Below are 241,862 nucleotides of genomic sequence, written 5' to 3'. Positions count from 1 at the left end.
GGAGCTCGGGTCAGAGGCAGGAGGCCGTGCGAGATGTCTCGCTTCGGGGGGGGGGGGGGGATCTTAAGAAGATCGTCTTGCCCACCTGCAAGACCTGACGTGATGCTCACCTTCCGAGTCTCACTTGGGTGATGGGAATAGCGGTGATATTTGCCTCCTGGCATCCACGTGACCGCTGGATGCTTGTTTAATTGCCTCCAGGGATGGGACGTTTACTCCCTCCTAGAGCATTCCCCGAGTGCTCCCACCCTAGTGAATTCCTAGAGACTATTTTCTGGCATAATCTTCAGTTACCTCCTGCCTCCACCGGGCTTTTAGCGTCCACAGTGCCCGTGCCCACAGCTGACACTGGATCCATGAAGCAGGAAAGACAGTATTACACAGGGGAGGAATACGGGCTGGGGATTCTTCCCTTCACATCCAGCTTCGGCCCCGCCTCCCTGTGCAACCTTGTGCCTGTCACTTCACGTCTCTGAGCTTCCGTTTGCTTATCTCCAGAAGAAGGAAGGTGATCATGCTGGCCTCAGGGGTTGTTGCATAAATTGTACGACATCACGGATGGGAATGTGATTTGTAAAGAGCAATTTAGGTGCTGCAGGAAGTACAAATAGGACAGTATCGTGGGAGAGCCCTGAGCTGGGAGACAGAGGACCTGGCTCTGGTTCTGTCATGGTTGGCTGTGTGACCCTGAAGGAGTCACTTACCCTCTCTGGGTCTTAGTTTCCTGAGTTGCAAAGAGGGTGGTTTAACTAGATGTGCTTCGTTATTGTGCCTAAGAGCGTGGGCTCTAGAATCAAATATATCATGTCTCTACAACTGCCTTGCTGGGTGACATTGGACAAGACACTTAACCTCTCTGAGCATCTATTTTTTGTCTGTAATAATATAAATAGATGATAATAATAGTAGCCAACATGTATTACGTATTTACTACATTCCAGGCACTGTTCTAAGGGCTTTGTAGTGTTTTTCATTTAGCCCTCACAATAATCTTGCGATGGTGGTATTATAATCTTTATTTTACAGATGAGGAAGTTCAGGCACAGAAAGGCTAAGTAACGTGTCTAAGGTCACATAGCAAGTGGCAGGATTCAAAGCTACTATCCGTACTTACAACCACACTATTCGACTCTATGGGGCCTGGTTGTTCTGAAGATTAAGTGGGATGATTAAAGTTCTTAGCACAGTTCTGGGTACACAGTGATGGACCAACAGTGGCTTGGGGACTGGCAAAAGTCTTTCCTTCCTGTGGGGGACTCAGACTGGAACTTGGTCAATGGGGGACTCTGCTAGAAAGAGGGGAAGGCATGCGGGAGGAGGGGGAAGCACCGGGAAGGGAAAGGACGTGACCAAGTTCAGGCATGTTTAGGGAGAGAACATGGTGGAAATGGTACTTGGACAGAGGGCATGTGCAGGAGGGGAGGCTGGGACCTTGAATGCAAACAAGACAAGTTGGGATTTCTGTAAGAAACAAGGCCATTGGAAGAATTTTGGACAGAACCTTTCACAGCATAAGCCTTTTCAAACTCATACAATCCCCGGAGGTCTGCTCTTGAAGGAGATTTAGAGGTCACTGTGTTTAACCCTGTTCCAGACTAGGAGGAGAAATGTTTCCTGAAGGTCAGGCAGTGGGTTAGTGGCAGAACAGCAGAGTGCCGCTGTCCCACCCTGACCTCCTTCCTTTGCAGCCCCCAAGTGGAATCTCTTGTTTTCTCTCTTCTAATCTGCTCACTCCCTGACCCTTTGCCTGTGCCCCGCTGCCTGCAATCTGTGGGTTAAGAGGAGAAAGCCCTGGGTGTGAGCCCCGGTTCTACCACCACATTGTCTTGGAGAGGCCTCAGGCTGGAACTGAAAGAGTCTGGGTTTCAGTCTTGGCGCTGCTGTGTGATCTCAAAGATTCTGTTTCTTCATCTTTATAAGAGGGGCAATGGAGTCCATTTCTTTGGAAGTGAGGCTCGAGTTAATGAATGAGAAGACGCTTTTGTAGAGTCCAAGATGCCTGGCCATCCCAGATAGCCTAAGTACCATCTCTGTGTGGGAAGGAAGTGAAAAGAAGTGAGTTAATCAGACAAAACCAACCCCTTCCACTAGTGAATGTGGGCGGAAAGGAATCGGGACGAGGGCGGGGATCTGTCCGCGGTGCTGAAGGCAGCGTCCTGCGGGGGCTGTCAAGCTGGGCTGAAACACAGCATTTGTAATTGGGGGCTTCGGGGGACTGTCCATAATTTTGAATGAACTGGATTCTTGCTAGCGACCACAGGCCCCATCCAGCGTGCTGCCCGCCATAATACTGGAAAGAGGGATGCGAGGGCAGAGTAAAGATGGGGGGGGGGAGCTGTCACTCGGGCTCTAATCTCATTCTCAAAGTTGGGGCTCTGTCCACAATTCTGGACTCATCTGTAGTCTGTGGGAAGGGGAGTGGGCTTTCTGCAGTGCTCACTCCCATTCGGCGGGCGGCGGAGCGGGAGAGGAAACCGGAAGGTCCGTCCCCGGTGTTGAATCCTCGAATCTAAGAGCCCGCCCAGCTAGGTCCTTGGGGCCAAAAAAGATGGGGGTCGGGGTTGACGCTGTCCTACTCCGTGGTGCTGAAACTGCGGCGGACAGGACCATGTCGGGAACGAGGCTTGGGGAAGGACAAGGGGTGAGAGCAGGAAGGAACCCTGCCCTGGGATCAGAGACCCTTGCCTCAGACTCTCCGTGGGACCTCGGAGAAGCTATGTCTCTGATTTAATGTGCTTCCTCTTCCTTTAAATGAGGCCACCTGTCTGCCCTCGTGTCTGTACTGAAGGTCTATCCCAACAGCCCCAGTATACCCGTCAGGGACGGAACCGGAGGATCTCCTTGGATTCCTGGTCTTGGGAATGGGAGTGGCTTTGTTACCTGCCCGCCCCTCCAACATTCCATCTAGGCCCATCGGTCCGAGGAAGGGAGACTTACAGTCCAGAAGGGGGCGATCCAATCCACCGCGTAGGGCCCAGCATCTTGGAGCTAGGAGCTCCAGCAACTGGCTCGCATCACTCCCATTAGGCAGGCAGGAAAACTGAGACACAGAGAGTAACAATAGTAATAACTATTCAGATCCTACCGTGAGGACGGCATTATGCTAAGAGCTTTTACGTTCACGATTTTTCATGAATCCTCACCACGACCCCTGGAGGTAGCTACTATTCCCATTTCTCGGATGAAACCTTTGAGGCTCAGACAGGGATAGACATCCGGACATGATCACGCAGGGAGCTAAAAAGCTGCGGCAGGGCTATCACGAGGTCCCCTGTGCCTCAGCCCAGATTCCTGCCCTACCTCACCCTCACCTCCACCCCCACCGCCACCGCCCCCCTGACCCTGGCACCGCCCTGCTAGCAAAGTTGGGAGTCCCTCGGAGCGCGCTGAGTCTGGCGGCAGGTGGATGGGTTTTTCTCCTCATCCCGCTGGATAGTATTTCAGGTTTTGAAGCCAGTTGTGTTATGCTTTGCGGGAACTGGGTCCCTGGGGTGGCTGCCTCCACCCCATCCCGCCGCCCGTTTGCACTCTCGGGTGGGGGGACGTTGCGGGTACCGCTTTAAAAATCCCAGCCTGGGCAAAACTTTGATGATAAATCAAGCGGTAGATCCCTCCGCCGCCGCCTCCTCTGGGCGGGCGGGAGGGAGTGGGAGGGAGGGGGTGCGGCGGCGCCGGCGCCGAGCGGAGTGGCCTTCCGCGGAAGGGAAGAGTCCCGCAGTCGGAGGCGGCCGGCTGGGCGTGCGCTCGCTACCCGCACCCGGGGCTGGACCGGAGCCGGGCGAGGGCTGGGGCCGGGGCCCGGCCAGCTTCGGCGAGCGAGAGGCAGCGGCCGGAGCTGGGCAGCCAGGCCGCATCCGGCAGGGAACGGCGGGCGCGGGGTCTGCGGTCTCCTGAGCCCCGATGTGAGGCGGCGGCGCCCCGGCCCGAGCGCGCACCATGGGGGCCCCGCTCGCCGCGGCGCTGGGCGCCCTCCACTACCTGGCACTTTTCCTGCAACTCGGAGGCGCCACGCGGCCCGCCGGCCACGCGCCCTGGGATAACCACGTCTCCGGCCACGGTGAGTTCGGTCGCCGCCCCCGCGGACTTCCCCACCAAACCCCACCCCGGGCTGCGCCGCTCCAACTTGGCCGTCCCCGGGCTGGAACCCGCGTCGGCCCCGGCGGGAGTCCCGCGGCGCCCCCTGCCGGGTCCACGGACCCGCCCTGGCACCCCGGCCGCCCCTGCAGAGGAAGGGGCACCCCGCGTGCAACCCGGATCGATCCCGCTGTAGCCGAGAGCCCCCTCCTCCCCAGCACGCTCGCGCCGATACACACACCTCCAGGACCACACGTATGCACAGCCAGGGGCACACTCACTGTTCCCACACTCACAACTCCTGCCCTCACGCATCTCCAGCCGCCTGCTCCGATCCCCCTCCTCACTCATAACCACTCACACTTATGCCCGCTGCACACACACACCGGCACCACGGTTGGGGGACTCACACCCTGCCAGCTGGCACCCAGGCGCACGCACTCTGCACAACTCTTGCCTGCCCTTCTGCCTACAGACACACACACACACACACACACACACACACACACACACACTTGTGAACACACTTTGCTCGCCCACTCCTCTCTGCCCATCTGCCTTTCCCTTTTGTAGGTTTAACCCTGTAGCTGCCCTCATCCCCTCTTACTCCTCATCTGCCCCTTGGATCACTGGGAAAGGTCCTGGGGACAGAAGACCCCGCGTCTTGAGAACTGGTAGACCCGAGCTGCAGCTGCCCCTGCAGGGTCGGGGTCGGAGGCTTGCTGGGAGCCCCACAAACACACTGGAATAGTTGGGATTGCTGCTTCCAGCCACAGGCGTGGACGGGGAAGAGGGGTGCTAGGTGCTTCTGTCTTGTCTCTGGGGGTGGGTGGAAAGCCCCCCGCCATCCTTCTGTAGGGCACCCCCCCCCCATCCTCAGCCTCGGCCCTGAGGATTGAAAGGTGGGAAATCAACTCAGCCACCGCGGGAGCTGGGGAGCAAGCAAGCAACCCCACACTGGTTGCCTGAGTCTGGGAAGCTCCTTTTAGCCCCAAAGGAGCCCAAGTTGGCAGTGGAGTTGTAACATCTGAGGCTGGTAGCTGGTGGGGGGGGGGGGGTTCCCCTGCCCCTGTGAGCCAGGCTCCGGAATGGGGACCGAAGCATAAATGAAAATGGAGATGCTTCTTCCATCCATCCCTTCCCAGTCCAGTGGGGGCGGCTGCAGCACCAGTGCTGGGCACTGTATGCCCAGGGCCGGTGGGGAGGTCTGCACAAAGAGCAGAGAACTGTGTGATTTATTCCGAAGGAAGGAGTGAGGCGGGGGGAGTAGGTAATCAGAGGAGGCTTTGCTGGGGCCTGATGCATGAGTGGGATTGTTCCCAGGGGCACGGGCGCTTCCAAAGCCCTTCTCAGGGTCTCTGCTTTTGGGGAACCATGATTCCCTGCACCTTCTGCCTTACCACGTTTGATAGAACTGCTCTGTGTATCATCTGCGCACCCTTCACGTCCTCCATCGAATTTCTACTGACCTGGCCGGAGCGCTGGGAAATAGGGGAAGGCTTATGCTGATCCTCAGTTTACAGATGGGGAAACCAAGGCTCAGAGAGGTGAAGGGACTTGCCCAAGGTCACACAGTGAGTGAGCGGTTGAGCTGGGACTGGCCACAGGGTCTGTCGGGCAAAGACAGAGCTTTTTCCAGGACATTCATCTCCCGGTCGGATCCCCTCCCATTTAAAGGAAACTGGGAATCCCTCCTTCCGCTCCCCTCCTCGCGATGCTCAGTTCCTTGGCACAGTTAGAACTTATACTAGGAGGTTTTCCAAGGAAGGGTTTTCCTGCATTTGCAGTCCCGAGAGATACGAGGACTGGGGCTCTGAGGTTTATGGTCATCCTGTCCCTGGAGCATCAGACCTCAAGGATTTGGGTGCTCCTCTGTCATTCCTGAGGTCCTGAGGGTCTGCCCTTTGTGTGGTAGTCTCTTCCTGCCCCCTGGTGCCGGGCGTGCTCAGGGGCACAACTCTGCCATGCCAGCTAGAATGTCACCTCTGAACCCTGGACAGGTCCCGCTAAGGCCCAGAGGAGGGGCTAGACAGAAAGGACACAGCACTGACTGCTGGGGGCCCTGGCTTCTCTCACTGACCCCCCTGTGCAGTTCTGGGCAAGTGGGTCAGCCCCCTGTGGGGCTCCTTCTGTCCCTCAAGAAACAAGGAAGCCAGGCTGCTCTGCAGGGGCCAGACTGCCTTCTCCCAACATTGCCAGGTTCAAAGTCACCAAGTAGTGGATGCCGAGGAGCCCCCACGGCGGCCCCTCTGCCGGGCCAAGTGCCCGCCACCACAGGAAGGGTTTGGAGCCACTCACTTAATCACAAAAAGAAACTGTTATTAATGATAGTGAGACGCGGCGAATAAGTGGGTCATGTCTAATAAGCCATTTGTGTTCAGGAGGAGAATACCAATTTGATAAAAGCTGTGTGTGCTGAAAAAGCCCAGAAATTGCTGTTTAGCAGATTGGAGCCTGATCGTTCCATTATTCCTGGGCTCCGCATGTCCTCGGCTGATTCAGGAAATGTGGCCGGGTTAGGGAGGGGTCTCGGTGCCTGCAGGTGGGGATGGGAGGCTGGAAGTGGGGGGCTCCTCCGGAGGAGCCCACGGACCCCAACCACTTGGCGGTTGCTCCCCTCTCCAGCTCAGTCCGAGCCCAGCCCAGCCGCCAGGCTGACGCCTTCCCCCCCCCCCCCCCCACCACCCGGGACTTGTCACAGGGAGAGCCCGTGGTCAGGTGGGTCCGCAAGGACATCTGTCTCGCTTCCCATCTCCCTGCTTCCTGCACTCAGCCCACTTCGCAGAGGGCCTTTTAAAGCCATGAGGATCGAATGGGGGAGTGAACGGAGCATGCCTCTTAGGGAGGCACAAGGGACTGAGAGGCTGGGAGGGTGGTGGCCAGTATTCGCCCCTAGTAGGTATTCCGTTAATGGCAACTATTTTGAATTTTCCTTCTCAGAAAGGGTTAGCTCATTGCCATAAGCACAGCAGAGGTGGCGGCGGGGGGGGGGGGGGGGGCGTGGGGAGCGAGGAGCTAGCATTTATGAGCTGCCTACTATGTGCTGTAGGCGCTACCAAACCCCTTGCCAGTGTTCACTCACCAAGGTTGACACTCTTCATGCAAGGCTGGGGTTGGAGAGAGGAGAATACTGAGGTTCAGAGAGGGCCAATGACTCGCCCAAGGTCACTGAGCCTGTATGGGGAGCGGAAGAGCTGTGCCTGCCTCCTCCGGGATGGCCTTGAGGCAGGCTCGGCCAGTCACGTGACAGGACTTCTTCCTTCTGCACGGCCTTAGCTGAGCCTTCCAGCTCCCCAGAGAACTGGCAAAGCAGTGGGTTCCAGCAAGAGGAACCAGCCGCTTAGACAGGTGACGGGTAGGGTCTTGCTGAGGCCACATGCAAGTTTAGAAAAAGACAGCTGGGCTGGACTCTTTCTCCAGTCCTTGTCCCAGGTCTGGGCCAGGGCAGGGGTCCTGAAGACGGGACCTCTGTGCGCATCCTGCAGAGACCTCCTGCCTTGGAATCACCGGGGAGTTTGTTAAAATGCAGATCCCAGGGTCCCCCAGACCCATTGGCCAAAATGATTGTTGATGAGACCCTGGAATCTGCATTTTAATAAGCTCCCCCGATGATTCCTGTGCAGCTGGAGTTTGGGAGCCACTGCCTAAAGTATTCACCCACGTGTAGGGACAGGATATTGTCTTGTCCAGGGGCTGCTGGGTTGATTTGGTTTTGCAAGAGAGGGAGAGGGCCACGCCGGAGCAGGCATGTGGACCCTGAGAGGAGACCCAGGAAGCCTGATACTGAAGCAAACATCCATTCTGCCACCCCACCCTGCCACACACGCACACACACACACACGCACACGCACGCACGCACACACACACCTAGGCCAGCACCTTCAATTATTAATACACCCCAATGCAGACACAGATCCTGGCTTGGCCCGGCGCTTTGTCCATTGAGTGATTCACCGTCCTGAGGTTCTCTCTGTTGCCAGGAGGGAGCAGCGGGGTGCTGAGGGAGGGGCGGGGGCCACCGGGCCGTTTGGCAAACAGCCTGTGCACTGGAAAACGACTCTGGCATTATCTCATTCCTTACTGAACTGTTGGTATCTCCCCATCAATAAGCTGGCTAGTTTGGTGGCTGGGAGACGGAGAAAATTGAGTGCTGTCTTCCGAAGGTTATGATGTTAAAAATGTGTTCGCATTGTCTCGGGTGTTGGTGATTATTCTATCAATTACGCCCGTAAACACTCGGCCTTGGGCTGAGGGTTCCCGGCCTCCTGTGGGGAATCGGCCCTCACAAGCGGTTTTCCCCGAGTCCTTCACACCAATTGGTTTTGACACCTTGCCTATCAGCCGCTCCGGCGGCCTTTTCCCGAAGCAACGGGAGCCGCGGGCGGCCAGCAGGACAGGGATTCGGCTCATCTCCACGGTGACACGGTGACAGCAGAAGTGTTGGGGGAGGTCTCCTTGTGATAAACAAGTGGGCAGGGACAGGGGTGAGGGAGAGTGGTCAGCCGCCAGGACCGGAGACGGAGGGGAGGAACAAAGCCGTGGGCAGGGGTGCATTTGCCCAAACTGCCTGGGAGGTTAGGGTTTGGCTTGGGGGTCACCTTACCCAACGCTGTGCAAATGAAGTGAGAAATATACAGAAGGAAATGTTTACTGAGTGTCATGCCAGGGCCTTGCATGGCGTTGTTCCATCTGATCCCCACAAGCACCCTAAGAAGAAGGGACCTTTTCTCTGGCCCAGTGTATTTTTGAGGAAACTGAGGCCCAGTGAGGTTAACAGCCTCGCCTGAGGTCAGACACCCAGCAAGTGCTGGAGCCTGGATTTGAACCCCGGAGTGTGACTCCAGACCCCGCGCTCACAGTGCTGTTGAGTCCCAGAGGCGAGGAGTTTTTGGAGACGTCCAAGGTCTGAAATCTTAAAACTTTGGTGTATTCCAAGCTGATGTAGTTTTAAACATTCGGTTGATTTTAATTTCGTAAGGAATCCATGTCTTTAGAAGAAAAGTCACAAAGCCGGAGCCCCTCCTCATCCTTACAGACCATGGCAAGGGCATCCCGGGCTGGGCAAGGCTGATGCCGCCTTGCCGTGGACGGACCCAGGCCCCGCCCCTTGGGTACATAGGAGAGGCTGCAACCCTGAGGGTCACGGGGCGCCAGGGTGTGTCCTCCTCTCCCCCGCCCCGGCGAGGTGAGACTCTTCTATCAGAAAAAGGGCCGGTGATCTCACTGGGGGAAGAAATCCACCCCTCCACCAGCTGGTGACCCTGAGGTCCCTCTGGCACCTGCCGCCGGGGGAAGGGAGGCGGAGACGGGGAGCCAGAGGAGCTATCGCTCCTTCAGGTCCCCGTCCCCGCCACGGGGCCCCCTCCCCGTCCTGGAAGCCAGCAGAGGAGTCTCTGGGACTCAGCTCCCTCACCCCCAGCTGAAACCTCTCTTCACGGGCCCTCCGCAGCCTTTGGGTCCTACCCGAGAGATGGTTTTAGGCAGCACCCGGACACAACCTCTTACATTTTAATCGTTCGCATTGATTTTAATGTGGATTGGAAAAATAAAACCGGCACATCAAGACTGTGATTTCACGGATATGATCGCTTAGGACGAGGCTAACGGGCAGATGAGAAAACAGTGGGTTAGTTTATAGGAAACCAGTCAGACAGGCCAGTGAGGGTGGTACACAGGCAGATCTGTGTGTAGGAATGACTGCACTTGGGGGTTGTTGGCCCGCGGGCTGCCTCCTCCCACCTCCTACTCGGGGCTCTCATTGGGAACCTCTGGCCTGACAGAGGCCGCTGCCGGGTATCGGAGGCTTGACCATTCACGTAGTCCCTCATTCATTCAGCAAAGATCAGCCGAGCACCTGCCATGCACCAGGCTCCTTTAGCCACTGGGGACGTAGCAGTGAAGGAGACAGATAAGGTTCTAGCTCAGACAACTAAACCTATAAAACATACATAGAAGTATAAATTGTGATAGGAGTTGAGAAGCAGCGATGATGTTCAGCCCAGAAAAGGCACTCCCTCCCGGGGCAGTGAGGGGACCCCATTGTGAGCTCCCTGTCGCAGAAGATATGCAAGCTGGACCCAACCATTTATTAGCTGGGGGCGTTTTGGAGGGAATCCCTGCTTTATTTCCCAAAGGAGCACAGACTGGTGAAGTCGGAAGAGAAGTCAGAACACAGTGGGTGGTTAATGACGGTCTGTCACCCAGCGAGTTAGAGATGGGCCCAGGTGGGCGGGGCTGAGGATGCCCGGGCCCCACACAGGGGACGCGGCAGGGGTGAGGGCCTTTGCTGGCTCCTGTGTTGAGAGGTGCGGGCAGTGGCTCCTTTGTGACTCCATTAAAGTTAAAGTGCCAGAGTTCGGGGGTGGGAGAAGTAGACCCTGAGCTTTTAGCCAACCCTCCCGCTAACTCGGCCTTGCTGGGTAGCTTGGCAGGTCCCTGCCCTTCTCTGGGCCTCGGCACCCCCAACGATGGCAAGTTTACCTAAGCTCTAAGCCTCTGGAGTCCTTCCAGGCCCTCTCCTTTGTCCTCCAGGCAGCAGGTGAGGCTGGAGTCCACGGCGGTGCGAACTCCGTCTAGCACGTGATGCTTCGTCTCAGTGGCCTTCGGGGGTCTGGGAACCAAGACGCCAGGCAGCGTTCATCCAGTTTTTTCCTCTGTGCCGATCATCTCCCTTACCTCCTCCTTTAAGCCTCACACGCCCCATGGGGAGGGTGCTCCCATGTTACGGACCAGGACACGGAGGCGTAGGGGGTGATGTGACCTGCCTGAGGCCACACAGCTGTTGAATGGCAAAGCCAGGCTTGAGCCCAGCTTATGGGGCTGCAGAGCTGGGGATCTGTCCGGCTCCTGGCTGCCAAGCCCGGTGGGCGTGTGGACACTTGCTTTGTTCCGGAGCGGCACCCTGGCTTCGTCGGATTCTCTCCGGGATGCCAAGATGCCGGAAGGGCCAGGGTCTGGCTGAACAAGCTCGATCTGAGAGCCTAGGCTCGTGGATCCGAGTCCAGCACTGTCCGTGGGGGTGGTGGGACCCTGGGTGCACCTGCCTGGCTGTTCCGCAGGGAGGGGGCTGGTGGCTTTGTCTGAGCGTGTGTCTGGAATGCGTGCATTTGGGTGTTTGATCATGTGCGGTTGAGATGTGGCTGGGCGGGAAGGAGCCGGGTGGTCCCTCTAGCGTCCCAGCCTAGGGGGGCCAGGCTGGGCCCTCTGTGCCATAGCCTTGGCTTCTGAATCAGCCTCCCCGGCCCCTCCAAGCTGATGCCCTTGGGACGTGAGGCATAGAAGCTCTGGGAGCATCTGGAAGGTTAGAGCCGGAGCTGGGGCCGGGGGGGGGGGGCCTTGCTCAGAGCTATCAATTAGGGGGCTGGCAGTGGCCATCTGTGGCAAGTGCTCTGCCTGCCCCTCTCTCTGGATCTCTCTCTCCGGGTTGGACTCTCTCCCTCTGTCCTTCAGTCTCTCTCCATCTTTCTTTGTCCCTTTCCCTGTGTCTGCTGCATCCATCACCCTCCCTCTTCCCATCTCCCCACCTCACCCTGTCTGTCTTCACATGCACACACGTGCACGCACGCACACGCGCCCACACGCACACACTCCTCTCCAGGTCACATCTAGGATCACACACGCGTGTATTCTGGGTAGCATGATGATACCCACACAGAGCGGGCACCTGAGAAATGTCAGTTGAATGACTGAAGTGAATGAAGGAATGGTGATGTTACAAGGGGATGAAATGAAATGGTGATGTTACAAGGGACACTGGAGCTTGTCTAGACTAGTGGTTCCTAATTTTCTTGGAGGTCACAAGCCTCTTGAGCATCTGATGAAAAATGGATCACTTCCTTAGAAAAATGCCACACCATTTTTGGTTAGTGCCGGTGGGTTCGTTGAGGCCCCCAAAGCTCACCTGTGGTCCCAGGGGAAGCAGCCTTCATTTCACTGGGGAGGAAACTGAGGCCCAGAAAGGAGCCAGGGCCAGCCCCAGGATGCAGGGCAAGCCCTCAGCAGAGCCGAGAGTGGGTCCTCCTCCTCCACCGCAGCTCTCCCATGTGACCTGGGGGTGGGGTTGGGGGGGGGTCTCTGAAGGTTTCCCACCAGAGTGGTCCCCATGTCCTGGGGCAGTCAGGAAGACTTCCTGGGGGAGGCAGGCTCCTTGAATCCAGGGCTGAGGGCTGGGTTGAGGGGATTCCAGAGGCCAGGGGAACCTCCCCTGACGTCCTGGGTCTGGCAGGGGCTTCAGTGGGAGAGTTGTGCATGTGTACTGGGCAAAGCAGGCTGCGGAGCTTGGTGTTGACCCCCACCAGCTGGAGGTTTTCGAGTGGGGAGGGTGGGGGCCTGGCGTCGGGGTAGGACCGGCCATGTGCCTGAAGTGGGGGCTCAAACAGGACTTGGAGGCTGGAGGGGGAGAGGCTGTTTCCTGGACTAGGCCCGAACTCGCAGGCTCGTAGGATGCCGGGGCCGCAGCGTCCAGGGGGCGACAGAAACGTGGGCTCCGTGGGAGATGGGAACTGGGTGTGCACGCGTGCGCGTGTGTGTGCGTGTGTGTGTGTGTGCGCGCGCGCGCACACTGGCTTCCTTTCTAATACTTGAGCACCCCAGGCTCCTCAGCACCTTCCCCCCAGTGATTTCATCTGCTTGGCAGGCTCCCCCCCTGCCCCACCCCCCCACCCTCCGGCTCCCTCCACCGTGCTTCGTGTACCTCCTCACAGGGGCGCGTGACCTGTCAGAGCCTCACCGTGGTCATCCCAGCGGGCACCCCAGGCACCCGTCCACACGCCATCTTGCAGAAGAGGAAACGGGCTTAAGAGGTGGGTGGGCTGGGGACCCACACCTCGTTCAAGGCAAGGGAGCAGAGCCCCACCTTTCCCCCCCCACCAGCCTGGCGTGATAAGGTTGTAGGGGATGGTACGTGCCCGGGCTTTGGGGTCAGATGCTCTTGGGCTCAAGTCCCGGCCCCCTACTCAAGCTCTCTGAGCCTCACTGGCCGACTTGGGGCTGGGGGTCTTGACTGAAGCCCCTCTTCTCCCAACCCTCAGGTTTGGTTCCTGGCTGAGGGCAGGGAAGGTGAGAACAGACGGCAGCGTGTCTGTTTTGCTTTGTGAGGTTTTAAAAAAATTATTTCCGGCCTCAGAGGCGGCAGCAATTATGGCCGGCTCACTGGGGAGCCGTTTGCCGCCTGTCATTGGCCCCAGGAAAGGGTCCCTAATGGAGGCCCGGCGGCCGGAGTGCATGGTAGTGAAAATAACGCTCCAAACAACCCTGCACTAATGGTCTCCTGGCAGGCAGACGAGAGGGAGGGGGCGGGCAGGCTGGCTGACAGCTGACGGAAGGCCTCTGGGGCAGGGGGCCCTGAGCCTCACCGGCTGGTCTCCTCATGTCCCCCAAACCCCAGCAGCGGTCCCTGAACTCCAGTTAGGCGCTGGGAGTCCTGAGCCCCATCCTGGCTCTGCTGTTTTCTGTTGAATCTCCTCCCGGGCAGAGGAAAAGCACTCAGTGCAAAAGCCCTGGGGTGGGGCAGAACCCCGTCAGCTAGGGATTCTCTGGTTCTAGAACAGTCCTTGCGATTCAGAAGGCCAGGCCAGTCTAGTCTTCTAGGGGAGGAAAAGGGAAGTGGGGGTCTTGGGGCAAGAGGAGCCGGAGCAAGGCCACCCTGTGAGAGGCGGCGTGAATAGCGGCCCGATCATCACCAACCTGATAAAGCTCCATGGAGCCCACTAGGTGCCGGATATTCACGGGGATGTGTGATTCTGTTGAGTGCCCATGATACCCATTTTACAGATGAGGAGACTGAAGCTCAGGGCTTTGCCCACCACAAGGAAGCCGAGTTGGGGTTCACATGTGAGTCAGCCTGACCCCAGAGCTCGCACGGTTTCTGCTGCTCTGCTAGATTTCCCAAACACAGTTGGGCAGGGGCGGGAGGGGCAGGGGCAAGCACTAGGTCCCAAGGGGGGCTGCGTTGGACCACACCTCCTGGGGAGGCGGCGTGGCCGCCAGAGTCTGCCTCAGTTTCTCCCCTGCTGTCGGTCCCCGCACCTGGCGTTCAAGTGCCCTCTCCCCTTCTCTGTTCTTCACGCTCCCTGCCCCCACCCATCTCTCACTTGTCTTTCTCCCTCTCACTGGACTTGAGGGGCGCTCCTTTCTGGGCTCGGGGGCAGCCGCTCATCCCTGTGGCTGGTGCGGCCTCCCTCTGCTTCCTCCATTCACCCCCTCTCTGCCCCTGGCAGGCAGCAAGGAGGGCACACACCCGGGCTTTGGGGTCAGACTCTTAGGCAGACTCTTAGGTCAAGTCCTGACCCCCCCCCCTCAAGCTCTGCAAGCCTGAGGAGCCATCTGTGCAATGGGCTCACCCCACTGGCCTTGCAGGATGTCCAGGCGAGGGGGGTGGGAGGAAATGGCATCTGCACAAACGTCAGGATGTCTGTTTGCCATCTCGTGTCCCTGCCCCCACATTCTGGTTCCTGTCCTGTCGCTGGCTCCCCGCACATCCCCCCCCCCCCGCTTGCCTCCCTCCCTCCCAAACCCTTTCACTCCCCGGGGCCCAGATGTGTGGGAAGAGGAGGCGGGAATTCCTCTGGGGAAACCTGCTCCCCAATCCTGCAAGTGCCAGAATATTTTCACTCTCCTTAAATCTCCCTAGATTTGTAATTCTACTGCTGTCTCTCTCAATCCGCGCCGCTGGCCTTGGGAGGCACCCTGCCCCCCGCCGCGGGCACCGGCACTGCCCGCCCAGCCGGGTCACGGCTGCCTGGCGGGGGAGGGGGGTGCAAGTCCTCCCTCTGTCCGTGCCTCAGTTTCTTCACCCATAAGAAGAGGAGAGTGACGGTGGCCACTTCCCAGGTTGTCTTGGGGATTCGGTGAGACATTTTACGTTATTAAAGAAGCATCTCTATAAAAAGGAATGAAATCGGATATATGCTACAATGTAGAGGAACCTCGAAAACATTATGCTGAGTGAAAAAAAGCCGGTCCCCAAAGACCGTATGTGGTGTTATCGCATTGGTATGAAACATCCAGAATAGGGGAGTCCAGAGACAGAACATAGAGCGGTGACCGCCAGGGGTCACGGGGACGGCTCGTGACTGCCTCCTGGGTGCGGGGTTTCCCTTCAGGGGGATGAAAACGTCTGCGGACTAGATGCAGGGGGTGGTTGTCCAACGCCGTGAATGCGCTCAGTACCACCGACTTGTTCATTTTAAAGTGGTTAATTCTGTGACCTGAATTTTGCTCCGATGACAAACTAAGCACAAAGGAAACGCCCCTGGAGCCCCTACTCTGCCAGATCGTCCACTGACAACAGCCTTACGACATAGGTGTTAATCACCCCCATTTTACAGATGAGCAAACCGAGGCCCAGCATCACCAGGCGCTTAGCGCATAGTAAGGGCTCAAAATGGTAGCTGGTTGCACTTTTATTTAGGGCAGCCCTCCTTCCCCATCAGCGGGGCTGGGCAGGGAGCCCACCTGAGCGAATGGACTTGTGTGTGTATAAAACTCAGCAGTTGAGTGGCTGCCACCGGGGAACAGCGGGCATTGAGGCCCTACTGTGTCCCCCGCACGGACATGTCATCTGCATCAGTCCTCGAAATAAGCCTTGAAGAAGTGACACAAGTGAGGGGCGCCTGGGTGGCTCAGTCGGTTAAGCGTCCGACTTCAGCTCAGGTCACGATCTCGCGGTCCGTGAGTTCGAGCCCCGCGTCCGGCTCTGGGCTGATGGCTCAGAGCCTGGAGCCTGTTTCCGATTCTGTGTCTCCCTCTCTCTCTGCCCCTCCCCCGTTCATGCTCTGTCTCTGTCTCAAAAATAAATAAAACGTTAAAAAAAATTTTTAAAATAAATAAATAAACTTAAAAAAAAAATGACACATGTGGGAACAAGCACTCAGGCCAGTGGGGTAACTTAGAGCCACACGGCACTCAGGCCAGTGGGGTAACTTAGAGCCACACGGCGAGTCAGGCCAGGGGTGCAGCTGTTATCCTCACGAGTAAATCCTGGGCGTCCCTGCCCCCCCCCACCCAGTCCCTCTGCTTCCTCCTGGTCCGCTCCCCATTTTTGCCAACAGGTCAACAATCCCCTGTGTGGGGCAAGGCCTAAGGGTGCAGAGACATTGGAGGCCTCTGACTGGATCGGACAGAGGCCCCTTGACTAGGGGATCAGCCCCACGCGGCGGAGTAAACAGCTCCCCACCAGGGCACCATTTCTTTGATGGTCTATTTCATTCAAAATTCATGGGTTCTGTATTCTGATCCATAATATATTCATGTTTGCTTTCATACAAAAATAATGTTCTTTCCCCATTTGGGGGGAGGGCAATCAATGCCTCGGGAGGTGGCTTCCCCGGTTGCAGCAGCAGGGACCGTGAGGGCATCCACCGTTCATTTCTTTGTTCGCTCACTCTGCAAGCGGGCCCTCGGGCCTCCTCGGGCCCGAAGCGGGTGTTAGTCCTCACCGCGTGCAAGACGCAGGGCACCTGGCGCTGAATCACCCAGGAAGCTGCCCTGTCAGCCGGACTGGTGGGCTCGGTAGGGTTGTGACAGGCGAGTGGCAGAGAGGCTCCAGGTCCGGGGGCCTCTGCAAGCCGGGGCCTGGAGGTGGGGCCGAGGGATGAAAGGCGGGAGGTCAGTGGCCGAGGACACCAGGGCCCATGACAGTGGTGGGGGTGGCTGCCCGCTGTGTCCGGCCCTCAGCAGGCCCTGCGTCCCAAGCCCTTCTGATCGAGAAGAATCTCTGCTTGGTGCTGCTCTGAATTTAATGCGTGACCCTCGCCGGTCTCCCCTGTTAATGCAAGAAAATGGAGACTGAGGCCCGGAGCCTTCAGCAAGCCGCTGCCTTCCCTTCCTGGCTGGAATTTACAGATGCTGTTTGGTTCTCATAGTGTTTATTTTTACAGTTACCCTCTATTTATGGCAAGTGATGCTGATTTTCCGTTTATGGCGGTAATAAAAGTCTCCTTTTAAGCTGAATTTATTTAAGTAAAAAGGGAAAGATGCTTTGAAAATAAATATTAAGTAAATAATGGTGCAGGTGCGTCAGGGATCCTGCAGAAATGGTGAAGGTAGTCCCCAAGAGGTCAGACTCGTGAGACTCTCCCTCGGGTGCGCCCTTTCCTGTTCGGAGCTCCTCCTAACTGTGCCAACTCCAACCAGCCTTCAAGTCCAAGTGTGCCCCATCACCTAGAAGCCACCCCTGAATCCAGGCAGACGTGGGCCTGCCTTTATCTTCCCTCACACCATTACCTGCATCCCAAGTTTCTGCATACAGTTGTGCTCTGCGTATCTCTGGGCTGGGGCGGGGAGGGGCCACGATCCATGGCTATGTGAGTGGTGCACACCCTGAACAACGGTACATGGCGATGCAGGCTCAGCCCCAGCTGTTGTTCACACAGTAGTCACCTGTCTGTGTGTCTGCCCTTCCTGTGGACTGTGGGCCGCGTCTTGGGAAGCCCGGCACACGTAGGGGTCTATGAAGGTTGATCTCTTTCATCCCGTTTGCGGGGAGGACTTGAGCTCACCGCATGCCCGGGTCGCCATCTTCCCGCCAAGGCACGCTGCGGTTCACTAAGCTTTTGTACAAAATGCCTTCTTCCGCTTCTTGAGAAGGGGAGAGCTTGCCCACTCCAAGATGAAACGACCCGGATCCCTCAGCCTGCCAGAGAACCCTCGCGTTCCTCCCTTGAGCCCATCCCCGAGCAGATGCTCTGCACCCACCCCCAGGGAGGAGAAGACTGGGTGTCGCCTGCTGGGCCTCCTTCTACGAAGCCAGCCCTCTCAGACCCTGGGGGCTTTTCCATCCAGTTTATCTGGGTTTTCCTCTTATGGACGTGTCACATCTCCTGGTTTCGGGAGCAAGGTGAGATTCACAGATGAGCTGGGGCTCCGTTAAACACTCCCTCCGCAGCCTTTCCCCTGTTCGGCCTCCCAGCTGGGAGTTAAGGTGGCCACGGGCCTTCCTGACCCTGTGCCACACACCCCTTGCAGTCCTGGCCACCAGCTGAGCTGGGCACAGAGCAGGCTGTCCGGAAACGACCCCCAAAGAGTCACACTTTTTAGGACAGAAGGGGAAAGATGCTGAGTGACGGACGACCCATGTTCTGGTTGGCAAATTCTGCAGGCAGCCTTGGGACTGAAGTCTGGCTTTGTTCCCTCATGCGGTGTGACCTCAGGCACTGACACTCCCTCTCTGAATCTTCATACCTCCCTCTGTGAAATGGGGCTGACAATAAATAGTAGCAGCTCATCAAGTCCTTGGGAGGATGAAGTAGGCTTCTGTGTACAGGCGGCACCTAGAGGGGTGCCTGATGGCCCCCAGGTTCTCTGAGCTTTGTTTCTTAAGTTGCAGGAAAAGGCTCAGGTATGGAGGGAGGTAAGTGGTGGGGGGAGTTCCAGGGGCCCTCACGTGGACACCCCGACTTCCTATCTTCATCATTGTCGTACCAGCACCAGCAGAGGACAGGGGGAGAGTTTGGACTTGGCTCCTAAAGCCTGAGTCTGAATCCCAGCTCCTCAAAGTCCCTGAGCTGCTGGAAACCTCTGTGAGCCTCAGTTTTCCCACCTGCAGGAAAGAGCCGATGATCCCTGACCGGCAGGGCCGCTCCGAGGGATTATGTGGGGTCAGACACATCAGCTTTCTGGTGGGTTGTGGGCCTCCAGTCGGAAAGATGATCCCGTGTTGGATCCCAGGCTTGTGGTGCTGGTCCCCGGGCCGCAAGGGTGCAGAGGGCCCCCCGCGAAGCAGCCACAGCCCTTTCTGGCCTTGCCGGCCTTGATTTATTGTCCCGTCTCATTCTCGGTCGCACTTCCTATCCCAACTTGATGGGCCCTCTCACGGAGCCTCCAGCCTGCCTGTCAGTTTGGCAGGACCCGCGTGGGCCAAGCCGGGCTTGGGCGGCCGGTGGTCGTGAGGGCCAGAAGGAGGGAGGGTGGGGAGGGGCCCGGCCTACTGGGGCCCAGCTAGGACCTCCCAGGTTGCTGTGTCCACATTATCCATTTGTCTGTCCCTATCCCTGCTCTTGTGGGCACGGTCCCCCCCCCCAGAAACTCCATTCTGGCACATAGTAAGTGCCCAATAAACAAAAGATGTCTGTCTCCTTTGTTTTGTTTTGGTTTTTTCCTTACAGTTTCAAACTTAAGTCCTCTGGGTTTCTGTCTGACCTTTCTACCTTCATTCATTCATTCATTCATTCACTCGCCCTTTCAGCACATGCTTAACAGCACCTCCTCCCTGCTGGGCAGTGCAGGGGCCCTGTGCTGGGGGAGCTCCCAGGCTGGGGGAGACACAGACGCCTTAGTATCTGTCACATGACATGCTGCGGTGGGGGCAATGACAGGACTCAGAGACCATCAGGGGCCCCGAAGAGGACTTCCGCTCCAGCCTGGGCAGGGAGGGCATCTCCAGGCACAGGGCCACCTGTGAGCTGGGATTCCAGCCCAGGGGGGACACATGGAAGTGACAGGGAGAGGCAGGAGGGGCCACGGCCGGGGTTCAGCAGAGCCACTGCTGCGGACTTCGGATGCCCAGCCCGAGAAGCTGCCTCCGACCCTGAGTGTCCCATTGGGCACCCCGAGTGTGAGGGTTTCCTGGAGCTCCCGGGTGGCCCTGAGCCAGGAGGATGGGATCCTTTCTGTGCCTTCTGGCAGAGCCACCGTATATGTCTTGCGCGACAGCAGCCAGCGTTCACTGAACACCTACCGTGTGTCTGGTATCATTGCGGCTGCCAGGATCCCACAGTAAACAAAACAGGCTCCAGGCTCCAGCCTTTGAAGGGCTTACACTCAGGTTGGGAGAGGGGCAGCGAACGAGACGCGGAAGAGACGGCATGTTAGTGTAATGGTTAGGAGAAAGCGCGAAGTCGCGGAAAGGGGACAGACAGGGTGGGGAAGACGCAGGAGGTGACACGGGAGCAAAGGTTTGAACGAGGTGGGGGGGGTCCCGTGCGTGGGGGTGGGGAGCATTCTGGGCACAAGTCCAGGGAAATCCTCGTTGTGTGAAAACCGCTGCGGCGGGCCAGAAGCCACAGGAGGACTTTAAAAAAAACTGTGATAAAATTTATACAACATCGGATTTACCATTTTAGCCATTTTTTACGTGTACGGTTCAGGGGCGACAAATACGTCCCGATTTGGGGGCAGCAGTCCCCGCCATCCATCTCCAGAACGTTCTCGTCTTCTCCAGCTGAAACTCTGCTCCCGTAAAACGCTAAGCACCGCCTCCCCCCGCCCCATTCTCCTCTCCCCCAGCCCCAGGCAGCCTCCCCTCTGCTTTCTGTCTCTAGTTTGACCGCTCTAGGTGCCTCATATAAGTGGAATCATGCATTGTTCGTTCTTTGGCTCCTGGCTTATTTCGCTCAGCGAAATCATGTCCTCAAGGGTCATCCATGTTGGAGCCCGTGTCAGAATTTCCTTCTCTTCAAGGCCGAATAATATTCCGTTGTATGGAGAGACATTTTGTGTACCCATTCATCACTGGAGGATTTTGAGCAGGCCCTGACACAGCAGGACGTAGCAAGAGATGGGCTGAGCGGGGACCCTCGGGGCCACAGTGGTTCTCTCCGTTCTGCCCTCCTTGCCTCCCTCTAGCTCCATTTCTGCCTTGGTTCCCCTGACACGGAGCTGATCCTTTTACTGGTCCTCAAGGGACTCTCATTCTGGCAGAGACTGATGGGTGGCCTGGGGTCCAGTCCCTGTAGGCTTCCTGGAGGAGGCAGCCTCAAACCAGGGATCTGCAGATTAAAAGGGCAAGGAGGCCTGTGCAGAAGGAGAGAGGAGATTTGGGGCCAGAGGGTCCGGAATGGGGGATCTGGCCTCAGAGATGGAGGGAGGTGGGGAGTGGGCTGAGGCTGCCTTTGGTGAACACGTCCCCTGAGGCCTGCCTGTGTGTCGCTGGTAGGGGGCCGTGAGGAGCAAATTGAGGAAGGACCAGGTACAGGACTGATGGATAGGAGGTTGCACGGGGGCCCAGATGTGAGTGAAATACAGATGCTGCACTCACTGCATAATCTAATGAGGATACAAGGAGCGTCTGTTAAATCTTCCCAGAGGTGACAGAATTTTGAGCTAGAATGTGAGAGAAGGGAGTGATGTTTGTGGAGCACCTACTATGTGGCAAACACGAGGCACATGTTGCCTTGTGTTGTCCTCCCCTCTGCGCTCTCATTCTCTGTTCGTTTTATATAACGAAATGAGGTTCAGGGGCGCCTGGGCGGCTCAGCCGGTCGAGCGTCGACTTCGGCTCAGGTCATGGTCTCACGGTTTGGTTCGTGAGTTCGAGCCCCGCGTCGGACGCTGTGCTGACAGCTCAGAGCCTGGAGCCTGTTTCAGATTCTGCGTCTCCCTCTCTCTCGGCCCCTCCCCTGCTCATGCTCTGTCTCTCTCTGTTTCTCAATAATAAATAAATGTTAAACAAATTTTTTTTTAATTAAAAAAGAGAACCGGGGTTCAGAGAGGTAAAGGGGCTTACCCCGGTCACACAGCTGGGTAGTAGAAGGAACAGGATTCAAACCCAGGCCTGCAGGCCAAGCCCTAGATGTGTTGAACCAGGGCCTGGAAGGTTAGGAAGGAGGTCAGCCCCTGGTCTTGAAGGGCAGACAAGATCTTCCAGGTGATCCTCTGCCTTTACCGGAAACCAAACGCACTGATCCAGGCCAGGGCCACAGAGCTGTTTCCTGCAGACGATGCCCTGATAAGCGGGCTGAGGGTTAATGACTGTATTGCTCCCCCAATTAAAAGCAGAAAGGAAGAAGAGGTTGCATTCAATCAAGCCCCTTTCTCCTTCTCCTGCAGAATCCTAATTTGTGGACACCCGTTGTAATTGTCTGCCCAGCAAGCCCAGCCCTGCTCAGGCCCTGGGGCAGGAGAGCACCATTGCAGCCTCTCAAAAATCTATAATTATTCCAGCCTCCCCGGGGACTGGCCATGAGGAGTTACCTGAGCAGGGAGGGAGGGCTCAGGACAGGAGGAAGTCAGAGAGGAGAAATGGATTTTCTGTCCCAAACTCAGCAGGCGTGCTAGCTGGCGAGAGGGGGTCTGGGTGCCTGGAGGTGGGGGAGAGGACTAGGAAGAGGGGCTGCAGGAGAAAGGTCGAGAAGTTACGGGCTCCGCTCTCGAGTGCTCTAGAACTGGGTTCAAATGTTCACACTTTGTGGCTTTGGGCAAGTCCTTGACCTCTCCGGGCCGCAGGTTCCCCACCTGCACTATGGGGATGACAAGCATCACACTCCCCCACGGCAGCATGGCAGGAGCACGAGCAAATGTCCGAGATGAGTATGGCACCGTGCCTGGCCCAACGCAAGTGCCCTGTGTCTTAGACGTTGTTACCGCATTGTCGTCACGCGGTATCCTCTCTCACGGAGTCAGGTTAGGAAGCAAGAACCTTATGCCAATTAGAGCTGCCCACCTGCAGTGGGGGTATGAGGAGCTGGGCTCCCCGTCTCTGGAAGTGTCCAAGTGGGATACAGAAGTAGGGAACCTGGTGGCTGAACTTTTCCTGATTCGTTCAAACCAAACCCTGATGGGGGCGGGTGGGCCCCTGGGTCTTAGTCACAACTGCTGGTCAGACCCAGGTTCAACACCCAGCTGTGTGTGAACCGTGGGCAAGTCCTGGCCCCTTTTTGAGCCTCACTTTCCTCATCTGTCAAATGGGGGTGAGCAGAGGAGAGAGTATTAGAGATAGTGCCTGCCTAGTGCTAGGCATGAGTAGATGCTTAAAAATCATATGGATTCTTTTTAAAAAACAACAAAGCTCCCTGGATTTCTTTCTTCTCTTCCTTGCCTTGGCCCACACCATTCCTTTCCCCGCCCCGCCCCCCCCCCCCCCCCCCCCCGCCTCTGCTTGTCAGGATCCACCCATCTTCCGGCCTGGCTGCCACATGCCTCCTCCCCCAAGTGGAAGTGACCCCTCCCCTTCCCAATGCCCAGGGCACCTTCTCCCTCAGATTGTCTGAGCTGGTGGGGTTCTCAGACCCCAGGACTGACCCCCGTGGCACAAAGGAGCAAACCGAGGCTCGGAGAAGGGGAGAGATGTTCCCCAGGTCCCACAGCCAGTCTGTTGGCAGAAACAGGCTCAGTTCTCCATCCCTGGTTCCGGTTCTGCATTCCGGGCACCCACCTGCACGTTGCTTCTCCTTCAGGGGCTCCTTGGGGCAGGTCTGGGGACAGACCTTCGTGTTGCTGCCCGTGACCAGGGAGACTCAGATTATGCCCTCAAATGCTCAGAACCTTGGTTTCCCCACTTGTCTGGCAGACACATTGCCCCCTTCACCACTGAGGTTGGAGCCAAACCTGAAGACAGGTCCTGGAAGGGACTGAGGGGTCGGAGAGACCCTGGGACCAGAGTCACTATGGGGGAGGAGGTGGTGGCTGCACCCACAGATGACTCACCTGGTTCTATGAGTTCTGGGAGCCAGATTTCTATCCGTCCTTCCACCCAAAGCCCATCCCCACTCCTGGCTCAGGACCACCTGCCCCACCTGTGGATGCGGAGGGTGGGGGGTGGATAGGGAGCATAACACCTCCTCTGGGAAGATTGCCCTGATTGCCTCAGGCTGGCTGAAATGCCTCCCCAGCCTGTCCCGCAGAACCCATTTTAGACTACTTTTTTTTTTTTAAGTTTAATTAATTATTATTATTTTTTTTTTTTGAGAGAGAGAGAGAACAAGCAGGGGAGGGGCAGAGAGAGAGGGAGAGAGAGAATCCCAAGCAGGCTCCGCACTGTCAGTTTAAAGCCCAACGTGGGGCTCTGCCTCATGAGTCGTGAGATCATGACCTGAGCCGAAATCAAGAGTCAGATGCTTAACGGACTGAGCCACCCAGGTGCCCCTAGACTGTTACTTTTTAAGAAAGACCTCTGCAACCAAAGAGAATTTCCATACTCTGGGAAGAACATGGCCTTGGAAATCAGGCCTGGGTTCCAATCCAGGCTCCACTGGGTGACCACCTGCCAGGACATCCCACACACGTGACAGCTGAGCACCGGGAATGTGGCTCGTCTAAATTGAGATGTAATCATGTAAAGTACATGCTGGATTGCCAAGACTTAGCACAAGAAGGAATGTAAAAGATTAATAATTTCTATGACATGTTGAAATAAGTTTTTTGCTATCTTGGGTTAAATAAAATACATGATTAAAATTAATTTCATCTGTTAACAAAAAAAATTTTTTTTTTAACTTTTCAAATGTGGCTCCTAGAAAATTAAAAATTCTGTACCTGTCTCAGCAGCAGGGCATGCGCTGTTTCTGCTGGACAGCGCCCTCTAGAGGACCATTACTGGGATGGCGGAGGGGACCGGTGGCTGCGCGGCGGGGTCTTCCCCCAAGACTATTTGGGGGCGAGGGGGCCTGGTCAAGGACTCAGGGCCTGACCTTCCTGTCCCCTGGCTGCTGTGTAACCCCAGGCCAGACACCACTCTCTCTGAGCCTTGCTTCCTGGATCAGTACAAAGAGCTACTGGGCTGGGATTGGGCTTTCAGTCAGTCTGGGGGGGTGGGCGGGGCCTGTGGGCAGGGGAGGCTGAGCCAGCGTGGATGGAAGTCTGCCCCCCCAATGGAGTCCCCGCCCAAGGAGAGCCCATCTCCGCCCTTCCTGCCAATGAGACCCCCACGAACCATCTCTCCTCGGTCGACCAGACGTGCTTCCTGCGCTCACGCACGTCTAGGCGGAGGAGAAGCGTGGTGGCGGAGTCCCACAGGCCGGGGTTCGAGGCTGGCTCTGCCCTTCCTAGTCTGTGATCCTAGCAGCTGTGTTTCCCCATGTGCAGGAGGGAAGGGGGCCAGTACGTCTGCTTCCTGTGGCTCAGCAGTGGCACCTGCAGGAGGTCACAGCTGTGTCCTCTCACTGTCTCTTAGGCAGCCGGGTCCCACTGCTGGCTGCTTTGGATCCACCCCTCCTTCTTCCCAGCTTGCAAAGAATACTGGGTGTGGGTCAAGGCAAACTCCAGCTGTCCCAGGACAAGGGGCCAGGGGCTCCCCGAGGTTACCTCTCAGCCCCTCCTCACGGCTCAGGGCCACGATGGCCCCCTTCAGTCCTGCTTGAACTGGCAGGTTGTCATCAGGGGAGGTGAGGAGGGCTGGGCCTGGCCCAGGATTCTCAGGATGGGGACCGCTTGGCTCTGGACCCTGCTCCGCCATTACCCAGTCTTGCATTCACTCAAGAAGTATGTACTGAGGGGCACCTGAGTGGCTCAGTCAGTTAGGCATCTGACTTCAGCTCAGGTCATGATCTCGTGGTTCATGGGTTCGAGCCCTACATCAGGCTCTGTGCGGACAGCTCAGAGCCTGGAGCCTGCCTTGGATTCTGTGTGTGTGTCTCTCTCTGCCCCTCCCCCCATCCAAAAAATAAATAAGCATTTTTAATATTTTTTTAACGTTTATTTTTGAGACAGAGAGAGACAACGCATGAACGGGGGAGGGTCAGAGAGAGGGAGACACAGAATCTGAAGCAGGCTCCAGGCTCTGAGCTGTCAGCACAGAGCCCGACGCGGGGCTCGAACTCACGGACCGCGAAATCATGACCTGAGCCGAAGTCGGCCGCTTAACCGACTGAGCCACCCAGGCGCCCCTAAATAAGCATTTTTTTAAAAGTATTTATTGAGCACCTACTATGTGCCAGGCACTGTTCTAGGAACTGGGACTCCATATATCTGTGGACGAGACAGGCACAGTGCTCACCACCAGGGAAAGCAGACAATAAACATAAAATAAGTTTATTAGCTGGGCTGTCCAATACAGTAGCCATTACCCACAAGTGGCTATTTACGTTTAAATTTAAATGAGTTAAAATGAAATAAAATGTAAAATTCAGTTCCTCGTTCGCACTAGCCACATTTCAAGTGCTGGTGGTTTCTGGGTTAGCTCGGCTATAGCACATTTTCTTCACTGCGGAAAGTCTGTCAGAAGGCACCGATCATGTGTTGGAAGGAGGAGTGATTTGAAGCACGGGGTTGGGGCGGGAGACGCAATTTAAATGAGGTGGTCAGGGTTGAGGAGAGCAGAGTCCTGGAGCAGAGGAGCTTGGGAGCTCTGTGGGAGTCTACAGGCAGAGGGAATACCAAATGCAAAGGTCCTGAGGTAGGATCTCAACTGGAATGTTCAGAGAGCAGCAAGGAGGCCATGGTCCCAGGAACAGAATGAGCAGGGGCCAAGCAGAAGCTGGCACCCGAGGGGACGGGCCCAAACACGGAAGGCCTGGTCTTTCACGGTGAAGGCTGCGGCTCTTGCCCTCAGTGAGGAGACACCGTGGAAAAGTTTTGAGGAAAGAACGAACCGGGATCGGTTTGTGTTTTGCCAAAATAACCGTGGCTGACAAGTTGAAAATAATTGTCGGCGAGGATGGGGTGGCCGCAGGGGCCGAGCCTGGTTTTGTCTCCTGCCCCGTGGGAATAAGGACAGTCCCAATGCACGTGAAGACACCTCACACCTCACTGGGCACGTGCACAGTAATTGAAATACTCATTCTTTTTTTTTTAATATATATATTTTTTAAGTTTATTTTAAAAAAATTTTTTAATGTTTTATTTTTGAGAGAGCACAAGCAGGGGAGGGGCAGGGAAAGAGAGGGAGACACAGAATCTGAAGTGGGGCTCCAGGCTCTGAGCTGACAGCGCAGAGCCTCCCGCGGGGCTCGAACCCACGAACCGTGAGCTCAAGACCTGAGACAAAATCAAGAGTCAGACGCTTAGCCGAGTGAGCCACCCAGGCGCCTCCCCGAACACTCATTCTTATTAAACAGGCTTTGTTTATGGAACAGCGTCCAGTCCCTCCCAAACTTTACAGAATGTGGAAACCTCCAGGAAGCATCTCACAAACCTTTGACCTTGGGGATCAGGGACCTTGAAGACTTTGTCTGAGCCCAGGTCCTGGAGTCGAGCTCCACATGGACACCCTGCGTGGAGGGCAGACAAGGCAGGGGCTTCCTGGCGGAGGTGTTTGTCAGTCCTGATGCTCCCAAAGCCCTTGGCATCTTGGGGAGGGGCAGGAGGCACGTGGCCCCAGAGCAGGACCCCCACCTCCCAGCCCAGGGCGCCCTCTTCCTCCTGCCCCAAGCCGCACAGGGAAGGGGACATACAGGAGGGACCACTGGGTGGTGGCACATCGCCTCCGGGGAGGGGCGTACCCGGCAGGCTGCAGCAGCCAGGTGGGCACCAGGTGGGAGGACTGACGGACACACATTCCCCGGGTGACCTGCTTGTTGCCAGGCGTCTTTCCAGGGCGAGATGATCTCTCCTGAGAAGAGGAAAGAATCCTAATTACATCTCAGGACAGTATTCGTTTGGAGAGAGGAGAGACAGAACATATGGTGGGGAGGGGCACGGGCCACATTAAATGGGCATTTGTTTTCTCGTTTACCTCGCGGCGTGGTGGGGGTGGCGGGGGGGCAGGGCTCCTGCTGGGTCAGGAGAGCTGCCTGCCCTGGGATTTTCACGGGGAGCTGGGCCTTGGGAGGGACAGGAGGCAGGTGCGGCTCCCACCGCACCCTGGGGGCCGTCAGAGGATGGAAAACGTCCAACCCATTCAGGACGCGCAGAGCGCCCGCTAGGTGCTGGGAGCGGCGTAACCGGTGGGGGCTCCACATCCCTGTTGTCCAGGAGCTCGGCACGCAGTGCCTGCCGTGGACACATATGTGACTGTGACCGCGTGGGCAGGAGGTTGGGGTGAGGTGGGATCCTACCCCGGGTGGTCAAGGAAGGCCGCTCTGAAGGGACCAAGTTTGAGCTTTGAGCGACTTGAAGGAGCCAGTTGGGCAGAGAGACCAAGGATAGAGCATTCCAGGCATTGGGTACAGTCAGGGCAGAAGTGAGGGGAGAGTGAGGCACGCTCAGAGGACAGAGAGGAGACCGAGGGGGCGGGGGAGCGAGCCCTAAACCCCACCCTGGTGGGTTCTATCTTAGTGCGGTGGGGAGCCAGGTGGGTTCTAAGCAGGGGTTTGGCTAGGTCTGACTTGGTTTTACAAGCCCGTGGTGCTGGGGTTGCGAATAACCCGGGAGGGAGACTGGCGGGGGTGACTAGAAAACTCTGGAAGAATTAACAAAAACGGCAGCTTCCTCCCAGGCCTCCTTGCTCATGTCTTCTAACCCGGCCCTTCTCTGATCCCTCACCTGGGTGGGCGTCCCGTGACCTCCACGGACTCCGGGATAGAGACCCAGCGGGTGTGGGGCATTTGGGGCCCTGGACCGGCCCCTTCATCCCTGCGTCCTGCCAGCTGCTATTGCACACCCCTTGCCCAGCCTCAGCGAGCTCCTCCAGGGGCCCCACGTGAAGCCAGGCCGTTCGCGCTCGCCGCCCGTCTGCTCCCAGTCTTGCCACCTCTCCCCGACCCACCAGCCCTGTGCTCGCTGGCCCTGCTCTTTCCAGAGCCCCAGCCACCCCTCCCCACTTTCTCCACACAGCCCTGTTCACAGAGACGCCGCACGACATGACTGCACGGACGGGCGAGGACGTGGAGATGGCCTGCTCCTTCCGCGGCAGTGGCTCCCCCTCCTACTCGCTGGAGATCCAGTGGTGGTACGTGCGGAGCCACAGGGACTGGACCGACAAGCAGGCGTGGGCCTCGAACCAGGTACCGCCCCTGGGGTGACACCTGAGCTAGGCTGGGCGAACCCTGGCCCCGGGGGGTAGAGCAGGAGGCACACCGAGGCTGAGCACGGGGGAGGCCGCCGCAAGAAGGCCCCTCCAAAGAGCAGGGCCCCTCCCTTCAGTGTACAGGCGGGGAAACTGAGGCCAGAGGTTACAGGGCAAGGCGGGCAACCCGGTCCCCGCGCACGCACTCACCGGAGCAGACGCTGTGGGTGCCCTTGCACGCACCTGCCACCAGCCCGCCAACTCTGCCTGAGAGCTTTCTCTGGGCGACAGAGGCTGCCGGCCAGCGAGGCAGTCCAGCGATGACTGACGGAGCCGGAGGACGCATCCCCCAGCAACCTGGCCCGCAGCTGGGGTAACCGCAGAGCCCCGCGTTCTGTCCCTGAGGTGCCCAGCGAGAGTGGGTTCCGGCTGCCCACAGGGGTGCCGGGGGCGCGCTACTGACTTCCTCCCTTTTGTGGTCTCACCCACCCACTCCCCTACCGATCCAGGTTCTCTGGGATCCCCTCCCAGGTGGGCTTACTGCCCTTGAATCTTTGTCTCAAGGTCTGCTTCTGGGGGAACGCAACCTAAGACGCTTCCATTCTTACGGCTGGGTCAAGGCAAATAACATACAACACGTGCCTATCTGCCCACCCATTCGACATACGAACACGTAAATGTTTACGGACCTGCATGCGCACACACGAGCGTGCGCGCACATTCTCGCGTGTTCGTGAAATAGCCTCTAACATGTTCACAAATACGTATTGAACTCTGTGTCAACTCTTCAACACTTCCAGCCTGCCTCACAGGGCTCAGAGGTCTCGGTGCAGGGGTGGGGTGGGGGTGGGGGTGGGGGGTCAGAGGAAGCTCCTGGCCACAGATTTGCAGGTATTTGCGATTGGACGCATCTGGGGTCAGCCTGCAGGGAATAGTATGTGGGCAGGACTCTGACAGGATCTGCCACAAACACACGACCCGGGGTGTGATACACCTGAAAATGCAAACACATCCACAGACAGAGACACAAGTGGAGAGACAGATATTCCAACAGACCATACCAGGCAGGCTGACCCACCCCTCAGATCCCCAAATCCCCACATATCTAAATGCACAGCACGGTTTAACAGACCCCCTCTTTATCTTCCTTGGCTCTGACTCACCCCCACCCCGAGGCAGCAAAGAGCTGAGGGATGCCCGGCTCCAGAGCCTAGAGTGTCACTTGCCCTGTAGGTACAATCTTAGCTATTGTCCCCTGCTCCTGCCCCATGATGCTAATGCCTTGTCTCTGCTCTCTCCACCCCTCCCGCTCCCTCCCCACAGCTAAAAGCATCTCAGCAGGAAGACACAGGGAAGGACGCCACCAAAATAAGTGTGAGTTTTGGTAATGACTTCTTGCAAGGGCTCTAATAGAGGACACAGCTGTAATTTAAAAAAGAAAGAAAGAAAGAAAGAAAGAAAGAAAGAAAGAAAGAAAGAAAGAAAGAAAGGGTCCAGTTCAGCTGGGAGCTTGGGCTTGAAGATGGAGAAGAAGAAAAAAAAGAAAGGGGGAAAAAATGGCCTCGTTCTGTTTTTTAAAAGACGCAGATCTTTCAAGTTCATTGAATGACAGGCACAAAAAATGACGGGGAGAGAAGATGCATTCTCTCCTGTCGGGGCCAAGGCTGTGTGCATCCTGGATACTTTGTGTCTGTCTCAGCAGCATTTTTTTATTTGGGGAACCAACAGGGTCTAATGAGACTAAGCTGGCTTTTTTCAGCCCATCATGACTGTCTGTGATGGCATGTCATGGTCACTTGGGTCAGCCTGGTTCCCAGGGGTGAGGTGGGGCAGGGGGAACTACAGCCGAAAGATTTCAAGACTGGCCGTGCCTTCTTATGCATGGACTCATTCTATCAGTGCTACAACTCCGTAGGGAATGGCCGAGCATTTGCCCATTTTCCAGGTAGGATAACTGAGGCTTAGAGGGGTCAAAGATTTGCTGGTGGTCATGACGTGGTTGAGCTGCCCGTCTTCGGGGCTTGAACTCCTTGTCTCCAGACTCTGCTGGGGCCTCATCTGGGGACCCAGGGGCCTCAGGGAGTGACAGCTTTTGTGGAGAAGGGACGTCCCCAGCCAGGCCTGGAAGAGGCACGCAGGACTGAGAAAGGAAGGGAAAGAGAAAAGCATGCTGAGGATGGGGACAGGCCTAGGGACATGTGTGACCATGGGGGCCCGGCTGGATTGGTACATGGGGCACCAGGTCAGCCTGGCAGGAGACTAGTAAATCCACTAGAAACATTAGAAATGTAGGTGCCCACAAGGGTATAGTGTGTATGTGGGCGGGGGGGCGGGGGGAGTGACCTCCAAATTCACTCTTTTCTATTGATTCTAACACCACTTTTCAAGAGTTTGTGGGGGAGCTCTGTATCCCAAGGTCAATGAGACACAGATGTGCTGAGGAGCCTCGTCCCACAGCAGAAGTCACAGCGTAAAGAGTGGGCACCAGCAGGCATGGGGGTGCCATGCTGGACATTGAAGATGGCAGAACAGAGGCAGGGAGGCCAGGGAGGAGGGTCCCGCAGCCACTCTGACAAGAGGTGGGCATGTGAGAGAACAAGGGCCCTTAAAGCAACATTTGCGCGGTCTGCCCAGGGCCCTTCACAGCGGGGGTCTGGAAATTCAAGCCGCTTCCAGGTTAGGACAGCTCTAGCTCCCCCCTCCACCCGTGCCCCCCACCCTCTCCACAGGCAATGCCCCATTTCTTGCCCAGACACCCACCAGTGAAGCCTGGGCAGGTGGAGACCTGTGTAGATGTTAATATACCTGCAACTCTTTCTGTTGTGATTTTGGGGTTTAAGGAGTGTCTCAGGCAAAGGGAAGAATAATCTAATTGACTCAGAGGATTAGAATTCGTAGCGGCTCGGCCCCACGTGAGGGGAATGCGAAGCTGCTAATTAGTTAAATAAAATAAATGCGCTCAGCGTGATTGTGCAATCACTCCCCACCCCCAGCCCCTGTGATTCCTGTTCCAGCTGGGGCTCCGGGGGTCTGGTTAGGAACCTCACAGAGAGGCATAGACTACCTCCTCGTACAGACAGCGTCTCACACACGACAGTTCCTAAGTCCACAGGCACGGAGTTAGCCTCCACCTGTGAACAGATGCACATCCTGGTTTCCCGCAGTCCAGAAGGCTCAGACTTGTCTCCATGGCCTTCAAGGCTCCGCTCGACTCACTCTTCTCACCCTCTGTGCTGTCTCATCTTGCTTGACCTGGCTCCCCTTCCCCTCCCAACTCTGGTTGCTTCTCTGCCTTCCCGTTTCTTCCCACCTCCTGGCTTTTGCATGGGCCGGTTCCTCTGCCCAGAAAACTCCTCTCTCTTCCTTCAGAGCTCAGCTCAGGATGCCTCCCTTGACCCTGTGGCTCAGCTGGCACCCCTTTTCCCTGCTGGCCACATTTCCATCTGCAATCACCCATGTGTGTATTTGTTTCATAGCTGTCCCCCCCAACACCCGGGGCTGGGACTGTGCCTGCCTGATGAACTTGTTACATTCCCAGAGCCGAGTACAGTGCCTGGTCCATAGTAGGTGCCCAATAAATAACTGAATGGTATATACAAACACACACCCAGGCCAACGGTGGTATAAACCCAGACACAGATTTTGGTGCACGGACAGGCCAGTATGATGTGCATCCCTGCCTGTACCTGTACAGGTGACATGAAGGCACAGAGTGGCTCCTGTGGGGCCACGGGACCTAGAACCCAGGCCCTGTATCTGGACCAGCCAAATGAGCCAGGCAGGAACTCGGCCCGGTAGCCCCGTGCCTTCTAAAAGTCCTGATTGTGATGGGCAGTTCCTGATTTTTTAAAAAGTTAATTGGTTTTTATTTTTTATTTTTTTTTAAGTTTATTTATTTTTGAGAGAAAGAGAGAGAGAACACAAGCTGGGGAGGGGCAGAGAGAGAGAGGGAGACACAGAATCCGAAGCAGGCTCCAGGCTCCGAGCTGTCAGCACGGAGCCCGACGCGGGGCTCGAACTCACAAACTGGGAGGTCATGACCTGAGCCGAAGTCAGGCGCTCAACCAACTGGGGCAGCTCCTGATTTTTAACTTTGGGGACCTAATTTGAAAAACACTGTGGGAGCTAAATAGCATCACGCGCTGGCTGGGCAGCGTGGGCACCGTGGGGTCTCAGGCTCTGGGGCAGGAAGTGGCATCAGCTTCCAGGGGCCTGGTGCCGGAGGGCTCGGTGACCTGTTGGGGCTGCCGTGGTAACCCCGGGAAGGTTCAGGATCGACTGTGCTAAGGACGCAGTGGGGCCCGCACCTGGCATCCCTGAGCCCAAACACTTTGTGTAGTATGAAGTCCTCGAGAGTGGCTGTGTGAATGAGTGTGGTTTGCTAGATTAAAAACTGCCCATGAATTTGTGGTCATAAGACCCCTATTCCCAGCATGCAGGGGGGTGGCTGGAGCATGAAAGGGGGCCCAGCTCCTGTGCAGGAGACAGGTGAGGTGACGAAAGAGCTGAGAATCTTGGAGGGAGGCCAGTTATGTAGGAAGACAGGCCTCTGTGAGACAACAGTAATAATAATAAAGCAGCTAACATTTAGAGAGTGCCTGCCATATGCCAGGAACCATGATGAGCGCTTTGCTTCCCATCAATGATCTCATTTCACTTGGGACCTGGGGAAGGACCCCTGGCCTAAACACATCTCCCTTGGTAGCTTGCATATGCTGGGGGTTTTACCTTCAGGGCCTCATTTCTGTGGCTCAGGCAAATTCTTTTTCTTATTGGTGGTTTTCAAGTTCTGCAAGTTTTTCTTTTGACCTAACTCAAAGGGGACAGCCCTGAAGAGGCCTCAGGAAGCCACTGCAGCCTGTCTCTGGGGTCTCCATGAAATCTCCATGAAGCGTTGAAAGACAGTGGCCTTTGTCAGACCAAGCGGCCAGGTGGGCCAAGCCCCTGCGAAAGCCACCCAGCTGCTCCACAGGTGTGGTGCACATGTGGACACTGGGTGTTTCCGGTGGAGGGCTGGAACAGCTGGAGCAGTGCACGACGTCTGCCTCCTTCCCAAAGAATTAACAGGCCAAGTGGTGGCTCGTGGTTGACTGCGATTTTTATTTTCTGCTGTAGACGTTTCTATCTTAAATCCCTGCAGTGATTCACAATATACATAAAGGCATTAAGTCCTGAGGGCCTCCAGGGAGGCCAGATTCACGTGGAGCCAGAATCACTCCATTCATCTCAGGAATGCCCGAAACATCCGTAGAGCGGTGGGGGCCTCGAAGATGCACGGTCACACACACCCAATCCCTGTCCTCGGGTGCTCCCAGGCCAGTGTGGGAGATGGATGTTAATCCAATCATCACACGTGAGAAAAATAAAATTACAACTGTGACCATCAAAATGAGGACAGCTGCCTGGGAGGGGTCTGAGCCAGGAACCGAGGACTTGGCCTAGTCTGGAGGTTCTGGAGGGCTTCCTGGAGGGGGTGCTATTTGAAGTAAGCACTGAAGTATAGAGGTGTTGATGACTAGGAGCGGGGATCTTGGCTGGGTGTATTTTGGAGGACTGCAGGAGGCTGGTGTGGCCAAGGGGCAGGTGGGGATGAGACCCCAAGGGGCCTGGGCAAGTACTGCCAGGAGCCATGGATGGAAGGGCCCTGAGTTGGGGACATTGTGTAAAGATCTGTCTGGCTGTCATGGAGAACAGATTAGGAGGGGCCACAGTGGCTTTGGGGAGACCTGGGAGGAGGCTGGGATGATGACCAGATGAGAGAAGCTGGGACCCTGGCCAGTGCAAGGGGGCTGGACTCTGGAGAGAAGGGGAGGGGCCCAGTGATGTTCAGAGCGAAGATCGGTGGGATTCTGGGATTGACTGTGCCAGAGTGCAGAAGGAGCAAAGGCAGTGATGACGTACGTGGGAGGGTCTGGCTGGAGCGGGTGAGGCCTTCTGGGGTCGAGATTCGGAGAGACCGGGTTGGATTCTGAACAAGCCAAGGGGCTGATGAAAGCGGCAGGGGAGTGGCAGAGCTCAGAGCAGGCCCTGGCGTGGGGTAGGGACCATCTGACGCCCCATCCCCACCACAGCACCTTCCCGGGGCCACCCTGTCACTCTCAGGCTCAGCCATGAGGCTGCAGGTAGGAGAGGTCTGGCACCATGGACACACATCAGCACCTTTCCTTCTTCCCGGTGTGGCTCTGGAGAAAGATCCCAGCTCTGAGGGCCCAGGGGTGCCCCTGCCAGGCCCAGAAAGGCCTGGGCCATGGGTGAGCAGGGAGGAGGCTGAGCCTGGTCATGGCATGGACTCGCCTTGTCTCTTTCAGCATAATTAGGTGCTTAATTGCACTGCTAAGGCCTGTCGATGCTTGTGCTGAGGTGATTATGATTTACAGCCAGGCTGCCGTGCGGGGGTCTCCTCTCCTCCTGGCCTCTCCAGTGTCGCTGGAGGGCCGAGCCATAGGGTTTTCTGCCCAGTTTGTGAACGAGGAAATCCAACAGGCTGCTTCCTCCGCCCCCAAGAAGCTGGAGCAGGATGGTGGACCCCCTCCCATAAGATATACCTCTGAGGATGGGCCGGGCTCCCTCAAGACAAGGAAGGCTGGGGACCTAGGGAAGGAGGTAGGAAAGGGTGAAAAGGTAGACCTGTGGTGTACTGGTCACGGGAGGCTCACCAGAGATGTGGTTAAGGCCTGGTCTCTGTCACCAGCTGGATGGCCTTGGGCAAATCACCTTACCTCTCTGAGCCTCAGTTTCCTGACCCATGCAATGGGTATCCTGGCAGGGCCTGCATCACGGGGTTATCGCGAGGCTCAAAAATGATGCATGAAGCTTTTAGCACATCGCCTCATAGTGATCAAGTGCTCTGTAAACACTGGCTGCGAGCCCTACTCTTACTGCTGTTATGGTTTTTATTATTTGCCTTCTCCAGATGGTGCTTAAAAGGGTAGACACCAGGGCCGGAGAGAGCCGTGTCTCATGTGGCACTCTTCCTGAGGTGCGGGGTTCGGTGTGGGGTCTGGGCTCTCGGTGAGCCCGTGCAGCATTGCTGGGGTCTGGCTGCTTCCCAGCGGTGACCCCAGCACCCAGCTCAGAGTGCGTTCTTGCCCAATGTCCACCAAAGGCACGATGAATCCAGCCCAAGAGCCTGGGTGCTGGTGGCTTGCTGGGGTCAGACCCGGCCTCCCAGCACCCTGGCAGTGCTCCCGGACTCCCTCCTCCTCTCTGAGAGGCCTCTGTTCTGCTGGCAGAAGGGGCGACAGGGTTGGGGGGGCGGCGCAGAGCAGACTGCCTGGGGAGGGCTGGTCCAGGCCTCGCCTCGCGTCTGGGGGCGGGAGGGGTGGGCTGCGGCTGGTGCTCCCTCCCTAGGAGCGGCTGCTCCCAGTGCTTCGCATTATTACTCCATTAGCGCCTTGTAGGGTTGACAAATGAAGGATAATTAATATCCGTGAGGGAAACAGATGTTGAGGTAATTCGCTCCCCGCTGCGCATTTGCAACAGCATCTCCTAACTCGCCTGAGAGCATGGCAGGGCCACAGGGCCTCCCTGTGCCCTTGGTCAGAGGTGATGGAATCAGCAGGGCCGGTGGCCTCCAGCTGGGCCCAGCCTGGAGCTGGGCAGGGGAGGCTGGTCCTCAGCCCCACACCAAGAGCCTCACCGTCTCGCTACTGGGAGTCCTGCCTGTGTCCCATCTCGTGCCTCCCACTCTACCACAAGCCCATTTTTCCTGCTTTGTGGGGGTGACGGCCAGCCAGCCGGAAGGCTCAGAACCAGAGAAGACGGGCCAGGCTCCTTGGCTGTCCACCCAACCACCCCTCTTCTTCCCTCCTGGAGCCTGGGAAGCGCCCCTGTGGCCCTGCCGGTGCTGGGTGACCCCTGATGGGCCTGTCACACCATTTGGAGGGGTAGCATGCATGCATGGAGTCAGGCCTGGGTTTAGTTCCCAGCTCTGCCCTTCGCTGACTCAGTGCCCACAGGAAGCCCCTTTTCTTTTCTGAGCCTTCATTTCACCATCTGTAAAGTGGGTATAGTCATGTGTAACGTGACCTCAAATTAGAAAGCATGATATCTGGGTACCACTTCCCTTGAAGAAAGAAGGACCTAGCCTGAGTCCACTCATTCAACAAATGTTGGTTGTTGCTTACAGAGGACAAGGCCCTGGATGGTCACTAAGATGAACAAAATAAGTATCATCCCTGTCTTCATGGTGTTTTTAGTTTGGCCAGGGAAAGAAACCAAAATCAAGTCAACAAATAAATGGTTCTCAAACTGTAATAACTGCTGTGAAGGAAATAAACGGGGGGTTGTGATCGAGGGCGTCTTGGAGGAGGTGCTGTTGAAAATGAACGGGGGTCAAGCAGGTGAAGAGAGGTGGGGGAACAGCATCCAGGCAGAGAGACCAGCATGTGCAAAGGCCGTGATGTCAGAGAGACAGCTTGGCATTTGGAGGAGACGAAGGGGGCCCAGGGGCCCGAGCAGGTCAGTGGGATGAGTGTAAGCCACACGTGCGTGTGCCCAGCACAGGCCCAGGCACGTCTGCAGTGAACGCGCCCCTGCGGAGAGGGGGCCTCTTTTGCGTCCCGGCCTCCTCACTGCAAGGGCGGCCGGCGGGGGCCTCCCCGCTCCACGAGCTGGGGCTTGGCAAGAACATGACAGCTGGTTTTCCGTGCCCCCCCCCCGGCCCCCACCCCAGGAGAGAGGGACCAGTAGGGCTCAGGGCTGGGGCTGCAGGTCTGAAGCCCGCTCAGCTCCCGCCTGGCCTGGCGAGCCTGTAGTGATGCCAGCAGGTGGTGAGGTCAGCGAGAAGGGGCCGGGGACCGCTCTCCCCCGTTCTGTCTAGACAGGGTGGGGGCTGCACGGGGCAGGGCAGGCAAGTAAGAAGGGGCCCGGGAAGGATGGGAGCCCCTCCCCCCTGTCCTCTCCAGGCCCAGCTCCCCCTACCCTTTTTTTTTTTTTTATATATATATTTTTTTTTCAACGTTTATTTATTTTTGGGACAGAGAGAGACAGAGCATGAACGGGGGAGGGGCAGAGAGAGAGGGAGACACAGAATCGGAAACAGGCTCCAGGCTCCGAGCCATCAGCCCAGAGCCTGACGCGGGGCTCGAACTCCCGGACCGCGAGATCGTGACCTGGCTGAAGTCGGACGCTTAACCGACTGCGCCACCCAGGCGCCCCTCCCCCTACCCTTTTTAACTTCTTATGGTGAAAGAGGCAGTAATAGATCAGAGAGGCCGCTTGCCTTTCACCCAGCTTCCCCAGTGACAACCTTTTCTCTTCTCGTTGGCAAAAATTCTTAGTAGCTCTATATTCGCTGTGGGTTTATTCATAAGAGCCCTAATCTGGAAACTCCCCACCTGTCCATCAACTGGTGGCTGGATAAACCAATTGTGGTGTGGTCCTGTGATGGAATACTACTCAGCGATGCAAAAGGACAAACTGAGTCTTGCAACAACATGAAGCAGGCTCACTGACACTCTCTTGTGTGGAAGAAGCCACACACGAAAAGAGATCAAGGACAGACAAAACTAATCAATAGTGGCAAAAGTCAGAGTAGGTGGGGGTGAGTATTGATGAGGAAGGACCGCAAGGGTGTGCCCTAGAGGGTTATAAGTGTCCCATGCCTCGCTCTGGGCGGTGGCCACACAGGCATACATGAGTTCAATTTCATCAAACTGTATGCACTTTACCGCATACAAGTTATATTTCAATTTTGTTTTATTTTATTATTATTTTTTAACATTTACTCATTTCTTTTTTTTTTAATTTTTTTTTAATGCTTATTTAATTTTGAGAGAGAGAGAGAGACAGAGCATGAGTGGGAGAGGGGCAGAGAGAGAGAGGGAGACAGAGAATCCGAAGCAGGCTCTAGGCTCTGAGCTGAAAGCTCAGATGTGGGGCTTGAACTCCTGAACTGGGAGAGCATGACCTGAGCCAAAGTCGGATGTTCAACCAACTGAGCCACCCAGGTGCCCCACATTTATTCATTTCTGAGAGACAAAGAGACAGAGCATGAGATGGGGAGAGGCAGACAGAGAAGGAGGCACAGAATCCAAAGCAGGCTCCAAGGCTCTGGGCTGTCAGCACAGAGCCCGACACGGGGCTCGAACCCATGGACCATGAGATCATGACCTGAGCTGACGTCGGACGCTTAACCGACTGAGCCACCCAGGCTCCCTGGGTTTAAAATGTTTTATTTTAAAATTGAAATATGGGGCACCTGGGTGGCTCAGTCGGTTAAGCGTCCGACGTCAGCTCAGGTCATGATCTCATGGTCCATGGGTTCGAACCCCACGTCGGGCTCTGTGCTGACAGCCCAGAGCCTGGAGCCTGCTTTGGATTCTGTGTCTCTCTCTCTTTGCCCCTGCCCCACTCGCACTCTGTCTCTCTCAAAAATAAATAAACATTAAAAAAAAATTTAGGGGCACCTGGGTGGCTCAGTTGGTTAAGCATCCGACTTCAGCTCAGGTCATGATCTCACGGTCCGTGAGTTCGAGCCCCGTGTCGGGCTCTGTGCTGACAGCTCAGAGCCTGGAGCCTGTTTTAGATTCTGTGTCTCCCTCTCTCTCTGACCCTTCCCCGTTCATGGTCTGTCTCTGTCTCAAAAACAAATAAACATTAAAAAAAAAAATTTTTTTTAATTTAAACCCAATCAAATAAGCACGGAGCCAAAGTACAAAGACAAATATTACAGACACTCTTGCTCCCCACAACTGAAGTGAAGTTAGTATCCTGATATATTTGTGATCAGCAACCTTTTTTTTTTTTTCTTAATGTTTTATTTATTTTTTAGAGAGAGAGAGAGTACTAGTGGGGAAAGGGCAGAGAAAGAGGGAGACAGAATCTGAAGAAGGCTCCAGGCTCCGGGCTGTCCGCACAGAGCCTGATGCGGGGCTCAAACTCGTGAACCGCGCGATCATGACCTGAGCCCAACTTGGACGCTTAACTGACTGAGCCGCCCAGGCGACCCTCCCCCCGCCCCGCCCCGCCTTTTTTTTTTTTTTTTTTAAAGAAGTAGAACATTTCACACTAAGCGAAGACTTCACTTTGCAGTCTATCCCAGGTTCACGGACCTCCCCTGGGCTCCAGCCCAGAGACGACCACTGCATCCCCTCCCGTCTGCTTTCACACTTGCACACACGTTGTCTCCAAAGCCAGGATGGAGTGTTTTTATGCGTTTATTTACAGAAATGACGTGGCCCTGAGGGGCTCGCCAATGAGCTCTCCCTCCCTGAAGGTGCCTGAGCCCAACTCTAGCTCAGGCTTTTTAACTGCTGTGCGGTATTCCATCAGAGCAACTGACTACCGCCTGCTTACTCGTTCTGTTGATGGACACTGAAGTCGTTTCTACTTTTTTGCTATTGAACTCTCCCACTGCCCTTGTGGGAGTGTCTCTGGGGCCCCGTGCTGCAAGCGTGCTCCTGGTTCCAGCGCTCCCCGTCTTCCCAGCTCCCACCTGATGGCCAGGTCATGGTCTCTCTGTCCCCTTCCCCAGGTGGTCAAGGTGGTAGGCAGCAACATCTCCCACAAACTGCGTCTGTCAAGGGTGAAGCCCACGGACGAAGGCACCTATGAGTGCCGTGTCATCGACTTCAGCGACGGCAAGGCCCGGCACCACAAGGTCAAGGCCTACCTTCGGGTGCAGCCGGGGGAGAACTCGGTCCTGCACCTGCCCGGAGCCCCGCCCGCTGCGCCCGCCCCACCCCCCCCAAAGCCGGGCAAGGAGCTGAGGAAGCGCTCGTTGGATGAGGAGGCCTGCAGCCTCTAGACTGGTGCCCACCTGGCCGCCCACCCACCCCGCGCCCCTACAGCTGTACAGAGTGCATGAGGAGCCGCTGGACCCCTGGGGACGGGACCGCCTGGGTCCAGCCGCCTCCCCATCCCCAAGACTGCCTGTGGCCACCACGTCGGCCCTCTGCCCACCACTCCCTTGCTCAGCATGTAAGCCCTGCCCGACCCTCCCTTTTCAGACCCCTGCGGTGACCTGGCTCAGAGAAGGTGGCCCCAGGCACTAAGGGGACGACCGCCCCGAACGCTGGGGTGGGCACCGTGCCAGGGCCGGGCTGCCTCTCTGTCACCAGCTTCAGTGGAGTCCAGTGTTTTGCTTTGCTTGCTTGTTCCCCATCCTGTCCCAAGCCAGGGCCTCCCAGCCTTATTCTCCCTCCTTCCCCATCATCCCCCGCTTGAACCTGGGGGTGTGGACAGTGACCCCTCCCTGAACTTGGACTTGAATCTTCTGAGCAGAACTAGGGCCTCTCCCCTGGCGACACAGCCCCCAGGAGAGCCTTGCTCTGAGCCCGTGGCCTGTAAACAGGGTCACTCGGGCCCTGGGAGGAGAGGGAGACACCTCACTGCCTCCTGGTGGGTCCTTCCTGTCCAGCTTCCTTATACCTAAGAAACAGCTCCCTGTCCCACCTTCTGCAGAGGTGGGGGGACCAGGAATCTGCCCGTTTACGTGGCGAGTCCGAAGGAGGGCCTTTTCCCCTCTGACCCAGTGGCCCAATGCAGAGTTTTGCACCAGCAGGACCCCTTCGAGGGTCTTCGAGGCTCTCCCAGGAGCCCCCCTCTGCCAGCTCCCAACGTCCCAGCCCCCTTCTGGGGCCCATGCCACGCCCTCTCAAGGGCCTGGGGCTGTTGGGAGCCCAAAGCCCCCCAGTACCAACCTCCTCACAATTCCTAATCAGGGGGGACACCCGCCCCCTGGTGATTTGTAAATATTTCTATTGGGCCCAACACCCCCTGGGAACTGGCTCAAACCTCTGGCCACCCCTTAGTGACGGGAGTTGGGATATGGGAGAGGCCGAGGGCTCTGCCCGGGGGGTGTGTGTGGGTAACCCTGTACACATGATCCAATCCGTGACTAACCAGCCAACCTGAATAAAGCGGTTTAAAAAAAACAAAACAAACCCTCGGGCAGTGTCTTTCTGGGGCATTTGTGTCTGGAGCAGTGCGGCAGGAGAGGCACAGGTGGGGACGGCTTGGCCAGCAACTTCTCGCTTCCGCTCTCTGTCCCCCAAGCGCAGAACGTGAGCTGGCTGGGGCACGAGGGGAGGGCCAAGGGAAGCCAGCCTTCGTCCAGCTCCAGTCCCGTCACCAGGCACTTGAATTATTCTTAGATTTTGAGGCAATCACACATACAGAAGAGTGCATAAAACACGCTTACGCTGTTTTGTCAATAAAGACATTATAAAGCAAATACGGGCGAGCCACCACCTACCAAACCACAGCAGTCCAGAACAGAAGCCCCCAGCCCAGCCGGTCCTGATCATACCCACTTGCCTCCCTCTTAGAGAGTAACCACCGCCCTGACTTTTAAGTTGGGCACGTTTTTCATGTTCTTTTCATAGCTTTACTGCCCATATGTATGTCATCGTAAGCAATACAGTGGGGTCTGGTCTCTCACTTAGAACTATATGCACGGAATCATATCATTTCTGTCCTTGCATGTACTGCCCTGTGAGCGTCATTTGTGTGTTGCATGTGTCTGTAATTTGTCCATTTTTCTTACTGCATGAATATCCCACAACTGACTTATCCATTCTACTGTTGACAAAAATTTGTGTTCCCACCTGGGTGCTCTTATCAATAACATTGCCATGGGCATTCTCGCCCAGGTCTCCTGGCGTACGTGAGCATGAGATTCTCAGGTGGGTTTGCTGGGTCAGGGGTTTAGGGATCTCATTTGCTCCCATGGGTGTGGCCATCACCGTATTACAGTTGAGGAAACAGCATCAAAAGGTTACGTAGCTTGCCCAAGGTCACCCCATCGTTGAACTCTGCTCTTCCAGACCTGGACCCCTGCTGAACATCACCACCTCTCCTGTCATGCCCCGGGCTTGGATTCCCCTTGGCTCATGCCAGAGGAGTCCCACCTGCTGAGAATCTCTCTGCCTGAGGGTGTGTCCTTCTGGGGCTTTCGGGTGAAACCCTCACAGCCAGCTAGTCCCTCCTCTGCACCTACAGGAACCACTGGCATCACCCACACTGAGCCTGGGGCATTAGCCTGTCCCCGAGCTCCCCTGCAGCCAGACTGAGTGAGCCCTCTCTCAAGGGCAGGGACTGGGACCTAAGAGTGCTTGGTTGAGCACTGAATGTGCCCCCGGCCCTGTGCTGATCACCACAGCAGCCCCAAAGGGAAGTGTGTATCCCCAGGATTGAGATGGAGAGAATCAAGTGTGGGAAAGGGTGGGTTGGAGGCTGGCCGGCTGGCTCACTGGATAAGGACATGAATAAGCCAGGCTATGAAGCAGGGCTGGGGGCCTGCTGCAGAATCCAGGTATCCCTGCGCTGGATGGTCTATATGGCCTGTGGTCCTGTCAGATCAGCGGCCAGCCTTTCTCAACAAATATGGTCCCTTCCAGAAATGCCAAAGTGCGAGGCAGGCCCTGACAAGCCCACGTTCCTCTGGAAAGGTATGCGGGGTACAGACTTGTGCTAGAATGATAATACTCTGAGTCCCTATGCTGCACCAAACGCTGGTGAAAGGGCTTTCTGTGGGAAATCCCGAGATTCTACAGGATCTCATTTTACACACCCCCTGTTGCGTGTGCCCCATCTCCAGTCTCTCCCACCTTCAGAGGGGCCCTCACCTCCTTGGAGGGACTTTTCTTGCTCCATTGGGAATGCAACCCAGGGGAGAGGAGTGCCTGGGTTAGAATCCCGCCTCTATCCATCCTTGCTGGACATCCTCAGGACCTCGGGCACGGCTCGTCACCTCCCCGAGCCTCAGTTTCCTCTTCTGTGAAATGGGGAAGCTCCCAGGAAGGTACAAATAGAAATCATGAGATTCCACTTTGCACACACTTTGATGACGAGAATCCAAAAGATAATGACAAGCGTTGGCGAACGCTCATACTCCACGGGCGGGATTATAAAGTCATGCGGCAGCTTGGGAAAATAGGCAGTTTCTCAGAATGTGAAGCACAGAGCTACTCTGTGACCCAGCAGTGCCACTCCCGTGTATATACCCAAGAGAACTGAAAACATGTATCGTGCACAGAAACGTATGCAGGAATACTCACAGCAGCATTACGCATGATAGCCAAAAAGTGGAAACCACCCACATACCCATCAAGTGACGAATGGATACACAGGATGTGGCCTATCCAGACAATGGAATATTATTTGGCAATAAAAAGGAATCCTACACGCTCCATAATAGATGAACCTTGGAAATATTATTCTAAGTGAAGGCAGCCAGACACAAAAGGTCACACACTGGACGATTCCATTTATATGAGATGTCCAGAACAGGAATATCCACAGGGACAGAAAGCAGCCGGTAGTTGCCAGGCCTGGGGGCAGAGGAGAGCGGGAAGTGAATGCTAATGGGTAGGAGGTGCTTTTGGGGATGACTGAAATATTCTAAAAGGGATTGTGGTGATGGATGCACAGCTCTGTGAAGACACTGAAAACCACTGAATTGTAGACTTTACGTGGCTGAACAGTATGGTGTGTGAATTATATCTCAGTAAATCTGTTGAAAGAAAGGAGTTGCTCCTAAATACAGCACGGTGCCCGTGGGAGGCACCCAGGAAATTCTGACTCCCTATTAATATTGCTGTGATTCTTTTTAAAAAATTTTTTTAATGTTTATTATTTATTTTTGAGAGAGCATGAGTGGAGGAGGGGCAGAGACAGAGGGAGACACAGAATCCAAAGCAACCTCCAGGCTCTGAGCTGTCAGCACAGAACCCGACAAACTGTGGTGCTCGAACCCACAAACTGTGAGATCATGACCTGAGCTGAAGTCAGATGCTTAACTGACTGAGCCACCCAGGCGCCCCAATATTGCTGTGATTCTTATGTGGAAGCCAGAGCCCCGTTGTGCTGACCTCAGAGCATCTGGTGGACAGAAGTTTCTAAAAGGTACCTAGTTCTGTCCTCAAGTCTCAGATAAACCTCTGGACACCCGCAGCTTAGCTGCAGGCCACGTTCCCCTTTGTGTACCACCGTAAGAATAATGGGGCTGGTGTGCTTCTTATAAATTCAGATGTCCAGGCCCCCTCTTGCCTCAGATCCCTGCCTACATCAGTAGCTAATGCCCGTAGGTGGGTCTCATGATGGGGAGAGAGAGCAAACTCCTGGCCAGGGACTTCTTCCCATACTCTTGCTCAGCTCTCTTACTCTCGCATCTCTAGCCCCCAGCTCCCTTGGTCTCCAAGGCTCTGAATTCTGGCCCAAACCCCACCTACCCTGGCTGCCTGGTGTATGCCCCTCTCAGGGCTCCCCTGTTAATCCTGTCCAGGGCTTCCCTTTCCCTGCACCCACCTTGCGCAGGGTGGGGATGGGATAACTGAAAGCAAGAACAAGGCGTCTGCTCCCCATTCTTGGTCCTTCACCCCAGGATTCAGGGTGTGAGGCAGGGATGCCCCATTTTAGGAGGTGAGAGCATGTCGAAGTTTCAACCCAGGGGCTGGCCCTCCGGGTTCAGGGCAGAACTGTGTTCTTAGTCCTGGCAAGTCCCGGCTATGTGATGAGCAACCTACAGGTCCAGGCACAGTTCCAAAATCATCCCAGCACCTGAATGAGGAATCAGGTTGGGGGCAGAGGATGACGGAGGCCTGGTCCAGGGAAAGGGGAGAGGGACTCAGGAGCCCCACCAGGGACCCTGGAAATGAGTGGGGTCTGCTGCCTACCGAGGCCCACACTTTGGCCAAACCCGGGCATCTGAGTCAGGGGAGCTTGTGAGCAACCCAGGTTTGGGGGCTCTATCCCTGGAGATTCTGACCCAGTAGTTCTAGAGTGGAGCCCAGGGAATCTATGTCCAACAGGATTCTGATGGAGGTGGCCAATGGATAGTTTGAGAAACACTGCACCATATGATCCTTTAAAGAAACAGACACACATAGAGAAAATAATAATAATACATTTCATAAAAGTGGGTGTTTATTTCACTTAACCACATGTCACAGTCCTTGCTTCTTACCAGCTCTCGTTTTTGCTGCTAACCGAAGGAGCATTCCGGCACGTGGAGGCACCACAATTACCCTAAGGGCTAAGTTATTTCTAATGATTTGCTGTTGCAGGTAATGATTCTCCAAATATGGTTCTATGAACTGCTTGGCACACTCAAGGTGTTTCAGGGTGTGTGGGAAATCCTTAAAACATGGAAATACAGACAGATGAATACACACTTTGACTCTGAGAGAGTCTATCCAACTGCTCTCCCTCAACAAACCTGACAATCTCAAAAAATTGGGGGGGGGGTAGAATTTAAGGGGACACGGTGAACTTTGCATTTGGCACACAGAAGCTGCTCTCACTCACCAACGTGGAGGGGGGCAGGGCCTGGGAACGTGCACTGCTCACACATGCTAGCTTGTGATGCCTTGTGTGCACAGCGACTTGTCTGAAAAGACACCCCCCAAGCTGAGAGCTGTGGTCCCTTCTAAGGAGTAGAACAGAAGGGACATACCCCAGTGGGCTGAACATTTGTAACGGGCAAGTGTTGCGTCTGTAACTTGATATGCATATAAATAGTTTTCAAAAATTAACCAGGAACCAAAAGCAAATAAAATGGAGGGAATCCTGCTATACGCACCACACGGTGACAGAGCCCTCCCTCCCTCCCCACTCCCACTTCTTGTGTTGCTCGATTTTGTCTTGATGTAGCTTAGGTATCCACACTTGTTTTAGGCCATTTGTCTCAGCAAAGACTTGCCCGCTCCTAGCCCCAGCGTGTGAATCTTGATTAATCTAAGCTAGGGGCTCTTTGTGTGGAGTCCACAGATCACCCCAATCAGGGGTCCGTGGATCATAGGCATGGGATTCACCAACTTTCATGGGGAAAACAACCGCTACATCTCTGTTTTTACTAAGCTCCAACTGAAGTTTAGCATTTCCTTCTCTTATGAATGTAAGCAACAAACCACAGTAGTGTGGGCAGCAACTTTGTGACTTTATCACCAAGAGAAATCACAAATATTTTCATATCACAAAAGTTATTACAGTGTCTCAGAACACTGTTCACACTCATCACTACTACAAAATTATGGTTGTTATTAGATCTGCTGCTAGAATTTGTTATTTAATGCACTAATAAAGAAGCAAGTTTATTCCTATATCACACATTTCCAAAAATATATTTTGGAAACTGTATTTCAATGTAATTGGTTTCCTTTGTAATGCTATCATTTTATTTTATGCAGTTAAAAACAGTCTTCTGAGAAGGGGTCCATAGGTTTTGCCAGACTGCCAAAGAGGTCCATGGCACAGAAGAGGTGGATAAACCCTGGTCTAAGCCAGGGCTGGCAATTCCATTATCCTGGCTGGGGACTAGCTGAAGAAGGGTCATGTGACCTGCTGTGTTACATTCACCGTGAAATTTGAGGGGACATCTGCTGCAGGCAGAGTGGAGCCCCTCTTGGGAAAGGTTTCTTAAAAGGAGACACAAGGAAGTCACACTTTCTTCCTCTGCTCCCTAGTGTCTGGACGTGTGAGCTGGGAATTTCTCCTACCATTGGGCAACCATGCAGAGAGCAGCTGATCCACTTGAGATGTAGAAGCAACTGGTGTGAAAAGCCTAGGTCTTTTAGGATGCAGTGGATTGAGTGAATTAGACAAGAACCTCCCTACCTCTGGATTCCTATTATCAACCAATAAATCCCTTATGGTTTAGGCCAGTTGGGTCAGTTGTCAATTACTTGAAGACAAGAGCAGTTTCTTCAACCCACCATGTTATTTTTGTTCCCCCATGTCTTCCATGCTTGATCCTAACCATCACTGGAGTCACATGGAGAAACAAGCCAGTTCCTTCTTCCATCTGACCCTTATTTAGATTGATCACATCTTTTCTCCTTGAGGCTGAACATCTTCAGGTCCTTCAATGGACTCAAGAGACATGTTTTTAATATGTCTGTCTGCCTAGGTCAGTAGTTCCCAAACTTTAGCATGCATCAGAATCATGTTAATGTTTGTTAACGTTAGCTTGTTAAAACGTACATTTCTAGGTCCCACTCTGAGAGTTTTCAATTCAGCAAACACTGGAGTGAGTCTCAATAATTTGCATTTCTAACAAATTCCCTCACTGTGATGATGCTGCTGGTCTTGGGGACCACAGGTTGAGAACCACTGGTCTAGGTCCCTATAAAAATATGGCTTCCCCAGATGAAATCACTACTCAAGATGGGGGTCTGACCAGTGTTAGTTAAGCAGAGCAGAACTATCACCTCCCTCAGTATCAGGAGCATGCTCCTATTATTGCAGCCCAGATTACAAACTGCTGTTCTATACTATTGAACTCTATGTCACCAAAACCCTGAAACTTGTATCATACATGTGGCTCCTATCCTACAGAATAGGAAGTATCGCTTGTTGAGTACTTGTCATGTGCCAAGTGTTTTAATGAGTTATCTCATTTAATTCTCACATTGATCCTTGAGATGGACAGCAATCTCTGGGGAGACTGATACCCAGAGAAATGAAAAAAATTCCCAAGGTCACCTAGCTGGTAAATGAATGAGAGACCCAGGATTTGAGCCTGGCTTACAGAACTCTACAATTAAGAACTTTCCTCCTGCTTAACAGCATCTATTAATCAGCTGCCCTTTGGGGCCCAAGACAAATTTACCTAATTGTGCCTCATCCAACTCATTCATCTTTCTTGTCTACAAAGTCATCAAATGCGATTTCTGTCAAATGCCCTAGGTTTCTTGACCCTCCAAGATCTCCTTCAACGACAACTCAGCCCTTTTACTGTCTCTACTCCTGCCCCAAAGAGAAGGAGGTTAGGCTTGCTGAGTTGCATTTGGAGCCACGTGAGTTTGGTTTCTGAAAGTGTTAACTGTGGGCACATTTTAATAAAGACCATTTTCTAGGCTACAGTTACATAAATGTTCTAATGTAATATGCAAATGTACCACAAGTGATTTAGGGTGTGCTAGGCCTTTATTGTTCTAGTTGCAGTTATGTTGATTTAGCCCATAGCTTTATGGTTAATAATTTATTAAGCGACCTTATTTTTTAATCTCCCTTTGTCCTCATTTCTCATCTTTTTCCACATTAAGGGACTTAAGCCTGCACAAAGATTCAGTTTAATGAACCATCAATCCTTGAATAAGTGTAGTTGCAATAGGATTCCATTCAAATTCTAGGGAAGGAGTTATGTTCACGAGTTTTCACCCTCTTGATGGGATTCTTGGTTTCATCATAAATATAATGACCCACTTTATCCTTAGTAGTGCTTTTTTGCATTACATTCTAATTTGCCTGATATTAACATTGTCAGACCAATTTTCTTTGGTTATTATTTGCCTGGGCTATCTTTTTCTGTCTGTTTTGAACATTTCTGTGTCATTGTCTTAGGTATAGTATCTCTTATACATAGCTACTAGCCGGATTTTGATTTTTAAAAGAAAAAAATTCATTTCACAGTCTCTGTCTTTAATAGGTAAGTTTAGTCCACTTACATTTATTGTGATTACTGATTTATTTGGATTTATTTTCTACATCTTATTTTGTGTGTGTGTTGTGTGTGTTTTCTATTACCATGGGATTTTGGTGGATGAGGTGGGGTGAAGAGTATGTGTGATTAGTTTAATTTTTTTACTTGACTTTTTGACGAATAGTACCCCATCCCTTTTCCTCCCCACTTATTTGAAGGCTACAAATCACATTTCTTTTAGTGGTTTTATTTTACTTTTTAACATACTTATTTAACTACGTAGTTTCCTAACAGTTTAAAGTTATTCAGTAACTCTATTTTCCTTTTGACAAGACAACCCCTTTAATACAATGTAACTACTAATTGATCTGCCCCCCACCCCATCTTCCTGGTAATAGTCTAGAATTTTAATTACACTATTCTTCATAAAAATTAATATTTATATGATCAGAAATTAACTAGATTTACCAATATATTTGACCAATTTCTGACCTAGTGTTTTTCTTCTTTCACTTTCTGTTTTGCTGAAATACATACTTTATTAATCTTTTCAATGAGGATTTGGGTGGTAAACTGTCTTAACCTATGAAAGGCTGAAAATGTCTGTCATTTGCTCTCCTTTCTCAGTGTTCATCTAGCTGTGCATTGAGGTAGGTTGATTATGCCTTTCCTTCTGCATGTTTAGGATATTACTCTCTGTCTCTGTCATCTGTTGCTATCGATGAGAAATCTTCTGTCAGCTCAGTTGGCATTCTTTCACAGGCAATTTCTTTTGTAACTCAAGATTTTTCTCTTTACCTTTGACATTCTGCTCTATCATTACAATTTTTCTGGTTGAGATATATTTTTTACCAACTTGTTTTAACTGTTGGTATGTGTTTTTTGCCTGAGGACTTTCTTTCTGATTCTGAAATATTCTCAGCCACCATATTTTAAATACTGTAACTCCATCACAACCTTTATTCTATCCTTCTCGAATTTCTATTACACATATGTTGGAAACTTTCTATCTGTTTACCATGTCTTTCTTTTTTTTTTATTTTTTAATGTTTACTTATTTTTGAGAGAGAGAGAGAGAGAGAGAGAGAGAGAGAGAGAGAGAGAGAACACGCGGGGTGGGGGCAGAGAGGGAGACACAGAATCTGAAGCAGACTCCAGGTTCTGAGCTGTCAGCACAGAGCCCAATGCAGGGCTCAAACTCACAAACCGTGAGATCATGACCTGAGCCAAAGTCGGACACTCAACCGACTGAGCCACCCAGGCGCCCCTGGTTTACCATGTCTTAACTGGCTCTTTCATATTTTCCATTTCTTTATCTCCATCTACGTGAATTACTCAGGACTATCTATCAATTCACTAACTATCTCTTCAAATGTGTTTGATTTAGAGTTTATTCCATTTGAATTCACTTCAATAATACTTTTCATTTTTAGTATTTCTCATTCTTTTTCACATCAACAATTGTTTTACTTCATAACTTTCTCCTTTTTACAGGAAAGGAAGTCAATCCTTCCTTTACCTTTTTTAAAGTCCTAAACTTAAACTCACTTCCAAGATTGCTCTATTATTTGCACTTATCACAAGCGAATCCATCCGTTACGAGTTGAGCTTACTGGCTGCCTCAGTGTCAGTTTCTTCACAGGCTTATTTTTAAGAGGAATTTTTCTCTCCATTTTCTTTTTCTGTTCTTGTCTAAACCCAGACTCTTGGGACCCTAGTCCCAAACCAGGCTTCCTAAAGGGTGGCTCAGGATTCTCAGTCTGGGGGGCTATCAGAGATGTCACAGACGAAGTTAATGAGTTGGGGTGGCTTAGCTCAGGTCCCACTTGCCAGACCTACATCTGTCCCCCCTGTTACCTAACATACAGTTTTAAGCAATGAGTCTGATGCTAAACCTCCAGTTCTCCAAGAATCCTTTTGGTCCCCATTTACTCTGCAGGACTGGAATTCCTTGTCACTTCTGGACCCTGGGCCTGGCAGGTCTGAGGCTTTGGCCTCCATTTACTTTGTAGTTCTCATCCCTTTCCATTCCAAAGAGTTTACCATATTTGTGAGTATGGCTATGTGATTTCATTTATTTAAAAATATATGTAATTTATATATTATTGCACTGTATAAAGAGAAGTTTTTTTCCCCCACAATTCATGGACAGTGTGGTTAATTTTTTCCTATATCATTATTGAGGTATGACTTATATCCAAAAAAACATCAATGCAAAGTGTAAAAATTCAATGAGTTTGATAAATATAGTCATGTAATCACTGTTACAATCAAGAAAAGAATACTTTCATCACCAGCCCCTGCAAACTTCCCTTGTACACCTTTGCTATCAATCCTCTTGCCCAAACCCCAGCCCAGGTTATCACTGATCTGCTTTCTATCTGTAGAATAGTTTTGCCTTTCCTACAACTTCACATAAATTGAATCAGAGTAGATACTCTTGTGTTTGGCTTCTCTCACTAAACATAGTGATTCTGAGATGTATCCATATCCTGTATTCCAATACTTCATTCCTTTGTACTTTTGAGTAGTATTTTGTTGTGTGGATTTATCACAATTTGTTTATCCATCCTTTTACTGATGGACATTTGGGTTGTTTCTAGTTTGAGGCTATTACATACAAATCTTCCATGTATATCCATACACAAGTCTTTGTGTGGACATGTTCTCATTTCTCTTGGGTAATTATCTAAGACTGAGATTATTGGGCACCAAGCTAAGTGTATGTTTAACTTTACAAGGAACCTCCAAACTGTTTTTCAAAGTGGCTGCACCATTTTGCATTTCCATCTACAATGTGTGAGGGTTCTGGCTGAGGAGCAGGTTATTTTTAAAGCGCGGACTCAATGCCATCTTGACTGGAGGTGACTATAAAAACACTTGCGAATGTAGACTGAGCTAGAAAATGCCAGGAATGGTAATGAAGCTCTGTGAGGGCACAGACTCTTAAGTGTCCTGTTTACTGCTGCATCCCCAATGCCTAGCACGGGTCTTGGTTTATGGCACACACTCTGTAAATGAATAGGGATTTGCCTCTGACAAACATTAACAGCTTGTAAGGGCTGGGTCAAAGTTTAGACCCACTGCATCTTATTTAACCAAAGGAAGTTTTTTGGAGCCCTGTTTTCTCCTTCCCTAAATTTCACAAAAACCCTTGTTTTGAACTAGTTGGCATTTCTACCCTGAGCTCTAGCATCCTTTCAGCCAGGCTTCTTATCACAGTTCAAGAGGGCCACCCTCCTTCCCTGCACTGGGTATGCATTTCAGCCAGCAGGAACGAGAAAAAGGGTGAGAAGGGTACACGCTCTCTCTTTAAAAGACACTTGTTTGACAATGAAGATCATTTCTGTTTACCTGTCGTGGGACAGAACTTAGTCGCGTGGCCGCATCTAGCTGCAAGGGACACCAGAAAACATGGCCTTTATTCTGACAGCTGTGTGCCTAGATGAATAGCAGCGTTCTTGTACTCAGAGGAACGGGAAGATAGATATTGGATCACTTCCAGCAGGCCCCACTGCGAGCCTGACTTTGTCCTGAATTCTAGGTACTTCAGGCTCAGTACACTGTATTATTTGAAAAACATGTTTATTCCTCAACTCTACGGAGGAATTTTCAATTCACTATACAAAAGAAAGCCAGGCTGGTGGGGATAGCAGAGGCGTACATTCAGCACCACCAGGCCCAACTCCCTGCCCCCAGGCCAGCCACCCAGTTCTCCTCCCTCAGGGCTGTCTGCTCCAGGTACAGGGGGTAGGGAGCAGTTGAAGGATGGGGCCTTTGCAGAAGGGAGGAGTTAATGATGGGATCCGTTGGGGGCCCATACCGCTAACCTTCCTGGGGCCCTGGGTGACCTACCTGAGGAAGCTCTGGCAGATCCTATCACTGCACTGAGTGCAGACAGCTGGGTCCACCTGGCTGCCCTTCTCACAGTCTATCAGGTTTGGGCTCCAGGAAGCTTAGCAGCCTACAGGGGGTAAGGCAAGTCTCAGAGCTGAGTGTCCGAGACAGTAACCACCCGCCACATATATCTATTTGAAGTTAATAAAATAGAATACATTAAATAAAACATTCAACTCCTCAGTTGTATCAGTCACATTTCAAATGTTCAATAGAGGGGCGCCTGGGTGGCTCAGGTTAAGCGTCCGACTTCAGCTCAGGTCATGATCTCGTCTTCTGTGAGTTTGAGCCCCGCATCGGGCTCTGGGCTGACGGCTCAGAGCCTGGAGCCTGCTTCTGATTCTGTGTCTCCCTCTCTCTCTGCCCCTCCCCCGTTCATGCTCTGTCTCTCTCTGTCTCAAAAATAAATAAACGTTAAAAAAATTTTTTTTTAAATGTTCAGTAGATACAGATAACTAATGGCTACTATAACGGATAGCACTGATAGAGAATATTTCCATCACTGAAGAAGGTTCTATCAAATAGCATCGTTCCAGAGGAAAGACATCTCAGGTCACGTTAACAGAGGCAGAGTACCAAGAAAGAGACAGGTGATAGGGCTGGTCTATATCATGCCAGGCAGACCTCAGCTGGGCCACTATGGTCCATGGGCCCCAGATTCTGCGAGGGAAGCAACTGAGAGAGAGGAAGGCATCCAGGCATCCAGAGTACAGAGAAGTGTAGGAAATATATCTGTGTCTTGTTTAAAGGAGTTTTAGCACGGGTTCCTCCAGAAGCAAATGCTAGGCCAAAACAGTGGGGGCAAGGAGTTTGCCTGGGGGTGATCCCAGGAAGCACCAGCAGGGGAATGGGGAAGTGAGACAAGGAAAGTGTGCACTGTCAGACAAGTGACCGTTGTGAGCAAGTGGGGCTCCATCCTACTGGGAAGCTCTGGGAGCCAAGACAGAGCACACATCTCAAAATCATCCTGCCCAAAGGCTGGAGAGTTGTGGTTTTTATGCCTCAGCTTCCTCAGTCATTGGCTGAGGCCTGCTTCCAGAGTGTTAATTCACCAGGACTTCTGGCCTGCAAAGTATTAAGACAGAAGGGCTTCCTTAGCTGTAAAGTCCTCAGGCAAAGAGATGCAAACACGGGGCAGCTGGAAGTTGGCTGGAGCACACTGAAGGGGTAAGACTCGCAGAATATGGGCTGGGCTCTCAGCACCATCTGCTATAAAGGAGGAAGATCAACATCCTTAACCCTAGCCTAGCCTCACCTCTCTCTCTCTCTCTCTCTCTCTCTCTCTCTCTCTCTCTCCCTCTCTCTCTCTCTCTCTCTCTCTCTCTCTCTCTCTCTCTCACACACACACACACACACACACAAAACCATATGTTTCCCGTACATTTCTCATACAACCTTCTTCCTTTTACTCAGACTTATCCTGCTTCCTCCCACCACAGGACCTTTGTATATAGTGTTCTGGATGTCGGAGACACTCATCTACTCTTTCTTTTCTCCTTCCATTTAGTTAAGTCCTACTTACTCTTTTTTTTTTTAATTTTTAAAGTTCATTTATTTATTTTGAGAGAGAGAGAGAGCACGAGCAAGGTAGGGGCAGAGAGGGGGCGAGAGAGAGAATCCCAAGCAGGCTCTGGGCTGTGAGTGCAGAACCTGATAGGGGGCTTGGACTCACTAACAGTAAGATTATACCTGAGTTGAAATCAAGTTAGACGTTTAACTGACTGAGCCACCCAGGTACCCCTCTACTTCCTCTTCAGGTCTTTGCTCAAAAGACCTGTCCTGTAAGTAGCCTTCCCTGAGGGACACCCCACCCCCTGCCCCAAGGCAAGAACAAGTCCTCCTGCTGCACTTTGCCCCAGCTCCCTGACCTATAATTGCATCATTATATGTTTGTACAGTTAGCTAATACTGCCTTCCCCATTGGACTGTACGGTTAGCTAATACTGCCTTCCCCATTGGACTGTACAGTTAGCTAATACTGCCTTCCCCATTGGACTGTAAGGAAGGAATCTTGCTTGTCTAGTTCACAGCAACACACAGCAGATCCTCAAGAAATGTATGATGAATGAAAAAAAAAATTAATGAATGAATAAAACAATGAAGCAACAAATGAGTGAATTCCAGTCGGACTGACTAAGACTCCCGGTAGCCAGAGAGGGAATTTACCAGCTAAAGACCCCAGGAAGAGGAGGAGGCTAATTAGCAATTCATTAGGATCCATTTTCACTTCTGTAGTCAATGCTAATCACTTGTTTGTTTAAAACAGGAAGTTCTGCACTCATTAAATCCATTAGTAAATGAAAATGTTTCTCAGGGAAGTCTGGCCTCCCACACTGGAGTCTACATTCAAGGGGCTGCACCCCTCTTTTGTACAGACCTCCCAGATGTCAGCAAAGCAGGTGCTCACAAGTTGTTGATACCCTAGGCTAGGACCCTAGTCCTTTCTCACAGGAGGAGCCTGTTTCTTCAGCTGAGCTCGGGTTCTGCCCCTGTACAATGGGCACAATGTTTAATCTCATGGCTAGTAGTGAAGATTAGAGGGAGCTGTGTAGTCAGGAATGTCAGCTCATACCTTGGTATTATCCTCCCTGGAAGGCTATGGGAGGAGGGAGTCTATTTTAAGGAAGTAGCTACCCAGCAGCCCCACTGGTTTGAACTCTTAGGGTCTTATTAACAAACAGGCTCTTCTTTCCTCATAAGCAAGCAGCCCATGCTTAGAGGGTGCTCACAGGCCCACCCTTGCTTTGCATCGGCCCATTTAATCCTCACAGCCAAACCAACAAGGTAGCCCTTATTACCTGCATTTGCAGGTATGGAAACTGAGAGTCGGAGGGGAGCAGCTCTTGCCCGGGGCCTTTTCTCTTGCCCATGCTGAGCCATATCCTCAGGAAGACATCTTTGACCCTCGAAAAAGAAATGGGTGCTCTGCCCATCTTAGGCTTCATCAGGTGGGTCTGCCATTCCTGGGTCTTACTCATCCTAATGTTCCCAGGAGGCCGGTAGCTCTGCAGAAAAGAAACAGTTATGTTTGTCTGAGTGCCAACTAGCTTCAGTACTCGGTGCTCGTCATGCATTAAATCACTGAATCCTCAAAAAAATTCTACTGGGGGAGATATCATTATTATCTCCATCTTACAGATGAAGAAACTGACTTGTCAAAGATCACACGGCTGGTGTTGGGGGGGAAGAATTTCCTCTGACCTTCAAGGTTCTTCTAGCTGGACAAAGAATCAGATTGACATGGGACAAATTAACAGGCAAAAATAAACTTTAATAGTGTATGTATGAGGAGTCCACACACACACATGGAAATTCTGAAGACAGTGAAGCAATATGATGCTCATATGAGCTAAGGAGAGCAGTAGGGGATCTGAGGATACAAAGGAGAGAAAGACCATTAGCAGGAAGATGAGAAGAGATGTTTGGAAAACAAAGGTTGTCCTGTTATAGAAATAAGTTTCTTAGGTAAGAAGGAATCTCTGTGAATAACCCTCTTCCCAGTATAAGCAGGCAGTTGAGGAGAAGGTAAAAAGCTTTTCCTGAATCTGCTGGGGTTTTATTGCTTTTAACTCAAAATAATGTTCATGACAAAGTGGCCCATTTTGGGGTGGCCTGCCTTGAACCCCTAACTGTGTAAATGGCAAAGGCAGTCTGCCTTCAGAGCCTGTGCACTTCGCTTCTGGCAGGACTGTTTTGCCCCCACCACAGGCTTCAGGAATGGGGGACAAGGGGCTTGGGGGTGGCATGGCAAGGGTGAGCTCTGCCCTTCACCCAACCAGAGGCCTGCAGAAAAGCCCCAGAGAACAACTTCCTGGGGGAATGCTACCAATCCCTCCCTCAGGCATCTTTTTGATGTCCCCTGACAGTAGAGCCCAGGCCCACCTTTGGGGTGTTAACCTGAAAACTAAAACTACCAGTTTTTTTTTTTTTACCAGCAAAAGATGGGTCTATTCGGGAATAAAAGAGAATTTCAATCTGGGACAAACAAGTTGTGGCAAAACCATAGGCAAGTTGGGAACAAAGGAGAGGCACACTTTTTTTTTTTTTTTTTAACGTTTATTTATTTTTTTGGGACAGAGAGAGACAGAGCATGAACGGGGGAGGGGCAGAGAGAGAGGGAGACACAGAATTGGAAACAGGCTCCAGACTCCGAGCCATCAGCCCGAGCCCGATGCGGGGCTCGAACTCCCGGACCGCGAGATCGTGACCTGGCTGAAGTTGGACGCCCAACCGACTGTGCCACCCAGGCGCCCCAAGGCACACTTTTTTAAGGAGAAAAGGGGCAAGCCAGAAAGGCTGTTATGAACTAAAAATCCATTGGAATAAAATGAAAGTTTGAAGTGTGCTGGCTTCTCACTGGTGGAGCTGTTGCTGGGGGGATAAGGAAAGAATCTCTTCCTCCACTGGAGTAGTGGAGTAGAATCCACCTGCAAGGTCAAGTCTGCATGAGGTCAAATGTGTTTCTTCCTTTTGGGTCTGCAATTGACTGAGTGGTAGGGCATGAGAGCTCCCCCTGCTGAAACCTTCATTTTAGTGGTTTCCCATTACTAATTTTTACAGGGGTATTGAACAGACCAGGCTCTCTTCCCAAAGCTTCATCCTTGTCTCCAGCCTCACTCTTTATGGTTCCTACCTCCCACTGACATGAGCAACACCCTGAATGTGCTGCGTAAGCCTCTGTATATGCTGTTTCCTCTACCCAGAGGGGTCTTTCCCTTTGTGTCTGACAGGCAAATACTGCAAAGCTAGCTTGGATGGCCTCTCCTCCAGGAAGCCTCCCAGTTTCCTTTCAGTTCACCCTCTGTGCTGCCATTTCTACCTCTAACGTATCATCATCTTCATAATGATGACCAGCTCCTACAGAGCGCTGCCCAGGGGCCAGGCCTTGAGTCCAGCACTTTATCAGTCAGTTTCTTATCATGCTCCCAGGGAGGTATATTTTTTATGCCCATTTAATCAATGCTTAGAGTTATGAAGAGACTTGCCCAAAGCAGCAGGGTGAGAATTCAAAGCCAGGCTGTCCATCTCCAGAGACCATGCTCTTAACTGTTGCTTCTGACCTCCTCCTAATATAGACTTTACACTTGCCTCCTCATGACATGTCTTGTTTAGCGCTCCTTTGAGCCTAGCCCCTAGGAGGCAGCATTTATGTCTTTTTATCTCTGGGCCTGGTACATAGAAAGCCTTGAAAAATGCTTGTTGAATTGGTTTCCATTCTGCAGATTTTGGATCCTGTTGCACAAACTTGATATAATTGATCACGTGATGTCAGCAGTCTCAGGTTTGAATCCTACCTTTGTCTTTAACTTGGTGTTTTGGGGCTTGGCATTGGAAAGTTTGGGCATCCTAATGTTGAGAGGAAGGCGCAAACCACAGCCCTGTCCAAGGTGCTGAGGATGCAGTCAGGAAGGCAACCCCTTAACCGGGGGGGGGGGGGGGGGATAAAGGCTGCAAGCCCCCAAGCCCTGGACAGAACTGTGGCAGGGCACAGAGCATCCAGCAATGCCTTGAGAGCACTGAGCACGAGCCCTAAATTCTGTCTGGGAAGTCACGAAAAGCTCTGATGCTCGACCTGCTTCTCTTGGGGTTCTAAGGGACTCGGATGAGCTAGGGCATAGATGGGAAATGGTTTTCCTGTATGCACACGGGAGCCACGGTGGGGCAGGGGTGCTGCCTGCACAGTGCACAGCCATCTCCTGAAGAGATCCTCTCCAAGATCCCTTTGCATTTTTGGATTAAGCAATGCCCCCTCCCAACTCCAGCCCTGGTTCCACTTGGGAAATGCAAAGCACGGAAGAGGAGACCCCGACGACATTAGGCTCCTATCACCACAATGTGAGTTTACCATAGAACTGTAGACTCACGAATGTCTTACATTTTAATAATAAAAATTTTTGTGAGTGAATAAGTTACACAGGTATATGGTTTAAAAATGTGAAGAGTCTAAAGGGCATAATGTGAAAAGATGTCTTCAGCACTGGTCCTGTTATCCTTCCTGGAGGCTGCCACTTGGGTGTTCTTTAAGAGAAATTCCACACATAAAGTGCCCCCATCCCCCACAAATAGTTTCATTGTTCTGCGTGCCATTTTCTTTAATAACGTACCTTGGAGATATACACAGAGAACTAGCTCTTTCTTCTTAAAGACCACACGGCAAGTGTGGGTAAGGAACTTATTTAGCTGGGCTTCTCTGGATGGAACTTTAGGTTGTTTCCAACCTTTTATTTATGCAAACAATGCTTCAACGAACACTTTGTTCATCCTTTTTGCACATGGACAAGGAAATTCCTAAGAGCAGGACTGCTGAGTCAAAGGGTGTGTGCATTTTAAATTCTGATAGCTGTTGCTGCTTTACTCATTTTGTTACAGGGATGTACCCTAGTTTATTTAACCAGTCCCTCCCTCCCCAAGCTCTTCTCCTACCTTCTTTTCAATTTCTAATATTTGCTTTTACAAAATAGTTAACAGTAACATTTCACTTTGGAGGCACCATTCTTCAGTATAATGGTTCACTAGAATTTCTGTGTTGTGAGGGGGGAGGTACACGGGATGTTTTGGCCTCTTTTGGATGGATGTTTATGTTCTATGATTAGGTTATTTCCTATCTTTTGCACCCAGTCTCTTGAGATATTAATGTAAAGCATTAGGCATAATGCCTGGCACATACTGGACATTCAGTACTTGCAAGTTCCTGTAAATCACAATGTTGCAGTGAATTGCCTATGCATGTACATCTTTGTGCACACGTGTGGGCATTAAATTCTTAGAAGCAGAATTGCCGGTCGAAAGGTGCACACATTCAGATTTGCTAACGCTGCCAATTTTGACCTCCGAAAAGCTTGTGGCGACTTACATATCCGTTTCCCCACACACTTGCCAACACTTTATTATCAAGTCACAGATGTTTTAGGGGGTGGAACAATGCTTGGAGGCTGATTGGTTCAAACCCTTTAGGGGGCAGACAGGGACACTGAGGCCCAGGGAGGGGGAGGGGGTGCCCAAGGTCACCTGTGAGCTGTAGCGCAGTTCAATTAGAATCTCTGGCCTCTCCTAGGGAACTGGGCAGTGTCCTGGGTGGAATGTGTGAGAGTCCTGGATGGGCTCCATGAGGTGAGAAAGGACACAAAGATGGGGCAAAGGGGGAGGGGGTGCACCAAGGTCTGTCTACTCCCCACCCTGCCTCAGGGAAGGCAATATTTTTATTTCATGAAGAAACTTCTGACTCTTCTCTACTACTTCTCTCCACCTCTCCCCCCACCAACGTCTTCTCCCTTGGAAACGGCCTCAGAGATTCTGAAAGGTGCTTTCCTTACTTCTGAGCCCGCTTGTGTGGGAGGAAGCTGAGGACGTGAGGGTACTGATTGAGAGAGCAGGTTGAGACCCAGGAGCTGTTGTGCAAAAAGAATGGCAAATTATATAAGGAGGGAAAGCGGAAGGGTGGGGGCTGGAGGCAGCCATTCATCAGTGCTTTTTAACCCTTTCCTGTTGCAAAAGCAGGCAGCCCCGGACGCTGGGAGGGATGGCTGCAGTGAGAGACATTTTCAAAAATGGTTTGTGCTGAAGGCTTTGAAGGGAGGACAGCACCACTCCCTCCTCGCCCTTTGCAGACAGGCTTTGTACTCTGGGTAAAACTGTCGGAAAAGGTAGAACAGCTCCTAATCTAGGAGATGATTCCTGGGGGAAATCAGGCTGCTTTTCAAGCGTAATTTGAAAAGCCGCTGCCTCCAAACTTCAGTGGTGGCAGGGGGTGGGGGGGGGCGCAGAGAGGAGAATGCCATTTATAAAGCAATCAACGCTTCGACAGAGTCAGCCATCACTCAGAATTATTTTCCGAAATTTGGCCTCTATTCCGTACTCTGGAGGAAAGGCAGTATGGGCACTTTGCTTCCAATCAAGCCCGACACAGAAGCTGGGGTAAGTCACACAAAGGGAGAGGGGCCCCCGCACTGTTCATCACGGCTGGAGCTGCGGAAAATCATTTCTAGGGCTTCTCAACTCTCCGGCACGAGCTGGAGGAAGCCTCATCAGAGGCTCCATTCATCTCACTTCTTACTTTTAAACTTTAAAGCACATATTTATGTGCCTCAAGTTGCCCATGAACCACGGCACGTCAAACAGTTTGGGGTTGATGGAAGAGGTGCATTTTCTCGTCCTGGGACTTTCGGGAACACAATTTCATCGCCAGTCTCTCTCCCTTCCAATTGCTCCTGGATGCTGCCACGAGATGAATATTCCTAAAACGCTGCTTTCCATACATTACTCACCTGTTCAAAAACCTTCTAAGGCCACTTCTTGATCTCTTACGGCTGGAATCCCTAGGTTGGCCTTCAAGGCCCTTCATAAATGTGGCCTCAGCAGCCACACCTGCTAACACATACCCTCCCAGACCGCCGGGCCATAATGGTCACCTGCCACAGACACGGGGTGGTAGCTGTCACTGGTGCCCACTGCCCACTCCGCATCTCTTCCTGGTAACCAACTGCGGTCCTTCCCTTTAGGGGAAACCACTCCACCCCAGCTCGGCCTCCATTTGGTTTGGGGGAGCTGACCTGAGCATCTGTCTCCAGGCCTGCTATGAGAATGCCGTATACGAGGCAGCGAACTATGGTCCACAGGCAGAATAATGGCTCACGGCTTATTTTGTAAGGATTTTACACATTTAAAAGGTTGTAAAAAAAAAAAAATCAAAGAAAATGCCACACAGATCCTATGGCCTGCAAAGCCTAAAATATTCACCATCTGGCTCTGCACAGAGAAAGTTTGCCAAAACCTGCTTGGATGCACAATGCTTGGTTTGGGGTGGGGCAAAGGACGGGCTGAGCCGAGAGGAGCTAAGCCTAGGACTTGAGTTTGGAACTGCCAGGAGGAGGTGCACACACTCCTAGGCTTATTAAAACTCAGAGAAAGAAGCCTGGAACTATTGGCCATCCTGGACACTTGATAGAGGCTGCTAGAGAAGGATGCGGAAAACAGAATCAAAATACGGAGCCTGGCTTTGGGATCTGGAGCCAGGAGAGCCCGCTGGTTACGTGAGCCAAGATGTTTCTTTCTGCTCAAGCCAGTCTGAGTTGGGTCTTCCTGTCAGTGGCAATGGAAGGAGTTATGATGAGATAAGCAGATATTGGCAAGTATCCCCGTCTGCCTTCCGGCACGTCACTTTCTGCGTCTGGAATGCCCTTTATCCTCTCTTCCTGCCAAAAGTCTCCTTGTCCCACCAGGGTCTTACCCTCCTCTGCTGGGGTTCTCCTTAGTTCCTGGGTGGTTTGTTCTGAGATTTAACCATCTACTTCGTCAGCTGTAATTGTCCAGGGGAGTACGTATCGCATCCTAACAAAGCTGTGAGCGAAAGGGCCGGGTGGACGGAAGCGAAAGGATGCAGTGTCCACGCCCCGGGCACTATGCTAAACATTTGGAAACATGACAGCACTGGATCCATGTCTGTGCTTTCCTGCATCCCCCAGGACGCGCCCACTGCCCACAGATCAGAGCTCAAAGTCTCCACCTGACACTCGAGGCCTTTCAGGACCTACCCTTAACTCCAGCCAAACCAACACTCAGAAACGCTGAATGAAAGAAAAACCGTCACTGCACCAGCCGGGTTTCACAGGGGGCAACGATCGCTTTGAGAAGCCCACGTAAACAAGGACTGGAATGAGTCAGCTGGACGGGTTCAAATTAAAGTTGCTTGGGTAGAATACTAACCGGAGAGGCACTCTAATGAGGTTTTGTTTTGTCTTTTTTTAATCAAGTGCAACAATCTGCCTGCAGGAATATGAAAGCAACTCAGGATGTCTTTACTCTTTGAGGGGGAGATGGGTTTTGGAACACCGTGGCAAGTCCTCCCACGCGGATTATCTCCGGGACAGCCTCCCGAGAGCCCACAGGACGTGTGTGCGTGTTCCCCCCGCCCCTCTTGGCACACCATTATGGCCTGCCCTGCCCAGGCGCCCGGGGAAGGCAGGCTACTTTAATCGCACTGGAAGCCTGGAAATACACGACAAGTCACACCACCTCTCTGACCTGTTTTCTCATTTGTCAGGACCTAGAGATTGAATTAGCCTCTCACTTTGCGTCCCCGGTGGAATTAGGAACAATGCTGTGAATCTTTTTACAGTACTCTCAATTAGAGGGCATTTCCCCCCCCTTCCCAAAGGAAATCATCCCAGAATTTTAAAGTGGAATAGAGTTAAGCGATTCTCTCTCTCTCTCTCAGGGGTTCTTCACTTGGGATCCCCACGGGGTCATAGGTGAAGTCTCTAGAATTTTACCTAGAATTTGTGAGGTCAGCTAGGCGGACCCTGTAAGCAATGAGACGGTGCCTGACTGGTCTTGGAGGACGCAGTGCCTGGGAGTGATGGGGGAAGAGTGGGTCCTGTCATCAGATTCCCCCTGGAGGGACCCAGAATCCCCCAAATTAAGCTCTCTTTCTCTGGTCCATTCTCTCCACTCTGCAGGCGGGATTGCTGAGGCCCAAAGAGAGGGAGGGCCCCTGATGACCCAGACCAGAAGTCAGGCTGCCGCCACCTAGACCCAAGCTGGACATCCTTTGCCCTTGCAGAGAAAGACCCTAAAAAGAAATGAGGGGCCTCTCCAGACTGGTTGGGAGCCATGCCAACTGCCTTCTGGGTTTTATAGATCTTGGGGATTATCTGCATCACTGGAGAAGTTATCTAGATGGTGCCTCACCATGCATCTGGTAAGGATGCATTCATCATTTGTAGGATCCTTCAGCACATTTGTGTGTGTGTGTGTGTGTGTGTGTGTGTGTGTGTGTGTGTATGTGTGTGTGTCTGTGGCTGTGTACCTAAATTTACATAATCTGTGTTTTAAATCCCTCAGCTAAAAAAAAAAATTGAGTATTTATCCTGCCTTTCTACATAAACTCCCTCAAGGTTACTGCATGGTTGATGAAGGGAAGGTTCCCTTTACACAAGTACTCTAGCTAAAAGCAAGCTGGTGTGGTGGGACTGAAAACACTACTGTGCATTCCCTAACGAGTGAGTGGATCCAGGCGAGGATCACCAGTGACTGCCAATCTCATAAGGGATCAGATATTATACACCTCCTGATGGAAGTAAATAATCCCACTTATGGAGGAGTGTTGCCAAAAACAAAAATGAAAACAATCAAACCGGATCACGCCTCCTGTTCTGCCTTCCCATTTACAGGAAATACAGGTGACAGGAGAAGCCTGTGAAATGACCCCCACGGGGATGTAATCAGTAAATCCAGACTGTGGGAAATGCTGTAGGATAAATGACCTTATTTCCTCAACAGAAACTTAGCGGGAAAAGAGAGGTGGAGAGGGGATCTATAAATTAAAAGGGATTTATGAAGGGACATACAGATAACAGGAATGTATATACCTTATTTGGATCCTGATTCAACGCACTGGGGAAATGTAAACATCTAATTGCATACAACATGAAAGGGTCACTGCTGATTCGTTTAGGTGTGATGATGCTATTGGGGTTTATGTTTAAAAAAAAAGTTTGGGGGTGCCTAACTGGCTCAGACAGTTAAGCATCCGACTCTTGATTTCAGCTCAGGTCATGATCTCAGGGTTGGTGAGTTTGTGTCCGGCGTCGGGCTCTGTCCACTGACAGCGTAGACCCTGCTTGGTTGGGTTCCTTTCTCTCTCCCCATCTCACTGCCCCTCCCCTGCTTACACTCTGTCTCTGTCTCAAAAATAACTTAAAAAAAAAAAAAAAAAAGGTTTGGATAGGACATCTGGGATGTGCTTCAAAATACTCCAGGGACTGGATGGGCTGGGGAGGTAAATGGGTGAGGGTAGCAATGAAAGAAGGCTGGCCATGTGCTGGTGACTGGTCCAACAGGGTTATGGGTACACAGGGCTTGCTGTATACTATTATCTATAATAAACACTAAAAAATAATCAATCTCTTCTTGAACAGGTATCCAAAACATTGTCAAGAGTGTTTGTCTTCGGAGAGGGAAACCAGATGTCTGGCGAATAAGGAGGGGAGACTGACTTTTCACTGTTTCTGTTTTGTGCTGCTTGGATTTTATACCAGGGCTCTGCATTATCCATCTAAGAACTTAAACGCATTTCTTAAAAATCACCCAGTTTAAATAACAAACTTTAAAGTGAGCTCTTGATCATACAGTTCGTCCAAGAGGTGCCTTTATTTCATTTTCTTCCAAATAACAGGTTAGGTACAAAGAGCTGGCTCCAGCTCATTGTTCGAGGAGAGGACGTGCACGTGTCTGTGATGCAGGGCTGTGCTCTGAAGAGTCTTGGATGCGTGGTACCTCCACATGGTCGTCAGATGCCCGGGGGACACACTCAGTGCGCAGCAGAGGCCCTCCCCGCCACCTGTCCTGAGGCTCTCCGATGTGGGAGGATGTGGTGGGGACGGCCCAGGAGGCAGCTGGGGCCTCGGAGATGGTAAGCGAAGGAGTTAAGCCCTTAGAGCTGCCAGACAATGTCATTTGAAAACACCAGGTATGAAATATAAATAACAGTCAGCTACTTTCCTTCAATCCAATTTCTAAGCAGTTGTGTGATCGATCAATTTATAAATCGATCGGCTGTCTAATCCACCTTCGGAGTCTTCTCTGCTGCCGTGCCACCGCCTCGGGCCAGGGTGGGGTCGGCCCCGCATGTGGGGACAGGGGATGCTGCTGTATCCAGGTGTATGTGTGTGGGGTCACTGAAGCTCCTGGAGCAGGCGGAGCACATTGGCCGCATAGGGGTTGCCCTGTCCCGTGGTCCCCCGCAGCTGCACAGGGTGGAGGCTGGGGTGGGGAGGTGTGAACTGCTCCGGGCAGTAAAGTTCGTTCAGGAGAAACCAGGTGGAGTCCGGGTCCACCTTCATCAGGTGGAGGAAAACTCTGTGGAGAGACAGAAGGGATGGTGGGCTGAGGTCACGAGGGAGGGGAGAGAAGGGACAGAGGCCGGTGTTCTACGGAAGAGGCTGCTTATTGGGCTATTTGAGATGAAACTGGTAATAACATCAAATCCCTTCGAATAGCACAGCAAACCCACTTTAGTTCATAAGACAGGGCCATTAGGATGGTCCCAAAGTGTATAGTTTCATATCCATTGACACAGAGAAGTAATTAGTCTGAGCAGAACAATATTGACATCAAACAAGCTCTTGGCAAAGAATCCAGTTAAGTTCTGGGGTGTCAAGCAGACGTTTTCAAAGAAAACTGACAGGGCCCACCCCTCATTTCAGGCTCACAGGGCAAGCCCACACTCCTGAGTCTCCGGGTCCTCATCCTTGGCCCCCCAGCTTGCTGCTGAATTGGGTAGCTGGCCTCTTCTGGCCACCAAGAGCCAAGGATTCTTGGTAGTCTGGACATGTTCACAAAGGGATCAGACCCAGTTATTTGCCTGAGGCAGGAACGGACAGAGCCAGGCCAATCTAGAGGCAGAGCACTGTGTCCTCCACATGACAGGGACAGAGCTGAAGGAGCCAGGGCCACCTAACACCCTATGCCCACGAAGGGTGAGGCTTTTCAACTTGGGCTGAACTCTGGGGGCACACCCTTGCCCCTTATCTCCTCATATCCCATTTCTGAGTGACCAACCACGTGCCCAGGGCCACCGCATGGGCAGTCCAAGTATAAATTTCATCCCCCTGGCTGACGCAGTGGTTCAGGTTCTGGCTTTTCAACCTCAGGGAGGAGAAGGTCCTCCTCAGTTGGGCAGCTCCGTTAGCCATCCTCCCCATCTCAGTCCACAGAGCACATGCTCGGAGAAGATGACCTTCCTGGACCATTCTGTTTAGGTGGCTGCCCCCTCCTTTTCTCTTTCAGGACACCCTTCCCAGCACTCACTGTCCATCTTCCTTCCTCACAATACAGCCCCTGAGGGCAACGACCATGTCTGTTGGGTTCACCGCTATACCCTGGGCACCTGGGATGGCACATGGTAAGCTCTCAACAAGTACTTCACCCGACAGGTTCTTGTATTTAGCTAAGTGGTTTATTACACTGCACGCTAATGACTTAAGATGACAGATCTCTCTGGAAAATTACATTCTATAAAAGGATCTAAAGGAGGGGCCAGCTGCTCACCACCAAGGAAGGACTAGGGAACATTACCAATAGGATTCATGTTGTCGTAGGCATCACTGCTATGTGGCCGTGGGAGATTTTTCAACTTGTCTTGCTCTCAGTCTCTAAAAATGCCTTGTTTCTAAAGATTGGGGATGTACTTCACTCAGGGTTTTGCTGAGCTTTAAATGAGAAGACACAGATCCAGACCTACACAGCGTTTAGCCCATGCGATCCCTATCTACCCAGTCATAGGGTAGATAGTATCTATTTGATGGATCACATGTTATTCTTGATGACCATCCCTAGGAGCCTTTCCCATACTGTTGGGCATCAAATGGGAACTTAAATGGAGCTAAATGCTGTTTTTAATTTTGTTAATCTGAAAAACCGTGCCCTCAGGGGATGTGGCTTTTACTTTGGGGAAGCCAGTTTTGCTTTCTTCCTTGGGTTTAATACACACCTGCGAAGGAGGCAAGGTAGGCAGGTGGGAGGGGACCCTTTGAACATGTTTTTGGCCTGGTCTGTGCCTAGACAATTCAAGTTTCCTTTACTTAGGATAATCTTGTGCTTATAATCTCAGCAGTGGTTGCTGGAGAAGTGGTTGGAATATTCCAATTCACTGTTTCCACTTCACTGCAGAAAGGAGATGGGGCCTGCGTGGGAGACAATTTTTGTTTAAAAACAAAAATATCTTTGATAATTAGAGTGGCAAGGGAAATTATGAAAAAACACACCAAAAATGGGAAGCTGATTTCTATTTACACGTGACACAGTTGACAGGTTTCCCTGGTGCCAAAGACTGTCAGAATGCAAATGGTTTCGTGTGATTTTTTTCTCCTTCTAGGACTAGAACAGTTTCTCAAGCTACAGCATGGCACACGAAGGAGTATTCTGATCCGGGCAGTACCCAGCGAAGTGGTGCCCCAGCCCAGCCCACGTCAGTCAGAGCTCGGCTCTGACTTACAGGGCATGAAAGCGTCGCAATGTTCTTTTTGAGTCCTTTTTAACATGCTAAATGTGGATGTTGTATTCTCTGGCAGGAAAGGAAAAGGAAAGAAGCCACTCTCTTTGCCCTGTGAAAACGCCTTTTTTTTTTTTTTTTTTTTTTAAGTTTATTTATTTGGAGAGAGAGAGAGAGAGAAAGAGAACGAGTGGGGCAGGGGCAGAGACAGAGATGGGGACAGAGGATCCGAAGTGGGTTCTGCATTGACAGCAGAGAGCCTGACACGGGGCTCGAACTCACAAACCACGAGATCATGACCTGAGCCAGAGTCAGATGCTTAACCCAACCCTGTGAGAACTCGTAAATAAGACACTAACAGGGAGGCAAAGAAAATGTGCATACGAAGTTCACTTTCTATTACTGAGTAAAAGCCAAATTCTTGGGAGAATTATTTGGAGTCTCTTTCCTTAGCTATTAAATGGGTGGACTCCCCAGAATGGCAGGCAGCAATGCAAGTTCCCTCTCCCGCCTCTGCGGCCTGGAGCAAGTTAGTTTCCTCTTTCTCCAAAGGAAGATGATCACAGCCCCCACCCCCACCCTCCTCACAGGTTTGGTGCGAGGCTCTAAGGGAGATGAGGGGCAGGAAAACACTTTGAAGTATACAATGAAAACACTGTTCCTTCCAGAGGGTATGTGTGTGTCTAAGGAATAATTATCTCTACCAACCTTAACAGCACCGCCACACCACAGAACCTTCTCAGACACTCTGAAAAGGGCAAAACATTTGTCTTTTGTTTCACTCATAATTTCCTTCCTACTGACTTGGTGGGGGTCCCAGTTCTCAGCCGATGGTGTTCTAATTTTGCCCGTTATTTTCAGGAAGAAGCGAACGCAATATTCTTTGCCCTCTGTGCGCCTGAGGTTGGGAGTGAATACCACGCTGTGCAACCAGGTGCTGGCAGGTGTAGCTGTGCGCTTGCTCGGCCAAAGACACGCAGCCTGCTGAACTCTAAACACCGACACACATTCTGAACCTGGACCTTGTTCACTTTAAGGCCCTGGGAGCCGAGCGGAGATCCAGCAGGTCTCGTCTGAGAGCTCAGTGGCCCAGCTTTGCTCCAAACTCTGGTACCACCTTGTCCTGGGGCTGGTTCCTGCCCATCCTGAGCTGGGGACAGGGGCTCCCAGAAAGTGAAGAGCCCAAAGCTGAAGACCTTAAAAGCCCTTGTGCGTCATCCAAAGCCAGAAGACAAAGACAGGACCTCTGCTTTGACGAGATTGGGGCAACTGCCTGGAAAATGTTCCTAATACGTCGTGAGACGCGGCAGAGATGGCTGTTGAACATGCCAAATGGCCAGCTCCACGTTTTCTCAAACCCAAAGAGAAACACTTAAAAAAAAATAGATGTACACCATTTAAGTCCTGAACAAAAATTTCCTTCTCCTTCCCCTAGGCCCAAATCAGTGGCTCCAGGGAGCACAGTTATCAAGAGATTATCTGGTCCCCAGAGTTTCGGGAGGCACTCAGCTGTGCCTCATGCCTCCGAGTGTCCTGAGGCGAGTGATTATCTCTCAATAACCTGTAGGGCCGTGTAGCTTAAATGATAACTTGACTTTAAAAAATTTAGAACTTGCCGTTAGGCAGTTTCTAAGCAACCTCTGTTTCCATGGCAAAGAAGCCTGGTGTTTATACTGATTTTTCACTTAAAATGCGGTTTTATTGAATTTCGCTTCATGCAGGCAGCCATTTCCCCGCACTCCAGCCCTATCTACAATTGACGGGCATCAGCAAGTACCTAATAAACTCCAGACACCAAAACCCACAGAAGCGGCTCATTCCTTTATGATCAATAGCGGACGGCTCCCGGTGACAAAGCAGGGGGCGAGGTGGCCTGGGGACATAAGCAATGTGCTACCAGAATCCGGTCAGCAGGGGCTGGGGACCATCTCCTTGTGGTTTGCCAAATGTTTCCCAGCACCTGCTCCAGCCCAGGCGCCGGGCTGGGTGCTTGGGATACAACGATAGATGGACAAAGGCCCTGGCCTCGGGGCTCCACATGCGGGTGGGGAGAACGGACTAATCACAGAGGCCCACAGTGTACGGTGGAGAGGACCACACTAGGCGTCCCATGTGGGGTGGGGCTGGGGAAGGACTCGAGGAGGGCACGGCAAGCTGCTTCTCTGAGTAACATCGGTTCTACGGCCCCTTCCAGCCCCAGCAGTCCACAGTGGTCCTCAAGCATGGGCAACGGGTCAGTGGCAAAACCCCAAAGAAAGCCCTCTGCTGCGGATGCAAGCATTACAGGGTGTACCCTCGGTCTAGACGACGTCTGCTCTAAAGACGCTCTAGAAAACCGCCAGCCAATCGAGGCCCAGTAGAGCTAAATAAACCGTAACTGAAATGCAGAGCTTCCAGCCCTCCTGGGTGACAGGCTATTCTTTCTCTGTCAATTACTTGCTTGAGGGATCTGCTGCTCCTTGTCTCCTTCTGGATTTATAAAATGCTCTCATGAGCTGTCTGCATAAGTGCCAGTGGTAAAGAACTTGTGGCTTTGTGATCTGTTTATTTATTTATTTTGGGCTTCTAAAGAAGTTATTCAGGGATGTCTCCTTAGGAACATGATACAGGCTGTCGCTACACAGCCATGACTAAATGCAATCAGAAAATAAACTCACTCGTCGGAAAGTGGGCACACCCACAAAGTTATTCCAGCTTCCCTGCTATTCCCTCGCTGGCAGAATCTCCACACTCTTTTCTTCTCTGGCCATCTCTTCTCCCACGACTCAGTACATGCTGATGCTACAAATGAGGCTGTGTGTGTTTCCTTTTAAACAAATGGATGCTCAGGGTGTCGACGTGTCCTAGCCAGCAAGCAGTGGGGTGATGTTTCTATCTCGGTAATTTACTCTAATGGGTCTCGGTTCATTGGTTAACCAGTATTTCAAGCCTGTCCTTTCTTGCTATTCAATTTAGCTATCTTCTCCTGCGAGGAGGTCGTTTTTTGTTTCTAAATGTTGGAAATGGAGGATTATGACTTGGAGCAACGATTTACTTTCCAAATAAATACTACCAATTACCTTTGCAGCTATATGTACTCGTTAGACTTAACTATATTTACCTGTTCAAAACCATTCATCTATCGATCTAACTCCATCTCGCATCCTCACACAGAGACCGATAATAAAAATATTTAAATGCAATGGGGACGGGATTTAAAACCATAAACACCAGTAGAAGCTTACGATGCTAATCGTACCCCTAAAGTACCACAAGACAAAGTATCATAAATGCAGTGGAATGACTCCATTGCTTTGTGCATATTTAAAAAGATATGGCACTGAGAGGACCAATCTGTTACAGACAATTCAAAAATAAGCCAGAGCCTAGAAGGGTTTAAATCCCACTGGGGCAGGATTTAAAAGCAGCCCCTTCCATCTGGCTGCCTCTCCTGCCTCCAGGCCCCCTGCAGGCCTGGATCCCCCCTGGCTACGAAGCCGCTGCTAGGTGCGCAGATTTCAAAGCGGCCCTGTGCCAGAGCGCCAAGGGGGCTGACTCAGGCCACATGCGGTGTTCCCTGCTCCTCAGCACTCCCCCTCCACCCCCCACCACAAAGGTGCAAACCCTGAAAGATAAAGCTATCTTGTAGCAGCCTACCTATTTTGTCCCCCCCACCCCCTTCCCCCGCCCAGACTGTTTTCCTGGAACCTACGCTTTGGCGCTAAGCCAGCAGGCTCTGCTGATGGATGCGGGGAAGAAACAGCTCTAGGAAGTATACTTGTGTATTCACTGCAAGGGCGTTAGAGATATTAGTCACAACAGTACTCAGTGTTCTTCTAAGATGACCCATGGAGAAATTTTCTTAGGGTTCAGGACCAAGGAAAGCTGTGCTTTTTTCTACAAAGCCCTCTTCTCCCTCTTTTCTTATTTCAGGGATGCCTGGAAGTTGCACAACATATACATTGCCCTCTTTGCTGTCTGTTAGGGACAGGAGAGCCACATTTAAGGCTCATCTCCAGCAAGGGTGCTGAGCTCTAGGTGTGCGCTATGTTAACCTCGGCCCCGGCGTCACCTTGGGTTTTTCCTTTTATTATTTTTTGTTGTCGTTGCATACACTTAATTGATAAGATAGCCTAGGTCTTTTTTGGAATCAGGAAGAAGTTTAAATCATGCTAACAACCACTACTTACTTTTTCCCATGAGCTGGTATTCTCTGCTAAAGAATATAATTTGCACGAGTTTACTGAATGCTGGCAATAATGTGACTGGGTGGAAGGTAACAGATATGCCTGCTCGAGTCTCGTAGGTGAGGGAGCAGAGGCTCGGAGAAGTAAAGTGACTCGTCCACGGTGCCACTGCTACTGAGCAGCAACGCGAGGCTCCCTCTAACTCGGCATTCACCTTTGCAATCTTTCAACTTTCAACACGGTACACTTGGCTCGTTAATGAAAAAAAAATATTGTGAATAAACACACATATAATAAGATAACCAAGGCCATCTTCCTGGCTACTTTACTCAAGACTGAGATCATGACATTCACGCCAGCCTCTTAGGTGCTCGGGACAGGCCACGGACGCTGCAAAGTGAGGAAATGGCTACCCTCCGGTTTGCCAGGCAGTCTGATATGTGAAATCTACTCTGTGCAGGTGATCCTGGCTCCCAACCCAGTAGGATTGGCGTGCACACGCGCAGGCACATACTTGCCTTTCCCACCGGGTTGTAAAATGGTTGACCCTGGTAAATTATCAATCACATGACAACACCAAGGAAGCAGGGAAAGGATTCGCAGCACTTGATTTAAGTAGCACGGAGGTCCCCACCTTCAGATCTGAAACCCAGCAACCCACTTTGTTTATAATCTGCATGGCAGATGTCTCTTATCTTTGACACCAGGAAATCATGCCTATATATGCACAGTGAACAGCTTCAGATCTGAGTGTATTTTTAGAACAATGAGCCTGGAAAAGAAACGCAGCAATGCCTGTCAAAAGATGGATAATAGGAAAGCTAACTACTTGGGTCTGGATTTGTCAACTATTAATCAAGTGTCAAAAGAAAAAATATCAGGAATGCCCTCATTTCCATGCTGGGTGCAACCCAAGGGGACAACAGCTCTGCAGCCCAAGCTCAAACAAACTGCCCACAACATTTAAGGGGATGAGCTGCTAATTTCAAGCTCAGCTGAACTAACGGATCACCTCGGTGGCTCCTGATCTGTTCAAATATAATAGGCCCAAGTGTGGGTAAAGAGAGGAGCTGGGCTCTGACGGGGATGAAATGAACGAGCCTGTGCTAGTCTGTGTTCGTCCAGGGTTTGAAGGCACCGGCTGGTTCTTTGATGGGCTGGGATCCTACTGCTAGAAAGAAAGCAGGGAAGTCAGCCAGTAAATGAACCTTGAAACCTGGTCCTGACTTCTCACACAGAGGGTGGTAGGGGGACGTGACACAATTAACATGAAAAGATCATTCTGGGGTGAAAAACTCTCTTCAGAGTTCAGTAAAGATGAAGCAGACTTATAAGAAACGCCATGCCCAAATGTACAGGAACTCATGTAAAGCATCATACATCTAATGTATTTATATATATATCCCACATAGGTGTGTATATACACATGAGTATACCTCCAGAACACAAGCCCTGTGAGAGCAGAGGCCTCCTCTCTCATGCTCTCCTCTATTATCAGTGCCTAGAACACTGCCTGGCACGAAACAGATCCTCAGCTGGTCAGTGGAATGACTGAACTGGCTTGAGTGGTCTCCCTCACGTATAAATGTAACTCGTGTGCACAATGACTCCGGGAGGAAGGTGTTATCACCACCCTTAGTTTACAGGGGAGGAAAATGAGGCACAAGGAAACGAAGTCATTCGCTCAAAGTCACAGAGTCAGTAAGATCTGAACCTACGTTTGTCCACCTCCAAGGCTGGTGCCCCATGCCCTTATATACAATGGCTATGCAGAGGAAGCTGGGAGGGGACCCCCACCCACAGTACCCCCTCCCCGACCACCACCACACCGAGGACCGCAGCATTCAGTTCCTGTACAATCAGAGGGTGCACCCGCCAGTCACTACCTGCTGGCCCCCTGCATCCCCACCTGGGTCCTGCTCTTGGCAGGCAGAGGCAGGACTGGGGGTGGAGACCAAGTGGCCTAAAAGCTCTGTTCTTCATCTTTTTCAGAACAGGTATTGTTCCTTTTAGCCCCAGGGTGGGAGGCTTATTGGATGATTTGAGTCCTCCCCGCAAGACAGGGAGCCTCAGAGGACGCTCAGAGAGAGGCCCAAAGAGTGTGGTTTTAACGGAGTTGAGTTGAATCAGGCTGACAGCATGTACAGGCTTTAAGGAAAAACACAGAAATTTGGGGTATGTGCTCTCATCTCAGATTCCTTTCATGTATGGGAAGGAAAAGCTCCATGGTCAGGGAGGCACAGAACTGTGGAGGCCCACTGCATGCCGGGAGAGATCTCAGAGGCTTCTGGGGCTACTCGAGAATTTAAATCAGTTGAGTCTGCCTCTGCCATGGTGGAGGCGGGGGCATGGCTGACACAGACCTGTTATCTGTAATCTAACACTTACCCTCAGGGACACTGCCCTGTTTACAACTGTGGGTAGGCTGACCCCTTCTCCGACACCCCAAATAGGATTTGCTCACTTGTAGTTACCCATTGAAGTTATTTAACCAAATGGACTGGGGGGAGCTGGTATTTCTCTTGCATAGCCAGTTAACAGTGACACCTAGTGGCAATACACAGTGAGGTTCTACCATACCCCTACCCCCGCCCCTCCCCCAAGTTGCAAGATTTATGCCCCTCCTTACAAGGCACATTCGCTAGATAAAAGCATTAAACTGGAATGGCGTTTCTGTTCTTAGCATTTACAGCCTTGGTTATATCAACCACCCCCTGATCAATTTCCATTTCTAGAGTTTACAGCCTGGATGTAAAAGCCTGCCACAAAGGCTCTATTTAATATGACAAATTAAAAAAGCAAACACAGGCTTGGTCATCCTTTGGAGCCAGGAAAAGCAAACAGGAGGGAGGAAAAAGCCAACCGTAATGCACACAAAGAGGAACTTTCATGGAACTGCTGAGTTTGTCTCCATGCCAACGCTAGGGAGGCCGCCCCTCAGAGGCCCCAGCCCCGACCCGCTGGACTCACAGACATGTGAAGGGGAACAGAGAAGGATGCCCCAAAATGTGCCACTTTGGTGTGTGAACTGACTTGAGATTGAAGGGAATCAAGACCCAGCAGATTCAAGAAAAACTTTTACTTCTCCATTAACTACCTAAAAAAATTTGAATAGGGAGCCTGGCCCAGAAAAAGAACTATTACCAGAGATAACTTCTCATAAGAATAACCTAGGTGTATGGCAGGGCAAACATCTAATTACCAAACACCTGATCTTAGGTCCTGTGGATCACCCTGCTCCCTCCCCTTGTGAAGCCCCGGCCCCTAGACCATTCCTCAGGATGGCAAGGAAGCTTCAACTGCCCCATGTGACCCTGGGTCTCATATTTTTATAAGCCTCCCTTATATATGAAATTTAAAAAAAAAAGTGTTTATCTCCCACTAATCTGTCCTGTATCAATTATCAGACCAGCCAAAGAACCTAGAAGGGTACAGCAGAAGGAAAATTCTTATCCCCCCTAACACAGCTGCTCACCTACCTCCTTTCAGAGCAGCCACCGGCCCTCACTTGTTTCCTCACCAGCCGTGTCAGACAGAGGGGCCACTTCCAAATGAAGCTGGTCATCCACCCCGCGTCGGAAACTCACCAGCTCCAAGGAAGCCAGGGCATTGGGGCATCTGTGGACAGCTCTGGTTTTTACTGCGTTTCTGTTACCCTCTGGCTATAGGGTTCCCCCTTGGGCCCTGGCAACAAACACAACAGCCTTCCCTTCTCCCATGAGTGGGCGGCGGGTGTCAGTGCTTGCTGTGTGGGGAACAGAGGGGCAGGAGTGGGCACGGGGGGGGGGGGGCGGCGAGGAGGCTTCTGCAATTGTTCAGGTAAGAGGTGAGGGTGGCCTAGCCTGGTGGCTTGGAGGTGAAGAGACGTAGACAGTCTGAAGAGAAATTCTGCAAGGTAGGTGGACAGGCTTCCCTTCTGGAACGGATGTAGGGTGTGAGGGAAGAGAAAAATGAAGGGCGGACAACTGAATGGAAGATAGGGCCACTCACTGAGCTAGGGGACCTGATTCATCAGTCCCTGCAGGCACGAGTGTCTCAGTACCCAGCCACCCGCCTCTCTTCCTGCAGTAAGGAGGCTCACAAAGAGACCAGGTTTCCCATTGTCTCAGACTTCTTTTCCCATTTAGAGAGCTTATTAGTTTCTGAATCAAGATGCCAAATCAGCTCCTGATCAAGGACAACACTGGTTTTTTTCCCTTGACTTCAAAATAAGTTTGCAGATGATGTGTTTGTGAACCAATCAACCTTGCACTTCCTCCCCTCCCAGCCTGGCAAGAGGGAGGTCATCTGACTCAACCCCGAATGGAATGCGGTAGAGCAAACAAAGGCGCTGCAGTCAAGTGGTCTGGCTGCATTTTCCTCCTCCAGAGGCACCTTGAATACCAACTCAAAATTCAGCAAGGTCCAATTCCAGGTTTAATTGCTTTTAGCGGCACAAAAGAAAATTAGAAATGAAAAGATAATGAATTGCGAATATTAGCCTGTTTGATGGTTCTCAACTTGAAGGATAGGTATGGGGTGGATGCAGAAAAAGTAGAATGGAGCAGAGAATGTGAAAGTCAGATCGTTGTGACTCTTGGTTGCAATAGGCACCCAGAAGCTTCAGGATGAATTTATTACATTCTTGGGTTGTACCTGAAATCAGCACCATTAGCTTTAGGAACACTGCCAGGGGTGTGTGTGTTGGGGGGGTGAGGAGACTATTTTCACCCTAAGTTGGTTCTTTAAGGAACAAGAATGTCTGAGGATAAGAAGCTGGTTGGGATGCGCCCCTGTGCTCCAGAAACCATGACTGATTCTGGGCCTAGGGGAAGTGACGGGGAAGTGACAGAAAGAAAAAAGGGAACTGGGGAAATCAAGAGCAAAAAATTGCAAAGGACAATAAATCAATTCAAAAAGATATTTCCATCACTCCCAGAGACTGCAAGGTTTATAAGGGAGCAAGCAGCCTTCCTCATTTCACAGTCTGAGCAGCCTTGCAGCCCTTCAGGGAATGGGATGACTCCTACCCCACCAAGGAAGCTCAGGGACACGTTTCTAGAAGCCTAAGAAGTGGGAGGGATTCTTTATTTGCTCCGAGCCAGAGCTGCAGGGCCCAGAGCCAGGCCAGGGAGGCCAACTTTTGTTTTAACTGCAGACACCCAGGAGATAGCAGGTCCACTCTGGTCCCCTTTCTCCCGATGGATGGAGAGCTGGGGAAAGGGGGCCACAGTACATTTTTGGTCTCAAGTCTGGGGACTGATGATGTGCTTGGTTTGAGCTTTTGAGAAAAGCCCCTTGGGACTCGAGGAAAACGAGTTCTTCCACTGGAGGTGGCGCAGCTATTCTCGAACAAGCAAAACTCTTGGAAATTATAATCACATAATTTCGGAGGCAGAAAAGGCCCTTTAAACCATTAGTCCGTGGAGTTTAACTATTGGCTATTGGGAGAACTATTAGTTCTCCATAATCAGATGCATGTTGTGGACTCTACCTAGAAAAAGGAACATACGTGTCTGCTTGTACACACCCAATTTTGTGCACACTCTGCAAGGGTTTAGAGCACCTGACAGCCGTTAAGATGCTCCGTGGAGTGAAGCCACTTCTGCCAGATCAGTCACCTAAGGCTTTGGCTTTGCACACAAAGGAGCTGAGGTCCGGAGAGGTGCCAGGGTCACCTGGTCACTAGACTAGGGCCTAGAAGCAGATCTCTCTCCGGCCAGGAGAGTGCTTTGTCCCCTTCAGCACACCGTCTTTCTGCTTTTTGCCCCTTTGGCATTGCTGCTGACACTGCAGCAGAGGAAAAGGTTACTTGCAAAGAGAAACGCGTCCAGTAAAAATACCATCTCTAGAGTTGGCCCAGTTAAAGAAACCATCGTAACCTGGCAAGAAGAGCGAGGAGAGAAAAGCACAGACGTGGCTTGACTCTGCTCGCCATTAGCAAATCATCGATAATTTAGAGCAAACGTAAAGAGATGCGGGTGATCAAGCAGACGTACCTCCTGGCAGCCTCTTGTAATTTCACGGGCTGTTTGGCGCTGAGGTAAATCAAGCAGGCATCAGCCACTCTATTCAGGTCACCCTCACCTGCGGAGAGGAAAAACAAAACAAGCATCGGCCCTCAGACTTCATTTGGGACAAGCAGTAACCAACTGCTGTCCGCTGAAACTAGAACAGCTAGGCGAGATGCCCTGGGCTCTTTACTCCATCCCGCGTATCAGAAAACACATCAAGATAGGTGGAAAAATGAGGCCAGGGTGAGACTGAAGGAGAGGGAGGAGCACAACTGGGCACGGAGCGCAAGAGTGGCGGTGAGACCACGCAGGGTGTGTGTCGCCAGGGGCGAGAGGCTGGTACCTACCTAGGTCCAGTCTCTCGCAGAGGGGGCCCAGGCCCTGCAGCACGGCCAGCTGTAGCTTGAAGGCCAGTGTGTGGGAATAAACTGGCCCAGCCCGAGCACTGACAGGAGCCTGGGTGACTAAGGAGCCAGCCAGCTTCGGCAGGACATCTTTGCAGAAACGGCTCCGTAGGAAGTCGCCACACTTGCCTCCCAGGGTCTGCAAGACCTGCAGAAACAGCCCCCAATGTGGTGAACGCGTGTCGCCACGGCAGCAGAGAGCTAAGGAATGTCTGGTAATTCAATTTCTTCTTGGAAAAAAAAAAAAATAGAATTACTGCTGTTAATTCCTTGCCCGTGGTTTGTGATTCTGACAGTTATGAATTCGGAGGTCTCTGCTCCCAAGGCATGGCTGCTTCTATCCATAAATACAGATTACACGGGGAATAAGTCAAAGGAATCTTGGGTTGGATGAATAATATGATTAATACCTTGATTTTCCTCCCTTTTTTGGTTAGAAAAAAAAAAAAAGCTTAAAGCAGTTCACATAGATCATCTCTTGACTCTTCGTAACATCCCTTGAAAAAAGGCTTGTGCTTTGAACCCTAGCTAGCTGAACAAACACAAACAGTGAGGCCCAGCTGCTGCTACGCAGGCACTGGGAGGGCAGTGGTTGGCTGAGGCCCCTCGGCTGAGTCGGGACACGGACCCAGTGGTCAGGGCCATGTCGGGGCCTTTCCCGTCCCATCACACCATCTCCTTTGTACATTACCCTCGTCCCATCTTCCACAACAGGCGGTTTCTTTGCACGTCTCGTTTTAAACTTTCTCTAGCAGAACATATTGAAACGTTTTGCCCTGCTGCACAAGGCTGAATATACAGGATAATAGGAACTTCTTTAAAAATTGGTAAGCAAAGCATAACCAGCAGAGAATGTTTGCCGACTTTGCAGAGAATAAGGCCCTTATTTCAGGTCCCTCGGCTGGCCTGCACAAGGCGTTACAGACCTCAGATGTCATCAGCGTGTCTGGGAGTGGGAAAGCAGCCTCAGAGCACACACATCTTTGTATCTTTTCCTTTTTCTACACTTGCCGTTATTTCAGATTACCTATTAATTTCTACAAAGGAAAGCAGCACATCTGAATAAGATTAGCAAGACCTCCCTCCTTCCCCCTCCCCCCAACCTCCCTCCTCCCCTTTCTGTGTGTGTGTGATTTTGCATATTTTGCTTTACAAAAAAATATTAACAACGTTGACAATTTTATAGGTTTTAAACGTAAGCTTGTATTTTGGTCCAGGCTATGCTGAAGAATCATACAGAAAACCAAAACACTTGTTCCAAGTACACTAGTTGCATCTCTGGCTTCATTTTATGTCCCTACGGATCCTTTTTCTTTGCCTGATCTTCCTCACATACTCCTAATTTATGTTAGCTTGCCCTGATAAATATATTTCTGTAGGTTGCCTTAAGTGTGTTCCAGAATAAGGAAGGATATAAATAAATAAGCCAAAATACATGTGCTGATATAAGACAAAGTCAAGAGAATAATACCTGACATATATATATATGGTTTTTAACTTTCCAAAGTATTTCACCAAATAGTCCCCTTTTACCCTTGACAACAATACCATGAGGAAGGTAGAACACATGGTCCTAAGGCCAATGTGACTATGAGTGGTCCTGGGCTTTGCCCCAAGTCACTGGATGGGCGGAGGATGTCCACTGCTAGAATCTAGGCCCCTTCCCCTGGACTCCTGTGCAGTGCGAAGAACATGGGTACAAACTCACAGATTTGGGTTCTATCACTCACTAGCTGTGTGATCTTGAGAAAATCCCTTAACTTCTCTGGGCTTGTTTCCTCCTCTGTCAAGAACGGGGGGGAATAGTAGCTACCTTGCCAGGTTGTTGTAAGGAGATGAGTTCGTATGTGAGGATGTGCCAGGCACACAGTGGGTGCTCCATAAATACCGGCAGCCCTTTTCATCTCCTAGTTCCTTCTGCTTCAAATTCAAAATAAGAGACTTTTACTTTCTTTTCTGTGCCTTTCTTGTTTTGCTATACTTTCTTCAAAGTACGTGATGTTGCAATCCGATGAAAAGAACCATCCCCAAAGACACCGCTGCGCTCTGTGCTGACCACCCCCCACCCCCATGACTGACAGTGGTGGGGCAGCAGCACCGTACCTTGAAGGCTCTGAGCACTGCCAGGGGGTCGTCATTTGTTAGTCGGTGCACGAGTGGGGGCCAGGCCCGGTGAGCCAAGGGAAGGAGCTGGTTCTTGTGGGATTGCAGAACAACTACACACAAATCCAGCACATCCAAGACCTGAAAGAGAGGATGTGATTTTGACAGAGTAGGAGTTAGTCACGGGAGTGGAAGAGCATTCCTAGAAGTTCCTAAAGGTGGGAACAGGCAACAGGGAAGACCCCGAGGAGGGAGGGCTTGCAGGGCTTAGGAAACTAAGGCAGGGCCGTGTGCAGCATGACAGAGGAGGGGTAAGAGGGGGACTGTGAAGGTGTCATGTTAAGAATTTCTTATTTTGTACTAAGTGCAGTAGGGAGCCATCAGAATGGTTTAAGCAGGAAAGTGCCAGGATACAATTCGTGTTTTAAAAAGGTCATTCTGGCTACTGAGTGGGGAGAGGGACCTGCAGCGGGAGAGAGAGGCCAGTAGGCCCCTGAGGGAGCTGGCACTGTGCCCCTGAGAGGAGGGCATGCAGGCACAGGGTGGTGGCCAAGGGGTGAAAGACTTTGAGGTCTGTTCTGGGATGGCTGCACCTGCTGATGGACTCCATACTGGGGCAATAAAGAGAGGAATCTATCCAAAGGGGCTGCTTGGGGTCAGGCTCAGCGACTGAACAGGTGCAGGCGCCTCTGGATGAGGCAGGAGTGGTGGATGGCAGGAGGCTGAGATGTTGGGTGAGGTCACATGCTCTTTCTTCTAAATGGAGAGGCCAAGTAGGCAGCCGAGATACAAGTCCACTTTCAGAAGAGAGGCTCGGGGTAGCCTAATGTAAACTGGGTTTGTTACCCTCCCTGAAAATGTTTCCTGATCTCCCACAGTTCAGAGCACACTGAAGACCACTGGCCTGCCTCTGTGTTGCCGGCAGGGGTCACGATGATGACCATTGTAGGCCTTCCTCCTCGAGACGGCCAGCCTTCACAGCACAGGGGAAGGAGCACGTCTGAATAAGACAGAGCGAGGTCTGCCAACATGGGAGTGGTGAATCCTGCTGGTGCCTATTATATGCTGGTCACACTGACACCGGAATAGAAACAAAGAACAAAAATGGGCCTGCCCCTCGGAGGGAACAGGCAGGCAGGAGAATAAGAGAAACCTCGGCGTATAGCGGAGAGCAGAGTAGCCCAGCAGAAACGGCACTGCCATCACTGGCTGAGTGTGAGTTCTGTCACTAACTGGGCAAATTAGGTCGGGCATCATTGATTCCAAGATATACATTTCCTCCTTCTGCCTGGAATGTTCATCTCCCTGCCTTTGCCCCTTGGAAAGTTGGCTTCTTCTCAGCCTTTAAGTCTTGGCTCAAATATCACCACCTCAGGAAAGGCCTTCCCCAATGACTTGGTCAAAATCAGGGTATAAGCTCTGTCTTATTCAACAGGGTTCGGTACAGAGTAGGCTCCTAATGCAAGTTCACTGGATGGGTGAATTACTATTTTCTATCCTAGAACCTGCTTATTACCGTCAGAGATTTCCATACCTTATAGGTGTGTGTTTGTATATTGCCTTTCTCCACAAGAGACAGGAAGTTCCATGAAGACAGGAATGCTGGCTTCATATCCTCCTAGACACCCTCTGCCTGACCTGTAGCGGTCCTCAATAAACATTAAGTGAATGAATGTGTGTGTGAAGCTGTTTCATATTTATACTCAACAACTCAGTGAGGTAGGTACCATCACATCCATTTTACAGAAGAAATGGAGGCTTAAAATGGTGAATTAACTTTTTCAAGGTTGCACAGGTAGAGCCGGGATGTGAACAAGTATGGAGGTCTGATTCCAACGCTGATGATTTCAATAACTATGGTGTGGCTATAGCTGCTACAAAGCCTCTATGAAAGGAAAGACACTTTGCTAATGCATCACCCAGACATCTACAATAAAGCCTTGCATACAGTAGGCACTGAAAGAGTACCTGTTGAATGGAACAAGAGATGAGTGCTAAGAAGTGTCTCTGGGGGAACTAAACAAATGTGAGATGATCCTGGATCGGGGTTTCCTAGCCCATCACTCCAAGCAGGGCAATGCGCTCTCATCACTAACAGGAACTCACTGAAGCAGCTGTGTTTCTCAGGCCTGCCTGGGAATGGGGAAGGGATGGGCCAGGCTGCGTTGTCTTCCCTTGGCTGTGTGATCTTCTTCCAGGTGATTCTGAAAGCCCTGTCCCCACCCCCACACACCCCACCATCCTGTTTCACTACTGCACAATTTAAGTCCTTGCTCAAGGGACTTAAGGGACAGGGATGCTGCTCGGGAAACTGCCAGCAAACGAGGCTACAAGACTAAGAAGTGTGAAATGGAAACAGAAACAGATAGAGGCCAGAGTCATGTTTGGAAGAATGACCACCCCCAAGGATTAAAACCTGCATCCCGCATTAAGTCGCTTCAGAAAATGATATCCCTTCCAAAGCGTATGATTTCCTTTCCCTTGGAGACTCAATGAATGTCCAACGGCACTTTGCGGTTTTTAATTCCAGACAGGGGACTTGGCTCCCTTTTGACATCTGAGCCGATACAGAAGGACGTGAGGCTGCCATCCCACAGATAAATTCTTCCTGAGGTCTTCTCTTGGCCACCACACATGGACCAGGAGATAAGGGCGGCTGCTTGCTCATCCGTGCAGTCACTGCCAACCGGACCAAACCTGAGTCCTGCTGCCACAAACGCACGGAAAGGGCTGCACACTGACCTTCAATCGGATTTTCAGATGTTTATCTGACAACAAATGGATGCAGCGTTCCATCACATCTGCGGCTATTTGGACCTGCACTGGCAGTGGTGGCTCTACATCAGGACCGGTGTCACGCTCGCCCCCTTTGGGAGGGTCTGACTGCTCCTCTGGAAAGAAAGCATAACCGGGGACAGTGTTTTATGAGGGATGCCCACTTTGACTTACTCTCCCAACCTCAGGCATGGGAACAGCACTCACAAGGGAAAATGTCTAGGAAACGACCCTAAGGAAACCATGTAAAATTTGGGTCAAGCTACGAGTCAAGATATTCACCACAGGATTAACTATAATTGCTAAAAACTGGGGGGAAAACCCTTCCATGGCTGCTCAAGGAGGTTATATCCGTACAATGACATATCACGAGGGCCCCCAAATTTGTGTTTGCCAAGGGCTTTCACAACCAGGGAATATGTTTTTGAAAGAATATTGTGTTAAAAAGAGAAAAGCAGCATATAAAATTGCATACACACTGGGAGCATTATTATATAAATTTTTGCATGGCAGGAGGTACAATGAAATACTAAGAGAGATGGGGTCATGAGATCATACAGCATTTCAAATTTTCTCCAAAAAATTTTTTTCCAAATTTTTTTGCTCTTTTCTAAATTTCCATTAATAAATATTTAAGATAAAAACATAAGAGGGCAACATTCTAATTTGGAGCTCTGACGCTGGACAGCTCCCGGGCTGGCCTTGCTCCGTCCTTTACTCTTTCTTTCCTCTTGGTTCATTCTTTGACTAAAGGACTCGTGTGTCTTCCACCAGCCTGTAAGACCTTTTAATGGCCAAGATCAGACCTTACTGATGCTGCACGAGAGATAATAGCAGGGCAGCTTAATGTAATACACGGGGAGGGGGTCTGGTCAAAGGAGGTCAGTTCAAGTCCTGCCTACACACCTATTAGCAACCCTCTCATCCTGCATTACTTCATCTGGAAAAAAGGTACAAAGCATGCACAGCTCATTTGCGTGTTGAGAGAGTTAAATAAGATGAATGTCACCAGCTATTATTCTTTCATTGCCTAGAGTGCTGTGTCGCATGTGATAGGCGTAAGTTTGTAAATTAAAACAACAACAAAGACGTGGGAGTTGCGTGAAACCCAGGCCAAAATCCCTATCCGGAAAATTTTTCCTCTATCTACTTACAGCCCCCAGCTCCCCCTGCCCAAGCCCCCATTGCTAGTTGTGCTCATCTCCACCGAGCTGAACGTCGTTCCCTTCACGCTTTCGCATTTCAGTTTTTTCTGCTGGAAAAACAGAATCTTATAGTACAGGCCACACTATCTCTACCAGATGCTGCAAAGATAAATGAAAAGGCATCTGTAGAGTGCTTGGATTTCTTGGAGAAAGGGACCTCAGGTACGCGAGGTGCTTTCATTGCGGTTAAAACAAAAAACACATGTCAAACCAACATCACGCCAGACATTCTTTATAATGCCAAGTGTTTGGTGTGTACTTGATGAATGATAATTATAAGAATGATAAGGCTGTGCTTTTCTTCCCAGAGGAGGATTTGTTGTTTGAAATTCACCTACTGCAGAATGTTATTTGAGGGATGTGGATTTTTCCGTTACTGGGAGAAAGGTTGATTCATTCAGTCTGCTCCTAGCCAACATCAACTAGAACCAGAAGATCTAATCATGAGAGAATGGATTCACGGACAATGCTAGAATTTCCAGCAAGAATGGCAAATCCGGATTACGAAGGATCATGATGCCTCTCCTTCTTCTGGGTTTCTGGGTTTGGGTATGGGGTGCAGGTCGGGAGAACAAAGACTGGCTTCAGAAATAAAACCAAGAAGAAAAGGCCTGATAATAGACTTCAGATTGGGAAACTGTCCTCAGGGAAGGCAATGACTCAATTCTGCATAAATCACTATCTGGGGGCCTGTGATGCTTCTCTGCTATTTAGAAGGAACTTGTTGTAGTTAGTTGCATTGAACTATGATTTCCTGTTATCCTGGAAGTACTGGCTTCAGTTCACCAGAGTCTCAGAGTAGAGATCACCAAAAAAGAAAAAGAAATCTGCTCAATTCCAACCTAACAAACTAATTTGGGACTCAGTTCGATTTAGGATAGTTCTGAGACCACCAAGCTCATTATGACTTGGCATTTTATATTTGCAGAGGAGATTCTAACAATTTATTAATCCTTCCGTGACCTGAAGCTCCAGATTGAGCTTGTGAATAAAACAACAGGCCACAGCTTCAACTAGCCTGAACTCTCTTCTCCTTTTTCGTATAAATAGGTAAGAAAAACACTGAACTCTCCTCCCACTAATAAGTAAATAGATAAAGCATATGAACAGACAATGGGCAGAAGAAAAAAAATTGTTAGGAAAAAAGCATATAGGAAGATGTTCAACCTTACCTGTAATCAAAGAAATGCCAAGCAAAATAGTAAGAAACATTTTTCACCTCTTAATTTAGCAAGAAGTGAAACGAGTAATGGCCAATGTTGGCAAGGTTGTGGTACAACCAGTGTTAATCCTGCACCACTGAACGGAAGGTATAAATTGACACAACCTTTCTGGAAGGCAATTTGGCAAGCATAAAATAATGTTCATATCCTTGACCCAGAAATCCCACTTCTGGGATTTATAAAGAAATATGCAAAAAAAGGGAAAAGGTCACGTGCACAGAACCAACCACTGCAGCGCTGTTTATTATAGAGAAAAGCTGGAAGCAACCCGAACTGGCCACAGGGGAATGGATACTTAGTAGCAGCTATTAAAACATTAATTATGAAAACTCTATAGCAACGTGGAGAGTTGCTGATTATATAACTAAGTGCAAAAAGGGTATAATGCATTGAAACTGTGGCCACAGCCATATAAAAATAGGTTTGCAACAAAAAGGAATGGGATAAGATTGCACAAAAAAAAAAAAAAAAAAAAAAAAAGAGGATGCTTATGTTTAGCATGGTGAGGTTGATCCAGGATCTAGAGGTTTGGTAGACTTTTCTGACTACCAAACTTTCTGTAATGATATTTCATTCTTATAATAATCTGCTTCAAAAAGAAAAAGAAAAAAAAAACCGGCTAAGTCAAAATAAATAGTTACCTTCTTCATTATCAAAATCTGAGACATTTCCATCCGCCACATCCTTTTCTCTGAGGTAGCTCAGCAAAAATTGTTCAATGTCTTCTGCTGTGGTGGTATTCTCGAGTCCTTTCTCAGGAGTTGCTGGTCTCTGGCTCAAATGACTTCCCTCCTCCCCTGCACTTTGCTCTTGGAGTTGCCCAAGATCACCTGTGTCTGGGAACCACTGGGCTGTAAGCAAAGTGTTACAACAATCACCATAGTCAGGGACAACAGGCATCGGTACTCTCTAAGCAGAATAAACTCTTTGCCATGGCCTGTGTGGCCCCACATGATCTAGTCCCTCTGTCTCTCCAACCTCATCTTCCAGCCACTCCCAGTTGCCTGTTAACTGGGCACCTTCCCATTCCTCCAATGTGGCAGGTATTTTCCTGCCCTAGAATGTTTTGCAGATGCTGTTCTCGCTGTCTGGAATACTTTCCCCCCTATGTCACATCTGGCTAATTCCAACTCACCTTTCACATCTCAATACACATAGGACTTGCCCAGCAAAGCCATCCCTTGACTTCCCAATCCAATTTAGGTCCCTCACAGGCTCCTATATAGCACCATCTTCTTTCCTTTCACATCAACTCATCATGATTTGCAATTACATTTATCTTGAGTTACTGTTGAGGGTCTGAATCTCCCACTAGATTCCAGGCTCCATGGAGCGCCACTGGAATCCCATATGCCCAGCATGGAGTAGGTGCTCAAAATATACACTGGATGAAAAAACATGCTAGACTGGAGAATACATGCAAGCGACAAAATTCTGAGTACAAGATGCACTGCTCAGTAGCAGAAGACAGGCTCTACAGGGACTTAGATGGACACAGCCCCTCACCTCTGTATTTCTGATATAAAAGGCTGGCATTTTCTCCCCAAAGCTTTCCCTTCTTCAGTGATGCTCCAACACTTCTGATGTGCCACCACAGAATAAGCCTTAAACATCAACTGAGCCAGTGGTTTTCAAACTGGAGCCCTAAGGCTCTGCAGAAATGTCCTGGGGCCACAACAGGGAGGGCCCCAAAAGACAGCATGCTAAAGGGGGTGCACTCCGGACTTCTAACCCCTCTCTAACCCAGCAGCTCTGATTTCAACTATTCTTGTATCCTGGGGTTCCCCTAGGGCTTCATTTCAAAAAGGCTCTAACACTTAAAGAAACAAGAAAACCCCAGTGTGAATTTTCACCCTCTTTTTACAGACAGCAGGAAAAATGCCTCCGATAACCTTTAGCACCTGCTAATTTCCTTTCCATCAAGGAGCATGTGCACAGAGTAGGAGCAAAAACACAGGGAAGATGGCAGGGCCAGGCTAGTGGGAGCGGCAGAGAGATAACGCTGGGTAAGAACCTTCAATCCAGGATCTAGAGATCCCCATATGTAGGGATCAACCATGCCATTTCTTCAATGCCCCATCCCCAGATGCGTCAGGCCCTAGTATCCTCTAAGGGATCGAATTCCCAACAAGTTAAAACCAGGACCCAGCATTTACGATACTCAGAGTGGACATGCTTCGAAGATTATTTCTACATTCGGCTAGTGCCAGACATTAAAGTCTTGGCTCACAAATGGCTTTTAAACATATGAAAAGAAGCTCAACCTCCCTCTTAACGTAAATTAAACTATAATAAGGTAATAAGGTGCTATTTTTCTCCTATCGGATAAGCAAGGATTAGCAAAAAACTCCGGAATATAGTGTGGATGAGGGCGTGGCAAAATTAGCACTCTCCTGCATTGCTGATAGGGGTTTAAATTGGGGCAACCTGTTCGGAGAGCAGGTTGAAACTTTCCATCCAAAACATAAATGTGGGGCACCTGGCTGGCTCAGTCAGTGGAGTGTGCGACTCTTGACCTCAGGGTTGTGAGTTCGAGCCCCACGTTGGGTATATAGATTACTTAAAAAACAACAACAACAACAACAACCAGATTAAATGTACTGCCCTCGAAGTCAGTTCTCCTAAGGAATTAACCCTCTTGATATACTTTCATTTCCTAAAACGTGTGCGGGGTTCTTTGCAGACCTTTTGGAGGTTCTGTGAGACCACACTTCCACTCCCACCGACTTCATGTCAGGTCATGATCTCACGGTTCGTGAGTTCGAGCCCCACACTGGGGCTCAACAGCACCTTTGGATCCTCTGTCTCCCTCTCTCTCTCTGCTCCTCCCCACCTTCTCTCTCTCAAAAATAAACATTAAAAAAAAAAAAAGTGCTACACAGGGTTTCTCCTTTAGAGATGACCAAAGATATCAGCAATCCAAGGGAATTCAGTTTTCTTTTTTTTTTTTTTAATTTTTTTTTTCAACGTTTATTTTTTATTTTTGGGACAGAGAGAGACAGAGCATGAATGGGGGAGGGCAGAGAGAGAGGGAGACACAGAATCGGAAACAGGCTCCAGGCTCCGAGCCATCAGCCCAGAGCCCGACGCGGTGCTCCAACTCACGGACCGCGAGATCGTGACCTGGCTGAAGTCAGACGCTTAACCGACTGCGCCACCCAGGCGCCCCGGGAATTCAGTTTTCAAGGCCCACAGAGATGTCTCCTGAGAGGATATATTTAATAGGCCTTTCCTCAATATATTTTTAAAATCTCAAATGGACACACAGTATAGTTCCCTGAAGTCCTAAAGGTGGAAGTCTGTGCTACATTCGGACTGCGGAAGCAAGTCACAGTCTCCAATGTGTAAGCAGTCAGCCAGCCTGCCACGAGGGCAGGGGCCCGGTTCTTCCCAGTCAACACTGACGTCCCAGCAACTAGTCCAGTACACAGACTTACGAGTGGTTGCAAAATAAAATCCAAACTCCTTCCCTTGGTCTACAAGGCTGTGCAGGGTTTACCCTTGCCCACCCTTCCAGCTTTGTCTTGCCTCACTCTCTCCACAGCGGCCTCTCTTCCAGTCTCTGAGGGCCTCAAGCCCTTTCTTCCCTCCAGATCTTTGCACCAGTTCCCTTTGCCTGAATGTTCTTAAAAACCATAAAAAGGATACGACAGCTCCGTATGTACTGAGGGACCCTTCTCAGCCTTCGGGTCTCAGCTTTAGTGTTGCTTTCTTAGAGAAGCCCTCCCTGACCGCTCTACTTAAAGTCACCTGGCCCTGTCGCTCCCTTGCAGCAAGTTATCTATTTTCCTCGCAGTGCTCATTAGAATCCAAAGGGAACTTGTTCAATGATTTACTTGTTTCTCATTTCTTTTGCAGTAGCAAGAAAATTCCATGAGTTTATCTGTCTTGTTCACGGCTATTTCCTGGTTACTTAGCAGTGTCTGACATATGGCAGGCACTCTTCACTGAATGAATGAATAAAAGGACATTTAGACGGGATGTGAACGTTCGTGAATGAATGAATGAATGAATGAATGAACGAACGAACAGTGGAAATGGCATCAGGTACAGGAACAGACTGTCTCTGTTCCAGTCGCCTGCCTTGCTGTGACAAACTTTCTTACATGGCTTTGGCTTTCTCGGCTGACAAAATGAGGCCAGCGACATTCCCACCTACTTTGGAGGCTACTCGTACTGAAATAAATACTAGAGATAGGGTCTTCGGATAAAAGGGACTCAAGTATTATAACTCACTGTGTTTTTTTCGTTTGAAGACGGACTATCTAGTTGAGAGGTTCTTTTTCTTGTAGTCCAAAACTTCGCCATTTTAATGGTTACTAATACCTGCCATAGACACCCAACAGGACCAAAAGAAAGGAGAGAAACTCAAACCACCTCATACAATTAAAAGGTTAAAAGAAAGCTTCTAGACCTCTACTATGGTAGTCACTGGCTACATGTGGCTATTTAAATTAAAAGAAAGAATTCATACCTCCGTTACACCAGCCACATGTTGCCTAGTGGCTACTGTAATAGAACATATACAAACTGTTTCCATCATCACAGAAAGTTCCACTCGACAGTAATATTCTAGCTGATCTGTGGACTGAGTAATTCCTGCTATTCTTATTCCCCACTAGCACAGATACCACTAACTCCAAGTATTGTCAGAAGCAGTTTGGTATATTGAAAAGAACAAAACTGTCATAAATCCTGACTTTACTCCTTATTTCCTGTGTGACCCTGGCTAAGTAGGATCTCAGAGCCTTAGTTCTTCTTTTCTGTAAAATAAAAATGATGTTTACATTTAGTCTACAGGGTTTATGTCTGTTGCACAGAGCAGGAACTCAATATATGGTAGAGATTATTAGAAGTATATAAAAAAAGTGGGGCGCCTGGATGGCTCAGTTGGTTAAGCGGCTGACTTGGGCCTAGGTCATGATCTCATAGTTTGTGGGTTTGAGCCCCGCATGGGGCTCTGTGCTGACAGCTCAGAGCCCGGAGCCTGCTGCAGATTCTGTGTCTCCCCCTCTCTCTGCCCCTCCCCTGCTCACGCTATGTCTCTCAAAAATAAACATTAAAAAAAAAAAAAAAAAAAAGGGCAGTGGACCGCTCTCGTAACACGTGGGACTGGACCGACAACTATTCAAATTATGTTCTCCATTACATAACCACACATGGACAAAAAACAAGGATACTAGTCCTTCCCCCAAATCAGCATTAAAAAGGGTTCTGAATGTACCTAATGCTGCCAGCAGGGCATGCAGGACGCTGACAAAGGAAGTAGCTCTCTTATCATAAAACTGGTCCAAAGTGGTCAAGACATCCTGAACCACATCTGCCACCAAAGGGAGCAGGCTAGCATCTGAGTTCCACAGCATGACTTCCAAGACCTTTGGGGTATGGGGGTGTAGAGACAGATGACGCAGATTTAAAGAGATTCCATTCACCAAATAGTCCGAATTTTGATTGATCAGGTGCCGCAGAGAGTCGTAGCCACAAGCACGGCAAATGTCCATCATGGCACTGGTAGCTGCCTGACTAATGAGCAGGGTTTGGTCTCCAGCCTTCTCCAGTACTGGATAGAGGGCTGACATCAAGAGCAAACGAAAGTCTTTTCCTAGGGCACACGCAAAGCGCCCGATCCCTTCCAACTGGATGCATATTTGCCAGATGTTGCCGTTCATGGAGCAAATAGTGGCACTTGGCTTTGAGAAGGCTGGAAAAGATGGAACTTGGCAGGTGTGTGCACCAGATGTGATGGCCCGGAGGCCTGACTGCTTCACTGTTAGCTCCTCTCCCGCTTCTTCAGATTCGATACAAGTGATCAAATGCCAGTTTTCTTGGCTTGTGTATTCTTCAAGTATAGATGTCACGATCTCTCTCAGTTCGTCTGGGCTTGTTTTAATATGTTTTTCATGAAGATTCTCCACCTCCAGCCCAGCAGCCCCCGCAACCAGTTCATTCAGGATCATGGCAGCTTGCTTCCGGTAAACCACAGATTCGTGGTACAGCTCCATAAAGTGATCTACGAGCAAATAGAGGTCCCCGTAAAAGCCGAGGAGCCGACACACCTGCTGCAAGAGCAGGAAGAGCCTCTCGTCGGTGAAGAAGCGGAAGTACCTCTTCTGCATCTGACTCCATGGCTGCCCAGCCGCGGTCTCCGGAGAAGCACTCAGCTGATCGGAATGCCAGCGCCGCGCTTCGACGATTTTGATGTCAGTCACGTCTAATTCTAGAACCTGGACAAGCGCTTTGGAAAGGCGCTGAAGATGGGCCGCGGAGTTGAGGACGAAGTTCACTTTGGGGCCCAAGAGTTTCAGATAACCGAGTAACTCGGAGAGCGTCGAGAATTTGCCCTGATCGTCCTGGGAGTTCATTAGGCGGGGAAGAGATGTGGCAAGGGAGTGCAGGTTCTCTGACAGGATGTCGGCGAAGGCTCTGTTGCCTACCACTACTTTCTGGTCCGCAAAACGTCTCAGAACTCTATTGCACTGGGCTTGGACTTCAGGACTCTCGTCATTCACTAGACCCACCAAAGCCTTCAGAAGGGGTCCAGCCGATCCGACCAGTGATTGGCTGCACTTCAGAAGAAGGGCTTCGACGAGTTCTATCAGTGCCAGCCTCACCTTCCAGTGTGGGTGAACTGAAACACACTCGATTATCTTTTTAATAAGGAGAGTCAATTTGTCGCTGGTATTTTTTACCCACTTGGCTTCCCTGTGAACCACCAGCTCTGCTACTCTGTGCTCCACTGCAGGCTTCGGTTGAACCTGTGGGATTCTTTCGAGCTGTTCATCAGCCATAATGAAACTCACTGTCTCGTAAAAGATCTTTAGAGAAGACGTGACAATGCCGTGCCCCTGTTTGAAGTCTCCTGTGATGACCCTGGTCAGTGCCATTGAGATTCCAGGTAAAAAACAGGCAAACAAGTCCCCCAGCTGCTTTTGCTCCAGCTCATCCAAGGACCTCGGATGGTCTTGACAATCGCACTGAAAGAGTAAAACCTGTAAACATTTTAAGGCAGCAATTTTAATCTGCTTTGATTTCTCCCGTTCTGCTAGGTCCAACAGTAAAGATACAGCAAATCCTAAACGAGGCAGAATGGAGGGCTCGTAAAAAGCCAGAATGATGTCCCCATAAGCCGAGTGCATTAATGTGCTGAGGCCCCGGATCACCGCCAATTTCAACTCCTCGGACACAGCTGCGGGTTTTTGGGAGCCGGGCGAATACAGACAAGCAGAGAGTTCCGAAAAGAGCTCCCGGAGAAGTTCTTGTTCCTTCACACATGTTGAAGAGAGGACAAACGTGAGGCACTCCACCACGCTCTGGACCAAGCGCTCTCTTTTGGGAGCCGGGGTCTTCAGGGTGAATCGCAAAGGGAAGAGGACATACTGCTGGAGCTCCTGAAGGGCAGAGTCACTCACGGCTCGCAACTGTGCCTGCAGACGCTCCACGTTCTCCACCGTCTGTGTCTTTGTGAGCTGAACACAGACCGGACGTAAAACACCAAAGGCCTCCTCAGGAGTGTCAAAAACTGCCATTGCGCAGCGGCCTTCTCACTGAGGACGCATCCTGCAGGCTGGAGGAAGAAAACCCTCGGTAAAGGTCAAGCTCAAAGCAAATACAAAGAGAACCTGCATTCGGTCAATCAACAGACATTTCGTGGGGGCCTACGTGCCAGGCACTGCACAAGGCATGAGGGGGGCGAGGGAACTGAAGAGAGACGGCCGCTCTTCTCAGGGGGCCCCGGCCCAGTGAGGGCAGCAGACGGACAGCTACCACGCAGTCAGAGAGTTAGGACAGGCCCGTGCTCACGATCCTGACTGTGAAAGCCCTGAACGTCCGAACCCTGGGGAAGCCAGGGTGGGTTTCACAGGAGGAAGATGCTTGAGCCAGACCTGAGGGAGGAATAAATAAGACTCTGTGGGCTGTTCTAAGGAGTTTGGATCTTAATCTGTGGTAGTAATGGAGAGCCACGGAAGGTTTTATCTTTTTTTAAGTTGAGGTAGGACACTTACAGAGTAAAATGCACTAGTCTTAACGTACAGCTCAGTGGATTTTTGTGTATGTAGAGATCTATGTAACCACTATCCAAAATAAGATAGGGAATATTTCCAACACCCTAGAAGGCTCCCTCAAGGCCTTTTACAGTCGATTCCTATTTCCCCTGCCCAGTGGTAACCTCTATTCTGACTCCTATCCCCACGGATTAATTTTGTCTGTTCTTGTCATGGAGAGGTTTTAAGCCGAAGTTGATATGATCAACTTTATGCACTGAGAAGATGCTCCGGCAGCCAGTGATATAGGAGAAGAGTCAGAGCTGGGTGAGACCAAGGGCAGAACAAAACGGAAGGCAGTAGCCAAAGAAATGGGAAAACCAGGAGCACACGCTATTACAGAAATCACGGGTGAAGAGAGCCCAACAGGATGGAAAGATGGAGGGCAGGCAGGCAGGCAGTGAAAGGAGACAGGTCTATAGGTGGCTGAAGGAAGTGAACAACTTAATACCAGAAAATCTCTTTTCTCTGTGAGAAGAAATTCAAAGTCATGGGCTGGCAGTGAACAAGAAGTGAGGTAAACAGAGGGCTTGAGAAGAGAAATAAAAGTCTCAAATATTCCCTCTGGGGAAGCAGAGCATGCTGGGAAGACATAAAAGTGTGGCCCAAGGGTACTGAGGACTGAGCTGAAGCTGGAGACCATAAATGTGTACAACTGTAAAATGCTGGCACTGGAAGGAGGCTTAGAGATTGTCTAGTTTGGTGGGGTCTGTCAGTCTGTCTCTCACAATCTCTCCCTCTCTTTTGGCTCAACTTGCTGGGGGCTTCTGGAGACATGATGCCTTTCCCTGTCCCCAATCCAATCAACCCTCCTGAGCCCCACTGACTACAAGGCTAGCAGGCAATTGGAGCCTGGTGAGTGTGTGAGCAAGACCTACTCAGCCGAGAGAGAGCAAGCCAGGGCCAGATTTTCCTCCTGGGTCAGGAGAGGGCTCAGGGCAACAATCAGGCTCTAAAACCCTAGAGTCTGGTCCACAGAGTTCCGTGGTCTTCCGCAAGAAAGGGCAAAGTCGGTCTCTGTGAGGCTCACTGGGGGAGATATCTCCTGGTTGCTGTGACCCCCCGAGAAGCTAAGGAAGGGAGGAAGCTCAAATGTTCCCTATCTCAGGTCACTGATGCCAGAAGGCTCAGCACCCTGGGACTGCTGACACCCCACTGGCACCGGCCCACACGCTGATGACCCAGAGGCTGCTGGGCCATCCCCTCTGGTACTGTAGTTGGAACAGAAGGAAAGGAAGATAACCACTTAATGGGACCCAGGAGTCAAGAGGCAGGAAAAGCTGGCACAGCACTCTTTGAGGTGGTAAGTCTTAGATTAACAGAAGGGGTTCTGTTAATTTGAAAAATAATAAAAGCAATAAAAAGCTTGATCACAAGGTGAATGACATCCCTTAGAATTTTTAGTACATGACTTGCCACCCCAAACAAGCTCAGTTGGTGGAATTTTTTAAAAAAAGAAGATGGTTAATGACTGATATTCCATCAGTGGCCTGGAAGATGAAGTAGAGCTACTCTAAAACTCAGAGCAGAAGGACAAAGAGATGGAACTCGTGAGACTGGGAGAACGGACCTGGGAGAACCAGCGTGTAAATGGCTGGGAATTCTGGAAGGAGACAAAGGACCAGATGGAGGAGCTGAAACAAATAAATAACGGAAGCATTTTCCTGAGTTGCAGAAAGATTTATCTGGAGAGTGAAAAGACAGAAGGATACACACCTAGTAACACTCTGGTAAAATTCCTGTACGCTAAAAGACAGAAAAACCATGTATGCTTTCAGGAAGAGACAACAAACAACTCAGAAGACTTGCTTTGGCTTTCTCATCTGCAACAAGGGACACTAGAAGACAATGGAATAGTATCTGCTGACTGCAAATTAAGGACTGTGGCCCCCAAACCCTATATACCGCCAAGATAGTCACCTGTCAGACTGCAAGAACAAAAGCAAGGATTCAGAGGGGGCATTACCCATATACCCTCCCAAGGAAGATCCAGTACTTGAGAAAGGGCTCCACCAAACAACAGGAAACAGAGACCTAAAATGGGAAGATGAATGAAAAAGGAAACACTGTTTGTTGGTAACTTTTTTTTTTAGTGTGGAAAGCTTTCTTTTTTTTTTAAACTTTTTTTTTTCAACGTTTATTTATTTCTGGGACAGAGAGAGACAGAGCATGAACGGGCGAGGGGCAGAGAGAGAGGGAGACACAGATTCGGAAACAGGCTTCAGGCTCTGAGCCATCTGCCCAGAGCCCGACGTGGGGCTCGAACTCACGGACCGCGAGATCGTGACCTGGCTGAAGTCGGACACTTAACCGACTGCGCCACCCAGGCGCCCCTGGAAAGCTTTCTTCAAATACAATGTTTAAGTGGAAGCCCAGCATACAAGGTAGATAAAATCAGAGGGTCTGGCTGAAGCTGGAGTAAAGGTGATGGGCTGGGGCTCTGCATCTCTCTTATTGGTCTCAGGAGTTTCAAGAAAATAACCCGGGGGGGCCCGCAGAATTATGTTCTCAGATTATGTGACACAAACTGCAATAGAGCTAACGAAGTGGGAACGCGCAATATATCCCAAACTAAACTTCTCTGCCCACTCTTCTGTGCTTCCTTTGTGATTTATAGCCCTCACCTTGAGCTAGAAACCTTAGTCTTTCTCCCACCTCCCTCTTAATTCCACCATTCTCTTCAATTTCATCTATTCTACCCCTTCAATATCTTTCCAATCTGTTGGTGACGATAACCATCTATTTAATGCTGGACTGACTGTTTCCTCGCTGGCCCCTGGCCTCATGTGCTTGCCCTTCCTGGATCCACATTTCACCCTGACATGTAAGTAATCTTTCCACAACAAAAATCCGATCACTCTTCTCTGCTTAAAATTCTTCAGCTGCTCTCCCTAGCCTGCCTAATCACCATGGCACACGTGGCCCTTCGCCATCAGGCTCCCACCTATCTTAGCAACCTCATCTCTCGGGGCTTCACCCCTTCCACGTGAAACTGCAGCCATGTAAAATGACAAAACTTGCTATTCCCCAACAGGTGGCGCTATTTCACATTCTCCTCCTCGTTCCTCCTTCACAGTCACTGCTGTGCATACCGCCACTATGGTGTTTAGTACGCTGTATTATCTTGTACGCATACGTCTGTCTTCACAACTTTATTTATTTTTTAAAAATATTTATTTTTGAGAGACAGACAGAGCAGAAGCAGGGGAGGGGCTGAGGCAGGCTCCAGGCTTGGAGCTGTCAGCACAGAGCCTGATGTGGGGCTTGAACCCACAGACCACGAGATCATGACCTAAGCCGAAGTCAGATGCTTAACCAACTGAGCCACCCAGGTGGCCCTGTCATTGCAACTTTACACTGGGCAATCATATATCTCAAACCTAGAAGGGCATCTGGCACATGACAAGCACCCAAAAACATTGTGCCCGTTCTGCTTTGAAGTTGGATGTGGTAGGGTATGGCAGGCCAAACTTCTGCTGACAACTAGAAAAAACCAGATAAACTACAAAAATACTTTTCAAAGCATAACTAGTCATGGATACAACAAGGACTAGATGGATGAATACTCTAGCGAAGGATGAATGTTCAGTGAGCCAATAGTCAATAGCTGTTTCTTTTGTTTTTTATTTTTTACCCTTGCTGCATTTGTTGACCCTGAACATGAGCTCAGGATTACAGTGTGGCCCAGGCCGAGGGCTGTCACTGAGGAAAGAGAAACCACAATGCATTTAATGTGGTTTGTGTGGGGTTGAGGGGGCAAAACTGCAGTTTTCAGAGATCTCAAAATACATGGCTTCTGAGAGAAGGCTGCTGCTGGGGGACAACTGGCTGAGAAATGTCCAAACACGTGGAAGAGATCAACCCACAGGTTCAAGAAGCTCAATAAATCCAGGTTGGCAGTACAAAGAAAAACACAGACAGACACATCATAGTCAAACTGCTGTAAACCAAAAATAAAGAGGAAAATCTTAAAACTAATGGAGCAGTAAGACAGACACACACTTCTTTTTTCTTTTTTAATTTTTTAAAATGTTTTATTTAGTTTTGAGAGAGAGAGAGAGAGAGAGAGAGAGAGACAGAGTGTGAGCGAGGGAGGGGCAGAGAGAGAGGGAGACACAGAATCAGAAGCAGGCTCCAGGCTCTGAGCTGTTAGCACAGAGCCGGACATGGGGCTCAGACTCACAAACTGCGAGAACATGACCTGAGCTGAAGTAGGACGCTTAACCGACTGAACCACCCAACGCCCTGATAGATCCTTCTTAACAGAAATGATGAAATCCAGAAGACAGTAGAATGACATCTTTAAAGTGCCGAGAGAAAATAACTACCAATCTTGCATTTTATACCCTATGAAACCATCTTTCAAAACTGAAGGTAAAATAAAGCTGTGTTTAGATAAAAACCAAGTAAAAACATGGCTATCAGGTCTGCACTAACGGAAAAAATGAAGGGAGAAAATGAATCTAGAGAGAAGCATGGGTATGTAGGAGGCAATTAAGAACAATGGGACACACCAATATAAAATAATACTAACTGTACAAAACAATATTTATGTTTTTTGCAGTTTAAGTATATATATACATATATATATAAAACCAAAATGCACGACAATAATGCACAAAAGCTACAAAGGAGGGGATGTAAAAAGAGTTATGTGCATTAAGAGTCTAGAGTATCAGGAGGTGATAAAACAGTTTATATCAGACTGTAACATATCAAGAATGCGTGTTGAAATCTGTAGGGTAAAGCGCCAAAAGAACTGTAAAAGAACACATACTTCATATGTTCAGACAGTGGTAAAAGTGGAATAAATACTTTTGATTTACACCCCCCCCCCAAAGGTAAAAAATGAAAAAAGAGAAGCAAAATCAGTGGGTCAAACACAAAACAATAAGAGGGTAGACAGAAGCCTAACTGAAACAATGATTATATTAAATCCGACTTTCTCAACAGTAGCACCATTGACATTTTGGGTTTGATAATTATTTGTGAGTCGAAAGCTGTCCTATGCGTTGTAAGATATTTACTAGTATCTTTGGCCTCTGTCCCCCAGATGTCAGTAGCATCACTCCAGGTGTGACAGCAAAAAATGTCCTCAGAAACTGCCAAATGTCCCATGGAGGGTAAAAATGGCCCTTGGATGAGAACCACCAGTTTAGAGTCATCATAATCCCAATCAAAATGCCAAAAGGACTTTTGTAGAAAGCAACAATAATGCTCTAAAATTGATGGCACAGACAATCTTGAAGAGGAGAAGTTACACTGGCAAGTTGTGGTTTCTTACGCTATTTGATTTTAACGTTCACTGTAAAGCTATAATAATTAAAGTCAGTGTGTTATTAGCATAAAGAATGACAAACAAACTAACAGAACAGGATAGCCCCCTCGTGTACAACAGATCTGCATACTGGACAAGGGCAATGCTGAAATGACCCGGTGGAAAGAACAGTCTTTTTAATGGAAGGTGCTGTGTCATTTGCCTATCCATATGAAAAAATATATATGTCTTGATTCCATCAGACACTGGATTCAAATGTGAAATGTAAAGAAACTGTAAGAAAACAGAGAAGAGCATCTTTGTGATCTTGGGGTAGGCAAAGATTTCTTAAACAGGATACAGAAAAGGGCTAACCATAAAAAAAAAATTGATAGACTGGATTACATTAAACAACTTCTGTTCATCAAAAGACATCATTAAGAGAATGAAAAGACCAGGCGCCTGGGTGGCTCAGTTGGTTGAGCGTCAGACTTTGGGTCAGGTCATGTTCTCACGGTTTGTGGTTTTGAGCCCTGCGTCAGGGTCTGGGCTGACAGCTTGGAGCCTGGAGCCTGCTTCAGATTCTGTCTCTCTCTCTCTGCCCCTCCTCTGCTCACACTGTGTGTGTGTGTGTGTGTGTGTGTGTGTGTGTGTGTGTCAAGAATAATTAAACATTAAAAAAAAAAAAAGAGAGAGAGAGAAAGTGAAAAGACAACCCATAGAGTGAGGAGATATTTGCTATATATCTGACAAAACACTCATGTTGATAATATAAGATTTTTCATAAGTCATTAAGAAAAAGACAACCCAGAAGAAACATGGAAAAGGACTTGAATAGACGTATCAAAAAAGAGGATGTCCAAATGGCTAATCAACATATGAAAAGACACTCAACATCATTAGTCAGGAAAATACAATTTAAAACGTCACTGAAATATGACATACCTACCAGAAGGGCTAAGGTGAAAAAAAAAAAAAAAAGAAAAGAAAGAGAGAAAGGAAAAGGAAAAGAAAAAGAAAACACTAGGTGTTGGCGAGGAAATGAAGCAACTAGAACTCTCATTCGGTACTGGTAGGAGCAAAACTACTTTGCAAAACTCTTTGGCAGCATCATTCCATAGGTGAACATGCGTATGCTCTATGATCTAATAATTCCACTCTTTGCTAAACACCCAACAGAAATGCGTACACAAACATACCAAAAGATGCATTCTGGATTATACTATCCACAATTGCCCCTGAACAGAAAGCGCTCAAATGCCCTTCTCTAGTAGAATGGGTAGATTTCGGTATATTCTGTTAATGGAGTACTCTACAGATAAAGATTTATCACAATTGGAGATCTTGAAAAGAATGGGTTATAGACTCAGATAAACCAGCTTTCTGTAAGGAAGAGAGTATACCAAATTGCTACTTTGACACGACTATAAAAGGCAATCATATACCTTTATGGGAGGGCCGTGAAATCACACTTGTGTGACAATATGTCAATTACAGAAAGAATTGTTTAGAGACTTAGCGACTCAGGAGTTCCAGATTCTTTTCCTATAAAATGCAACCCTGATTATTTAAAGTGGCACTGCGAGGTTTGTTGTTGCTGTAACTGATGGCACCAGGGGCATTCTGGCCCAAAGTGATACTGGGATGAGGCCTTTGGATTCTCTGGCTGAGTAGAGAATACCACCCAGAGTTCAACTGTGGCAGACTGGGACTGAAAAAACCTAAGCCTGAATAACCAATTCTCGATTGCTGATGGCCAACTCTACCTTCCTAGCTCAGTGTGCCCAGACTGTGGTTGTGGAAAGCAGTCACTAAAGAGGCAAGGGAAGAGATCTGCAATTGTAGTGCATGGGCGAACCTGTTCCCCACCACGGCCTCTCCTGGTTCTCTCCTCTCTCTCCGCCTTGTCATGGGGATGGGTCAGGGACCATCCCTGGGCCATGGCATACAAGTGAAGACAAATGGGAGCGATCTGTACAGGACAAAGTGCTATGCCTTACAGACACTTCAAGGATAAGATGGGAGATCACAGAGTACTTACTGTGTCATACAATCAAGAAGTGAAAAAGGGAGAAAGAAGGAAGTACAAAAGAAATTTGGGGGGAAAAAATGAACACCAACAGTGAAGTGTTCACGGAGGGAGGAGGATTTGTGTTGGAATTCGGGGACTACACGTTTGGGGCTATGCATGAAGGCTGCTGGAGGTAAAATGCCTGTTACAAGCAAAGGCCAGGAGGAAGAAGAGTGAAAGCATCTAGTAAATGCAAAGACAAGATAGAGATGCCATCAGAGCAGGTGAGCCACACACCATTCAGGACTGACATTCTGATCACCCGGGCCTTTGCACTTGCTGTCTGCCGTATATCCTCCCGATTTGCTCTCTCATCTCTTTTAGGGCTTTGCTCAAACGTGAATCCTGAGTGACGCCTTCTCTGATCACTCCTATTGGAAACTGCAACCCATCCTCACTCCTCCCCACCCTGGCACTCCCTATCTTCTTTCCCTGACTGTAGTTTTCTTCAATAACACTTAGCACCATCCGTCAAACAAAATTATCTACTATTTATTGTTTACTGTTTCTCTCCTCTCACTAGAATATAGGCTCTAGAAGAGTGATAACTTGACAGGTTTGCTTACTGCTTCCGGCACAGAGCAGGTATTCGATAAATGCCTGCTGAGTCAACAGCCATGTTCTAAGGTCTGGTTCTCTCATTGGTAGAGCTTTAATATCAGCTATGCCTCAACTGGATCCTGGGTTAAAACTGCCATATTCTTCTTCTCTTGGGGTAATTCCTACAGGTAGATGACATCATCCTTTATGGGAGGATCTTGCTAGGTTCATTCTTAAGAGGCAATCATAGCTCTAGATTTTGGCTAGGCCACTTATAGGCTGTTTCTAGGACAGGGCCACAATAAGAACACAAATCTGACTATCTGGATTCTAGTCCTGGCTCTACTCTTGGCTGTGTGACTTCCATGAATTTCAGTTTTTTCAACCTAACATACACTTGGTAGATAAGATGATCTCCAAAAGTTCTAACTTTGAGTAACAAGCATATGGATAGAAAGACTGGGTTTAGATTCCAGAGACAGGAGTTCAGACCTGAGAATTGCCAATACGAGTTCTTGGACAGAAAGAAGAGAATTAATATTTGTTGAACAAAACTCACCAAATGCCCGGCATGTTCTAGGTATTTTATGTGCATAAAAGTTCCTCATCCACAAGCTGACTATAACACAAGGCTCAGAGAGGTTAAGTGATGCCATGGGCACACAGCAAGCAATGTCAGACATGGAATTCACCTCAAGCCTGTGTGACTCCAAAGGCTGCACGCACACTTTCTACTATACCAGAGGTTCCCCCAGTCTGCTTATCAGAATCAAGGGGGAGCGATGTAAGTACAGATTCCCGGGCCCCACACCAGAGCTACTGAATCAGAATCTATATTGGGGTGGAGGAGATAGCAGGTATGCTTCTGAAACTATTTTTTTTTAATTTTTTTTAACATTTTTATTTATTTTTGAGACAGAGAGAGACAGAGCATGAATGGGGGAGGGGCAGAGAGAGAAGGAGACACAGAATTGGAAGCAGGCTCCAGGCTCTGAGCCATCAGCTCAGAGCCCGATGTGGGGCTCGAACTCACAGACCGTGAGATCGTGACCTGAGCTGAAGTCGGACGCTCAACCGACTGAGCCACCCAGGCGCCCCATGAAACTATTTTAAAACTTTTCAAGGTCAGTCTGATGACCAGCCAGGCATGGGAATCCCGCATTGTATACATTCTACACAAACTCTATCTTCTGAAGAATAAGAACCAGGTGATGAAGGGGTACGTGCTCAGTATCCACCTGGCAGTAGTGTACAAAGTACACTGGGGGACCACTGCTATGGGTTAAAATGACTGGTTTATTCGTGCGTCTCTCCAACTGAATAGTACACTTTTTTAGTTACTTGTAATTTTCCTAGCATCTGATACAGTGTCTGCCAAGCAGGTCCCACTCACTGTTTGTTTAATAAATGAGTAAAAGAGGGGTGCCTGGTGGCTCAGTCGGTTAAGCATCCAAATCTTGATTGGCTCAGGTCATGATCTCCCAGTTCATGGGGTCAGGCCCTGCGTCAGGGTCTGTGCTTACAGCATGGAGCCTGCTTGGGATTCTCTGTCTCCCCTCTCTCTGCCCCTCCCCGGCTCATGTGCACTCTCTCTCTCTCTAAAAATAAATAAACATTTTTTTAAAATGAGTAAAAGAAGCTGGATAAACACGAAACCTCCAGCATACCGTGATATTTTGTAGCTTCCTACTTCTTCCTACCCAGAAATGTTTCCTTAGCATATACTATGTGGCACTCACTGTGCTAAGTTCTTGACAAGGAAAGGGAGATACAAAGTTAACTGGAGGGTCTAGCCCTGCAAGGGAGGAGTATACAATAGAACCCTAAGGCATATACAAAATAGAAGGTGGAGGAGGGGAATCAAGGAGACCTCCCATAAATCCTTCTAGAAATTACTTTAGGCTCATTTTGTTTACCGCTGTCCTCTACAGAATACTTGTGAAACAGTGCCTTGTATTACACTAACACTATGTGCCTATACCTTCTACTAGACAAGAAGTTCTTTGGTAGGCAGTATATTCTAGAAAAGTGGCTCTTAGCTTAGAAAAGGGTGTACATCAAGAATATATGCTCTTTTCTTTCATCATTGGGGTAGTGTCAGAGGAGGCCTAGTGGATAGTTAATGATTTTCACTACAGTCCTGTGAGAATGAGGCCACCCCTAGTGCAGTGCACTGGTTACCAAGTGGGGAGTGGAACTCTTACTTCTACTGGACAGTAGTGAGGAGCTCTTCCCCTTGGGTATCAAAGGAGGCCAAGTGAGGAATCTGGACTTCTACTGGCACTTGGCAGTAAGGGGGGGAGGGGTACCCCTTTCTTCTGCCAGGGTGGTGTCACAAAAAGCCAGCTAAAACAGAAGACTTAAATAAGATCCAGAGTGTCACTCAGAACATAATGCAAAAATGTCCAATCAAAAATCATTCATCATACTAAGAACCAGGAAGATCTCAAACTGAAAGAATAAAGACAATTAATACATTCAACACTGAGATGACAGATGTGAGAATTATCTGACAAAGTTATTACAGCAGCCATGATTAAAATGCTTCAATGAGCAATTCTGAACTTGCTTGAAGCAAACGAAAGAATAGAAAGCCTCAGCAAAGAAATAGAAGATATAAAGAAAAAAACAAATAGCAATTTTAGAACTGAAAAATAAGGTCAGCAGACAAGTTCAAGAGCAGAATGGAGGGGGCACAGGGAAGAACCTACGAGCTGTAAAAATGAATAACAGAAATTACCTAATCTGAACAACTGAAAGAAAATAGACTGAAAAGAGCCTCAGGGACCCATGGACCATAACAAAAGATCTAAGAGTTCCAGAAGAGGAGGTGAAAAAGGGCACAGCTGAGAAACCACTCAAAGAAATAATGGCTGACAACTCCCTCAAATTTGGCAAGAAACATACATCTATATACTCAGGAAGCTTAGTGAACCCCAAATAGGACAAATCCAAAGAAATTTACACTGATTATAATTACATCATAATTTAATTCTGAAAAGGAATGACAAAAGAAATAACGAAAGCGGTCAGAAAAATGATACCTTGCCTACAGAGAAAAAATAATTGGAATGACAATGGAGTTCTCATCAGAAACCCTGTAAGCCAGAAAGAAGTGGCACAATAACTTTCAGGTGCTGGGAGAAAAAAAAGAACTATCGAGACAGAATCCTATACTGACCCAAAATGCCCATCAGGAGTGCAGTGTAAATCGAGACATTCTCAGATGAAAGAAAACTAAAAGAATTTATCCCCATCAGGCCTGCTCTAAAAAAAACACAGCTGAAGGAAATTCTTTCAACAGAAAGGACACATTAAAAAAAGGAATACTAGGGGTGCCTGGGTGGCTCAGTTGGTTAAGCATCTGACTTCAGCTCAGGTCATGATCTCACAGTTCATGAAATCGAGCCCCATATGGGACTCTGCTGACAGCTCAAAGCCTGGAGCCGGCTTCAGATTCTATGTCTCCCTCTCTCTCTCTCAAAAATAAACAAACATTAAATTAAAAAAAAAAAAGGAATACTTGTGTCAAGGAGGAAGAAAGAACATGGTACGTGAAGATATGTACAAATATAATAGGCTTTCCTTATTCTTTTGAGTTTTCTAAATTGTGTTTGATAGTTGAAGCAAAAATTGTAACCCTGTCTGATTTGGATCTAAATGTACGTGTAGAGGAAATATTTACAACAATTATATTATAAATGGGGGAGGGTAAGGAGACATAAAGGGAAGTAAGGCTGCTATCCTTTACTAGTGCTGGTAAAGATAAATTACGTACAATGTGATACCTAGAAGAACCATTAAAATGGTTCCAAAGAGATACATTCAGAAATGCTGTAATAATAAAATGGAATTCCAAAGAATGTTCAAGTAACCTATAAGAAAGCTAGAAAAAGAAAACAGAGAAACAAAAACCAGAACAGAAAACAAAAAATAAAATGGAAGATTAAGTTCTATCATAATAATTATATTAAATATAAAAGGTCTAAATATACCAATGAAAAAATAAATAATGTCAGAATAGATTACAAAATATGACCTATGTCTATGCTGTCTACAAGAAACTCTCTTCAAATAGAATATAGGTAGGTTGAAAGTAAAAGAACAGACGAAAAGGGATATTATCATGCAAACATTAATCAAAAGCAAGCAAGAGTGGTTATCTCAACATCAGATAGACATCAGGAAAATGAAAATTACCAGAGATAGGGAGGGACATTCTATAACCATTAAAGGGGAAACCAATAGAGAAGACAGCAATCTTCAACGGATTCTGTCAAGACATAAATGCTAAATACAAAACAACCACAAAATGTGTGAAGCAAAAATAGAATATAACTGAAAGGAGAACTATGGGTGGTCACCACAAGTATAGGTGGTGACGTCAGTGTTCTTCTCTCAAAAACTGATAAAACAAGTAGGAAATCAGCAAGGATAACAGAACTCAAGAACACCTCAACCAACAGGATCTAAGCAACATTTAAAGAACACTACAACCCACAACAGGAGAATACACTTTCAAGTGACCATAGAACAGATACCAAGATGGATCGTATCTTGCACCACGAAACAGAGAATACAGTATGATCCCCAACCACGATGGAATTAAACTAGAAATCTCAGTAACAGAGATAACAGGAAAATCTCCAAAAACTAAGCAACACATTTCTAATTAATCCATGGATCAAAGAGGAAATCTCAAGGGAAATTTTAAAAAGATACATAAAAATGAATGAAAGTAAGGGACGCCTATGTGGCTCAGTTGGTTAAACAACCAACTCTTGATTTCAGCTCAGGTCACAATCTCGAGGCTGTGAGATCCAGCTCGGCATCAGGCTCAGTGCAGAGTCTGTTTGGGATTCTCCCTCTTCCGCTCTCTCTGCCCTTCCCTGCTCGTGTTCTCTCTCTTTCTCAAAGCAAACTTAAAAAAAAAAAAAAGAAAGAAAGAAATGAAAGTAAAAATACAATGTATCAAAATTTGTAGGCCACAGCTATAGCCATGCTGAGAGGGAAATTTACAAGCAGTAAATACATATATTAGAAAAGGGAAAAGGTCCCAAATCAATAATCTAAACTTCCACCTTAAGAACCTTGAAAAAGAGGAGCAAAATAAAACCAAAGAAAGCAGAAGAAAATAATAAAGAGCAGAGCAGAAATCAATGAAATTGAGAACAGAAAATAGAGAAAAATCAATGAAACAACTGGTTCTTTGAAAAGATCAATAAAATCAAGAAACTTCTAGCAAGACTGATGAGAGGGAAAGACAGACAGAGAGATACCGAAGAAAAAGAAAAGAAATCCTCAGGCCCAGACGGTTTCATTGGAAGCTTCCACCAACCATTTAAGGAATTAACACCAATTGTACACAATCTTCTAGAAAATGAAGAGGAGGATATCTTCTCAGCTATTTTATGAAGCCACTATCACCCTGATACCAAAACCCAACAAAGACAATCCATAAATAAAAAACCTGCAAATTTCCTCCATGAACACAGATGCAAAAATCCTAAACAAAGTATTAGAAAATACAACTCAGCAGCATGTAAAAACAATTATATACTATGACAAAGTAGGTTTTATTCTAGAGATGGAAGGCTGACTCAATATTTGAAAATCAATCAGTGCAATTAGCATTAATGGGCTAAAGAAAAAAAAAAATCACATGATTATATCCCCCTCGTCATTCACTTGTAAGTGTTGAAGTGTTCTAGGACTCAGTCACTGGGCCTATTTCTTTCTCCACTTATTCCCCCTTATGACTCCCACATTTATATCTCCATCTCCATCAGATCTCTCCCTTAAACTCCAGACTATAAACCCCGCTGCCTATGGAGACACCTCTACTTGGGGAGGCATTTCCACCTGGACACGTACAAACCTAAACTCCTGCTTTCACTGCTCAAACCATCTCTTTCCGCAATTCAGTAAACGCAATCTCCCAATTTTACGGCTGCTTAGGAGAAAACCTTTGGCACCACATAAACTCATTTTTGTTTTAGATCGCTTATCTAATTTGTCAGCAAGTCCCAGTCTTCCTCTAAAAGACAAAATCCCCAGATTCCTATCTCCAGAATCTGACCCCCTCTCACCACCTGGTCTTCACCTTTCACCCAGGTTATCACAACAGCTGCTGAATTGTTCTTCCCGCTTCGGCCCGTGCACCCTTGCTATTTTCCACTCAACAGCCACAACGTTCTTCTTTTGTTCAAAAGTGTTCAGTGAGCTCTGATGTAATTCAGAGTATTATCCAAATTCCTTACTATTGCTTACAAGTTCCCACGTGATGTGGTCCATGTCATGTGGTCTATGGCTGCTTTTTTGAGCTCGTTTCTAGCCTTCTGGTTCATTATCACTCCGGCCTCACCATCCTCCTTGCTGTTCCTCAAAAATGCCAACAGCGGTCTAACAGTTGTACTTGGTTTTCCCTCTGCGTGGAACAACATTCCACATACAGTATATGGCTTGTTCTCTCATTTCTTTCAGGGCTCTGATCAAATGTCATCCTATCAGGGAGGACTTCTCTGACCCGCATATAAAACAGACTCCTATCCTCCCACGAATCCATTCCTCACCCTCCTTGATTTTCATTCAAGGTAGGTATCGCTTTCTGACTTATTTTATACTCGCATGTTTTTTCAATCTATCTTCCCTTGTAGAAGGTAAGCTTCCTGGGACACAGACCCTGTTTGCTTAAAATAGTGCTTCAGACATAGGTGCTCAACAATTATTTGTTGAAAGATATTTGTTGGAAGAATGAATCACTGGCTCGGGAGTGAAGACTTTGGGATTGGACATCAGATAACCTCGATTTGACTCCTAGCTCTGTCATTTTCCATGTCCAAGTGATATCGGACAGATTACTCACCCGTTTCATGTTTTCTCATCTTTGAAATTAGTGGTAATAATCCTCATCCCACAGAACTGTTGTTAAGAATTAAATAAAACTGGGGCGCCTGGGTGGCGCAGTCGGTTAAGTGTCTGACTTCAGCCAGGTCACGATCTTGCGGTCCGTGAGTTCGAGCCCCGCGTCGGGCTCTGGGCTGATGGCTCAGAGCCTGGAGCCTGTTTCCGATTCTGTGTCTCCCTCTCTCTCTGCCCCTCCCCCGTTCATGCTCTGTCTCTCTCTGTCCCAAAAATAAATAAACGTTGAAAAAAAAAAATTAAAAAAAAAAAAAAGAATTAAATAAAACCAAGTATGTAATGTGCTTAATACAAAGTGACTTGGTATAAAAGGTTTCAGTATATGACAGTGCTATTCAATATAGAAACATGGTCTACATTTGGACTCAAAGGCCCTTGGTTACAATTATGACTAGATATTAACTGTATGATTTTAGGCGATTCACCTTTTTTATATTAATTTCCTCAATTAGCTTTAAATAAAGTGGTGGGATGAGAAAATAGGTTAAGAAGCAGTCCTTTCCCTCCAATCTTAGTTATGTAATCTTGGGTAGGCCACCTAACGTCTGTCTGTTTCCTCATCTGCCAAATGAGAGTAACATAATAACTACTTTATAGCTTCGCCACGAGGATTAAATGAGTTACCGTATGAAGTGTCTAACCCCTAGCAACTGCTCACTACGTTGGCTACAATTATGATGATTCTAGTCTAGAAGAGAGTCAAAGCATCTGAACAAAGAGCTACAATACGGTGCAGTGACAGCAAAAACAGTCACCAACTAGAAGAATGTTTCTTAACTGGAGTTTGCCCATTACTGGTTAATTCCACACTAGTCAGTAAAATGTGAAACTCGGTTATGTCTACAATAACCTGACTCCCTACCACCACCCCCATAGCAGTGAGAAAGACAAATTTCTTCACGGATTTGCTAACTGGACTTTAAAACTTTTAAAAAACAGGTAAAGGGGTCAGAGTCTCAAATAGTGCTCTAAAGGAGGTCAATGAAACCACTGACTTCCCTGCCCCCACCCTCAAAAAAGTTAACATATTACTTAAATTTGAGAAACAATCGAAAGGACCCCCCCCCCCACACACACACACAGGGCCAGGGCAGCATGTAATTTCCCGAACGAAGCCAACAAATTAAGGGCACGAAGGTGTTTTATGGTGGTGCTGTCACAGACTGAACGTCAGAACTGGACATTAAAGGGTAGTCCTGGAGGCTGAGTGGGAGCACCCCAGGTGAGAAAAGGGGCGTCACCCTTGAAGAAAGAACAGCAAGAGCCAAGCCGTGAAAAGTGCACGTGGGTGGCTTGGCAGAACCAAAAGGAAGATTTTGGGGGGGGGGGGGGACAGCCAGACAGCGGAACGTATACGGAGAAGAGCGCGGCCTGGGGCCCGCCAGGTTAGGGAGAAAGCCGCCCCCGCCCCCCCCGCTCCCGTACCCGGTCCTGCTCACTCAGCAGGAGTGCTCCCTTGGGATCCCCCTCCGAGGGCTCTCGGTTGCTGAGTGCCCTCTAGCTCCCGCCACTCTTCCCTTACCTCGTCTTCCAGCCTTTCCCTCACTCTCCCGCCTCCTCGGCCCCGCCGGAAGTGACGTTCTAACTAGCGCGCCGTACAGCGCCAGAAAGGTTCTGCGGGAGCGGGAGAAAGGGTTCCGGTGAGGCTCACTGCGCCTGCGTGCGGCTGCGAGCGGTCAAAGCGCCTTCCGGAGGCCGTAGAACTGCGCCTCTCTCCTCGTCTGTTCCTTTCGAAGTGCCCTAAGCGAACTTCAGAGAGGCCGCCGCCACTGAAAGGGCGTTTTTTCTGTAGCCCCGACACCTCTCGGTGCGCAGCTACTCCGGCCCTTGCCCTTTGACCCTGCTCTCACGGCGGGGTGAGAGGTCGGTGGCCATCTTGTGGCGGCGGCGCGGGTGGCTGTTACTGCGGAGACCCATCCCCTCCCCCCTCCTTACCCCTCTGGCCGTCTGTCAGTCAGTAAAGAGCCCCGCAAGCCGTCAGGTGAGACCCCGGCCTCGCGCCTTTGCTCTTCCCGCCGCACTGGGCGGCCCAGGCCGCTCCCTGCAGGGCCTCACTGCCGCCACCATGTCCTCCTTCTCCGAGTCGGCGTTGGAGAAGAAGCTCTCGGAGCTGAGCAACTCTCAACAGAGCGTGCAAACCCTGTCCCTGTGGCTCATACACCACCGCAAGCATGCGGGACCCATCGTCTCTGTGTGGCACCGCGAGCTCCGCAAAGGTAAACACCCCCTCTGTAGCCCCTTGGGACTCCCCTGGATTGTCCTCTCCTCGGCTCACTGCCGAGGCCCCTCTAGCTTCTTAGTGGAGGCTTGCTTTCCAAGCCCCGGCCTCTGATTGCACTTCTGAGGTTGGAGACAGTGTTACTCCCATTTCTCGGAGAAGGAAACTGAGGCCCGGGAAGGTTTAAGGTACTTGTCTGAGGTTCCCAGACTCCCAGTTCATCCGGCCCGTTTCCCCTTCGGCTCCTCCTGCCACTTGTGACTATTATTATCTCGACAGCCTTGTAGAAGGTACTGGCCCAAGGCTGTTGTGTGCCAGGCGCTTTGCTGGGCATTTGGAGTAGGAGCCAGAGGATTCTGGAGTAAGACTGCCTAGATCAAGTCCTGGCTTAGCCCCTTATTGGTTGAATGATAATGGGCTAGTGTCTTCATCTCCCTGTGCTTCTGTTGTCTCATCTGTAAAGCGAGGACAAAGATAGCTGCCACTTAGAGAGCCTTTACTCTGTGCCAGTCACTATGCTGAGAACTTTCGTATATCCTCGCACTCAGACCCGCTCTGTGAAGTGGGTACAGTTACCCCCATTATAGAGCGGTTAAGAGACCACACTGCCTAGACCTTATCTCTCAGGCCTCTCTTCTCATGCATCTTTCATTGATTCTGGACCCTGCTCAGGATCTGACATTCATTCATTGAGCCCAGCCTGTTAAGTGCCAGGCACTGAGCTGGGTGCTGGATAACACGTTGGCCCCAAAGGCCGACTGCCTGGAATTTTAGCCCGATTTTGCCATTCACTGACCCCGGTAGCTTAGCTTCTCTGACCCTCAGTTTCCTTACCTATAAAGTGGGTATGATGAAGACTGATATTTACTGTGCCTTTAATTACGTGCCAGGTGCAGTACTGGTACCTTCACATACATTGCCATTTTTTAAATTCTCAGCGTTCTCTGGAGTGGGAACTTTGCAGATGAGGAAAAACTGAGGCTCAAACAACTGGCTGTGGCAAGGAGTAAACAGTAAACAGGATAGTGCGGATGAACATCTGGCTTGGTGTCAGGCACAGTATAGGCATTTCATAAGCAATGGTGAAATGGGACTGCTAATTACTCCGCGTGAGGCAGGGTCTTTGCCTTCAAGTGCGCACAGCTCGATGGGGAAGGATAGGCACCTTTACAGCTGTTACCCTGACGATTCCATGGCAGAAAGCTGAGGCAGTGAACCTTAGAGCAATTGTGGACAGCCTCTGTGTAGTAGGCCCTCCATAGTATAGGAAGTAGCTTCACATGTGCTCCTCCTGTCTGTGAGGTGGAGATCCCACCTACGTGGTTGAGTATTTTCAAGGCCTCAGAACTGGGGAGGCTTAGACTACATCAGGCTGTCAGGCACCAAATTCCAGAATTCTTTCCGGAGACCCAGTTCTAGCCCTCTAGCAGAGACTCCCCTCCCTCCAGATATCATGTGCTGTACTGAGATGGGGGTCCCCTCTGGGCACTTGGGGGCTAGAACCTGGAGCCCCCCAGATCCTCCTTCTTGTACCCCACTGTGCCATTCAGATACTATTTCCAACATCCGAGATGTGAATCACCTCTACAGGGATCTCAGAGAGGTCGAAGTCCATCTCAGATGTCACTTTTGTGAAGCCTTCTTGATTCCCCACCTCATCCTGTTTGACTTATGGAAAGTAACCGAGTGCATTCATTTATGAAGCTCCTTTCACCCTAATTTTGTATGATCCTAATCTCATGGAACCGACTGTTTTAAGGAGGCTAGCATTATTATCTCCCATTTTACCGATGAGAAGGTAAAGATACTGAGAGATTAAGTGCTTTGTAGAGGGGCATTATAGCTGGGGCATAAGCCTAGAGCCCTCTGATGCCAAAATTCGTGCTTTCAAATACCCGCTGCCTTGGTGCCCATTAATAAGTGAAGGTGATCATCTGACTCCAGCCAAACCCATAGCACTTTTGTTTATTAGAATTAGTCACTGTATCCCACCCCCTGCCACGTTAATTTAGCATTTATTTCATTCTTACTAGTTCTGGCTTTTTCACTAGATTTGTGTTTTGAGGGAGAAACTAGGCCTTCTTGTTTCTTTGCAACGCTAGTAGGATTTACCATAGTGCCTGTTACAGTTTAAAAATAGGTTAGGAGTTCAGTTGTGGTCTCTGACATCATTTTCATGGTTGAGTAAAGGATCCAAACAGCAGTACCTCATACAACTTTCTGTGGGATGTTTTATATCCATGCTGTCCAACAAGGTGGTCACTTGCCACATGTAGCTGTTGAACACTTGAAATGTGTGACTAAGGAACTGAAGTTTTTTTGTTTTTTTTTAATTAAAAATTTTTTTAAACATTTATTCATTTTTTGGGAGAGAGAGCGAGTGAGCGTGAGTGGAGGAGGGGCAGAGAGAGAGGGAGACACAGAATCTGAAGCAGGCTCCAGGCTCCGAGGTGTCCGCACAGAGCCCAGCAGGGGGCTTGAACCCGTGAACCATGAGATCATGACCTCAGCTGAAGTCAGACGCTTAACCGACTGAGCCACCCAGGTGCCCCAGGAGCTACAGTTTTAAATAATTGTGCTAGTTACAATGGAAGTATTCAGTAGCTATCTGTGGCTAGTGGCTACCATATTGGATAGTGCCAAGGTAGAGGATGCTCCTCCAAGCATCAGGATCATGAATTGAGCATGCCCCCACACTGAAGTGGAAAAAGATTTTGTGCCCTTGTGTTGAAAATGTCTAGCCTCTTAGATTCTGGCCCACCCTGAGTCTTTAGAAGTGGACAGTTCAATCGATGGTCAAGTCATTTTCCCTAAGGTATTCACAGACTATCTGTGAGTCACCTTCAAAGTATTACAGGATTTAAAGAAATTACTTTGTGTTTTGCTTAAATACTACTTTTATTCTTGATAAAATAATAAGAATTTGATAAAATAATAGGAATTTTGATAAAATAGTAGAAATAATTCTTAATTTATCCCTTTGGGCTCCATTCTAGGTAGAACTTCCCTTTATGGAGAAATTCTATGTGAAATGCTCTTGGACGAATATTTTTTAGTAATGTTTTTGTATGTTTCCTTGAGTGCAGAAAAACAGGCCTTTTTTTCCCCAACTGTTTTGGATGTCAAAACCAGCTAAACGTGACATTTTTTTCGTCAGTTAACCATATAAATTTTGCTTAATAACTGTTCTGCTCATTTGGAATGGGCATAGTTAGGCAGTGAAAGGATCTATTTTGTCATATTGGAAAGACATCTGAACGAGTTGTCTGTCACCTGGGACTAGAGTGGAGGGTGTGTGTGTTCAGGTGCTCTGGGCTTTGTCATAGCACCTTTACACACGTGATACTTCTGTTGGCTTCAGGAAGCTGGATGTGGAGGGATAAAGTTTCATGCTAAATAAATCCTCATTGCAAAGTTTGAGGATGATGAAAATTCATTGGCATTGTAAATAGTGAAAAACTTCGGCTCTCTGGCCTCTTGGCTATCATGTTTGTAGTACTGAAAAATGTATCATGTCTTAATTGTCCAAACTGACATTTTATACAATGGATGCTGAGTTTTTAAACATCAAATACATGGCATTTGTAAAGCTTCACACAGTCAAATTTTCTTTGTTGAAGTTGAATCTGTTAACTCATGGCATCATTAGACTTGGTAGTTTTACTTGTTGCAACATCCCAGAACAAGGTTTGCTTTTAAAAAAAAAAAAAAAAGAAAAGTCTTTGCCATAACGATACCTTTGTAGCGAGAGTAGAATGTTGTAACTGTTGACACTTTTCCATCTGCTTTTGAGTAATAATTAGAATAGTTAAAGATACTTCCAGGTTTACATCTTATCATCAGTTAGCCATGTTAAACTAGGTTAGTACCAGAAGGTTAATGTAACTCAGGATATCCATATTTAATTTTATGAATACATACTTTAAAGATTGTTTTTAACTCGGTTTATTCTTCTGTAGCTATATTTTAAAATGTCACATCTTACGCCTGCTGTGTCAGATTTTATGCATGCCGTGTGCATTTCAAAAGAAACAGGTGGTTTCTGAGAGCAAGTAGAGTAAGGACCAGCTATTTAGGTATGTGAAGGTTATATAAGGCTTGTCTGAGTTTTTCAGGTATTTTAGCATTGGAGAAAACTTAGTGTTTTGGACTGTCTGATTGTGTTCTTATTTATTTCCTTTAAAAGAAAACTGGGACCAAGAATGATAGTGATGTAACTTTACGGTTGAGAAGTTATGTGCATAGAAGCCAGGAAATTCAGTAATGTTCCCCCAAGCAACTGTAACTCAGACACAGTGCATGAGGTTTTTATGGTTTAATATATGATACCATATAGAGTAATAGAAAATACTACATTTAATATGTATAAGAGAGAAGAATTACAGTTTTTGTGGGAGCCATAATTTTGCGTATCCAGAATTCAGACATCTTTAAGTTTTCAGTAATAATGTAGCATTAATATGTATTTGTATTTGAGGTAAACATCCATTGGTGCATCTAGAGATTTCTCTGGATTATAAAGGTGGTATCATTGGCTGATTATTGTTATTGGAACGTCCAAAGAGAAATTCTCACCATAGGAACATAAATTACAAGAATCTGCTTTATAACTGAAACCTAGTTCACCTAGCTCAGTCTTTCATTCTGCAGGATTTGATAATTAATAGTGAATTAGAAATGCTCATCTTTGCAATAAAATAAATGAAAACCTTGATTTTAATATGTCTTCTTGAGAATGTTGACTGCTTCTCCTTTAGGAATTTTCTTTGGATTATCTTTATTTTTACTGTCAATTATTCCTGTTAAAATATCACAGAAATGAAAATGGCCCATTCTTGTTTTGTTTCAAAATTGTATTCTCAAACCTGTTTTGTTAGAGATGTCAAAAAGTTACTTAAGTTGTTTTTTCAAACATAAAGGAGCCCTGATCTCAGGTAGATAATGCTTATCTTAGTTTCTTCAGGAGTATTTTAGGGCAGAAGAATTGTGGATTGAGCATTTCCTTGGTGTAAGTTAAATTATCTTTTTTTTCCTTTTTTCCAGCCAAATCAAATAGAAAGCTTACTTTTTTGTACTTAGCGAATGATGTCATCCAAAACAGTAAAAGGAAAGGACCTGAATTCACTAGAGAATTTGAATCTGTCCTTGTGGATGCTTTTTCTCATGTTGCCAGGTATGTTGTCTGGTTTTTCTATTTGTTTTGTTTGGTATTTAAATGCATTACCCTTTCCTCTTTATTGTTCTTTCCTTTTCTGGGATAACCTTTGTAAATTGACAACTTCATATTTTACAGGGATGTGCTTTACAGTGTTGCAGAGGCCAAATTATAATTTTATGTTTTGTTGCACCCTTAAGAACTATTTCAGACATGTAAACATTTTGATGCATTGAAGAGATTGAGTCTAGCACTTGTAGAACATTTTTTACCCTAAATATATTCATTTATTGAACTCATTTCTTGAATATGGTGTTTTCCTTGGTTTGACTACGTTGTCTCATTAGTTTATGGTCAGAAAACAAAGCTAAAGAGTATGTGGAAACTTTCCAGTAACAAAACCTTAATAGCAAGATATTAGTTGCTTATGCCTTCATTTTTCCTCCCTTTCCTTCTTCTAGATGTCTAGAGGTCTAGTTTACTAAAAATAGTAGTCATTACTATAACAATAGAGATAATTATTAGTGTGAAAAGTAGATATTTGCTCTGGCTATATCATATTAAATCTTTTCTGTTTGTTTTGTGAACGAGAGGACTAGAGCATAGAGCACACGTGTAGCTAATATCACAGAAAATACATTTGATTGGAACTTTTATAAATCATTTTTAGTTATTTAAAAACAAACTGCTTCCTGTAGACCCAAGTTGGGTGCCCAGGAGGAGCAAAGAAAAACTATTTTTCACTAGAATATTAGCAGACGTATAAAAAAAAAAAAAAAATCTTTGCAAAAGGAAATTGGGAAGACCAAAAAGGAAACCGACAGGTTAAACAAAATTGTTGTAGATCTAAAGTGTAAGTGAAAGGCCTTAAATGTGTAAATGGCTCCAGCATTTCAGGAAAGATTTGACAGGTTTGAAGGAATAAAATGAGAACTCCAAAAGAAACAAATGACAGCTAGTTTTCTAGAGGTGGGAAAAAGATTTTTGTTTGCCAGCTCCCTGGCTGGCTCTTTCTTTTAATGAACATGGGCACTGAAGAAGCAGAATGTGTTACAATCTTGAAACAATCCTGAATCCTTGTAACAGAGTAAACTTAGAAAAGACTGCCAGAAAAGCTATCTGAGATAGGAGCCAGGCATTTTCTTGTTTTGAGGAGATGTAGTTCAGTTTCTTAGGCTGTAGCTCTACCTCCAGCACTGTCTGAGTGACCTTGGATGTGTTACCTAGCTTTTGGAGCCCAAGTTTCCTAACTGATTAGAAAGGGCCAACAGCACCTATCTCGCTGAAGTTGTTGTGGGGCTGAAGTACACCAGTCTGTTCGAAAGTACGTAGTCTGATGCCCGGTCCCCAGTCTTTGTTCATTCGTGGGTATATGTTAAATTAGAAACTATGTGACAAGAAGGACCATTTGTTTTTTATCTGCTGTATCCTGGGCACCTGGTGAACGGTCTGGCACAGAGCTGCCAGGTTGCATAGTTTTAGGGAATACCATTTATGTAGCCTTGATGGGATTGGTGTCCCGGAGTTGGGCAACATTGTGGTCTGCCCTGGTACAGTGAGGATTCAGTAAATCTTTGTTGAATGAATGAATTAATTAGGGTATAGGAAGTTGACTAAAATAATTTCCTATAAGGATAGTAAACATAACATTTTTATTTAAAAATGTCTTGGCAGATTCTGTGGCATTATGCGGAAAGTAAACCTGGTCCTTTTTTTTTTTTTTTTTTTTTTTTCCTTTTCCCTTTCCTTTTTCTTTTCTTTCTTTTTTTTTTTTTTTTTTTTTTGCATTCTTCTAGTATAACGTCCTTCTTGGGTATTAGGTTCAGGGTCCCCATGTTTCCAAGCCCCTTCCACCATTTTTGGAACAGGAAAGTCAGCTACTCCACTTCAATCCTGACGTGCCTTACCTGTAGTAAGAAGTACTCAGTCTGGTTTTCCGTGCCCAGTTGATGAACAAAGATAGGGGACCCATTAATATCGACCAAAATTGATTAAAAGAATCTCTTTATGGTAATTTCCTACTTCCTCCCTCCACCCCCTCAGCACCCCCTGCCCCCCCCCCCCCAAAAAAAAACCCTCAAAACCAAACCTCTCAAGTCAGAGGAAGCTACCAAGCTCCTAGGTTAGATTTAATTTGAATAGTAGTTTAATTAGCTAGACTTTGAACTTTTTTCCACACAATGCCTTCTTATTGTCTTCTCAGTTTGGAGATAGCTGTGCACTTTGTTTTTCATTCAACATATATTGGAGTGCCTTCTGTGTGCCAAGTATCGATGCAGACACTAGAGAAGCCGCAGTGAACAAGGCAGGCAAGGACAAATAAATGAACAAGATGCTTTCAGAGAGTGATGATATGGACATGATGAGATAGAATGACATTCTGGAGTGGGATCCCTTCTAGTGTGTTCATGGAAGAGCTCTCTAAGGAAGTGGGATTTGAGGTAATCATCCATGAAGTAGGAGCAAACAGCTGCTAAAAAGAACCTAAGGTAGGAGTAATCTTGGCGTGTTAAGAGGATCAGGATGAAGGCCAGTGTGGTTAGAGCAACTGCGTTGAGAAAGGGAAAAGTGGCACCCAGATAAGATCAGAGGGGCAGGCAGGTTCCCGTCACGTAAGTCTTGTAAGCCTTGGGAGAGAGGATTTTGTTCTGATGGGATGTCAGTGACAGAGTCTCAAGCAGGAGAATGATGTATTCCATCACATTGTTAAAAGGTCTCTCTGGTTTGGTGTGGAGAATGGGTTATAAAGGCCAAGGGAGGGGCAGGGATGTGAGGATGAAGGATATTGCTCTACTACAGGCTAGAGGTGACAATGGCTAGGACTCAGAAGCAGTGAGAAGATAGTAATAGCTTCTAGTTTATCCAGTGTTTACTTTGTGGATGTATTTGACTGCCCCCCCCCCCCGTAAAAACTGATAGGATTTGTGGGAGCTGGTAGTAAAGGAAAAGAGAAATCCGATTATTTCTAGGTTTTTGACATGGCTAAGTAGATGGCTGATGGTGCTGTTTACTGAGATGGAGTTTGGGGCAAAGATATGGTAGAGGAAGTCAGAAGGTTGGTTTTGGCCGTGTTAAGTTTGAGATGGCTAGTAGATATTCCAAGGAGTGATGCCAGATAGGCAGATGGATGAAATAGTCTGAAGCTGAGGAGGAAGTTAACTTCTGGAGACATAAATTTGAGGTTATCACCATATACATATTTATTTACTGTTGTGTCATGGATCCTCACGGATACTCCAGGATTGGAGACTTGCTGGGAGGACTCGTAGCACTCTGCATATAGTCTTGCTTACAGCTGTGATTTATTACATTGGAAGTATACAAAGCAAAATCAGCAAAGGAAAAGGTGCATGGGACACAGTCCAGGGGAAACCAGGTATAAGCTTCCAAGAGTCCTCTCACAGCGGGGTCACACAAAACATACTGAATTCCTCCATCTTTGAATTGCCACAACACGTGTCAAGTGTTGTGTACCTGGGAAGCTCATTAGAGACTCAGCGCCCAGGGTTTTTATTGGCCTTAGCCACAGATACTCTCTGCCAAAATTCCAGACTCCCAGAAAGAAAGCAGGTATTCAGCATAAATTACATTGTTTGCACAAACAGTTTAGGCACAGTAAACTACCCTGATTATCAGTTAGGAAATTGCAAGAACGCTCCAGAAACCCAAGTTTCCAGGTGACAGCCAAGGGCCAGCCTGGTGGGCAGGCCTTTTCTAAGGGTAACGGTCTCAGGCTTGCTACGCTAATTCTTTTCTGAGCTATTGGCAGTGGAACATTTCTGCTCCAGTTTCACATGAGGCTCTGTTGGAAGTGCCGAGGCTATTTAGAAAGAATTCCTGCCTTTAGTAGGCCTATTACAGTGCTGCTGTGCCTGGCACAAGACAGGAACACACAGATTATGGTGAGTATACCAAGGAAGTTCCAGAAGAAGAGGAGGCCTCAGCTGACATTTCAAGCAACAGTTCTGTGTATAATACACAGTTTGCACTTTTCAGATCAGTTTTGCGGTGATTGGATTTATAATCGGAATTGAAATGCGTACTAATTTGTGTTTAACGTAAGTTATATATGTATTTAGTAATGATTTTCCACTTATTCATTGATTAATGGCAAGGACTTTTTGGTGTCTTTTTCACTTAAAGATTTCTCAGTTTAGCATGGAGTTCGTGCAACCTGGAAAGATAGTTCTGTCTGATATCAAACTACTTTATTGCTTTAGTTGTACCTCATTCCAAGTGCTAACGGGATTTCCAGTTCACTTGAGCTGCTTACGGCAAAACCTCATGAGTAAAAAGATTTCTTGACTGTTGTATCTTGTAGCTTTGAAACTTAGCGGGCAGAATCTTCATTTACTACATTGCTTCAGGAATTAGCCTATCCTGGTTAATTACATTCACCAGTTTTAACTAGAGCCCCCTTTTGGCTTTCGCCTTTAGTGGTAAAAGCCTTTTAAAAATGTCTTGGTTATTACAGGTTTGTGTATCAGTTTCCATTGCGTATAGTGACGTGGTCGAAGCTGGACCGCGAGTCATTCTTAGTCTAAATGGAGTCCCAAATATTTAGTCTGCATTGTGGTCCCCTGGCTCCTTAACTAAATCCTTGATAAGAATTTGTCACGATAGGTTTCTCTTTTAAGTGAACAGAGAATTTGCAGAGAACAGATTGTGTGTTAAAATTATCAACCAGTTAATTAAGTTCTGATTAGTTGTGATTTGGTTATACTAGTTATTTTCTAAAGCATACATTTGACCTCATCAGTGATTTCTCATTGCCTTCAGGATAAAGGCCACATACTTAATATGACATTCGGGGCCCTCGTAATCTAATTCCACTCTCTCCCTCCAGATTCTTCTGCTCCTTATATACTTAAGTCATCTTATATATTACCCACAACTTCTCCCTCTTCACCTTGTTCTGCTTTCAAGGAGATGGCATGAGCAAAGGCACGTGGGCAAGAGGGAGCAAGTTCTGAATAGAAGATACGTATGGTTGAGTGCTGCTAGAATGCGAAGCCCACGTTGGGGTCTGGAAAGGGAAGGGGCCGATGGGTCAGGCCCTGGGCCTTGTTCTTTGTATTCCAAGCACAGTATTTCCTAAACCTCATTGAAGGCCCAGAGGAGTTGTTTAGCTGGTGTCTGACCCGGTGGCTTTGTTGTGGGAAAATGGCTGCTGAAAGGTAACTATTTGTATGGCCTACTGAAATCTATCTAAAAATTTTCAAAAAAAAAAAAAGATTACAATTAGACAGATATTGTGCCTGTTCTAGGGTGGGTAGCAGTGGGGGTCTGAGAAGACAAATCGCTTGGCCCTGTGGAAGTTACATCCAAATGGACAGAATATAAACAAGTCAGCTATATAGCTTATCAGAAGCTAAGTTAATGGAGTAGGGAGAATAATTATTTTTAACTTTTTATGTTTATTCATTTTTTGAGAGAGAAACCGAGCACGAGTGGGGGAGGGGCAGAGAGAGAGGGAGACGCAGCATCCGAAGCAGCCTCCAGGCTCCGAGCTGTCAGCACGGAGCCTGACCCTGGGCTCCAGCCCACGAATTGTAAGATCATGACTTGAGCCCAAGTTGGACGCTTAACCGACTGAGCCACCCAGGTGCTCCGGGAGCGTGATTTTAAATAGGGAGATTAGGAAAGGCTACCTGAGCCATGCCACCATGTAGGGAAATGGGGTTCCAGGCAAAGTGAACTTTAAGTGCAAAAGCCCTGAGGTGACAAGAATGCCAGGGTAGCTGTTGGCGGGCGAGGGAGGGAGAGAGAGTAGGTGAGGTCAGAGAAATAACAAGCTCTGCTGAGAATGGCTTTGTAGGCTTTTTAAGAACTTTCGGTTTTATTCTGAGGGAAAAACCATTGGCAGTTTTGAGCAAAAGAGTGACATAATCCGCTCTGAGGCCAGAGCTAGAAGTTTTAAAGCTTGAGGTGAGCTTGTGGGAGGACGAGCTTCCACGTGGAAGCAGGGAGACCAGTCATCTGGCCAGAGATGATAGTGGCTTGGACCAGGTGGACAGCAGGGGAAGAAGTGAGAAGTCATTTGTTTCCAGATGCATGCTGAAGGTGGAATAAAAGTGTTTTTATCACAAGTATCAGCTAATTGGGTCTTATCTCTAGGTTTTATAAACTGTCATTGAAAATTGTTTCCTTTTTTTCCCCCTTCACTTCACCTCTGACTAAAAAAAAAGTTTGAGCAAAAACAATTTTGTAAGAACCCTGATATAGTACTTTGGCCCTGATTCAGTGAAATTTGCCACTAATATTTCATAAATGATGCATTCTGACCAGATCAAGCTGAGCCCTCATGTTATGTTGACTGTTAACGTAAGTTTTAGAAGAGTGCTGTCGGGGCTGAGGGTGGATGAAGTTCCCATCTCTGTTGAATTCGGTATGATTTCTTCTTGAAGTTCATGTTAAAGACACTGGCTTAGAAACTAAGATGTCAGCTTATCCCTTCTTGTTGAAAGTCACTCAGGGTAAGATCACTGACATCCAGACAGCTTCACCAACCAGAACAATTCATAGTAACACTGTGGATGGTGAGGACTTTGTTTTCCTTTCAGAAAGTCTTCCCATTCTCTGACATTTTCTGGTAAGCAGCTGTTGCACGCGGAGTGCTAGTTACAGTCATCTCGCGGGCAGGGTGTGAGTTACAGTTATCTCTTTGAAAATACTGTTTCAAGAGTGTAATACATCAGAAAAAAACCTGTGCAGCTTCTTTCAGACATAAATTACAGAGGGCTATATTCTCAGTGTGTTCTAAGATTATCCATTAGACACCTTTGTGTGAATGAGGACTATGACCTGACCCAGAATTAAAATAAGTATGAAGTAGTTCATTTAAGTGGAGATCGGTCTTGGCATATACGTGTGTATGATTCTATTTATACATATAGAGGTGTTGCTGTGTTAGCTTTGATGAGTGGTGGTGAATTTATTCCCCATTGTAAATGTTTTATTTTTTTAAATCATTTTTTCTCTATCCTTTAAGGTTTTGACCCTTTAGGTTTGTTTTCCAGCAGAATGTCTGGCACTACGTTTCTATTAATATCTTCCTGAAAAGCAAGTGGTCACAATTGAAATGATCAATTTTTGATAATTGTCTGTAAAAACCCACTATTGGCTTGTTGCCCTATTTACCCCATCTTTAAAAGGAGGTCAAGGACACAGATTACTTCTATAACATAATCCCTCTGTCTTTTCTGTGCACCAAGGAAGAATGTAGTTCTGGTCAAATTTTGGGTATCTGTTCATCACGATATGTATCTCACTCGTTCTTCTGTTTTTAAATATGCCAATCATTTAGTCAGTTTTTGTTGTTTTTAAAGTAGATCTGTCCTAATAAAAGCAAAACATCTTAAGCTTATATATATCTTTTCGTCTTTTCTGGGCAGAGAGGCAGATGAAGGCTGTAAAAAACCTTTAGAAAGATTGCTGAACATCTGGCAAGAAAGAAGTGTGTATGGCGGCGAGTTCATACAGCAGCTGAAGCTGTCTATGGAGGACTCCAAGAGCCCTCCCCCCAAAGGTAGAAACATCACCACATGTTTACAGCTCTTGGTCTTTGCCTACTTTCGAATCACATATGAAAAGCTGCAGTGGGGGTTGCTGTGAACCACCAGCGATTGTATGATTCTTCAGAGAGATGCTCGTAAATGATGGTGAGAATTTATGTAGTGCTTGCAGCGTGTAAGCCTGGTTCTAGTATTCATGCTATTCATCATCTCACACCCTTAACTTTGCCGTGTATCCTCCTTGGCTCTCTCCTGCCTTGCAGAGACTTTTCCTTGCACAAGGGAAAGGAAAACAATGTTGTTTAGTTGTGGGGAACTAGGAAACTCCCCGGACTGGGGTTTTGTCCTAGCCCTGCCACTGACCCCTACAGGGTCTGATATGTCCCTTGGCCCTCTCAGAACTTGGCTTCATTAAATATTGGTGTGGTTTGGAGACATACTTTTGATGTTTGTCAGTTTGCAGCCTACAGTTGACTTTGGTCTTCACTGAGCCCAGGATACCCTCCAGAAGTGTGTACACACAAGTGTGTGAACCTCACACACTCTGAAGAGCTTACGTTAAAGAGGAGTGACATCAAACATTATGTGGTTCTTGGGTTTGTGGTTAGTTGCGGTTTAATTTGAAATGGCACGACATGTTTCTGGGCTACAGACCTGAGCTGACTGTACATGAACTCATCGCCTGGAGGAATAAGTCTAAGGGCTAACGTAATACTTAGGACCCTTTATAGTCTGAAATTAGTTTACTTTCCCAGATTCTGCTGCCATTGCCTCACACGCACCATAGTCTTTGGCCATACCCATTTCCCTTCTGGATGTTCTCTTGGTACCTCTTCCTCTGCGTCTGGTGTTACCTCTGCCTGAAATGTCCTCTGTCCCTTTCACTGTGTGGTGAACTCATTCTTCAAGAATGCTATTCTCATTTTGACATCTTCCCTACCTTGTCTGGGCACATGTAACCATTCCCTCCATGTTCCTCTGGTACTTTGTACATGCCTCTGCTGTGGCCTTTAACCGTGGTTAGTTGACGTGTCAATATCATTCATTCAGCCCCCCCTTTATTGTATACCTTTTATGATCTCTCCCAGGTCTGAGTTTCTATGCATTTCAAGGTAGAACAACTTTCCTGTAAAACTACCAAGTTAGAGGCTTTGTGAGAATGACGTACGTGCTTTCAGACTGCAGGTCGTTGTTGTTTTAAAGGTGATGGAAAACAGTTTTGAGGTCACTCTGGTGGAAGCTTCTGAAAAGTAGGGTATTTCCTACTTTGGATTCTGGTAGTGTTTGCATCGTGTCTTTCGGAGGTGTTCTGCACAGCGTTGGGGAATTACTCAGCATTCTTTACTCTTAAATTTCCTTGGTAAGCAGTGCTGAGTTTTTAGAACACCTTTGGGCAAGGAGGAGAGCTCTGCGAGACAACGTTGGAAACCAAGAGTTGAGTTTCAATTCAGCAAGCATTTGCCAGACATGTGCTTTGAGTAAACGTCTATGCTAGATGCTATAGGACTGAGCAGAGGAGCGAGAAATAGTTTTGTGCTCAGGGAGCAGCCAGGCGAATTGGCGAGTTTATGGTAGTGGTACATTTGAAAACAGCTCCTTTGGGTTTCTGATTTCTTTGAGCATCTAGATGTTAACAGCGGTCGAAGCAGTACTCTGTGTGGAGGACAGTGCTGATCTGAAGGTAATTTCTCTTTCTCTGTGCTATAAACATGGAAGCACACAGCTAAAGGTTCCAACATATGTGTTAGGTCTTGTGTTGTCTTTGGACCTGAGTTACCAAAATATTTTACCTCAGTCCTTTCAAAATATTGATAAGTCCTCCAGAAGTTTATTTCAGAATTCAAATTGTCCTTTTATATTTTCAGCTTTGATTCATGATATTTCTTTGTCTTGAGACAATTCTAGAGTTTACCTTTGAAATAAAAATTTTCCTGTGGAACCTTGACAGTGGAGAATAAATGAGCTTAGGAATTTTGTTTTAGAACTGGAAGTTTCTTGGGTTTATATAACCGTCTCCCCAGGTGTTCTAAAGTTGTCTCTCTGTTCGTGGGAATACTCAAGCTGTCACTCGACTACGTGGAATTTCATTTACTTAAGTCACACATGAATCACACAGTATCCTACAGTTGTAGAAGGATTTAGAAAAGAAATTGGTAAGTGGAAAATTCATGTTTAGGTCTATATGACTTTAAAGCCTGTTTTCTTAAAACACATGGATTCAGTAGACTTAAATCAGGATATGAGTTTATTATGAGTACGTCACCCAACTTTCCTGGACCTTAGTATAGTTAATTTAGCTCTTCAGAGCAAGGATTTGAAACCAGACTTCCAGAGTATGGATCCCAGCTCTGTTACTTCCGACCTGTGTGACCTTGTGCGTAGCATTTGACTTCTTGAGCTTTGGGTTCTTCACTGTACCATGTGTCTGTTGGTATTAATACCCCATAGTGTTGTTGTGAGGGTCATTTGAGATAACGGAGGTAAGATGTTATTAACAGAGTGGCGATATGACTTTTATTTGATTGAGGTTTTAATATCTAATGTTCTAAGTTTCTCAGTATGAGCCAGTGGCAAACACAGGAAGAGGCTTAGTATTTTCAGTCCCCCAGATTTAGTGCAAGACTAGAAGGCATAGTGGTTAAGAGCACGAGCTCCAGGCCCAGCATCCCCAGGTGTTCAGGTCTGGACCTGGGCACTTAGTTCGATTAGACGGTACTGATGAGTGCTTTCAGGATGGTACCTCCAGCAGCAGACCTTTGCTTCGGATCTTTCTGTGAGTAAAGTTGCTTCTTTTAAAAGTTGCCTTTATTTTGCAGGGAGAGAACAAAGAATGAGGGAGCTGTTGTAAACAATATTTCCTGATTCTTTTTCATTCTAAAAGTAACATCAGATCTGTGGGTTTGGGGTTTTTTCTGCTTGTTTTTTAATCCCAGAAAATTTCAGGTGGATTGTCTGGAAGACCTAGCTTTACAGGTAGATGACTGCATTTCGTAAAATGATTTGGGGGCTTTCAGGCTTTTTGCCTTAAAATTAATTTCATAGTCTGCTATAGTGTGTGAAATTCTATCACAATCAGGTCTCCAAGAGACACATGATAAATGCTTAGGTAACCAGGATTACTTGAATGTTAGCCAAGTACAAGGCCCCTAGAGACACAGGGACAGGTTGGAGAATAGAATAGACGGTATACGATATGAGGACAGGCAAATTGGAGCCATCCGTAGTGTTTGCCCTGCCTGTAATAGAGTGGTTGAATAAGTCAGAAATGAAGTGTAAATACTGTGGTAGGAAGCTGAATTGATAGTGGGAGGGTATGTTGTTGACTGACAGATTTCCTAGGCTGTTTTTTTTTTTTTTTAAATATATGAAATTTATTGTCAAATTGGTTTCCATACAACACCCAGTGCTCTCCTAGGCTGTTTTTAATAGCTGCCTGGCTAGATTGAGAATCCCAGGCGTCGTAACTGCTGACTTTGTACAGATGAATCAGGGCAGAGTTACCAGAGCAGGCTGTCCTGTTAGTGTAAATGGAAGCAATATAGTCATTTTTGGCACAGCACTAACATCTTCCAAGCTCTGTGCCGCCTCTGCTTTCAAGAGGTTTCCAGCTTGGGTCTGTTGACACTTTCCTAGGTATTATAGGAATGTAAAGAAATAAGATGCTTAATGTTTCTATCAGAGAGATAAGGCCCATGCCTGCCAGTGGCCATTCAAAGTAGCAAGGGCCAAGTGCTGTGGACGTAGAGGGAGATGATGATTTGTGCGGTTACCACTAGTAGGCATTGATTACTGTCACATCGTTAGAGGCCATTACAGGTTTTTGAGCAGAGAGAGAGGTGCAGTGGGTGATTTCATTTCATAAGAGTATAGTCTGAGTTGAAAAAGGAGTGACTGGATGCAGGGAGACCAGTTGGGACAGTGGTCTGGACCAGGCATGGAGAAAGCCACATTACTGATGAGGCAATGGGAAGGAACAGACAGGAGAGATCTGTAAGGTTCCTCTCAGAAGCATAGACTCTGCTGGAAGTTAGAACTTCGGGAGAGATCTTGGTGGTCTCCAAGGTGATGTACTTGGAAGATGGGGCCAGTGGAAGTGTTCATAGTGTGAGTAGGTAGGTAGCTCAGGAAAGGAGGAGGCTTAGGGAGGGAGTCATGATAATGCATTTCCAATAGGTCCTCCAAGTGGAAAGAGGAGAGAATTGAAGTAGGATGACGTGGTTTTTTCTTATTACACCCTCTTCCACCGGGAGGACAAAGGACAGAAATGGGCCTGTGATTATTTTCATTAGTTTGATTTCAGTCTTGTAATGCCATGAGCGAGTGGCAGCATGAAGTGGTAGAAAGCACTCCAGTTTCGGAGGCAGGTGACTTTGGCTACAGGGCCCAAACGAGGTGGGTTGAAAGCAAAGACATAGATCTGTCTAAGGCTTTCCAGTGCCCAAATTCAGTGATTCTGAATGTCCGGAGATACTAAATGGTGTGTGGCTTTTATATATAATAACTTCTGTATGGAAGTTTGAAAACTGAAAGATTCAAGTTTTGTAATTTTTCTACCGTTCTTAGCGTATTTAACAGTTATTTAATCGAGCACTGTTCTAGGTGCTTGGAAGTGAACCGAAAAATATTTTAAAAATTGTTTTGCTCATGTGCTTATTTTTTATTGGTGACTCCTGACTCAGGGGCCTCTTTGATGCTGTGGTGGCCAAGTGTCTACTTGGGTCATACTCTACGCTGCATATTAATTAGCAGCTAGTGTGTGCTTAGTACTGTTAGATACTTCATATGCAAATTATATACCATTAGATTATTCTACAAATATAGCTGTCCTTATTTTGCATAGTGCAGGACTATAAAAATGACCATGTGAGCTGAAACCATGCAAAATGATCTTAATGGGAAAAATTATGATCGTTCTATGACTTTTAAAAATTCTTTGTCAGAGAATTGAAAACTCACTGTTCATTACAAATCTATAGGGAAACAGAAAAGATAGTAACACTCATGGTTGCCTAGCCTGCTGTCACATAAAACGTTAGAAACATTGAGAATTAAAGTGTTTTATTTCTTTGTAATGGGCTTAACAAGAGGGGTTTGTGCAGAGCTTGCCTTCCTGTGTCATCTGTGGTACGGAGCAAGCGTCCTAGAAGTTTGGATCAGCTTCCGGCAGCTTAGCCTTTGTGCCTGCCGTGTCGTGAGATAAGTTGGAGAGTTCCCGAAGCGTGAAGTGTTGTTAGCGTTGCTTCCTCTGGGACACGGTCATCCTTTTCGTCACAACCACTTTCTTCGTTTCTGTGGACAAGCTGGCTTTCCCCCGGTGACTCTGGCTGCGGACCTAGAGTTTCTGGAAGGGTGTGGCAGCACCAGTGTCCCCTCCGCCAGCTACGTCTTCTCCAGCTCTCGTGACGTTCCATTCGCTTCCGTCATGAGTTTTAGTTTTAGTTTCTGGGCTGCTCTTTCGTCTTTGTCATTTTCAGCCAGTTCCCTGTTTTGACTAATCATTTTTATAAAATGCCATGTGCATTTGATCACTGGGAGACAACACAGCTAAACATTTTGCTGGTGGCGTGTGAACTGAAAGAACAGCTGTGCAGTGACCAGCCACTGACCTTGAAAGAAGCGATGTGGTCACCAATCATGATGCATTTGTATTATTTATGCAGTGATTTGTGGACTGAAGTTAGTGAAGTTTGTTCTTCATGTAATTACTCAGAGTTAATATGCCACAGTAACTGAAATTTGGACTGTGTTGTTGGGGGACTGGTGTTATTTAAACTGTGGTAGCAAATCCATGCATAATAGAATCACTCAAAGTGAGGCCTGCTTGTGTTGCAGATATTTAGTAGAACAGGGGAGCAAAGCATTAACAAAAAATAGAACCTGTGATACTGACTTGGCTTTCACATCAAGCATAGTTTGGTGAGTTAATGTGTAAGGTAGAAACAGGAACTACATCCTTCTTTCCAGGAGAAAGTGTTTAATTAAGCAAGAAGTGTACATTATTCTGTTTATAACTCACAGAGTCCTAAGGCAGGTGCATGGCGACCTGTCATTTGACAGATGAGAGAGTGATTGTGTGCTGCTAAGGAATTTGACTGCAGTGGAAAGAGCACAGATTTTTGAAAGTCGTACATACCTTTAGATGAGTTATTCGACCTCTCTGGGCCTCCATTTTCTCACCTGCAAGATGGAGAGACTACATCTTAGGGTTGCTGGAAGGACTAAATGTACAGAAGCTGTTGCAGCGCCTGGCACACGTTAGGTGTACCATTGTTTCTTTGCTTTCCAAGCCTGAACGTGTCATTTAGACTTATGTCCCACAGATGTTTGGCATTTATTTTGTATTGTCCAATTTGATGCAAAAGGAAAGAGTTTTGAAATGGACATGCTTATCATAGCGTGGGTATTTAGAGTTTCTGACACAATTTTGTTGGTTGGTTTCTCTCTACTACAGGTTTCTCCTGCTATCGAAAGTAGACCGTATCTATGAAACCTTTCCTAAGCCAAGTTGGAATAAAGTGAAGAAGCAGTTACCGTTAATTTATATGGAAAAAGTTTTGAGCATTCCCAGACTCCAAAAATAACCTCTCTTAGGCTTTTCTGATACCTTAGGCCACATCTTGCTAACAGATGCACAAAATAAATCGAGATGAAGCACAGATGCTCACAGATACAGCTCAAAGCTCTGGTGGCTTTATGTTGAAATTCTGAGTGTAGTTTCTGGAATGAACTTGGCGGGCCCCTCTGGCTGCTTGGGGTGCACACCACCTCTGTCAGTGCTCCCTTCAAAACAAATGCTGACCACTATTCGCTTTTTGCCTTTCTTTGCGAAAGCAAATATCCTCTCTGAATTTGTTTTGGTTAGTGAAAACGGATGCTGTTACTGTAGGTCTTTCATAAAAGCAAGCTTTAGAAAAGTGGGGAATGCCTGTTTTTATTTTCTGAAGTCCTCCTGGGAAGTATATAGTGTTCCATGTAATATGCAGTATATTCTCTACAAACCCTCCCGTATATTGGCTTGCTTTGTTATATTGTCTCACGGGTTTCTTGCCACTTTACTTCTCTTGTTACCTTTTATTTTTAAGAAACAAGCTTTTTAATGAAATGTGTTAGTTGGGGAAGTCTCGTTTTTAGACGCATGTTTTCGGTAGTATTTTTTTCAGTGAGTCAATGTGAGATGACAGACCTAAGACCATTTTTGACTCTTCAGTAATGTAGGGAACTACCACCAATTTAAAATAACTAGCGTATAGGTTAACGTTAAGCTATCTTTGGAAATGTACACCCCCTTTTGCCTTTTTTTTGCATGTGGCCCATTGTGCATAGCATTTGACTCTTACCTACACGGGCTGTCGTGACCCAGGCTTGTGCCCTATTTCTTTCCTCTAGCAGCAGAAGAGAAGAAATCCCTGAAGCGAACTTTTCAGCAGATCCAAGAGGAGGAGGATGACGACTACCCTGGAAGCTACTCTCCGCAAGATCCTTCTGCAGGACCCCTCTTGGTATGTCTGGATTCCCAGAGAGTGGGGCAGAGCAGCTTTGTGGCGTGACTTCTAGTTGAAGATTATGGCCACAAGGTGGCGCTAGGAACCAATAGTACAGAATCACCAGAGGGCAGTTCTGGGGGCGCTGGGTGCAAGATCCACCCAGGGAAACTTGGCAGATAGCAGGCTTGCCTTTGTCTTCGCATGCCATGAGCCTGGATGGGTTTATGTCTTATAGAGTATTTGGACTTGGCTTTTTTTCACTCCTAGGAATTGACAATATTCTTAAAAAGTGGATTTTTGTGAAAGGGTAGATAATGCTACAAAGACATTTGAATGTCCTCTGCCATGGCTTTTCTCCAACAGCATGGTTATTTTTTTAATAAGTAAATAACTCATTAGTTTCTAGGACAGTCTGTGCAGCAATAGCAAATTTGCTACAATATAACCTATTTAAATATTAAAACAGGCCGTTGAATTTTTAATTATATATCTGCTGTTTAGCCCTTCATATAAATTAGCTCATGAACTCTGTGTGGTTTTAATTTTTGCTGTTTATTTATTTATTTATTTACTTACTTACTTACTTTACTTAATGTCAAAGAAAGTGAGGCTCAAAGAGACAGATTAAATAACTTGCCCAGTGTCTTCATTTGAATCTGGGTCTGACTGACCTCAGAGACTATGCTCTTGACTGAGTTACATGGCCTCTCATTTTGCCTAAAACAGCTTTACTTTATTATACATGGATCTGGCCAAGACCCATGTAAATAGGAAGCATGTCTGATTTGTGTTATGTTAAAATGTTGACTTAGATGGTGGGTTAAGTGAAAACAGCGTTACATATCTTTCCATTTGAAAACTTGCAGGAGGACAGCCTGAATTATCAACTTGTAGGATAACTTGACTACCGTCTGCATTGTCAGTTTGTCTCCTGGGTCTTTATGGACTGGCTAACCTGGTGGTGTTCATTGTTTTCTGATGATTTAAAAACCTCTTTTTTGATACACAGAGTATGCATTCTTGGTTTGCTCTTTTCTGTGTCTTTTTCCCCTTTGTTTGTAATTAATGAGTTTGACACATTTAATTTTGGGAGTGGCTGCCAAAATCGAAACTGTCATCTTTGTGACATTTATTTTGTAAAGCAAATCCAAGGAAGAATTGAAGTCGGCGGTGTCATTTCATTTAATCAGTCATCGCACAATTGTTCAACATCTGGTGTGTATGCCTTTGTTCTGTACTGGAGACCCAGACCGTTCTGTATTAGAAATCGTACATTATTTGAAACTAAGCAGTAACGGGGCGCCTGGGTGGCTCGGCCGGTTAAGCTTCTGACTCTTAGTTTCAGGTCAGGTCACAATCTTGCAACTTGTGAGTTGGAGCCCTGAGCTCAGAGCCTGCTTCAGATTCTCTGTCTCCCTCGCTCTCTGCCCCTCCCCCACTCGCACTCTCTGTCTCAAAAATAAATAAATGAACATTGAAACCTAGCAGTATGAACCAGACTCCATTTTTTTTTTTCAGTTGCTGAAACCATGCTCTTTTAAAAAGTTGGGGCGTGTTTTTTTTTTGTTTTGTTTTTGTTTTTTTCAAAATTATGTAGCATTTCTTTATGTTCTGTCATTGACTTAGAAAAATTAACTTTGTACATTCTCTTAGACTCCATATCATTGACCTCAGTATAGGCTCTGGTACTAAGAACAATGTTTTTTAAATGTCAGGAATGATTATTTTTAGAATTGGCCTCCACCTCATTTATTTCTAGCTAATTTTCTTTCAGTCTCCTACATCTTAATGGACAGCGTTGTTTGTGTTTTCATTGTACAGACTGAGGAACTAATCAAAGCTTTGCAGGACCTGGAGAATGCTGCATCGGGGGATGCTACTGTCCGGCAGAAAATTGCTTCTTTGCCCCAAGAAGTGCAAGATGTTTCTCTCTTGGAAAAAATAACAGGTGAGAGGGTAGAGTTGGGGTGAAAGGTGAGGGAAGAGGGACATATCTCTGAGGCATCAGGCCCTAGGACATGCTTATGTTTGGAGATATAGACTTCTGTGCGGTTTGAGTTTTGCAAAACAGCAAAGCTGTTGAAATAGTCCAAGCTTTCATAGTGATTCTAGGAACTATGCAGAAATGCAGGCCTGCCACTACCTGCAGCACTCCTAAGTCAGGTCTGTTGAAAACACAGGGCAGATTGTGTGTGTGATGTGGGGGCCAGGAGAGAAGGTATTAAACTCGTGATCCTCTTACTAAAAAAAATTACGGTTGAGTGCTGTGTGATTTGTACACACTGACACACCCCGTGGATGGTAGTGCCTTTAATGCCAGGAATGCTGGGTGTGTATTGTCAGTCATGTCGTTTTGCCCTCATGATGATCACCCCCGTTTCAATAGGGAGGGACAAGTAACGTTCCCGCTTTATCCATGGAGAATTGAAAGGAAGGAGTGAAGCATGAACTAATGTTTATAGAGTATGCTCTGTGCCAGATACTTTTTTTTACTCTTGGTGATAACCTTTTGAGGTCACTGAATATCCCCATATTGCGTCAGAGGAAATTGAGGCTTTGAGAGATTAGGTGCCTTCAAGAAGTCTGTTGGTGCCATTTTCCCCATGGCATTTGCTCACTTCATGTCTCCGTGACCCCTTTTTTTTTTTTTAATTTTTTTTTCAATGTTTATTTATTTTTTTGGGGAGAGAGACAGAGCATGAACGGGGGAGGGGCAGAGAGAGAGGGAGACACAGAATCGGAAACAGGCTCCAGGCTCTGAGCCATCAGCCCCGAGCCCGACGCGGGGCTCGAACTCCCGGACCGCGAGATCGTAACCTGGCTGAAGTCGGACGCTTAACCGACTGCGCCACCCAGGCACCCCTCCGTGTCCCCTTTTGGTAATTCTTGAAATATGTCAGACTTTTTCATTATATTTGTTATGATCTGTGATCAGTGAGTAGGACTCACTGAAAGTTCAGGTGATAGCATTTTTTGGCAACAAAGTATTTTTTGATTATGATGTGTGCATTTTTTTAACATAATGCTATTGCACACTTGGGGGGGGAAACAGCGTAGTGTAAATGTAACGTTTGCATGCGTTGGGAACCCAAAAAATTCACTTGACTCACTTTATTGTGATACTTGCTTTATCGCAGTGGTCTGGAACTAAACCTGCAGTATCTCCCGAGGCACACCTGTATTTTAAAGGGGGTCAGGGAAAGCCTTTTTGATGAGATGACCTTTGATCAGAGGACCCCCAAGATTAGGGATCAAGCCGTGAGGCTCTCTGAGAGAAGGAAGTGCCACCCAAGCAGAGAGTATAGTCCAAGGAGAGGCCTTGAGGCTAGGAGGGTGCTTAGTTGGAGGACACAACATGGAGGCTGTCTAAATGCCACAAGCCGCGTCTCGGCTCGCGCTTCCACTTCCCCATCTCCAGCAGTTGAACCTTCTACTAGATTGAACAGTCTACTGCTCCTTCTGCCTTTTTCCAGCTTCCACTTCTCTGTGCCCTTATTTTCTTCACTTAGCATGGAGTCTTTGTAATCAGTCCCTTACGTACACCCTCAGTCCCTGTTTTTCTTTGTCCTCTTGCCTGTGGTCTTCTGGCAAACCCCAGCTTTTCTCCTGGTTAAATTCAACTTTTATTGTTACTATAAGGATCAACTCATTTATTCGTACTATCAGAATCAAAGTCTGTAAAAATTGGGAGCAACTTAACATAAAGCTAGCAATGTATGTGATTTTATTTATCTGTTTTCACTGCCCTAAAGGTCTCATGTCTCATAGTTTTTTTAAATTAATAAGAAATTTGTTTTGATTTTTTTTTTTAACGTTCATTTATTTTGAGAGAGAGCAGGGGAGAATCCCAAGCGGGCTCCATGCTGTCAGTGCAGAGCTAGATGCACAGGGCTCGATCCCACAAACCGTGAGATCGTGACCTGACCTGAAGTCAAGAGTCGGACACTTAACCGACTGAGCCACCCAGGCTCCCCTATTTTGATTTTTATCGCGGTAAAATACACCTAACAAAATTTACCACCTTAACTGTTTTCCAGGGAACACTTCAGAAGTGTTGATAAGTACATTCACACTGTTGCACAGCCGATTTCCAGAACTCTCTTCATCTTGCAAAACTGAAACTTTATACTCATTTAATAACTCATTTCCTCCTTCCCTCAGCCCCTGATGACCACCATTCTGAAACCCAGCTTTTCCTCTGTTCCTTTCCTGGACCTGAACAGCTGAGTGTGGCTGGGAAAAACAAATAACGCACATAGGCTGACTTTTCTTCCTACTTTGGTGGGTGATGATGCTGTTTTCTAAAGCAGCCCCCTACTTGTTTGTTAGCCCTGTTCCTTCTCACTACTCGAGGATGTAGCTCCAACAGTTCTCCATTTTCTCCGTCTACTGGATCATTCTTTATGGCATAAAATCATGTACTTTTTTTCTCACATGGAAGAGACTTTTTTCCTTGACCCAGATATTCCTACATTTCTCTGTTCTTTATAGTAAAACGTCTTAAATAGATTGCCTTAACTCATCTGCCACCATTTCCCCTCTTCCCATTCTCTGCTGGCTACACTTTACTGAAATTGCTTTTATCAGTGTTGTCGATGACTTCCATGTTGCTAAATTCAGTGGTGAATTTTTACCCAATCTTTATCTGTGGTCACCGTAACTTGATCTTAGTAACCTTTGGCCCAGTTGGTCATTTCTTCTCATTTGGTGCACTAGACAGAATAATGATACCCCTGACTCCACCCTGTTGTCCATGTCCTAATCCCCAGAATCTGTGAATGTGCTCTTACGTGGCAGGAGGGACTTTACAGATGTGATGAAGTTAAGGATCTTGAAGTGGGGAGATAATCTGGATTATTCAAGTAGACCCAATCTAATCACAGGCTCCCCCTGAGAAGGAGGCAGGAGGGCAAGAGTCAGAGAAGGAGATAGGACCCTGGAACAGTCTTCGGAGAGATGCGTTTTGAAGATGGAAGAAGAGGCCCTTAATAGTAAATATTAAGATAGTACATTTATGTTATTTTAAACCAGGGAGTTTGTGGTCAGTTTGTTACAGCAGCAGCAGGAAAGTAGGGCTCCATATCCTAGCTTTCCTCGCCACTGTCTAGCAGTGGCTCTTCAGTATCCTTTGGGGGTTTCTTTGTGCCTCTTTTCCCTCTTCGTGTTGAGTACTTAGCCCTCTTCTCTAGTTAGTTTTACTGTCTGTTCCTCTTAATCCAATTCGGTGGCCTTAAATAACCATTTTTAGGCTAATAATTCCCTAATTTACATGTCTAGCGTTGGCCTCTCACTTGAACTTGAGACCCGTACATCTGGCCTTCTGCTTAGTGTTGCTAGCTAGGTGTCTCCAAAGGCATTTCAAACTTGACTTGTCTCAAACCAAACTTCTCATCCTCTCTCCAGAATTCATGTCTCTTATGGTCTTGCCCATATCAGTAAATGAGCCCCTCACAACCCTGTTGACCAGGACCAAAACCAGTATCTGACACTGTTACCGCTTCCACTGCTGCCGCCTGTGTGAGTCACCGCCATGTTCACTTGGGTTACCGCCGCAGTCTCCTCTTTGGTGTCCGTGCTTCCTCCTTGTTTCTTGTCCCAGCCGTCACTCTGTGCTCAATATAACCAGAGTGGCCAGAGTTCTCTGTTAGAATGGAAGTTGTATCACGTCTCCCTCTGCTCAGAGCAAAGGCTCCTTGCCAGGCACTTTCCAGTTCTAGGGCCTTTGTACTTGCTGTTTTCTCTGCTTGAAATGATCTTTCCCGCATAGTCACATGGCTTGTTCTCTCACTTTTTCCAGGCCTTGCTTTACATACCACCGCAGTGAACCCTACCCTGACCAGTACATTTAAAATTACACTCCTCCCTCTGAATGCTCCATGCTTTCTCCTCTGCCTTTTCTTTCTCCGGCATTCTTACCTTCAGTTGATAAACACGCAAAATGTAGCATATTGTTTCTCTTCTTACCTGAGAATGTAAACTCTTCGGAGCGGAGAGTTTTTGTCCTTCCTGTCCCCTGTTGCTCTGAGGGCCTAGAATGGTGTTGGGCACATAATAGCAGGCCACGTATTTGTTAAGCTAATTGGAAGGTTTGGGGCGTAGCAGTCTGATCGGAGTGGGTTTAGTGACATCGGTAGGAGAAAGGGTGGTGGGTACCAGGAATATGGTCAGCTCTCCTGAAGAGTTCTGTAAGGGAGGCCGGGAGATGGGGCAGTAGCTAGAAAGCAACATGTGGCCAGAAGGTAGAGCAGCATGTCTGTATGTTCGTGGCAGTGCTTGCGGAAGAAGAGTAAAGAACTTGAGAGGCCTGGGGAAGCGTGAGGGCCAGTTGCAGAAACAGAATGGTGGAGTAAGCAAGAGGGAATAGGATGCCTGTGCACAAGTGGAGGGCTGGCCAAAAGAGGCACACAGCCACTGGCCTGCAGAACTGGGAGGGCAGAGCATGTGAGGATAGGCGCAGTTGGTAGGTTCTCTGGAGTAAGCGTCTATCTGCTGTGCTTTGACTGCATTTTTTCTGCGACTCCTAAAATCACAGGTTATTTTTCTGGATTGTAATTATTTGTGTGAAGGAATTCTCTCCCTTGGTACAACTTGGAGGGTGAGAACTGATTTTTTTTTTTGTAATCTTTTTTTTTTTTTTTTTAATGTTTATTTTTGAGAGAGAGAGAGCGCGTGCACACGCAAGTGGGGGAGGGGCAGAGAGGAGACACAGAATCTGAAGTAGGCTTCAGGCTCCGAGCTCTCAGCACAGAGCCCAATGTGGGGCTCGAACTCACAAACTGCAAGATCATGACCTGAGCTGAAGTCAGAGGCTTAACTGACCGAGCCACCCAGGTGCCCCCCCCCCACCTTTTTTTAATCTTAAAATCAGTGTTTTCCTTGCCGTTTTTGCCATGGGCGCTCAAAACATTTTAAAGAATTAGCTATTTGGGGGGAAAAGAGATGCAGTCAAGCGAAGACAAAGGTAAAATCGACCTCACCACTCCGGCAGCTTGTTCTCAGACCTTACCACCGATCTTGAACAATAAGTTTCACCATCTTCTTTAATTTTCTGTGATTGAGATTGTCTCTTTCCTTTGTGTTCTCTTTGGCTCACTCTTTCTTCCTCACCAAGAACATCCTTTTGTTTCCCTGCTCCTGAGGAGTGTAGAGGTTCCTCATCTTTGGCATCAGACCTAATTTGGGATCTCTCAACAGTTCACCTCCTGACATTCATATTAAGAAGGCATCCAAAAGTCAAACAGACTGTGTGCCAAACAGAAACTCTGTTGGGAATCCTTAAATCCCACTGCCTCCCAGAATACTGAGGCCTCTCACTTCTGATGACCTGTATTCAGAGGGAACAGCATACCAGTATCCCTGTAATCCCCTTCCAGTTGGTCCCACAGAGCTGCTGGTGTCCCTAGTGTTCTTGGTTCGAAGAATTGATCCGCTCTTTGGACCCCTAACGGCCTTTTTGAAATGATATGCACATATTAAAGTTGCAGTTTCACCACACCCGCGTGAAATTAATTATATCTGTTGTTTCCTAATACAGATCATCCTTTTGTTTCTTCTTCTCATTTCCTAATGTTGAGTCTTGTTCACCTTCTTTCCCAAGAATACCCTTTCTTTGATGCTTCCCGGTTTTTTCGCAAATAATGAGTTGCAACTCGTTAATGGGATGTACATCCGTCTGGTAGGTAATGACCAAAAAAAAAAAAAAACAAAAGAAGATGGAACACTTTGTACATAGTAAGGACAAGTATTGTTTTATGAAACACTTCTTTTTTCTGCGTTTGCATTAAGTGTGTTTCTTAGCATGGGTCGCGGTTAAAGAATTTGAAAGAATGTCTGTTATCAGACCCTGTATTTGCTGAATGGAAGACAAGAGCTCATCCCCGGGTTTAAGGCTTACGTGGTGTAAGGGGTAGAGTCCTATAGGTCCATTTTAGAGCCGTGGTTTTGAGTCCCAGCTCCTCCGCTGACCGCCTGGTGTCAAACCTGTCCTGTAGCTTTTATTTGGTCATAGTTTCCACACCCAAGAAACGAGTGCTTGCTTCTTTATTTCAAAAGAATGTGCGAGGAATACTTAACAAAATAATATGAATGAGAGCACTTTGGAAATTCTCAGAGGCAAGGAAAAATTATTGCACGTATGAGCTTAGATATCTCTTTCTGCTTGGTTTATTTATAGAGCTTTTGCAGGAATAGGCATTTAGAAATTGCATTTAGAAATTTGTAAGATTACCCTCACTTCAGGTAATTCAGAGATGTCCTATCTTATTAGGAGTGAGTGCCTTTGGGTTTCTCTGTCAGTCAGTCCGTTGTTTGTCTACAGGTTCTGGCTTATTTTTGGACTCTGTACGTTGAGAGAAACTGTTAACCTTCCCCAGAAATGTTTGCAATCATGCCTGTGTGATTTCTATATTGTCTCTATTTTTTGGTCTCATTTGTATGTAGACAAAGAGGCAGCCGAACGTCTCTCAAAAACAGTAGATGAAGCATGTCTGTTACTAGCAGAATATAACGGGCGTCTGGCGGCAGAACTGGAAGACCGGCGCCAGCTGGCTCGGATGTTGGTGGAGTACACCCAGAACCAGAAAGACGTTTTGTCAGAAAAGGAGAAAAAGCTAGAAGTGAGTACGTTGCAAGGCGGACCCAGACTTTCCAAGTTTCCCTGCCTATAGTCCACATTAGGAGATTTTTATTATGCTTTAATTAACACATTTTTTTGTCTTTTAAAAATTTATGAGATGAGAACATCCATCAGATAATTGTGTAATTATTTGAACCGAGTTGAAAATGAAGTCACAATTTTATGTGTCCAAGAAGGAACGAACCGGAATGCAGGAAACAAACAATGAAGTCTTAAAGCATTTAGGATCTTAATATTGCTTTAGTTTGAATTCGCATTAAAAAAATATATACAGGGGCGCCTGGGTGGCGCAGTCGGTTAAGCCTCCGACTTCAGCCAGGTCACGATCTCGCGGTCCGTGAGTTCGAGCCCCACGTCGGGCTCTGGGCTGATGGCTCAGAGCCTGGAGCCTGTTTCCGATTCTGTGTCTCCCTCTCTCTCTGCCCCTCCCCCGTTCATGCTCTGTCTCTCTCTGTCCCAAAAATAAATAAACGTTGAAAAAATATATATATATATACACATAGATTGAGGTACAAAAAGAATAGGTGGTTAATAAAACCCAAGCATGTTCATTTGGTGGTATTTGGAAAATGCTTTGAATTTTCTGTCGTCCAGATCATATTGAGATTTATTTCTGACTTATATCCACGGTTAAGGCCAATAAGAAGTCTGTCTCTAAGCTCTGTCTTCAATCAGTTCTACAGTTTCACAGTAATGTTTATGGAGTCCAGTTCTCAAACTGTGGAGAAGGAACTGATTCCTACCCTGAGTTCACATTAGCGTGAATGCCCTTGGGGAAGGCTCTAGAACTGGTTCCTCACCACGGATTTGTTTGGCTTCTTAATTCAGTACATGGTGGTTTAACATCAGCACTTGCATAATGCAGCCAGCAGTATGGACATTTGGGAACCTTCGCTTGCCCCAAGCTGCCAGTGGTTTCAGGGGTGAGGACAGTTTGAGTTGGAGAAGCAGTCACATATTATAAGAAAAATACCAGAGTAGGTAAGGGAAGGAGGGGATAGTCCCCTCTCCCCACCCCAGCACTCAAGAAACATGTTCTCTGGCACAGAGGGAGGGGAAACGGAGCTAGTTCTGTGGCTGAGATTATTATGTTTGCCTTTTCACACAGTTGCTGACTTGAGGCAGGTGATGAGTGATGGGCACTTTTGACCATATCCTTACTTGCGGTGATTATGGGATCAGAGATAGGTAGTGGTGCGGGTTGGGGTTGGGGGTGGGGGGGGGCTTCATAAAGCCACCCTAGAAGTGGAAGATTGGAAACGGCTGTGAAAATAGTATGGCTTAGATTTAGAAATCGACACTGACCAGAAATCCTAAAGGGAGTTTCACAGGCAGTACCAGACGGTCATTTATCTGAAATGCTCATCTTTCACTGAGGAAGCATTTTCAGCACTGTGCCCCGGGACTAATAAGAGAGTGTAATTAATGATTCTGGTTGTAAGTCACCATGCCATCTGTTGAACTGCCCCTTGGCGACACATTAAGGGCTTTCTCTGATCTGTCAGACATTGATTATCATGAGCAGCTGTTGTTGGGTGGAACGTGGCAAGCTACCATAGAGGACAGAGTCTTTGAGAAGGAGATTGGGTTGGTAGAGTGGATTAACTCTTTGTTTGTTTCCCTTCCTCACAGTTGCACTTTGCTCCCTGTGTTTCTTGGGGGAATCGTTCGGGTTTCTGTAGAACCAGTGTTTTGTGAGGTGCCATGACAGGCCATTAAGCAGAGAGATGGATCAGAGATTTGGGTCTGTTCCGTAGCCTTCCAGCCCAAATTCTCTGCTCATCTGGGCATTGGGATTCCATTGCTTAAGAATCCAAACAGGAGGGTCCCACCACTGGAAAGTACAGATTGGGAACCAAAGATTCTTTCTATTTTCAAACCATGTCTCTTAGCCACTTGAGCAAAACCATTCACTGTAAAAATGAAGCTAAATTTGCTTATTTGAAAAATCAAATGGCTACATACAGTGTAAGATGTTGAGAGATGGCTGTAGTTCTTTATTCATGTTTGCTAAAAATGCAGATAGTCTGCTCTCTGGAAACTGATTTTTCTCTCACATTCCATAACAAACTGGTCTTATTCCACCATATCCTTGTAAAGTATATGCCACTTGAAAGGTGCATTACTAGTATGGATTATTCCAAATCCTCAGAGTCTCCTATTGATGAGGACAGTGTATCAAATATACTTACGTTTTTAACATTCCCTTTTTTAACACTGCCAGTCCTTGCTTTAAAGTTGCCATATCAGAATGTAAATGAAATCTGCTTTTATTTTTTTAATCCTTTCATTGCCTTTCAGTTAGAAACGTGGAATTCTTAGAACTCTGGAAATGTAATGTTTTGCTTGAAAGTCTCTTTTCTTCCCAAAGTTCTGATTTGTTAACTCATGAGGTTTTTTAATTTTTTTTTTTATTTTTTAAATTCATATCTCCCTTCACATAATAAGCGTACCTTTTTGTCATTCACTTAAGAATCTTAACGTTAGATTTCTGGATGGCTCCTAAACTCTGGGATAGGGAATAGGAGGATTCAGAGCCAAGGATGCTTCACACCCTGGGATGTAGGAGGGGACGGTCACAGCTCACAGAAAGAGATTGTGTTTCTGCCCTCCAGGAAGTCATTCTGGCATAAACAGCATAGGTGAACATAAAACCCAACCAGGGGATTATACGTAACGTAGATTAAGGAGACAGTTGGCAACTCTGATTGTGGTTTAAGGGCAAATCCAAACTTCCTGTAAGGCAATGAAGCCTTTTCGTAAAAGGAAATAGCAATCGAAGAAGAGAAATATGTTTATAGATGGGAAACAGCCAGACTGGAGCAGACCTGTGTGTGAAGAAAGACGAAAGACAGAACGTGTGGGAAGGAGGCGTCAGAGTCCTCCAATGGGAACGAGGCTCTGTACTCTTTAAGGAGCTGCTTGCTTCTTCGTGAAGAAAGTCCGCAAAGTCTCGTACCCGTCGGGAGATGTGCAGAGATGAGCAAGACGTGCTGACACTCTGTTGGGGGAGAAACAGCAGACGGGGAGTCAGAATGTGAGACCGAGTAAGGGGAACATCCCAGCTCACTGTGTCTCAGTTGAAATAGACCCGGAAGAAATTAACATGTTAATTATAACACTAATTGGGTCTGAAGCTTACTTAAAATAGGAGAGAATTATGAAACACACAGGCAGTTTCTGAACACGGCAGTGCCCTCAACAGGTCTTCCGAAGTCTGCTGGACTGCACACTCTCGCTGCTCTGTCAGTGCCGGCGACATAATTGTTCCTCAGTGAATATTTGTTCTGTGCATGAAATCTCATCAGTCAGTGTATTCTTTTTCTAGAAATAAGAGGGTTGTTTTTTTTTTTTTTAGGTTGTGGGCAAAGTGGTTTGACAAATCTGATTTAATTTGTGGTAAGGAAAGGTGACTTTTTGATAGAAACTCCTATGGTTTCTCATTTGTCATGATCCATTTTGAGATGATTTTTTTTTTTTTTACGTGTTTTTTGTTTGTTTTTTAAGCTTCTGTTTCTGGATGGTAGGGTTGACATTGGCCTACCACCTTTCCATTAAACTACAGGCAGAGTTAGAAGGGTCTGCTTCAAATCTGTCTGCAATGCTTTTGTCACGGACACGAGAAAATCTAGAAATGGGAAAGGGCATGTGGGTAGGAGCACAAATGGCAGCCTGGAGGTGAAGTTCAGAAATGTGGAGGGGAGAAGGTTAATTCCAAAGGTAAAGGCCAAAGGTACCAGAAAAGCCTCCAACCTTCAGTTCTTAGAGCAAAAGGAAGGCTTGTTTCTGGTAGACAGAGGTGACCGTTGCCCCGGTTGGCTGTAAGAAGCTCACAAGCCGCGGTCTGAATGGTTTGGATGGAGTTCCTGTCTTCGTCAGTTTGGATAAAGCGTGGCGTGGGTATGTTCCATCCGAGGGGTCAGGGCACGTGGGGGCGGTGGCGGAGGGAGGGAGTGCAGATCTACTTGTACAAGCGCTGGGGAGAAAATCAAAAAGGTGCACACGTGTGCAGTTTTACTACCTTAACACATCAGGTATTTTCACTCACATCGTGGTGTTGTCATTTCTGCAAAAAAAGGTCGCTGGAATTTTCATAGGGATTGCACTGAATCTATAGATTGCTTTGGGAACTGTTGCCATTTTAACAATCATAAGTTTTCCAATCAGTGAACACAAGATTTCTTTCTGTTTACCTAGATCTTCTTTAATCTGCTGTGGAATTTAAAAAAGCATCCTGGAGTCCCAGTTACTGATGGATTTGACATTACAGAGGCCCCGTTTAGGTGCCATAAGTATCAGGGGTCCCGGGAGGGGGCTGTGGTGTGTGCTGCCTTTCGGTAGGCGTGTGTTCCCCACCTTTACGAGGCGTGCATGCAGACGTGTGTGTGCTCAGCAAAGCCACCGAGGCACAGCCATGGCAGCCAGCTTCACTTTTCACGCAAGATGAAGTGGCACGTTGAGGCCCGGATGTCTGGGCAAAGTCGTTAACAGTATTCTTGAGCTGGATGGAACCTTAGACATCATGGAATCTGACTTCCGAATTGGTGAAGAAACTCAGACCCAGAGAAGGGAGTTTGCAAGAGACCAGGAATAGAATCTGAGGCAGACATCTCGTAACTTGCCATCAGGTTTGTGTTTGCCTTTCTTTCTTGTTGTTTTGTTTATTTTAGATTTGATTCCATCAGGTGAACAGCCAGAAGACATCCTACACGAAAGAGTAGCCAAAGTTGAATCATTTCAGCAATCCCCAAGAACCTTGTTTTAGAAAAATGCCATCTTATGTAGGGGGATTAAAATAGTTGCATGAAGCATTTTCAGAGTGGCCTCTGAGAAGACCTTTCTAAGGTTTGAGAGAGCGGACTCTGCCGCTGAGGTTCTGAGTACCCTCCTGGCTATGACCAGGCGTGCTTGGTGTGGGGGAGGGCGATTGGCTCATCGAACTTGGGGGTGCTGCTGTATCTCCCCAGCTTGGCATCTCCCCCTTGGCTGTAACGAGTACTCAGGAGCAGAGCCTTCTACTTCAGACAGTACAGCTGGGAAGGGGGAAATGGCCCCGGATCTAACATTGCCTTGTGACTCTTCGTATTTCTGTTTGCACTTTGGTTATAACAACTTGAGAAATTCTTTGGCTGTAGCCGAGGAGGTACTAAACCAAACTGATGGCCGTCTGTTGTTTTTGGCAGCATCGTTCCCCTCCCTGAGGGTGCAGATGGTTATTTCAATAATGGGATAGGCGATAGGTGGAGATAGAGAGCTCCATTTTTGTCAGCTTTGGAGTAAATTCTTCCTCTTCCCGTGATGTTTAAAGCCAGTATCTCATTGTCCATTCCAATACGGGCAGATGGGAGCAGGCGATCTAATCCTCATTTTAGATGAGAAAACAAAACAGACTCTGTGAGCGGTTCAGGGTCACAGAGGAAGTCGGTGAGGACCAGAACCCTAAACTGAGTCCTGACTCGAGTGATCCTGTACTGTGTTCCCCTGGGAACTTAGAGGCCCTGCCTGCCCCCAGTCTTCTACACTCAGTGCCCTTCCTTAGCCTAGAGTTCTTTCCTCCTGGTCTAGCAGTGTGGTCAGCACCGTGGGCTGTTCCAGCCATTGTCGAAAGGTCAGTCTGCTTACACAGCTCCAGTGACCCCGCGGATGGCTTACCCACTGCCTTTTCACCCCTGTTTTGAGATGGGAGCCTCCCCCCACAAAGTTTCCCTCCAGTAGATGGGGACTTTTCTTGAATTATGTGCTTCTGTCATTTGGAATTTAGGGGCTTCATCCTTGAAGTCCTTCCCTTCTTTTGAGTTGCTGCTGACCCTTACGCTCCGGTTAGGTGTTCAGCTTGAGCTTTGATCCATGAGGGCGCGCGTGTGTGTGCGTGTGTGTGCAGGTATTAGTGTGTGTTCTTGCCATGTCACAACGTGGAAATGGTATTTGTTCATCTCTTTTCATCCCAGGGGGGAAATACCACATTATAATCATAATGTAGTTCACATACTTGGTGACCTAAAGGCATGGTTCCCCAACATTTGAGACTTCACATTAGAGAAGTGACATGATTTCATAGCTCTCCCAGCGAGAGTTCTTTTAGCCATAGCATTGTTTCCATATTTATAATCCAACTTCTGGTGATTCCTCCTGTTTTCCAAACCCGCTCCACTGGGTGTTAGCTGGTGTGTGTAGCACTAATTTCTCATACTTACAAAGTATATATACGTGTTAAGTGAAAACAGCATCTGGGCCCCTTGTCACTTCCTCCCTGCCAGAATGTTCATTCTTATTCAGCGAATACTCAGTTCTTTCTTTATTTCTTTGTTACTGATTAAATAAAAGACATACATCACAGGAAACGTGGAAAATAAGTATTTAAAAAAGTATTATAATCTCATTACCCAGAGATAACTTTTTTTAATGTTTATTTATTTATTTTGAGACAGAATAGAAGCTGGGGAGGGGCAGAGAGTAAGAGTGAGAGTGAGAGTGAGAGAGAGAGAGAGAGAGAGAGAGAGAGAGAGAGAGAATCCCAAGCAGGCTCCCTGCTGTCAGCAAGGAACCTGATGTAGGGCTCGATCCGATGAACTGTGAGATCATGACCTGAGCCGAAACCAAGTGTTGGACACTTAACCAACTGAGCCACCCAGGAGCCCCTGAGATAACATGTTTTCATTTTGGTGTGTTTCTTTTATTTTTTTCTCCAATTTTAAAATTAAAATGATCATAATATGTAGACAGTTTTCTGTTCTACTTTATTTTAATGGTATGTGATTATCTTTCCTTATTAACACAAACTTTATATAAACACTTGAAATGGCTGCTTGAACACTTAGGGCTGGATAATCAATGATACTTGTATTGAGCATTTATATTTTTTTGTTTTGTTTCACCTTGAGCTAACTTCCAGTATTTGGATTATTTCCTTCCCGTAAATTTCTAAAAATGAATGCTGTGTGAATGTGTAGATGCCAGCTTGTCTCTGGGTATGTTGAAGTGTATATGCATTTCAAGGTCTTTGCCACCAGCATGCACGCCTGCCTCAGGGGTTCTTGCTCTTTGCAATGCTCTTAGGCTGTCTGGTGCTTTAGAGATAGAAGATACAAAATCCATGTATCCATGGGTATACGAGTTAAGGACTGTGAGAGCATTGAATAGTTTAATTAGACAAATGGGGCTCTCTTCTGGGCTTTAAGTTTGGGTTTACATTTGAAACTGCTCTGGGAAAATAGCAGCTACGTCTTATTTATAACAGTGACTTGAGTGACCATCACTTTGAGAGCAGGTTCAGATTACAGAAATCTGAGCCCTAGTGTCTAAGTGTTTGACCCGGTGGATACATGCCATTTTGAGCAGAGGTCTGTTTTAGTCTTTATGAATGTTCTACTGTTAAGGTGGGCCTTCACCCACTTCAGGTTGTCATTTTTTAGAAAGTAAAACTGGATTGTATCATACTTTGTAATCTTGGAAGTTCCTTCTCTGACTTTTGTTTTTATCTCTATAAAATATAGGGCTTGAAAATTAGAAAGTCTTTTTCTAAAGTCTGGGGTTTTTTTTAATGTTTATTTATTTTTTTTAGAGAGAGTGTGAGCGGGGGAGGGGCACAGAGAGGGAGACAGTATCCGAAGCAGGATCCAGGCTCCGAGCTGTCAGCACAGAGCCCGACGCGGGCCTCAAACCCACGAACCGTGAGATCATGACCTGAGCCGAAGTCGGACGCTCAACCGACTGAGCCACGCAGGCGCCCCAGAAAGTCTTTTTCTATGATTAGAGAAGTTCGTGGTCGGAATAGGAGTCCGGATGAAACCTTTGCAAACAAGTCCGTGAGCTCCCGGGAGTGTGGTGCACTTCACGTGAAGTGGTGAAGCCAGCTGTCATTGTGACTTTGCCTCCTCATTTGTTCTCTTCTTTATTCAGGTTCTTCTATATTCAGGAAAAAGGATGGACAACTGTCTTGCTTAATCCAGTCATTAGGTACTTGGAGAACTTCAAGCAGAGCAACTTTGCAGTTTTAAACTCCACAAAAACTTACCAGCAGCCTTCTGAGCATTCTTGGGGTTTGGATAGTGATTAATGAACTCAGTGCAGTCTTTCTTCAAAATGTCTGGTGTGATGTATTTGGTACTTCTCCGGGTCCTTTTATTTTGCCCTCCGTGTTTCTATTCCGTGAGGCGTAGACTTGCTAGGCGTTATTCCTACGGGTATCATTGACCTCAGTTACGATTCATTGATGACGATCTGCGGTCCCCATTCCAGGCTTTTTCTGGCTTTCTCCATTGAGGTGAGTGGTCCTTGCCTTTTCTCTTCGGTGTGGTTTTTCCATTTACAAAATAGCCCCTTTACCCTCACCTGGGGCAAACGGGTTCTAACACTTGTCTAACCTGAAGTTGTTAGCGTCTGCCTTTTCCTTATCACACGGGGCCTTCAGCGGCACTTTCTTTTACTTTCTGTGGAAGAGGTCTCCAGGAGAGTCGCTGAAGGTGTCCTTCTCGGCAGGTGGCACGCTTCGCCTCTCTAATATTAAAAACGACGACAGAAACAAAACATTCACGCGAGCGCACACCTCCACCGCCACCACTCCCACCGTCCCCTTCTAACTACCCTGTTTTCCCTCGCTGCCTCTACTTCTGAGCCCACTGCAGCATGGCGTGTGCATCTTATGGTCAACTGGAGTGGCTGTGTTCAGAATCCGCCACCACTGGTCCAGTCTCAAAAGCCAAAAGATACTTGGCCCCCCGTCTCTTGTTTCCTTTTCTTTTTTTTGGCCCTCTCTACAGCGCTTGATGCTGTCAATTACCCTGTATGCGTTCTTCTTCTCTGGTTTCGGTACACCACCCCTGCCCTTCTACACTTACTTGTGTGTCCTTTACGAAGCTTGACTCCATCCCCGCCCTGTAGATGTTGGTATTCCTTTAGCCTTTTTCTCGTTCTGTCCTTGCGTGACACGTTTAGAAAGGCTTCGGCTACCACCGGTGTGCTGATGGCTTCAATCTAGATCGTTAGCCCAGATGCTTCCTCGTGCTTCGGATCCATGTATCTTCTTTCCACAGACACCTCAAGCGCCAGGTGGCCCAAACAGACCATCCTCTTCCAACCTTTCCTTCCCTTCTCTCTCCCTGTCTTGGAGAATGCCATTGCCATTCATCAAAACCACACACCGGCGTTCATCCAGTGTTACTCCCTGTTTGTCCCACCTCCCAGTGGGTTCCTTTAGCCTCCTTTTGTCCCGGTCTCCCTCAGGCCCTGTGCCACCCCTCTGCCAGACGCCTCCTGTTGCCTGGCTGCCCCGTCGGAGTAGTCAGCAAGCCATTGTGATTTTTCTGTCCTCAGTTTTTCTTGAGTCTGTCCCCTTTCTCTTCCTGTCTGTGTCCACTTCCACCACCTTAGCCCAGACCGCCACCACCTCTCACCTGCTCCCCCACAGTGGCCTCATTGCAGACCCATCGGCATTTGTTCTTGTGTCCTGGAATTCATTCTGCACGTGGCAGCCCTGTGATACTTTCCAAAATGCAGCCCTGGGCAGGTCATTTCCCTGTATGAGCATGTTAATGGCTTCTCCTTGCTCCTGGAATATAAGCCCAAATTTTCGTGTGTTCCCACCGCACGCCCCACACTCCACCCCATGGCCTGCCCCTGTTGAGCTCATCAGCCGTGTCTCTTGTCACGTTCCATTGCATTTTGTCTGTGCTGGCCTTTTTTGTCTCCGGCTTTACATGTGCTGTTCCCCTTGCCTAAAACACTCTGTCCCCTTTTCTTCCCACCGGTTACCCTTACCTCGTTGATTATGGTTCATCATTTATATTCCATGTCAAACAGCATTCTCCTGAGACCCCACCCCCATCTCCACCCCATAAACCCAGGTTTCCCCCCTCTCCCCCACCCCATATATACTGTCCTGTCTCCCGATCTTTTTCCTTCAGAGCACCACATAGTCTGTCATTCTGTTTATGGATGATTTGGTCATTTCCCTGGCCAGACCATAAAATCCTGTCTGCATTGTCACTCTTTCATCCCCAACCCTATGCTAATGCTTGACACAGCGTCCTGATCTAAGGTGGCAGCTATGGTCGTAGCTCAGTTCGTCTCTAGGCTGGGACAGACTGGATCTTTGATGGCGGGGAGTGGGGGGGGGGGACGGACTCCTTTCACATTGACGACACTACCATAAGAGCTAGGCTTTACTGGGTAGACTAATTTTTCCTCTCTCGACCTTTAGATTGATAGGACTAGACTGTGGTACTACCTAGTTATAAAAGTCTGACTTTTTTCCATGGTCTTGAAGGTTAGAGGCTCTTTCATTTGCTCAAACCAACTTTAGTGAATGTGGTAAATTTTCAGGACATACTCGGATGGCTTATGGGAAGAAGGATCTTTGTATCCCATTAATACTTCTCTTTTTTTCAATTCTGTCATGCCTTTTCTTAACATTTAAATCAGGAACTCTAAGGACTGCTTATAAAATAATAAACATGGGAGTGGTGGCAGTTCTCTTCCTCCTCGGCTGATTCACCTTGAACAGTTTAGCAAGTGCCTGGTCTTATTCAGATCTGGTACCTCCCCACAGTGTAGGCATTATTTCCATTCCCGTCTTCAATGTAAGGATGCTGAGCCCAGAGAGGTGAAGTCATAGGGTGCACCATAGGCGAATGGTAGAGTAGCATTTGAACTTGGATTTTCTGACTGCGTATTTGCTTTCCTATCACAGCAGCCTCCCTCTGGTGGGAGACGTGATATATCCTCTCAGCCTTTTGGAGGAGCCAGGAAATGTATTTTTTTTTCCTTATGGAAAGGAATCGGTCTTCTTGTTTCTTGTAGAGAAAACCGTATCCAGATGCAGTGCAGTAACCTACAGGCTGCCTTGCCCCAGGCAGACCTTCTGGCACTGAGAATCATAACGAATAACCGCCTACGATTATTCCGGGTGAGACTGCCCTTTTCCTTTCTACCCTTTGCTTCTCAGCGGCCCTCCGGGAAGGCTGGACTGGACCAGCATTTGTCTCAGAAGGAGAAACCATTCGAAGGTCTGCATTTCCTTTTTTAAAAATGTTTTAATTTTTTTTAGGTTTATTTATTTATTTTTGAGAGAGAGAGCGCGCGAGCAGGGGAGGGGTAGGGAGAGAGGGAGAAGAATCCCAAGCAGGCTGCACGCTGTCAGCACAGAGCCTGATGGGGGGCCCCACCTCACAAACCAGGAGATCCTGACCTGAGCTAAAACCAAGAGTCAGACGCTTAACGGACTGAGCCACCCAGGCGCCCCAGGGTCCGCATTTCTGATGTTTGCACATCAGTAACCTGCTTTTCCACGAAAATGGTTAAGGAAGCCAGTTTGTGGGGGCTTTTGTTTACTTGCATCAAACTTATATTTTTGACATTTGACTTAAAAAAAACCACATTTATTATAAATAGTAAATAGTTCTTCTTGTACTTTAGCACCATATGTTTACCTGGTTTTGTATAATGAGAGACCCCTAGCATAAATGTAAAGCATTTTTGGAGGGCCCAGGTGCATTTTTTAAATAAATCTCTTTTTAAAGCATTTTATGGACATCTGTTAAATTATAAATATTTAGCTTTATAATTACATCAAGTTTTGAAAATTTGCCCAGTCCTAAAATTGACTTTATTTTTTTGTTAGTTTCATTTTTTTATTAATTTAATTATGGATGTGTGGACACTTTTTATTCTTCTCTTGCTTCTGCAAATCCCTGTCAGAAGGGAGTTTTTGCTGCAGCAGTAGAAGCTGCCTTAAACCTTTTGTGTAGAAGGTCTGCTGGGGAGAAACAAAAATCCTGAAAAGACTTCATGGTACGATTCCAAGCCTAAGAAGCCCTTTCCCATTCAACGCCTCCAATGGATGGTTGACTCGCTCTGAGAACATTCCTCTAATTACAGCCTTTTTGTCATCTTGCCTTCTGGGAAATACTTCGTGTTTACCTTTATTATTGGTTTAGTATGGGGCCGGGAGGTCCTGGGCGCTGGAGCCAGAGCCACAACTTCCTCCTTTTCTTGTATCTTCCCCAGCATCTTACTCAGCAGCTCCAGCCCTGCTGTGACATCCTAAGATGTATCATTTTGAAATGTCGCAGCTGCCACTGAGTCGCATGGGACCATGGAGCTGGCTGGGGCAGAGAGGTGCAGATCAGCGATGGCTTTTTTTGTTCTCATGCAGATTCGTGAAAAAAAGGCAAAAGTGGCATTCTTATTTTCAGCCCAAAGATTTGGATGTTTTCTCTAAAAAATGAAAGAGAAGTGCATCAATTGTGGCGTAAGTAGAGGCTGTAGATCCTGTGAGCTTTAGTGGCAAGATGAGGCGGCCGATTAGGGGCGTTAAATGGTTTTAGGGCGAGGGTCAGCTTCCCCTTTCTGTTTGGCTGCCAGCCTTCATGCAGCCAAGCAGTCCTTTGACTTAAATTCAGTATGGTAGGTCACCTTTAAAACAGGGCCCTTCATAAACTGCTTTGTGCATAATAACCCTTTATGACTCTTAATTGCGAGTAGCCGAGCAGTGGGTGATTTTTATATACCATATGTCCTGTAGCACAACAGGGTGAGATAAAGGAAAACATGGGTCTCAATACTGGAAATTTTGTCTCATCAAATCAAGCCCCTGCCTGTGGTGTTATTTCTAACACAGTTGTTCTTATGTATATACTTCCTAGCCAGAAAAAAATAGATTGGACAATGTTTACATTTTGATCAGTATTTCTTATAGGACTTGCCAGGAGAGAAGCTTATAATTTTGTTTGTTTTGAAGATGAAATTCTTGTAGAAAGGTCACCACAATGTCAGTCCCTATCGTTTCTAACCCTCTTATCTCAGAGCTCATCTGCAGCATGTCAGGTCTGGCCTCCTGCTCTAACCAAAAAAGGCAAAGAATGTGGAAGCCTTGCTCCAATCAGCCAGTTGTGTTCGTGCTCCACAATGGTCCGTGTTCACACGGTGTCAGCTGGATCCACGGGAACCAGAGGGTGTTGGACACATTTTCTGCTGCAAGTTCAGAGAGCCCGTGAGGCAAGATTCCAGAGCTTTGCCAGAAGCATAAATCCTAGGCATTATCTCCAAACTGCACACTGGGCCTCACCCTCTACGTTTTAAACATTTCTTGGCAGTCAAATAAACCCAGGCAGTTTATCGCAGGTGCCCACTCTCCCCCCGCTCCTCCTCCTCCAGGATCCTGAAACAGGATAACAGCAGCAAGTCTGATAGAACTCTCACCTTTTTCCCGGCTCCCTGCAGCCTCTCATGGGTGAAGTAGGGTCTGCCGCGGTCAGTGCCTGTGGCGGAATGGGTCGGCTCCGTCCCTCACCTCCGCCACGACCCCAGTACGAATCATGCATGAGCAGGAGAGGAATTGCTGCAGGACAATTTGGATTTGCCTTGTCTCTCGCTTGAGATGGGTAGTGGGGGAAAGGCAAGTATCTGAAGACAAGAGTACGAAAAAGAGCCACTGTGAGTTATGGTCAAGAGAAACGGGGGTGGGGGGGCAGAAGGCCGAAAGCAGGAGCGCTGCGGCCGTGCCCCCCTGCGGGTGTAAATTGTGCAGGTCCCGATCTCACGTGTTCCTGTTCCAGGCAGGGTAGCGGGAGTGCCAGAGTAAAGGCTTAGGCATCTGTTGCACACAGGTGGAAGGTATTGGAAACAAGGAGCATAGGACCACCTTTTGCCACATCGTTTCTTTAGCTGAGTAGTACTTGGTGTACTGAAGAGGTGGTGGGATGCAGCACACTTACGTGGGTCAGAAGACTTTGACCAGGTGTCATTGCATTGATGTTGGTTTTAGTGATAACGCCACAAGCCGGATCTCTTCTGCGGGCTGGAGTTGCTGAGGACACGGTTCGGGACCTTGCAGCAGGAGAGCTTGTGGACCAACTTTTGTTAGAAGGTGGACTGGTAGATTGAGAAGAAAGATTCTTGGGGTTTCGTAATCTGTCTCCTCTACCTGTCCAGAACCAAAGAGAAAAACCGTGGAGAGACAGCTAGTGAGGAAATGCCATCACCCGACCAAGGGAGCATAGGAGCCGGAGAACTGGAAGGCAAGTGAGAAGCCGGAGTTGTATTGTGGACATAGTTCAGTTTGGATCCGATCTCAAGTTTTTATTTGTCCATGGTGACATTTATAGATCACTACATCTATTGGGGAAAAAAAAAAAAAAAAAAGGAAGGGTTGGAGATCAGAGTCTGTTACTACTGAATCTGTTTAGGGGACTATAAAATTAGTATTACTATTCAGTTTGACCTAATCAGAGCTTGCCATGAATTTTTTTTTTTAATTTTTTTTAATGTACGTTTATTTTTGAGAGAGAGCACAAGTGGGGGAGGGGCAGAGAGAGAGGGAGACACAGAATCTGAAGCAGGCTTCAGGCACCCCAGAGTTTGCCATGAATTCTTACCTGCTCGTCTCTCCTCAAAGCAGTAAGCTAGGTCATTCAGCTGTCCCAGCTAAGCCAGGTGCGTGTTTTAACAATTTTCGAAGCAATCTTTACCTGTATTTGGATATTCAGAGTATATACTTTTGTCACCCTTGCCAATGCGTTGAAACCGCTTGGCTTATTTCTTCGGGTCACAGCAAAATAAGAGGAAGGTACAGAGATTTGCCATATACCCCTTGCATGCCTTCCCTTCACTGCCAACAGTGTGGTGTGTCTGTTATCGGTGATGACCCCACACTGACCTATCCTCATTGCTCAGTGTCCGTACCATACCTGAGGGCTCACTTTTGGTGTTGTATGTTCTGTAGGTCTGGACAGATGTATAACGACGTGTGTCCAGCATTCTGGTGTTTTCACTACCCTAAAAATCCTCTGTGCTCTGTTCATCCCCCCAACCCCTGTCTCCATAGTTTTGCCTTTTTCAGAATGTCATAGTTGGGCTCATACAGTATGTGGCCTTCTCAGCTTGACTCCTCTCACTTAGTAATATACGTTTAACATTTCTCCCATGTCTTTTCATGACTTGATATCTCCCTTCTTTTTAATGCTACATAATTGTCTGGTTGAAGCAAAGTTCATTTATCCATTTACCTGAAGGACTCCTTAGTTGCTTCCAAGTTTTGGCAATTATGAATAATGCTGCTATAAACATTCATGTGCAGCTTTTTGTGTGGCGTTTTCAACTCCTTTGGATAACTACCAATGAGCATGATTGCTGGAATGTATGGTAAAAGTATGTTTAGCTTTGTAAGAAACCACCAAATTGCCTTCCAAAATAGTTGTACCATTTTGCATTCCCACCAGAATGTATGAGAGTTCCCCTTGCGCCACATCCTTGTCAGCTTTTGGTGGTGTCAGCGTTCTGGATTTTGGTCATTCTAATTGATGTGTGGAGGCATCTGGTTGTAATTTGCATTTCTCTGATAACAAATGTTGTCTTTTGCAAACATTCTCTCCCAGCCTGTATCTTGTCTTTTCATTTTGTTGACAGTGGCTTTTGCAGAGCAGATAATTTTTCATTTTAATGAAATCCACCTTATGGGTTCGTTCATGGTATTGTACCTTTGGTAGATTATATGTTATATATATATAGGTATGTATATAATACCCTTTGGTATTGTATCCTAAAAGTCGTCACCAACCCAAAGATCATCTAGGTTTACTTTTGCTATCTTCTAGGAATTTTATAGTTTTGTGTTTTCCATTTAGTCTGTGATTCATTTGAGTTAATTTTTGTAAAGGGTGTAAGATCTGTGTCTGGATTTGTTTGTTTGTTTGTTTGTTTTGCATGTGGATGTCCAGTTGTTTCAACTTTTTTGCTGAAAGTACTATTTTTTCTCCATTGTATTGCCTTTGCTCCTTTATCAAAGGTCAGTTGGCTTATTTATGTGGGTCTGTTTCTGGACTGTGTTCTGTTGCATTGATCTGTTTTGTCTATTTTTTCGGCAGTATCACATTGTCTTGATTACTGTGGCTTTATCGAAAGTCTTAGGGTCGAGTAATGTCTGAATTTGTTCTCTTTCAATATTGTGTTGGTTATTTGAAGTCTTTTGCCTCTCCATATAAACTTCAGAATCACTTTGTCTATATTCACAAAATAACTTGCTGTGCTTTTGATTGGGACTGCATTCAGTCTGTAGATCAAGTTGGGAAGAACTGACATCTTTACAGTATTGAGCCTTCCTATTCATGAACATGGAATATCTCCCCATTTATTTAGCTCTTCTTTGTTTCAGAGTTTTATAGTTTTCCTCATGTGGATCTTACAGATTTATACCTAAGTAGTATTTCATTGTTTTGGGTGCTAATGTAAACTCTGTACTTCTTCATCTTTTTCAGGGACAGTCCCACTTTCATCCTTTCTGTAGTGATGCCCTCCTCCTAGGCTCATGCACCTGCTCTTAAAGTAGAAATCCCTATGGAATGAGTAACCCAATGGCATGAGGAGGTGTATATAGGATCCATGAGCTTTCAGAGTGGCCTGAAGAGAGGACTTTAATGGGGAAACATATTTCCTTTAATTAAAATGAAGTTTATTTGATTGTATTTAAAATGTAATCACAGCCTAAACATGATGAGATACCCTCTCCCCCCCCAACACCCCCCCTCCCCCGCCTTACCCCCAAATAGGAACAAATGGGATTTGGGTTTGTTTTTTTTTTTAAAGATTGCCTGGGAGAGGATTATTTGAACTTAAGGTGATGTCTAATGAGATCAACCACCTCTCCTTTTAAACTCACATGGACTTGCTAAATTAGTCTGAGGGTCACCCAAGAGTGCAGAGCTTTGGATTCTGAATCTAGCTCCACTCACTAGAGACTCAGTGATCTTCAGACTGTTTTTAAGGAATTCCTTGAGTTGAAGTGCTCGGTACGTGCCAGGAGCAATGGCTCCAAGTCACAGTGGCTTTCATCTGTCTACTTTGGTCAGAGGATCTGGGCAGGGAGCAAGGGGCAACTATTCAGGAGCTCTTATACCCTTTTTGTACATAGAATTCAGGAGAAGCGAATTAAATGGATCCATGTTCAGTAACAGAGAATTAGTCTTCTCTAGTAATTTCCCTTGAAGTATATAAAACCGAAGGAAAAAAGTGTTTGCAGAGGGGGAAGGGTGGGGAACCTTGACAATTTAGAGCCTCATCTCTGAAATTTGTTTTCAGTTTCAAGAATGAAAGCTTAATGTGGTATGCTTATACCTAATGTTACGTTTTATATGTTGTTAATTTATTGGGCAGCTGTTGGACGCCTACTGTTCACAGGGCACTGTTGGTCATGGTGGATAATGGGTAAAGCAGATGGGTCCGGTCTTAGCCTCCTGAAGCTCACTAGTGTGATAGGGGAGTCATTATTAACAATTTACATAAGTCATTATTTTAGTTGTGTTAAGTCTACAAAGAAAAGAAACGGGATGCCAGGAAAGCTTACTTTCTTCCCCGTGTCTTCATCCGATGGCTTGTGTGAGCAGTTCTTTTGGGCAGAAGCCGCAACTGCCTGCACTAATGTGGGCACAGAGCCTCCCTGCCCACGTTTCCACATCCCTTCTCCCACTCTTTTCTTGGACTTTGTCTTTATAACTTGAGCTAATTGTTCTTCATTTAACCTGTTTCCTGTCTTACCACTCTTCCCAGGAGTCCTCGAGCATATGCCCTCAAACTCTCTGCCTCTCTAAGTGTGTCTAAGGTATCTGGTAGGAAAGAATCTAGAATTTGAAGAACAATCTTACGAATAGGCCAGTTCCTTCATTTTCAGATAAGGAAGGTGAGGACGAAGGAAGAGAGGGACCATGTCCACAGTCACATTAGCAGGTTGGAGTCAGAGCCAAAACTAACTCAGGTCCTTGCCTCGGAGCCCAGTGCTTTCTTTTGCATTCCTGCAGGAGAGGCTTTAGTCAGCAGGGATCCATCCTCAGGAACTTCCGGTCTTTGCAGAAATACTGAGGAGGGTACACAGCTAGCTAGAGGCTAGGAGGCCCAAGAGGGGCCATAAACAGACCTCAGATGGCCCAGGGTTGTTATTCCATACAGATTCACCAAAGGTGCTTTTTGTTGGGAGGAAAGAAGATAGTACACCAAGTTCCTGTCATTAGGGAAGTCCTATTTTAGAGGAACATAGAAGTCTAACACGTATGAAAAGAGCGCCTCAGAGCAGCCTGTTAGGAGCTCGGATGCACCTCGGTGCACAGGAGGGCTCCAGAACGGGTGGAGGTGGGGACCGGTCTTCTGGATGAAGAGAAAGCGTTTTCCTAAAAGACGCAGAGCTCAGTTGGTAGGCAGGGAAGTGGAGGCAGAATTTCACTGGGAGCAGGAGCAGGAAGATACCCCTCGAAGCTGGATCAGACTCCTGAACAAATGGCCCGTGCAGGCAGCGGCCTGTGCATTGTGGGGTGGGGGTGGGGGTTGTTGAGAAGTTGGGGGAGATACTTTTGGGCAGGCACTAATTTTAAAAGACCTTGAGCTCTGAGCAGCCATGGAGCTAGCACGGTGCCGTGCTTCACTCTCTCAAGGAGGTGACTGGACGAAAGCTGGGCTTTCGGAAGAGAAGTCTGGCGTGTTTAGGGGAGACTACCGGAAGGACTCATCGGGGATTTGCTGCGGTTACTTGGGTGTGGGATGAGGAAGCCCTGGGCACGGACGTGGGTGTTTTGAGCTTCTGTGGTGCTTGTTTGTCATAGGTGATAGATCTGGATGACTCTCTCAGTTTAATACAAAGTGGAGCTTTATAGTGATTTTTCTAGGCATGTCTAGGTGGCACCCTCAAAATAACTGTAAAGCCTGAGCATCTTTTATTTTATAAGGTGTTTTGAAATAGAAAAGCACCAATAAAAGGCGATGCAAACACAAAATGTCATGCTTTTACTTCTAAATCTCAAGTGCTACGTTAAATACGATTTAATTCACTATTGCCAGTATTGAACTCTGCTTTCCTTTTTTATGCAAAGGATTCTTCCTTTTGCGAACCTGGCTGAAGTGGGGAGGGGCTGTCTGGTGAAGAGAACTAGAGCAGGAAGCTGAGAGAATCTGTCTTGGCTCCTGAGGCCTGACCATCCTCAGCACACACAGACTTAACCACGTTGTCTTCTCTTTGTCTCCTTAGGAATATAAACAGAAGCTCGCTCGGGTAACCCAGGTCCGCAAGGAACTGAAGTCCCATATTCAGAGCTTGCCAGACCTCTCGTTGCTGCCCAACGTCACAGGAGGCTTGGCCCCCCTGCCCTCTGCTGGTGACCTGTTTTCAACTGACTAGGACAGGTGTCGTGCCCCAAATTCCCATCTCTACCAGCAGAAAGAAGAGAGAGGGCAAGTCATGGTTGGAAATAACCATGGTGGAAATAACTTGTGGCCCCTGGTTCTGTCCCTCCTTCATCCCAGTCCCGCAGCCTCAAGAAAGAACCACTGACTCTGAATCTCCTCTCCGTCCTCTCCTGTTGAGCACAATTCAGAACAGTGGCGAGTGGAGTCCAATTAGATTCATATTTGGAAAGAATACAAAGTCTCCCACTTCATGTATTCGTGCCCCTGTTGGTTCTCCATTCTTAGCTGTCTCTTTACACCCAAGAAGTTATGAAAATCATGTGTACTTCTGGAAGTTTTCAGAAGCATCTTGTCCCTCCCGACAGCATTGTGTCATGAGAGCCGCTTCTCTTTTCGGAGCTGGGTTTGTTCAAGTTCAGTGCAGGCCTCCACTGAAGGACTCACTCTGGAGTCATTGACTTTCCTGGCTACCGTCCACCCCAAAGGTTGGAGGCACGACTGTCAAGCAGCTTTGCCGTGAAGAGTTTGCCAAATCTCTGATCCTTCCTTTCCCCTGCTTGTAGTGATGTATAGTTACAGGTGCAGTGCATTTGTTTTATAAGCAGACTAGGGAATCTAGCAATAAGATTCAAAGCTGACCTGGGATATACGGTTCAGAAGGAAGACTAACGGGAATCACAGACGTGAGTTCAAAATAAGTTACGTGCTTCGGGTTCCTACGGACAACCTTCCCAGGGTTCCTGCTGTCGTAGAAAACGTTCCTAAAGACGTGATCTTTTGGCCCTAATCTTGTGAAGGCAGTTGTTAGGAATGGCACCGGTGGACCCCAAAAGCTAAAGGCAAAACCAAGAGTGTGGACTCTGCACGGGTGTTGCTTTTAGACTCCTGTCTTTTGGGGAGTAGGGCTCACACTAGCATTGCTTCACTGGGCTCAGGTCTACGGTATGGCGAGTGAACTTGAGTATCTTCCCTGCAGATATGACGCTCTGTGCATGTCTGTCTGTCTGTCTGTCTGTCAGTCAGTTTACGCCACTGCACACATCCTTGTGCCCGGAGGAGGAGGAGTACTTGATCGGCTGTTACCGAGTAGCTCATCTCGGGCAGAGGAAGGGGGGAAGTCAGGGATATTAATTTTGGGTTTTAATTCCATTATCATGCCAGCTGATATCATGACTATATAATGTAGTTACAAAGGATTTTTACCTTGCTTTTAGTAAAGGTTAGGCCTGCTAACTGTAAATCATTCTGATTTGGCAGTCTTCTTTTTGACATTGGAAAGGGCAGAAAACAGTTTGCCCCAGTAGTATGACGGGAGTCAGGGCCCGGAGGCTGAAATCCATAAGCTATCAAAAGGAATTCAGCGGTGGGGGCTTCAGAATCTCCATTACTTTGCGTTGTTATTTTCAGGATTACCAAAAAGCCAATTACTTGTAATTTTACATGTTAAACATGTTGAAACATAGCCTGTGTTTTTACAGTGTGCAGGCTTTCCTTTTAGAAGCTCTTCTGTCTGCCATGAAGTGAGAACAGTGAAAAAAAGTCCTAGCAGGTGTTCAGTTTGACTCTGTGTAGAACATAGTAGCATTGAAGCTGTTCTTCGGATTTGAATATAGACTGGATGTTGTTTGCTTATTGATACTGCCTGTGGTCCTGCCGTTATTAAATTAATGAGTCTCTAACTATAAAGTTTTCCTCCCAGAGGCCAGAGGGCAGTAGGTGACTTTACTAAGGAAAATTGCAAGATCGCTTCTAGTCGTTGCTGTTTTCTGCGCGTGCGCCCCTCCCCATATGGTGTGCTGCTTCAGTCCTCCGTGCGAGCTTGATGTGGAACGGACCCATCTGGGACATTCTCTGTGCTTTTACCAAGGAAGCAAAATTTGACTAGCCGCAAATCAAAAGGGCAGAGTAGATATTTGCTCTGATCAGCTGGATGAAAATGTTAACAGCATGATGGATTTCCCCCATCGCTGTATTTTCTCTGATTGAGTTTGACCAGCAATTGGTGCGTAATTCTTAACAGCAAGAGCAAGAAATGAAACTGTAGCAATTATGTAAATGAATGTGTTGGCCTCCTAACACCTGTTACTAGTGGACTTCCTGTGAGGAAGTTAGTCTTGGGGTTTGTTTTGTTTTTTAATGAAATGCTTTTGTGTTTTAAATCTTAATTCTCCCTGTATCCTCCCCATGTGTGCTCACTTCATTTGTTTAATTTAAACGAGCCTTTCTCCTTGTATGTACCAGGTGGGCCGGTGGGGTGGGCTGGGGTGGGGTGGGTGGCTTTTGTTTTGTGTGTTTTCTTTCTTTAGGGCATCCGTAGGCCTCAAAGGACCTCTCCTTTAGGTCATATTCCTCAGAACGTCTTCATTCTAATTTGTTTTGTTTTGTTTTGTTTTTCTTAAAGAATATTTTTAAAGCTTAAATTTGTATATTAATTTAGGACTTTATTTAGAAGTATAGGCTGTCATTGGCGGCAGCAGTATATTCTGAAATGTCTCATAGATATATATTTTTGAATAAAGATGGTGTTGTTGAACGACACTGTGTGACGTTTCTTTTCCCTGCCTCGTTACAGAACACCCGATGCTTCCTTCGTAAGTGGTGGGTGATTAGTAATCACCAATAGAGATTCTGCCGTCTGCACAGAATCTTGTCCCTTAGGAGTTTTGTTACTGTTAGCGGCCCATAAATACTCAGCACTTACATAGTATGTTCTGGTTCTTTCCAGGGGCTTAATTAGCTTTAATTAGCCAATCCACACAGGGCCCCCGAGAGGGACCTCCGTAGTTTTATTCTCGTTGTACAGAAGTGGGAACGGATGGAGAGAGGTTAAATGACTCTTTCCCCACTACCGCAGTCTCTGACAGATTCAAACTTGGAAGTTTTTGATTTCAGCGCTTTTGTTCACACTGCTAGGCCTCCGGAGAGAGATTTGATTTTGGCAATCCGGCGAAAGCCCCTCTGAACTGTTTAAAAGAGCAAAATGTGAGATCGTTGTAAATCCAAGTGGTATGTCTTTTAAAAACATTTCTGCGCGTTTCCTTTCTCCTTTGTTTTCACTTGTGAGTGCAATGAAAGCCTATTGGCTGAGTGCTGTTAATGAGAACTTGAAATAATGGAAAAACAGTTTGAAATACAGCCTTTTGAAGTAACTGATGGGCTTGGAAGGCTGATTTGAACCCTTTCCACCGGGTGAAGGCAACCTTTGTCAGAAAAAGCAGGGTTGGCTGTTTTAAGCCACAAGAATGCTGCAGCACCTGTGGTCCTTCAAGATTAAATGCAGCTCGAGGCTGAGTCCAGAATCAGGGGAGTTGAACGTATGCATTGCTGGAGTTCAGGCCTAAAATATAGAAAGTGAATGTGATACGTGAATCTCAGGAGAACAGAATCTCCTTCTGTGTCCCCAGGTTTCATGGCCTAGTTAATGCCTTCACTCCTACCTATAAATAGTAAGTCCATAATTCCTCGGGTTTAATTAGCACCCCAGGCTACGAAATATGACTGTGAGGTCCTCAAAGCTGAAGATGGGACTGCCCAAGAGTTCATGAATCTGTCAACATGCTTCACTTTTGTGATTAGAGTCATTAGCTCTCTGTGTGACCTTCCTGGGCCAGGTACTTCCCTCCCCGGGCCTCAGTTTTCTTATCTCTGAAATGTGGTATTGGACTAAATTATCTCTAGGTTCTCTGCCAGCCCTAAAAGCTTATGGTGATTTTACCGCAGGAGAAAAAGGCGGGACCGAAGTCTGAGAATGCTGAACATGGCAAGTCCTAGGTTCCCAGAAATATGCGTTAGATAAGATAATAATACCACCGTTGTGTTGTATACAGTTACTTTTCTAAAAAAAGGAGGAGCATATACAAAACCCCGGGAATCTGTAAGGAACAGAACACGAGAAACAGTGCCAAGACCAAGAAGATGGGAGTACGCTGTTCACCGGGCACAAATAATCTGCATTTTGTATAGTTGAGGTCTTAAAAAAAAAAAAAAAAAAAAAAAAAGGCTATTTTCCAGCCTGGTTTCCCGTCTTACTTTTTGCTAGAATCATTCATCTGGCTAAACTCATTTCTCCTCACCACCTCCATGGGGTTTTTCATTTAAAACTCATTCTTCCACTTTAAGGCACAGATTCAATTAAGAACCCATTATTCTCCTGTACAGTAGATTGGGATTCATATAGCTTTATGTCGTGTTGAAAGCCCAGTTGGTTCCATTTTTTTGACTCTGAAATAGTTATTTGGCATTAAAATTTCATTTCTGCCACTGGTGGGATAAACACTAAAATTAGCAGTATGGATCAGGATTCAGTATTTTTCACAAATAAGAGGCAGCTACTGTAAGCGACGGCCTACCTCTCACCTCCCCTCGCTGTGATGACCTTGGGCAAGTCCCTCAGCCTTTAGGTGCCTCAGCTGCTTCTCAAAGGAAATGAATGAGGTTGACGAACCGCTGAAGTCCTTTCCCGATCTGAAGTTCCATATGCCCAAGCTTTCAGAGTCTTTCTACCGAGAATCTTACTAAAACACCCACACCATACACTCCTTTGGTTTTTAAGTGCCAGTTATCCGTATGAAGTCTTAGTTATAAAAGTGGTAAAGTGGTTACAAACATACCAATGAATAACTTTGAAGGAGGTGTTTTTTAAAAGGGCCTAGGGCCATGTCTGGAATAAACTAGGGACTTGATGGTAGGTGTTACTATATTCAATAATGAATGTAGGTATTTCAGTGCACATGTAACAAGATGTTCAGGTGTTTCGGGGGAGGCAGCAATAGATACCACATGCCTGGACCATACGCTCTATTTACAACGGAGATGGTAGCCCACTTAAACTTTCTCACCCTCGTGGGGGGTATAAGAGAGTCAGGAGTTCAGAGTTGAAGGAAGACGATGTGGGGTACAGATTTCTTTGAAGAGGGCCATTGGTGTGTTTCGAGTCCCCCAAGGGAGAGTTAGTGGATGCCACCTGCTCCTTGCCTTCAGGCTAGGGAGCTGGGCTTCTGTGGAGCTTAACACGTGTCCCCTCTGGGGTGACAATCCAGTACCCAGGACAGACCCCTACCTGGAAAAAACCTAAAGGATGGGATGCTAGAAGCAAAGTGCTTTGATGATAGAGCCAGGGAGAGGTGGCTGAGTTGAGTGCAGCCTCTCTACTCCTAGAGTTTGTCAGGGCGAGGGATGCATGTCTGTCTCCCAAGGACCAGACGTGGGCCGTATGTAAGTGAACTGGCATGGGGTCATCTCAGATCCTGGCCAAGAGGCAAGGGGTGGCCCCAAGCAGGTGTAGTGCTGAGGAGGAGAAAGCAAAGAGCTGGAGGTGTGTGTATAGAGGGAGAGAAATTTTAAGGAGTGGGTTCATGCAATTGTGGGGGCTTAGTAAGTCCAAAATCTGTAGGATAGGCCAGCAGTTGGGGACCCAAGAAAGAGTGGCACCGGCATCCAAAGACAGTCTGCTGACAGCATTTCTTGCTCAAGGGGGATGCCAGTGTGTCTCATTTATTAAATATTATTTATTTACTGGTTGGATGAGGCCCACCTACATAAAGGGTTACCTGATCTACTCAAAAGTCCATCGATTTAAATGTTGAATCTCATCCTTAAAACACCTTTAAAGAAATATCCAGAATAATGCTCGACCAAATATCTGGGCTTTGTGGCCTCGCCCAGTTGACACATAAAATTAACCATTACGCTCGCTAACACTACTTTCCATTTTAAAAAAATCATAGCTATATTTGAGTCCTGGGTGTACCACAAACCAGGTGGCTTAAAACAACAAATGTATTGTCTCACAATTGTGGAAGCTAGAAACCCAAAATCAAGATGTTTGCAGGGCCATGCTCCATCCAAATCCCCTAAGAGAGGCTCCTTCCTTGCCTCTTCCAGCTTCTGGTAGCCCCAAGCCTTCCTTAGCTTGTGACAACTAACCTTTATCTCTGCCTCTGTCTTCACATGGCTATCCTCCCCCTATATCTTTTGTCCAAATATACCTCTTTTTAGGGCCCACCCTGATGACCTCATCTTAACTTGATTAAACCTGCAAAGACCTAATTTTTAAATAAGGTCACATTCCCAGATACTGGAGCTCAGAATTTCAACTTATCTTTTTTGAGAGGTGACACAATTCAACCCATAGTAGTAGCCATCTTAGCGGGTATGAAGTGACTTGCGTTTTCCTACCGGCTAATGGCAGTGAGCATCTTTCCACGTGCTTGTTGCCCCTTTGCCCATTTTTGAATTGGCTTGTCTCTGTTGTTGGGTTGAAGAGTTCTTTACGTATTCTAGATATCAGACCCTTATCAGATACATGATGCACAAATATTTTCTCCCATAGGTGTCTTTTTGCTCTCTTGATAGTGTCCTTTAATATACAAAAGTTTTAAATTTTGGTGAATTCCATTTTCTTTTGATGTCACATCTAAGTAAACGTTGATAAATCTAAGGTCATGAAGATTTACTGCTGTATTTCCTTCTAGGATTTTATACTTTTAGCTCTTATATATAGGTCTTTGATCCGTTTTGAGTTAACTTCAGTAATGGGTTGTATCTCGATCAATTCACCTTAACCTCAAAGATCAGGTTCCCAGCTCAGCTTTTCATAAAATCTTGACAGACCTGGCATTCTGGTAGCGTTGTAAAGCTCAAGAATACTCATGAATTTACTCCAAGTACAATTTTCTTAAAGGTCTCTAACAGCCTTCAGTGAAGTCACCATCTATGAGACGATAAATGATATTTTGAAGTTTAACCCAATAGTGAAAACAACTCGAGTAGAGATTTTCAGTTCCACCTATGAAGGATTAAGTGCTATGGGAATTTCCCTCCACCCTAAACAACTGGAAAAGTAGATATGTAAAACAAGTGTTTTCAAACACTGGACATCAGGAAGCACAGGACTACGAGTCCCTGGAGAAGGGGAACAGATAGGGAGAGGAGACTGCCACATCTTACTCACTGAGGGTGCTTCCAATCTGCAGTGCACAGATGGGGAGCCAGAGGCCCACTGTGTCACTGAATTGAGGAGATAGACATCAGAGTTCAGGAAGGTTGAGGCGGCTACAATTTGCACGGAGAGCTAACGGGGCAGCTGCACAGAGACTGAGGGCAGGAAATCTGCAGAGGACATGTGTGGGATGAAACTCAGTGAGACCAAGGAAAGAACAAACAGAAAGCAGTAGCCCCAATAATTCCTGCGGTTCACACAGGTCTGCGGATAGGTGAAGTTTCTGCTAGCCAAAGTAGAGAGGCCTTGTAATACACAGAGCAATGGATAGAATCCTCAGAAAGGTCATGCCTTTGTAGTTGGGCTAAATTATTACTAGAGTAAAGGTTGCTTTCAGCCAGCCATAAATAAAGCTTGGTAGTAAACTTCAAACTGGTCTGTAACTTAACTGCTTGGCCAAACAAAGTCCAGCTGTATTTAAAGAAATAGAACAAACCCTAGCACTCAACGGAGTAAAGTTTAATCTTTGGCTTCCAAAAAAGAAAGAAGAGAGAGAGAGGGAGAGAAAGAGAAACAGAGACAGAGAAAGAAAGAAAGAAAGAAAGAAAGAAAGAAAGAAAGAAAGAAAGAAAGAAAGAAAGAAAGAAAGAAAGAAAGAGGGAGGGAGGAAGGAAGGAAGGAAGAAAAGAAAAAAGAAAAAGAAAAATGATCAGACCTGTAAAGAAGTAGAAAAAAATATGACCAGAGTTGGAAGAAAAATAAGTCAATAGATCCAGAATGGCACAGGTGATGGAATTAGTTTACAAAGACCTTAAATAGCTGCTATTAGTATGGTAACTACTCAAGGATATAAAGGAAAATATGAACATAATGAGGAAAAAAATAGAATACATATTCCTAAAATCCAAATCAAATTTCGAGAGATGAAAAATACGATATCTGAAACTAAAATAAATGGAATGGGATCTAACAGCAGAGTGGACACTGCAGAAGAAAAGATGAGTGAAATTGAAGGCACAGAACTAGAAATTATTCAAAACGAAGCACGGAGAGAAAATGCCAGAAAAGAAATGAACAGAGCAGCCTGTGGGACAATACCAACTGTCAAAAACACATACCGGTAGGAAAGGAAAAAGGGAAAGAGAAACATATTTGAAGGAATGATGGCCATTTCTCAAATATGATGAAATTTATAAAACCATAGATCCAAGGAGCTCAGTACCTCAAGAAAAATAACCCTGAAAGAGCTGCACATGGTAACACACATCATAATCAAGTTGCTGAACCAGTGATAATGAGTAAAAAGAAACACATAGAGTCACAAACATCAGGATGACGGCGGACTTCTCATCAGACACTATGCAAGCCAGAAAAGAATGGCCATGACATTTTTAAAGTGTTGAAGGAGAAGGGAGTGGTGTGGGAAGCTCCTGTCAATCTAGAATTCTGTATTTAGCAAAAATGTCTTTGAAAAATAAAGGTGAGGGGCGCCTGGGTGGCTCAGTCAGTTAAGTGTCCGACTTTGGCTCAGGTCATGATCTCCTGCTTCAGAAGTTCGAGCCTTGAGTTGGGCTCTGTGCTGACAGCTCAGAGCCTGGAGCCTACTTCAGATTCTGTGTCTCCCTCTCTCTCTCTCTCTGCCCCTCTCCCGCTCACATTCTCTCTCTCTCTCAAAAATGAATAAACATTTGGGGCACCTGGGTGGCTCAGTCGGTTAAGCACCCGACTGTTGATTTCAGCTCAGGTCATGATCTCACAGTTCAGGAGTCTGAGCCCCATGTTGGGCTCTGCACTGAGAGTTCCGAGCCTGCTTGGGATTCTCTTACTCCCCCTGTCTGCCCCTTCCCCTGGTTTCTCTCTCTTTCAAAATAAATAAACATTTAAAAAGTTAAAAAAAATATAACAATAAATAAATAAATAAATAGATAGATAGATAAATAAATAAAATAATAAAGGTGAAACGAAAACTTTTTCCAAGCAACAAAAACTGAAAGAATTAATCACCAAAGACCTGGACAACTTCAGACAGAAGAAAAATGATATCAGATGGAAATCTGGATCTCCAGAAAGGAAAGAACACTGGATACTACATGAGGAAGTGTATCATTTTTTCTTATTATCTAAATATTGTTAAAAGATAATTGTCTAAACAGAAATAATAGTGTATTGGGGGCTTATAACATGCAAAAAAGCAAAATGTATGACGACACTGGCAGAAGATCAGCAGGGGGAGAAATGGAAGTATATTATTATCAGGATCTTATTGTATTTGTGAAGTGTTATAATGTCACTTGAAGGTAGAATGTGATAGGTAAAGTTGTACACTAAAAAGTCTAAATCAACCACCAAAATAACGAAAAGAGTGGTAGCTAATAAGGCAACAAAGGAGATGCGATGCAATCGAAAAAATTATTTAATTATGAGGGACGCCTGGGAGGCTCAGTCGGTTAAGCGTCCAACTTTGGCTCAGGTCGTGATCTCACCATCCGTGAGTTCGAGCCCCGCGTGGAGCTCTATGCTGACAGCTCAGAGCCTGGAGCCTGCTTCAGATTCTGTGTCTCCTTCTCTCTCTGCTCCTCCCCCGCTCACATTCTGTCTCTCTCTCTCTCAAAAATAAACATTACAAAAATTTTTTAAATTATTCAATTATCAGTAATTTTACCAGTAATCACACACTGTAAATAGCCTAAACACCCCAAAAGGCAGAGAGTGAGATATTTAAAGTTCATGGTTTCAGGTATCAAGGTCACCAAGAGAGACGCAACTCACACAGGTACTGGATGGAATGACTCATTTACTCAGAGAGGGAAGACACAGACAAGATCAGCTTCAACAGTGAGCATCAGTCCCTCATGGCCCACACCCCTCATCCCACAGCCAACACGGGAATGGTCTGTATGTATCCCTCTTATGCTCCCTCCTAGGCAGAGGACCCTGTGTCCTACCACGGTGAACAGATAGCAGCCCGGTGCCTGCCCTACGATGCACACGCTTGAGCAGAATAAAGATATATGCAGCAAGCCCTTTGGGGAGGGAAGGATATTTCCAAACAAGGTGATTATGCCCAGCACATCCTGTGAAGGGTCCTTATCCCATCTTTGGACTAATGTAATGCACACTTCAGTCCGCCCTAGACCATTATGACTTCTGGATTGTTAGGTTATGAATTAATGAGGTCTCCCTATATTTCCTAACATGTAATTCTTCAAAATGCCGGATACCTACGGTGGGTATTTCTCCTCTCCCCGGCCCAGGGGCTCACTGAGTAATTGTGGCCTCTCGGATATGTATGTGGACTCAAACCCGGGTCAGAATGCATTTGACCTCCCTCACTAGGTTCTATGTAGTATTGCTACCTCGGCAGATTCCACTTCAGTTCAACCCGATTTGTCCACTCAGCATGCTCTGGGCTAGAGCAAAGCCCTGAATTTGGAACCCAGTTGGAATCCCAACTCCATCACTGCAGAATGGAGTGACTTTAGACACGTCACTTCACATCTCAGGGGGAGTCTGACTTATTAGGAAGACGCTATTTCCGGTTCTCCCCAGAGGCCTTCATTCCCATGTTCAACACGAACAACTGCGTGGAAGGCAGCACGGGATGGCTGTGAGGACCAGCTCCAGACCCCAGTGGTCTGAGTTCGAGGCCCAGTCTCCCCACTTAACTGGCACTTTGGCCGAGTGATTTCACTTCTCTGCATCTTGATTTCATCATCTGCGTACTATGGATGGTCACGGACTCGGTCTCAGAAATTTATGGGGATTTAATGAATCAATATTGCTAGAGTAAACTGAGCTACACGCGTGTGAAATAAATAAAACCCATTTGCTGATATGAAACAGCCTGTCCAAACTCTGGGCATGTGAGCCTGGGATGTGGCACAGCTGGACCCAGCCTTTCTTCTCTGGAGGTCCTGGAACAGGAACTGTGCCCTCTTAAAGTCACAGCTGTTGTGAAAAGATGCTAAGGCGGGGGCGGGGGGGACTTTGGCCAATGGCAGGAGGGTGGACAGGCCTCAACATCAAGGCCTCCCAGGAAGGAATGGGTCAAGGAGAGGGCTTGTGGACAAGGAGAGGGCAAGTATGGTGGGACTTGGAGGCCATAGATGAATATAGGCATAAAAATGGCTCTTACTTTGAGGATAAAACTGAGGACAAGAGACGGAAGTTTCAGTGGAGACGACTTCTGACCCATCCTCAGGAAGACTGGTTGCCCCACCAAGGTTGGCTGACCCATCTTGTCTGGGGCTCTGTAGGGAGATTCTCAACGAGGGTAGAGAATTGGACGATGTGAAACATACACGGCCCCTCCCAGATCTCATGGTCCTGGACTCTAGAATTTCTGTTGGTTTTGAGATCTAACACACTGATAAGTGTGGCAGGAACAAAAAGACATTGCTATCGTAAAGTTCCAAAACGTGAAGCTTGCCAAGACCGCTATAAAGAGCGTCTGCCCAGATTCCCTGGGCCGCTTCCTAATGAAGTGCTCAGCAGCCTGCCATTGCTGTAAGAACCAGCCCCCCACCCCCCTTCCCAAGGATTGTGAAACATGGGTGGTGGTGACAGCTCTTGGCAAGGTCACAGAAAGTCAGTTTGTCTAAGAGCTGTCATTGCTCAGGAGCCCAAAGGTGGACCTACAAACCCTCTTTTGATATTGCCCGTGGCTGCCCTTGAAACTTCAAAAGGGACATCCAGACCCGGCCCCTAGTTTGCCCATAATCCGATGGCATCTGGGCTTCCTTTCGACGGCCGGAAGTCTGTGAAGTTATTCCTAGGAGTGGCTTTCTTGTCTGCCCCAGCCAAAACAAGCATAGAGAATCCTGGTTATTAAATTATATCATGGCCTGTTATACACGGATCCAGATAAGCCATGGTTCAAATCAAGCTCTCCCTCCTCCCCAGAGCTCTTTGACCAGCCATGGAACGGACTGGTAGCACACCGTCTGTCCCTGAAGGCAACAAACGGTGCCTATGTGACCACTTAACGTGGGCAATACGTGGAGAGGGGGTTCTCAAACCCAGTAGCCTAAAGGCTGTAACCTCAAATGCTTTCAAGGCCGGGGATGCAGTGGAACTGAAGCAACTTGGCCAGCTGTGGGCAGGCGCCCGGCAATGCGCCGTTCAGCTACGTGTCAACATGCCGGGAGGCAGAGCCAGTACGGCCAGATTGTCTGATTTTTCTAAGAAAAGGCGGAACCCTGGATCTGCACGTAAAAATCTCCCCATTTTTTTGAAGGGTGGCAGCTAATTTGAATACCGGTCGGAAATTTCTTTCGGTAGCGGTGCGTTTGGTTTCTGCCATACCAGCGCCTCTGCAATAGCATCTTGTTTTAGAGTGTCTGTTGGTTTTAGAACGCCAGTTGGCCACTTTGGCAAGCAGAGAGTTCTTCTCTGCTGAGGACCTGTGACAGGACTCTGCAAAGCCAACCACGGTCTGAAAAGGAACCCTTGTTCCAAGAAGCATGTGTAGGCCTGAGTTCAGGGCCTGCAGGTGACTTCAAGTTAATCCTGTCTGGCTACTTGTAGCTCGCTGTGGAGACGGGAGCATGGGCTGGAGAGTGAGGAGGCCCGAGGTCTGGTCCCAGCCCTGCCACTGCTTCCCTGTGTGACCTTGGGAAAGTCTCGGGTCCACTCTGGCCTCCGTTTCCCCTTCTGGAATTGGCCCAGAACATCTCAGGTCCCGGATGGTTCAAATGGTCTCGGTTTTCCCGGGAGGAACCCAAAGGGAGAGTCTTTAAAAGCAGGACATGTGGTTCATTTGGGGTGAAACGGCTGTCCTCGGGACTGGCTGTGCATCTCTAAGGAGTTCCAAAGCTAAGAAAAGAAGTTACCAGAGAAGAGGCCTTCCCAGCGCCTTCCAGAGTCTTTGTGCCAAGGGCTTGGGGCTGATGGAAGTGATCTGCTGACATTCATAAAGTACCAGTGGGGAAGTTTAGATGGTGATAGAAGGCAGGTGGGGCTTTTATGACAGACGGAGAATGACAGGTGGATGGTCACACCAGTGGCCTAGCTTCTCAGCTCTCTGCTCTCACTCATCCTGAGCCCAAGAAGACCTTCCCTGTCTCTGGACCTCAGTTTCCTCCTTCAGAATGAGGAAGGAGGTTGGCTGGCTGGTTTCTGAGCCCCCTTTGAGCCCTGGAGATCTAGGATTCCAACGAATTATGTCACAGAGTTATAGTTTTGTTATCTGCACAAAGGCTTTAATTTTTTTTTAGTTCAACAGATAATTTTTTAAGTTTACTTATTTATTTGGCGGGGGGAGGGAGGGGCAGAGAGAGGCAGAGAGAGAATCCCAAGCAGGATCCTCGCTGTCGGCACAGAGCCCGATTTGGGGCTTGAACCCACAAACCGCGAGATCGTGACCTGAGCCGAAATCAAGAGTCGGATGTTTAACCACCTGAGCCACCCAGCCAGCCCTCAACAGATACTTCTAGCGAAACCTGCCGTCATGGCTCACACCATCCTGGAGGAGGCAGCGAGCACCCAGGTAAAGGAACGGCGTGCCTGGCAGGGAACAGTAAGAAGAGAACAAGTTTTCAGTGGGGGGACTCCGACGTCGTCAGGGCGGGATGGGGACAACTTCTTCAGGGAAGGAACTCGAGCCGGGGTCCACAGGGTGATGAGGCGCTCACTAGGGGAAGCGACAAGAAAACATTCCCGCAAGAGGAACAGAAGGTACAAAGCCAGTGGCCAGAGGGCAGAGGCATATTCGAGGCTCTGATAGGAGCCAGTGCTGCTGTGAACAGAGGCTGTTGAGATTTGGGGTGAGCCAGACCCCGCAGAGTCTTGTCACCCTCGGGGAAGACTTGGGTCTTCACTCTGAGCACGTGAGAAGCAAGGACAGACAGGGTCACACCTGTGTTTTGAAAAGGCTTCTCTGAGTACTGCTGGGAAGAGATAAGGGGATGGTGGAAGGGACGAGTGGGGATTCAGGGGAGCAGAATAGACGTGGGGGAGCCAGTGAGGAGGTGGTGACGGAGTGACAACATCCTGGTGGGACACGACGGGGGGGGCCTGGCTGGAGCCATGACAGCCGAGAGAGAGCGAGAGGTCAGACTTGAGAGCTCTTTGGGATTTCGAGTCCCCAGGAGTTGGTGAAAAATGGAGGGAAGAGTTGGGGCCCCCTCCTTGCCGTCGGAGCAGGTGCTCCCGAAGGCGAGCCGGCCTCAGCTCCACGTCTGTCCCAGCAGTGGCCCCTCAGGTAGGCGGCCTCTGACACGGCTCCCAGCATCCCCTCCTTCTGGGCTCTCACAGCTTTGTGTTTTTCCCTTTTGGCTGCGGGGCCCACTTGATGACTTGCAGCAGAAAGAATATGTCGGCAGCGATGGGGGAAAAGGTTGGGTTACAGAAGGACTGTGACTCCTGTCCGGTGCTCTCTCCGTTCCTCCCGCTGGGGAAGCCAGCTGCCTGGGTGTGAGGCGGCCTTCGCGAGACGCCCAAGTGGGTGCGCTTGGAAGTGGGTCTTGGGAGGCCTGCCGACAGCTGCGTAAGTGACTCTGGAATCCGCTCAGCCCCCCAGTCAAGCCTTGAGCTGACCCCCACCAAGGCGACGCCTTGATTGCCGCCTCATGGAAAACCTTGAGTTAGAACCAGCCAGTGAAGCCACTGGCAGATTCCTGACCCACAGAAATTGAGAGCGAATCATCATTTGTTATTTCCAGGTGCTGGATTTCAGGGTGATTTGTCAGGCAGCCACGGATCATAGACACAGCCCTCCCCCACACGGGCAACACGCTCCCCGTCCCCGGAGCTGGGGAGGGAGGGGTTAACCGCAGAGCCCGGGGCCTCCAGGCTGGGAGCAAGGTCAATGTCTCCAGCTTGAGGGACAGTTCATCACGGAGTTATCTGGTGGCCCAGCCAACATTTGGATCTGCTGCCGGCTGGGCCTCAGCTCTCCTGTGGTGCCTGTCAGAGCAGGGGCCCTGGAGGGGCCGGGGCAGCCTGGAAACGGATTCATTCACCGCCTGGCTTCCCTACATCTGCCCGTGATGCGCCAGCTGCACGTCCCCAATAGGGGTCAGTGCTGCCTCAGCTCCTGCATTGCGGCATCTTCCAGAGCCCGTGGCCCCGGGGGTCTGCTGTGTTGGGTCCAGAGAGAGGTGCCGAGGAGGCTACCCCAAGCCCCGGGGACGGCCAGTAACCACACACAACGTGTATGGAGCCCCTCCTGGGTGATGGGCCCTTGTATTCACCATCTTGTTTCACCCTCCCGCGAACCCTGCCCAAGTGGGAATGCCTACGAGCCCCTCCCCTGCAGGTGAGGAAACCAAGGTCCGAGGTAGCCGGAGGGGGAAAGCACCTGCCGGTCTGTCTCCAGAGTGTGTCTGCCTCCTTGGTGGCCCCGTCCTAAGGAAGAGGGATTGGTCGCCTTAGTGGTTAGGGGAGCTGCTCCAGGGGCTGAGGTGGGGGAGCCGAAGAGGCAGGGCCCCACCCTGATTCCAGCAAAAACAATCCTCTCCCAGGTTGTGGCATGAAAGGACCATGCAAAACTTCATTTGAAAAACAGTTACAAAAACCAAAGCAAACCAACCAGGTAGCACGGTGTTTCAGAATGGGTGGTCTGAACTGAGAATGTTCCGGTCCCAAGTCCCCACTTACCGTGTGACCTGGGGCGCTAATAATAGGCCCTGCCTCATGGGGATCCATGGAGGACTCCGCGAAGTCGAACAGGCAAAACCCTTAGCTCAATGCTGGGCGCGTAGCTCTGTGTGGTGGGGTCGGCAAGGAAGGATTTGACTTTACAAATGGGGTCTGTGGTGTTCGGGAAAAAACCCATGACTTTAGGTAGTAGGGAGCCTTTAAAGGCTTTGAACAGAATGACCTCCCTTGAGTTTGTGCTTGTGGAGAAGCTCCTAGCCCAACACTCGCCAGACTCAGGAGACCTGTGCCCTCTGCCAGAGAACTTGAACGAGGAAGAGACGTCCGGTGGGGCAGGAGCAGGGGGAAGAGAAAGAGAAGTGACTGTTGTGGCTTTTCTCTGAAAGCAGAGCCTAGGAGGGGGGAGTGGACAGTAATAAGATTACGAACTGTTGCACACGTTTCCCGGAGCCGTAAATCCTGGCTCGTTTTAACCAGTGTACCAAAGGGATTAAGCCGACAGAGCGAGGAGCCAGAGAGAAAGAAGACAAGCCACCTAACAGGACTGACTGTGCAAAGAACTGAGGCCCAGCCCGGTCTGGTGAGGGACCTCTCAAACCTCTCACAATGAGCCTAAATTCTTTTCTCAACACCATCCTGTTCCTGCTTGAACCACCCTTCTGGAAATGCAGAGCTCACTCCCATATGGATGTAAGTAGGCTGTTCCCATGGGTTCATCTCTCAGTGCTCAGAAGAACTTCTTCTACGAACCTTCCCACCAGCGGCTTCATTCAATAATTCAGTAGCTTGTTGTATAGATACATACTCTTCTTTGTATCCAATAAAAATACCAAACTTGGTGGTCAATTTAAACAACATAGTTGTGGGTTATTTGCAAGTTTCTCTATAGGTAATTACATTACTTTGAAAAGATGACTGTTTTGTTTCTTCTCCAAGTCTTACATCTTTTATTTCTTTTTCTTGCCTTACCACACTGGCTAAGACTGCCAGCGGTTGTTGAGTAAACGGGTGCAACGAACATCCTTGCCTTGCCTCTGATCTCCAAAGGGAAAACTTGCAATATTTTACGATGTTAGCCGCAGACATAATCTTTACCAAATTATGGAAGTTCCCTTCTGTTTACGATTTCCCATTTGTTATTAGTTTAAAAAAAATGTTTGTTTGTTTGTTTATTTTGAGAGAGAGAGAGAGAGATAGTGCACACAAGCAGGGGAGGGGCAGAGAGAGAGGGAGAGAGAGAATCCCAAGCAGGCTCCACGCTGTCAGCGTGGAACCTAACACAGAGCTTGATCCCATGAAACCGTGAAATCATGACCTGAGCTGAAATCAAGAGTCAGATGCTCAACCGACTGAGCCACCCAGGTGCCCCCACCCTTTTTAAATTAGTTTTAAATCACGAATAAGTTAAATTTTTATCAAGTCGTTTTCTGCATGTAGGTTTTCATCCTTGAATCAGTTTATGTGCTGAATTACCTTACTGGATTTTCTAATGTTAAATCAACCTTGTATGGCTGGGATTAGTCCATTTCAGTTGTGGTATCCTTTTGTGAGTTGATGAGTTTTTGTGGCTAACACTTTATCAGTGAGTTTTCATTTCTATATATGAGTAAAATTTTTCTTTCTTGCCATACTTTGTCCTGTTTGGGTATGCAGGTTATGTTAACTTCATAAAATGAACTGGAGATTATTCACTCTTTTTCTAGTCTCTGGAAGAGATTGTCAAAAGTGAAAATAGTTTCTTCTTTGAATGTTGGATAGGACTTGTCAATGGAGCCACCCAGAGCAGAAGTTTTCTATATGGAAAAGGATTTTAACAACTGGTTCAATGTCCTTAATTGTTAGAGAATTATGTAGCTTTTCTATTTTGCCTTGAGTCAAAATTGGTATGTCTTTCTAGGATGTTGTCTGTTTCATTTAAATTTTCAAACGTATTGACTCAGAGTTGCTCAAAACATCCTCTTTTTTTCCTCAATGTTGGCAGTATCTGTAGTGATGTCTCACTTTTTATTCCTAAAATTGGGGAGCTTGAGGGGACCATTTGTGTTTTTCTCTAGACAAGTTTCATTCAGGATTTTGTCAATTTGACTGTCTTTTTCAAAGAACCAACTTTGACTTTGTTGGATTAGCTCTGTTTTCATCTTTGCTTTCTTATCTTATTAATTTCTGGTTTTGCCTTTACCATTTACTTCTTCCTACTTTTATTGGATTTGTTTTGATATTCTTTTTCCAACATCTTGGGGGGATGTTTATCAGTTTTCAGATTCTTTTCTTCTCTGACATATGCATGTTAGACTATAAATTTCCCTCTACATACTGATTTACCCACACCTACAAATTTTGGCATGACTTTTCTTCATTATCAATTGATTAAAAATACTTTCTGGCTTCCTTTAGCAGTTCTTCTTTTAACCCATGGGTTATTTAGAAGTATATTTAAATGTCCTGGCATATGGAGAATTTCTAACTATCTTGTTATTGATTTACATCAGTTATAAGGAATAACTGTTTAGATAATATGCTCTATGTGTTTTTGGGTCTTTGAAATTTGGTGAGACTGGCTTTATAGCTCAGGTTATAGTCAAATTTTGTAAATTGTCTTATGTGTTTGAAAATAAGGTGTTGGATGCTGTTATTTATACACATCCATTAGGTCAAGTCTGCTCATCATGTTAGTAAAGTTGAGTAAAGACTTTGAGTAAAGACTTTGAGTAAAGACTATAAATGCTCACTCCTACATGATTCTTCTCCTTTGGGGTGGATATAGGGAGACTACGCTTTTCTATGCCCTTAGAGATAAGAGAGGCCATGCAACCAGCTCGAGCTTAAGCGATATGAATGGAAGTGATATGTTTAACTTCCGGGCTAAGGCATTGAAGAGCCAGTGTGCTACCTCTATGTTTTTTCTTCTTTAAAAGCATCTGTGGAAACCACACATTGAGATGACAGAGGCATGGGTTGAGAGATGCCTGGATCCCTGGGTCGCCGCACAGAGGAGATCTGCCCGAAGAATTGCCTGATGGCTGCACTTTGTGTGAGTAAGAAATAAATCTTTGTTGTTTTTTGGTTACTGCTGCATAACCTATTCCTATCTGATATATACATCATCTATATCCACGCTGACTTTTTGCTTCCGTGTTCTGAGAATCAAATTCTGAGAGAGGTATAACGAATCTTCCATTATGACTTGGATTAGATTATTTCTAATAGTTCTGCCAATTTCTGTTTTGCACATTCTGAAACTGTCATTAGGTGCTTATAAAATTAAAATAGCTTATTAAAACACTTATAATTGTCCAGCGTCCTTCTCATCTCTGGTAACACTTTTAGCAACACAGCCTCTTTTATTTGATATTAATATAGTCATGGAACAACTCTTTTGCAAGCTATCTTTTATTCCACCCTTTTACTTCCAACCATTTTATGTCCTTATGCTTCCTGGTGGGAGGGGTGATGTGAGGAAAAGGCAATTTAGAATGAATTCCACATAACTTCCTTGAGTGCCTCTGTGTGCCAGTCACATGGCTGGGTTCTGAGTTCACAGAAGGGAACAAGATACAATTTCCTCTCTCCAAAAGGTTACAGTATAGTAGCAGAGATGAGATGGGTACTTAAACAATCATTTGAAACGTAATAAGTGCCAGATACTTGATATGTGCCTTATAAATCATCTCTGAGTGAATGATGGGAATCGCCACGAGAGTTCAGAGGAAAGGGAAGTTACGTCCGATGGGAACGGGTCCAGACAATCTTTGTAATGGCATTTGAGTTGGGCCTTGGGAACCAGCTATTTTTGGACATTCAGAGAACTAGGAGAAGGTAAGGGCAATCCAGGCATGGGAGCAGCGCGAATAAAGGCATAAAGTATCTTTTTAGATTTAAACAGCTTTATCGAGATATAATTTATACACCATAAAGTTCATCCACTTAAAAGGTACAATTCAATGGTTTTAAAGCGTATTTAAGAGTTGTGCAGCCGTCACCGTAATCTAATCTGAGAACATTTTCATCCTCCTCAAAAAAGACAGTACTCATTTAGCAGTACTCCCTATACTCTTGACCCGTCTTCTTCCCCCGCTCACGCCCTGGGCCTAGGCAACCACTTTCTGTTTATTTGTCTATTCTAGACATTTTATATAGATGGAATCATACAGTACATAATCTCTTCTGACTGGCTTCTTTCACTTAGCCTAAAGGGTACCAGGTTTATGCGTGCTGTATCATGTATCAGCACCATATTCCATTATATGAATTCCATTATATGAATGGAATATATTCATATATTCCATTATATGAATGTCCCACATTGTCCATTCGTGAGCTGATGGCCATTTAGGTTATTTCTACTGTTTAGCCACCAGAATAACGCTGCTGTATCTGTGTTCCGCTTTTGTGTGGACGTAAGTTTTTATTTTCTGACTCTAGTAGGAGGGGAATTGATGAGTCAAATGTTGACTGTGTTTAACCTTCTGAGGAACTGTCAAACTGTTTTCCGAAGCTAGCCGCACCATTTTATGCTTCCAGCAGCAGCCTGGGAGGGCTCTGATCGCGCTACATCGTCGTCACACTTGTCATTATCTGTCTTGTTGGTCATAGCCATCTGTGGGTGTGAATTAGCATCTCTGTGATTTTGATTTTCAATTCCCAACGGCTAATGATGTTGAGCATCTTTTCACGCGCTTACTAACCATTTATAGATCTTCTTCCGAGACCTATTTAAATCCTTTGCCTATTTGTCAAGTGGGTCATTTGATTTTTTTAAGGTTGAGTTGCGAGGGTTCTTTATACATTCTGGATACTGGACCCTCATGAGATCTATGACTTCAAAGGGTCCCCCAACTTACGTGGTGTCTTTTCACCCTCTTGCTGGTGTCCTTGGAAACACTAAAGTGTTAAATGTGTATGAAGCCCAGTCCCTCCGTTTTCTCTTTCATCACTTGTGGCTTTGGTGCTGTATCCGTCATTCTATTTTGTTAACCTGGGTGCTGGTCCCACGGGTGGGTGCTTGTGGGAACTCACCGGGCGGTTATGATTGGTGCACTTTTCTGTGCATGGATGCAAGGCTTCCGTAAACAGGCTTTGTAAGGGGCCGATAATAACTGCAGCTTCCTCCACTGTGTCATCGTGAGGACTGGATGAGTGAATGCATGCACCGTGCTTGGCATACGTAGGTTATTGTCAAATCTAGCTCTGCTCCTCATTCGGTGGGTGATCTTGGCCCCAAGTTGCCTCAGCTCATCAAGCCCCACTTTCCTCACCCATCACGTGGGTTAGTGCCACCCACCTCACCAGGGCCAGCAGGGGCCTCGAGATACAGGATATAACATCGCCCAGCTTGAAGTTTGCCCCGCGGAGTTTGCCTCATGAAGGCTTGGATCAATAAAACAGGGACAAGGAAAAAAAACAACCAGAGTCATGGCCGAAGAGAGACAAACTGTCAGCGCCGTGAGGGTCTAAGTGGCCACCAGGAGCCGGCCGTGGGCCCCTCAGAGTTTGCCAGAGCGGGGATGGCCAGGACTGGGAAGGAATGAAGGGTGGAGCTTGGCCTGGTGTTGCCAGGGTGCCTGGATCTTTGGGGGAGTGATCAGAGACCAGCCCTCCCGTTACCCCTCAGCCCCTCACAGTGGTTGCCCCTGTTTGAGTCCAGTCTCCTCTGTGCCCAAACAATCTCTCCACCCACCTCCACTTCCCCTATGCTTGCCTTGCCCTTCAGGTCCCCACCAAGGAAGACTTCTCTGCCCTTCCCCCTTCACTGGACCACTCCCCGCCCCCCCCCCCCCATCCCATCTCCAACCGCCTGGGAGGCTGGAGGGAGCTTTTCTAAAGCATCAAGGAAGTCATTACCACCCACTGCTCACACCCCTCCGGGAGCAATGGCTGCTGGAGGATAAATCCTTCTCTGGTCTCAAGGGCAGGGGCAAGTTTTAAAGAGCTTGAAGCTTTTACATTTATGTGTGTAGGAGAGGGGAGGGTCATTAAATATAACACGCATATAGAAAAGTCATGCATAAGGGCACCTGGGTGGCTCAGCCGGTTAAGCATCCGACTTCGGCTCAGGTCATGGTCCCACGGTTTGTGAGTTCGAGCCCCGCGTCGGGCTCTGTGGTGACAGCTCTGAGCTTGGAGCCTGCTTTGATTCTGTGTCTCCCTCTCGCTCTGCCCCTCCCCACTTGTGCTAGGTCTCTCTCTCTCTCTCTTTCAAAACTAAACGTTAAAAAAAAGTCACCCATGATAAGCGTACAGTACAATGAATTTCCCCAGACTGAACACGCCCACGTGAAATGGCACCCAACTCCAGAATCAGACCATTACTGAAAGCAGTCACCCACCCCCTGTGTCCCTTCTAGTTACTACCCATCCCTTAATGCTAAGCACTTCTCACATGATAGAGGAGTTTTGCCTGGTGTTGAACTTCACATGAATGAAATCATTCGGTGTGTATCTCGTGTCTGGCATCGTTTGCTTCACACGTCTGTGAGATTCAAGTGAGCCGTGACATGGGGCCGTACTTCGTGACTTCTCACCCCTACGCTACTCCTTAGAGCCACTACACCCCCATTTATGTATCTGTCGCATTCATGTGGGGCTCTGAGGTTGTTTCCAGCACTGAGATATTATGAAAAACAATTAAAACATTCTCGCACATGTCTTTTGGAGGGCACACAGGCTCATTTCCATTAGGTAAACGTCCGAGAGAGGAATTGCTGCCTCATCGGGGAAAATGAGTGTTCAGCTTAGAAGATACCGCAAATAGGGGCGCCAGGGTGGCTCTATCGGTTGAGCGTCCAACTTCGGTTCAGGTCATGATGGCGCAGTTCATGAGTTCGAACCCCGTGTCGGGCTCTGTGCTGACAGCTCAGAGCCAGGAGACTGCTTCGGATTCTGTGTCTCCCTCTTTCTCTGCCTCTCCCCGGTTTGTGCTCTCTCTGTCTTTCTCTCTCAAAAGCAAATAAACATTAAAAAAAGGGCGGGGGGGGTGCCTGGGTGGCTCAGTCGGTTGAGCGTCTGACTTCGGCTCGGGTCAATATCTCACGATCTGTGAGTTCGAGCCCCGCGTCGGGCTCCGTGCTGACAGCTCAGAGCCTGGAGCCTGCTTCAGATTCTGTGTCTCGCTCTCTCTCTCTGCCCCTCCCCCGCTCATGCTCTATCTCTATCTCAAAAATAAATAAACATAAAAAATATTTTTTAAAGAAAGAAAGAAGGAGAGAAGATACTGCAAATACTTTTCCAAAGTGGTCATACCAATTTCCACTGCTCTCCCAGTTACATAGGAAAGTTCTTGTTCCATATCTTCACGGACACTGTGTGCGTGTGTGTGTGTGTGTGTGTGTGTAGTGTAATGTATAAATAGAGATATTATATACACATATAGCCTTTTTCACTTGAGCCATTCTGGTGAGTAGGCTGTGTTATCACATCGTAGTTTTCATTTTAACTTGAGGGGATGGTCTTTAAGAAAAAGAACATAAAATAGAATTTTGGACATAAAATTTGGTACCAAAGTGAACATTTATTAAGAATGGGAAAAGAAACCATAACAAATTTCTGGAGGCTTTCAAGCTTCAAATTCCTTTCTTCTGAGATTTTTTTGAGGCCGTTTCCCAGAAATGCTTAGATTAAAGTGCTTCCTGATAGCAACCTGGATCCCCTCCCTGCCTGGAGTGAACAACAGCTGCACAAGAACTTTTTGTGAACAAGGGTCCCGGAGCTTAGGCGTCACCCACTTCCTAGGAAATGGCCTCTGAGCCCTGCCCGTCTCCTACCCTTTCCCAGCCTGACTCCTCATTAGGATCTAGACTTAGGATCTCCTCAGGATCACGTTAGCTTCTCAGGGGGCCTTCTCTGCCTTCATTTGGTGGGTCCACGTGATGAGACCGAGGACAACAGAGAGGGAGGCTAGCAGCAATCGCTGTGGCCCTGGCCTGCGTGGTTGACCTTAACTCCACCATTATCTGGCTGTATGACCTTGGACACGTCACACAACCTCTCTGGGCTTCAGTCTCCTCACCTGCAGAGCGGGGCAGGCCACGCGAGCTCCCACCTGTGGGACCCGGCAAGTTAATACGAGTAATGCACTCGAAAGGGCGCTCGGCACCCTTGTTCTAGGATCGTCAGGATGGCCCCATCATCATGAGCCTTAGTTCTCTCCTTCCGGCACATCTCACCTCACACTGCCGATCGGCTTGAGTGCTCACAGGACACATCGATCTGCTGTGTCTCTAGTCCCAATGGGGTACCTGGCACGTATTAGGGGCGACGAAGATGTTGAGTGACTGTCTCTCCTCTGTATCTCACAGCCATCCAGGTGTCTCCAGGCCACAGCCGCACCCAGGTTTCTCTTCACCCCTTCCCTGCAGGCAGCAGCCGCCCCTGCTCACCTGCAGCAGGGACTGATCGAATAAATGAGCCTCGACCGCTTACCCTGGATCTCGCCTTTCTCAGGCACGAGGCCAGAGTTCCCGTTGGCTTTTGCATCCATGGTCTTTTACAGTCTACAAGACCCGTTCCCTTCCATAACCACATCTCTGGGTTAGGCATCGATTGGGAGCCCCAGGGTGACAGAGAGGTCTGGAAAGAGTGGCTCCCTCAAAGTCACACAGCAAGAGAGAGGGGGGAGATGGGCCACGCAGCCAGGACTCTGGGGTGAGCTGCTCAGCATCGGTCCCAGGGCATCTCTCATCCCGTCCAGTGAGCACTTCAGGCTGAGCACACACTAGGCACTCAGGCTTGTTCAAAAGGAGTGGAAGGAGGACAGACGGCAGTTCCGTCACTGGCTCTGGGACCGTGGGCATGACCTACCTGTGCCTCAGTTTCCCCATCTGTAAGTGGAGTTAACTTACCAAGTGCAGGCAGATCTGTCTCAACCGGCTTGAGTGATATTTCCCTTTGGTCCTTCTGTCTGTCTGTCTGTCTGTCTACTCCAGGATGGCTTTGGAAGGAGCTGGTGTGGAGTTAGAACTGACTAGTGGCATGGAGGGAACCTGGGATGTCCCCCCAGAGCCTCCGGTATCCTTCTTGACACAGAGCAGTGGCCCGGACCAATGTTTGGAGAAGCATCTCCTCTGTCATCTTTAAAGGATATTGATGGGGGGCGTCTGGGTGGCTCAGTCGGTTAAGCCTCTAGCTCTTGGTTTGGGCTCAGGTCACGATCACACGGTTTGTAGGTTCAAGCCCCGCATCAGGCTCTGCACCGACAGCGTGAAGTCTGCTTGGGATTCTCTTTCTCTGCCCCTCCCCTGCTGACTGACTCTCCCTCTCTCTCTCAAAATGAGTAAATAAAATAAAATAAAGGCTATTGATGAAGTGTGGCCTGCCACTGGTGAGCTCAGATGATCTGCAAAGACCCCAGTGAACGGTTAAGGGGTTTACCAGCCTCTGGAAGACCCCGAACTCGAACAGCCATAATCTTGGACAACTGTTGTGAAAAGTGTGATAACATGCCCGAATCAATGGCACTGCACAACTCCGCTCCAACTCCCTCCTCTCCCCAGTGATAGCAGGAGCAACTAAGGCCCAGAGAGGGAAGAGATTTACCCAAGTTCATCCAGGCAGACCTCCTGAATCAGAATCATGTCTACGGTTCTGGGTCTCAGCCTTCTTTATTTTTTTCCCCCTGCTCTTTATTATTTTTTTTTTTATATTTTATATGTGACAGAGAGGACGAGAGAGAGAACAAATGCGAGCAGGGGAGGGGCAGAGAGAGGGAGACAGAATCCGAACCAGGCTCCAGGCTCTGAGCTGTGAGCACAGAGCCCGACGTGGGGCTCCAGCTCACAAACCGTGAGATCATGACCTGAGCCGAAGTCAGACGCTCAACTGACTGAGCCACCCGGGCGCCCCTCATTGTTCGTTATTTTTAAAAATAGCTTGATGAAGGGATAATTCACACATCTTGCAATTCACTTTTTGTTAAAGTATATAATTCAGTGGCTTTTAGTACAGACTTGTCCACCCATCACCACAATCAATTTTTCAAACTATAATTACTCCAAAAAGGAAACCCTGTAGGGGTCAACCCCCTCCCCCTCCCCCAGCCCCCACACTCCCTCCATGCCCTCGGCCCCGGGCAACCACCAATCCGTTTTCCGTCTCCATATGTTTGCCTATTCTGCACGTCGTACATACGACCTGTGGTCTTTGTGACTGGCCTCTTGCACTGAGCCCAGTGTTTGTTCAAGTTTCATCCGTGTTGTAGCATGTTATGGGGACTCGGTTCCTTTCTATGGTCGAACAACAGTCCACCGTGTGGGGATACCACATTTTATTTATCCATTGATCAGTTGATGGGCATTTGGGTTCTTTCCACTTTCTGGCTATTGTGAACAATGCGGCTGTAAACATTCATGCACAACTTCTTGCGTGGACATGTTTTCAGCTCTCTTGGGTATATACCAAGGAGGGGAATTGCTGGGTCCTGTGGTAACTCTGTGGTTATGAGCTCAGGCTTCTGGCTCTGGCTGTCTCAGACCTTGGGGTGGGGGTGGGGGTGGTGACGGCGGGGAGGCTTGCCACTTCCAGTGTCCGGGGTCTGGGGACCAAGTCCTCCCTTCCACTTTTCAGAGTCTTCCGTAGGATGCATGGGAGAGCCAACTGGATTCTAACTCCTGCTCTGCCGTCAACTTGCTAGGTCACCGAGTAAGCTATTTTACATCTCTCAATCAGTTTCCCGCTCTGGGAAATCGGATGGTAATCTCTATGGTCCATCCTGAGGATTAGCTGAGATCATAAAAGCACAGCTTACGTCCACGCATTCGATACTCCCCTTGGTGGCTGAGGGGCCACGCACTGTTCATAGCAAAGGAGACACACAAGATCCCCGCCCCGACAGTCTTGTATTTACACACGAAGCATCTTGCTTAAGCCTCGCAATCGCCCCAGGAAGATAACCTACTGGCATCTCGTCTCCTGGAAGGAGAAAAAGAGAGAACTCAGGTGGCCAAGTCCCTTTTCTCCATCCCCCTTTGGACTTAATTTTAGAATCTTTGAGCACTATGTTTTTTTTGAACTTTTATCGAAGTAAGCCCTACATGCAAAAAGACCACCGGTGCGTGTGCATAGGTGAACGTACCTGTGTATGCGGCGCCCGGATGAAGGAAATCGAAACCCCATCCGCACGCGCACCCCAGCCCCCATCGCGCTTGCGCTCTAGCCCAGTCTGCCCCACCAGGGAAAAGAGTTCCACCCGTTCATGAACTTCAGGTGAGCGCAGCTACGTAGCTCACGGTCTTTTGTGGTCGCTTCTTTTGCTCAACCTGAGGTCTGTGAGATTCATTGTATTGTTGGGTGTCGTTATAGATCCCCTGTCCTCAAGGCTGGGCGAACAGTCATTTTTTTTCCATCGCTTCTGCTTTTAATGAGCCTCTTTGGGCTTTTCTTCTTGAAACAGAATTCCAGGCTTCACAGTCTCCCGGGCGTGTGTGTCTGTGTATCTTGCCCAGGCCTGTGGGGGAGGCCGGGAGAGGGTATGTGCTGACCCGTCCTGGCCCCAAGGTGCGTGTGATTCTAGGAGGCACCCGCCTGGCCCTCCTCCCGAGGCTCCTCCCTTTTGGACTCTCTCAAAGTTCTGTTATTCTCGGCTCAGCTTGAGGCCTGAGGGGTGAGCTGGCAGGCATCCAAGGTAAGCAAGAGCAGCTGGAGAGGAGAGGGACTTTTCGGGGTGGGAAGATGAACCCAATCAGATCCCCGCTGAGGACCGTGGGGGCTCGTGTGAAGGGCTCTGCTACATTCGTCCTGGAACACCGTGGGAAGGGAGGGTTTGGGTACAGATGAGGCCTCCTCTGGGCCAGGCTGTGTCCTGGGGAAGGCAGGCTGCCCGGGTTCAAGTCCCATCTCTGTGACCATAAAACCTGTAGAATGGGGGCAGCATCCGGTTGGGGCTGTTTGAGGAGGAAATAACTCCGTGCACGTGAAGGTTCCTGACCCTGGAGTCGAGCTGGCTGTCAGGATTGTAATGTGCTGGGAGCCAGCTGTTTTATGGGCACAATTTTACTGAGCCTGCATACTGCTCGGGAGGGCATACCCCCTCTCGTCCCCATTCGACAGATAAGAAAGTGGAGACACGGAGAGGCCGAGAACCTGCCCGAAACCACACCGTGACATCTGTGGCAGAGTCGGGCTTTGATGCTGCGTCCGTCTGACTCCGGAGCCCAGGCCTCCGACCCCAGGGCCATGAGCTGCCGTGGCGTGGTGCACAGCATTGGACTGTAGGGACCCAGACTCATGCCTCCCCTGGTTTGGGGAGCCGGATCTCAGGATCATCTGCTTTGTCTGTTAAATGGGCCTACACGAACAGCAGGGCCTTCCTCCTTCCTGGGTTCGTGGCTAGTGAGCTCTCAGGGGTGGGACAGGCACGGGGGCCTGGTCGGGAGAGGCCTCTGAATCTGTTCAGCACCGGCCGGCTTTGCCGGGGCACCTTGCCTTTGCTTTTCAGGAGGGAGGCCCAGTCGACAGTCCCGAGTCCACTCGGTGGCCCCCTTGTAGGGAGCGTGCCCTGACTCTGCTCTTGGGGTGCTCCAGAACTTGGGCCGGGCACTCGAACGGCCGTTCCTAACCCGGGCTGCCGAGTATTGCAAAAGCTACCTATGACACACCCCGGGGAACCAGAGGTTGAGGCCATTGGCCACAGTCCGGGAGGACTTCACAGAGGAGGCCTCCTTGGAGCAGGGTTCTGTAGGCTGATTAAGAGTTCCTTAGGCAGAGATGATGGTAGAGCTCTTCTTAGCAGAGGGAACAGCTGATAGGCATCAGCGGCTCCACTCCATCCCCACCCCCCACCCCCCACCCCCCCCTTGCTTGGCCATCTGTTATCCGGTGGGGGCTGGAAGCCTGAACGTGATATTTTCCAGAGCCCCTTGCCAACAAGTTTCTGGATGGGATCTGCCAGCGGGGAGAAGGCAGGAGGACGAGAGATGCCAGCCTGCCTCGACCTCCCGCCACGGCCAGGCCGACTTGAGCGGACTTCACAGACTCCCATCAGTTCTACTGGTTCCAGGGCCGCGGTGAGAGCGCCTCCAGAAAGTAGGTGGTGAGCGCCCGCTTGGCTTGGGGGCCTCGGACTGCTCTGGATGGCAGCTGCCTTGTAACAGTCCGTCTCCCTTCTACTCTTCCTGCCCTTCGGATGCCTTTGGAACCGATTTCCCTCATCCTCTCAGCCTGAAATAGCCCGGCGGTTTTCTGTGTTCGAGCTGGTCACTAATTGACAAAACGTTCAGGCCGTCTAGGCCGGAACAAGTTGTAGTTTGCAAGGGACAGAAGGAGTCAGTACCCAGCACGTGTGATGTCGTGTTTTCATTCCGATTTCTCTTCTAGGCGCTTCCTGTTGCGTTTCAACATGCGTCCCCTGGGGGCAGAGACCGTCGTCTATCGCTTCTTCAATCAACAAACATTTATTAGCGGCTGGTCAGTGGGGGATGAGATGGGTGACCAAGTTCCCGTACTTTCGGAATCACAGTCCAGAAGCCACCTGTGGCTCTCGAGAGCCTGAAGCACAGCCAGTCCAAATTGAGCTGGGCTGTCCGTGTAAAATAGAAACCACGTTTCAAAGACTTACCGTGCAAATAAGAAGGTAAAACATCTCACGAATATTTTTCAGATTGATTACATGTTGGCACAATATTTCAGACATACTAGGTTAAATAACATACACTATTGAGACAGATGTTACCTGATTCTTTTCACTCTTTTTAACGTGGCCACTAGAAAAATTTACGTTGCATACATACATGGCTTGCGTTTGTGGCCCACGTGACATTTCTCTTGGAAATAAGCACTGGTCCTGCGGGAGCTGAGTTGAAATACATCGGTTTATCAATTCAGCATTCACCGGAGTCCATTTAAGAGATTGACTTCAGGGGCGCCTGGGTGGCTCGGTCGGTTAAGCGGCTGACTTCAGCTCAGGGCATGATCTCGCAGTTTGTGAGTTCGAGCCCCGCATGGGGCTCTGTGCTTTAGATTCTGTGTCTCCCTCTCTCTCTGCCCCTTTCCCACTCTCACTCTATCTCTCTCTCAAAAATAAACATTAAAAAGAGAGAGAGAGAGAGAGAGAGAGAGACTTCAGATAGGATGGGGAGGGGGACAGATAGACCAACATGGAACCAAAATTCACTGTGATGAATGTTTGAATTGGTTCATGTTCCAGGGTTCTGGGAGGCTGAGAAGAAATCTAAGAAGGCTTCATAGAAGAAGTGACTTTGGTGTTGAGCACTGTAGGATGAGTAGGAGTTTGCCAGATGGCTAAGGAAGAAGGGCACCCCAGGCTCAGGGAATACCCATGCCAAAGCTAAGAGGTTGACAGGTGCACAGGGTCTTTTGAGGGCTTTGGGAAGTTTATCGTGACCCAAACATGATTTGTTGGGAGAAGAAGCTAGAGACAGAGCCACACTGGGTAGAACGTCGAATGCCCGTCAAGTTTAGACCTGGGGGAGGGGCCGAGGCCGAGGAAAGGTTCCTAGGCAGGAGGTGGCTGGTCGCAATGCGAGTGACTTCACCTACCCACCTACCTCCCCTCCTCAAAAGTGTAAAAGAACCAGACCAGACCTTGTTTGAATGTGCAAAGTAAACTATTTTATTTCAGTGCTCAGTCTTTGTGGCTCAAAAGCATGTCTACTGCCTGCCTGGAACCCTAAAGTGTTTATAAAACCAGAGAGAATTAGAGGCACATTTGTGAGAACATAGATATGTCGGCTCATTTTGTGTTTCTTTCCTATGCAAAGCAGAAAGTTCCGTGTGCAACAGCATGACTTTCTCCAAGTCCCTCGCTGGGATTTTCCGGGCCCTGGAGGCTGTGACCGCGCCCCAGATAGAGAATTCTCCCTCGTTCCTCTTCCTGCCCAGTCACGTGGAGAGAGCGGGGGATAAAGTCAGAGATGACAGCTCATGGGCTCTTGGAGCTTCCTCAGGGCAGGGGCTGTACTCCTGGGCCCTAGCCCTGCCAAAAGGTGGCAGCCGAGATGCGAACCTTGTCAGTTAGTGACCAGCACAGGCAGCTAAGGCTCTCGTGAAGTCTAGGCATTGCAGTGTGCAGGCTCGTGGGTAGGACAGGGGCCCCTGGGGCTCTTTTCCCCAAAACTGTGGTCTGAAGGAAGGTGCCTGGGCACAGACGGGGGACCCAGGCAGGGCTGGGGGCGGGGAGGTGGTCATGGTCAGGGTTTCACACTCCGAGACATCTGGTGGCCTCGGGCTCCGGGGAGCCAGGGAGTAGGGCTTGCTATCATTTGCAAGGCTCGGTCCTGTAAGGCTCCGGAATCTTGCACAGGAGCTGGTGCAGCCACTCCATCGCCCAGGGAGGAGCCTGAGGCCCAGAGAGGGAAGGCAGCGGCTGGCTGAACTTGGGGCTCAAACCTAGGACTCAGACCCCTCCAATTCTCCTCCCCACCTCACCCCAACTGCACCCTTTTGGATCAGGTCCCAAATGGTCCCTTTGATATAATCCGGTCAGCGCTGGCACCGTGAACGGGAGGCCGGACTCAGAGTCAGAAGTCCTGGGCTCTGTCCCAGCGTCTTCCTACTCCCCAGCCTTGCAAATACCCCGCTGGTGCAGCGTGGGCCTCCTCCCTTCTCTGGGCCCCAGTCTCTTGGTCAAGAAAGCAGCTCCCACTCGGTGATTTCCCATGGTGATTAAATGGGTTGGGAGCCACGTGAGCATCAGCCAGACGGGGCGTGCCCGGCACATAGTAGGCGCCTCACGATGGCGGTGGGGGGGGACTTTTGGGCCAGGCCTGCTGGGATGTGGAGAGAACTCGGGGCTGGCCTTTTCTGGGACTCCACCTGTGCCTGCTCTGGGTCTCCCCAAGGGCTCCTGGGGCCTGTGCATCGTTTGGGATCTGGTCAGTGGGCACGGTCTCTCTTTCGCCTGCTCCAAGGGGCGCTGGAGTAAATCAAACAATAGGATGGGTAGTCAGTGGCTTTTCAGTGGCATCTGGGCTGCATAGGGAGGCATGGGTCCCCGCTCCTCCCCCACCCCAGGCCCAGGCAGCCAGTCTTGGCTCCCACTGTGGAGGCACAGAACAATCTTCACAGGTAAAGGGAGGTGGGGAACCACAAGAGGAGGCAGGAATACATTCCGTTCCGTTCCAAAGAGTCCCCGCAGACTCAGGTCTGGGGCCCAAGAAGGGGCAAGTTTTGCTCATTAGCTTGGAACAAAAATCGGGGTCAAGCTGGGGGCTCTCAGCTGGCTGAGGTGGGGCCAGGCACCCGGCCCCTAGGCGGGACCAACGATGACGTTCCTGAAGCCTTTCACGGCCTTCAGCTTGTCGCTCTCAAAGTTCACCACGAGCTTGTGGCGGCCCACGTGGAGTGGCAGCAGGTCCACCCTCACCTTGGCGTCCTCCCCCGCCTCCACGGGGTCCGGGCTGTGGAGGGAACGAGCAAGAGGGTGAGGACGGGGGGAGGGCCCGGGCTGGTCCCCGTGGCGGGGTCAGGCCAGGGATGACATGTGTCTACTGAGAACTTCGCACGGAGCCTCATGCACGTACAGCTTCATGCTGATGAGAATAAAACAGGCCCCACTCTCCTCTCTCTAAGAGCCTGGGCCATCTGCCTCTCGCGTGAAGAGGGGCCCGTGTGTGTGTGTTTGTGTGTGCGCGCGCTTGGGGGTAAGAGTGGGTATGCTCGGCGGGCCACACGTGTGAAAATGCACTGAGCTGTACGTACGTGATTTGTGTTATTCACTGCGTGTCAGTTACGTTGCACCAGAAAAGTAAAAATACAGTGTCTACGCTCACGTGCACATATGCAAATATGTCCCTATGAGGATTCACCCACAAGGGCACACGGGTACACATTCAAGGTGAATGGAGGACCTGTGTGTCCAGAGGCGGGCGCTTAGTGACTGAATGTGTTACCGGTTGAGGTTTGTGAAGACGCGGGCCTGGAAAGCAGCTAGAGAGAGGGGTGTGGGTGCTCAGAGAGGGTGCAGGGGTGGCAAGTGTCCCTAAGGGGGTTGGGAGTGGACACGCGGGTGTGTGGGAGATGAGAGGAGGGAGCTATAGGGCAGGGCGGCCCCCCCCTCCATTAGCACCTGCCCCGTGCTCCCAGGCCCCCAAGCCGGAGTGACTGGTCCTTACATTTCCACGACCTTCTGCTCCTCGGTCAGGCCGGCCCCCTCCACGGTGAAGATACAGTCTGACAGGGGCGTGGTGAGCGGGTTCCGCAGGGACACCTCAGCCACCAGCTTGCGTTTCTGCTTGGGCTCGCCCAGGATCTGGAAGAGGGTACAGGACAGGTGTCAGGGGCAGCACCGAGGGAGGGGGGCCCGGCGCCCGGCCAGGGCAGGCAGAGTCCCGGCTGGGCCATCTCTGCATTCGCTGCAATTTGGCTCCTTGTTTGATTGAGCTCTGGCATGATCACTCCCCGCCTCTGTGCCTCAGTTTCCTCATCTAGGAAACGTGGATATTGGTACCTGCCCAGGTCTCCTTCACAGACCGGCAGCGAGGCTCCACACGACTCCCACCACCCTACCACTCTGGGATTCTAGGATTCATTTCTAGAAGTCTGAGTCCCAAATTCTTTTGGCTTCACGATGCTTTCCTTTGACGAAGTTAGGATTTGAGGAAGCCCGGGGCATCAGAGATCTTGAGATGGCAGGGATGTGGCGCGTGCATGCGTGGGCGGCCTGTCCTGGGGCCCCGCCCATCCCCCCACACCCTGCCCGGCCAAGCCCTTACCCGGATCTTGATTTCTGGATTCTCCAGATAGATGTCCCTCTCAGCTAGCAGGTAGCTGTTGACAGCCGGCTCAGTGAGGAGTCCCCGCACCTTGATGAGGTTTGACTCGGTCAGGCAGTCACAGTATTTCTCGTAGAGGATTCGAAGGGGAATACTCTTCTCTGCAGGAGGGGACAGGGGAGAGCACTCGTGACTGCTGAGTCACGGCCCCCACCTCTCCGAGAGCATCTCCACAAGGCACAGAGAATGGAAAGAATGTGCTTGAGGCCACATAACTAGTGAACGAATTTGCAGATCCCCCCTTCCCCCACCTGCCCGGGCTGTGGGGTTCCCAGGGAGGAGCTGGGGGGAGGGGGTGCGGTGCAGGCAGAACGGCTGGTAAGGAAAGTGTTGGAGCTCCAACGGGCCTGGGTTCTAATCTCGCCTCTGCGCCTTTGCTAACTGGCGATGCCGGGCAAGTCACTTCACCTCTCGGGACCTCAGTTTCCCTCCATGAAGTTGGTGGGATTGCACCCATTCTGCAGATGAAGAAACACTTGTGCCAGTAAGGAAGCCCCGGCTCAGCTCGGCCGCTGACTGGCTGTGTGAGCCCGGGGAGGTGACTGCCCCTCTCTGTTCCTCTTCTGTTCCCTGGGACAGCGGCACCGGCTGGGAGGAGCTAAGGGCAAAAGTCATTTCAGAGCAAAAGCCACCCAGTGATGACGAGATGAGGAAGAAGCCAGCTGGGCCGACGCCTCTCTCGGCAGCAGCGAGGTGAAGTGTAGTTTCTAGCCCCATTTCTCTGACGCCACTGAGGCACCAGGGCACTAGGGGTCGGCTTGTGGGAGGCAGACAAGAACAGTGCGGGGAGCACAGGGCTGAGGATCTACAGGCTGGTCCACTGAATGCTTGTCCTTTCCTCGGAGAGAACCGTGGCCATCCTTTTCCACTCCCCCTGTGAAAGGGCAGCGCTGGAGGGCCGGGCTTGGGGCTTGGGGCTCAGGGGGGCCCAGCCAACCTCTCCTCGCTGGCTGTCGCAGGGCCACGATGGGGGAGATGCCGCTGTCTCTGTTCCCGCCATCTGTCCCCTCCCTCCCCCACTAGGCTCCAGCCAGTCTCGGAACTTTTTATACATCTGAGTATTGCCTCATCAATTGCACAGTGTTTTTCTCTCCGTCCACTCGCTTTATACTTCTCAACCTTTCTTGCTTAGGGGCACTTTACGTTCTGTGCGGCAAACCAGGGTCATGTACTATAAATAGAAGGTAACTGGCAAAAATGAATACAAGCCAAGTCATGCTTGTTCGGTTCCGGCTAAGTATTCTTTCTACTGAGGGCTCTGGCGGAGACCCGAGATGGGCGAGGGTGGGGGGGGCGCTGGGCCCAGGAGCGCCGCTGAGACATTCCCTGCAGGGCATCCGTAGGACTGTGAGGGCCCGACAGACAACCACCTTCTCCCTGCCAGTTAAGGTCTAGGCTCCAGCGTGCCCCGCGCCCCAGCTGCTCAATCCCAGGGTGAATCGGCCCCAACCTCTGAGCGGATGACGTGGGGGAAGAAACCCCAACCTTCTGCCAAAAAAGACAGAAAGGAGTGAAAATCCCTGGGTCAGGGCCTGGTGGAAATTCTGGAAAGGTATACGGGAAAGAAGGAAAACACTGCCCTCCAGGAACTTAGAGGACGTGGTCCCAACTGTTGACTTTTCCAGAAGGCTGAAGCTAGGGTGGGACCAGGGACCAGGGCCTTGGCCTTGGGCCAGATGATGGCTGAGAGAAGAAAACCTGTGTGGTCAGTCTCAGTCATTCCTTACATGACTTGCCCTGTTCTAGAAGGTACCTTGGGCGTGGTCACAGAGGCCACAGTGGCTGCACTCCCAGTGACCCACCTGGAAGGGAGAGGGGAGGAGAGAGAGGGCGGGTGGGGGCAGGAAGGGGAAGGGAGAGAAGCAATGCAAGGAGGCAAGGGTGGGGATGACTGGATTCTGTTCCCCGTCCTGCGTCTGGTTTCCTGTCCATTAATTAGCACATGGAAAGTCCCCAGATCTTATCATCAAAGAATAACAAGCAAGGCGGCCAAAGTGTGGGGTCACCAAAGCGGCTATCTCGGGCTGAGCTTGGCATTGGAGGCCTCGGTCAGGCACCCTAGACTGGGCCTGCAGCCTGAGGGCAACACACAGGACCTCTCCCCCTCCCCGCTGCAGGCTGTGCCCCTCACGGAGCGGGAGGGTCTCCGAGGCGGGATGGACCGCTCTGTTGTGACCACATCCCCAGGATGATGAGAAACACCGACAGGCTCGGCTGAGCTCTGGAAGAACAATGCTCCAGGGGCCCAGATGGTAACTGGGAGGCAAAGGGTGACTCAATAGGAAGGAAGCTATTCTGGCATCCCTGGCCCGGGCTGCAGTTCACCTCGTGCCATACATTCCAGGAAAGACACTTCCTGCCTCTCAAATGGTTCTGAGCATGAGAAGAACCTGACGGGTGTACGTTCACACAGAGGGGCTGGCGCGGCTCTTCAAACACCAGCCAGCCTTTGTGCGAGTGGGGAACTTGATGCCTGGAACGGAGAAGACAAATACCCAGGAGCCCACGGCCCATTGACAGAGTGGTGGGGACCAGAACTCGGGGGTCCTGGCCACGGCACAGGGATGGACCCCTGCCCCCGACACTCGGGGCCCGGATGCAGAGGTGAGGGCCGGGTCCTTTGCATGCCATCAAGGCTGGCAGGGGCTCAGGACCCGCGGAGCCCGGCACTGAGGCCATCGTCTGGCACGGCAGGTGTTCAGGACAGACCCACAAGGCCTCTCTGCCTCCCCATGATCAGTTTTACACTTTCCAGGTATTTCCTGAGCACAGGGTCTCCTTCAGTCCTCACAGTGGCCCATCGGGAGGGACGTGTTACTGACCCCCTGACTGATGAGTATGATTGGAGGCTCAGAGAGCATGCTCACCCTGTCCACGCTTGTACATCTAGAAGGTGGGGGAGGCCAGGGGCAAAGCCAGGTCCGGCTGGCCTCGGAACATGTGTTTGGGCAGCCGTGAGTGTTGGGGCCCAGCTCCGGTGCCATTGGCTCTGCCCCTGAGGGCTTCACCCATTCTTAGGGACCCTGATAGACGGTCTGCTCTGGGCGTGAGTCTCCAGGAGTGCCTATGGGGGACCCAAGATAGAGAAACCAGGAGGTGGCACTGTTCGGAGGGCCAACCCCCTGAACAAGCTGGCTGATAGAGAGGAGACCGGGAGGTGCTCTCAGGGGCCGTGGCATGGGCACTACTGGAGGCCGAGGGAAGGAATTAGCTGGAAGCAGGCAGTAGAGGGTCCGGGAAAGCAGTCGAAGGTCACGTGAAGATGCGACGGGACAAAACAGTACAGGTGCTAAGAGCACGGGTTCAAGCCCCAGTCCTGTCACTCCCTAACCGTGTGGCCTCGGGAAAGTTGCTTCACCTCTCCGTGCTCAGTCTTCTCGCCCGAAAAATGCGGCAATGCGAGAAGCCACCTCCGATGAAGAATGAAATGGGTTGCTAGTTACAAAGGACTTGGGCAGGGCCTGACCCAGGGGAAGAAAACTGCACATGCCCAGCGCTCAGGATGCGACCTCGTGCCTTGGGGGTTGGTGGTCAGTAAGTGCTCCAGGAACATGGGGCCTTACCGGAGAAAGGCGCCAGGGAAAGGTTGAGCAGGTCCTTGGTGCCGCACTCGGGCCCCAGGATCCCGTTGTAGCTGACGGTGCGGGCACAGAGCAGGAGGCGGCAGGTGTGCTCCTCGGAGGTGTTGTTGGTGATGTAGGCGAAGACGTCGAAGTCGCTACCCATACTCATGCTCTGGCTCACGCGGATCCGCATGGCCATCCCGGTGTCCTCTTTCTCAGTCAGCTTGTTCAGGTGGTTGGCCCTCTTGAAAGCCTCTCTCTCCTCTGGGGACCCTGTGAGGAGGGAGGAGAGAGCTCCATTAGAGCTGAAATAGGGACCAAGGATAAGGAGGCTGGCACAGGGCAGGCCGACGTTCAGGGTCCCGGTGACTCAGAGCAGCCACAAGGAGCCCCTTGTCTACATTTCTGCACCAGGAGGATGAAAGAGTATTTTATTTACTTCCCACAAGTAAACTCCTATACATCCCTCAAGACCCAGCCCCAAATCCTTATCCCCACCCCCCACCTCCTCCTCCAGGAAGCCTTCTCCGACCGCTCTTTCCGCAGGGTGAATGAATCACAACGCCTTCTGGAGTCTCACGGGTACCTACTGCCTATCATGCTTTAAAAAAAAAAAAAAAATTTTTTTTTAACGTTTCTTCATCTTTGAGAGACAGAGCGTGAGCAGGGAAGGGGCAGAGAGAGGGAGACACAGAATCCGAAGCAGGCTCCAGGCTCCCGGCTGTCAGCACAGAGCCCGACGCGGGGCTTGAACTCACAAACCGTGAGATCATGACCCGAGCCAAAGTCAGGCGCTCAACCGACGGAGCCACCCAGGCGCCCCTATCATGCTTTTCATTTAATGAAGTTGTTTTCTCTTTACGTACTTGCCCCCTTGAGCTGCTCAAAGACTAAGAGTGTATTTTACTTATCTTTTTGCCGTACCCAAAGCCTATGACAGTGCTCGGTGGGTACTAAACAGTAATACAATGCAAACTTTCTCCCCTCCAAGCGTTGGCACAGGGATTACTTCTGCCTGAGACCTTGTCCCTCCCCTTCCCTACCTGCGGAGCCCCCCTTCTTGGTGCACTATTTACTCCCCCCCCCCGCCCCGTTCCTTTTAGGTTTGCCCCCAGTGTCGCTGGGTGCGTATCTATGTCTCCCACCCAACCATCAGCTCTAGACCTTTCAGAGACCAGGGAAAGCACCTTTTCCTTCTGTTTTGTCCCTTCCGGCTAAGGCATGGCCATTTCTCACCCACACCCCCAGCCAGCCCTGGGAAGTCCGTGGAAGTCAGATGGAGGCAGGGGCAATGGTGTCTGTGACCTCGGTGAATACACCCTGTGCTTGGCACACAGTAGATGCTTAGAAAACATCGACTGTGTTGAACTGGCTGTTGGATGTGCTCAAAAGCAATTTTCAACATAAGCTGTGTTCTTTTTTTTGCCGCTACTGATTTAACATGAGATGCAGAAAGCAGTTTCATCTTTGTCTCTGACGGAAGCTAAGTTTCTCTTGCTCCATTTCTCTCTCCTTACCCATCTATCGTCACACTCACCTCCCCAGCCGTGTGTGAAATACTGCATGAATAAACACTACAGAGTTCCTGGAATCTCTCTTCCTTGGCCCTCTGGACTTTTGAGCCTCTCTAGGCCAGATATGTTGCAATTAAAAAAAAAAAAAAAAGAAGTGGGATTTGCCCATTTTCAGTTGTAGATGCCACTACAATAAATACTGTTAATAAACAGCACAGACGTCATTAATTTTGCTGTTCAGATGCATCCCTTCAGATTTATTTGAGTCAAACCAGCCAAAAAAGCCAGGCTTCAAAAACCAAATGGAATCCTTTTATGGAATACAGAATTCTTTTCCTAAATGAATAATCGTCTACCACTGTCTCCCAGGGTGCTTCTTTCTTTTTTAAACTTTTGGTTTTTTTTGAATTTTGAGAGAGAGGGGGTAGGAGGGGAGGGGCAGAGACAGAGGGGGACAGAGGATCCGAAGGGGGCTCTGCGCTGAGAGCAGTGAGCTCGACGCGGGGCTCAAACCCGTGAACCACAAGATCGCGACCTGAGCCGAAGTCGGAGGCTCAACCGACTGAGCCACCCAGGTGCCCACCCCCCCCCCCCCGGTGTGCTTTTTTTTTTTTTTTTTTTTTTAAGAAAAAAGGAAAATGGAGAGTAACCCACAGGTCATTATCGTACACAGGCTGCCAAAGAAAACGCAGGTGCACGCACGTGTGCGCGTGCCCACGCAAGCCCGCTGGCTGGTTAAATGAGCTGCTTGTGTGCAAGGCGGTGCTGAAGGCTCCGAGGAGCGGGGCACCTACCCTCCGGGTACTTGTAGGTGTGGGTGATGTCCTGCCGCTCGTCACGGCCCACGCTCTTAGTGCTGATCTTCAGCCCCACGACCAGGGAGTGGTTGATGGACTTGTGCATGGACCCATCGTCCTGCCGGATCCAGTCCACCACGTCGGCATTGACCTCAGCAAAGACAAAAGGCGCGTCGTACTTGGTGCTCAGGTCGCCCTCCTTGATGGCACGGACCGGAACGGGCCCACAGCAGTATGTCCCTGTTTGGGGGGAGGAGGGGAGACGGTGGGCTGAGTGGGGGGAGGGGAGGCGGGGGGGAGTGGCACCCTCTCAAACCTCCCCCATTTCAACCACATGTAGCAAAGAATCCCAAGACCATCCAGCCCTTTGACGCAGGGACTCCATTTCTGGGAAGGCGGCAGAGACTAAGAATGAAGAGTGGAGACTCCGGAGCCGGCCCGGCCTCTGGGGTTCAAATCTCAGCTGGTCTCTTGTTAGCTGTGTGACCTTGGGCAAGTTACTTCCCTTCCCTAAGCCTGTTTTATGTGCGGATATTTGTACCCAGCTAATGAGGATTTGCATATGCTAAATGCCATGTAAGGGTCCGATAAATAGAAGCGTGTCGCCAGGCATCCCGAGGCGATGAGGGAGCCACACGGCAGAAGGCAGTGTGTCTGTCTTGCTTCCTGCCCGCGCAGAGACCTGTAGCCAGGGACCAACAACATTCTCGGGGAGGGCATGTTGACCGAATGAACAGGAGAGCCGGGTGTTTGTCTCCGTGGGGTTTACAACTGCTTCTGACCGCTCAACACAGTTCAAGGTTGAGGGCTAGAGGCTGGGTAGCTATACCACAGTATATCCACTCGATGGAACGCAGCAATATTAATTTAAATCTAAAATCACCCAAAACTCTCTGACCGAGAAAGGCCGGCGATATACGGAGAAGTGATGGAATCAAGACAAAAGGCCACGTGCAGCCCGAGATCTTAATGCAGGGACCAAAGGACCCCCAAAGCGCTGCAAACAGAATTCAGAGGCCCGTGAACTTGGATGGGAAAAAATCACATCTTTATCTTCACTGAATTCTGATAACACTTCCTTCGATTGTGAAAGCCGACAAACCATCGTCTTAGATGCACTTATGACTTGTCAGCCATAAGGACCACAGATATTTCTGTATCGCTTTATAGTTGTCCTAGATAACTGGAAATATCACTTCTATGTATCTCTACCAGTACATAATGGAACTTACTATCTCCACCCCTAGATCTTGTTATGTGAGGCATATATTATTATATCATAAATTTATTTTAGAAAAACGTTGATAACTCTGTCTCGGTGTAATTGCTTTTCTTTGTGACCCTGGGTAATATATTCTATGCATTTAAAAATATGCTTCTGAGAAAGGATCCATTTGGTTTCACCCGATTTTGCTGTGGCGTTCTGTCTCTCTTTCTCCCTCTTTCTTTCCCTGTCTCTGTCTCTCTCTCTCTCACGCACACACACATACCCACAAGTATATAATAGGAAATTACTCGAAGCTGTGCGTGAACGTGAATGATACTTCCTCTGCGGGGGAAGAGGACAAAGATGCGATTTGATTTTTTTTTTTCTTTGTGCTTTTTCATAATCTCTGTTTGCCACAACGCGTGTGAATTACACACACGGTCAACGGAGGGCTCCCACCCTCGTGCGGGCTAGTCAGGGGTCTCTGGAATCAGCCACACTGGGGTTAGAACCGGCCAAGTGACCGTGGGGGAGTCCTCTCCAAGACTCAGTTTCCCCGCCTGGGGAAGGGGGCCACACCCACCCACCTTCGCTCTTCTCCTGGGGCGTGGGGTCGAGGGCCTGCCACCCCTCGTAGCCCGGCTGCAGGTCTGGCCTGCTCATCCATGACTCCACCCAGCAGTGGAAGTTCCTGTTGGGGAAACGAGGCGAACGTTGGCCAGGACTCAAACTCAGACTTTCACTGTCACCTCCCACGGGCAGTCCACACTTGCCTGTCCCAAGCTGAACCCAGGGTGTCCCCGACACCCTTCTTTGCTTTTCCTCCCCTGGGCCCTAGCCAGGCGCTCACTGCTACCCCGGAGTCACTGTCATCGCCCCCTCCCACAATCCTCCGCTTTCGGTGGCTCCTCTAGTCCAGCCGATGGGACCTCCTCACTTCTCTGCTGTCCCTTCTTTTCCAGCCCAAGGGCTCTGCCCTGGTTCAGGCCTCATCCCTGTGCACCTGGAACACACCCCAGCCTCCTTCGGTCAGCTTCTCCGGTGTCATCTGTGTCCCTCTCCAAGTATGAAGACTTTGGTGACAACCTGTTGCACCTGTTGCCTTGGGAGGCAAGCCCAGACCCCCTAACCTGGCATTCCAGACTCCTGAAAACCCAATCCCCTGACACCTTTTCATGCACTTCGTGACTTTCCCTCCTCTTGGCCTTTGCTCCCGCTGGGGCCCTACCTGGAGAGCCCTCCCCAAGTCCTGTTCCCCCTTGTCCAAATACCGTTCAACTTTGAAACCCAATTCAAATGTGACCTCCTCCGAGAAGTCTTCCCGGCTTTCCATTCCGCGGGACCCTCCCCAGTGGGCTCTACCCCCGACCCTGGGCCCCAGCTCACCAGATCATCTCACTCTTGTCACCCTGGATCTCCCCAAACTCGTTGCGGAAGTACTCGATGAGCAGGTTGCTGTTCTGGTCGTGGGCCGAGTTATAGTTGGTCACCACTCGGGTGGGGATGCCGAGGCACCGCAGCACTAGGGTGGGAGGAGGACGTGATGGAGAGAGGGATTAGGCTCTGGAGACATCTGCCCTGCTTTGGGCCTCCACATGCCCATCTGTATCCCAGGCAGCATTGTACCCATTGTCTAGGTAGTGAGAGCGGGCGTCATCCCCTCAGCTGGATGGTGGTGCCCACCTCGCCGGTCACCCCATGTCCACTCTGACTCTTCACATCACAGCTAACAGAAGAAGACCCCAAAATACAAGTCTGACATCAACACTCCCCTGCTAAGCCTTCGATGTCTCCCTATGGCCGCTGAGGTCAAGGCCAGACTTCGGGCTGTGGCCTTTGGCCGTACAAGGTTTGGCCCCTGACCGCCTCCTGCACACTTCCCTCCAGTCACACTTGCTGTCCCTCCGGCACTCTCTACACTCCCGCCAGCCACAGGGCATTGGCATATGCTGCTCCCTCAGCCTGGAAGGCCACCCGCCAGGTTTAGATTGTTTCATTTGCATTCGTAGCAAGACTGGGGATTTATCGTCATTCTCAATGTAAGGGCATGGGAGGGATTATGTAACTAGTCCTCTGAGGGCAGCGAGGGATCTGTCTTCCTTTAGGTGCCCAGACCCCAGGACAGGCCTGGCACAGGCCATTTTGTCAAATGGATGAAGTGGAGAGAGGAGAGGAGGAAGGGGGTAAGGGAAGGAGCAAAGGAACCGCGGAGATTCAGGGCAGGGAGCAAACAGTGAAGCAGGCAGAGGAGGGAACAAGGGTCGGGGTGGGGTGGGGGTGGGGAGCAGGGAGAGGCTTCCATTCAAGCCCCAGCTGCTGTGGGCTGCGTGAGCCGAAGCCAGTCCCCCCACCTCTCCGGGCCTTGTGTCCTCCTCTACGACACGGGGTTGGGGTACGCACGCAGGGCCGGCAGTCGCGTTGGGACACCATCGGGGAAGAAGAGGGCCCTGTGCTCACGCCCAGGCACGGTTTACAGAGGTCGTAGTGGCGGGGGAGGGGCCAGGTTGCGGTGACAGGACAGCCGCTGGCCGGGAGGGAAGCCGAGGGCACGATTCGTGCCTGAGCGGTGGGGTGCTCCTGACACATGGCATTTTGGGTGTCTTCTCACTCCCTCATTGTTTCCTGTGTTTTTTATGTGTTTTGTGAAAGTAACATATTCTCGGGGTGGGATAAAGAAAGTAAATATCTCTTTTAAAAAGTGAGGAAAGGCTTACTAAATGTAACTTGGGGGACTTCTGTCTTTTAGTCTTGATTGAGACCGAGTCTCTGAGATAGAGGGTGGGGGTGAGGGGGCAGGATGTGTGACCTTGGCTCTGTCGCCCTTGGCCCTCCATCAAGCCGGACAAGAGCTTCTGGGACGGCCCTGGACGCCGGCCAGGAGACACGAGGGCCCCTGGGAGGGGACAGAGGAAGGACAGTGCTCATCCTCTGCCTCCAGCCTGGTTGCTTGTCCTGGGACCTGGGCAGTAGGCTCTTTGCTGCCCTTTGGCAGAGGCTGGTGTCCCAACCCCGGACCTTGCCCCGTCACCACATCACAGGCCTCAGAATATAGACCAGACGTGGGGGGAGGCCTGTCCCTGAGGAGCACGGAGCCACCGGTGTCCAAGAGACAGTGTCCCAAGAGGTCTCACCATCACAGTCTCAGGCCGCGAGGCTGCCCCAGAACCGAGGACCCCTGGTTTCAAGCCTGGCTGTGCTGCTCACCAGCTGTGTGACCTTGGGCAGCCACTTCCGGTCTCCGGGACTCCATTTCCTCCTCTACGGGGAGCTAATAAATAGCAGCTTTGGGGGAACACTGTGGTGATTCAGAGAGACGGTGGGTGTGGGCAGTATCGTCTGCCCCGGTGCCCAGGGCAGAAGAGCACAGTGGTGCCTGTCCCTGCAAACGCCCAGCCAGTCACCGTTGGCTGACTCGTGGACATTCCAAAAATGCTCCAGAATCCAGCTGAGGAATCCCACCTTCCTCCACAAACCCGAGCCTGACCTGAACCAGTGACGTCTGCCCGGGACCTAAGAGCTCTCTGTCAATTTGGTCAGTCACCATTGTGTCCCTTTTCGAGGTGAGGAAACAGGCTTGGAGACACCAGCTGTCTTGCCCAAGCCCACCCAGGACCCCTCCAGGGGCCGGAGGCAGAGCTGAGATCCCAAACAGGCAGCCCGACCCCAGGGGAGTCCCTGGGCCTCGCCCACCCCCCACCCGCCTGCAGCTCCCGGCAGAGGCCCCAGGGCCTGCACACAAACCGGTTTTCCCCGGTTCTGTCACAGGCCAGGCCTGGGAGAAGGCTGCAGGGACCCAGACTCAGCCCTCGCCTTGGGGAGAGAGGGGTCGAGCGCAAGATCCACAGCTAAGCCCTCCGGAGGTCACAGCCCAGGGGAGGGAGGTGTCTGCAAGGTGAGCTTGGGGGACCCAGGACATGGCTGGTGATGTGTCTCCAGAAAACCCGCGGGCCCCTCAGAGGAAGGGGTCTGAGATTGCACAAGAAAAGGGAACGCGTAGGTCCCAGGAGCTGGCAGTCACGGGTGGTGTGGCCGTGGAGAAGGGGGAGCAGGGACAGCCCAGCTGGGAGCCCGGGCCACACGGCCTCCAGACCGCTGGTGTGGAAGACAGCGCTGGGGCTCCTGGAGGCCCTTCTCTGGGCCTGGGGCCTGGTCCCGGAGTCAGAGAAGCTGGGAACCAGGACCCGCCTCTTAGATTTCCTGAGCCTAAGAAATGACAGCCGCACAGTAATTGTAGCGAGAATAATACAGCAGCAGATAAATAATTACTGTTATGCATCTGAAATCATTTCACGCACTTTGCACATGTTAACTCTTTCAATCCTCGCAGTGGCCCCAGGATAAAGGCACTGTTGTTACATCCCGTGTGGCAGAGCTGAGGCTCAGAGAAGGTCGTGATTGTCCGGGGACACAGCGGGGAGAGCGGAGCTGGGACCTGAATTCAGGCCACGGATCCAACGTCTGTGTTTCTAACTGGTTCAGGCTACTCATCCACTCCCATACGGACCATCATCAACCCAGAACCACCTTCAGCATTTTCTGGGCTCGAATTTTTAAGATTTCTTAAAGATTCATTTTACTTCTTGGGTTTACGTTGCTTTGTCTTTCCTCGTCTGCATTTTACAAAGTGCCTTCTCTTTCTTGACATTGAAATGGCTATAATTGTCAAGCTACTAACAGCTAATATTTACTGAGAGCTGCCCTAGGCCGAATTCTCTGCTGAGCAGCTCTTTATCAACCCCCGTAGGAGATAGGTCCTTTTACCCCCATTTTACAGATGAGGACACTGAGGTTCAGAAAGAAGTCATTTGCTCAAGGTCACAGAGCAGGCGACTGTCACTGGGGATATTTAATCCGGGTGTGCTCCAAAGCCCGCACCGTCAACCCTGAGCCCAGGCTGCCTCCCGAATGACATCCCTTGGTCCCAATGACCACCTGAGGGCTAGTTGTTGGACAAAGGACCGGAGAGGGGCAGCCGCTGACTCCAGGCCACCCGGCACATTGGCGGTGTTGGAGGCAGAAGCAGGACTGGAACTGGGGGCTGCTGATTCCCACTGGAGGGCTCTCCCTGCCCCCCTCCCGGCGCCGGTTCCAGGCCCTGCCCCCATCCAGCGTGCAGCTCACCCGTGCAGGCCACAGCCGCGAAGACCCAGCACTGGCCGTACTTGACACGCTGGCAGCCGGAGCTCTTCCAGCGCCGCAGAATGTCCACACTGCCGATCCAGAACATGGGGCTGATGCCGTCCCCGTAGTTGTTGTCCCAGCGCCCCAGCAGCACGCCCTGGTCATCGTTACAGTTGACCTACAACCAGCGGGGGCATCGGAGGGACTGAGCCTGGGAAGCAGGTGCTGTGAGTTCAGTGCGTGCGGAAAGGCAGGGAAGGGAGTTTAGGATGAGGGAACAGCCCATGCAAAGATACCAAGGTATGGCAGGCCGGTATGTGGGAGACGGTTGGGGCCGGAGCCGCAGACGGGAGAGAGAGAAAGGGAAGGGAGGAGGCGGAGAGGGGTCGAGGTTACGAAGGTGACGCTGGAGATGTGAACTTGTCCATGGGGTGGCAGGAAGGTGATAAGAGGTGATCTGAGTTTTACGAAGACCCTCTCTGGCCCCTGCCCGGATTGTGTCATTCCTCCCAAACTCCGTTGCCTTGGGAATAACATCCAGCTTCCCGACCAGGGTCCATGAGGTCTGCGTGGTCTAACCCCTGCCCACGTCGGGCACCCCGCACCCCCTTGCTCACTCCACTCCGGCAGCACCAGCCTCCTTTTTGCTCCTCGAACCTGCCGAAGTTTTTCCCTCCTCAGGGCCTTGGCACAAACTGCCCCCTGCCTGGGAGTTCGTCTCCGAGTTCCTATATCAGCTGAAGGATCACCACTTAGGGAGGCCCCCACAGCTCCTCCCCGAAGTTGGACTCCGCAGTTAGACCCCCTCACACCCTCTGGCTTCCTTCAGTACGTGCGTTATCGTCTACGACTGTGCCCTCATTCACTTGACATTTCTGTTAATGTCTCTGTTAATGACATTTCTGTCTCCTCCCACCCACCCACTAGAACATAAGCTCCATGAACATAGAGACCATACGTGGCTTATACCTGGCTGTTTCCCCAGTGCCTAGGACACAGGTGGCACTTGGTAACTATTTGCTGAATGAGTGAGTGAATGAATGAATGAATGAATGAGTGAGTTAGGGACCACACGACATTACCCTCATTGGTGTAAATCCTGCCTTTCCAAATACACGCACTCTTAGCTGAGAGTCTCCCTACCGAGCCCAGTGTGGAGCGCAGCCTCCGTATCACAGGAAGGGAGGAGTCCGCTGGGGCCCATCGTGGGCCTCGACCCCGGGGTGGGCCAGCCACTCACTCACCATGCCGCTCACCACCCGGCCCACGTAGACGGGACTGCTGCGGCGGGAGCAGTCGCGGCCGGCGTCCCTCAGGAACTTGGGGTTCATGTCCAGGAGCGTCAAGCAAATGTCCAGGATCCCGTCTTCAAACTGTGTTGTAGGAAACAAGAGGAGGATGAGGGAAATGAGAAGTCACCTCCTCCGGGAAGCCTGCCTTGAAGCTCTGCAGCTCTACGTCCTCTCTGGTCCACCTCTCGCACTAGGGAGGTCCAGGCTGGGTCTGCCACATCTCTGCGATGCCGGCTTTGTCTGGCCCGGGACGGGGTGGGGTGGGACAGTGACAAAGTGTGAGAAAGAGGAAGGGGATGTGCCTGCGTTCAGAGCCTGGCTAGGGGGGTCCTGGGGATTTGGAGTAGAAACTACAGTGTCCCTGGAGCGTCCCTCTCCTCAGAGTCACCTCAGGCCCTGCCACCGCCCCTTTCCCTTCTCTGCTCTGCCAAATATCCCACTTCCCCTAAGGCCTGACTCACCCTGCAGAGCCGATGAGATTCCTCTCCTGCCCCCACCCCACCACCACACACTGCTCTGATTGGAACTGAGGTCAATTGTATATATAAATCTAGTCTTATGACTCCTGTTTCCACTGCACCCAGGATAAAATTTAGACTTTCCCTGTGAGCTGCAAGGCCCTTCACAATCCGGGCCACACCCCATCTCTGACCTCTTATCACCACTCTCACCCACACTCATTGCCCCAGGGCCTTTGCACTTACTATTTCCTTTGCTTGGAATGTTCTTCCTGCTCCTCTCTGTATGGCTCACACCTTCTCATCCTCATTGTCATTATTAAAAGTAGGATCCTCCCTCCTTGTCTCATTACACCGCACCACCTAGTCTGACAAGTCCAAAGGCAACCTGGCCCCTCCTCCCCATCTCTGTGGTCTTGTCCCAAAGCAGACTTTATCTCAGGCCTCCCTCCATGCTGCAGAACAGCTTCCCCACGGCTCTGAGCCCTTTTGTGGCTCCCTAGTGCCATCAGCCTGACATTCACAACCCGGACACTGCTGACTTTTCTCTCTTCATCTCTTGGGGCTCCTTCGCCCATACAATGCTCCCCAAGGCTACAAAATTCTTCTTAAGCATGACTCTTCTGAGCTTTTGCTCAGGCACTTCCCCTTGCTTAGTAGACCGCATTTCCGCCTCCTCCAAAGCCCAGCTCAGACCTTGCCCTATTTCAGGAATCTCCCTGATCCCCACAGGCAATTTATTCACTTCCTTTCTCTAGGTCTTATCATCCCGGATTGTGATGGCTTCCCGAAGATTCACAAGGGCTGTGTCCAGTGGCTCAACACAAGCCTGGACCCAAAACAGGAACTCAGGGGATGAAAGGAAGGACTTGGCTTTGTTCTGTTGGTCAGGGTAAAATACAGAGCCCTGGGAAAGAAAAGCCAATTTACTTCTTGACGTATGTTATGTATCCCGGTCATACCACCATTTCGTGTACATCCCACAGCAGGCTACAGGTTCCTGGACAGATATGCTTACAACCATTATCCCCAATATTCAGATGGGGAAACTGAGGTCAGAGCTCCAGAGCACACAGAGAAGACTTCTCTGTGGCCCCAGGGCAGGACTCTGGAGGCCCGAATATGGAAACCCCACCCCAGGGGCTGTTGGAAAAAGTCTCAAGGTGAATCCCATGTCAGAAGACCAACAGCCCCTAACACACCAGGAGGTTGAAGGGCCAGGAGTGGGAGGACTCTTGCTTCATGAGTTTTCTCAGCAATGTCTCAAGAACTTTCATGGGAGGCTGGATGGCAGAGGAAATAAGATGACTAGTTTGAACCACCAGCCTAGGATGACCTGCTGGAAGGTGAGGAACCACATGGAACAGGGATGAGCCATCTAGCTGAAGTCAGCCCAGCCCAGCCTAGACAGCTAGGCTCTGGTTGACCCATGAATTTGTAAGAAATAATAAACGGTTGTTGTTAAGTTGTAAACGTGTTGTTAAGTGTGTACATTTCAGGCTTGTTTGTTATTCAGCAGCAGCTGACTGATACAACCAGTGGTTCGCAAAGTACGACCACTGGTCAGCAGCATCAGCATCATCTGCGATCTAGTTGGAAATTCGAATTCTCAGCCCGCACCCAGCCCTACTGAATCAGAAACTAAAGGTGGGGACTCAGTGATTTGTGCTTTAACACACTTTTCTGGTGATTTCTAATGTACGCTCAAGTTTGAAAACCACTGATCGAGATGATGGTTTAAAGCCTCCTCTCGGGGGGCGCCTGGGTGGCGCAGTCGGTTAAGCGTCCGACTTCAGCCAGGTCACGATCTCGCGGTCCGGGAGTTCGAGCCCCGCGTCAGGCTCTGGGCTGATGGCTCGGAGCCTGTTTCCGATTCTGTGTCTCCCTCTCTCTCTGCCCCTCCCCCGTTCATGCTCTGTCTCTCTCTGTCCCAAAAATAAATAAAAAACGTTGAAAAAAAAAATTTTAAAGCCTCCTCTCGGGAATTACTTAGCACATAGTAAGCATTTTTATTACTTAGTTATATGGCCTTGAATGTTCCCTTTCTCCCTCCTGGAGCACCGACCAGCCCCACAATTCCCAAAGGCTCTCCTGATTCTTTCCCCACCTTGAATCTGGGGCTGCCACTCCCACGGTGGGTAGGGCAACCCTTTGCCGTATGATGTTGGGCTTGGCCTGGGCCCTCTCTGAGCCTCCAGCCATTTCGGGGCCCTTGAATCCCTGACAGCCTGCGGTCACAACCCCGAGACCAGCTCCCACCTCTGAAGCTTTCAGTGCCTCAGATCCAGGGCCAGGCACACAGTGGGCCTGTGGCGGTGGAAAAGGCAGCGTGTGGCCCTACCTGCCCAAAGTTCCAGGGTATGTTCTTGATGAACTTGGCCGAGCCCTGGTAGATGAAGCCATGCTGGGTGAGGATGTACTCGTGCCGCTCCTCATCCGAGTCCAGGTACACAGCATCCCCTGGGGATGGGAAAGAAGGGGCCTCAGCTCTGGGTCTGGCAGGGCACAGGGTCACCACAGATAGGGCAGCCAGGCGCCGTAACATGGAATGCAGATCTGGGAGGTGTTTTGCAAGCTAAAGCCCTCAGCCGGTGTGAGCAGGAGCGTAATTCAAGGCAGAGAGAAAGCCCACTAGGGTCACCGAGGCTCAGGGGAGTCGGGATCCTGTCCGCCTCGAGGGGGTCCGGGAGGGCCATCTGGAACAGGTGACCTCTGAATGCCACCTTGATGAAGGACTAAGATTTAGATACTTGGAGCCTGGCGGGATGACATTCTAAGCAGAGGACCAGAGACAGCAAAGGTGCGGCTGCCAGGAAATGCCTGGAACTCAGTGGCCTATGGCTGATGACCGCAGAGAAGAGGGCTGCGGCAGTCGGGGCCAGAGGGCAGGAGCCGTAAAGGTCAAGTTGGCCTTTACCTTCGCCACTTCACAGGTGAAGAAACTGAGGCTGGGGAGAGGAAATCCAGGGCCACGTCATGACTTTGGTGGGCCCTGGGCATCTTTGCTTCTGTGGGCCCCTTCCTCCATAAAAAAAAAAAAATTTTAAATATACTTTATGACTGCATTGGTACCATGACAAATATATTAATATCACATGTCAAAACACATCCTCTGACCTAAACATTCATTTTTTTTTCTCATGATTTTAAAAGAAATTAAAATATTTTTGGGGCGCCTGGGTGGCTCAGTCGGTTAAGCATCCGACTTCGGCTCAGGTCATGATCTCACGGCCCGTGAGTTCGAGCCCCGCGTCGGGCTCTGGGCTGACGGCTCAGAGCCTGGAGCCTGCTTCCGATTCTGTGTCTCCCTCTCTCTCTGCCCCTCCCCCATTCATGCTGTCTCTCCCTGTCTCAAAAATAAATAAACGTTAAAAAAAAATATTTGTAAGGGTCCCTAAAAATATGGTGGCCCTGGCCCGGAATGCAGGGGCTCAGGCCCCTTGGGTCCCCGGGTGCTGTCTGGCCCACCCGCAAACCCCCTCTTATTGCACGGAGGAAAGCAAACGTGGCCGAGTGTTTTTTGCCTTGTATATCCTGCACTGTTGGCTCCCGGGACTGCAATAAAAATAGCCTTACAGTAAATGAACTAGGTAGTGGTAAGTCAGCAGATAGGTTGGGAGAACGAAAGAGAAAGAAAAACCCAGGGTGTTTCGTCACTGTGGGGAGAGTGTCAGTACATGTCAGCTCGGCCCCACCCTGGCTCAGCAGGCAGGGACCGTGCCCTCCTCGCAGCTCTGCTGGTCGAGGTGAGGATGAGAACCCCACCCCCGCCCCCCACCTCCCCAACCTTCCTCCCACCCCCCTCGGGGATAGGAGGCTCGGGTTCCAGAGGCAGGCCCCAGAGGGACAGCAATTTTCCTACCCCACCCACACCCACACCTCCACTGAGCCCAACTTCCTGCCTCAGCATCATCAGCTCCAACTGTCCCCTCCGGACTCCCGCCCTGGGATGTGGGTCACTTTAGTCACTGTGCTGCTTGGCTGACAGCCACCCCAATCCGCGGGGCGGGGATGGGGCGGGGCTGGAGGAAAGGCCAAAGGAAGGGGACATCCCCCGAACTCCGCTCCCTGTTCCCTGAACTTTTTGAGACCCTGCAGTGTCGACGAGTGGGGGACACTGGCGTCTTCCTGCTCCACGGGCAGGGCTGGCGACTAGCCGTAAGCTTTGCAGATTGGTGAGATCAAAACACATCTCCAGTGCGGTCCAGAGAAGCCACTTCTGTCCCAAGGCACCATGTCATGTGGCCCCAGGGCATGTGAGCAAGGATGAGCGATCTTCCCTGTGAGGACCTCCCGGGACGACCTCATGTCCCTGGGTGGAGGGCCAGATCAATACACTGTCCTCACTGGCAAGATGTGGAACATTCTGAGCTCTTAAGAAGAAAAAGCAGATGGATGCACACTGATGGGGAAAAATCCTCAGGATGTATGGTAGAGGGGAAAAATGGAATAAGTTGTAGGTTGATGGATACTGTGGGATCCTTTTATGTTTAAGAGAAACCCATTAACGCAGCGATGTCTCCAGGCACATGCACTTGAATCGAAGGAGAGGAGCCCCCCAAGACAGCTAATAATGGTGCTCCCCAAGGAGGAGAGTCAACACGGGGGCCGTTTCCCTGTAATGCTTAAAGCTTATATGAAGAGGATGTTCTCCTATCTTACTGTTATACCTAAAAATAAAAGCCGGAGTCCCTGGGTGGCTCAGTAGGTTGAGCGCCTGACTTTTGATTTCAGTTCACGTCATGATCTCCCGGTTCATGGGTTTGAGCCCCGCATCGGGGTCCGCGCTCACAGCGCGGAGCCTGCTTGCAATTCTCCGTCTCCCTGTCTCTCTGCCCCTCCCCTGCTCACCCCCTCTCTCTCCAAGTAAATAAGCTTAAAAAAAAAATGAGGAGGGACTCCCCATTCCCAGGCCTGCCCACAAGGCATCTCTCTCGGCCGTGTTGTGCAGGAGCAAGAAAGAAATGGATCTGACTGCCCTGTCGGTCAAATGGGGAAACTGAGGCCCTGGAAGGGATGTGGCAGCCCCCGCCTCCCCCTTCCTCCTCGAGCCAGCCTCCTTTCTTCTGAGCTGTCCCCTGCAACTTGCTAGTTTTGTCCAGCATTGCCCACTTACTTACTTAGAGGACCCTTCAAAAGCCACTTGACCTCTCTGAGCCTGCTTCCTGTCTGGGAATCGAGGACACTAACAATCTCCCCCGTGGGATTATTGAGAGGAGGAATTGAGGGAGCGTATAAAGAGGCGCGTAGGTAACCGAACTGCTCCTGCCCGCCTCTCCTGGCTACCCTACCCCTCCACCTCCCTCAGGTTCCCCTCCCCAGGCCGGTCTGGGGAGATTTCAAACAGAGCCCCACAAAACACCACCCGACGCGGAGCCATGGCCCTGGGCCTCCCCTGGGCACTGCATTCCCGAGTGGGGCTCTGAACCCGAGAGGCGTCTGTGCCCCGGCACAGTGCCGTGGGAACACATGAGCTCCGGCACAGGGTGAGATCCCTTGGTAGCTGTGTGGCCTTGAGCAAGTCATTTTGTGTCCGAGTGCCTGTCTCTTCCTCTATAAGTAGGGATAATAATAAGAGTACTCACATCGCAAGGTTTTGGCGAGGCCGGAGCTCGGCACGGCGCTGAGGGGGTTTCGCTCAACCTGCTTTGATGTCTCTTCTGCCCCACTGTCCCCACCCTCAGTGGCCCCCGTGGGTGGGCCCGGCCCTGCCCGTCTCCGCACCCTGCCGACGGATCGTATGGCTCACCTGGGCACCAGGGGTTGAAGAGCAGGATGAAGTGGCCCAGCACGAAGCTGGAGCCCTGGTAGCCGGTGGAGGCCTCCAGGCTGAGGCGGTACAGGCCGATGGGGGCGTTAGGCGGGGTGCTGAGCTGCAGCGAGAGGGCACTGTCCTGCTGGCCCACCACCTCGGCCGTCCAGGCACCTTCCTCCACGGCATCGGACAGCGGGAAGCGGGCCCTGGTGCCGGCCTCCTCGCTGGGGGCTGGGCCTGACAGAGGAGAAACAGTGGCCGTGAGCCGGACGTGGGCAGGGAGGGACGGCGGCAGCCTCGGCGGGGGCCGGCGCACGCCGGGGGTCCCACGGGCCTGGGTGGGAGGCCGAGGTGCGCTGCCGACCATCGAGGGAACTTTGGCGAGAGGTTTCACCTCCCTGAGCCTGGGTTTCCTCGTCTGTAAAGCGAGGGTCAGACCCCGACCTCGCAGGGCGCTTTTGCGAGAGCATGCGACAGGTCTCGCGCCCACAGCAGGTTCCCAACCGGACTGATGTCTCCCGGGGGGAGGGGACCGCTCAACCTGGGGCAGGGCCTCCGTCGCGCTGCCTGGGCTGGCGTGACTTTGCACGCCCTTTCTCTGGTCTCAGTTTGTCCCTCTGTAGCACCAATGGATGCTCCGTGTCCTCCTAAATCCTTTACCTGCAAGGGTCCAGCTCTTCCGTTCAGAAGAAGAAGCCCAGACTTTGAGTAGGATAAGACCTTGGTCCTCTGATGCCCCACAGGAACCCGTCTGGGAGGCCCCTTGCTGGTAGGTGCTGGCCCATCCAGCCTCTAGGTGTCTGTCTCCCCAGGGCCCCCTCCGGCTTTTGGCCTCTGTATCTTCAAAGGCAGTTCCAAGGAGGTAGTTATAACCACCGCCCCCCACCGCCTGCTTTCCCTGAGACCTCTTGTACAGATGGGAAAACTGAGGCTCAAAGAGGAGGGGGTCTCCCGAGGATATCGGAGGGGTCTGGGGCAACGTCAGCATCTGAGCCCAGTTCTCTAGGCTCTGGGCTGTCCTCCACGACGCGTCTCATTCCTGTGGTCTCTTGTGAGGGGTCTGGAAGCTTCGGTGAGATAGGGAGCCTTCTTTTCCTGGTGCGGGGAGGGCCCTGCCTGGGCAGGCAGGTTTGAGTCATGGGAGGGCGAGGAGGGGCTGGTCATCTTTTCTGGACTTGGGTGGCCGAGAGGAGAAACAGAACCTTCTCTGCCTGGTTGGGCGGCTGCCCGGGAAAGTTTATTTTTATCCTTTCATCTCCCTCCCTGTAGCTCTGCCCACCTGCTGCTAACAATATGGGGGCTTGTTCACTGAGGGGCTCCCTCCCAGCACCCTGCCTCCTCCTACCCACCCGACAGCCCCGGCCACACCCGAGCCCAAATATAACCATGAGCTAACAGGCATGACACAGGCCTCCGAGGCCCTGACTGGGTGCCAGGAGTCAGCTATAAGCCTGAGAAGTCAGGCAGCACAGGGCCCCAAGAGCCAGCCGGGGTCTGGTCCCCCTTCTCAGGTTCTGAGTGCTCCGTGAGCTGGGGCTAAGTCACCAGGCCTCTCTGATCTGCAATTTTCTCATCCAGGAAGAAAACAGGCTTGGACCACATGCCTGAGGAGGGTCGATCCTGTGTCTGAAACTGGCTCTGTGACCTCGGACAAGCTACTTAGCTTCTTTGGGCCTCAGTGTCCTCGTCTGTAAAATGGGGTCAATTACAGCACACCTAGCTCCTCGTAAGGTCATTGTAAAGCCTAAAGCAGTTGAGGTACATCGCATGGTGCCTGGCACACAGTAAGTGCTCAATAAATGATAGCTCTGGTTTATCATTGTCACTATCACTTCCTGGCCCGGTTTGGAGGACCGGCAAAGGACTTCTCAGGAAGCGTTCAAAACAGTGACCAGTGTGGTAATTGGGCAGTAAATGTGAGCATTCCTCAGTGTTATTAAAAGTCAGAATCCCCAGGCCAAACAACAGATTTTGAGGACCGGGGCGGAATGTAGAAATTGTCTTGTTCAACTGAATCACTTTACAGATATGGAAACTGAGGCTGTGAGGGACAAAGGCGGGGAGACCAGTTTGCCTGGGACAGCCCCGGTTTATACCTGCGGCCCCAGCATAATTCTTAATGGTGTCCTTTCATTCTCAGAAATGTCCCTGTTTGGACATCCAGTGATCTGGTCACCATGGGAATAGCCTGGGCCAGGTCCCATAGCCACTGTCTCTATTGACATACCACTCTCAAGGACAGGTCAGGAAACATTTCCCTTTCTCCCCGTCCTGGGGCAGCCGTGCACACACACACACACACACACACACACTGCTTTCTTCCAAGGGTCCCCGGATGGGGGGTCGGGGAGAGAACAGGTTGTTCCCCACACCCCCCTCCCCCCCCCCCGCCCGCCACCACTGCTCACATAAGCTGGCTTCGAAAAGTCATCGGCTTTGGTTTCACATCTTTGTGGGGCCAGAGATGCTTCGGGGAATCCCTGTGGGCCTAAATGACCTGGAGACCTGAGGAGTCCTGGGGACTATCCCAGACCATGACTGGGTGGAGTAGGGGGGTGGACGAGGGCAACCTTCCAGAGGAAAGCCCTCTATTAACCTCATAAAGGTTCTTTTCACTCCCTCAGGCTGGCCTCACTCCCACCCCACTCACCCTCCAAAGCTTGGTCCCCTCTTGGAAGGAAACAGCTTTATTCCCATGATAAAGTGTTTGTCTATTGCGGTCTGTGTCCCGTAACAGAGCCTGTCAGGTCTCCAACTGTCTGGGTGAAATACACAGCATCCGGGTGTGTGTAGGATCAGGCCACATACTCCATTCACTGAGTGACCTTCGCCAGCTCTCTCCTCTCTCTGGGCCTCAGTTTCCCTTAGGAGGCAGGACAGGCTGATCACAAGCTAGAATGTTCCAGCACAAGAGCAAGGTGCTCAGGCCAGGCCCGGGGCTGGGTGCCGATCCAAACCAGGCCTTGAGGTGAAAGGCCTGGCTTCCTGGTATTGTCCCTCAGGCTTCCTCAGCCCATGGGAGGGTCTTGGTGGCCCAGACAGGGAAGCTGTGTGCATCCAGAGATAGAGTGCCCTCCGTGTCTGCTCGAGGGCTGTGGAGGTGACCAGCACAGACCGGCTATGGTTTGAGATAAATTGGTAGAGACTGGAGAGCAGAGATTAGCTGCTGGGATGGGAAGGTCAGCTGTACCCACCCCCTCCCCCAACCCTGAACTTGAGGCCTAATTACCAGGCACCAGGCCGCCTAGATAAATGGAGAAGAAGCAAGAAAGGAGATGCCTTGAAAGAAGAGAAAGAAGGTGGGAAGTCAGTGGTAGCCTCCTCTGGCAGTTTCTCTACTGTTCCATTTCACAGAAGAACAAACTGAGGCCCAGCAGGCCCTTATGGTGATTAGGTAAATATGTCTGCTGTCAGCTCACCAGTGAAAAGCCTCAATTCTGGGGGCGGGGTTTGAACCCTGCTTTGTCCTTAACTTACTGTGTGACCTGGGCAGGTACCTTGACCTTTCTGAGCCTCAGTATTTTCATCCGTAAAATGGGGTCTCAGTATGTTTCCCAGATGGGCAGATCGAGAACGAGCATGCGTGCAGTAGGTTGCTGTGATTCTCATCATCCCAAGCCTGACCCTGACCTTGACTCTTCTCAGGGTCTCCTACCCAGCACATAACTGTCATATACTACAACCTTCCACTTTACAGAGAGGGACACTGAGTTAGAAAGATCAGAGGCTCCCGGATGCTCCTCAGTTCAGTTAGAAAGGGCCCCAAGGGGACTGGTTGTGTGTGTGTTGGGGGGCGGGGGGGTGCTGCCCCTGGGTAGTAGGTATATCCGTGTCAGAAGCAGAGCGGGAGGAAGGAAAGGCATGGGGGAGATATCCATGGCCGGTCTGCAAGCACCATGATAAGCCTTATCAAACGGCCACCCAGGTAAATATGGGCCGCAGCCTGTTTGCTGCTCTCTCTGCCCTCGGTGGTCTCAGAAAGAACTGGCCTTTCTCACTCTTGGGCAGAGTCCCAGCCAGGTGGCCCCTAGCTGACCTCAAGGGAGTGGTTCCCACCAGGAGCCAAATCCAGAGATTCGGCATTCGAGGCCACTTTCCCAGGAACGGCAAGCAAAGAAGATTGGGAACCGGGCATGTGGGGATGAGGTGGCTGGGGCCACCCGTCACTGGGCCCCCCAGAGCAAAAGCAGCAGCGGCTACTAACGTCTACAAGGCACCCCGCCACGTCTGACCCTTCTCACCTAACACCTTCTACCAGGAGTGCTTTTCACAAGGTAAAACTCAAGCCCAGAGAGGCTAAGCAACTTGTCCAAGGTCACACAGCGGGTAGGCAGTCCAGTCCGCACCAGAGCCCAGGTCTGCCACTCCCTGAGCCTGAGGCAGCCCTCCTGAGGCCTGGAGAAGGAACTATGGGAACACAAAATTGTCCCCTCAGGGAGATGGCAGCTGGGTTCTCTCCGCTACCCAGAGCCAACGTAAGCCCGATCCCAGAGGCCTTCAGGTTATGTGGATTGGGGGAAGTAGCTGTTCATAAGAGTTGGAAAGCTGTTTTGATTTGGGCAGGATCTTGATGACCTTTGTGGTAGGAAGCTGTTATCCAGGGCGATAACAGGTTTTCTGGAACCGGGTGTCCAACAAACTTGTTTACGAGGCTGGGTGGCCTGGGGCGTCCCCTTTCCACTTTCTGGGCCTCAGTTGCCTCAGCTGTACAATGGGGCTAGTGGCTGCTAGGACCTTCTCGGGGGGGGGGTGGCAAAGAGGAATGGAGCCACCTGCCTCATCGTCAGGGGGCCAGGAGATCACAGAACAGAGCAGGTCGGGGCGACGGGGTGGTACTCACCGGTCGTGACACTGAAGGTGAGCCTGTCCACACTGGCCTCGTAGTTTCGGCCCTCGAAATGCAGAGTCAGCCGGAAGGCCTGGCCCCGCCGCACTACCAGCTTCTCCCGGCACAGGTCGGCTGTGTGGTGGTCACGGCCATTGGCCTCCAGCTCCAGGTCACATCTCTCCAGAACCAGTTCTGCGGAGACAGCAGGAGGGGTGTGAGCCTGAGCCGGGGTGGCCTCCCTCAGCCAGTTGTGCCCTCGGGGTTCTGTGGATGTGGGGATCCCCGGGAGCCAGGCCTCTCTGGACGGTGGCTATCCGCCCTGCCCCCTCCCCAGCCCCCACCCCGCCCTGTCACCCTGGGGTCAGCCGGGGCCGAATCTCCCCGACGACTCTTCTCTTCCTCATAGTCACAACGCCGTGCTCACTGTCACAGTCACAATGTCGTGCTCACTGTGGCGTGGTGGGAGAAGTCCTGGCCGCCTTCCAGCATCGTGACCTCAGGCAAGTCCACTTTCTGGACTCCCGTTCCTCACCTGTCACGGGACTGCTGTGAACCACTTAGTACAGTGCCTGGCACATAACAAATGCTCACTCAACAGGAGCTATTCGGTCAAGATTAAAGGGTTCTTTTGTTAAAAGTGAGGTGGGGCAGTATTGGGCAGAGGTTCGACTTTGCCTTTTAGGTTTGGCTTTCAATTTACAGGGCATACGGAGGACTGAGGAACATGTTAAACACAGAACCAGGATGCGATCGACAAAATTCACCCTCTGGGAGACAAAAGGCAGAGGAGTTGGTTGTCTCAACAACTAAACCGCAAGGTGGGGCGTCTGGGTGACTCAGTCCGTTGAGCGTCCGCATTTCAGCTCAGGTCACCGTCTCCCGGTTCCTGAGACCGAGTCCTGCGTCTGGCTCCACACTGAGAGCACAGAGCCTGCCTGGGACTCTCTCTCTCTCCCTCTCCCTCTCTCTCTCTCCCTCCCTCGCTTGCAGGCACGTTCCGTTTCTCTCTCTCAAAATCAATAAATAAACTTAAAAAAAAAAAAAGACTGCAAGGAAAAAAAAGAAAAAAATTCGTCGAAGGGAGAAACTATAGATTCAGAGAAACGGAAGACACATTTCGACCCATCGTGTTCTGCGGGCCTCATCTGGACCCTGGTCTTTTAAAAACTATTCTAAAACGTTTATTACACTCATGAGACAATCACAGATTTGCACGCCCGTGGAATCGTGGCGATATTAAGGCCTTTTGGTTAATTTATTCATGTCTTAAAGAGAGACAGCCCTTATGTTTTACTGAAATATTGGCAGGTGAAATGGTGATGTCTGAGATTTGCTTCCAAATAACAGGGGCAGGGGTGGGGAGGTGAGGGGTACCGGGCGGCAGGAGGGGCCACAGGAGGCTGGGTGACGAGAACACAGGCATGTATTATATTCTTCTCTTTACTTTGATGTGTCTTCAATATTCTCCATGATAAAAAAGGTTTGAAAATGACAGAGGGTTTGGAGACTTCCGGACCTACGCTTTTCAGTTCTGCAGTGCTGCTGTGTGATCCTGGACGGGTCTCTCTCGCTCTCTGTGCCTCCTCTGAAGTCTCAAAAGGCTGCTGAGAGGACTAGGAGAGGAAGCGGGGCCTAGCCCAGGGCAGAAGTTTGTTACGTGAAAGCTCTATTTGTAGTTTCAGAGGGAGCTAAAGGCCAAGGCAGGGGTAGAGGTCATGGGTGGGGGTGGGGAGTCCGAGGGAAGCACACACCTCAGAAATCTTGGCAAGGTCAAGGTTAAGATTAAGAAGACCGCAGCGTGGGGAGAGTGGGCAAGGTGGACTCTCAGAGCCGTGGGGCCTTTGGAGAGTACGCGGTCCAGCTGAGACCCAGGGGCAGGGATCTGCCCAAAGTCACCCAGCAAGTGGGTCCTTCCACTGGGCCATCGACTCGGGTGCCCTGCTTCTGCCATGGAAGATCCCCAAGTGCCCGGTGACTGCTGAGAGAGGGCTTTGACACGGCTTTTCTCCCCCAAAACCTCACAACAAAGACTCCACCTATGCAGATACTATCACCACTGGGAGGAGATATTCCGAGGCAAGCTGTGGCATTGGGATTTGAACCCGGGCTGTGAATTCTGGAGCCTGCACTGGAAGCCCCTCGCTCCACAGCTCATGGTTTGCTCCCCATCTCCCCCACTCCTTCCTTCCCTTCCCTAACACTCCCGTGTTGTTCTGAGCCTGGGAAGAGACCCGAGGGAGCTGCCCCCTGGGGCTCACAGCAGGAGAGACCTCCCCCACCGCCAGGGAGGGCTTCTGGCTGGCCCGCTAGGGTGAGGAAACACTGTTTTTGAAAACTTCTACTCCAGAGAGCTTAAGCAGGAAGAGACCACCATCGTGCCCCTGGAAGACCATAGAGAGATTGTCAGTTCCTGGGCTGGGACAGGTGGGGTGCTTTCTTGGGCTATTATCTAAAGAAGAATTTCCAGAAGTCATGCCCAGCTCCCAAGGTGCACAAGCGCTGAGCTCCAGGATCATAGGATTTCTGCACTGAGTAAAGGACCCCGGGTCTCCCAGGCCAGCGGGACCCCTGTAGGAGACGGCCACTGTGGTAATGGGGCAGGTAGGTCATCCACAGCTGGCACCTCCAGAGTCCCCCAGCCCCACTGAGCCTCCCTCGGGGCCAGGGATGGGAAACTGCATCCGAGATGCCACCTAGAGGACCCATCACAGCCAGCCCTGAGCTGGTTTTTGATCTCACGTGTTGGGGAGCCAGATCCCAGCTAGGGACAAGGGGAGCCCGAGGTCACACGGTAGGTCAGCTTCCCTCCTCCCGTCCCTGCTCCACATGCCCCATGTCCCTCTTCAGAGCCCCTCTCCCAGCGCCTCCTTCCCGGGCTGCAGTGTGGTGTGGAGGCCCTCTCCACATGGACTCGAGCCGAGAGTTAGCCGGGTCACGGGGTCCAGCCGCTTTAGTCCACGGACACCCTGCATTGCAGAAACCCCTCCCCTGGAGGGGCGCCTGGGTGGCGCAGTCGGTTAAGCGACCGACTTCAGCCAGGTCACGATCTCGCGGTCCGGGAGTTCGAGCCCCGCGTCGGGCTCTGGGCTGATGGCTCAGAGCCTGGAGCCTGTTTCCGATTCTGTGTCTCCCTCTCTCTCTGGCCCTCCCCCGTTCATGCTCTGTCTCTCTCTGTGCCAAAAATAAATATAAAAAAGTTGAAAAAAAAAAAAAAAAAAAAAAAAAAAAAAAAAAAAAGAAACCCCTCCCCTGGGACAGGAGTGCTGCCACCACTGCGACTGTGTGTGTGTGTGTGTGGAGTGGGGGAGCAGGTAGGAAATTAATCGGACCCCGACTCCACTCCCCTTGGCCCTCACGGATGTACCGAGGGCGACCCATCCATGTTTTATGGGAGGGGAAACTGAGAATCGACAAGTGGCCAAAGACTGGGGTTGCAGAACTTGGGGGCCGGAGGGGACCTTAGAGAACATGTGTTCTCAGCCCAGAGGGTGCTAGAACCTCTTTTCTGGCCCCAGGGCCAAGGAGTCAGCCAGGCATGACTTGCACACCTCTAGGTACGACATGCAGGCCTCCTCCCCGCGGCAGGCAGGGACCAACCAAAGCTAAGTGTCCTGAGGCCAGGCCAGACCCCGCTGCACAGCTTCGTGCCGGCCGGCCCACAGCAGGGACCCGGCCCCGCTAACTGACCGAAGACAAGTGACAGTGGCCCGTTAGTCCAGTGCTCTGCAGTTGACAACACGCCTGCATGTTCCACTGCTTTGTCTGATTCGGGGAGGCAGGGGTTAATGATTTTGCCCTGGGGATGGAAGGGCCCCAGCGGGGCCAGGCCTGAGGGGGAGCCAGGCCCTTCTCACCCAGCCCAGCCTTCCTGTTGCTCTCCAGACTGGGGAGAGCGCCTGCCAGGTGTTGACCCCCAGCCGACCATGGCACAGGGGGGACCCCTGGGACAGGGAGGGGTGGCCAGGCGTGGGCCCGTGAGTGGCGGCAGCGCTGACCCTGATACTCACCCTCGGCCATGGTCAGGTGGTGGCGGTGGCTCCTCTGACGGGTGGCAGGACCCTCCAAGTGCGACCACTGAAGGCGAGCACTGCTGAAGCTGAGAGGGACAGAGAACTTATAGCCCGCTTTGGGCGGGCAGGGGGCGGGGCCGCGCCAGAAGGCGGGGCCACGGCGGGGCCACCTTTGCCCATTCTGGGCCTTGCTCTCAGCCAGTTCGGGTGCACCGGGGGCAGGAGCCTGAGAGGAGAGGAGTGGCAGCTGGGCAAGGGCGCCCCCTGGGGGAGCGGACAGCACTCAAGGCTGCGATGGCAATGGACAGAGACACAGAATTAAATCAGGACACACAGAGACACCTGGACACATCATCAGACTCTGGGTGATAGAGGCCCCTGGGCACAGAAGTACACACACACACACACACACACACACACACACACACATCATCAGGTGTGGACACAAGCCGAGCGGGGCGCCCACAGACACACAAAACTGCAGAAACTCTGAGATAGACCCCCACGCAGACGTGGGCTCGTGTGCAGACATGCACACATCCCACAAAGATAGGCACACCCACACCACTTCCTGCGGCAAAACTGATAATCTGCCTCTCCCGTCCACCCCTCAGCCCATCTCATCATCCGTCGTCCGTCCAGCAACCCGTCCGCTCCCCCACCCATCTCTCCCTCTCTTCCCCTCCGCTCCCTCCACTGAGTTTCCCTGCGGATCCACTGTATGCCAGAAAGAAACAAAGCCAAACTTCCAGGGACTCAGCCTCTGACCCCTGGAGCCCAGCACCTTGGCCGAACTCATCCTGGTCTCTGTGGTTCTCCAGGCTCCTATGCTTCCTACCCACCAGGAAGCCTGAGCAGGGAGGGTCCCCGGAGAGACTGGAGCCTGTGGGCCTCCCCCAATTTTTTTTTTTTCTGGAACAAGTTCCATACGTATTGATGGATCTGGGCTACCAAACTGGCCTTAGTTTCCATTCCTGTGTGACCTAGTGCAGGGAATACATCCACGTGGCTTTAGTGGCTGTCTGTCCCTGGGTCAAATGGGCCCTGTCGGGGGTCTTCGGGGAGCAAACTCGCGACACAGTGATGGGTCCTGCTGACCTGTAAAATATAACCCTGTGAGTGAACCTTGTAATTACCCCCTTTTACAGATATGGTAACGAAAACTGTGTCCTGCAGCCGGCAAGAGCTCGGAGGAAGAAGCAGGGTGAGTGACAGCAGCCAAGAAACCAGGTTTGGAGTTCCTGCTCCGACCCCGACCAGTTGTGTGACCACAGGCAGGTAGGTTGACTCTCCGGGCCTCAGTCTCCCCTCTGCAAAACGGTGGCGAGAATTCCTTTCTTGTAGGCCTGGAGTTAAGACTACCAAAAATACGGAGGTTGAGCACCTAAGTAGGTAACGAGCACTTAATAACTGGGGGTCCCTGAGTTTTGGAGCAAAATAGCCAAGTGTCCCCAAACACTTGGCCGTGAGGGACAGGGACCTCAAGGAGAAACAGGAGGGCTGGGGACTGTCAGGCTTGGTAGAAGGGGTACTGCAGGTTGTATGTTTCCACAAATGTCAGCCCTGCCCCAGGCGAAAGGGTGCGTTTTGCTTCTGTCCTTCTCTTCCACTTGGAAATAATACCTTCTCCTCTATTTGTTACTAATTTTCTTTTGGAACCCGTCTGGGAGCTCCCTCCAGGACAGGAACCCACTTGACTCTCTTTAGAATACGCAGCGGGTTGTTCCTGGTAGGGGACCTGGCCCAGAGCCCCGGGCCTGTACGCGACCCAGACAGCTGCCTCCCGTTCCTTCCTCTGCCCTTTACATAGAACTGCGGCCACCTTAGTGACACAGTGACTTGAGCAATCAAAGGTCGGGACCGGCTTCCAAGAAGTGGCAAGCAGTGGCCAGAGCCCAGGCTGGGCTTAAAGACTTGATTCCAGGCCTGGTGACCAGGGGACCCTTGCCCCACTCTTTCTGTCCAGAGGGGCTGGGAAATCCTGCCTTGTCTTACTTTATTGGACAAGTAAAGATTCAAAACTCCATTTTACTAAAGGAAAGGCAGACCCAGAGAGGGTGGCAATGGGCTTAAGGTCCTCAGAGAGCGTAGGCAGGGGTCCTTCACCTCCACGCGGGAGGAGTGCAGTGCAATGGTCAGAGGAGAGCATCTGGGCTCACTCTTGGCTGTGTGACCCTGGGCAAGTTACTAGACTTCTCTGAGCCTCAGTTTCCTCCTATATAAAACGGGTATACTGAGAATACCATTTTAATAGTTTTAATATGTGTGAGTAAAACAGGCTGCAGACAACGGAGAATATTGTCTATTGTCTAGAGGTGCTCAGAAGAAGTCTCCGCCTCCCAAATAAGTCTTGTACCCGGGGTCGCTGACTGATGAAGTCGAGTCACTCCCTAAACTCCACCGTTAGGGAGATCAGTCCTTCACCTCTCTAAGGTTCCAGGCCTCAAAAGTGAGGGTTTTTAAAGTTTTCAAAGCTTATTTATTTATCTGAGAGAGAGAGAATATGAGTGGGGTAGGGGCAGAGAGAGAGAGGGAGAGAGAATACCAAGCTCCACACTGCCAGGGCAGAGCGTGAGATCATGACCTGAGCCGCGACCAAGAGTCAGATGCTGAACCGACTTGAGCCACCCAGGAACCCTGACAGAAGTGAATTCTTAGAACTTTTGAATAACCTCGTACCAGCCAGACGTGCCTTTTAAATCTCACAATACGATGCTCGTCATTTGTTAAACAAGGAAACTGGGGCTCAGAGCAGTGAAGTGACTTGCCCAAAGTCACACAGCTCCCAGGAGGTGGGAGCTTGGAACCCGGGGTTGATTCAAAAGCCTGTGCTGACTCTTCCGTGGTTCAGAGGTCAGTCCTATTCCACCTTCTCCCCACCCCCTCCCTCCCAGGGGTAGGGCCTCAGGGGCCTGGGTCAGGTTCAGTCCTACAGCTCTCTGTAAGTGAGGCTTCTGAGGGCAGTTGTCAATGCTTCTGAGCCATGGTGCCTGGTAGTTTCAACAAACGTTTGTGGTATAAGAGAGGGAGGGATGAGTCAGAGAGAGTTGAAGGAAGAACGGAAAGAAGGAAGGAAAGGAAGAAAAGAATAAGGTTCAGAGAGGTCGGGGAAACTGCCTGAGGTCACACAGCACGACTGGGATCCCAGGGCCTGGCTGGGCTTTGCTGTTCTCCAAGGACAAGGAACTCCCAGGCCAGAGATGGCCTGAGCTGGGAGGAGCGGGGGAGGGCAGGGCAGGGGAGTAGTGGGTGGGACCATGATAGGGCATTTGAAGGCCTCAATTTCTCTACCAACTGGTGACTAATGGCAGATGAGCAGTGTCTGGCATGAGAGAGCCCAGAGAGGGCAGGGCCAGACTCCCTTGAGGTGGGATGAGGTAGGGGTGTTAAGACGAGGGGGGGGGGGGCGAGACGCACGGAAAATGTCAAGGCATAGGCGTGACCTTTCAACGGGTGTCCTGTCTGGGACTGGGATCTGGGTGGCTGGCGGGGGTGGGGACCAGAGAGCAGAGCGCCTGACTGGGAAGGGCCCTCCCAATATGTCCATTTTACAGATGGAAAAACTGACCTGGCCATCTTGTCTGCAGCTCTGTCCTCGCAATGCCCCTTCGGCTCTGTGACTGTGGGCACCTTAATTCACCTTGGTGGGGCTTCGGTCTCCGTTTCTGTGAAAGCAGCAATCACACCGCAGACCTCACGGGGCTGCTCTGACCGTGTGGGAAGCCGCGGGGCCAAGGGGAGCCTTCGGAGGTCTGTGTGAGCCCCCTCCCTGCTGAAACACCTCAGGGCCAAGTCGAGCTCTTCACCTGGCCTTCGAGGCCTTGCAGGTCTGGCCCAACATACCCTCCAATTGCGTCGCCCACATCTGCACCCTCCGGCCTCACCAGGCACACCGCTTGGCCCCAGACACACCCCAGGGTTATCTACCTCTGGGCCTTTGCTCGAGCTGCACCCTCTGCCTGGGATGCCCTCCCCTCTTACCTGTCACTTGCACCCGGGCTCTGCCCCCCTCCCAAAGGCCACCTGCTCCTGGAGCCCGACCAGAGCAGGACTTCCTTTCCCTCAAATGCAGCGCCCGAAGGGCACGGTCGCAGCCCGCCTTGAATCAGGACCAGTGTGTGCATCTATCTCTCTCCACTCACCTGCTCAATAGATGTTTGTTGCGTGAAAAAGTGACCTGTGGTAGCAAGAGCAAGAGAGAGAGAAAGAGAGAGAGAGAGAGTGAAAGGGACTTGTTCAAGCCTGGGATAAACCCAGAGCCTTGACTGGCAGGATTTATGGTGCCAGTGGCCCCTGAAGGGACCAGGAGCCAGCCAGGTGCCAGAGAGGGTGAACAACGTTCCCTGGGCCACACAGCAAGTAACAGCAGAGTTGCCCTTGAGCCTTCAAACACTACACAAAAGCAAATATTGGCCCGGTACCTCTATTCCCAATTTTAAAAATGTAGGAAGCTGCTTTTATTCAACTTGCAATTGGGTACTGCATTGTACCAGGGAGCAGGATGGGACACGAGGCACGCCTGACGGAACCAGTGGTGAGCTGGTGTGGCAGCGGCTGACTCGGGTCCCGCAGCCCCAGGCTCCAACCCTGGCCCCCTCCTACCGGATGTGTGGCCTCAAGATTTAGTCTCCTATGAAAAGAGACTCTAAACCCCCAGCCCACTGGGCTCAGAGGAGGAGATCCAAAGAGGAGGCGAAAGCCTCTCCCAAGGAGAAAGTCACTTCTATTATCGTTGTCCCCGCTAGGCGGTTACAGTCGGATGGAGAGTTGCAGGACTTTTCGAGAGTGGAGTCTTGACCGTTTCAGGCAGCAAGATTTGCCCTACTCATCGGAAAACCCACTTCGACCCTACTTACAACCCATTATCGCTTTCTTGGTATCCAGCCCTAAAAAAGAGGTAACATACCAGCCTGATGTAATAGCCCCCGAAGATCAGAAGCTGAGAAATTAGGATCAGAGAGAAAAAGCACTAGACGAGGGAGGTGCGAGAGAGGGAGACATGCTGAAAAGCTGTGCAAGCAAGCAGCGTGGGAGCTCTGACCTTGGTCAGGTTAGCCTTAGGTAAGACGTCCCTCGCACTCCGTTCAGCCTCACAGGGCAATCGTCAGCAATCATGACAGCGACCCAGAGGCATCCTGTGAGCAAAACGGACTTTGTGATCTGCGCATTGGGCTCATGAGACGCTCTCCACTCCCTCCTTGCTTCCTGCAGTGGCGGCGTGGTTCAGCCACGAGGACACAGGCTTGGGAGCTCAACAGACCCGGGCTCATCTCCAGCTCTGCCGCTTACTTTCCTGCGTGATCGTGGGTAAGTCACAGCACCTCGCCGAGCCCTGGTTTCCTCATCTATAAAAGGGGGATGATCACAGGAGCAATGCTTGATGGGCAGTCTGTGGGAACTGACACCCTGCATGGTAGAAAGTAAGCCGTCAAAAGAGGGGGTTGATTATTTGACGATAAAAAGGCACGATATGTTGATACATGCTACAACATGCGCGAATTTCTTTATGCTCGGTGAAGGAAGCCAGTCACAGAAGACCTCATATTGTGTGACTTCGTGTATGTGAAATGCCCAGAAGAGACAAATCCATAGAGACAAATGGTAGATTATGGTTGTCAGGAGCTGAAGGGAGGGGGTTAAGGAGCCACTGCTGATGGGTATGGGGTTTCTTTGTGGGGGTGGGGGGTGAAGAAAATATCTTAAAATCCGATTTGGTGATGGCTGTACAAATCTGGGAATATAGTAAAACCCACTGACCTGCGTACTTTAAACGGATGCATCCTGTTGGGTATGAAGTGTATCTCAATAGCATGGTTTGTAAAAATACTAGTTGATTTATTTATTTTTGCTTGTTTATTTTTAATTTTTTAATGTTTGTTTCTTTTCGAGAGAGAGTACGAGCGGGGGAAGGGCAGAGAGAGAGGGAGACACAGAATCCGAAGCAGGCTCCAGGCTCCGAGCTGTCAGCACAGAGCCCGACGCGGGGCTCGAACTCACGGACCGCGAGATCACGACCTGAGCTGAAGTATCTCAGATGCTCAACCGACGGAGCCACCCAGGCGCCCCAATACTGGTTGAGTTAAAAACAAACCAGAAGCCAAGAAAAAGCTCTGAAATCTTTTACACATAGGATTCTCAAATCAAAACCCTAACAGAAACACTTGCATGTGCACCCAAGGGAAATGTACAGGGAAGGTCTTTACGATATTATTTGTTATGGCAAAAACTGGCCACAACCTAAGTGCCCACCAAAGGGGGATGACTAAATATGCCATGCATGGCAATATTAAGCAGCAGTTGAGAAAAAAAAAAGAGGGGCGCCTGGGTGGCGCAGTCGGTTAAGCGTCCGACTTCAGCCAGGTCACGATCTCGCGGTCTGTGAGTTCGAGCCCCGCGTCAGGCTCTGGGCTGATGGCTCAGAGCCTGGAGCCTGTTTCCGATTCTGTGTCTCCCTCTCTCTCTGCTCCTCCCCCGCTCATGCTCTGTCTCTCTCTGTCCCAAAAATAAATAAACGTTGAAAAAAAAATTAAAAAAAAAAAAGAAAAAAAAAGAGGTAATCTCAGCATACAGCCATGGAATTGATTCCAAGTCATAATGTTGAGCAAAAAAAAAAAAAAAAGGAAATGGCAGGATATTATGTGGGGTATGACTTCCACATGATTGTTCATTTTCTTGAGAACAAATAAGGAAATATACGTAGAGTACGTAAATGTAAGTTATACAGAAAGTTTGAAAAAATCCACTCCAAAGTGCTGATGATGGCAAGAGGGGTGTTGGGGCCATGATTCGGAGGGTGGGTACCAGTGACTTAAAGTGGTTTCAGTATTCCCTGAAAGTGGAGGGCACTTTTACAGGGGGAGATGTTTTCATGTATTCATTATGTCATTAAAGGTTAATTTTTCAAAAGGAAAGAATACCCCATTTTAGATTAAGAATCAAGTTTTTATACAAAGGGAAATATTCTAAAACAAAGAAATTCTGGCAAAGTAGATACCAAAAATATAGACAGAGATAAAAGGGAAAAAAAAATGTCCACCACCAGCCCACAAAATATTTTTGTCAGTATTGGCACAAGTTTCAAAATCAAAATCAAACCCACAAACGCAACACATGAATGAAGGGGAGCTTTACGATCCGAGTTCCCACATCTGAAATGCAGAATTTCGAGGACTGCACACTGGATTTGCGTTTACTCCACAGCCCTATTTATATCTCAGACTGCTTCTGGGGCACTCTACACACACACACACACACACACACACACACACACGCACACACACGCACACACACACTCTCCAAGAAAGTGTTGAAAAATCTTTTACTTTGTTAAGAGGATCAGAGAGACAAAGGGACTTGCCCAAAGTTGCACAGCTCGGAAGGGGCGGAATGGGTGTCCTTGAAGTCCATGCTATAAGCAATCCTGTTAGCATTTCAAGCAAGGGGAGTTACACCGTGGGATGTGTGCCTGCTGAGCTCCCATTTGGGCTGCTGGAGGCGTGGGGGATAAACCGCCAGATTCCACAGTGTTCCCCAGCATCTCTGCTCCCCCCACTTAGTCTGAGTCATCGGTCGTGTCTGCCTGACGCACCCAGTTCGGTCAATATGAATCAAACACACTTTCTTTCATGAAAACAAATGACCCTCTAGGGCAGTGGCTGAGCTTGTTGACTAAACCGAACACTTGTTCACCTGAATTGACTACTTGTTTCCCCCGCCTGTTAGATGAGCCAGTCCAGTGACTGTCTGCCTGAACTGAACGCTTGGAGGTCTGAAGCAACACCCGGCTTGACCCAGTTTGCCTGAATCCCGATCTTCCCCTCCGCGGGGGGCTGGCAGTCACCATGTCTCAATGTCACAGGAGGTGGGAAATTTGACCTCATTCCTGAAAGCACTGACCTTAGTCACCAGAAGAATAAACTCCAATGCACACAGGTCTCTGCAACTTGATGGGAGCCCTCTCAGTACAGTCAGTTTGTCCATTGTTTTGCTTCTGAGTAACTTCCCTTTTCTATAGGCTTAGTGGACTGTCAATCAATAGCCCTGCCCAATTGTAGTTAAGGGCAGGCCTGGGACCCAAGCTCAGCCAATCAGAACCTCTCCTGGGACTTTGGATTTTCTTCTGAGTAAATATCTGTGAGCCCCTGTCCTTCCAGTTGAGTTTTTGGATGTTTTAGCTGCCCTGAGTCTGTGCCTGTTCATGCGATCAAAGGGCAGGATGGGTGCGCCTACATTTCCTTCGTGTAATTCTCCCCACAACTCTCTGGGGTTTCGGGATTATTGTCCTCACTTTACCAAGGAAACAGACTAAGAGAGCCTAAATAGTTTGCCCTGCACCACACAGCAGGGACTTGAATCCAAATCAAAGTCATGAAGGGAGCCACAGCTGCTCTCCTAAATCCCTCATTGCCATGGTGGGAGGGGAACCGCTTCTAACTAACGCTCTTTGATGGATAGTTGATAGAATCAAGGCTTCACTCCCTTGCTCCAGCCTCGGTTTTCCCACTTGAGAAATGACAAGGTTGGACCAAATAATGAGTTTCTCATGCTCCTAGTCCATGCTTTCCACATGCTGTGACTGTAAGAGCAGAGACATCAAGGCCTCGCCTTCTCATAGACAATTCCAGGGAAATGGAGCCCCGCGCTCACCCCACGGCAGCCCCCACCCAGGGCTTCCTGAGCCGGCACCCAGCTGGTTGACCCCCCCCTTCCCCAGGAGCAATTTTCACTCTCTGCTTTTCTGGCCTAAGACAAGAATACCTCTGTCACATTGGATTAGCATCGCCTCTTTTGCTAAGAACCTTCTCCCCGATGCAGCCCCCTTGCTTTGTCAATATGTTCGCAATGTTCAGGTTTCTAAACAAGACCTGACAGCTTGGGAGATTAACCCTGCCCTTTCCCAGTGGCGGTTGGCTGTTGGCTCGCTGGGGAATGGAGAAGTGGAAAGACGGAAGTGATTGATGCCCCGTCTCAGGTCAGAGCAAATCCTGCATCAGGACCTGCCTTCATCCCAGGCCCCCACCCTCCCTGGGTGCTCAGGGCAGTACCCAGGCTTATCAGGGGGACCAGAGGCGGAGCCGATGGAGGGCTTCAAAGTTAGTTAGTTAGCTCTCTGCTGCATGGCCTTATGCAGGTGACTTCCCGTTTCTGCACCTCAGTTTTCTTACCCAAAAAATGGGCATAATGAGAGTACCAACCTCCCAGACTCAGGAATACATGAGTTAGTAGTGTCTGGGATAGCACTGGGCCCAGGAAATATTGCATGCATAAAATATGCATAAATATTGGCTATTTTAATGACTCTTATGATGCCCGAGGGCTTCGAGGACCTCAATTCCACTTTCTCCCTCGGGCGTGTGAGAGGAATGCCAGCATCATCCAGCCCCAACTATGCCAGCTCTGTGTGGAGGACATTTATGCACGTTATTGCTTTTTATTGGTTTGTTTCCGGCCCTAGCCGGCTGCACAAGGACCCTACGTTGTCATTCTCTCCAGCGGTTCTCTGTCGGCCTGATGAATGGCTCTATGCCCCGATTTCCAGATGAGAAGGCTGAGGGTCGGAGAGGTCAAGTGGCTTGCCTACAGTCATGGGGGGGACTTCAGGAGCCAGGATGGGCCCTGGGGTCCGCCAGGGCTGGCACACGTCCCACCTGTCCCTTTCCTGCAGCCCCTGGTCCTGCGTTCTGACACATTCTGCCAACTGAGCACAAGGGCCCGCTCCACCCCCGCCCCCACCCCCCTGCCATAAGTAGTCCTGGGAAAAATGCATCTTTCGAGAGCAGCAGCCCCAAGAAAGGCATTGGAATCACCTTGCTCGTGTTCAGATAGGCCATCTGCTGGAGTGTCCTCAGAGGCAGAGGCCGGCGGGACTTTGGCCTTCATGAACCTTCCCACGCAGGCCCACAGGGAGCGGCAGGCACCAGCCCAGCCACCTCCAGTGGCTTTTGTTAAAAGCCTTTCAAGGGCCTGTGGTTTTACAGGTGGAGAAACTGCCGCACTTGCCCAGGACCGGGCCTGCCTGGCTCCAAAACTATGCTTTTTGCAGAATGCATGTTCCCTGGGGTGGGTGCAGGGACACGGTGGGGAGGGGGGGAGCTGGGCGGGGCTGGTGTTAGTATCCAGGCCGGAGAGGGTGGAGCCCGGGGCCAGGGAGGGGGGTGGGGCCCTGTTCACACCTCTGTGCCTTTGCCCATTCTGTTCCTCGCTCTTGTCTGTCCTTCACAGCTTGGCTGACTCCAGGACTACGTGTCCCTTCGTGTCCACATCAACAGCTGCATGGCCGTCATTCGCTCAGCACTGACCGTAGGCCGGGGCCTATGCCATCCATCTTCTCCTTCAACCACCTGCCACTCCCGTGAGCGGCTCAGCCAGCCCCGTGACTTTAGACGCTGTGTACTGATGACTCCCACAGGTGCATCTTCAGCCCTGTCCCCACCCCTAAATCCTGACCCGGGTTTCTGACCGCCTCCTCCACCCTCCGGATTGAGCCCTGACCTGCTCCTCCCGAGCCCCTCCTTCTCGGTGGATGGCAACGCCACCACTCCATTTGCACAGGCCTCAAACCTTGGAGTCAGTCTTGACTCTCCCCGTGTCACCTGCTCAGACTCCCCCCCCCCCCCCCCCCCCCCGTATGTCAGCAAATCCTGTGCATCTGCCTTTAAATTATCTCCGGAATCTGACCCTCTCTCACGACCTCTGCTGCCATCACTCGGGTCCAAGCCACTAGTGTGTTTCAGCTGGACTAAGCCTCCCTGCTTCCTCTCTTGTCCCTTCCCCTGTCCCCGCAGCCGCACAGCAGGCGGAGGGATCCCTCTAAAACATCGGTCGGATCACGTCACACCTCCGCTCAAGAACCTGCGATAGCTCCCCGGCTCACTCTCGTCAGGCCCCCAAGACCTCCACAGTCTGACTCCACTGTTCTTTGACCTCCTCTCCCCCCGTGCTCTCCCTGGTCCCTCAGCTCTCGCCATGCTGACCCCCCTGACAGTCCTGTAAACACCAGGCAGGCTCCCAGCTCGGAGCTTCTGCACTGGCTGTCCCCTCTGCCCGAGATGCTCTTCCCTGATGTGGCGACCTGGGCACGGCAAGGGTGTTCTCAGGCACAGCCGGAGAGGTGTATTTTGCGTCTGAATGGCCGGCTGTCGTAAGCTCAGAAGGAAATTCAGTCATGAAGAGGGGAACATTTGGCCAACACACATTAGATGCTGTGCGATGATCTTAGAGATGGCTTCACTTGTCTGTGGCTCAATTTCCTCAGTGGCTAACTAGTTCTTAAGTGAGCTGATAGCATCCCTGGGGTTTGCGTTATCGCAGCTTGTGGGGAGACATAGGTCGTAGGTCATGCCCTTGGAAGCCAGAGAGTTCAGCCTTGCAATTTTCTAGCTGGGGACACCGAGGCCCAGAGAGGGCTCAGATTGCCCAGAGACCCACAAAAAGTTAGAAGTGGGGCTGAGGAGTTGTTTTTGCTCCTGTTTTTGTGTTTTAGGGATTACTTTATTTACCGGATCATTCATTTATTGAACACCTCCTGTGGGTGATCCATGAACAAGACACGGTTCCTGTTAATGTCAAGGAATTGTCGGGTCGGTGGAGGAAATAGGTTATAATCCACTCACCGGGTAAACAGTAATTCCCATAAACGATGTTCGGGGTTGTGGTGGAGGAAGGCTTGGGGCCTGAGGGAACTGAGACGGGAGAGGGATTCTTTCTGTGTCGTAAATCAGGGCAGGCTTCACGGGGGAGGTGATCCTGAATCTAGGCTTTGCAGGATGAGCTGGGATTTGTCAGGCAGATTAAGGCAAAGAGGAGCATATCATGCAAAGGGACCTAGGTAGGCATTCAGGGGCAGAGTCACAGAGGCGAGGAAGAGTGTGCAGAATCCATGGGGCAGGGGAGGGGCGGGAGGTGGGCAACCGGAATGGCTGGAGTCTGGGGGGACGCAGAAGGAATGTCAAGGCTGGAGAGCTTAGTAGGAACCAGACCACAAAGGGCCTCGTACGCCAGACTCAGGTGAAACCACAGGGAGCCATGGGAAGGCTTTCAAGCAGGGGACTGAGTGGTGCAGTTAAGGGCTGAGTTTGGGGAAGATGACGGGGTAATTATTAACCATGGAATTTTGGAGCTTGAATTGAGTGGTTACCTGGATCCCTGGGCTGGAGTTTCAAGATAAACAAATTGAGGCCAAAGACGGAAATGATGCCCATCGCCGGTCAAGGGCAGAAGTGTTTTCTCCAACCTGGTCTCTCTAGGTGGGCAGAGCCCTGAGGCTGGGATATGTGTGCAGATCCTGTGGGGTAAACTGTCCCCAAGAGGACTAGTTCCCACACCTCGATGACATTCCTCTCTCTGTTTCTCCCCATCAGTCCTGCCCTGGAGTCTCTGAAAGCCATGACTGATACAGGAGCCCTCTCCCTACAAGCTCCTCGTCTGGCCCTGTGACCCTGACCGTGTCCCTTCCCCTTTGCGACTTCAGTTTTCTCCTCTGGTTAGTGGATGTGGTAAATGAGGGGATGGCTTTCTGATGACTATCAGGCCTTCTGGGGTCTCTCCCAACCCTTGCTAAAGCCCCAAGGAGGAAGAAGAACAGCTATTAACACATTTCCTGTCCACTGGCAGGAAGTGTGAGGCAGAAGCTGGCTCTCGGTGGGATGGGAAAACAGAGGCAGATAATCTGCTTCACTAGCCCGGATGTGGCTGTGGGTGGCTCAATCGAGACGTTCACTTTTCTCATTCCGGTCCCTGTGCTTCTCTTAATAGGACCTGAGACCTAACAGCTGTGTTTTTGAAAGTGGTACAGCTCCCCCACTGAGGAACTCCTCACAATACCAAGGGGCAGCCCTGGAGGACAGACTCTCTTTTCCAGTCCCCACAGGGCCTTTGCATGGCCGAGCCCAACTGGTAGCAGACCAAAGCAGCAATGGCCCCAGGGCCTGACGGGTGCACGGGAGAGGCAGGACTGAGTCGTTGATCTAGCTGAACATGACCTCACCCCCGGCACAGCCTCCACAAGCGCTCAAGACTGGCACTTGGGAAGGGTCACACGGCTTTGGCACTTGGCCAGTTTTAGCTAAGGAGAAGCACCACCCTGTCAGAGTCAGGATTATCTCAGAAGCTCAACTCCACCCTCAGGTTGGAGTGTTGGGTCTTGAGAAGGACCCAGAAATCCCTCAGGCAGCCAACTGGGGGGGCACTCGCTTGGCCTGGATTGGGGCCCCCTCTGGGCCCAGTTTTGTGCCAAGCCCTGAAGGAGACAGAGAAATGAGGCAGGCATTGTTTCCTTTCTGGGGCTTTAACAGAACATCTGTGGTTTTCTCCTACTTGATATTAATGTGTGGTCACTGTTCCACATTTATAAAATACAAAAGAGCCGAAAGAGTGAAATGAAAGTCACTTCAAATGTCATCAGCAGAGAGAGCCATTGTTGGCATTTTGTCGTATTTCTCTCAGTGTTGCTAAACCGTATTTGTTTTTGTTTTTTTTTATATATGAAATTTATTGACAAATCGGTTTCCATACAACACCCAGTGCTCATCCCAAAAGGTGCCCTCCTCAATACCCATCACCCACCCTCCCCTCCCTCCCACCCCCCAGCAACCCTCAGTTTCTTCTCAGTTTTTAACAGTCTCTTATGCTTTGGCTCTCTCCCCCTCTAACCTCTTTTTTTTTTTCCTTCCCCTCCCCCATGGGTTCCTGTTAAGTTTCTCAGGATCCACATAAGAGTGAAACCATATGGTATCTGTCTTTCTCTGTATGGCTTATTTCACTTAGCATCACACTCTCCAGTTCCATCCACGTTGCTACAAAAGGCCATATTTCATTTTTTCTCATTGCCACGTAGTACTCCATTGTGTATATAAACCACAATTTCTTTATCCATTCATCAGTTGATGGACATTTAGGCTCTTTCCATAATTTGGCTATTGTTGAGAGTGCTGCTATGAACATTGGGGTACAAGTGGCCCTATGCATCAGTACTCCTGTATCCCTTGGATAAATTCCTAGCAGTGCTATTGCTGGGTCATAGGGTAGGTCTATTTTTAATTTTCTGAGGAACCTCCACACTGCTTTCCAGAGCGGCTGCATCAATTTGCATTCCCACCAACAGTGCAAGAGGGTTCCCGTTTCTCCACATCCTCTCCAGCATCTATAGTCTCCTGATTTGTTCATTTTAGCCACTCTGACTGGCGTGAGGTGATATCTGAGTGTGGTTTTGATTTGTATTTCCCTGATGAGGAGTGACGTTGAGCATCTTTTCATGTGCCTGTTGGCCATCCGGATGTCTTCTTTAGAGAAGTGTCTATTCATGTTTTCTGCCCATTTCTTCACTGGGTTATTTGTTTTTCGGGTGTGGAGTTTGGTGAGCTCTTTATAGATTTTGGATACTAGCCCTTTGTCCAATATGTCATTTGCGAATATCTTTTCCCATTCCGTTGGTTGCCTTTTAGTTTTGTTGGTTGTTTCCTTTGCTGTGCAGAAGCTTTTTATCTTCATGAGGTCCCAGTAATTCACTTTTGCTTTTAATTCCCTTGCCTTTGGGGATGTGTCGAGTAAGAGATTGCTACGGCTGAGGTCAGAGAGGTCTTTTCCTGCTTTCTCCTCTAAGGTTTTGATGGTTTCCTGTCTCACATTCAGGTCCTTTATCCATTTTGAGTTTATTTTTGTGAATGGTGTGAGAAAGTGGTCTAGTTTCAACCTTCTGCATGTTACTAAACCGTATTTGTGTGTATTTATAAGTTTACAGACCCATAAATGTATTTCCGTTTACATTTAGTGACTAGAAATGGAGTCACTTGCATTCACCCAACAAATGTTTCCTTAGCGCCTGCCTCTGTGCCAAGCATGCGCCAGGCGGCTGGATGCACAGGTGGACAAGACGGGTGTGTTCCTGCTCTTGTGGATGTTGCCTCTGACTACTGCCTTGCCATCTGTCATTCTCCAGTGTGTGTCTGACCGTTTTCAAGTCCCACACGTATTCCCACAGGGCATTTATTGGTTGTCTGGCATTTGACCAAACGGATGAAGCCCAATTTATCAACCCCCTTTGGTGGCACATTTAGGTTGTTTCCCATTTTTCCCTGTGTCAACAGCGGTCACCCCTCATTGGTGACGGCAGGTCGGTTCATTCAGTGTCCATTTCAACCTCGTACTGTGCGCCTTCCTGTACTTCAGGGGCTGGGGAAGCGTGAAGACTGCGTTTCGCAGACTCCCTTGCAGCTACGGTCTGGAGACCAGTGAGGTCGTGCCCATTAAATGCACCCGTGCACGACCTGGAAGACAAAAGTGAGGTGGAGGTCTCTTCCTCAGCGTTGGCTGTATCCTGCCCGTTGTAAAGCCGTTAGGATTCTCTGTAGCCGTGGTCTGTGTCCAGTCACCAGCCTGTGGGGGCCCTGGGGTGGCGGTGAAGACGTCATCGACATCTGATCCCTACATTAAAGCCAAAGTGACAAATTCCTGAAGACGGCGGTCCCAGGCCCCTGGGTTGTGACGGAAGCAGCAGCTCCCACGGTGGGCGGCATGGTGGGGGATGTTCTGAGTCATTCCTGGAGGCCCAGCCCACTCTCCAGATCTTCCCACAATTTTGCAAGAACCCAGCTTCCTGTATTAAATCTCTTTCTGTTTAAAGTGATAAACGTAATCTCTGCTTTCTGGTATTCCGACGGGTATAAACCACATCTTTGAGCCTGTTGACAAATTATTGCCTCAGGGAAAATTTCTAACCGTGGAATCCAGGATTCACCTGTTGTTTGCTTAGCTTTATTGAGATATAATTAACATGTCATGAAATTCAATCACTCAAAGTGCACAGTGTAATAGCTTTTAATATATTCAGTCGTTTACCCTCACCACAATCTAATTTTGGAATATTTCCTTCACCCCAAAAAGAAATTCCATACCCATTAGCAGTCACCATCCACACCGTTTCCCAACTGATGCAACCACTAATCTTCTTTCTGTCTTTCTGGATTTGCCTATTCGGGAAATTTCATATAAACAGAATCACACAATACATGGTCTTTGCGACACACGTCTTCCACTGGGCATAATGCTTTCATTCCATGTCGTAGCACGTATCGGAATTTCATTTCCGTTGAATGCCAGACAATATTGCATTTTATGGATATCTCCCATTTTATTCATCCACTCATCGGTTGAGGAACATCTGGGTTGTTCCTCCTATTAAGTTATTGTGAATAATGCAGCTGTGAACGTTTGTGTACATGTTTTTGTGTGGATGTATTTTTCATTCTCTTGGGTATATACCTAGAAGCAGAATTGCTGAAGTATATGATAACTCTATGTTAAACCTTTTGAGACATTGCCAGACTGTCTTCCATAGTTGTTGGGCCATTTTACGTGCCCATTAGCAACGTATAGATTGCCATTTTCTCCACATCCTTTCCAGCACATACTATTGTCTCTTTTTTTTTTTTTAATTTTTTTTTCAACGTTTATTTATTTTGGGGACAGAGAGAGACAGAGCATGAACGGGGGAGGGGCAGAGAGAGAGGGAGACACAGAATCGGAAACAGGCTCCAGGCTCTGAGCCATCAGCCCAGAGCCTGACGCGGGGCTCGAACTCACGGACCGCGAGATCGTGACCTGGTTGAAGTCGGACGCTTAACCGACTGCGCCACCCAGGCGCCCCACTATTGTCTCTTTTTAATGTTTTGAATGTTTACTTATTTTAGAGAGAGACAGAGCATGAGTAGGGGAGGGGCAGAGAGAGAAAAAGAGAGAGAGAGAGATTTGCAGATATTTTCTCCCATTCTTGGTTGATTTTTCATCTTCTCGATGATACTGTGCGGCAGCACAAAAGTTTTTCATTGTGATGAAATCTAACTTCTCTATTTTTCTGTTTGCCATTTGCGCTTTCGATGTCACATCTAAGAAGGCTTTGCCTAACCTGAGCTCATGAAGATTTACTCCTATGTTTTCTTCTGAGTGTTACCATCTCAACAAATATTAAGTCTTTTGATCCATAAATATGGAACGTCTCCATTTATTTAGATCTTTTACTTCTTTCTTCAGTGTTCTGTAATCTTAAGTATATATCTTGTACATCTTTGTTAAATTTACTCCTCAATATTTTATTCTTTTGATACTATTACAAATTGAATGTTTTTCTTTTTTTTTTCAACGTTTTTTTATTTTATTTTTGGGACAGAGAGAGACAGAGCATGAACGGGGGAGGGGCAGAGAGAGAGGGAGACACAGCATCAGAAACAGGCTCCAGGCTCTGAGCCATCAGCCCAGAGCCCGACGCGGGGCTCGAACTCACAGACCGCGAGATCGTGACCTCGAACTCACAGACCGCGAGATCGTGACCTCGAACTCACAGACCGCGAGATCGTGACCTCGAACTCACAGACCGCGAGATCGTGACCTGGCTGAAGTCGGACGCTTAACCGACTGCGCCACCCAGGCGCCCCAGAATGTTTTTCTGAATGTCCTTTCAGATCATTCTTTGCTGTTGTATAAAAACACAGTTGATTTTTGCATATTAAACTTGTATTCTGCAACCCTGCTGAACAGGTTCATTAGTTCTAATAATTTCCTAGTTGGTTCCTTAGGATTTTCTGTATATAAGATAATGTCATCTACAAATAAAGAGAGTGTTACTTCTTTCCAATCTCGATGCCTTTTATTTTCTTAACTGACTGCTCTGGCCTGAACCCCCACTATAATGTTGAACAAAAGTGGCAAGAGTGAGCCTCATTGTCTGTCTTGCTCCTGATCTCAGGGGAAGAAACATCTAGCCTTTTGCCAGTAAGTATGATGTTAGCTTTGGGTTTTTCACCGATGGCCTTTAGCAGGTTCAGAGCTCACTCCTTTCTTGAAGGCTTTTGCCTTGTCATCTGAATCATGCTCTTTGACATGCCAATCGTTCTCCTTGGTCACTCCCTTGACCACATCATTCCAGGGATGAGCTGGGCGACTATGAAGGTGTAGCCTCCAGAAATGACCAAAACTCTCCAACTGATGACTAATCAGCAGAGAAAGAGAGAGTCACCTTCCTTGATCAAGTTATGATATTTGGCGACCACAGTCATAATGTGGATTCTTTTATGAGCTTCAACTAATTAGTGGCTCTCAACCTGTCAGTGCAAAAGCCCCTCCCTTTAAAAACTTCATTGAAGTAAAGCGTTGTTATGTGTCAATTTGGCTGGGCCACAGTACCCAGATATTTGGTCAAACATTATTCTAGCTGTTTGTGTGAGGATATTATTAACATCTAAATCAGTAGACTTTGAGTAAAGCAAAGTACCCTCCGTAATGTAGGTGGGCCGCGTTTAATCAGCCGAAGGCCTTAATAGAAGATGACTGACCTTCCTGCTCCCCACTCCCTATCCCCTGCCAGAAAGGACAATGCTAGCAGCGGACTGCCTTCAGATTCAAACTGCAATATCAGCTCTTTCCTGGGGGTCTAGCCTGCTGGTCGACCCTGCAGATTTTTGGACTTGCCAGGATCCACAACTTGCCAGGATCCACAATTGTGTGAGCCAATTACTTCAGAACAAGCAAAAAAAACCCCAAACACCCCTCTCTATATAGATATAGATACAGATATAGATATCTCTTTCTATCTATGAATATATGTATGGTGTGTGTGTATTTGTATATGTATGTGTACACACACACACACACACACACACAGAGGAAGTGCACATAATTGTACCGCTTGATGGATTTTCACAAAACCAACACATCAGATCCAGACATGGGGCCTGCCCATCACCCCAGAAGTTCCCTTGTGTTTCATCCAATCACCACCTCCCCGCCCCCCGCCCAAATGTCACTGTTTCTCCTTTCTAACAGCATAGATTCGCTGTGCTGGTTTTAGACCTTCCTGTACAAGGCATCCTTCGGCACATACTCTTTGGGGCCTGGCTTCTGTCACTCAACTGTTTGTTCACGTGAGATTCTTCCGCAGTGCCCTGCGTCGCGGTGAATGGTCCATCCTCCCCACTGTGGGGCACCCCGCTGCACGGCTCACGCCAGTCTAGGTATTCATTCAGCTTTGATGGATAGCCCGTTGTTCCCGGTTCGGGATTCTTACAAATGCTGTTGCTGCCACCGTTCTTCCACGTGCCTTTGGGTGAACACGTAGAACGTTCTAGTCGGGCATAAACCCACGAGCGTAATTGCCGAAGTTCCCTTTCTATAGCAATTTGATGCTTCCTCTCATTTGAATTTTCTGAAATGAAAACTCACGGACGATAATCTCCTGACACACATATGCGCCAACGCGATGCCCAGTCCGTAATATAAACGGGGTATAAAAAGGGAAGTGATTTATAATAAAATCATGTGTGTTTCCCTGCGTTCTTGGGCACAGCTACCCAACAAGCCGCAGCAACCCGTATCTAGACATAATGAATACGTTCGGATTCCGGAGGTGTAGGCAGATCAGACACCATTATACACGAGAAGCGCAGGTAAATGACAGGCCAGGAGGCACAGGTGGAAGTTAAGGTAAAAACTGTTGTTAGGGCAAGATGCAACAGACCCGACTTCTTTGTGTATGATAAGAGAAAGAGAGAATTAACCCTAACTGCAGGACGGAGAACATGCCAAGACACAGCGTAGCCTGTCCAATGGAGAGAATGAGGAAGGTGAGCCTTGAGTGCAGTGACACAGATCTCCCGTTTTGTGGCGCAGGACAGGGTGGCAGGGTCACACAGAAAACACTTCTTCCTTAGAGACCCATTCCTCGACAGGGGTGCACTCTGTCTTCAGATCTTTAAAAGAATGCACTTTGGGGGCGCCTGGGTGGTTCTGTCGATTTAGCCTCCGACTTCGGCTCAGGTCGTGATCTCACAGTTTGGGAGTTCGAGCCCCGCGTCGGGCTCTGTGCTGATAGCTCAGAGCCCGGAGCCTGCTTCGGATTCTGTGTCTCCCTCTCTCTCTGCCCCTCCGCCACTCGTGCTCTGCCTCTCTGCCTCTCTCTCTCTCTCTCTCTCAAAGATAAATAAACATTTTTTTTAATTTTATTTTTCAACGTTTATTTATTTTTGGGACAGAGACAGAGCGTGAACGGGGGAGGGGCAGAGAGAGAGGGAGACACAGAATCGGAAACAGGCTCCAGGCTCTGAGCCATCAGCCCAGAGCCTGACGCGGGGCTTGAACTCCAGGACCGCGAGATCGTGACCTGGCTGAAGTCAGACGCTTAACCGACTGCGCCACCCAGGCGCCCCAATAAACATTTTTTAAAAATGCACTTTGTGATCATATTCCTCATTAGGCAGAGGTGATAAATGAACGGATCACAAAAGGAACCTCTCCTTCCGATGCCGTTGAAAACCCCGCGGGGCATCTATGGGGACAATTTCTGAGGAAGACAGAATACCAACAGGGTTTTCATCTCAACATGTAATTTTCACCACATAGATTCAAAACAACTATCCTCAAAGAAACCCAAACCAACTTCCCTTGAAAAAAATCCAATGAGATTGTTTGCACCTCTAATTTACGAATACAAGCAAAACCTTGGGTTGCGAGTAACTTGTTCTGTGAGTGTTCCACAAGACGAGCAAGCATTTCGAATAGAGTTTAACTTGATAAACGAGCGATGTCTTGCAATACGAGTAATACGTGATGCCGAATGTCACATGATCACAACTGAGCCAATGGTTCTTGACGCATGCTTTGATATACAAGTGCTTTGGATTACAAGCACGTTTCTGGAACAAATAATGCTCGCACACCAAGGTCTTACTGTATTTGGCTTTAAGCCCATAAAAAAGGAGTTACACATCCTTATTGAATATTTATGGTTGGTCTCACTGTTTTTGCAGGAACGGCATTCATGCTCTGGAACGCCTTTCCTCCAAATATGTAGCTGGTGATGGTCTAATGCATTGACCTCACAGATTGCAGAAAGGAAATGATTCAATAATTGAATTACTGTCCTTATACTATGTATGCTTCCCTGTCGATGACAACCTTCTCCTAAGTGACTGAGTTTTCCACGTGACTTCTTGTAAGAACCTTTGAGTGTTGGGGTGCACTACAACCTGACCTGTTTGTATTTCTTGTGTTTTCATCTGATGGACATTTGTAAGGCGTGAAGCATGTAGGGCAATTTTCAACAGGGTGAGACTGTTCTGTGCAACGTGGGATGCCCAGCAAACCTGGCACTTGCCCCCTAAATGTCGTTAGAGGCCCCCACTTGTAGAAATGGAGGAAACTACCCCCCCCCAAGAACTACTGATTTAAACCTGCTTTGTCTCCATCATGACCTCCTCACCCCAGACTCAATTGTTGGTGTTTGGGCCCAAGTACAGTGGTAGATATTCACTCTTAATAGATTTTTGTGTTCTTATAACCAGCCC

At 49.1% G+C, this 241,862-nt stretch overlaps 4 protein-coding genes and 1 long non-coding RNA gene across 14 annotated transcripts; 3 read left to right on the top strand and 2 right to left on the bottom strand.

The window, feature by feature from the left end:
- The first annotated feature begins 3,685 nt into the window (after nt 1-3,685).
- VSTM2L (V-set and transmembrane domain containing 2 like) lies at nt 3,686-41,495 on the top strand. 3 transcript variants are annotated; one of them, XM_019826527.3, is made up of 5 exons: nt 3,686-4,057; nt 12,777-12,875; nt 28,441-28,610; nt 29,936-29,986; nt 39,647-40,082. In XM_019826527.3, the coding sequence occupies exons 1-5, from the start codon at nt 3,937-3,939 to the stop codon at nt 39,785-39,787; spliced, it is 582 nt and encodes a 193-aa protein (XP_019682086.1). In that variant the 5' UTR covers nt 3,686-3,936; the 3' UTR covers nt 39,788-40,082. The 3 variants fall into 3 exon arrangements, with proteins under 3 accessions (XP_019682086.1, XP_019682085.1, XP_003983529.1); XM_019826526.3 differs by lacking the exon at nt 39,647-40,082 and adding an exon at nt 40,089-41,495 and having other exon boundaries at nt 3,696-4,057; XM_003983480.6 differs by lacking the exons at nt 12,777-12,875; nt 39,647-40,082 and adding an exon at nt 40,089-41,495 and having other exon boundaries at nt 3,702-4,057.
- An 18,357-nt stretch (nt 41,496-59,852) lies between these two features.
- LOC123384313 lies at nt 59,853-64,997 on the top strand. The gene is made up of 3 exons (XR_006595199.1): nt 59,853-59,984; nt 63,329-63,570; nt 64,790-64,997. It is a non-coding gene; the product is annotated as an uncharacterized LOC123384313 (long non-coding RNA).
- TTI1 (TELO2 interacting protein 1) lies at nt 64,998-110,223 on the bottom strand. Its single transcript, XM_003983479.5, has 8 exons — nt 110,086-110,223; nt 90,957-93,296; nt 86,374-86,583; nt 83,272-83,420; nt 80,530-80,670; nt 78,370-78,574; nt 78,008-78,095; nt 64,998-65,729 (listed from the first exon to the last, which is right to left on the bottom strand). Exons 2-8 carry the CDS (start codon nt 93,256-93,258, stop codon nt 65,546-65,548), a joined length of 3,279 nt encoding a protein of 1,092 aa, XP_003983528.2. The 5' UTR covers nt 93,259-93,296; nt 110,086-110,223; the 3' UTR covers nt 64,998-65,545.
- Nucleotides 110,224-110,239: 16 nt separating this feature from the next.
- RPRD1B (regulation of nuclear pre-mRNA domain containing 1B) lies at nt 110,240-188,939 on the top strand. 8 transcript variants are annotated; one of them, XR_006595198.1, is made up of 10 exons: nt 110,241-110,779; nt 115,825-115,954; nt 123,331-123,464; nt 130,837-130,949; nt 132,756-132,882; nt 139,374-139,549; nt 177,184-177,299; nt 187,111-187,263; nt 187,574-187,829; nt 188,403-188,939. XR_006595198.1 is itself a non-coding variant. In XM_045053643.1 (8 exons), exons 1-7 carry the CDS (start codon nt 110,629-110,631, stop codon nt 177,283-177,285), a joined length of 933 nt encoding a protein of 310 aa, XP_044909578.1. In that variant the 5' UTR covers nt 110,241-110,628; the 3' UTR covers nt 177,286-177,299; nt 187,111-187,861. The 8 variants fall into 8 exon arrangements, 3 of the variants coding, with proteins under 3 accessions (XP_044909578.1, XP_006929822.1, XP_003983527.1); XR_006595196.1 differs by having other exon boundaries at nt 187,111-187,289; XR_006595197.1 differs by lacking the exon at nt 187,111-187,263.
- On the bottom strand, nt 188,805-220,807 carry TGM2 (transglutaminase 2). Its single transcript, XM_003983474.4, has 13 exons — nt 220,531-220,807; nt 216,536-216,715; nt 211,690-211,932; nt 208,282-208,400; nt 205,435-205,563; nt 204,191-204,368; nt 200,456-200,591; nt 199,657-199,760; nt 197,860-198,102; nt 195,552-195,824; nt 191,929-192,089; nt 191,329-191,465; nt 188,805-190,614 (listed from the first exon to the last, which is right to left on the bottom strand). Exons 1-13 carry the CDS (start codon nt 220,538-220,540, stop codon nt 190,464-190,466), a joined length of 2,064 nt encoding a protein of 687 aa, XP_003983523.2. The 5' UTR covers nt 220,541-220,807; the 3' UTR covers nt 188,805-190,463.
- Between the last annotated feature and the right edge of the window lie 21,055 nt (nt 220,808-241,862).

This window comes from Felis catus, chromosome A3 (genome assembly GCF_018350175.1).
Source record: "Felis catus isolate Fca126 chromosome A3, F.catus_Fca126_mat1.0, whole genome shotgun sequence".
NCBI classification, from domain to species: Eukaryota; Metazoa; Chordata; class Mammalia; order Carnivora; family Felidae; genus Felis; species Felis catus.
The sequence above is the reverse complement of the archived record's forward strand: the minus strand, read 5'-3'. Positions and strand labels throughout refer to the sequence as shown.

Coding starts and splice junctions, on each gene's coding strand:
- VSTM2L (XM_019826526.3), top strand. CDS start 3,937: ATGGGGGCCCCGCTCGCCGCGGCGCTGGGCGCCCTCCACTACCTGGCA. Junction 12,876..28,440: donor AGAGGAAACGGGCTTAAGAG/GTGGGTGGGCTG, acceptor TTCTCCACACAG/CCCTGTTCACAGAGACGCCG. Junction 28,611..29,935: donor AGGCGTGGGCCTCGAACCAG/GTACCGCCCCTG, acceptor CCCTCCCCACAG/CTAAAAGCATCTCAGCAGGA.
- TTI1 (XM_003983479.5), bottom strand. CDS start 93,258: ATGGCAGTTTTTGACACTCCTGAGGAGGCCTTTGGTGTTTTACGTCCG. Junction 83,421..86,373: donor AGATTTTGATAATGAAGAAG/GTAACTATTTAT, acceptor CTTTCTTTCCAG/AGGAGCAGTCAGACCCTCCC. Junction 78,575..80,529: donor CAGTGCTCAGAGCCTTCAAG/GTACGGTGCTGC, acceptor CTGTTTCTGCAG/GTCTTGCAGACCCTGGGAGG.
- RPRD1B (XM_003983478.5), top strand. CDS start 110,629: ATGTCCTCCTTCTCCGAGTCGGCGTTGGAGAAGAAGCTCTCGGAGCTG. Junction 123,465..130,836: donor CAAGAGCCCTCCCCCCAAAG/GTAGAAACATCA, acceptor TCTTTCCTCTAG/CAGCAGAAGAGAAGAAATCC. Junction 132,883..139,373: donor TCTCTTGGAAAAAATAACAG/GTGAGAGGGTAG, acceptor ATTTGTATGTAG/ACAAAGAGGCAGCCGAACGT.
- TGM2 (XM_003983474.4), bottom strand. Junction 205,564..208,281: donor TACCCTGGAACTTTGGGCAG/GTAGGGCCACAC, acceptor CCTACAACACAG/TTTGAAGACGGGATCCTGGA. Junction 204,369..205,434: donor GCCGGGTGGTGAGCGGCATG/GTGAGTGAGTGG, acceptor CGCTGGTTGTAG/GTCAACTGTAACGATGACCA.